The sequence below is a fragment of the Camelus dromedarius genome, chromosome 7 (genome assembly GCF_036321535.1).
Source record: "Camelus dromedarius isolate mCamDro1 chromosome 7, mCamDro1.pat, whole genome shotgun sequence".
NCBI lineage: Eukaryota > Metazoa > Chordata > Mammalia > Artiodactyla > Camelidae > Camelus > Camelus dromedarius.
This window is the reverse complement of record NC_087442.1, coordinates 44,874,353-45,118,667: the sequence shown is the minus strand read 5'-3', so window position 1 is coordinate 45,118,667 and position 244,315 is coordinate 44,874,353. Positions and strand designations below refer to the sequence as shown.

Sequence of the window (244,315 nt, the reverse complement as noted above, 5' to 3'; positions counted from 1 at the left end):
CACCATCCCTCTACCTCTCTGGGCCCATGTGTTTCACTTGAAAATTGAAGATTGTCTGTGAGATGACTTCAAACTTTAAAATTCTGGGTCCAAAGCTCAAATGCAGTGCTGTGGACCAAAAACCCCAGGAGCACAGGAGAGGGGGTTCTGTATGGGAGGGCGGGTAATCACCTTCCTGCTATGGCCTGGGACCTAATGGGCAAAGAACTGGTAAGATTTAGGACAGGTGGGGAGAGGGACCAGTATATGCTGACCCAAGTGGAGCATTATGTAAGGTTTGGGGCAGGAGTGGGGACCTGAGATGGGAAAGACTGGCTGAGAGCAGACTGGAGAGGACGCTACCTGATGATGGGGAAGCATCAATTACACCTTTCCTCCACATCATTTTTTCCCCTTCTTGGCCTTAACTCTCTTTAATCCTTGGGAGACAGCCATTCAAAACAGCATGCAGTTGACATATGGAACTAGAAATTGAGACCTTCAGCCCTGGAGATATGAGTCACTCACTGGCTGGCTATTTAATACTTTCATTTTCTATGCCATGTGCCATGATATGACAAAGATTGGGAGTGCTACTCTAATGCAGTCTGGTCCACCAAATTAACTTGCTTAGCAAATGTTATTCATTAGCAATTCAAATATAAACAGCATTTACACTAAATTGTTTTCTATATGTTAATATATAAAGTATGTAATATAATGTATTATATATATAATGCTATTAATTTAGTTATGTATTTAATATATAATATATTAAATTTATATTGCTACAGACCGAAGTTTTGTATCACCGCAACATTTGTGTGTTGAAACCTAATCCCCAAGAGTGATGGTATGTGGAAATGGGGCCTTTGGGAGGTGCTTAGGTCATGAGGATGGAACCCTCATGAATGGGATATTAGCGTTCTTAGCCAGGAGACACCGCAGAGCTCCCTCTCCCCATCCACCATATGAAGACACAGCAAAAAGAATTCCACCATCTAGGAACCAGGAAATGGGTTCTCCCCAGACACTGATCTGCCAGCACTTTGATCTTGGATTTTCTAGCCTCCAGAACTATGAGAAATGTTTATAAGTGACCTAGATTATGATATTTTGTTACAGCAGCCTAAATGAACTAAGACAATTCAGTTAATTAAGTTGTATCATGTTAGTTAAATGGCTAAATGAAGATAAAGAGAAAATTCACTCAACCCATATTCACTGAGCCCCTAGTATGTGCCAGGCACTGTCCTAGACATGAGGGATACACCTCTGAACAACAAGCAAAAATAGACTTATAAGCCTCCCTCATTAGAGCTCATAGTCTAACAAATGAAATGACAATAAATAGGAAAATAAAGAAAACATACTTGTAATTTCCAGCCTGGCATGTAAGGTGCTTGAAACTCATTCCATCCTAACAATAAGTAAAAAGCTGAACAAACTGAAAAATCAACAAGTCTTCATAGATCTGCCCGTAAGTTGAGACCACAAGGTAAACTGCTATCTTGGAGAGACAGACAGGCAGAACCAGAGAATCACAACTCACCAGAGCAGAAGCCTCCACACAAATTGAACCGGGGCTGGGGTAGGAAAACTTGAACTATAATTGACAAATTGTGGAGGCTCAGAGTAGACAAGCCTAAAAGTTAAAAACTTCCCACACTTTTGTGAGTTTTACATCCAGGACCTCTACAGGTTCTCATAAGGAATACTGGAGAAAAACCCCCTCATGCATCCAGCAGGGGAAGGGAAAAAGGAACCATTTTGAAACATACCAAGTGCATCCAGTTCTCCTTAACAAGGCCTGTCTTCAAGAGAAACTACCAACACCTAAGCTGTTGAGGTTTTATTAAGACCCTAACTGACCTGGGGAAAGGGAAATACTCAACTTCAGCCCCCTCCAGCCATCCTGTCCTACACAAACTGACATACACGTGCCGTTCCCAGTCCAGAGGCAGAGGCTCGCTAAAAGACTGAGATAGAATCACAGCCTCCCAAGGCAAAAGAAATAAAAGCAAAAATAAACAAATGGAACCTAATCAAACTTATAAGTTTTTGCACATCAAAGGAAACCATAAACAAAATGAAAAAAGCAGGCATGAGAACATTAATCTCATACATCTCCATCAGAGCTCCTGGGTGTCCAGGTGCATTGTCAATGAGCAGTAGTATTTTGAAAGAAATCTTTTTTTTCTAAGCAGTAGGTCTCAACAGTGGGCTGAAAATATTTGGTAAATCATGTTGTAAATAGCTGCGCTGCCATCCAGGTTTTGTTGTTCTACTTATAGAGCACAGGCAGGGTAGATTTAGCATAATTCTTTAGGGTCCTAGGATTTTCAGAACAGCAAATGAGCATTGGTTTCAACTTCGAGTCATCAGCTGCATTAGCTCCTAACAAGAGGGTCAGCTTGTTCTTTGAAGCCAGGCATTGACTTCTCCTCTCCAGCTATGAAAGTTCTAGATGTCATCTTTTTCCAACATAAGGCTGTTTTGTCTACACTGAAAATCTGTTGTTTAGTGTAGGCACCTTCATGAATGATCTCAGCTAGATCTTCCTGATAACCAGCTACAGCTTCTACATCAGCACTTCTGCTTCACTTTGCAGTTTTATATTATGGAGATGATTTCTTTCCTTAAACCTCATGAACTAACCTCTGCTAGCTTTGAGCTTTTTTCCTGGAGCTTCCTCACCTCTCAGCCTTCACAGAATTGAAGAGAGTTAGGGCCTTGCTCTGGATTAGGCTTTGGCTTAAAGGAATATGGTGGCTGGTTTGATCTTCTATCCAGACCACTAAAACTTTCTATATGTCAGCAGGAAGGCTGTTTCACTTTCTTACCATTCGTCTATCCATTGGAGTCACATTTTAAATTTCTTTCAAGAAGTTTTCCTTTGTGTTCACAACTTGCTGTTTGGTGCAAGAGACCTAACTTTTGGCCTGTCTTGGCTCTCAACATGCCATCCTCAATAAACATAATCATTTCCAGCTTCTGATTTAAAGTGAGAGACGTGACTCTGCCTTTTACTTGAACACTTAGAAGCCACTGTAGGGTTATTAACTGGCCTAATTTCAATATTGCTGTGTCTCAGGGAATAGGGAGGCCCGAGGAGAGGGAGAGAGAAGGAGGAATGGCCGGTCTGTGGAGCAGTCAGAACACACACTTTTATCAAGTTTGCCGTCTTACATGGGCATGGCTCATGCTGCCCCAAAACAACTACAATAATAACATCAAAGATCACTGATCCCAGGTGAGCATAACAAATATAGTAATGAAAATGCTTGAAATATGGTGAGAATTACCTAAATGTGATATAGAGACATGAAGAGAGCAAATGCTTTTGGAAAAATGGTGTTCAATAGACTTGCTTGAGGCCGGGCTGCCACAAACCTTCAATCTGTAAAAAACACAATATCCGTGAAGCACAATAAAACGAAGTGAGCCTGTGTTTTCTTCATAAACTCAATTCCATTCAGCCACTTACAAGCTTTTGGGTATAAACAAATTCAGCATTTAGTCTTACGTCGCTGTTTAAATCATTTGGGCTATAATTCTGCTTTACGATTTAGACATCTCAAGTTATATAGCCAGTATCTGAAGCACATTGAAAAAAAATTAAGTTGGATGGCTTAAGAAAAAGGGCTATTATTATTCTCTCACATTTTAGTGCAAATCATAAATCCACATCTCCGTGGCCTTCATTTTAATATAGTTTATGACTAACTCATTTTAATTGTTCATGCATGTTGGATGACAATTCCTATTGTTCTCCCATTTACTGATTTGTAATCGGTTCTTATTTTCATATGTTTTATGGAGACTCTCAGCTTGCGATACATTATGCAGATCCAACAATTTTTAAGACCAATTAACAGGCAAAGTCGTGTTGTCAGAATAGCTCCCTCTCTCACCCACCTTTATAAGAGCTTTTCTGTGTCTCCTAAAATAGTGATGGCACAGGCCCGTGGGCTTTGCAGAGCCAGGGAGCTTGCATATATATACACAGGTGAAAACACCCCCTGGGAGAAAGTCTTTCTATAAGCTAGTACTCTCCATCCGAGTTGGTATAACTCCATCTGTCAGCTACAGAAAGCTTCCAGGGTAGCTACTTCCTAGGGTACCAGAAGGCTAAAATACCATTCCCACATCTTCCCTTCTTCCCAGTATAAACATGTCCTTGCTTTTTTTCATGGTTTCTGATCACTTTTTAATCTCCCTGTGTTTACACAGACGGGTGTCTCTCAGATCCATAAATCCTTTGGAGAGTATGGGGGGGTCGAGATTACGAAAAAAAAAAAAAAAAAGTCATCCTGCTTTATTTAGGAGGAGAAAATTCTCTTTTTGAGACATCTTTTCTTGTGCTAGCCTGACTTATGAGGGACTTCCAGGCCCTGTTCATCCTCCATCAGGACAGCTGCAAAGAAGCCAATTCTCCCTGTTATTGTCTGGTGGTCCAGCTGCTTGACAATTTTTTTTTCCCCCCACAATTTGTATTTTACCTTGAGTCCTCAAACTAGAACCAGGACCAACCCCAGGACTTAAATTTCATGCTCACTTCTGGCTTTAATATCCTGATCTACAAACTCACTATGCTTATCTGGTCCTACCTCTTTCTGGAGGTGATGCAGCTATGGAATCCAGCCCCCACCTTTCATTTACACAAATACCACCCACACGAGGCATATGTGTGTGGAAGATGTTACTGAATGCTTGGGGAAACAGAAAATGTTTACAAGGAAGTAAAACAAGCCAACTAAAAATTATATAATAGGGAGCCCTGGGATTTTGCCATCTCTGTGGTTTGTCTTCTGGCAAGCCATACTCTTGGAGGGAACTATTTCACCCACAGTGTTTTATCAAATTAGTTTTCCCAATGAAGACAGTTTCTTTTCTAAGTGGAATTCCAATACCAGGTTTTATGGTGATTTTTTTTCTTATCCTGTTACAAAACAGTGTTAGGGCACAATATCTTTCTAACTCTACTGTAAGTCTATGAAGGCAAAGACATTCTTTCAGATTTCTTAATAACTCGGGAAAGGGGAAGAGGATGAATGTTGACCATTTTCTTCGTGTCAGGCATACTGTTAGGTATTTTTTTAATGTATGCTATTTTATTTCTGTGCTGTGAAGTCAGGGTGAATATCTCCATTTCACTGATTTGGATACTGAGGCTCAGAGAGATGAAATAATTTGCCTGAAAAAATCACATTGCTTTATGCCAAATGCAAAATCAACACAACTTTGTGAAACAACTTTCTAGTTCTAATTCTGTGATACTTTAAGCTCGGAAAGGGCTGCTGGGGACTTCTTGATGGTGCTGCCTCCACTCCCTGCCTACCTGCCCCAACCTGCCCTCGGAGTCTTTGCTAAACATGCATGGTGGTGAGGAAGAGTGCCGAGTGCTGGCCAGGGGGTTGATTTCCTGTGACTAAGCAAGTGTTCATCATGGTGGTACTTCTGAGAAAAGCATAGTTTCAGAAATGGGAAGCTGGAAGGGTTTCAGTCAGATTTTAACCTATTACCATGAGCCAGTTCCTGGGTTTAATTGTTGCTTAACTTTTTGTTATAAAAAATGCCAAACTTCTATCAAAGAGATGGAGTTGTATATTAAACCCCTGTATCCATCATCCAACTTCAATAAGTATCAACTCATGCACAATCTTGTTTCATCTATCTCCACTCCCTCCCCCACAATCACCACCATTTATTTTAAAGCAAATACTAGTTTTCGTTTTTAAAACCAGGTCTTCACCCATCTCACCAGGATTTGCTTTTATGTCATTTAAGAATTCAATTAAAATTAAAACATTAATGAAAACAAAATTAATGGAGTGCCTTAATTAAAATCTCCTAGAGCAGACATAACCTGCAATTACACAAATAAATCTGATGAGATGGCTTTACTTTACCATTTTGTAGGTTACTGTTCTCACCTCCTGCCCCAGAGGTAATTTACTTCCCAAGCCAATCTGATGCAAATTGTATCCTTTTATTTCTTAAAAGACCAGAGATTCAATTATATGTGTGATACAGAAATGTGTCTAATAGAAATACTGCTAAAAGGCAAATATATATATATATGCCAAAATGTTAACAGTATTTTCTTGGGTGATACAAACTCAGGAAATTTCCATTTCATTCTTTCCTTTTAGCTTACAATTATTGAAAGTTTTTCTCTTTCTAAAAGTAATGAATTACTTTTACAATTTAAAAAAATGAATGGAAATATCTACCACAAAGAATATAAATTCCAAAGAAACTTTTGTGGAAGATAACACTTTGGCTTCCCTACAAAGATTGAACTCTTCAGGATAAATGGAAAAATATTTTAATCAGTCAACAAAATTTGGAGACCCTGGAATTTTTCACCTAGAGACAGTCCTCCAGTGTGCCTACAGACAGGTCAAAATCTGCCCCACATATGAGCTGAACCAAAACGCAGACCATGGCGTGACCCAGCCTTTTAGGGTTGCTTCAGGGAGTGGGAAGCCGTGTAGCAAATGTAGTTGAGGAATTGAATGATTGAAAACTTGGAGTTTTTAACATGGCTTTTAGAGACAGAAGATAGGATATTTTAAACTAAGGCTCTCCTGGAAAAAACAGACATACAGAGAGTCACTGGCTCCTGTTAGGACCATCCTGGCCGGTGACTTCACGGAGAAATCAGGTCATACCTTGTCTATGAATCTGAATTCCTCTGCTTCCAAGAAGTGCCACCTCCCTCTCCCACACTCTCCCCCTGCCCGGCACAAGCAGATCAGTTCACATGTCCTTTGATATGACAGCGGTGTCTCTTGTTGTGACCAAAGGGGATTAAATCCTAATGAGCTATATTTATTGTTCTCATTTATTTTGCCTTAAAAAAAGGTTTATGAAACCAAGCTCCATTTTCTAATTTTTCTGCAAAGAACATGTACTTTGTGATTTAAAAAAGAAAAACAAAACTATTTTGCCTTTGACTCTACTCCAGCTTCCCATCTGTTCCCCATAAAGGCTTCTCTAAAGGGCTGAGTATCAAAAAAGGAGTGAAGTCGTGGGGGGAGGGGAGATAGAGGAGAAAAAGAACATGTGTGTGTGCATGTGTGTATGTGTGTGTGCATATAAGTGTATACATGTGTGTATTTATGTTTGTGTGTATTTTTGCAGGGGAGTTAGCCTGGACTAGTCAATAGGTTTCAAGTCAATAGGTTTCAAGTCACTTCCCATCCAGAAAGGGAAGGAGCGGGGCCAGGTTAGAGATAGGAGTCAGTCAGGTCTCAGCCTCCCCAGGAGACTCCGTAGTGAGAGGTTGGGACCCAGACCTGGGCAGTCTCAACCACGGGGTCTAGAAGCCTGGCTGAGGAGCGGCAGACCTCAGCATCGGACCTCAGGCTGAGCAACGACAAAAACGTGGTCAACAAGGATCTTTAGACCAAATGTATTTGTATTAATTAGGAGACAGGATACAGTGATGGAAATAAAGAAAAGGATTGGGGCTTTGGTTTTTGTTTGTTTTTTGCCCTCTAACAAGAGTTCAAGGAGACGGTCCAGAGCTGGGTAGCAGCTGGATGCTGTGAGGTGACCAACTGTCCAGTCTGTCCAGGACTGAGGAGGTTCCTAGTTTGTGAGGTTTTCAGTGCAAAACCCAGACAGTCCTGGGCAAAGCAAGGCAAGTTGGTGACCCTACATGTTGGGCCCCAGGGTCCATCGACCTTGTTGGTTTGCCACCTGGAGGGGTAAGAAAGCTGCCCTGGGTTCCGTCATTGTGTCCATGTACAGCCAGCAGGGAAGGGAGGCAAATGAGGGGAGTGTTCTTTTCATTTTAAAGGCATGTCCCAGAAGCTGCACAAAAACTTCTACCCATACGATATTTTAGTCAGAATAGAATCACCTGGCCACACCTAGCAGGGGTCCGGAAAATGTCATTCTCTGGGTCACCAAGCTTCCAGCCAAAGTTTCTATTATTTTGAAATAAGAGGAGAATTAATATTGGCAGGACATCTTGCAGGCTGCCATAGCACTGAACAGATGATATTTCACAATGCTCCCTACACTCCACTCTCCCTCTCCATGTGGTTCTTTCTGCATAAAATTTCTTACTGATACCATGTGACTCTCTACTGAGGCCTCTGACGGGTGGACCAGGCTGGACCTAGGACCCAAGTAGTCAACTTACAGTGCTGTCAGCAGCTGATGACATGCCTGATGTGACAGCCTTACCCAATGGGATGTAACCCTTTTCTAGAAAAACTGAAATGTAGATACCTCAAGTTGTCAGTTGCAGAAGCTGAAAGATATCCAGAGAGAAATCAGCACTGGGAACTGAGCAAAACAGAAGGATAAGAGAGAAGATAATCAGGTAACTGCAGAATGGCAGATATAGTCGCAGAGAGGTGCCAGGGGGGCAGGGGTGTTTAACCTGTCCTTGTGATAATCTTACTGATAGAAGTAAGTGAGATTCTGAATAATCTAGTCCCATAAAGATATCCCAGTTTCTGGAGGCCCAGCAGTAGGTCTGTTCTTATAGTCCCTTTTGACACCTTAATTTCAGTTCCCAGGTTGGGGAAGTGATATGTAGTGTGTTGTGCTTATGTGTGTCTGTGTGGCTGGGGTGCTGTTATTGTGCATTCAATTGGGGGAACAAAAAAACAGAAAAAATACAACTAAAATGGCATAATGAATAAGGACACCTTGACATCTCACATATCAAGATGTGCAGAGGTAGATGAATTCCTAGGTGACTAATTCAGAGACCCAGTGACAGCATCTACAGCCTGGGTTCTGTCCGCCATTTCTCACTGCCATCCTCAGTCCCCAGTTCTGTCCTCAGACTTGCCCCTTCCTGGTTTCAGGTTGACTGCGGAAACAATCCACACAACAGTCCTAGGCTGGACTCTTTCGGCCCTTTGAGAGACTGGAAAACATTTCCATGGCTGCCAGCAGATCTCTTCCCCCATCTCATCAGCTAGAAATGCATTCCACGCCCACTCCTAAGTCAGGTAGGCAGGAGGAAGAAAAGCCATATAGGTTTAATCTGACTGAGATGCTGGAGCCCGGGAGGGGGCTTGGCCTCCCTTCATACACAAGGCTGTCCATATCCGATCAGAATCAAAGTTCTGTCAGTATAAAGAGGTGGCATTGGGACGCAATCTACAGTGTCCACTACAAGGGGGCTGAGAGGTCAGCTGGCTCCTCTGGCTGGCTTCATGGGGCACCCCATGCCTTGTGAAATCACATTTCAGGCCTCAGTGTTACAGGTTAGAAACTGAATTTTACCACCTGACACATTCTGGGGTATTGATACATCCTGACCAAAGGTCAATTTACAATTCAGGTTTATTGAGTTGTAGTGCAGGACGCACCTCCAATGCCTGGAAAGCTCATGTTTACCGCCCAGCACAGAGCAGCTAAATAGCCAAATCAGGATCCCCAAAGTTTCTTGGTTGAACACAACATCAAAGCAAAGGATGCAGATGGTTTTGTGCTTTTCGTTCTCTGGGCCACACACTCTCAGGCTTCTCCATTGCACATGATCTTCTCCTTGCCTGGAATACCCTGTTGTCCTTCTCTGACTAAAAATGCCCATTCAAACCAAGTCCAATGTCACATCTTCTGTGAAATCCTCCCTGACCCCCTTTCCAACAGGACCAACCCCCTTTAATAAGTTTCCATATGTGGTAAATAGTCATTGTAGGTTACTTCCTTTCTCACTGTAGTATGATTCTTAGTTATCTTTGTTCCCTGAATGGATGGCACAGTGGCTCTTCTGGAACCTAGTAGCACCTAGTAGAGTGGTTCTCAGACTTTTGTGTTATGCAAGAACCACCAAATCAACATAAGTATTATTAAAAACTCATATTCTCAGGTCTTCTCCCCAGGAGGCCTGACTCAGCAGGTCATGGATGGGGGCAGGACTCTGTGTATGAACATGCACCTCAGTGACGTGGTAGCAGAGCGGTTTAGGCTGCTACGTTTGGGGAAGTACCAGCCTGACCTCTGATCTTTCTTGCATATATTATTCTAGTGACAGGAAATGGCCATGTTCCAGGAAGAAGGCCTCTTTCTCAAGTGCACTGAATAGGCAGTAACAAAATCTTCCTCTCCAAGGAAATCAACAAAATCCCCATGACTTTCTGCCCCAGTCAGTATGGTGTGATGGGAAGGTCACCGGACAGGGAGAGGAGTGGTACCCAACTCAAAGAAGGGCTTCTAAAATGTGTAGGTGCTTGAGCTGAGGTTTAAGGCGGAGAAGGTGTGAAGTCGGGCAGATGCAGGGACGGGAGAGATGCTTCTGAAAGAGGAATAGAGTGTGCAAAGACATGGGATCTGAGACCACAGCAGTTTAGTAAAACAGGGGAGAAGAGTGGCATGTGGGGAAGTAAGAAGTAAGGCACAGAGTAGTCACAGGCCAGTAAATTTATGATTCATTTACAGCACCGTGTAAAACAGTCAAAACTACCATTTATTGAGCCTGCATTCTTCGTTAGGCACTATAATAGCAATTTACATATATTATGTAGGGCTTAGTGCTGTTTTTCTCACATTATTTAGTCTCAAGATTAAATATGCTCCTAAAAACAATATGCACTGAGAAAAGCCTTTATGCTCTTAAAAATTATAGCGAACCCCATAAAATATAGTTTTTATTTATGTGGTTATAACTATTGATATTTACTGTATTAGAAATTTAAATGGAGGAATTGAGAAATATTAATTCATTAAAAGTACTGATCATAAACCATTATGTTAACATAAAAATGTACTTTTAGAGAAATGTAACCAGAGTCTCCAAAACAAAAAAAATTAGAGGGAAAAATAGCATTGCTTTATATTTTTTGCAAATATCATGATTGTATGACTTAAAAGACAACAGTTGGATTCTCATGTCTGCTTCTGCATTAACCTGTTGCGTGCTCCCATGTCACATAGCTTTTGGAGAAATCCCACTGTATAGTCACGAAAGAAAGTGAAAAGGGCAAATAATGTCTTAATATTATTATGAGACTATATCAGAACTTGCACACCCCTTGAATGGGTGTTGAGGGGCCCCAGAGGCACCCGGACCACTTTCTGAGAAGGGCTGCTTTAGAGGCTAAGAGCAACTGAATCCTGACTTTACTGAGTCCAAGATTGTGACCGTGAGCAAGTTATCCAGCTTAGGTCTCCATTTCCTCCTCGGTGAGGTGGGGACCGTGAGGGAGCCTGGGGGCAGTGATTAACATGGGGTGAGTTCAGTAAATAGCAGCAACCAGTGATCCTTACAATACCCACTGGGGGTTAACTCCAGTGTAGAACTGAGGAAACATAAGAGTTGGGGTTTAAACCCAAGTCTCTGACTCCAACGGCTGGGCCTGTGACCACTGTGTTACACACACGCCACGCTGGGGAGTTCTGAGCAGAGCAGTAGTGTAAAGAGATTAATGTTGTGACCAGAGCTTAGAAAAAATCCCTCTGGTTGAAGCTTAGAGGATGAGGGGGATTGGAGACAGGGGCTCCATTCGGCCAGGCAGGAGCAGACAAGGGCCTGGCCAAAGGCAGGGCTGTGGGGTAAAGAAGAGAAACTCCTCAAGTTGGCTGGGCAGACTCAGGCCCCATGAATGAGGGGATGAGGGAGGTGAGGAGTAAATTTCTCCTGCATGTCTCACGTGGGAAATTCCAGCAACAATGTGTGACCACACATTTAGAGTGTTGTTAACCAGGGAAGCTTTGGTGCCCAGGATCGGTCAATACACAGGGAGCACCGTGTCTGACCATGGTTTCTTAGGCTCTAGCCCTTCCAGAGCTCAAACTGATACAGTGTGGTCCAAAGTCCCCGCAAAAACCACATTTTTACCATAAACTATCTGGCATGGGCCAAGGTCTCAAGTATACAAAGACTCTTATCAGAAGGGATATTCCAAGGGCTAAAAGGGTATCTCCCAGGAGACGGGCAAGGTCTAGTCTTTGCTCACATGTGCAGGGTTTGAACTCAAGCCTGCTGCATTACGCTTTACTGCACTCGTATCCAGCTGCCTACTTAAAAGGACTCTTGAAAGCAATCACCACCTCATCTTTCAGCAGAGCACCCAAACCTGCTCTGTCCATCGTCTTCCTGACCTCAGTTCACGGCAACTTCATCCTTCTAGTGGCTCAGGCCACAGACCTTGGAGTCATCCTCAATCTCTCTCCTCCCACATCCCAAATCCAATTCTTTGGCCAATCTTGTTGATTACGCCTTCAGAGTATTTCCGGTTTCTTTCTGCCTCCCTCTACCTCCACCACTTCCACCCTGGTTCAAACTCCCCCCACCCGCTCTGTATGAGTCCGATAACCTCCAGACCGGGCTCCTTGTCTTTGCCTGTGGCTCCTACAATCTCCATCAGGCAGCTAGATGACCCTTTAAAATCAGAAATCGAATCATGTCATTTCTCTTTATTGACTTTCAATCCCGCTCAGAGTGAAAACCAGAGTCCTCAGAGCCGAAGTATCTCTCGGCCCTCATTTTGATTTGCCATCTTCTCCCTCACTCACTCTGCTCCACCTGCACCCGTTTCCCAGCTCAACCACACAAGACATACCCCTGCTTCAGACCTGTATTTGCTATTCTGTCAGTCCCATACGCTCTTCCTTCCCATTTTCTTCAAGTCCCTGATCAGTGAAACCCTCCTTTATTTATCAACATAAAATAGCAACATCCTCAAGTCTCCTCTCCCCACCATTCTTGAGTACTTTTCTCCATGGCACTTTCACATGTCACACCACACGTCTGTTTATGAGCTCACTGTCACCCCCTCACAGCCCCATCCTCTGCCCTACTAGACTATAAGCTCTACAAGAACAGAAACTTTATTTTGAAAATCTCTCCTGCAATCCCTATATGGTTAGCTGGATGAATATGTAGGCAAAAGACATTATCGATAGGCACTGACACCTAGTGTTCACTCTTGGATCATTCTGATTCCACAAAAGCATGATGACTCAGAAACTGATAGCATTTTCTAAGTAAGCAATGTAATTCCTCCATGTGGCCAAATGATTCCCATTTTCAGGATAAAATAGAAAAGAATCATTTAGGGCAGATTCTGCAATCTGTAGGTAAGTTCTGTGAGGGCAGGGATTATGTCTGGCACCTGTTTGGTGCTCATGAATATTTATTTGTTGATTGACCAAAGAACATTTCCACCTATTCCTCCGATTGCAACGTGGCAGCATAGAGAGAACTTTAATAACAATCTGTCCATTTGATGTTGGGGCCAAGTGAGATTTGTGGAGGATAAATGACCTACAAAGGTCCTCACCATAAACTAGAATTAGGTTTCCAAGTCCCATCCCAGGGTTCTCTTCCTATCCAATGATCTGCCTGTGTCAGCTTCATAGACCTAAGGAAACCTCTACAATTAAAATTAGAGAACAAATACTTGGGAGGGAAAAGGGTGTTGGGATCACACTGTTTGCATCTCATTCTGTAGCAGGAACTGGGTTTTAAAACAAGTCAAACATGAGCTCACATCCCTGTACTGCTATTAACCAGTTGAGAGAGTTTGGTCAAATAGCTTAACTTCTGGTCCTCAGTGAACATGTTGAATGTGAAGATTCCCTAAATGGGGCTGTGATGAGGCTTCTGTAGTGGGGTTGCAAAACTGCAACTCACCCTATAACTCAGAAGTGAGAAAAAGGTAATTCTTTCATCTTGGCAGTAACTGAGTTGGTCTTCCTCAGTGAGCCCTTCACCAGTTGGTTAGCAACAAACACTTAACTCAAGGTTCCATTTTGTTTAGTCTAAATGGGTACAGATTCTCAGCATGGGATGGTGAAAAAATTCTGGATATGGATAGTGGTGATGGTCGCACAATATTGGGAATGCTCTTAATACCACTGACCTGCACACCTAGAAATGTACAGACTTCCACTTATGAGCTAAGTAAGTACTGGGGATGTAATATACAGCATGGTGACTCGAGCTAACACCGCTGTATGGTATATTTGAAAGTAGCTGAGAGAGCAGATCCTAAGAGTTCTTATCATAAAGAAACTTTTTTACTCTTTTGTATCTCTATGAGATGACGGATGTTGACTAAACTTGCAGTGGTGATCATTTCACCCTACAGGTAACTCAAGTCATTATGCTGTCTGTATACCTTCAACCTACACAGTGCTGTATGTCACACACCACTCAATAAAACTGGAAAAAATGGTAAAACTTTATGCATGCTACAATAAAAAGTTAAACAAAAAACAAAAACCCACACACACATTTAGACTAATCTGATCATTTAGATGGTTGGCTCTCGTCATTCTTAGTCACTTCTGGATAAATGGTGAACCTCTCAGATTTCCCAGGCTTGGCTTCCCTTTTCCTCGCTAATCTGTGTTTGGATGTATGGGGGGGGGGGGGGGTGCCGTGGGAGGTGGTGGCTTCTGTGATCCCGCAGCGGAGGGAAAACGAGTGGGGTCCCCAGGGTGATTTCCTTAGCCTCCTTCGCTCCCTTTGAGCTCCTCCTGCCTCTTCTCTCCACCCTTTGCCTCCTGGCTCCGGCTGAGGAAACACCAGATCTTGAAACACATCAAAAATTTTCTTGTAACGTTGGTTGGGAAGCGGTGCTGGGGTTTCAGCCGCGTGTAGAGGAACCGTGAGTCACCCGCGACCCCTCCACCCCGGCCCCCAGGTCCGGCCTCTCCCCGTCCACGTCCGCGGCTTGGCTGAGCCCAGTCACCTCCTCCCTCATACCGTGGGTGTCCTCTTACCACACCCAAGACCTTCCCACTCCGTGGTCTCTGACTGACCCAGCGGACCGGAAGCTTCTCAAGGAGGAGAGCCAGGTATTGCCAGCGTCTGGGACCGTTCCTAGCTAGGAAGTAGTTTTCAAAGAACATCTCCATCACCGCAGCCCCCGGCCGTTCCCTTTCTGCAAGCCCTTTCTAAAGTACCCACGAAGCGTCACAGGGGAGGGAGGGGACAAGGCCCCTACCTTTACGTCGCAAAGACAGCACAGAAACAATGCCTCAAATGTCATGAAAAGAAACACACAGTTCTTCCCAACAGGCCATTTTGTTAAGTCCTAGAACAATCATGAGATTAGAAGATGGTGTTCCCGCTCTGTGGTGAGCAAATGCTGGTCAACAGACTATGCGGGGCTGTCGGGGTCTGAACCACGCGGGGGAACTCGTGCGTGTGCGTGTAAAAGCACCAGGGCATTAGCCAAGTCTGAGAATCACTGCTTAAGCTGATATGTCTTTTCCAGTCTGCTGTTTAAACTATGGCATTTAATAAAGAGAGACTGCCTTTAGCCCATTAAAAATGTGACAGCAACAATATCATGGAGAACCAGGGAGTTTATAAAAAGCACAATTATAATTCACCCTTGGCAGAACTCGGAGCCAAAATTAATTCTATCCTCTCCCCCCACAATGGGCTCTTAAGCCTATTTACTTACCGAAAATTCCCCTGAAAGCTCCGACGTGAAGGATTCCGGGGAATATGAGGTCCAGGTGCCTGTTTTTCTCTTGGCCCCGGCCCTCCTCGGCCCCAGGCTCTTCGGGGCGCCCGTGCTCACTAGGGCTCAGCCACCAGGGAGAATGGGGGCCAGAGGAGACCGAGGTGGGGAGAGTTCTTCCTTACTCTGCTCTGCGTTTTCTGGCCGAGGCCGAAGGCCCCTCCGCACCAGCTCCTGGGTGCCGTGCGTCCTCGGAGCTCCAGCGCCTTCCGGGGGCGGTTACCACTTCTGGCGGTGGCTAAGCCTCGTGCGAGCAGCCCCTTCGTTCAAGTCTGTTCAGCTGTGGAGTTGGATCCCGCTTCCCTCAGGGGCCCCAACTAGTTAGTCCGTAATAAGAAACTCCTGACTGCCGTCAACTAGGACAGTGATGTCCTGATTTGCTGGTCTCTGATGGACATTAAATTTAACTCAGGTGTTCCATCGGTTTGGCTAGAAAGTAATACGACTAAGTTTGAAAACAAATGGTCAGGAACTTGTACCTTCAAATTTCATTGCCTCCTCAAAGTTGATACCTTGGGACGCTTTAATGTCTATAGCCAACATGTTAAAATATTCTGAAGTTGCCTTTTTTGGTTACCTTTAGTGTTTATAAGATATTATTTCAAATAATGGAAAATGATCCTCCTCTGATGGCAGATTTGATTCGGATCAACAGGCAATATCATAATACATATATGGAAATTAGCAGTACTTTCGTGATGTTTATATGCAAATTTCACTAACTGTCCTCAAAATGTCTTTTATTGCTTGTTCTTCTTTTCTTTTAAGCCAGGATGGAGGTTCTGGGATTGCTTTGGGTTGTCTCCAGTGCCGTCAAGGAGGCAAAGGTGTGACTTTTATGTGTGTTACTCTGTGATTATGTGTGTTATGTAACATAAATCTATGAACTGCATCGACTGAAGTTTAGAGAAGGCTAAGTGTTCAGGGCATCGCAAAGGACATGATTTGGATATGGGAGGAGATGAGAAAGTCATCATAAGGGCCATTCAATTAGACGGAGTAGTCAGCATTCTCCCTTTTCATGTTAGGCCACACAGAAAATAATGCTATTTCCATAGCACGCTGGGTTGAACAGAGAGGGCTTCTTGGGGTCTGTCTGGGGCTTCAGCTGACTCAGGTCCCCTGTCCCAATGGCTGGTGGGCCTACATTTGTAGTACACCTTGGAAATGTTCAGACCAAAATATGGCAACTTTACAGCTTCCAGATTTCTTTATGCCCCAGGCTATTTTTATTTCCAATCCCCATCACTTTAATCCAGTGCATTTCCTCCTCAAAAGAGCCTCAACCAGAGTCTTGCTCTGTCCCTTCAGCAGCTGCATAAACCCATTAACCTGGAAAAACAAAGACAGCGGTGGCCTTTTTCCATGGTATTTATTCCCAATCAACTAGCTACATGAGGGGGACAAACAAATATGGAGTTTTTCAGGGGAGGAGTGGGGGATGAGGCGGAAGGCTGGGATTCAAACAGAAAACAATCGTATAAATGGTTAGATGAAAGATTTACAAATATGCATTAAAAAAAAATAGTATCCTCTGAGGGTAAAAGAGGAAGATAAAATCATCTTGAATAAAATAAATTAACAACTTCTGATCATTGCAGTCCTCAAAACCAAAGTCTCTGAAAATGGTTTGCATTTTAAATAGCTATGATCTCCAACACAGAAAAATAAAGACAAACACTAAGTAACAGATTAATACAATGCAGGGAAAATTCAACACATGAAAATAGCTATCATCTGGTAGCAAAAATAGATTTATGCCGATGTTAATATTACAATTAAAGACATTCAGGTCGATTATGTCAATACACTGGAACTATTATTCCTAAGATCATAAGGCCAACTTCTTACTGCTCCTACTGGTAACTAAAAGGCCTGAGGAAATTCTTCGATAGCTGGAAGGCGTACTGTAACTTAGAGTATGTAGTAGACCTACAACAAGGTTCAACAACCAAATAAAAACTTTATACTTTATTACTTTTCTTTTAGGGTTGACACTGTTAGTAGAACAAGACTCCTCATCATAAATCTGGAAAATGCAGATGAAGTAGAGTCCTTGGAGCCCAAGCAAATGATTCATTGGAAGCAATTAAAATCTGAATATGAGAAAAGCAGCAGCCCAAATGAAGTGAACATTAAAATAAAGTCGGTTTGTATATTTTTCTCTCCCCAGAGAGTCCCACAGGAAGGACAGGAAGACTGTGGGGGCTTTTGGGGGCATTCTGTGGGGACTTAATAGATAAAGGACTGCTGTCCTAATGTGAACTCCGTATATTTCATTAGGACCAGGACCAGCCTGGCTCCTGGGAGGTGAACTGCCTGGGGAAGCCGCACTAAGACTCTGATGATTACACTTGACTCCAGGAAATAGCCAGCCTATGCTCTGGGGCTCCAGGAGGGAGGGATCTGCCGCCTGGCTACACTGGAGACTGAGGCTCCTTCCTGAAGGAGCTCCTGCAGCATGGGATATCAGCAGGGGCAGCAGGGACACCTGTAGTGTAATGTGGTTGACTGCACAAGGTCCCATTTCCCAGATCTGCTCAGTTCACCGTGAATCTGAGATGGGGAGATCAAGAAGAAACATGGAGGTGACAACATGTACCTCAAGTGACACAATGATTGGCATTCTTTAATTGGGAGATTCAAAATCCAGAAAATTCAATACTTCCTCAGTTCTTCCCAAACGATGCCATGTTTCTGTTTTCTTTATCGTAAAAATAGAAGATGTCCTTGAGATACAAGTTAGGTGGCAAGGTGCTTTTGAGAATAAGCATGGAAGGAAAAAAGAAGCCATTTCTCCCTCAAGGGAGTTTTAGGGTTATAATAAGATGCATCACCAAGCTGTTTAAATTTCAGAAAAGCCTTTCATAGAGGCTGGTACTGAAAATAGACTTTTTAATTTGCATACAGTTCTGTATCTTATTCAAATTCATCCCCACTCCCATCTCAAATAAGATGACTACAAAGGTGAGATTTGGTCCATTTATCCTTGTGATTACAAATTGAAACATAAGATCAATTGAAATAATAGCACTGGAACAATTAAAGAATTTCCAAATACCGCATGACAAAGCTACATCCATGCAGGCTGCAAGTGTTGTGGTGGTGGTGGTGGCGGTGGTGGCGGTGGTGGTTGGGAGCCAGCCTCTGGAGCTGGCCTGTTTAACAGTCAGCATTACTAAAGTTCTACATTTATCTTCACACTGTGAAAACTAGATTTGTTTTCCCCTGGAGTACCCTTAAAATCTACAGCCTGCTTCTTCCTGTCTGTGAGCAGAATTTGGATACATGCTTGAAAAGAAAAGAACAAAGCAAATACCAAAGAATTTGACTGTATCAGTTAACTGCTTAGAATTGGAAATGATATTCACATTGTGTTCATCTTGATGTCTTGATAAAATGGAATGGCTGAATGCAATATTTAAAGAGTCATGTGGTGGTTTTAAAATGCTAGTCACTTGCAGATTCCCAAAGGCTACTGATCCACTTTAAATAACTCCATTTTTGAAATGTAGTACTGCCCAACTAGTTATTTGGTGTGACACTGAATAATCGTGCATTCTTTTTTCTGTTATTTACTCTACTTTTCCTTCATCGCATTCTGCATGTCTGGAAATTATTTAATTATCTAAAAATGTTTTCTGGAGAAATCTTTTTAACATACCATTTTACTTGATACTCTATAGAATTGTTATGGACTTTAGAGTAAAAGGCTTAAAAATTAGGGTTTAGTTTTAATGTAATCTGGGCAGAAGTTGGAATTGCTTTGACAGCACAACTACTGCACAAATTCTATTATTGTAATTGGAAATAATTTATTTAAAAAGGAAAAGTTTTTCCTTTTGGTAGTTACAATGTGTATTATTCAAGACGGCTGCAAAACTCACAAACGAGTGATAAGAGTAAGAAGAAAGTGTAGGAAAGGGATAAGGAGACACTTAAAGCTTTATCAGAACACAACACAAAGGAAGGACATCAATTCTCTACATTTGTCTATAAGGCAGATGGTCAAACTTTTTATATAAGATCTAAAATATGGTGCTTATTAAGAGGTAGAAAATACCAAAACAGTATTTAGAATAACATGTTGAGTTGTTTAAAGCAATCTTTGCTAAACTTTTGGAAAGTCAAGCTGTCGTGTGGGATGCACTGTAATTTTTACACTAAACCAGGACATTCCACACTCAACAGAGATGTGGTCAAACAGCAGGGGAGGTGGTAGGTGAGGGACATGGAAGCAGAAAAGTTTCTTAACTTATCAAGGATTCAACTCTTACTAAGGAGAAATTTCCTGCTGTCTGGGATTTCATTATGACATTTAGTTAACGAGGGTTTCTCAGGTTATCGATAATTTCTCTGAGTAACAGGGTACAGTTTTGCACATAAAGCAATGAAACTATAGGGAGGGATGAGCTCAAGTGCTTCCTCTTCAAGAAGGTACCATATCTGTCTTACATAAAAATATATATCCCACTCATCTTAGGCCGTCCCCCTAACCACTAAAATGCAAATTCAGCTAGTCTTCGGACTCCAGCACCAGCAGAAGTGTTCTGTGTTAATGATTCGAAAGCTGTCTGAGGCAAAAAGGTACCTGAGCTACCAAATTAAACCTGGGTGGCTCACGCATGGGTGAGTAACCCTGGGTATTCTTATTTCTTAACTCACCTGGGAGAGATGGATTTTTTTCCTCCAATATAATTTTATAAGGCATTAAATTTTATAAATTTAACTAGAATTTTCCTAAACTTTGGAAAATTAGTGTTAAAGCTTCTTTTTTAATCCACACGTTAACATTCAGTCTTTCGTTTTTATTAAATAGTTTATATATAAAAAGAAATATCAAGGTGTTCTACATTCATATAAACAACTTGATAACATTTGAAATTGTAAAGAAACCTACTAAAGAAAATATATACTTACAATGCTAAGCTAATAAGCATAAGTGATCATTCTAAATAATATCTTTTAAATATACAGACACAGGTTTGTGGCTTCAGAAAGCAGATATGGGAGAAGTACAAAGATATATCACTCTTTCCTTTTTTACCACAAGACAGGATGGTCCAGTTTGGAAAAACCAAAATCTTTCCTCAGTTCCAAATAGGTGCCGTTGCTCACCCAAGACTCATCGCTCGATTTCCTGGGGAAGTGAGAGAATGAGTTGAAGGCTCTTGACCAGACTGTCTTATTCTATCCCCCTTTCCCTGTCCCGCCCCCCACCAGGTTTTCATGGGCATTTGCCCAGCGGGACCCTGATGGTCCAGTACTGGACCAGTGAGGGAGCTGGAAGCCTGGAAACCATTGTGTTATTTATGACTTTGACTTCTCGAGCTTAGAGGCTGTGAAAATGCTTCCAAGAAAAGGGAGAGGGAAGAATCTGCCATCTAGAAAACACGGCTGGGGCGACAGCCACCACCTTGGGTATGACTGTGTGAAAGCTACAAATCAACCAGGGTGTTCATATCAAGTGATAGAGTAAAAGTACAAAGGAAAGGAACGGGAAGTTGCCACAGTCTGGAGTGAACAGCCTTGGTTTAACTATTCTTTGAATGGGTAATATATCACATAGATCAAAATTCAAAAGGTTCAAGAGGGGACAGCGGGAAGTTTTCTTCCAACTCCTACCTCCCAGCCTCCCAGTTCTTCTCCCCAGAGGCAATGATCTTATCAGCTTCACTCTTGCAGAGAGAAATTCCACGTGTGTGTGAGTGTGCACACACACACGCACCCGCACACTCCATCCCTCTCCTATTTTTCACACAATGATAGCCCTGGAAGGTTTTGGAAACCTTGAGTTTTTGACACCTTGTCTATATTGGAAATCCTTTTCCATTGTCACAATAAGGTCAGCAAACTACAGCCCAAGGGCCAAATCCATCCTCTGGCCTGTCTTTGTAACACTGTTTTACTAGGAAACACCATGTCCATTCGCTGAAGTATCATCTATGGTTGCTTTCACAGTGCACAGCATGGTTGAGTCATCACTACTGAGACCTCCTGGTCTGCAAAGCTAACCATATTCACCATTTTCCCTCTACAGGAAAAGTTTGGTGACTCTGGCAAAAAGGGAGTCCTTGTTTTGACTTTAGACAGTTAGGTGATATTCCATTCTGGAGATGGACCACAATTTAACAGGGACTCCACTGGTGGGCACTGAGGATGTTCTCAACCTTCGGCTGTTACAAACAAAACCTATGTTATTTTGTATGTGCATGAGATTAGCTACATTAAGAATTCCTGTAAGTTGAACTACTGGGTCAAAGAATATGTACACATGTAATTTTGACCGATACTGTCACATGTTTCAGAAGCAAAAGTGGGGAGTGCCTATTTATTCACATTCTCAGCAACACAGATTTTTATCACCATTGTTTCCCTACTCCAATAAAGGGATGTGTTTACAATAAGCCAATCTGCATATCAGATACTTTACTATGAAACAAAGATGACTCCTGCTACCAGAGCTGTGGTTTCCATTTGGAATTTCCAGTGATGTGTGTGTTGCTCCCCAGTGAGTGTCAATGGAAATGCCCAAGTCCCCATGCCCCTCTCTATCATCTCTTGGCCGGCTTCTAATTGGAACAGGTCTGGGGCTGCTATGGCTGCACAATTCCCACCTTTTCTCCACATTTTTATTTGCCACATCCAATACTCTGATAACTTTATAGACCATCAAAATGAAAAAGAGCTGCAGCTGTGTTCAGCCCTTTTCCATTCCAGACATAGGTCTTCCATGGTGGCAGTGACAGCCTAGATAACATTTTACATTTTGCATTTTAAATGTTAGTTCGTTTCCCACAGAGCTCCACAGACTTTGTGAAGTCATTTTTTCACACTTTCACACTAAATCAAGTTGATAAATCTCCTTATCTAGTTCTTGAGACAATTTGGTTACCCACTATTTTTAATGATCCTAAAAATACTGTAACATACCTCTTTATAAATGTAGATTTTCCTTGTTTGAAAATAATTAGATGATTTATGAAAGAAAAAAAAAGAATCAACCTACTTAAGGGTATATGTGGTAACTATCAATTGACTAGTAAATCATTTGATCAGTCTGTTAGCCTATCCATTTATTTATCCCTTGCTTTTTCCTCCCCCCCAAAAAAATTAGGGTGTCTTATTTTTTAAATGTTAAAACAAAGTATGACTATTTCAGGATAAAACTCTGGCCCACGGATCTTCAATCACTCATATCCTGAGTTTATGGAAATGATCAAAATCCACATCAACTTTAGGGGAAAAAACATTATACTTTGAGGATAAAACATCCTTTGCTATTTTGCTGTTTTGGAATACATATTCTATTGCTGCCACTGATAGATTAGTAAAGTGTTTCTGTCACCCATTAAAAAACAATGACAACCAAAAATCCCTCCAAACAACAACAAAGTCCCCAAAACAAGGCTAGGGTGAAGAGGTGGGGTAGGAACTTACTGCTTTTCTACATGTGCTTGTTTTAATGTTGATTTTTAAAAAGTGAACAAGCAAAAAACTCTAAAACCATACCCAGCCCTGGCCTATCATCAAGAGAGCCAGGCCCCCATCTGGGGCGTTCCCCGGCTCCTTGCACCTGTGTTCCCTGGGCCTTTGTTTCTTCTCAGTGAAAATAAAAGAGCGGGCGAAAGGCTGATGATCTCTGATGTCCCTTCTAAAGCTTTAAGTCTGTTTTTAACAAGACCTTCCTAGCAAGTTAGTTTATAATAATAATAAATGTTCTAAATCCAAGCCCCAGGATACTGGAATGCCTGCTATTCAAGAATGAGATTACTTGGAATTTCTAGTTTGGTGCCCACTGGGGTGACTGTTAGCTATCCCCGCCACTGTGTAAAATACACCTGTGTGAGTGACCAGCCTTAGACAGGGACTGAATCAACTGGCCTGGTCCAGGAGCTGGGTTTGGTAGGTCCCAGTGCTTCTCCCACAAGCCCTTACTGAGAACCCCCCTGCAGAGTCCCTGGGAGAGGCACAGAGAGGCAGCTGGGCGAGAGCAAGGACGCAGGAAAAGGAGGACGGAGCAGAGGACAGCCTGCGGGCAGGGTCCACACAAAGTCGGGCCTCACAGAGGGGAGCTCTCGCCACCTGAAGCAGGAAAAGCACGGAGAACACTCTCGCTTGGGGAGGGGACACCCCTGTTGGCTCTCTTCACACCAGAAGCATCGGGTGTCACCAGCACCTGCCAGCAGCGACCCACACAACCCCGCCCCGTGCACACCTGAAAAACCGCGGCTGGTGCTCCACCTTATTTTCTTCCAAGACGCGCCGCCTCTCTCTCTGCAGCTCTTCAATCCTCTGCTTCTGTCTTTCAGCTTCTTCTAAGTTCCCTTCTTCTAGAAACCTGAGGCATTGAGGAAAAAGATCAAGGAATACAAATGTCAAGGAAATGTAGCAATCATTATTACTAGAATTACATGTGTAAAAACTGGCTTTTCAGAAAGCTCTCCTCTACTGAACCCTTAAAATGTCATTTGGATGTAGTTACGGATGGCACTATGAATTGGTGACGTAAACATGGTTCAAAAAAATTATATCTATAAAAAGGAATCTGGGGCAAAATCTCCCTCTCATTCCCATCTCCAGTTCTAACTATTTCCTGCTCATCCCCTCCACCTTCACCCCCTACCACAGGTAACCCACTGTTTCCCATTCCTGGTGCATCCTTTTAGTGATTCCTTATTCATAGATGATCAAACATTAATACATATTCTTACCCTTCCCTCCCTTGTAAGGACATACATGGAAGTAGGCCATACTGTCTATATCTTGGTTTCCTGTTTTTACTTTTTACTTAACAACATATCTTGAGGGGAAGGGTATAGCTCAGTGGTAGAGCATGTGCCTAGCATCCACAAGGTCCTGAGTTCAATCCCTAGTACCTCCATTAAAATAAATTATTAAAAAATGTATATGTGTATACCTTGGAGATCTTTCTTGGTAGCACACAGATCTCTTCACTTTTTAATAGATGCATAATATTCCATTGTGTGGATATACCTGCATTTGTTTAAACAATTCCCGACTGACAGACATTCAGAATGTTCCCATTTTTTTTTAATGTTACAGTTAATGCTGCAGTGAAGGACTGTGTCTGTGTCATTTTGCACATGCATTAGTGCACCTATAAGGAGGTATTTCTAGAGATGGAATTTCTGGGTTAAAGGGTGAGTCTGTAATATGTCTACTACCAAACTGCCCTTTATGGGGATTATAGCCATTTACATCTCTTCCAGCAATATCATTAGTGTCCCTCTTTCCCAAAGCCGCCAAGTACATCAAACTTTTGAATCTTTGCCATCTGATAGGTTAAGAAATGGTATGACAGTGTGGTTTTAAAAATTTGCATTTCTTTTTGTAAGACTGAGCATCTTTTCATATGTTTAAGGGATATCTGCATTTCCTGTTCATTTTCCTATGTCCATTTTTTTAATGGCTTGATCTTGACTTCTAGAACCAATTCATAAAGGGAAAGGCAAATATAGATTTCTCAGTTTGTCATTAATCTTTTGCTTCTGGGTATATATTTTATTTACTTTACCATGAAGGGTGCTGGGTTTTTTGGGTTTTTTTTTTGAATAAAGGCAAATTTTATCAATTTTTTTTTTTTTTTTTTGGCCTGGTTGGTGTTGAGTCTTAATTAGAAAGGTCTTAGGGAGAAATTATCCTGTCCATTTTACAGAGTTGGAAACTGAGGCTGAGAAAGGTTAAAAGACCTAGCATACATCATACAGCTTGTCAGCAGCAAACCTAGAATCAGAAGTTAGATTTCACTGCACCAAAATAATTTAAATTCGAGGGGTGGGGAGCTGGATACTTTTACTCTTTCAAACATAGAGTAAGTTTTTCTTTTTTTAACTGCTGTATGCAGTGCAGTTTTTTAAAAAACACTTTTCTTTTTTTTTTTGTATTTCAATGGAAATGGGACTCTCCTGACAAATAAAGGTCATGCCACACACAGATCTAAGCCGGGTTCTGTTCCTTCCGCATGATTGCTTCAAGTCCCCCTAGACCTCTGTACCTGATGACAGAATTTCTGTCTTAGGCTCCTTTGGTGGCCTGGCGATGTTACTAAGACTTTTTATAAAGAGTTTCACATCTCTGGAGATAAAGATCCGAAAAAAAATCCTTACCTTTGGTCTGGCCTGAATCGAGTGTCGGTAGGGGGTAATAAAGACTTTGACAGTGGATCCATTTCATTTAATTCTAGAGCAAACTGTGTGAAGCCATAATATTGCTCATAGCCTTTCGGCATGGGATCTAAAAGAAAAATAAATCATTCATCTCTAACTTGCATGGCATTCATGTTACATCTTAATTCCTTCACCTTTTTCATCTCAGACCAGCTACAAATTTTCTCTCTCAGCTCTAAACTCTTCCATTTCTATTAAAATATTCTGGCTAACAAAGAGGTGCTGCATTTTTCTCTATAAATTTTCTTCTCTATAAGTTTCCTTCTACCTACAAGGATAAGGCCTCCTTTGTGTGGTCCTATAGCAAATTTATTAAATACCGGGAAGTTTCTATACAGCTTCAGCCATAAAAATAATTTGTTACTAAAATAAACATGTTAAAAAGAACTCTAATCACTTTCCCTGATTAACCACTCACTTCAGAGGACCCAGTTTTCATTTAAGAAATGTCAAATTCTCCTGAAACTCTGTCTGGTATCTAGAATAGCGCTAAACCCACAGCAAGGGATCAATATACGTTACTCTTTTTTTTCCATTCCTCTCTTCTTTTCACCGAGGCTTGGCCCCCCCAAATCTTACATATTTAAATTTTAAACCATCTCAGCAGAAGCCAGGAATAGAAATGGATTATACCGGCAGAAACACTGCCAGCTAGAACCCAAGGTGACAGAGAAAATGGAACCGAATAAAGCAAGGCTGGTGACCTGTTGGTATTTTCCAGAAGGGACCAGAGACCTATCCACCTGCAAACATGCGCTGTCCTTCCAGAAAAGGAAGGAATGTCTCTGAAGGTGAGTCAAACATCAGCCAGCTGCTGCTCCCACCACGGGCCCAGACTCCACAGGCCCAGGGGCAAGGCTGCCTCCACTCCTCAAAGGGTAGGGCCGCCGAGCAGCTTCACCACGCGGCCGCCACCGCCCAGAGCCTTGGGGGCCTTGGGGGCCTTGGGAACCGGGCACATCCCAGTGGGTTCAGAGGGCAGGGCACTGAGCCAAAGAGCATGCCCTCCGGTCTTAAGCCCTAATGGCATTTGCCTTGCTAGGTCTTGGGCTCGCTTGGGACCTGTCTCACTCTCTTCTTTCCTTTCTCCTTTCAGAATGTGAAGGTCTATCCCATGCCCCACTCACCACTGTATTTTGGAAGCACATTTTGATTTCACAGGCTCACGGCTGGAGAGGATGAACCATACCTCAAATCTTACCAGTAACTGATTTCAATGATATTTAGATGAGACTGTGGACTTCAGAGTTGATGCTGGAATGAGGTAAGACTTCGAGGGCACTTGGGAAGGAATACATATATTTTGCACATAAGGTTTTAGGGGGCCAGGGGCAGAATGCTATGGACTGAATGTTTATGCTCTCCCCAAATTTACATGTTAAAGCCCCGGCCCCAGTGGGGCTGTATTTGGAGATGGGGCCTCTAAGGGAGTCATCAAAGTCAAATGAGGTCAGAAGGGTGGGCCCTGATCTTGAGGCCAAGCCAGGAAGAGAGCTCTCACCAAAACCCGAATTTGTCAGAACCCAGCCTCCAGAACCATGAGAAAACAAATTTCTACTGTTTGAGACCCAGTCTGTGGTGTTTTGTTACAGCAGTCCAAGCAGATCAATGCAGGTATGTTGCTCTACTTTGAATTCCAGCTAAAAATTAAGCTAGAAATACCCAAATTTACATATTGGGTAAGTCAAATCTAGACTAACAAGATCCATCCCCAGCCTTGCTCTGCTTGTTTACATATACAAACACAAATGCTTTCCATGAACTTTTCTGCAGACCCATTTTTTGATGTTTCAGAAGTCCATTTTGTCTAATTCGAATTCTCTGTGGATCCTAAGCATAAAAATAATAGCAACGCTTCCTACAGTGCCTTCAGAAATACATGCCAGAACACATCTGCTGGGGGGCGGGGTGAGGAGGTCCTGGGAAACATTTCATTCCTGAGAAAACAGAGGCACAAGAGAAGAAAAGCTCTTTTGTCCTCCCTTCTCCCCTGCTTAGTGAGCTGCCACTTGGTGATATGATACTGAATCGAGACAACCACTTCACATCCATGAGACGAAACATCACCGCCATACTGGGAGTGGCAGATGTGTCCTCAATGACCTATGCTCTTGGTAAGCTGCCTATGGAACAACCCTGGGGCCACGTACCCTCTCATGTGTTGTTAACAGCACATACCCTACTGGTTTAAGCCACTATTAGAATGGTTTTCTTTTTTTGTTTTATTTTGTTCACCCTAAAGCACCATAACGGTGGTCTCTCGGAACAACGGTTTTATAGTATGACTATGACTTGGAAAGATATATATCAGATTAGATGATGGACTAAAGTCTTAAAATGTTTTGGGGGACATGTTATGAAGGTTTGGTTAGCTTCCTTACCCCTTCTCCCCATAGCAGTTTCAAGCATTTAGCATCCTTCTAGAATTACAGGAGAGACTGGAGGGCTTATGGTGTTGGGAGGATCTAGGGAATTCCTAACTCTTGTAGGTCACTCTGCTTTTCCAGTAACAGTTTTCCCTTCATCTTCACTCCAGAATGACTTCTACTTCACTGATATTCCTTCTTAGTGTCCAGTATAGGCAAAGGAATCATGTGTGACAACTGGAAGACAGAGTAACCATGGATTAGCAAGGCTTTGTTCTGGGATTAAGAACCCAGGACTCACCAGTCCCAAAGAGGTATTGTTGATAAGCATGAGGATGTGTCTGAGATATGACTAGGTGAAAGAAAAAAGGGCCCATAGCTCTAACATAGTTCAAAGCAGGGAGATGCTAGAGACACCAACTGGACACTGACGCACGCTCTGTGCGATTCCTCTGGTCGTGCCCCTGCTCTGCTTGGGGCTGATTAACCCAGGTACTAACTCGCTCTCCAGATACAAGCGGATGAGGAGGAGCCGCCGCAGTAGATGCTCTCGTGCCATTTCCCAAAGAGCCGATGCACCGCTTTTCCACTCTTGTCAAATACCGTACCTTCGATCTCATGGGCGTTAGTGCTCCAGTATTTTGCCTAGGATTCAAACGAGAGTTGTCTGTTTAGTGTGTTGGGATCAATTTATTACAGATATTAAGAGAAAAAAAAGGAGAGAAAAGGAACCATGAGAATGATTCTATGCTGCATAATGGTTTACTGGTTTTGGCTTTTTTTCTTTTTAATATTTAATAAAAATTAAAACTTAACCCTTTATTTATGGTTTGTAAGTCAACTACCAATATCTGTGTAAGACACATTTTTTTCTTCTCTCACTACATGCAGTTTAGGAAGGAAAGACTCAGTTTTCAAGTTCCCTCTGGAAGAGCTGTCCTGTGGCCATCTCTGTGGCTCTGACTATTGCAATTTAAGAAAATGTAACTCATACAATTTTTTCTCTAAAGGAACTAGATAATCCTTTATAAACCAACCAACTTTTTTTTCCAGGTTTGTAAACCAATCAGTTTTCAGTTTCTTCTATTATTTTTTTCTCCCAAACCAGATTTGTTCACCTAACTTACAGGAACCTTATGCAACCCATGTTCCCATTTGTGAGTCAGTCTTGGTCTGAGACCAATTCAGCTCAGCTCAGCCCTGTGAGTTTTACACACAGTACCACATTGTGGCCAGCAGAGAGAGCTCTAACTCCCTAAAGTTGATTTTTCACAGTTCTCCCAATTACCTGGCTGTCCTAAAAATCTCCGCAAAAGGCCAGAAGGCACTACTCCATAAATCAAAAAATCCTACTACTATTTTCAGCCAAAACGGAGTCCGTATTTGGAAACCAATAAAGTTAAGTGACACTTCCAGGCCATATCTGGTGGATTGGCTTCCCCACTCCAAGCCTGTGGTAAGAACGGGAGGAAGGGCAGAGTATAGCAGCGTCTCAGAGCTGAATCAGAACGTAAATGTGAGTTCTCTAGCCACGTAAAAATGCGGGAAAGGGGAAACAAATACTGTCCAGGCTCGTAAGTTTATTCTGAAGCAGGAGTCAGACTTCCTCTAAGAGATATTTGCCAACAAGTTTTTGTCCTGGCTATACGGACAGGAAGCTACGGAGGGAGACAGTCATGTTCCACAGGTCACGCCGCATCTGCTTTCAGATTCTGTCTCAACACCAGGGGCCCAGCCAATGTTGTAATTCTTTCCATCTCTCACTTCTACAAAACTCTGCTCTCTGGTCCTCCTCGGTGGACGAGTACCAAGTGGATGGTAGAAATGGGGGTGAAAACATACGCCCTTGGGGAAAATCCTGAGAACAAGGTGGCTCTCACCTGGATCAGGGGTTACAGAGCCCTGCTCCAGGCTGCCTTTGCTTCTTCTGGTAGAGAGCTTAGATGAAGTTTTCAAGGCAGGGTCATTTTTATTTTACGCAAATCAGTACCAGCTTGATGTCTGTCTGACTTACAGGATATAATAAAGACCCCCATCCACCTCTCCCTAACGCCCTCCACCTGCTACAGGTGCTGCAGAGACGTACCGCGTGCAATGCCACAGTCACAACGCAATCTCCTGGCTTATGATTTTGATCTTAATTAAATGCAAACATTCCTTGAGGAGGGTGATACTTTAAGGCCATTTTGTATGCGTGAGGGTTTTTAAGGGCTAGAGGGAACCTCAGGAGGAAAAGGAGGTAGGGGGAAGGGCTCAAATCAAGGCAGCTGGAAAGCTGGAAGGTAAGCAGACTAATGCAGGCTTTTTGACTCAGGGGAATCTGTATGCTTTTCCTGTGAATGTTCCCGAGCCTCTGCTGTGTGCCGAGCATCAGTGCCAGGTGTCGGCCACAGGAGTGGGCCGGGCAAACCAAGCTTCTGCTTTTCTGGAGTCGGGAATGGCAAGGAGGGTGTGGGGAACAGAAAGTGAGCAAGTAAAACATAGGACAGTGCTAATTCAAGCTTTGAAGGAAATGGGGTATGATGCAGTTGGACTACTAAGGATCTGGGGAGAGGGGCCTGGGCAGAAGGAAATGAGGAGAAAGAAGGACAGTGCAGCCAGAGGACAACAAGGAAGGAAGGGGACAGGGGTGGCAGGAGTTGAGGTTGGGGAGGAAGTGGGGGGGCGTGTATGTGTACATGTGAACGTAGGGGTGGGGTGGGGAGTGCGGACTCTGCACTGGTCCATTGTAAGGATCCGGGCTTTTACTATGAGAAAGATGAAAGTTTTCAGAGGATTTTGGTCAAATATGGCATGGCTTTTTTAAAAAATTGTGGTAAAACGTTCACACATAAGGTTTGCTGTTTTCTAAGTGTACAATTGAGTGGCATTAAGTTCATTCACAATGCTGTGCAACCATTGCCTCATATATTTCCATAACTTTTTCATCTTCCCAAACTGAAACTGTACCCATTAAATAATGACTTCCCATTCCTTCCTCTCTCCGCCCCTGGCAACCACCATTCGACTTTCTGTCTTTATGAATGTGGCTGCTCTAGGTGCCTCATATAAATGGAATCGTATTTGTCCTGTGTCAGGCTTTTCATTTAGCATAATGTCCTCAGGGTTCATCCATATTGTAACATGATGACTTATGTTTTAAAGGGGTCCCTCTGGCTGCTGCACTGAGGACAGACCACAGGGGAGTACGGGTGGATGGAAGGAGGCCAGGAGGGTCCGTGGTCCTGGTCCAGGTGAGGAGGGGCTGGGACCAGGGGGCCCCTGGCGTTGTTTGTCTCCTGGCCCAAAAGTGAAGGCAAAAAATTCCCCAAGGCGACCCACCCCTCCCCCATGCCTAAGGCCCCAGCTCTGCCCAGGCCCACCCAGGTCACCTTTATAAAGTTCACTTTGCAGTGGCAGGAATCATCATTCAGGTTCTTGATGACAATCTCTCCATAGTGCTCGATCCACCTCTGCCCGCTTAAGATGTTATGGATGCAAGAGGTCACTTTGTTCCACTCAAAATGATCTCTAAAACTAAAGGCGGAAAATGTGACAGTAACAATTCCCAGAGGAGCCAGCGGCACATGCAAACAAATGCTGCTATTTAAAAAGTCAGTCCTGTAATGAATCACTCATTCCTGCAATCACAGAACCAACACTGACCAAGCCGCTGGGTGTCCCCGAGCTTTCACCCTCCAAGGAGGCGAGGGTGCCCCGGGAGGGGGTCAGACGTCAGACCTGGAAGCCGCCAGAGGCTCCACTAGAAGCTGGGGTCTTTGGGAACAACCCGCTCCCTCCCAGGACAGAGAAAACCGAGCCCAAGCAGACGTGTCTAAAGTCACCAAACTATGAAAGGAAAGCGGCAGTGGGGCGGGTACGGGGGTTTTCCACGGTGGGCTCTCTCCACACACACACACACACGTGCACACACGTACGTGTACACACAGGCACACACATGCATGTATGTATTTACAGACATGTGGTGTGTGCATATGGAGGCACACATATACAAGCACACCTCATTTCCTTGCACTTAACAGATACTGCGTTTTCTAGAAATTGAAGGTTTGTAGCAACCCTGTTGAGAGTTAAGTCTATCAGCACCATTTTTCTAATAGCATTTGCTCACTTCATGTCTAAGTGTAACCGAGCAGGACCCTGTGGGGCCTTCCCGGGACAGACCACCTCCCACCCCCGCCATAGTCTCTGCTGTATTTCCTCCCTGAAGTTCTCAGAATATAGTATCTCATGCATATTTCCTGAGTTGTTTTTCAGATGCTAAAATCCACCACCAAAGGGAAGAAATTAACTACTTGATGATCACAAGCTCGTCCCCAGACTGTTTCCCGATTAGGGGTTGATAGTGTTAACTGTCCTGTTACCTTAACATCAACCAATCAGAGAATTGTGCACGAGCTGATCACGTACCCTGAGACCCCACTCCTTTACCTGGCCTTTAAATATGCTCTGCTGAACCCCTTCGGGGAGTCTGGGTTTTCTTGCACACAAGCCACCCGGTCCTCCTCGCTGATCCCTGCAATAAAACTTTCTCTGCTCCAAACTCCGATGTTTCCATTTTATGCCCTTACTGTGTATGGAGCACACGAACTTGCATTTGGTAACATATAAAGAACATAAAGCAGAATTTTCATATGCACTGGGAAACTAAAAAATTCATGTGACTCACTGTATTGTGGTATTTGCTCTACTGCAGTCAGTGGTCTAGAATCAAACCCACAACATCTCCAAGGTGTGCCTGTGTACACACACACACACACACACACACACACACTTTACATAAAAATCTTAAGATACATATATCTTAAATATTTTACGAGAAAGTGTTCAGATATCACTTACAGAGTTAAATAATAATTATGTAAGAGCAAACACTTAAGTGGCACATGCTGCATGCCACTATTTTAAATGCTTCACACATCTGCTTAATCCCTGCAACAGTCTTATGAAGTAGGTGGTTTATTACCCCTGTTTAGCAGTTGAGGGAAAAGATCGGAAAGGTTAAGTGACTGGCAGTACGCAGCAGGTGAGCACACGACTCCTGGCGGCCCAGTTCCACAGGCCACACGCATTACCGTTTTGCTTTACGGATAAGTATCAAGGCCTGAAAGATCCCTGAATCCCTGAAAGATCAAGGCCACTTCTTTCTTAAAAAAAATTTTGACAGTGAGGCAGGACAACGTTAAAGAAAAATCACCACTCTTAACTGTGTAAGAAAGTGGAAATGACTTTTTAAGAAGCCTCTTTTCAGGGAACACTGGTGTCCAGGAAGCACTTCCATTAAAGGGAACAAAAATGTGCAATTGTCAAAATGAGGAACATTTGAACCTACTGTCAAACACATTAAAAGAAAAAAAAAATACACTCAACACCATGGAGGACAATGGGCATCCTGTTCTTACAGCTGTATCTTGGCCCTAAGTTCTATGAAGTTCCTAACTATAGAGGAAGAACTTACGCTGGCAGAGTCACGTGGGTTGTGCCAATGGGAACAATTTCCATGGATTTGCCCCAGAATTTGTTTTTCCATCTCACGTCTGAAATGAAATAATACCAAATATTACATATTTAGCAGGAGAGCTAGGTAGATCAAAGAGTTCTTAGGCTGAATAAATGATCAATCACCATATAGAACAATCTCTTCAGAATAAAATTCACTGTTATTCAATATAAGCAGCAGCTGAGTATCTGGAATAGAATCAGAGAAACTAAAGTTATAAAGTCTCTCCCTTGGAAGGACTCACAGTATGAAAGGGAGACAGAAGTGAAAATAGGTAAGCTCCCCCCTTCCACAGAGAGGCATGGTCTGTAACCGAGAGTGTTAGAAGGGGAAATGGAACCGGAGGGGAGGGAACAACCAATGTGCTAGGGGAAGACATCAGAAGAGGCTTGTCTGACAGGATCACTTAAACTGGGCTTGGAAGAATAAGCAAGGGCTCACCAGGCAGAGAAAAAGCTATTTAAGAAGAAGACATGAGAGGTGCAAGAGAACAGGGTGTGGGTCTGTGCTACTTGTCTCAGACTGTCTAGAGACAAGATTAGAAAGACAGCTTGAGCACAGAAAACAGTGGGCTCTACAAGCCTGGCTAAGAAGTCTGGTTAGTGTCCACTGGGGAAAATAAGGTGTTTGTTTAGGCAGAGAACTGATGTGACAGATACAGATTTTACAAAGATGATTGACAGCAATACAGAGAATGGACCAGGGGCAGGAGAGATGAAAAGCAGGTGACCTGCATTTGCTCAAGGGATAAAGGAAGATGAAGTGAACCAGGAAGTGGGGGTGAGGATGTGAGTGGAAGGGAATGACCCCAGAACGACTAAAGATGCAGAAATAGAACTGGGTGATGAATTAGGTGCAGATTATGAAAGTCAGGGAGAATTCATGGATGATTTCAGATTTTTCTAACTCACACGAATGGTGGTGCCATCAGGGAGGCCGGAAATAGAAAAAGAAGGGCAGAGATGGATGACCTCTCTGGCTGCTGGTTGACAATACACAGACCATAGCAGAGCAAAGGTGAAAGCATGGAGGCCAGTAAGGGGTCATGGCCATGGTCCAGGAGAGAGGGGTCTGGGACCAGGAAGCCCCTGGTCACATATTGCATGATTCCATTTATATGGTATGCCCAGAAGAGGCAAATCTATGGGGACAGGAAGTAGGTCAGAGGTTGCCTAAGGATGGAAGAACTTGATGGAAATTGGAAATTGAGGGGTAAGAGTGGGAATCATGGGTATTGGCTAAAATGGTTTCTTTTTGGAGTGATGAAAATGTTCTTAAATATATTGTGGTGATGATTGTACAACTCTGTGAATATCCGAAAAACCATTCAATTGTACCTTTTAATTAGGTAAATTGTATAGCACATAAATTATGTCTCAGTAAAGCTGTTACCAAAAAAAAAAAAGATAACTGGCTGTTTAAAGTAAAAACAATAACAACATATTGTAGGATTTATAACACAAGTGCATGTCTGCAAAAACACAAGGTGGAAGAAGGGAAATGGAAGAACACTTTTGTCAGTTTCTTATACTATATGTGAAGTGGTATAATACTACTTGAACACAGACTGCAATGAGTTAAAGATACATAAAATGAATATCAAAGGAAACAACTGAAAAATGGAACAAAGAAGAATAGCTAATAAGCCAGCAAAGGAGATACTATGGAATCAGAGAAAGTGATCAATCCCAAAGAGGGCAGAAAAAGAGGAACAGGGGAACAAAGGTAAAACAAATAACAAGAAGCCAGATTTAAACCCAACTATGTCCATAATCACAATAAATGTAAATAGTCTAAACAACCTAATTAAAAGACAGAGAAATGTCAAACTGGACTGAAAAAAAAAGCAAGATTTGGCAGTCGTGGGCTTAAGGAAAGATGGGGTTGCCCAGGAAAAGGCTGATGAGAAGAAGGAAAGGGAGCTGAGGAGAAAACTGTGAGTGACGTAAGGAGCACACGGGAAGGACTTGGAGAAGACTCCTCCCACTACCTAATACGTAACTTTAAAAATAGTAATAAAAGTGTTTATGAAGTCAATGACACTTAGCAATTAGGAGGTTAGAGATCTTATGGGAATTATTTCCAGAGGGTTTGGGTGAAAGAGAAGTTCCTAGTCAAATTTCAATTCTAAACTTTATTAGCAAAGGTTCAGACAGTAAACCATCGTACTTGTAATCTAAACTGGTAATACTGATTGTCTCCAGAGAGAGGAACTGGGCGCTGGGAACCAAGATGGGGGAAGAAAACTTTTCACAAAATACTTTCTTATCTTTTAAATTTTATAGATGCAGAGAAAAATCTTTTTAAAAACTGACGTATGCTCATTGTTCAAAAACCTGGGGTGCTCACATTTTCTTTCTATAATACCCCTGACTTTTGAATAAAGAAGTTAACTAAATTAATTAATCTATGTAGGAAATAAATATTTGCAGCTTTATTTATTTTTCAGAGCAACCCATTCCTTCCCATATTCAAAATATAATAAACTGAATATAGAACAACCCCAAAACTGAAAAAAAGTCAGCCATGTAAAATTTCAAAAATAAATTTTAAACTTTTCAAAAGCAAACAGCCCCTCTGCTGTCTAGATTCTGATAAATAACTGTAAGTATTTAGTGTCTCTTGAAATGCATGAGACATTGCAAATGGCAGTGGAATAAGACAGAGAGAATTACAGGAATAAACGGTGGAGGTCCAAAGACTGAGGATTTTTAAAGAAGGGAACAACTAAATTATCCTCCAGAATCTTCCATTATAAACTAGACAAATAGTTATTGTTTAGAAATGAGAGCAAGAACACCAAGTGGTCCAGATCCTTCCAGCAATGCCCACGTGCAAGACCCACTTTTGATCTCATGAAGCATTTACAGAAGGTCCTGAATAAAATAAATTATAACATTACATAAAGTGATAGAGGTCAAACATATCAGCACATTACCTTGCCAGAACACAAAATTTTCAGACTCAGCATGACACGCAGATATTGGCGGATGGTGGCTGACCTGATGGAAACAAAGGCGGAGAAAACAAAAAGTTAACTTTTGCATCTCACAAGATCCACCCTTTCTCCCTCACATGGGGATGTCACACAGCGTGCAGTGTCTAGCTGAATGGAAATTTGCTTAGTTTCCCTTCAACCAGTCTGTCCTCAAGAGGGTGCTCCTGATACAGTCAGCTCTGCCTTGTTCAAACTCATCAGGAAAAAAAGTGTGGATGGAAGCCTCTGGAAGCCTTGGCGGGAAAAGCAGCCAAGTGGTGAGTGATGAGGGTGGAGACGTGTTTTGAAATATGTCAAAAGAACAGCAGAGATGCAGGAGCTGCCCACTGATAAGTCACAGAACCTGACATTGGCTGCCAAGGTCAAAATCTCTACTAGCTGTTCTGAGAGTAACTGAATGTTTTAATTAAGATATCACATAGCAAATACTTCTAAATGTTAAGTAACTATTTCTAGGCAACACCCAAAGGCTCTTTGACTCAGCAGATTTTACTCTTTTGAAAACTGCATCAGGAAATCCAGCCACTTTTTAAATTACTGACAAGAAAACCAACCCAAGAGTTATTTTTTCTTAGAAAAATAATGTTTTTATAAAAAAGAGCTAAACAATTATTGAAGAAATGTTAGTCAACTGCTAAGAGGATATCTTTGTTCATATTTATTCATAAAAATATCTTGAGTAAATACGCAATTACATTCTAGAAAAGAGAGCCCCTGTAACAGAGACGGCAGGACACTGCCCTGCCCTCTGTCACTAGGGTCATTACTTCTGTTTTATTCACTCATGAAGAAGCCAAAGAGAAAAAGGCCCCTCAGACTTACCTTTTAAATTTTATAGATGCCGAAAAATCTTTTTAAAAACTGACGTGTGCTCATTGTTCAAAACTCAGGGCATGAGGCCAGTATATGTGCTGTTATTGTAACTCAGTACTAGTAGAACCACAGTAGTGCTGCTAGTGGTGTTTCTAGAAACTTCTCTGACTTGGCTGGTTCTTAGCAAAGGTATCTCACATTTAGAACATTTATCCCAAAGCTTTCATATTACACATAAGGAGACTGAAACGAGCAAGTTTAAGTGACACTTCCAAACACACTGATAGGGAAGAAGTAAAGGTAAAATCCAGCATTTTTGGTTCATAGATGGTTTTCAAAGTCTCCACCCCTAAAAAGAAATTGTTTTAAGTAGCCACATCTTGTCTTCAAACATATCTTATCAAGAGCTCGGAATATTCAGAGCCCTGCGTGAGGTGAACAGGGGTGGAAGGGAAGGGGGTTGACAAGTCCACGCCACTCGCCTCGCTCTGGCCCCTTGACTCAGCGAGAAACTCGGTCTGAGAACCACTTCTGTGCCACTGCTGCAGGTGGAAAATGGCAGGGACAGGGTGACCTCGAGGCCACATAACACATAACACCTTCAGGGTGGCTGAAGAAAAGTAGGGACAAAGATTTCAGTAGTGCGGTGTCTTTCAGGTCTCTACAGACATAAACCCCAGCTCCCATATGAGGTGCGAGGCGCCCGACTGCTGTCCCTTGGGTGGGCTGAGTTCCCAAGGGCCTCTTGAGAAGGTGAGCACCTCCCGGTGCCTGCGGGCTTCTCACCTCTCCTGAAGTGCAGCTCTCGGCTTGACTTCATTGTCTTCTTTTCAATCCAACCCCCTGAATGTTCACATCACAAGCTGCCGCATCCTTGTCTCTCCTTCTTCCCCAACTAGCTCTCAGCGAAAACAGTGGAGTTAACTTTTCAACCTTGGGATCACAGAAATCTAAACTAGACAATACCGACCCATTACTTCTCCACCCCACCTGCCCTGTGCACCTTGCAGCGGAGAGGGAGAGGAGCTCTGCAATGTTCCCCTGCCCCAGAACTAGGCATGTTTAAAGTTGATTATTACCAAGTGGATGATATTCATTTCCACAGAAACAATGTAGTAAAAAATAAAAAGATCAAAGCCTTGATCAAGCATTTTAGAAGTATGGCCAAATATAAACATCAAAGCAGACAAAATACAATATATAAAAACTATAAACTCTTTCATAATTTAAAATCCCATAAAACAAGGATAAACATGCTGTCCATATGAATTATAAAAGAGGCCCTAGCATACCATTAAAACGACTCTGTCAGATTAATGAATCATTGCTTAGCAAAGTGCCTTGAGACAGGGTCCAAGGGATGTTTTCTGAATGAATAAATCTCCACAGTGAAATATCAATGATTTGGCTTATTTCTTTCTGGCTCAAAAAGGCCTTTGGGAATGATTTATTTGGTGCGTGTGGCTTTTAAGAAGTTTACAAAGCTTTCCGGGAAATTAAGTGAATGCTTTATTTTTCTTGGATACATTTCCTGACAACAGGTATTTTATTCCTGAAACATTTCTGAAGCCTTGGCCATGTGCTGCATCAGCGTCAGGGAGTGAGGGAGAGCTTGTGGGGTCCCACAGATCGAGATCCTAACTCTGCAGTATCATCTACTGGCTGCATGGCCTTAAGCACATGCTTACACCCTCTGGGCCTCAGTTATAAAATAGGGCTAGTACCACTGACTTTGCAACTAAAAAAAGATAACATATGGAAAGTGCCAGGATCACATGCTAGTATGGGGTAAGCAGAGATTATATTTTAACTTTTTGTCATGAGGGTATTTCCACTTCACTCTCATGCTAATCTTCTGTCTTCATTACCCTTATTACATAAATCAGCAAACGGGTTCTTTCCAGTAAAGAGCCTGCCCAATGCTACACAGTTAATTAGTGATGAGGGCGAGTGCTTTAAACCAGGTCCTTGATTTCACATCCAAAGCTCTTTCCTGAGATGCCCCAGCTGCCTCTCTGTGGCTGCTCTCAGAGTTGGGCTCTGGTCTCTCCCCAAAGCCTCGGCACACCATTAAGGTTCCATCTCATGGATATTTAGAGAATCTTTTGAGGCTGATCTTTCCAACTGCTCTGAGTCTCGTTGATTTCTTTGTAAAATGGGGTCTGAGAATCCCTCTGGCTTCAAAATGCTACCATTCTAACATCTGTTTGAATTCCAGCATCAGAGGTGGCAGGGATGCCAGCCAGACAGAAAAGAGTCTATTCAGGCTTTGATTAATTTCAGTACCCATGGAAAGGGGTAATTCACAGTTAATCACTTCATCTTTCTTGATGGTAATCTCTCTAAAATCTACTGGAGTAGAGAATAATGAGCACAATCTAACCTGTCTTTGCTAGCACGGGATTTGGTTGAGTTTCTCTTCTTGCATCTTAACTCAGGCATAGAAGGGCATTCAGTTTTGAGTTTGAGTCTAAACTGACTCAGCCCCGAGTAGACCCTGTCTGCCTGCCTATTGGCTAAATCCACTTCAGACTGTTTTTTTTTTTTTTAGTATCCTCCTTCATCACTCCCTCTCCATCTCAAATAAGAGCAATTTCTGACTGGTAAGGATTCCCATTCAGGAAATTAGTATACATGGTTTTTATTGTGTTAAGTATTTACACGTATCTTTCTTTCTATAAGCCTGAAGTCAAGACATTCCCCTGGCAATTAATAAATTTTGTAAATAAATACAAAAATGTATTTGTACATCTGAGGTCTTTCTTCACCCTAACCTAATCATTTTTGATTTATGCTTTGAATGTACTTTATATAAGAGGTGGGCGGTAACGGGAGAAGCATATGGGGAAGGAGTGCATTTCAGTACCTGTGCTTTTCGTAAGTTTTTCTTCTTCAGATTAGAAAACTCTCCCTGAAATACATCAGTTCTGCAGCTGTTCAGAGACATAACTAGAGTCCTCTGAGTTCTGGACCCGTCTCCAACCATGTAGGGCCGCTTGTGGAAAAGAGAACAGGCGGCAGGTCAAAAATCACCCAGGGAGGGGATCAAGGGGCCATTCTTTCCATGGCTTTCGTCCAACATTCCCTGACTGCCTACGATGTGTCAGGCACTGCCTAGTCCCTGGGGATACGATGAGAAACAAAAGAAACAAAAATCTTCACTCTCATGGAGTTTACATTTTAGTGTAGAAATGGGTGAGATTGACAGCAAACAAATAAGCCCGTAGTCCATCAGTAGTAACGTATGAAGGAGAAGAAAGCAAGGGTGGGGGTGGGGGCTGGGCAGTGGGCACGCCATCCCAGACAGGGTGGGTAGGGTAGGACTCTACAACGGAAACCTCTGAGGCTGGGAGAAATAGGGAGGTTATCCACACAGATAGCTGGGGGAAGCGCGCCCCAGGAAGAGGACATGGCCACTGCCCAGGGCCGGCAGATGCCCGGGATGTTTTAGGAGAAGCAAAAAGTCCTGTGTGGCTGAAGCCAAATAAGCAAAAGTGGGAGGAGGCCCGCTGTCTGGGGGCAGCATCTTGGAGAGCTTTGTGGGCCACGGCCAGGACTTGGGGTTTGGTTCCAAGTGACCTGGGAAGTCGTTGCAGCAATCGCTCTGGCTGCTGGGTGAGGAACTGGCCATGGAAACAAGAGACCAGTTAATGAGTCGACTGCAACCATCTCAGTCACTGATGCTGACGGCTTGGGTTGGGGGCTAGCCCTGGGGGACAGGGCGTAAAAGTAACTGGCTTTGGAAAGAAGACCCCAGGAATCGCTGATGCACAGGATGTGGATTATGAGAGAAAGCTATTAAGGATGACGCCAAGGATACTGGCCTGATTTTAGGGCGAATACAGCTGCCAATTATTTTTTCTTCTCCTATGTTCAGAGTTAAGTACTCATTTGCTAACCACATGGTTTCTTTTTTTAAAAAACAAAAAAACACATTAAGTAATTATTTGATTTGACCCAGAAGTGCACAAGCACTGGTTTAGTCACCTTACAGTTGATTTATTGCTTGTTTTATTTAAACAGTTTGAATTCTCTCGATAATGTCGGTAAATAAGCTGCCACTTTAATCAGAAGTAAATAACCTGACCTACTAGTAGATAAAAGGACCATTCAGAGAGGCGATGTGGGTGTGCAAAGAGGGAAGTGATAGGTATGGTATTTTGAAGTCTGGCCAAGAATGTTCAGAGTTCTGATGACTAACAGAAAAGGAAGAAGGGCTGAGCCCAGGAAGCAAACAAAAAAGACTTCATTTGAATCTCTTACATTTTAGTAACTTTCAATAACTCCATTAGCTTTTCTGCCACAAACTCTGAATGGTATGTGGCTGGGAGGGTAAGTGGTTAAAATGACTTGAACAGCGATCTGACAGCTGACGTTATAGGCAATTAGGAAAAGCCACTTTTAGGTAATAGCTTAACTGCATATCCTTCAGAGACACCAAATCTTTCCCAGAGGTACCAAGAAAGCAGCATAGCGAACTGAAATGTGTTTTCTGACCCAGCCAGTCCCTGATGAAGCTCCAACCCATGTGTCAGCTCCCTGCGAGGCAGCCCGAGAACCAAGTCAGGAATAACCTGCCAGCACAATGCTCGGTCCCCAAGGAGGGAGAGGAAGTCCTTTCCTTCTGAGCTCCCCCTTTCCTGGGCTTACTCAGAAAACCAAGGCTGAATCAGATTTCTTGGCACAAAGTAAATCCCTCCCCTGAGAAGGTGGAAGAGCCAGAGGTTTGAACATATGACGGGAATGTTTATGATTGCTTCCTGAATATTCCTTGTTCACAAGGCCACTGCGCAGCCCACAATGGGAGTTGAGAATAAAGTCCTACGTGAGTTTGGAGGATGAAAGGTTTAAGAGATGATGACAGGGAAAACCCCAATGTCTGAACAGTATACAGACGGCTGTTCTTGGATTGGCATCTCTGAGCACAGTACATAAACCTACACGAGGGATACCGGGAGAGGTGAGGCAGAGAGGACACAGGAGTGGAAACAGCAGGTGTAAGCTGAGGGGACCTGGGAGGCGCTAATGTGCTGGATCTCAGCTCCTTACCTATGACTGATCCTGGACTCACCTGCCATGCAGGTGGCGTTGGGAAGATCAGGTAAGATCCTGTATAAATTTGAAAAGCAGAAAGCACCCTGCAAACCTAATCTTGGTTAATAGTTACAAAGGAAATTTGAACAGCAAATTCTTTCTCTGGTTTCTGAGTCACCCTGACATTGCGTTTTTGGGTCTTTCTGGTAAGAGACAACACGGGGGGGGGGGGGGGGGCAAGTTTCTGTGCAGCTGAGCCCTTACTTCAGCCTCCTTGGCCACTGACCACTCCACACACCCACATACCCACCAAAACCTCAGGCATCAAAACCCAAGGGCTTGGAGGAAAGGCATAGACATCACTTTCCAAACCACTGGACTCTGTTGTCTAGAAGTAGAAGAGCTGAATTATCTTTGTTTCTTTCCAGGTTCTTTCCTTTGGAGATACGATTTCCATCAGTGTCCTCCTTGGAATACAATTCCACCCCCAACTATTAACTTAGGGGTCCCATTCACCTGATGATATTTGTCATTCAGAAACCTCTACTCATTGTACAGAGGTAGGAGAAAGCAAAGAAGCCCCCAAACTCTGCAAGCTGAAGTCTGTCACTCACACATAACAGAAGAGAGAAGAGTCATGCTGTCTCCATAACAGACTATCTCCTGGGCCAGAAGCAAAAAGAACCAGGCTGGGAGGTACCAGCATGAACAGAATAAATGCTCTGGTCATCTCCTGAGATGTATTAAGTTAGAAGGCCTTCACACACACCAGGTCGGCTGGTCAGCAGAACCAACAAGGGCTAGAGAGGGAGTGGGGGAAACTGAATTGATGTGTCTCCTGCTGGCCAGGAAAGGAAGGCCCTGGCCAAAAACCCTTCCACTCCTGGGGCAGCGGACAGCCTGGCACATTGAATTAAACAGTTCCCCTCTCCTTCTCGTTCTCCTGATGACTACAATTTTGGCTTCCTAAGTAAACTGTGGGGAAAGTATCCCTGGTCAGGCTGATACCAAAGCTGTCTGGCCCCCAAGGCAGGTCCATTTTTCACAGTATAGGGGTATAGTAGCATTCTGGTTTATAGATCAGTCTCTTGTAAGCTTAGCTAGTGTGACCTGTCCCTGAGAGACTCACCTGTTCTAGGGTATATTAAAAGAATCACTAACTGAGGCCATAAGCCTAAATTGCAGACAGATAAAGTGGCTCCCCCATGACCAGGTGGGTGGTATTCCCATGGTGAAGCCAGCTGTGAGGACTTGTGGCTGCCCTATGGCTGGCTCTCAGCCCAAGCCTCACCAGTGACATTACACCACCTTCAAACCCCTTGAATCAGTAGATACAGTCCATCTTATTTTAATACTCCTCCTGCTGTTCTTAACATTGCATGTTAAAAAGCATTTTAAAAGTTGCCTCTACTTATAAGAGCAATAACCAGATACTAAGTGTGCAAGTACTTTATATAGCAACGCGTTATTTCACTGGGCCTTACTGCAACCCTGTGAGCCAAGCATGATTATTCCTATTTTACAGAAAGAGAAACAACTCAGGGTCAGGAAGTTTCAGTAGCTTATGCAAGGCCACACACAAAGTGTGGGATTAGGATTTGAAAGCAGGTCCACATTACACTCAGCACACCCTATGCTGCTGACAATGATCAGATCTCTTTCAAGCTTATTTCCTTAGACCCATCCATTCCAGGGGTCTAAAGACCATGTTACGTAGCGCTCACGTGCCCAGAAGGTCTGCTTCCTGTCTCGCGCCAGCACAGGGCATCCACAAGCAGATCCCGAGGCGGCCTTGCCCCGCCAGGGGCCCGTAGGAGTGAAGCTCGGTGTTACACAAGCTCACGTTACTATTCTTTTCTTCTGCCTCTTCATCCCGTCCTGATTGTCTGCTGTAGTTCGGAGCTATTTTTGGCCTTTGGTTTTTCACACGAGTGCATGTAATACCATGGTAACCAAATTACATTTTCATTTATTCTCATTCCATTTCAGGGTTACTATTTAAATAACCCAGTTGAATTTGAGTAAGATTATCTTAGTTCTTACTACTGATTTAACCCCCTACTGGCCCAGTGTCAGTGTGTAATTTCTCATTTTAGCTGCTAACTGCAAAGCTATTAAAAAGGTGCCTTGGGATTATTGCATTATCATCTTCTTTTGAGTTTCAGAGAACACTGTTCGTCATGTACAGTTAAGACCACCACCATCTTCATAAGCCTCTCGGCCACCACCCTGCCCCCTCCTACTCCCACATTATAAAGCCATTGACAAAGAAGGCAGCAAGGACAGAAAGGAAAATAATGTGTTAGCAACCCACCCCTTTTCCCTCTGTTTTCTAAGAGTTGAGGGGACAAATATATCAAAACAATGATGTTTCTGTTCCCAAGCTGATGTTTAGGGGTTTGCAGATGGCGGACATGTTCAGCTGCTATCTTAACCAGGTGAGAGCTGGTTTTGATTTTCAGCCTGTACGCACTCTATTTCAGCTAAATGGTTCCTTATTGACAGATATTTCTGATGTTCCCAACATTCCACTACTGCCAACTATGCTGTCGTACGTCAGTAAAGAGAGTAAACACTCACATAACACTTGATTCTTCAAGAAGTGCTCTGAGTGCTTTGTAGAGAATATCTCATCGCAAAGCCATCTGAGGCCTGTACCACTACTGTTATCTCCACTTTAAAGAGGAAATTGAGGCACAGAGAGGTTAAGGGACTTTCCCTGGCTATAAACCTAGTGAGAGGTAGAGCTGAGACCTGAACCTAGGCTGGCTGGCTCCAGAGACACTGTTCTTGAATATTATTCTCTGCTAACTTACAGGTGGGAATAGTCCATGGAATCTCAGGGAACTCAGGCTATGTACGCATAAGGCATGTCCATCCATTAGACAAGGGACAGGCATTCTGGTCTGCCCCCTGGCCCCTACAGCAGCCCAGCATCTAGAACGATGCCAGGCACATGGTACAGTCTCGAGAAGTATTTATGGATGGAATGAATAAACACACAAATGATTGCTCTTAAATCAAAGTCAAGAATAAAGTGTTTGTTTGGTGCTCCCACTCTGGTGGGGACGCCCGTGCTCTAGAATGATGATGTCAACGTGCGACGGTGCACACTTTAAATCTCTAAACTGCAGTTTGGCCAATGCTTTGTGCTTTAAAAACTTCCCTCCACTATGACCTTAAACAGAAAGGGCATGGAGGACGCATACAGCCAAGAGAGCCTCAGCCTTGCGAGCACCTTTACGCTCATGGTGGTGGCCAGATTTCAGTGCAAGGAAACCGATCGCTCTCTTTATGTGTAAAAGCACTGTGATGATCTCAGTTGCTCTGAAGCCAGTGAAAGGTGGAAAACAAATATTTCAAAAGTATGCATAACGGGAGGTATAAGCAACTCCTCTCAACAAGCAAAAAGGGTGTATATTCACCTGTTCTGAAAAAAACTGGAATCCCTTGTCTTCACGAATACACTCGTAGGTTTCTCCCAGAACCGGATTAAAGGGCTTGCTCCCGGCCCGGAAGTAGCTGGACGCGTAGGCCGACACGGCAAAGGCTGCCACGTACACCTAGGGAGGGGGGAAAGAGCCTTGTTACTTCTTTGTCACCGAGAAATTTCTTTTCACAAAGACACGAACAAAATAAAACCCCTTTTTCCTTTTATAGTTTATCTCGAAAAGCCAAAGATTTGTCTCTGGTTTAAAGACACCCAAACCACCTTTGGCTTAAAGTTGCAGGTTTAAATAGTGTTTCATTTTGGCCCAGAGACAAGTGAACCAAACCTTTTCAAACTGCCCATCTGGTCTGATGTCTGAAAGTGGGCAGAGGCTTTCAAGATGATGAACTATACTGTTTTGAGCTGTTAGGCTGAGCCAGCAACTCTCAACCTGACAATACCTGAGAATCTGATGTCGTGCTAAGGCTTTTAGGGAGGAGGGGAAAGAAGAGCATTAAAAACAAACAAACTTCCCTCAAAATTCAGGATTAAGCATCCTATGTTTAACCACTCAATGTGATATTGCAGAAACCTAAAAACTCATTCTGACAAAAGAAAATCTGTGGGAGTCACTTCCTAGACAAGAAGCCCTAGGCTAGAGTACGGTATCTTTAAAAAAAAGTTCTGCTTTTCTGGGAGGGAAAAATGAAAACTCAAAAAGGAAAAGGAAGGAAAACCACAGGCTAACATGAAATGAGCAACATCCTCTCCTGGCCCCAGCTGTGAGGCTCTCAGCATCTCCCACACGCGCCCTTTTAGGGCACCAGCGAGACACAGTACCAGAGCACCTCGTTTCACTGTGCTTCGCAGATACTGTGCTTTTCATAAATTGAAGGTTTGTGGCAACTTTGCATCAACTGAGTCTATTGGTGCCATTTTTCCAACAGCATTTGCTCACCTTGTGTCTCTGTGTCACATTTTGGTAATTTTCGCATTATTTCCAACTTTTTCATTATGACTAGGTTTGTTATAGAGATCTGTGATCAGTGGTCTCTGATATTACTACCACTCACCAAAGGGTCAGATGCTGGGTAGCATTTTTTAGCAATAAAGTATTTTTTTCAAGTATATATATATACACATACATACATACATACATACATATATATATATAAAGATAGAATACTATTATTGCACACTTAACAGGCTACATTATAATGTAAGGATAACGTTCACATGCACTGGGACACCAAAAGATTCATGTGACTCACTTTACTGTGATATTTGTTCTACTGCAGTGGTCTGGAACTAAATTTGCAGTATCTCTAAGATGTGTCTGTATTCTTTTTGTCTTTAGAGAGAGAAGGGGCAAAAAATTAAGCCTAAGTATCAATGACAAATTTGCTTTTCTAATACTGAGTAATAATCTCAATGTTTCCTCTTCTCAACTCATTTCATGAAGTTTCTTATATTGGAAAAAAAGCTGTGCACCTTTCATAAACGTTCACTAGTCACATAACTCTCCTCAGACTTTTGCATACTGGCCCCACCTTACCCCCTCACACCAGAGTGTGTGGTACACTTTGGAGCAGCTGGAGAGCTTATGAAAATCACCTCCCTGTGCTCGATTCAGTCTGTTCTGGAAACGTGGGTTCTGTTCCTCTCTCAGCTTCCTCAGATGTTTGTTGCCCCTTAACCAGCAAGGTCACACATCTATATGGAATGCTGAATACACCCCGAATCACCTTCACAATTTAAAATATGACACATTTATAAAAGAAGGGAGGAAGCAGGCAGAATGAAGCGTCCTCCTTGTGGGCTGGCAAAAAAACTCTGCAGGGGTCCGAGCTGACCCTCCTGCTCAGAATAGTAAACACAATCCATGGGCTAGGTTCCTCCTCAACGCTTTTCTTTTCTTTCCCTTCCTAACATACTGGTGCTGGAGAGCAAAGCCTTTCCTCAAACTTCTTCTCAAGGTCAATGACACCAATCAATCAGCTGACATCCCAAAGGTCTCTAAATTGCTACAAAAATGAAACACCTTTAAGAATGCTTTTCATCTTCAAAGTCAATCATTTTCTCTAAAGAAAAGCTCTGTCCACAAATGTTAACTTTTAACACTTGCCTTGGAAGCTATTTGCCTCCTTTGTTCACAGAAATTCTCTGGGGAAGAATAACAAAGAGGATAAAAAATAAACAGCTTGTTTTTCTCTCCTACACTTAGTAACATTAGTATCAAGAAAGAAAATCTCTTTGATAGGAGAAGTCCCTGGAGAGTATGTGGAGTGACACAGGATGGTTCTTTCAGCCAGTAGTAAAGATTTCCCCTTAATCTTCAAATCACTAAAGAAATTGAAGTTTTAATGAGGGTTTAAACTGAAGAATGTGTAGAATTTAGAAAACAAAGGCATCCTCCACCAATAGGAGGGTGATGGGTGGCTGGATCCCTGAGGCTGAGGGGCATGCCGTCCCATTTTGCCAATCAGCAAAAGCCCAGAACAGAGACTGCATCTGCAGGAAGACGCCAGTGTTCCAGCATCCCACACAAAGAACGACTAATGCTGAGCAGGTAACATGAGTAAGTAAAAAGGAAGAGACACTTAGTGTTCAAGAACAAATTGTCATGGTCATGGAAAGGGTTGATCTGGCCACAGTCCTACCATCAAGGTACCCCACTCCCCCATCCCCACAAGACAGAGGAATGATGCGAAATACCTGGAGGCCCCTTCATTGGAAGGCCTATCACTTGATCAGAATTGACACTGAGTAGAGAACAGAAGGTTAATTTTTCTAGAGTGAGGTTTTATTTGGGTTGGTTGGTTGGTTTGTTTTATTTACTCTAAAAAATGAGAAATGTGGCTGGGGGGATAATCTTTCTCATGTGAAAAACTCTTCTGTGAATATTTTCTAAAAATTTAGAAGCTGATAGGACAATTCCAAAAATAAACAAAAACATTCTCAAGGAAAATTTATCCTGGACTGGAGGGAAAAAAAACAAAAACAGAATTCAAAAAATTAAATTCTATCTACTCAAGGGGTGTAAAAGTAAACACGCAGACAGCTCTCAAGAGGGGTTTTCCAGCTAGGCACAGCAGAACAATCACATGCAAGGTTCTGGAGAAAAAAAAATGCCAAAACCACAGAACAGAACTGCCCTAGGCACCAACTGTCACAGGAAACTGCTCCCAAAAGGCAAATCCCAACAGGGTGACTGAAAACAGCCAGGCAGAGGGGAACTGGAGGTCACTGGGAAATGAAGCTGTCTGGAGGGCAATCCAGACGGAAGCAGAGGGACAGGAGCCTGGCTCTGCCCGGCTCAGCCTTGCCGGGCCCTGTGAGTGGCCTCGTGGCTCAGGTGCAGAGGCGGGAGGTGCAGGAGGCGCAGGTGGCAGGTTGTGTCCTCACCATCCTCTCCAGGGCACTGGGGGTCCGGGAAGCCTTGTCCAGGAGCTCACTGTACTCCAGCTCCTCGCAGAGCCTCTGCAGCGTGTTGAGTGGCTCGTTGAGCTCCACCGGCATGGCCACCTTGGACAGGTCCTTCCCGATGTTATTCCTCAGGATGTTCCACAAGCTGACGCTACTGGAGCTGGGGCAGGGTGCCGGCAAGCACGTTCTTCTTTTGGACTTGGCTTCCCCGCCACTTTCCAGAACAGGCCCTGGAAGGGAAATAAGCCTGGCTGCCTTAAAAGGATTTGAATTTTACTTTATTATTAAACAGAAAAAAAAAAAAAACCATGAATAAAACCTTACCAAGCAAGTACTCAATGATACTGTTAATCTCAGTTTTCCAGATTATGATGGAAAGTCAGAAAATAAAAATAATTCTGAGCAGCTAACTGAGGTACCCCACATTACAAGCACTAAAGTGCATGGACTTTATTCACAGGGAGGTCTTCACATTCCTCCTCAAAAGCTGGTTCCTCAGAGTTTATATGCACTTAGAGTAAAACTGGGAATTGGATTACTTCTATGCCAGATTACTTTTCAACTCTTTTTAAAAAGCACTTCAAGGTCTGATAAAAACTTTCATACTCTTTTTGAGAAAGTCATTTCAGGGGAAGAGGGTATAGCTCAGCAGTAAAGTGCATGCTTAGCATGCATGCTTAGTCCTGGGTTCAATCCCCAGTACCTCCATTAAATAAGTAAATAAATAAACCTAATTACCTACCCCCAAGAGAAAAACAAAAAATAAACAAACAAAAAAGATGGTGGTAAAAAGTCATTTCAAATTCTGATAAATCAGTTGTCTGTATTATAGGAAAATGAAAAACAAGTAAAAGTCATCCATTATCCCCCTACCCAGAGGTAGCAGCCATTTATATTTCAGAGTATTTCCATTTAGCTCACAATGTCTGTATAGTTCAATGTTCTGCTCAAGCAATTAACATAAGCATTTTTCCATTCTATTCAAGTCTTCTAAAACCTCATCTTCAATGACTGTAAAAATCCCATGCTATGACTAAGCCATAATACTGAATCACTCACCTACTGTTGGACTTTAAGATTTGCTTCAGCATTTTGCTGTGATATTTGACTATACCTCTGATTATTTTCTTAGCATATAGAGCCATGGAATTACTATGCTGAAGATTACATACAAACAGTTTTAGAATTTTGATTCATATGATCACTCTTCCAAAAGGCAGTATCAGTTTCCCATTTATCAGCGCATATGCCACTGTCCATGTTCTGAGGTCTTTCTAGACTTGTCAGCATTTGTTTGAATTCTTGGCAAATCGTTAGGCGGGCAGTGCTAGCTCCTTGTGTTAATTTACAGTCAAAAAAAGTTCCTGGCGTGGTGTGGAACGCTTTTGTGGATATTGCTCCTTCTCTGAATTGTATGCTTTCCTATTTCTATATTAAGACACAATCTCTTGTTTTTGTATTTGTTTTATAATTTAATCCCCCGTTGATATTTACCTTTAAATTTGGTCTATGCACTTTTTTCGTGACTGAAACACATACACTTTAGGGGTTCACATCTATCAATCTTTTCCTTTGTAGCAACTTCCATTGCTTCATGCTCTGAAATTCTTTTCCCACCTCAATTTAGCCTATTTTCAAAGGAAATCTTTTGCGTTATACCGTCATATGAGAAAGTGGTATTTTATTATAAAGCCAATCACTCCGAATAACGAAGCTGCTTTAATGAACAGAATATAAAACTGGGGGTCACACTTTGAACTCTCATGTTAGTAATCTAAGCATCCAATTAAATTCTGAGTTTGTTTTGATTGCTCAACATGGGCAAAAATTTGATTTACACAAGTAAATAGCTGCAAGTGATAATAGTCTTTAAAAACAGCTTTCCATGTAATTCCAAAATACTTTCTTTGATTACACTAAATTTTGAAAGACTACCAAACAACTACTAATAATGGCTAATACATATCCAGCTTTTTCTCTGTGACAGTCTTCCAAGCATTCTGCATATATTATCTCACTTATTCTTCATAGCAACCTCTTGAGGTAAACAGTATGATTATCCCCATTTTACAGATGAAGAAATTGAGGCACAGAGAAATTAAGTAACTTCCCTAGAACACATAACCAGTGACAGACCTGGGGTTAACCTAGGACATCTGATCCCTGAATCTAGATTCCTAACCACTAAACCTCCACACAGCACCCATCACAGTGAGATCCTAAGATGTGCCTTCTGATTTTAGGGGGAAAAAATTAATAGGAAGCATTCCAAATTCCTAGCATCTACCATGGGCTCAGAGGAATTGTAGTGTGATAATTTATCAAGACCTTGATCCAATCCTACTTCCTTCTGTAGGCAATACTGTAGCTTAAGATGCAAAGGTTATTTCTATAGTAAGTAGAGTACTGATGTGCAGAAATCTAATCTTCCAAATACTGCCAAAGAAGAAAGCTGGGTTTGGCCCAGTGTTTGTTCAAGCTAAGGCAATGTTGATCAGTAATTCAGCAAAATGGCTGTGGAATAAGACATAGAGAACCAGCCCTCCCCTCTTATATGCTTTTTCTGGCTGGTGTCAACTCAGCATAGCTGTGGTCTAAGGTTCGGGGCAAGTCCTCTGTTCCCAACTTTGACATCTGAACCCTCATTTCTGTGTTCCCCTGGGGTCCCTCCCTAGGGCCTCAGACAGAAGGAGGACTTCAGCATTTGTTTCTCATCCACGTGGGAGCCCTCATTTTAGCTTGTGTGCTGTTTGCTCAGGGAATAAGTGATGCCTCCTCATTTTTCTTTAGTTTTTCAAAAAAAAAAAGAAGTAGTACATGAATTTGCTCCTATATTATTGGGCTTCTCCTTTGAGTCACTGGTTCTCAGACTTCTCCACCAAAGGGTTCCCCTCTCTAGAAACAGTTCAAGAAAGATACAAAGCACAATGAGTAGGTGTGACGCTGAAAGGATGTTCTTCCAGAGGACAGTAAGATAATCTGCCTTTTTTTTGTGCGTGGTCTTCAAAGAAAAAGTTCTTCGGCATTCAGATAACAACTCATGATCATCATACTTCACACATACTTACTGAAATATCACACAGGCCCTGATGTGTAAATAAAAAAGGGTCTTGTCCTCTATGCAGATATAAAAACAGGTGGTGTTCTGCCACAGACAAACCTAGAGATCTCAAGGCACACTGAGTACCAAGACTAAGAGTATTTGATGCTACAGGACCCACGTAGAGACCTGTCCAATGGGCAGATTCTTCTGAAGGTCGCCTTCCTAAACAGGTTTCAGTCTGCTTATCCAACTCCTAAATCAGAGCTGTTTGGAGATAGCAGACACTCCAGGTACCCCTCGGTACCAGCTAAAATTTCCTGGGCATCATTCATTTTCACTCTTGGGATCAACCAGTAATAAAGGGATACCTAAGGGTTCCTGAAGCCCTACCCCTAAGGAGGTAGCAGTGTGTTACCTTCAAATGTGTTATCCTGAAGAATCTGAGACTAAATTACCACTTAGATCAGATCTTTTGTAAGTCTTAGAGAATTCCTAAACTATGCAAACCACTAGATAGCTAAAGGCAAAAAGCTATATTCTAATGTTTGCAGACAGAATGTTTGACCAGATAAGGAATCTATTGCATTAATTTGATACTTACATAATTGATATACTTTCACTTTATAAAAACAGGAATTTGCACGAGCAGACACAGGCATTTGAATGAGTGCATGTTTCACATGAGAGTGCCGTGCCCCCATCTAGATTATAAAAACCTCAACGGTGGGGCCCACGTCTTAAGCTTCTGATGTAGAACTGGCCAAGTCCTCTGTTGGCAGCAGGTACTCTGTATATGCTTACTAGTATTCTGTAAAGAACCAAACACTTAGAAATCAAATAAATTAAATCTTACCCAAGGTCTGTCTCTCATTATCTAAATCGTTACTGAGATTGTCTAAGGAAAGGTTGTCACTTATGTCACTGACATATGAATCATCTTCAGAAATCTATGGGAAGAAGAAATAATATACATCAGAGTAAGCAAGTCAGATTTTCATAAAACCTTTACGTCAAGTGATCAAACATTTTAAATCCCACATTACAAAGGGACAGAAATAATTTTGGATGCTGTTTTCATAAAGGCCCACACATCAGTCTGCCTATAAGGTGTTCACAGAAAATACCCATTATTAAAATTCTAATGCTTTCTTGGTTCATTCTCACAAGGAAAATACAAGTAAACTCCAGATTTCAGTTATTATAAAAATTCATATTAGTTCAGACTGCTTTTTCAGAGTCTGTTAGTGTTTGAGTAGAATGAATCACAATTTGTCTTTGAACTACTTGTGAAAAAAAGAATCTTCTACAGAAATTAATAGATAAACAGTATTAGTACTTCTCTACTGAAGGGGAAAAATTATCCGTACACACACAGCAATATAATTATAAATTAATTACAATGACCATATTGTAATTATTAACATAACAATAATTATATACTATAAATTACTATAGAGCAAAATCAATGATTAAAAAATATACAGGATACTAACGCCTAGCCCTGTGGTGGATATAACACATTATCACATAGTTAGTAATCAAAATACTTAGCCTATAATTGAAAAGAAGTGTAACGAATCAAATAACAGAAACCAAGACGTGCCCAACACTTACTTTCACCACCTTTTTTTCCTAAGATCTTATAGCCTTTTGTGCTTTTTGGAGTATGAGTTATAAGAAGATCCTCAGAGTTTAATGATAAAAAGGTTCATTGAGTTTTAGTGTTTCTAAATATGGATATTTACTAAACGGGTAAAGCAACAAAAGATTTTTTTTTTAACGGAGGTACTGAGGATTGTACCCAGGACCTCGTGCATGCTAAGCATGTGCTCTACCACTGAGCGATCCCTCCCCCCAAAAGAGATTTTTTTCAGGCACGTAACTGAAAACAGTGCTCAAACCTCATTTTCTGAAGAGCTTGGAGACAACAGAACTTCCTGTGCATCAAAAAACTCTGAAAGGGAGTCAGTGATGGAGAGTCTGCTTTCATTGGAAAGCTGATGGACCAGGGCTCGACTGTCGTCTCTGGAGTTTTCCTATTTGAAAGACAAAACCAAAAATGTGTGTATTTAGAAACAGCCTCAAGGGAAGCAAAACAAACAACTGCTCCTGCTGCACGATGCACAAGGTGACGGCCAAGACACACAGGCAGCTCAAGGCAGAGGGCAGCTCCAGAGCAAAGGAGAGGCAAGCCTCACGTGAAACACAACAAGCAAAGGTCTCCCCTAAATGGGCACCTCACTTACAGGCACTATCACAGCTCAGACACACATAACAAATCTCAAAGCAAAAACAAGATTGTGCAGGTCAGGTTTTGTTCTGTGTAAGACGGGAAAAATTCCAGCGCTCTCTGAATCATATCCTTTTATTCTCTACCAGGGCAGGATGTTTCTTTTCACCCTACAATTTCCTCTGAATTGTACTGAATGCATGTCTTTGCATGGCTGGTTCAGAGCAACACAGCTTTCTTCTGCCTCTATTTTCTCCCAGAGTCCCGCAGGCTGCTTCTGAAGCATCTCCTGACAAATAAACAGTGTGCTTTGGTCCAGAAGAGTCCCTGGTGGCAGATTATTCATTATTCATGGATAAATGAGATAAATTCTCTGTCTCTCTCCAACCACACTGACTCTGCAAGCGAAGTCCCCAGTCCCCTTTATAAGCCTCTCCACAAACAACACAACAGAATATCATGATTTTCTCCTCTTGCTGACACTCCGTTCCCTGCGTCACTGAGTCTGGACTTTTCCTCTGGGAAGGACCTAAATACTTTGGGAATGTGCTTTCTATTCAAGCACAGTGAAAAGTCAATTTGACTCAAGAAATTGAGCAGCTGCTTTGTGCTGGCGGTGGTGGGACATGACAATGAACAGGACGAGGTTTCTGGCCCAAGAGAGGGATACAGAGGACGCACCCTACACACATGAGCCCAAGACCGCGACACAGAAGGCCCTGCGGAAGCGGCGAGGAAGGAGAGGCTGATTCTATCAGGGGCCTTAGTTGGAGAGGGCTTCACAGAAGAGATGACACCTGACTAGACCCTGAGGGATGAGAATGAATTTGGGACAAGATGACTTGATTCCTTTGAATCAGAAAAGACTGTTCCCTGAACTTCCCAACTGCTCACGTTTCTCACTGGGCTGATAAAGGAGCTGCTTCTATGCCTTTATGTGCCTGAGAAATGAGTCCCAGAATAATTTGGGGAACAAAACTTAAAGCCTTTCCCAGAAGTTTTCTAAGTGCAGGACACACCCCTCAGTCTCAGAAACAAATTATAACTCAGATGGGGATGCTGTAACAGGAGGACCCCTGGTGGATTTTCATAATTGTAAAGGTCAAGTGGTCTCTTTAGGGAATGTTTACTTTAGGAACACATTTAAATCTGCATCCCTTCCTCTTAGCTTTTTCCTAATTAAGATCTAAAAGATCCTACCTATTTTAATATCCATATAGCCTTCTGAAAAGCAGGCTTCTTCTCCATTCTAACAAAGAGAAAGATCCCTTTAGGATCTATAAATAAGCGTCACAGCTGTCACCTTGAAGGGCAGGGTCTCTCTCCTCACAAGAGGAGACACGCTGGTGTGGGGAACAGCTGAGCTCCCACAATGCTCCCTGAAACGGCAGAGCTGTCCTGTGTCTCTGCTGGGCCACCGACACCTCAGGCTCTAATGATTTATTTACTTGTTCTCATTAATTTAGTACCAGTCACTCTGTCTCTCGCTGTATCTTTCTCCTTGAGGCTGATAGGTTAGAAGGATTTCTTGGCTGATCAACACTGAAAATAACATACCTAGTCCTAGCCCTGTCCGGTGTTGCATTATTCCAGCAACTTCGTCTCGCTACCCACCTGAAACTCAGCAGGACCGCAGGGCCCCCGGCCCCCAGCCCAGTGTCCTGCACAGCCCAGGACTTCATGTATTAAAATATTAATCTGGTCAGTTCAAGTCAATAATAACCCCTCAAGTTTGTAAGGTATGAGTGGTTGTTTATCTATTTCTTACATCACAAAAAGATAAACAAGCAGAGAAAAGGGAGGCAAGAATACTCATAATCCCATGACACCAGAACAACCACTGTAAGCATTTTATACAGTTCTCTCCAATTCTTTACCTATATATATATAGTTTTGCCAAATAATTGTCATCTATCTACCTACCTACCTAGTTTAATAAATTTCCCCCAAACAACACTGTACCATGATAACTTCTTAAATTAACATTCATTCTGAATATAAAAGGAATGTGTTCAAAACAGAAAATACAGAAAGATGTGAATAAATGTCACTTAAAATGTCATCACCCAGGTGTGTCCCCTATTAACCTGTGGCTGTATTTTTTATGTTAAAATATTTGTTTTTAGATTTTTTTTAAGTTTGAAAAACTGGGATCCTACTGTACATAGTCTTTATATAGTCTGTCATGTTTACTTAACATTATATTGTAACTTTCCCCCAAGCTGTTAAAAGTTCTTTGAGGCAATGAACTTTAGCTGATAGATTTATTATATATGTGTGTCACAGAGTAACCATTTCATTTATTGGAAATTAAGGTTATTTCCAAATTGGTAAAGATTGTAAGCACATTTGCAAATGTGTCTTTGCCGGTGTCTCATTATTTCTTAGACTCAGTTCTCAGAAGTAGAATTACTAAAAGCGTTCCAGGTAAAACGTGTATCACCTACTTACACCAACAAGGAGGGGAAGCTCTATTTTCTCTACATCTTTATGGCCACTGAATACTCTAATTTAGACAAATTTTGTTCTACTCTAATTGTTTTAATTTTCATTTCTTCATTAAGAATTAGGTTGAACATGTTTTCCTTAAAAAAAAAAACCTGGCTGTTAAGATGTTAATGGGGAGGGAGGCTAGGACAGGACGCACGGGCCTCCCTCTGCATGTCTTTGTAACTTCCTGTAAATTTAAAAGTATCACAAAATAAAAAGTCTTAAAAAACTGTCTGTATTTGGTATTTTTGTGTGTGAATTGTGTCTTCTTCCCCATTTATTTGTTAAGGCCTTAAGTTGCTTGTTCTTCCTTATTACTTACATATTAAAGATGTTATCACCTATTTAACATTATCTAAGCTGTCGTTTTCACTGGAAATATTTTTTCCTAGTCTATTATTTGCCTTCTTATTTTTTTACATATACCATTTTGCTCCTTAAAAAAAAAAAATCCAAATTTAGCCAACATTTCTTTTGTATTTTTTCTATTGCTTCCACATTTAGGAAGTCCTCCTTACTCTGACAATTTGATAAATATTCAAATATTTTTCAGTTTGAATTTAATTCACTAGTGATTCATCAGAGTGTGTGATAGAAAGATTTAAACTGCTTCCAAAACTGCTTTTGAGATGTATCAGCCTAACTTATTGAAAAATCCATCTCGTTCCCATTGATTTTTGAGCCTCTTCTATCATATATTTCTTTTTTAATATATACAAAATGGTGTTATGCCTGAAATGGCTATCCTGTCCCATCCTTACCCACCACCACCGTATTTTCATGATTGGAGCTTCACCAAGTGTTTTATTCCTGGCTTGGAGGGTCACTCCTCACCACACAGCAGCGTGATGCTGCTGAGAAAACAAGTGCTCGGGACTCATTAGACGTGGACTGAAATCACAGCTCTATCTCTTACTCGCTGTGTGCCCTGGAGAAAGTTACTTAACCTCTCTGGGCTTTAGTTTCTTTGTCTCTAAAATGAAACTATATATCACCTGTCTCACAGAGCCATGGTTAGAGTTTTGTGAGATAATGCATTCAGGTGTATATGAAATTTAGCAAATGGGCAATTAAAAGGGTCAAATTTCCTCCTCTTTTAGAATTTTCTTTCAAGTTCTTGCTTATTGAGTCTCTTAAATAGACTTTAGATTTAGTAGGATGTCATCCTCAAATTCACTTGGCCTTTCATTTGGAATCTAAAACAACACTAATCTAAGAACTTATAACCTGATTATAGTAAATATTCACATTCAGAAATTTAAAATAGAAGGACTTGATAGAATGAGAGAGTACTTTTTGATAGGAGAGGGGAGATTTTAGAATCCAAGTGGATTTTAGAACACCAAAGATAGGTAATTTGTGCAGCTAAAAGGAAACAGAAAGTAAGCAAAGAAAGTAAGGGGTCCTAAATAGACGGAGCACCCGGGGCTGAGACCACTGTGGGGACTGCCATTCCAACACTGTGAGGAGCCTGCAAAAAGTCATCGGAGTCTAGTTTTCAGGCTCTGGGGCAGCCACTTCCACTCACTCTTATCTCCTGAAGGCAACAATGGCCTTTCCCTCACTGGGGAAGTTAGATGGAGTCATTCTATGAAAAGCAGGATAAAACACAGATAACAGAAAATCACTGCAAGAGGAACTAGGTCAAGGAGACAACTGCATCATTAACTCCAGAAAGTTATTCTGGACGGTGTGAGCCTGAGGGATGTTCCTGCCCCTCCTCACAGACAATGTACAGCACTTAAGCCTTCAGGTACTTTACTGGTGAGATCAGTTTACAAACATGCATTTTAAAAGACCTGCGGCTTTGGTCCCCTTTCCAAAATGTAAATAGCCCCAAGTATACATGCTGAGCATAAATTTATAAAGCCAGAAATGAAGGTCAACTTGCCACTTACCTCTTTAATAGCTTGTTAAATAGATCAGTGTAATTAGGTGACAATTTAAAAGGTTAAGAGCTGCCTGGGAACAGGCGTGAAACTGCAGAGAATGCCACGGTGCTGGGCAGCACGCCACCCTCAGTGATGGCGGGTTACGGTTAGCAAACGAGCCCACCTGGGAGCACGTTTCTCTGCCCAGGCCTGACATGAAGGCCCCTGTAGGTAATGTTTAGGTGCTCAGTCCTGCAGGGGACTCAGTTTAGGTCTGGGCTAAAGTTGAAAAGATCTCTTAGGGGGCAGAAGAAGGTGCAGAGGAATTTCACAGTCAACCACTGACATGTTATCTCAGAAGGAAAGAGGGGCCGATGGGCCTCTGCAGAGAAAGGGCACCACCCCGTCGGAAGAGGACCCGTCAGCATGTGGCACAGCCTGTGCCCCACGCAGAGGTGGAAGTCCGGGCCTTGCCGTCTGACTGATCTCAGCACCTAGTTTTCCCACCACCTGACACAACAGCTTCCCAGGGAGCAAAGGTTTTGTGTCTGGGTTTTGTTTTGAGGACAGAAAAAGGAGGAAGATGGATTAAGATTAAACATGAGAAACCCCTTCAAATAACTTACCCCGTCCCCCCGTATCTGACCTTCCTTATTTTTTTTTAAATGCTCTCAGTCTAACACATTCGTTAATGAAAAATTTAGCACACTTTGAGGAAGGCATGTAACTATAAGAGATCGTCAAAAACAATTTTGACCTTCATTAGCCTTTTCTACTGATTTTTCAAGTAACCCACTTGTATTTTTCTGAAGTTTCTCATTTTAAACACATTCAAAGGCTATTTTGGACAAACATCCTGAGTCTTGAGAAAAGACATTTTTAATGTACTATTAACTGACCAAGACACTTCAATTGTAGTCATTTTTCCCCCTCAGAAAGTACAGTTGTGTTTCCAGATTAAAAAAAAAATTGAAGGAACAGGAGAAAGGAAACAGTCACAAAGAAAGAGGACAGTGGTTCTCAGAGAGGGAGCAAAGGAAGCCGGCAGGGCACTGGGATACTGTAGGTCAGGGAGAGTTGGGTTCTTTCAGAAACAACAGGAGAAAATCTCTCTACTGCCCCCCACCGCCCCCATCCAGCAAAATCAAGAGAAAAAGGTGATCCTCAGGAGGAGAATGGGGGAGAGAAATACAAAGGGAAGAAGAGATCTGGGGGGAAGCAGCAGTTTCCAAGTGCAGCTAGCAGCCTCCTTTCAAGGAAACCGCCGTAGTGATGGAGCAGCACCCCGGGGGACAGAGGACGTCAGGTGGGGGTGGGACGCGGTGACATTACCAGACCGGAGCCTTACCCACCTCTGCCAGACTGTCCCCCGACTTGGCAGCAGCAGGGGGGTCGAGGAGCAGAGACTCAGCATGGATTCTGCGTAAGCGTTCTTTAAGATCTGTGTTTTGTGCTAGGGCCTGGAACACGTTAAAAATAGTGGGGCTCCGTTAATAAATGGAGGTTTCAGAAGAGCACAGCGGTGGGCCCAGCATGGCAGAACCCTGAGAGGGCACTTCCTGGACCTTTTTTCTTGAACATTATCCAACAGGATACTGGTTCTAAAATGTCTGGCAGATACAAGATATTAAAGACTGGAAATGAAGGCTCTTCTAGAATCTCACTTACAGGCATGGAAAGAGGGGTTAGTAAGGCTTTCCTGTCGGTGGAGAAGGAAATCACCAACTCCTACAGCTCTTATTACTAGTGGTTTCTCGGCCCCTCCCCCTTCCCAGCTGTCTTTAGTCTCCTTCCTTGATCAGCTCCCTCCTCAAGAGTCCAAGCCTCTCTCTCATCTTCAATAAAAATGCTGCTCGCACCCCTTATGAGTGGATGGATTTTAATGTTACTTAATTATCACATTAGTTGAACTGGATTTTAGAAAGTGTGCTGAGCAGACTCTGTCGAGGATTAATTTCACTGTTTTACAATATAGATATTGATTGTTTTATACTTATTCTTCATGACTAAGATATTTCATTAAAAAAAAAAAGAGCTCACTTACCTGAGTAAAGGCTAAGACTCAGGGCCCTGGGAAGGGGGTGGGTTATGAGATGCAAGCACCTGTGAGCCCACCTTGGACCTCTTTCATTCCTCCCTGGGCAGGTCTGACCCGCTATTGCTAACCTCCCAACTAGGAAGGGACGAGAAAGGAAAAGGAAGGTGTTTCTTTCATGCTGATACCCTGAGTGCTTTGTGATCAACTGTTCTCCAGATGATCTGTCTTTAGAAAGAGATAGGTTCACTTGATTGGCCCAGCAGACACTCCCAAAATCAGCTCCCCAGGTGTCCGCACACAGACCCATCCTGTCTGTCTGTCTTTCTGACTCTCTTCCAAGAAGCTCAGAGCCTTTCCCACCCATCAGGGCCCACAGGGTCTACCTGCTGAGGGCATAGAAGGATGCCCATGTCTAGTCCACGGCCTGGATCTCAAACAAGAATTTTGGCTTTATTTTTCAGTAACCACAGATGGAATGGGTTATTTGGAAATTCTCGAGAATCATTTAGGAAACAATGAATAAATGTTTCCTAAATCACAGAACTACATGTAACAATCTCGATGGGGCACTCACTTTGGCCAGTACGTTGCTGGTGTCTTGGTGTAAGTGGCTGGAATCTGTACCAGTGGCTTAGAATCTTAGCATGGCCTGAAAGATGTGTCATTTTAGTAGCTTCTCTTTCCTTTGTAAGCCACAACCAGGAGAAAGAAAAACGCAAAGACTGCATATAGCACAAACATATCCATTCTAATAGCCCTGAGATAACTCTAAAATTTTATTTTTAAATAAAACAAGTCTTAAATCTAATCAAAAATCCAAGCCAAAAATTAAAGATTCATTCTGTTTTATTGTAAGTTTCCAAATTCCTTAACATGGGTAAGAGAAAATTCCTTAGGGAAGGTACTGACTTTGGTCTGAGATACCATGGCCAAGTGGGTCTCATGGTCTCTACTGGACAAACAGATTAACAAAATGAGGCTGGACCTCCACAGAAGGAGGCCAGGGGAGAGGAAGACCACAGGGAAGCCCATCAGAGGTAACTACCAAATGCACTAAAGGCCAGCCTACTGGGAACAATAAGAAATGCTTTTCACCACTGAAAAATAAACTTGGAAAAAAAAACCAAAAAAAAAACCCACCTTGCTTCTCTCAAACCAAAGTAATACCCAGTGTGTGGCTGGCTGTCCATTACAAACCACAAGTGGGTATTTCCATCTCTGACCTGAAAAATCCCAGAGCTCCTCAGGGCAGACAATATTAAAACTCTAAGTAGGAAATAAATCCATGCTATTTTTTATTTCTTTCAAAGATAACATACTGGGAATGTTCAACTGAGTGACTGTTCCTTAAGTATTTTACAAGAACAGTAGGTACCACTGGTTATGTGTTTACCACTAACGTGACACCAAGTGCATCACTTTACTTTTGTCAGTTAGATGATGAGTAGAAAACATGAATGGATATTCCCTAGTCCTCTCACTGCTTGAAGTGGACTCTGAAAACAAGATCCTAACATTCACCTCCCCTACGTGACCCTAAATCGCAAGTTCAGTACTGCTTCCGATGGTGATTTCACACGTGTGAACACACACTCTCTCTCTTTATAGTAGGGATTCCAAAGTATAAGCAAGAGTAGGAGCAAATAAGTATGTTATCTCCAAAGTTCTTCAGCTTTTTGTTAGATACAGAGGGAGCAGCCAGGCACTGTCAGCTATTCAAAGCAGAGTTCTGGGACATCCCACTTCAATGGAGCCCAGCTCTTCTGAGGAATAAACTGGAATTGATGAAAAAAAGGAGACAGTGAATGACAGGATGGCTTACTCAAAAACATCTGAGGCTTGGCAGTGATTTTTCTGTTGTTATGAAGACGCAATGATTACCTGACACTCCTTATGGCTCGTGCTCAAGGGGGAGCGGGTGGGAGCTAAATGTTTTTGTACAATCAAATCAAATCACTTTCCCGTCTTTGAAAGAGACGTGCTGTAAACAGGTAAATAGGATCAGAGCAGTGCAGTAGAGAAGATGAGAGTGTGAATTCAAAATTTCACTCTGCTGCCTGTACCTGTCATCTGGAAAGTCAATCTAAGCCTGTGAAGTCTTAGGTACGGAATCTGCAAACTGTCAGATTTTGTAAGCATTAACAAGGGTCTGTAAGACACACAAACATACAACAAAAGCTTCACAAAAACAGGAAAATCAAGATAAACAGGAGGAAACCAAACAAAATATCTAATGCTCAATGAAATACTAACTACTAAGACCTGGGGTAGGCTCAGCTTTGGGGTTTAGAATAAGCAGAATTGACGAAAGGTCAGAATATAATTTGGATAATGTGTTTTGGTTTTCTCGTGAATTTTCAACACAACGATGTAAACCATGAATTTTCAACACACCCATGGAGATGGAAAATATAAAAAGTTCATGACCCTGGACATGCTGTCAGGCATTTCTGGGACACAGACATGTAACTTACGGATGACAGGGCACGCTTCAGACCGAGGACCTGGGCAGAGGGGGAGGCGGAGACATCCTGTTCCATCAGTTGCTTCAGTTTCTCCCTCTCCGTCGATATGGTATTAAAAGCTGACCTTAAAGTGAAGTAAACTATAAAGGTATAATCATTATAAAAAGGAATAAAGGAAGAGGCATCATTAAAAACAAGATACAAAGAGATGTCTTTCTTGTAGAAGAACTTAGAAAAGTAACAGCCATGAATATTTTGAGTCCAGCAAATGTACATCTAAATTAACTTAAAAAAAAAAAAAACACCCCACCACATCTGGAACGTATAACACCAAGGTGAACCCGAATGTAAACTGTGGACTCTGGGTGACAATGATGTATCAACATAGGCTCATTGATGGTTAACAAATTGACCACGCTGGTGGGATGCTGACAGTGGAGGAGACTGTGTGGGGAGGAGGGGACTCTGTACTTCTTGCTCAAGTTGCTGCGAATCTAAAACTATTCCAAAAAAATAAAGTCTATGAAAAATTTAAAAATCACACACATTTGTCAACTCCAAAGCCTCTACCCACTACAAAATTCCATGACTTTATAACTTATCATCAAGATGTTTTGCCACTGGAAAGGACAGTACTCCTGGATTCTCAATGATCAACATTTAGTTTGTATTCCCAAAGACTGGACGTGTTTGAAAACAGAACTTATTGGTTGTCAGGGGAAAAATGGTAACAATGTGGAGGAGAACCTAGACAGCACCTTAACCAGGTGTCCAAAATTAATCACCAATGAGAGTCGGTGGCCTTTGTGTGAGACCCTAAAAGACGCAGCCTCGTTTACATTGTACACCAGCCAGGGACAGGCCGTCTGAATCTGATCAGGAGGAAGAATCAAACAACCCCCAAATGAAGACTATCCTATTTTTTTAATTGATCTGTATTCTTCCAAGGTGTCAATTTCATCAAAGAAAAAAGAAAGAGAGGAATGGTGCCCAATTAAAGGAGACTAAAGAGGCGTGACAATTAAACGCAGTCTGTGACGTGGACTAGATCCTGCATTGAACAGGAAAGGACCTATTAAGGGACATTATGGGGATAATTGACAATATTTGAATATGAAAGACAAAATAGGTAAAAAGTACTGTTTCAGTGCTAAATTTCCTGGCTTAAAAAAAGACATGATGTATGATTCCTACTCTCACATGATTCAGAAAAATAAACACACCCACGTGTGCACACATATATGTGTTTGTGTGCACTGTGTGAGTAGAGAAAAAGATAAATGTGGCATAATATTAAAAATGGTGAATTTGGGTAAAGGATTTAAGGGAATTCCTTGTATTAGTCTTGCAACTTGTCTGTAAGTTTGCAATTATTTCCAAATAAGGTGTTATCTACCCTCTTCCTTGTTAGTCCTTCCAGTTGCCTGACCCAGAATTCCCTACCTTTCAACTTGGCATTTGCCTACGCCATCCACAATAGTGAACATTCAAGTACAATGAGAGCTCAGTGCTATTAGGCACTTGGATGCCTGAACCATAGTTTTAAAAACTGCTTACACATATGGCAAAAAATTCACCAAGTTTTGATCACATAATGTACAAGTTGTCGGCTAGGGATAAGGCAACTGTCTTCTGAATTACTGATCTTGGGGATCATATTTGAATACTATCTTTCCAATCTCCTTTATTCTGTTTGGTTTTAGAAGGTCAGGAAGAAGGAAGAGGCCAAGACATCTTCTCCAGAGGCCTGACAATATTACTGAATTCCCCGTGGTTGCATTTTTAGGGGTATTGCTACTCAAGAGTGGCTGATTCAGTGTCACAGAAGCTAAATACACACGACTGACTTACTCTCTTCATTCCACAGCCACATGGACAGCTGAACCTCTTGGTGGGTTGTCCCTGAACCTGTCTGAGGTTGTGGTGTTGAGCAACAGACTTAGAGTATCTGCACAAAGTAGCAGGACAAATGAGTAATTTGTTTAAACATCCACAAAAATTATGGTACTTCTGTCGATGGAAGACAAGGGTCAAGGGTGAACAGGTACTATATTTCCTAATAATGTCTATGGAACCCACTTAGCTGTTTGATTAAAACAATTCAATTGAACCAAACCATGGGCAGCACAACAGAGCGACCAATAGCATGGGCTCCAACATCGGCTCTGGGCTCCTCCCAGCCCCATCACTTACTCACTGCGGGAGCCCAGACAAGTATATGATACACCTGCACCCCAGTTTCCTCATTTATAAATAGGGATAATAACATTCACTTTATAGGATCGTTATGGGGATTAAATAAGATAATGTAGGTAAAGCACTTGGCCCAACGCATAGCATATAATAAATAATTTATGTTACTGCAATAATAATATTGATAGTGATGAAAGAAACAGATGGGGATGAAAGTGCTGACGACTGCAGTCTTTTGAAATATGGGCAGCAGTTTTAGGAGGATACTTTAGTGTCTTGCTGGGACAACATTTATAAACAAATGTACACAGGGTGGAGTTTCTGTGAATGAGGGATTGACCAGAATCTGTTGAGCAGTAGATGAGCAGCCTCAGCTGGAGAGGAAAAGGCCGGCAGTCAACTCACTCATTGCATTTTTTGTCCAATTAGACAGGCACCCCCAGGCCCCGCAACTCCACAGGGTACCCACACCCACCCGAGGGTGGCCCTGGGGAAATACCTCTTCACTTTTTTTGGTACATTCCCTTACTTATTTATTTACTACTATCCATTCTTTTCTTCATGGAGGTATAACTGGCATACAGAGCATTACATTAGTTTCAGGTATATAACATAAGATTAATATTTGTATACATTTTGAAATGATGACCACAGTAAGTCTAGTTAATGTCCATCACTTTACATAGTCACAAAAAATATTTTTTACTGTCATTTTTATTGCTCTAAGTTAAATAAATGTGGCACTCAGCTGGCTGCCACTTCACCAAATCAAATCCTCTGCAGCAAAGCAAGGCATTCAGTCAAACTAGAAGACTACTATTAAAGTCTTTAAATCAGTAGAATGTACACTATTTGGTTCAAAATGTATAGCTGACAAGACTCTTGTGGGTATAAAATAAGCAGAAACTTACATAGTCATTATATATTTAATTTTAAGATGTTAAGTGCTTTCTAAACCATGTAACAAAAGGGCTCAGACCAGCTCCCCATGCACTAAATTTCTTAAATGACTATTTAGGGCCACTCGGAGCACATTAAAATAGTCATTCACAGCAGCCTCATGATCCAGCACACACAGGGCATCGGTTACAGGCTGCTCGTGGGAGACCACGTTTATATTAATCATTAAAGACAAAAAATCCCAGAGGTCAGGAATATTCTACGACAGGAGTATTTTCTTACTAACTTCTAACATGATGCTAGAGAAAAATAAAAAGCTTAAAACAACAGAAAGCTATAAATGAGTGTATCACATGCATGGATCTCTGGTAATAAACAAAACCACATAGAAAGTCTTAGATGCTCAGAGCTACAAAGAACCTCAAAGATCACTAAGGCTGCCCACCATAGAAGGAGCAACTCCTCTCATCTCCAAACCTCCTCGTCAAACAGTCTTTGGGCCCACACTTCTCAGGGCATTCGCTGGGTCCTAACGCCGCTCACTCTGTCTTTAGACTTGACTGGGGTTAAGAAAGTCTTTCCTGTTCCTCATTTGACATTTGTCTCAATGTCTCATTGGCAAACAGAACTAATTCCTCTTTCCTGGGGTATTTGAATATCGAAAGGCAGTTGTGGCATCTCTTTTCCAGACTGTCTCTGGCCATTTCTCAGACCCTCTCCGGGTACTGAGAGTGGGACGCAGGCTGAGCTTCGGACCGAACAGAAGGCCACGAGCATGTATCACTGACCTGATGATCACTACCTTTCCCGTTTCCACAGGCTTCCATGCTGTTCTCTGTCTGAGTGAGATGGTGAGGGTACAGATGGCACATCTGGACGGAGACAGGTGGCCCTGAAGGACTCCTGTACTTTCCTCATAATTTGCCTGAGCTCTATTGTTTAATATGCTCCTTCTTGAGCAGTTTCTCTGCATCAGAAAAGAGTAAGTTCTTGAAGCAGAAAGTTATGAACATCACGGACCCCACCTCTCCGGAGGCAGCATGGTACAAGGGAATGACAGTTTGTAACAAAGGAAATGTGGACTGAAATCCCACCTCTATCACTTAGTTGCTATTTACATTTTGGAAAAAGCCTTGGTTTCCACATCTGTACGTGAGGATCATGCCCATACATCAGGATTGCTTTAAGGCAAGTGAGAAAACATGCTGTCCTATAGCACTCAACCCAGTAGGACTCATTATATTTCTTCCCTTATTTTTAACAAAAAACAAATTTTGGTAAATTTTCTATAAAATGTTAACATCTAAAATATCTAAAGTGATCTAATCTGTGATCAGCTTCCTCTAATTCTCAAACTTTCCAGGATGTTTGTGGTTTTAAAACACTCCTGAGCCCATATTCTACCCAAATGGTTCTTTCATTTAAGTACGTTAGGTAATTTGATTAATGGTCCTACTTACTTACTGATAATTTACATGACTATAATTGCTTGGCAGATTTTGATGCTGAATTTAAATTACGTTTGATAAATGATCTGGCTTCTCTTTAATTCATGTATATCTTGGAGCTTTTAGTCTATAAAAGTGATATCATTGTGACATACTTGGCTTTTTATTCAATGCTTCCATAAGCTCAAAACAGTTTTAAAAATGACCATTCAATTAAAACTCAACACAGGAAAAGAATCCAGGAACAAAAGAATAGCAAATAATGTAACAGAGTTTAATTTTGTTCTACTTTTAGCCTTTACATTTATAAATGGAGATTTCTCTCACTGCAAATACCTTCTACAGCCTGCAGGAGGAGTAGCCCTAAAACCTCCTTTTTTCCCTTCCAGGGCAGAATGTGAATACCCACTTTTATCTGGAGCAGCCCTACACTAGTCCTTGCTTTCCCATCCTAAATCTGCTCACCGTTTCTGCTTCTATTACGAATAAAACCCTCTCTTTCATAAAATCTCCTTGTAACAATAAGCAACAGTATACATTATTTCTATTCAGTGCAAAACAATGAATCACAGATGAGAATTACAGAATTTGAGAGCCCAAAAAGTCAGGACAACTACTTTAGGACATTCAATAAATGAGGCAATTGAGGCCCAGAGAGCTTAACCCAAGAGGTTAAAGTCCCACAGCTAGTCAGCAGCAGAGGTGGCCTAGAATGAATGCCTGCTGTCTGACTTAGCTGGTACAGAGGGTCAGCTCCAGAAAGGCTTATTATTTACCATGTTTGCTGACATAAGTTTCTCAGGAACTTCAGTTCCAGAGTGATTATAGCGGATAGCTATTTGGGGAAGAAAGAGAAGAACTTCTCTAATAACACTGAAAATTTGAAAATCATTAAGTTAAATCAAGCTCACAGGCTTCTTTGGTGCAGGACTTCTCAGGGTCTTTACTATTTAGTTCCTCATGTAAATGTAAAGGAGACTATGGTCAGCAGTGTTTTCCAAACATTTTTAATCATAGAATTCTTTTCTTTTTTAAAGCGTTTTATGGGAAAGTGTTCAATGAATACATTTTGGGGTATGTAAAAGCTAATATATTGTAAGGTATATTATTTATGACTTTTGGATCTTAGCACATTTTATTCTGTTTGTTTATATGTGTGTCAACATAGACACAGAGCCAGACACATGAACCAATGAGTCAGTTAATGATACACCATAAAAATCAAATTTATAGTCTATAATATGCAACAAGGACTTCTTATGATGGGTTTATATTGGTTGCCTACCACGTGATCCCAACTTCTATGAAACCAGAATTCAGATGCATTTAACAAGTTGAAGAAGTAGATAACACAGATGACTTACAACATTAGTGGAATTCTTGCCTTGGGTTCAGCTGCTCCGGAATCAGACTCAATAGATTAGTGGTGCAGCTTAAAAAGTACAGTAAAAACTGTCAGTTATAAAATCAGGTTTACGTAGGAAGAAAGGTCAAGATGCTCTGAAAGCCTGAATGAAAGTGAGAAAGCAGGCAAGGTCACAGGAGAGCTGTCTTCATTTCAGGAAGCCTCTGAGTTACAGCCTGTGGGAAAGGGACTCCCCTGAGATCCTCCAGTCTCGGCAAGTGCGCTCAAAAACCCCAGGAACGAAACAAAGCATGCCAGGCTCCCTGCGGAACTCGCAGCCTGCAAGCCTGTGGGGCGCAGGCTGTAGCTGAATTGGTGCATCTGGACCTTTCTCAGGGCACAGATCTTGACCTAGTCTAGATACACGGCAGCCCTGCAGCCAGCTGGCTTTCACAAAGCCCGGAAGACAGAACGGCTGGCTGAGGCCCCTAGGAGACTCTGCACAAGGCAGAGCCCTCTGCAGGAGGACGGGGTCAGTGGATTGACTCAATACAGTGGCCTCTGTCCTGCCGAGGAAGCAGCTTCTTCAAGGCAGGTAAAATCAGGATACTTCCTTTGCTTATAAAAACAACCCTGGCTACCCCACTTGTAAGGGCAATGAGACCCCAGGTGAGGAGCACAGACTCTGGCATCCAGAAGGTGAGGATTCAAGTCTCAGGTTGGCTACTTTCCACCATGTGACCCTCAGGAAGTTCTCTGGTCTCTAAGACTCAGGTGTCTTTTCCCTGCACAGATAAGAGGTTACAGTAATACCTACTCTGTGGGCCGCTGCTAGAATTCGGTGAAACAGTGTGTGTGAAGTGCTGATTAGCAAACACCTGGCAGCTGTGTGTTCGATGTAAGGTGGCTTAAATATTATTGTGGCTGTTGTGTATTCTATTGCATTTTTGAAAATCCAGTCCCTCTGTTGCTGGGCTTATAGGTTCTTTTTAATTTTCAATTAAAAAAACCTTTCTATTCTAAAATTGTTATAGACCCATGGGAAGTTGCAAGAATAGTACAGAGAAGTCCCGGGTACCCTACATCCAGTTTCCCACAGTGGGCACATCTTACATAACTTTGGTGCAGCATCAAACCCAGGAGACTGACACTGGTATAACCTATACTGCTAATTCAGATTTCACCAGTTTGACATGCTCTTACTTGTGTCTATAAGTTATCAGTCAACACAATTTTATCCTATGTGTAGATCTGTGGAACCACCACCAGAATCAAGAGAGCTTTCCATCACCACCAAGATTCCTCTCGTTACCCTTTATAATCACACTTATACCTTCCCTCCCTCTGTCCTGCTAGTCCCCGACCCCTGACAACCACCAAGCACTTCTCCATCTCTATAACTGTTTCACTTCGAAAGTGTTAGTAAGTGCAATTATACACTATGATATCTTTTGAGACTCACTATTTTCAGTCAGCATAATGCCCCTGAGATTCCCTCCACTGTGGCATGGATCCACATTTCATTCCTTTTTACTGCTGAGTAGTGTTCCTCTGTATGGCTGTATCACACTTTGTTTAACCATTCATCTGCTGAAGGACATTTGGGTTGTTCCAGTCTTTGGCTAATACAAATACACTTGCTTAAACATTTGTGTAGGGCTTCGTGTGGACTTAAGTTTACATTTCTCTGGGATACATGCTCCAGAATATGAATGTTGGGTTGTATGTTAAGTGCATATTTATTTTTACATAAAACACCCAAACTATTGTCAAGAGTGGCTGTACCATCTTGCATTGCCACCAGCAATGTATGACAGATCCAATTTCTCTACATCCTCACCAGCTGTCAGTGTTGTTGTTGTTGTTATTTTATTTTAGCTATTCTAATTGGTGCGTGGTAGTGTCTCATCATGGTTTTAATTTACATTTTCCTAATGGCTAATGATGTTGAAAATCTATTTCTAATTTTTGATATGATAAACAATGCTATAATGGATATCTTTGGATAAAGTTTAAATTAATTCCTATGACTGAATTCTTCAAAGTGGAATTGCTGGATAGGCAGATTTAAAAAAAGGTTGAAACATAATGCCATACTGCCCTCCAGAGAAGCAGCAATCCACACCCTCATCAGCAGCATATGACTTGCTTGCCTTTTGAAGTATACATAAGGCTCTCACTTTCTTCCCTAAAGAATTAAAAAGAAACTTCTTGCCAATACCCTCCCTACTACCAGGGAAATACAATAAAATAAAAATTAGATTGCCCGAAGTCCTAATAGAACAGAAAATGAACCAACTAAGATCCCCTCTCCAAGGACATCCCACTTTCAGACAAGCGTTCAACATTTTCATCAGACACATTAGGAAGAAAGAAAACTCATTTACCTTTATGGGCAATATGACACAGATCTTCTTGCATTTTAGAAAACTCTGCTGAGGTTTCACAGCCATCAGAATAATTTTTCTCTTCTCCAAAATCTAGTGTTGACAAATTAGGGTTGGAGGAGTGCAGCCTTATGGGGCCAGAAAAAGGCTTCGGGACCTAAAATGACACCAAAGGGAGATATTTCTTTTCTGCTGCAAACTGCTTAGAATATTTATTTGTTTCTAAGATAGGAAAGTAATAAAGGAAGAACATTCTATAGGAAAGTCTTTCTACTAAGTAAAAACTTCCATGAAAAATAAATGAAAGCTCAGGAAAACACTTTCCGTGGCAATTCTCACTGGCTTCTTGCAAAATAATGGGTGAGAAATTATGTATTCTTTTGGAGATGATTGCAGAATTAAAGATATAGGTTGAAAATTACAGCTAAAGTGGCCAGGCTCTTTTCTCATATATATTCAATTCCTTTGTCCTGGCAATAATCATCCAGGATCTAGTAATAGTTAATGGGGTAGGTTTAAAAATGTTTTCTTTATTTGTATCTGGTGCTTCTATAAAACAAACATACTTCTCACGTGTTTGTACCCAGATGACTCTTTGCTTTGAAAGTAGTCAGGTTTAACCTCCAAAGTGCTTCGAACCAGATGTATATGAGAGTATAAGAGATGATTTATCTGTAAGTTTCTGATTTATTTTAACCCTAATAATGCTGCAATTTAATATGCAATGGCTGAGCTGCAAATCATGGCTTCAAGCTTAGCTGCACATTGGGAAAGTCAGTGGCTAGTGAGCACTATACAGTGAACTTCTGATGGGGGATTGGAAGGTTGGAGACAAGAGGCAAAAGGGAGCCTGTACAATGTCCTGTTCCCGACACGCCAGCCAGTGGGCTCAGAGGGATGGTGAATCTACTGAGCTGCAGCAGAAGAGGTGGGTCAGAGCACACAATCACAGCAGCCACAAAACAAGCTGCACGTGCAAGCCGGGAAGAGCGCAGACAGGCTCAGCGTTAAAGACGGGGAAACCAAAACCCTAGAAATGACTGCAGTCCCTCCAAGCTCGTGCCGTTTTTCTTTTACCCAATATTCATTACGTGCTTATTCGAGTACCCAGAAAAATCTCAGTGATTGAATTCATCTCTCTGCATAAGGTATTTGGAGAAGAACTACAGAATATGCACTTGCCTACTCTTCTATTTGAGTCCAAGGAGCCCCTGGCATAAGGCACACAGAGCAGGGTCCCCGAGAAAACCAGCCTGTTGTGGGAAGCAGTGGTTACCTGCAGTGTTCCTTTAGCATCTTTGCCAATGGCTCTGGTCCGCCACCTCCTGTGTGATCTTTTTTCCTTCTTGGGACTTTCAAAAGCTCCACACTTTGTTTCAAAACAGGAAAGAGCACAGACAGTAAGGTCCACCAAACCAAAAGGGGGAAACACACAGCAAACTGACCACCTCCATCCCCTTGAATTTGACTGAAGCTACCAATCAGACAACTTGCCACTGTTAGTGAAAGGCTAGGGAGGAGGAAGGGAAGCAGAAGAACACCAGAATGCAAACAGAAGTAGGATCTGGCTAACCTGGATGGCATTGATAGCCGGCGCTGAATACGTCCGATGCAGGACGTCCATACTTTGCAGGAGCTGGCTCATCTCCACCAGGCAGGCATGACAGTGTGCCAGGTCTGGGGGAGAAAAGCGAGAGGAGGGTTCAGACACACTCATCTTGCTTTCAAGCGTCACTCTTCCAGCACCAGCTACTTTTCTCATTTATCTACATTTGCTTTTACATATGTAAGGATAGGAAATTTTACTTCCTTTTTTACAGGAGAGGCAGTAGATTGCTATGGTTAAGGGCATAGATCTAGAGAACCAGGTTGCCTCATTTTGAATGTAATGAATGGTGTATCTTGGGCAAGTTACATCACTTCTCTGTGTCTCCTCCTTGTCTGGAAAACAGGGGTAATTATATACCTAGCTCACAGGACAGTTGTGAGTTGAGTGAGATGATATATGCAGAGTACTTTTAGAGTACCCAGAGTATTGTAAGCACTAAACAAATCAGCCACCATCATCAGCAGCATCACCACCACCAACATTGTTATTTCTAGTGTTGCAATTCTGGGCTGCCACTATGCGAGTATAAGGACCCAATACAAGTTAAATGAACGAAATGAAAATGAAGGTTGTATTGGTCTCTAAGGATAACTTTGTGGATCACGGACCTGCACAAGGACCATGGTGATCCTCTACAGTTTGACCTGAGAGGACTTACAAGGATCCTCAGGTCAGTTCCTGGGTCACTAACTCAAAAGCTAGTCCTCAATTTGCTGTTCATTGGATGATGGTGTCTATTTCTGCTGAGAAATCAGGTCCAAATGCCTGAAGATAGTGACTCTCACACCTTGGTATGATCAGAATCACCTGGAGAACCTGTTAAACCACAGATCACTGGACTCCACTCTCCAGTTTCTGATTCAGTCTATCTGTGTTGAGCCTGAGAATTTGCATTTCAAATAGGTTCCCAGGCCAGGCCAATGCTGCTGGTCCAGGGACAACACTTCAGGGAGCACTGTCCCAAAATAACGCTCATATTGATGGGGAGGGCAAAACGTATACGGCCCCAGGTGTGATAATACCTGCATTCAACAGAGGAAGTGCAGTTTTCAAGGCTACCACCAGTCATCTTTCTCTGATAGTGGTTCTCAATTGTGGCTACACTTTAAAATATACTGGGGAAACTTTAAAAATTACCTATGCCCAAGTCCCATGCCAAGACAATTAAATTAGAACACCCCCAATCCTATTGGTGACTTTTTTTTTTTTCTAGTTCCCTGAGTGATACTTAGCTAATTATACTGAGAACTTTGAGCTCCTTTTTAGCAAGAAATCACAACCCTGGCTCTTTATGAGCATCACTTGGGGGAACTGCAGAAAACTCGTGATGTCAGGGCCCCACCCCACACTAACCTGACGAGACTCTGGGAGAGAGGCCTGGGCATGCATTTTAAAAGCTCTCTGCAATTCTAATATGCAGCCAGGGTAGAGAACACCTATTTGGTGGGGATCTCCATCTGGTTCACCCATTCACCTCAGTGATTTAAATTCTTAGATGTGAATCAGGATCATTTGTGGTTCTTAAAAATGTAACGAACTGTGCAGACACCACCCCCGGAGACCGTGATTTAGTAGGCCACATGGAAATCAGGCATCGCACTTAAAGAGCAGAAATGGAAACTAGTCTGCACACACACCCAGGGGAAGATGTAAAACTCTGCAAGGAAAGTGTCTTTTGTGAATCACGAGTGCAGACGTCATTAGCAAAATACGACAGGGACTGCAGACCAGCAAAGGGGAAGAGTACACATTCATCCGGGGTGTAAACACCAAACCAGTGTAATCTAAGAGCAGAGGATTTGACACAAAGCAGCAGAGATTTCAAGTCACTCTACCTTTTGAGCATTTTTCCATGTCCTCTGAAGACTGCAACCATAATGGAACTCGTGTCTCACCACCACCGGAAAATGATAGATTGCTTCCAGTTTGAAGTGAATTCTGCTTTGATATACTGCTACGCTGTTCCACACATGACAAAAGCACATTATAAATGAAAACAGAGCCCGGTGGGAACGCTTTAGGGTAAAGGAAAACAACGTGGGCTAGTCGCTAATGGAAGCCATCTGCCCATAACGAGCAAGAGGCTTCTAGCAAAGCGCTCCACTGGCGAGCCCGATGCCTCCGGCTGTCACCCCGCATGGCCATACCACGCCACGAGGCCTTGGACTGCAGACCCTGATTTCTCCTCTTGTCAAGTGATAATCATACAGAAATAATGACATCAATGCCGAGAAATATTTTACAATTCTGTATGGCTGTAAATGTATCTTCTGCATTTTACAACCAGATAAACAAACCAGAGTCAAGCTGGTCAAGAGAAAGCTGGAGCATTCAGGGACAGTAGCTCCCTCCCAACGTGCGGTCCTTCAGGCTCTGTCCCAGCATTAACAGATGCTCCTCTGGCCCGGGTTCCGGTCGAGTGGACGCAGGGACTATGAGGTCCCAGCTCAAGCGTACCCTGCTCCTCCCCGGATCTTTACCTTCCTACTTGAAATGGAGTCCAAGACCCCAGGTGGGGAATCTGTGACCGTAGCTCCTGGGAGAAAGTGATTAACATCATGCGGAAACATGGCGATCTCATTCTGACGATAGAGTCTGTGGTGGCGGAGTTTGGATACCCACTCGTCAAAGACGTCCTCTGACTTTACCTAGATTGTGTTAGATCGAAAGATGCAAACACTCACTCTAGGGAACAATTAATTATTCAACACATCGAGGTCACTCCTGCCATCTCTTCAGGTTGGCATGTGTAGAAGTGTGGAAATCTCAGTTTATTGCCTTCGTTTACATTATGTAGTCTATGGAACAAATCTGAGGAGGAGGTGGAGAGTAAAAATGGTCTCCATAAATTCTACCTTCAAGCATTCGATGAAAGAGTCCAATTGTTATGCTATTATTAGAAAATATTAAACAACAAATAAGCTGAAATTTATATTTATCTTTATATTTAAAAATATATATTTAAAATATTTCCAAGTTCTCTTGTCCCAGTTTCTCCTATTCCTACTGAAAATATTAGCACCATTTTTTTTAAAAAACCTCTTCTGTACTTCAGACTTTTTAGATAAATCGTCTCCAACCTGGAATGAATTAGTAAATTCTTCTTAAAATATTTTAACCTTGTTAATCTTCTCTGACAACAAATACATTGCTAAGGGATATATATTAATCACTGTGAAGGTTATTTAAAAGAACATTTCTCCCACTCTTATAAATAGAAAACAAAAGTCTGATAAAGTATTATCAGTGATTTCCAGGATTTTTCAAATACACATACAGAAATTTTTAGCCACTCTCTCCAGTGAGTGACCATCAATGTCTAATTTCCATGAAAAGTATGTTTATATCTGGTAACTTTATCGTAAAATATTTCAAATGTGCATAAAAGTACTAAAAAATGTAACAAGCACCTATGAACCATAGACACTGCTTAATAGTCAATATTTCTGTGCGTGATGGTGTATTAATATTCTCAAAATGAAAAATGATAGATATCCATATATGAGAACACAGAGACTCATGAATTAGCAATTTAAAAGACCCCAAAAGGATGCATGGTAGGTTAACTTCCAAGAGGAAAAACCCAGGTTAATCTAGTTAAAAATCTTTACTAATGCCGCTGCTAAGAGCAAGGATGTGGAAATAAACATCAGTGACATCCTTCATTTAGGAAGCATTCAGTTGGCTCTCATGTTTGTAGTGTTGATTAGATGTACATACAAGACTTAAAACCCTTCCAGGTGCTATTGGATGTGTCGTTTACAGGTAGAAGAATACTCACATCTATTTGTCTCCCTTAAATTATGTTCTTGAAATGTATTTCATTTCCGAATGTTATTAATGGGCATTTTTCAGGAAACTTGTATCATCCTTTGCACTGATCTACTATCAGAGGCCATTAAAAATCAGTGCCCAGAGCATTCACTTCAACTCATTTCTTATTGGTTAAACAAGGTAGAAGAATAAAAGCACTTTATTAATTAAATAACTGACCAGAGTTTTGTTCCAGCCCCTCGGGTAGTTACAGGACCACGGGAATACAGCCACTTAACTCTCTGCTGCCCAGACCCCCTCTGTAATAAAGTAAGAGACTGGGACTGGCTGGCCCACATTAAAAACTGCCCAACTTCGAGGCTGTCAAAGATCCTCAGTAACTCCACGCCCCTGCCCCAACAGTCACAGCTGATGGCCCAAAGGACGAACAAAAGACACAAACAGAACTTAAAATGAATCAACACAGAGAAATGGTAAGCTGTGTTTATCACAGTAGTAGTATCTGATACATTCCAAGCCATTCTCGTTCTTTAAAAATTAGGAATTATTGCTTTTACTCTGTTAACTTTAATAGCGGATGAATAAGAACCTATTATTTCCTGAGCATGTCAATACACAGAACTAAGAATTGCTGGAAGGACATGGAGAAGTAACCTAAACTATTAGAGAGGAGGTTGACCATTGAAGTGGGGTTGGGTGGGGCATATTTCTTATAATTTTTTTAAGATCATAGGTCTCTCCCTCCTTTAATTCACACTGGTTGTTCTCAACCAAGGGTGCTTTGCCCTCCCCCCACCCCCACCCCGGGGACATCTGGAGACATTTTTTGGGTTGTCATAACTAGAGGAGGGTTGTTACCAACATCAAGCGGGTGAAGGCGAGGGATGCCAGTCAACATCCCACCGTGCACAGGACAGGCCCCCACAGCAGTCTCCAGCTCACCGTGTCCATGTGCCGAGGGTGAGAAACCCTGCTTCACAGTTAACTACATCCATGGGCACAGGGGCCTAGGCTGGGAGACAGTATGGATTTGACTGTCTCGGGCAGTCAATCAGCCACACATACGTGTTAGGCACGTATTTGCCCAAGTACCACAGACATGCCCTGGGGGGGGTACAGGGACACAGTAAGACATGGAGCTCATGATCTCAAGCTTTTATTTTCCCAACCCTCAGCCCCCATTCCCAATATTCCAAAGAATTTGCCCAAGTAAGAAAGGACTCCACATTTTCTCAATTTCTGACACTCGGGTATCACCTATGAATTATACTCAGTAACTAAACTTACCGAGTTTATTGTGGGCCAGACACTACACCAAGTTTCCTACGTGTGGCCCTACAAGGTAAGCACTGTAATAATCCCCACTGTCAGGGCAAGGGTGACAAAACTGAGACTTTCAGAGATTAAATAATCTTCCCGAGACCGAAAGCAGCCAGGCTGAGACTTGAACCAGATCTGGATCTGCAGAGCTCTTGCTCCGTGCTTTTAACTGTCTATACCACCTGCAGGAGAAGGGGCAGGAGAGGGTGGTTTAGCAGTTTTCAGAGACACTACTTGGAGGCCCATATTTAGGGGAGAAATTCTTGACATTCATTGCAATATGAGAATTTTAATGGAATCCCTGTAAAATTAGCTGAAGTTGTCAGACGGGGTTTCACAGACTAAATGTTATATTGTATTTCTGGGAACGTATTTTAACCTACAGTAAATGGTTTTTCACTAAAGATGGTACTGCCCAGGGGCAGAAGGGTTTTGTATTTGGGAATGTGATTTTTTTTGGTTATTGATGTCACAATCACAGGGAAGAGGGGTATTTAGGGGATGAAGGACAATGATGCTAAGCTTTCAGTTTGAGAGACAGTCCTACACAAGGAAGAACAGCCCATCCAAATGTCTATAGTGTCCACCAGGAGTACCTGCACAATGAAGATCTTCTACATGTTGGCTGGATGTTTTGAGATTCAAAAGGCATCATCAATGGTGCTATAACTGACAATCCCTTTGCAACATAAAGGAACTCCATGCGGTGGGAGACAGCACCTGGGAAGCAGTCTCACCTTCAGATGGTAAATGTGCTCCTCGGTGTCCAGGTCTATGCATTTGGAGGACTTCTTTACAGACATCACCGAGAGCCCGACGTCAATGCAGCCATGCAGCTTCTCTCTCTCAATCTGCAGAGGCAGCACCAGGGAGGCCACTTGAGAACCACGGTGTTAAAAACAGTAGGAACATCTCTGACGCTCCCTCCCTCTGCTGCCCTTCCACATCCACCAAGAAAGAGTAAACACAATAACCACGACTTCTCAAGCACTTCGTGTGAGCCGGTGCTGCGTTGAGTACTGTACATGCATCATCCTATTTAACCTGTGAGGTCAGAAGCATCTCTCCCTTTTACCGATGAGGAGCTGAATCACAGAGTGTTAAGTAACAAGGAGGTTACGCATTGCTAAGAGAGGAGGCAGGAAGGCGAGGAAACCATGAGAGGGTTAGCACCCCGCCCCAACTTCCACAGCATGGGATTCACCTGTTAACCACGCTGTCTCCAGGTGTCTAAATGCATTTGGAAGTGATTTACAGAGAGGAGAGAGGATGCTGAGACAGGCCACTGTGGTCAGGCCTGATGCCAGGTTTCTGCAGGCAACCCGACAAGGTGAGCGCCGTGAGAGAGGCGAGGAGAAGAAGACAGGAGAGAAGGGCCCGATGAGGGCAAGACTAACAGTCATCCCGGGCCCTTGGGGACCGCCTGCCCAGTGGGAACCCAAAGGGGAACCTCATGGCACCTACACCAAGGGCCTTCTCCACCAAACCCCTCTGTCCTGGTAATCCTGGGAGGGAGCTGCCCTGTGTCTGGTTATCTGTTATCTTACTGCGAAGAGGTCTCCTCCACCCAGAGACCCCTACAGGACAACCCTGAGACCTGAACACACACCTGCAAACCCAGCAGGGTGCTAAGAGGGGCCCCCACACCTCCACTTGGTAGGTGAGCTGAGCCCACCCAGAACCCAGAGCTGGGACAGTGGGGAGCAGGCACCTCTGTTCTATGCGAGGGAACCATCACCCCTCCGTGGTTTCCAGTTTACAGAAACGCAGTCCCCCATGTGCACAGTCTCATCCATGAGCTGACAACCACTGGCCCTTCCGAATCCCTCTGTAGCATACCAGATTACCAAGACCACTTACGTCGGTTTGGTTCTTGGCATATTTTAAGATTCCTTTGTCCAGAAAGAAGAATCTCTGTGGGAAAGAAAGTGGAATTCATGAAGACATTCAGTTTAAACATCCTTCCCTTGGTCTCAGTGTTCAACTTCAAATTAAATGTAAGTGCCTGAGAACTGGGTACTGAGTGGGGAATGTGGGTACAGTGAAGGTGAGGCCCAGGCCAGTGTCTTACCTTGTGCCAGCCTTTCAAGGGCCATTTCCTCTTTTTCAGCAAAAATCCTTTCTGGACTGGTGGCTCCTGGGTGTAATTCATCTCTCCCCTCAGTCCTTCCACCACTTCCCAGCTGTCCTGTTCCAACAAAACAGTTCAGTTCAAAGTTACTGAAAAAAATAGTAACCTTAAGGAGCAATTAATTTCACTGGTAAATCCATCCAAGATGATGAGATTGCCTGAGTTTGTTGGGGAGAAGAAATTCATTAATTTATGTACAGCTCTTGGATTTTATAGATTTAATGCTATAATTGAGTGGCATCAAATTTGTTGTTGTTTTTCAAAACTCTCAGAAGGGATTGTTTCTCTCTCTTTTGGTGCTTGAACCTTGGCAACTGCAGCTAAAGGTAAAGATTTTACCGTAAGTTGTATTTTTGTTCCCTTTGACATCATCAGTTATCTTCACTCACCACTAGGCTTCAGCCTGAATTTTAACCAAAAGCTATAGACATCCAGATGGAAGTTCGGCAGGAGGGGTGGCATGTCTGGGAAAATTGGCTGAAAAGGTGAGATTAGATGCAAGTTGGTAAACAGGACATGTTGGCTGAAATACTAATTTAGTCACAATATCTTCAAATTCTAGGTTATTTCAACTAATTGGCTGAAAAAGAATTTTTAAAGGAATACTAAAGAAAAACACTAAAAATTTATTTTTAAAATATTTTAAAATGCATCAAGCATTGTGAAATTACTGCTAGATAGACCAAAATTGGCAACACCACAGTGGTTTTTATTGTTATTACTATTTTTACATTTTTATTGGGGTATAACATACATGAAACGCACAATTCTTAAGGCTGCAACTTGATGAATATATACACCTATATATTCAGTAACTACCATCCAGATCAGAGAGAAAACATTTCTCACCCAGGGCAATTAAGTTTGACAAACATGTCTTTCCCTTCCTCCCAGCTTTACTGAGATATTACTGGCATTATAACATATGTAAGTTTAAGGTGTACAATGTGGTGACTCGATATACCTCTATTCCCTCATATGATTACTGTTTTTGCTTGTGTGTGGTGAGCACACGTAAGATCTACTTTCTTACCAACTTTCAAGCACATAGTATAGTATTGTTAATTACAATCACCATGCTGTATATTAGATCCCCAGCATGTATTCATCTGCAAGCTGAGTTTGTACCATGTGACAAACATCTCCCCATTACCCCCACCCCTGGCAGCCACCATTCAACTCTTTTGAGCTTGGCTTTCTTACATTATGAATGCTAAGTGAGAACATACAGTATTTGTTTTTCTATGATTTATTTCACTTAGCATAATGCCCCTCAAAGTCCATGTATGTTGTCGACACAGGCAGGATTTCCTTCCTTTTTATGGCTGAATAATTTTCTACTTTGTTTATGTATGTATCATTCAGACATAATAATGTGGGACATTAATCATTATGTATATGTATATATACATATGGAATATATGGAATCTCACATTTTCTTTATCCATTCACCCATCCAAGGAGCACTTAGATTGCTTCCATGTCATGGCTATTGTAAATATGCTGCAATGAAAACTGGGGTACAGATACCTCTTCAAGAGATAAGTATGTCCCCTGGGCCAAATTTCATGTTGACTGACTTGTTTGTAGTCAGATCTCCAGCCCACAGGCAAGTGGTACAGGCAGAAGCCAGAAGGGCTGGGAAATGGACCCTGTTAACCCGGGAGCAGAAGCAATTAGACCCAAGTCCCAAGAAACAGTCTAATAGGGAGGGCAGGAAACCACAGGAGGTCCTGGATGCTCTGGCTCCGTTTCTGCATTGTCCTCAAGTCCATTACATGGAAAACACCTCGTAGCAAGAACACTTTCTGACTTTAGCAGCTGAACTCTTTATATAACCATCCTGATAGATCTGCCTTATGTCTGGCTGCATTTTACTGTGAATAAGGTTAAAGGTACATTCCAGAGTTTTCAAATATAGTGGTGGTATCCCAGAATGTGAAGTTGTAAAAGGGAGCTCTTTTAGATTCAGCTGTTAAATTAGAGGGCTTTTTCAGAAAGGCCATGATGTCAAATGAGATTTTATTTATAGTAATTATTACCAATTATTGAAGTCACTGAATTACATCCAGACAGTAAGTGGAGAATGCATACTATTAAGTGATGGGAACCACACACACACACAAATTCTGCTCCTATTTATTTCAGCTCAGAAAGCCAGTCCTCAAAATTTAGCATCTTACCTGTCAAGATTTTAATGAATCTTTAAAATCATCAAGTTAAAAATGCCACCTCCTCCAGGAAGCCTTCCTCAGAGGAAAGTACTATTTCATCCCCAGAGATGCCATCAGTATTCCATCTTACCCTTCCGATGGCACCACTATCTTATAATAACACATATGAGGTTTTATCACCCCTACTGGACGACAGACTCTTCAAGGGTGTTAAGTGCCCTGCTCACTTCTGATTTCCTCATGCGGCCTAACTTGCTGTCCTGTGAATAGGACGCATCCTGGAATAAGGCTGCAAGTAACATAAATATGTTCTTGGAATATCACCCATTAGCATGCATTTGAAGTATGCTCAGTATCTTTGGGCCAAATGCCTATTTACAAATCAAATACAGCACATTCACATTTGTGAAAGAGGGTGTGTGTGTGTGTGATCACTGTGAGTTGAAAATCTAAGGCTCAAAATCTTCTGAAAAGTACTCTAAGGAAACAAAGCCCCCTTTGTTTGTTAAGACTCAAGCAGAAGGCAACAGACAGAACGCTAATACTAGACCATCATGCACATTTGCTCAAGACATTCAAGTGTGCAAAATGCAAATGCCAAGAGAGATTAGCATTATTGCATCCTTTACAAAACTGAAACAAAAAATGGAATAAGGTCATAACTGTAGTCTTTTTATAAGATAACAAGGATTAAATTTCAAAAATGTTTCAAGGATTCATGTTAGAAGTGGATTTCTCCTTAACCCTTGAGACACAGTGTATGCCTACCTATGAGCTAATTGGGAGGGCAGGGAATTAGACTGGGTTTGTTGGCTCTCAAGGTAAATAAGCCAAATGAGGTTTGCATTTATTTTTTTCCCCTCATTTTATTTTCCACCAAGCTCAGAACTTAAAACTCTTTGCAGGTTGGAAGAGCTAGATTTGTACAATTTAAGAAATGAAGGCTCTCCTTGACTGAGAAAGCAAGCAATGCAACCAACTCCTTTCCTGTCTCAACATTCAAATCCTCTCCCTCCCAACTTCCTTATCTGTCACGTCCTTGTTATGAGGCTGAACCAGAGAGCCAGCATCTAGCCAGTGGTTCTCAGTGTGGTGGTACTGTCCCCTATGAGGCTGCAGAATCTTGGGAGCACTTTTGGCTGTCACAGTGATGGCTGAGGACCAAGGATGTTAGATATCCTGAAATGCCTCAGTCTTGCATGATGAAAAAGTTCCACATCCACAACACTTTCCAAAGTGCCAGGAGACAAGTTTGTAGGTGAAAACCTATTTATAATTATTTGAGCATAGAGCTTAACTCTGTTTGATATACTCATCGAAGTATTTTTGTATGGATTTTATACACTCTGAATTCTTGGGAGGCAACTACTGAATACTGAGGGAAGACTGTGCTTCCTCCTATTTAGGGCTTTACCAAGACTCACCCACCATTTTGCAGAATTGTGTCACTGAAGGCCGTGCCACCTGCAGTACTTGAGTTATTAACATGTATGGGTCTGCGTTAGTAGCTGTCACCCTACATACAGATGTATCTGACCGCCTCATTATGTCTTCTGGTGCAGTCACGTCTGGGCTTTTACATATTGTAATGTATACTTTTACCACCACTTTCTTTGAATTTTCATTTATTGACAGAAAAGCATTACGTTTATATTTTCAAAATTATGCGTGCAAATAAATTGCCCTTAATCTTTGCACAATCTTGAGAGGCTGGGTTTATCAGTATCTTTATTTTTTGAATGTGAAAATTGAGGAAGAGAGAATTAGATGACTTCCCCAATGCCATAAAGCTACCAAGTGGTAAAGTCACCTGACTGCAAAATCTGTTCAATCATTCTGTCACATATTATAGCACATTGTATATTTTACTGTAATGTAAATATGTACATTCTGATGATAAGTGAGGAGGAAATGCCATGGGGCAGGGGACAATGGCAGGTGAATCCAGGAAGTGGCCAAGATTCAAAGCGATCTGAAGGGGTTAGGAAGCCCTGCCCCGTGGATGGAGACAAGCAAGGTCGGGACCCTGCGCAGAGCTGCCAGGTCTCCCGTCCTGCAGTCCCCCTGCCCGGGCAGGAAATCAGCCTGTGTGTTTTAACACTGCCAAGGCTTTGCTCTGTCGCTTTTTTATATCCGGAACACCTGCCCCACCTACATCTTAAGTAGCCCCACACCTCCTGCTGGGGGCAGAAATTCTCTCCCTCCTCAGCACTAACACAACACTTACTTGCACTGTCTCCCCAGCTAGAACGTGGGTACCATGAGGACAGGGACTGGGGCTTATTTCTTATAACCTCACCACCTGTGACATAGGGGCCCCAAATAAATACCTACTGAATAAGTGAGTCTGGGGAGGAAGGAGGAAATAAAAAGAGCCCTACAGAGCCCTCGGGGTCAGGGACTTTAATGCTGTGTGCTGGATTGGAGTGAATTGGTACTTAGGACAGAAAAAAAGCAGGGAGGCCGATTTCTCTTGGCTAAAGGCAGCGGGTGTCAGGAGTGGCTTCTGCTGTGCTTCACACGCCCAGTGACCCAAGAGGAGGACATGCACCTTGAGCTGAATGCCCGCAGATACACAGAGCAGGGTGGACCTGGGCCCCCAGGAGGTCAAGGCCCTGCTGACTTAGCCCAACAGGGCTGGGCTGATGTCCTGCCCTGAGGGTGTGGGGCTTAAAGCTCACCACGAACATCAGGTGGAGAGAGAAACACGACAGGGTCTGGGGGAAGCAGCTTCTTAAGGTCTGTGCTTGAGTTTAACTGAAGACAGTCTGGCACTGTCATCTGGCATTAAATTCAGTCTGTTTTACTGAACGTCTAAAAGTGCCAAATATAGAAAGATGCTTTGTGGCTGGAAAGGCAGCTAAGCATTTATTCATGCCCATGAGCTGGCAAAGTTCATTTCCATACTGCTGAGTGCACGAAATGAAAGCACTTCTCTCCAGCACAGCTGTTTCCACGGCGTCCACCTTCTCTGCACCTTTCAGACGGTGGGTCCTCAGTCACTGCCCTCGCAGCGATGTCAGGATGGAAAACGATGTAAAGCTTTCATTCCTCCTGCCGCTGAAGAGTGTTGTGGAAGGAAGTCTTGCGGTTGTCTCTATCTGCACGACTGGAGAGTGGGCTGTTCTGATGATTTATTTAGCCTGTTTATCAGGTTTTTAAAAATCACAAGGCAATGCCCAGCATTAAATCACGTGGAACATAATTTAACGTGTCTTTAATGATTTGGAAGGCATGTGTAATCTTCTAAAGCCTCAGGGTCATCAATATCATCTTTTATGACTATACCATGAACACATGGAAATACATATCAAAGGTTTCCAGTTAATATAATGATGGCTTTCACTGATGTCAGACTGGTTTTGGACTCACATTTCAATCACTGAGACTTGGAGTTGTTGCTTCTTGTCAATTGTTTCTTCTTCAATTAAGATTTTTTGGACACCAACAAGCCTGGTAGCAAGAGTAATTAAAAGAAGAACAGAGTAGGGGTGGGGGTTCTCAGCTGTAACGTGCATACCACTCACTGAAGGTCTTATCAAAACGGTTAGTGGGTCTGGGGTGAGGCCTGAGCTCCTGCACCTGCTGGGCCCTCTTACAGTAGCCACACTCTAGGAGACCAGAAAGATATCGAGAATTGCATCTTGTATCTTTGCCCTTCCTACTTTCAGTGCATGTCACAAACACAAGTGTAACCAATAAGTAGGCAGTAAGGAGAAGTAAAAGGCCCAGAAATGGGGGATCTGAAAAACTAAGACAGAAATATACAGTTACTTTTCTCCGTTGGGCCCACCGGAACACAGCAACTCTGGGCAAACAGACCTCAGGGATCCTTCCAGCTGCCTCCCTTCCCTCATCCGTGTGACTCTTGTCCCAATAGTCATAGAGGTGCTGGCTTCTGGAGGTTTGTTTAAACAACAACCATTTGTACATAAGGCACATGGAACTTAAGTTAACTTCTAAAGAAGGCTTCTAGCATCTCAAGAAAACCAGTGTTCTTCAAATAGATGGTTGCCTGATCCTCGGCCACTTATTAGCTGTGTGACTCTGAACCAGCAGTTGATTTGGGCCACATTTTCTTTCTAAAGTGTAGGAAAAATACAGACCTCTTTGGATCATTTTGAGACTCCAAAGGAGAGTAGGAAGGGATACTATGAGCTGTAAGATGCTATCAGATGCTTGTTAACGTCTAGACTTCCTTGCTGACTCCTTCTCTCAGAAGCCAAGCTGTCCGCCTCTGCATCATGCCACCAGCCTGGCAGCTGAAAGGAAGCCTCCTGCTAGAAGGCTCCTGGGACTCCTGCTTCTGGAAGGTGAATGGTGTAATGCATCAAACACTTACATAGCACTTACTAAGTGCAGGCTGTCTTCTAACTAAGCAACTGACACAAGCCTGTAAGAACCAAGGCACAGAGGGGTTAAGGACCTTGCCCAAGGTCAAACAGCTTATAAACAGCCCAAGATTTACACTCAGGCTGGCTGACTCTCAGGCAACCTCATGCTTGCTGCCTTTCATTTTCTGTGACCATCACAGAACAACGTGACCCAATCATGCCATTCCCAAGTTGCTCCTTCTTGCCGGGTCTTTCTTGTGGTGTTCATTCAGCCCATGCTTACCAAAAGCAGCTGGCAAATCTCAGTGTCTAAAAACATGATGAATTAAAAGAAGTTAAGTGGTACCACGTATTTTCAATACTCAGGCAGCTGAAATTATAAAACACCTGAACATTATAGCTTTAATTCACTCTTTTCGTCTTGGCAAATTATCTCCCATTCAACTCCCGTGACTTATGGGTTCTGGCACGAAGCCCAGGCAGCCTGGGCTCCCCAGAGTACAGCATAATCTAAGGGCCTGAATAAATACACTGTCATCAGGTGACCCTGGGAGAGCTCAAAGGCCACTTTAGATTACCCCAGGGACACAGGGGCAATGAGAATAAATTGTATCATTGTATGGAGACTAAGCCATAGAGATCTCCATTTCAAATTACCTACAATCATGAGTGAAGCATTTGTCAATTATTTTGGAAGGATTCATTTCCGGATGTCTAATTTATACAGCGAATGCTACAACACATTTTTTTTTTTAAAGAATGGAAGCTATGCTCCGTTTACAATCCACAGTCCTCCCAGTGAGAGGTGATTTCTTATTTGTAGTGTTCTGTTCAGCAGTCCTGTCCTCCATAGCTTCCCATCGCCCTGCTCATGGTCTTTTAATAATAGATTCTCAACGGATAGTGGTTGAAGAAGTAAAAAATAGGGCATATAGAACTCTTTCAAAAAGGTGAAAACCTATTCATTCATCTCCAGCACAATCTGGCTTCTGAAATGTGTTACTTTGAAAGTTCTACAAAGGAAACATAAGGGGGCAGTGGGAAAAAGACAAGAGGAAGGTACTCATATTTCATAAGTTTTGGAATAACAATTCTCTCCTCGACTTAAACATCCCTTAACCTACTTAATATATGTACAGAGCTTCGTGAAAGTCTTTCTACCTTGCAACTATATGCTTATTCATTCATTAATTTAATCCACGCTCACTGAGTGTCTACCCTGTGCTAGCCTACGTACTTTGTGTTCATTATTTCACTTAGTTCTCAAAAGGAAGCAAAATTAGCTACATTTCATGGCTGAAAAACTGAGACTCAGAGGTCTTCCCTAACGTGGCAGTGTCATCCAGCCAGCAAGAAGCAGAGCCAGTGTGAACACAGGTCAGCTTCAACAAAGGCAGTCTTTACTTCTGTTCCATACTTTCCAACAGAGTGGTTTGTTCAGAGACCCCATGTACATAGAAAGCATTTAGAGATTTCATCATTTGCCAGAAAAAAGCTTGACGGACAGGTCTTTGTTCATTTTTGAGATCCTCATAATATGCTTGCCAGTGGAGTGAGGGCGCTGAGGAATTTGTGACTTCTTGCTCCCCTCCCCTTGTGTACCTGGCCATACATTCCAACCTGTCTTTGAAAGAGGGATATCTGCTGCTCGTGTTCAGTCAACCCAGTCCAATAATTTGCATGTGTCATGTGCAAAGCCCTGTGCCAGAGCCGTGAGAGCTCAAAAGGTATGTAAATAGGACCCAGGACTCAAGAAACCCACACTCTTTCAGCCAAAGAATTAATCAAAAGACAATTATCCACGGGGGAGAGAACAGAGCTGTGTTAAGCATGGCATTAGCCAACTCACGGTTCCCAAACAGAACGTTTGTGAGGACCTCTGTCAGCTCCTGTCTGGGGGCCCAGCAGAACTGGGATACCCTCCTCTGTCCCCATCCTCTTATGAAAAGACTCAAAACAGCCTTTCAGGCCCGCACTTGAGGGAAACCACTCAGCAGGCACGGTCACCCATGACCTCTACAACCAACGGTCATTCTCAGCCTTCATTTTATTTGACCTATCAAGTAGCCACTTAAAAGTAACTTAATTGAGTACTGCAATTCCCATAGATTGCATGTGTGTTCGAAATGATTTACAGGAGGCATATATTATTTTTATAAAAGTTGTTTTTAAAGTGCTAAAGCAATAAATGAAGATCCTTTCCAAGAAAATTCAAAAGGGCGAAACAGTTTCATACGCTCAGTCCAGGGAAAGGCGGCAGCTGGGCCGACACCCAGGCTGGGGAGGAACGGTGACGCAGAGACCGACCGAGAGCACCACACAGACGAGGTGTGAGCAGGACAGGCAGAGGGGCCCGACGGCCTATACTCTGTATGAGCTGGGTTCCTTCAGCTGAGATTTCCTTCAAGGAGAACCCATTCCTATCCAGCAAAGGCACTACATCTGAAGGATGGTCTACTTCAGAGCGATCTCTGCAGAGTGTCAGGGCTCGTGAAACAAGGCCATCTCCATTCTGGCTCCGGAACTGAACAGAGTAAAGGGGGCTCATCTGTAACTGTTTCTCAAATTTACAGAGGACCTTTCTCCAAAGAGTTTCAATGGCTGTTAGCCAGTAAAAATACTGCATTTTCTCATAACATCCCTGCAGAGGAAGCAGGAGGTGAGTTCTGTCTCCATCTTATGGATGGAAAACTGAGGTGAACTTCACTTGCCTGAAGTCCCCTCAGTGGCCAAATCTAAAGCCCATAGCTAGTATCTCCTGATTTCAACCATCTAATATTACTAAGGGGTGACAAATGTGCCACTCACCCCGCCTGTGCCCACGAGCCATAGCTGAAAACATGGCCCTCTTTCCCACTGAACCCAGAGTCAACTGCAGAATCCTTCTCAATACCATGCTCTAAACAGCTTCTACCAATAAACAGGTGCTGGCACTGGGAAAGGCGAAAAACATTTACACCCATGCAGGGACAAGGCCCAGCAGAACAGAATAGGGTAAGAATTCACTGATTTTTTTCCCACTTGTTTCAGATATAGGTTAGGCCGTTTGTTGAAGATATCAAATGTAGCCCAAATATTTAACATTCTATTACATTCTTCCCTAAAAGTACTTTGTTACTGTGTATAAAGTAAGGTACTTTTTATTTTAAAAGTATACAGTCATACAGACATTGTATACTTTTGTACAACACTAAAGAGGTATGGGGAGATACACGTATGATGCCTGTAAAAGTTTCTGGGGGCAAAAAGTACAACTATTCATTATGAAAAATTAGATTTTCCACAAATAAGAATGAAGTTCAAATTAATGTCAACTAAAATAATAAAAATGAATGTTAATACTAATTCAGCACTCACTATACAGCACTGATTCAATGCTTTAGTTTTAATCCTCACAACAATCCTATGAGAAAAGAACTATTATTATTTCGATGTTACTGATGAGAAAACTGAGGCTTAGGGAGTTTAAGGTCAGAGAACCAATTATTTGAGTGGAACCATAGCTCGAGAGTTCAGGTTCTAATCATTAGGCATACGTTCCTCCCCAAATTATCTTGATAAAATTATATTTATGGGCTGTTCCACACTACAAAATGAGGGATACTATATTTAGAATTTCAAAAGCCCTAGTATTTAAGTTAAAAGATGGCAGAACCATGAGAATGGGTTTTCCAAGCCATAAATTGTAAACTCTGTCTTAGGTCCAAGTTTGTAAAAGTGAAAACACAGATCACAGTAACACACAGTTGCGGGGAGGGTATAGCTCAGTGGTTAGAGTACATGCTTAGCATGCACAGGGTCCTGGGTTCAGTCCTCAGTACTTCCATTAAAATAACTAAATAAATAAACCTAATTGCCTCCCCCTCCCAAAAAAAGGGCAACAAACAAACAAACAAACCCCAACAAACAAAATAAATATAATATTAAAAAAATAATAACATGCAGGTCTCAATCATTTTGTCCTTCCAGTAAGCAAGCTCTTCTAGCATAGGTATACTGAAAGGGGGGCACCAGCACATACATGAATAGCTGTCTGGGATTTTATATCAGTAGGCTCTGGGACAGGAAGGACAAGTTCAAATTCAATTCAAGAAACAAGGACAAGGACAAATTAGTGCAAGGAACTGAAAGAAAGCCAGTGTGGCTGGAAGACAGAGACTCTCAATGTCATCTGGCAATGGTAGACAAGAATTTAAATGAAAACGACTCAAGAAGACCAACTCTTTCAGCCAAGGTCTGTATTGTGTAAGTTTGTGCATTTAGTGCCCCTTCCCTATCATCACACCAGCTCCAAAGAGCAAAAATATACAAAGATATAAACATGTAGGGTTTTTTTTTTTGTATGTCTGTGGGACTGAAGGAAAAAAAGACTAAATATCTCATAGATCAGACACAAATTAGAAATGCAAAAGACACTGCAGACAGAGGCGTTCAAGAGTCCTTGTGGGCTAATGAAGCTGAAAATGTCCCCAGGGAGAGGCTGAGACCAGAGCTAGGCTCACTGCTGGCAATCAGAGGACTATAAGGGGAAGCCCCACGCCACAGTGAGAGGGGGCTTTAAAAACCTGCTTATCCAGGGAGTTGGCAGGAGGCAGACATGGCTTCAAAACCAGGACCTGAGCCATGCTGTGTGGTGGCCTGGTGGTGGATCTTAGATACTCATGGTGGACGTAATATAAGACCTGGCTCTAGACTGCAGTCATCAGAGGCAGAAAGGAGATAACAGCAAATGCCTAGATAGGGTGAGGTGAGTGCAGAGAAAAGACAGATTGAAGTAAACTCACGATGTCCTAAACCATAATTCCAAAGCCTGTGAGAAAACTAGCATTAAGGAAGATGGCCAATAAAGTTAACATCAGACTCCTCTCCTCCAGACGGAATGAACAGAACCACCTAAAAATGACTTTAATCTGGAGCTTTAAAAACAAGTAGGTTGTTGCACAGATCACCTTCATCAGTTATATTTCAATATCCCTCAAATTAAATCTCTTATTATATAAAACTTGAAGTTTTCAATGTTGAACTCGTACTTTCCAGTGAAGTGACTGGAAACACAGTGTCATCACTATACTTAGCATCCGAGATAACCCTGGAACTACCAGGGAACCATGATACATTAGCCAAGTGGTAATTTTGGTCATTTTTTTAATCCCAGAAGGAAGTGATGACAGTGATGAGAAAACTATTCTTCCCAGCCCCTCCGGGGACATCTTGGAGGGCTCCCCAAACATCCCTACAGCAAAACCTAATGTATCTCGAATTAGAGAGACTAATGCCATGAAGCAGCATTGTGCAGTGGCAGGCACCCTGTCCCAGGCAACGTGGAAACGGACAGACCCGTGACATGTGTCATAAATGTGTGGACGAGCCTGAGGTGGGAGGTTGCTTGGTTGTTGCTGCCAAATCTGGAGCCAAGGACTTGGGGCCAATTTAGGCCAGCACGTCCCATGCAGGAAAGGCAACGCCAACACAGCCAGCGGACACTGAAAAGGCTCAGAGACCACTTCGGTTGGTTGTAAACCCACGGCTTTTGACAGTCCACTCCCTCTCTCCTTAACTGAAGGTGGAAGAATTATAATGATTAATGTGCATTTCCTGCCATGGACCTAAACCTGGCAAATTCTGCCACCGGAGATTTTTTTAGAAAGGAAACCAAGGAACAACATACATTCAGGAGTTTATTATTCAGTCCTTTGTTTCACTTCTTCCTTCTTCCTACTTAACTCCTTTTGACCACTTCTCTGTTGACTTGCTTCCCCGTCCACTAGAGAATTAAAGCGGGTGAGACTCCAAGCTATCACGGGACAAGCGGTGGTTGGGAGCTGCCATAAAAGGTTTGGTAAAGGGAAGGAAGGGGAGGGCGGGAGGATATTAAAACCACTGGAGAAGTGGTTGTTCGCTTTTTTGTTTTGATGAGTAGGGTGGAAAGAAAGTGTGCGCTCTGGAGTCAAAGAGACTGAGCTTTGGTTTCTTGTGGTGCCACTGACTAGCTGCGTGTCCCTGGGCAAACAGCTCAGTTGGTCTGACTCAGCTTCCTCGTGGAGAAAACAGAGATATTAATATCTATGTTGCAGGACAGTTGTAAGGATTGAAGAAAATAATTTTAAAATAGAGCAAAGAGCAAAATATAACTCTTCCCATCCACTAGACTCTTAAAAGCTGCATTACGAAAATTATGTAAAATTTACTCTTCTCAAATAATGAAGATACGACTATAAGGAAATGCTCTGAAACTGAGAAGCAGGCATTCCCAAATAGACGTACACAATTTAATCGGTAAATGTCTTGATTTAAATTTGCATTTTACAATGCGCACTAGTTAACCTTTACCTGTCGGCTTCCCTGCTTGGAAGAGCCGCTACTCGTGCTCCTTGAAGGTGAGACCAATTTTTGGGACACCCCAAGGCTCTTCTCGTCACTCATCATGAGCTGTGGGTCCCTGGGCCTCGATGTAGTCAAAATGCCATCAGAAGAGAGCAGAGCAGAGAGTATGGAAGTCTCACACAGGCAGGTGGCTCAGCTTTTATTCAATCCGTTTTAAAAGCATTTTGGATGACTCAGAGGAAAGCCCTAAAACCAAAAGAAAAGAATTAGCGAGAAGGTTCAAGGCACAAGGCATCACCTGTAATTAGCCACTGATCGTCCGCAGATGGTTTATCTACACGACAGATCACAGAGCCACGGTGACTAGCCACATCGGGGGCCATGCAGGAAAAGCCGCTTATGCCCGTCTCCTACTGGAAATTGCATTCAGGTGGTTTTTCTCGTAGCTTTGCCACATGACAGGCTTAAGAACACTAGTAAGAAAATTTCAGTCCAGACACATACAAAATCTGTCCTATAAAAATTATCCCAAATCACAATGAGATACCACTTCATACCCATCATGATAGATACAATAAAAAAAAAAAAAAACTGGGAAATAACAAGTGTTGGAAGAAACTGGAACCCTCGGGCATTGCTGCTAGGAATCTAAAACGGTCCAGCCACGGTTGAAAATAGTTTGGCAGTTTCTGAAAAGTTAAACATAGAATTATCATATGATTCAGCAATTCCACTCCTAGCTATATACCCAAAGGAATTGAAAACAGGTATTCTAACAAAAACTTGCACAAGCGTATTCACAGCTATGCATTTTATTCATGATAGCCAAATGTAGAAACCACCCAATGCCCATCAACTGACGAATGGGTATACTGCATGTGGCATATGCTATGGTCTGGGCCTAAGTGCCCCACTTCCCAAATTCGTATTTTCAAATTCCAATGCCCAATTCGTGATGGTCTTTGGAGGTGGGGCCTTTGGGAGTTGTTAGGTCCTGGGGGCAGAGCCCTCATGAATGGAATTAGTGCCTTTACGAATGCGACCCCAGAGCTCCCAGGCCCTTCTGCCATGTGAGGACACAGTGACAAGCCTCCCGACCAGAGGAGGGCCCTCCGACCATGCCGGCATCCGGATCTTGGACTTCCAGCCTCCAGCACTGTGAGAAATAAATTTCTGTTGCTTATAAGCTACCCAGTCTGTGGTAGATTGTTCCAGCAGCCCAAACAGACTAAAACAGCATATCCATACAATGGACTACTACTCAGGAATTAAAAGGAATGAAATACGGACACATAATGTAACATAAACGAACCTTGAAAACATCGTGCTAAATGGAAGAAGCCAGACACAAAAGACAACATATTATAGGTTTCTACATATATGCAGTATCCCAAGTGGGCAAGTCCGTAGAGACAGAAGGCCCACTAGTGGTTGCCAAGGACTACGGGATTGGGGAATGCAGTGTAGCTATGGGGCTTCCTTTAATGGTGATTAAAACGTTCCGGGACTAAAGAATGGTGATAGCTGCAGAACACTGTGAATGTACCAAATGTCACTGAGCTGTATACTGGAAGATGGTTAAAAAGTGAATTTTATGTTACGTGTATTTTACTACAATTAAAAAACAATCCCTTTCAGGTTTTTTGTTTGTTTGTGGGGATAGGAGTGGCAAGTTTTGTTCTACCAAACGTTTTTGGAGACATCTAAAAAAACTTGTGATATGGTATGACAAAAACCACGGGGGAAAGCAGAAATTCCCAAATCATCAATGAGCATAATTAAAAGAATAATCATTTGTTAAGTCCATACTACTTACTGCCAAGCACTATAGTGTGGGTTTCCTCACACCCATTGTCTCATTCAATCAAAGTCTCATGGGATGGTATTATCTTTAGTTTACAGAGGAAAAGCCAAGTCTCTGAGAAGTTACGTTACTTGGCCAATCATGCAGCTGGCAAGAGGCTGGCCCAGGCTAGACCCCAGGCCTTTAACTTTGGTGTTGGAAATTAGCATGTCTTGATGGCCAGGTCTGGTGACAACAGCTACTGCCCCATCTCTGGGACCTAAGAGAACTGAGAAGCTGGAGTAGGAAAACTCAGGAGGGAGCACATCATAAGTCATGAAGAGGCAATACCCCATCCTTTCCACGGGTGTCGATCTCCAAGATGATGAATTCTCTCTAGTGGGGATGGGGATCCACCAGGACAGAGACAGACCCCTTTACGAAACCAAGTCCCCTAAAAGTGAGTGTCTCTGCTGAGTTTATGACTAACCTCTCTATCCAAAACTCTGTTCACTTCCTTGCTCCACAGCTGTCCCTCCTCAGGACTGAGGAGTATCAAAGAAAAGGGGGGATTGTAACCAAGCAGGACCCTGTGGGACCTTCCCAGGACAGACACCCCCGCCCATGTCCTCCGCCTGTCTCTTGTTTATAGAAAAGTTTTAGTCTCCCAGGCCTCTCCTGAGTCACAAAAGACTGGCTCAAGGTAAATGATTAGGAAATGTGAACATGTAGAAACAAAGAATAACTGTTGGGCCAGGAAACTAGTAACAATTCAGACTATAAACCAGCAGAATCACTGAACTCTCAGTTCCCTGAAAGATACAGAAAAAAGTCTGACACACACTCTTAAGTTGTTTTTGCAGGAAGCAGACCCCCACTAGGTGAACACTGCTGACCACAAGCACAGGGGCCCCAAACCGGTTGAAACCAGAAGATTGGTGATGCTCAAAACTTCACGTTGATGCCGACCAATCTGAGGATTGTGCTTGAGCTGATCACACACCCCATGTCCCCCTTCCTCACGTTGCTGTTAAAACCTCTGCCTCCCAACCGGCCTCTTGGAGACAGTCTTAGGACACTAGCCCACCATCTTCCCAGGCTGCTGGGCTCCTGAATAAAGCAACTTTTCCTTTTCTGCCAACACTTGTCCCTGGAGTACTGGCCTTCTGAGCGGCGAGCAGCTGAACTTGGGTTCTGCAACAGCCCCATCCAGTTACATTTAACAGCTGGTTGGCTGGGCTGCCGTTTGCCACCCCTACAGCTCTTCAGGGGTGGACCACTGCCTGCACCCACAGCCTTGAGTTCAGGGTGACTGACATGTCTGGGTTTTGGCTTCAGACTTCTATTTGACAAACTAAATTCAAATAAATTCTACAACTTTCCCAAGCAGGTTAACAACAATAAAAATCTTTTAGAAATCTAATCCATTTGTTCACATAGTCAAATTTAAGAAGACAGATGTGTGTGTGTATATATATATATATATATATATATATCCAGGAACCAGCTAGTTAAATATTATATCAAACTTGTGGTTAATTATTAAGTACTCAATTAAATCTCCTATGACTCTAACATAAACTAAAACCAAGGCGATGAAGAGAAATATCACAATCTCAGAAAACAACACTAAGGTACCTGTAGCCGTGGAACTCAATTTCCATGTTGCTTTCATAGAACACCTTTCCCCCCCCACTACTCCACCAACATCTCTGTATTCAGTATGTATTGAATCCAATAACAAATAAGACTAAAAGCAAATCAACACCGGTCTCTTCGTAAAGTTAGCCTTACTAATAGGGCATGACTAGCTGTCCCTGAAGGTAAAAGTAAATGCAGTCTAGTTAAAACTGGCAAGAGAGGCTGTTAAGATATACTAATAGTTTGTTTAATAGCAGTGTTGGCTGCTGCTGTTTAAGAAAGAGGGAAAAAAGGAAAACCTGATGGGAACCCCGCATGATGAAATGTCTGTGGGGGCAGCCACTGCTATGACAACCGGGTCCACAGAGGGTGAGAAGTAACAACAGAGGGCTTCTGTTGATGTGTGTGAGTTTTGCCTTTTGTTTTCAAGGCTGAGATGCTGACAACGAGAACACGGGACGAGCAGCAGTGAGTGACGTGCAGAGGGCAGAGAAAAGAGCACCCAGGTAATAAAGTAAGAGTCACAAGAATTCTGAAACTGTGCCAAATCAGAAACACCATAATCCTGTCCTAGAGACAAGCCCTGCCAAATGCTACTTCACAGGCGGTGGCTACAAGGCTAAATCCTATCCTTATTTAAACTGGTACTTACACTTAAGGCCTCTGAAGGTGTCGCCTACTGTGGCCCCCACCCCTGCCTCTTTTTCTTCTTCTGAGGAAAGAAAGGGTGGGAAACCACAGCGCCTCCCACATCCATCCCCAGCTGAGTCTGAGATTCTGCCTAGGGAAATAGATCTGTTTCATCCCCTAGAACCTTCCTGCCTGGCCTCATCAGAAATTCAGTTAAAATTACCAAGGGCACCTTAAAGGGCAAATGAAGTCAAATTCTGGGAAGAGGATATGCTTAAAACAGGGCAGAATATGGAATGAAGGCAGCAGTGGCTCAACACTAAGGTACCCCAGGGGTACAGTGGTCACAGGGAATGAGGCAGCGATCGTGTCCAACCGAGGGGACCCAGTGTCCAACAGAGGAAAGATCCCGGAGGTGTCCTGGGACAGAGGGCCTTGCCAAAGGGGAGTCACGTGGAAGTCTGGTGTCATCTACTCCAACCAGCTGACTAAGTAAAGGGCGGAGAAGGCTCTTCATGGAGACAGACATCATCCAGGGGCCAGGCCGCGGGTCCAGGGGTGTAGGAGGTGGTGAGGCGGGTCCACATGAAAGAGTCTTGGTGCTTTCGTCCCTCCCAGTGACCCTTCCATGGACAACCTCTAACTCAAAGCAATTACTGGTTTGAACAAAATATAACAGCTTCCCTGCTCATAGACTGTGAACAATCTAAGGACAATAATTTATTTCCCCCCTTATTTTTCACTGAGGCAGAACTTACATATAGTAAAGTGAACAAACAAATCTTAAGTGCACAGACAGCTCTATGAAATTTGACATTTGCAAATACTTACATAACTACTACCTAGATCAAGAAATAGAGCATCTGCAGCCTCTCCAGAAGGTTCCTCTGCCTCCTGGCCATTGATCTGCCTGGGGGGGGGAGCCAGTCCTCCTGCTCCTGCAAGCACCTGTCAGTGTGCCCCAGGGACGAGAGCTGGGACCTCCCCAAGCATACAGGAACAGGACGTATGAGTGCTCCTGTGCCGTCTGCTTAATACAAGTGTTTGATGTGTGAAAGAACTCACTCTGGGACCTGCCGGCATTTCAACAGACCACCTGGCAGCCAAATCCAACAGGTATAACAAGCCAATGCATTTAGGTCAATTCAAACGTGCCCTTCTTGTGTCTCTGAGATGAGCTGGGTCCTCTCTCACCAACGCCACCCACCAGGAGAAGCTGCTGGGTCAGGCCCAGGTGAAAATGATGCTCTGGTTAAAAGTCCAATGGGTATAAGATGCGCAAACATAAGCCATTCTGAGACTCAATTAGACAAGAGAGAACTCCAATTTCTACCAAGAATGAAAGGCCAAGGCACTGCCAAGCATTTTGGCAACAAAGGCTGATTTAAAGACTTATTTTAGAAATTCTCACTAAGTAAAGAATACACAGTTTGGGAAAAGATGCAAAGAAGACACACAAGGTGTATGTGCCTTGGAAGGAGCCAGACCTAGGTTTGAATCGGTGCTCCCTTATTACAGACTCTGTGTATCTTGACCAAAATATTAACCTCTCTGATCTTCAGGGGTTTCTTTATGTAGGAAATGGAGGGATTGTGAGGATTAAATTGGAAAATGAGGGTAAAGGGCCTGCCTTGAATAGAACAGACACCCGACAGTCGCTGGTTCCATTTTCTCCTCTCCTGGCTTCCTGAAAGTGGCATCTGCACCAAGATAACATCCTACACTCCTCTTGCAACCAAAACCAAATAAGGACTCTACTGAATTTTGAAACATTTTTGTCTTCCAACATATTAACCTTTCCCAAAATCCATAACACAAGCGTGAACAGATTTTTTCACCGTCAAAGCAGCATGCTTACTTTGGAACAAGCCATGAGTGCGGAAAGATTAAACTGCATTATTCATCACCACTGGCTGTCCCAAAAAGCAACTTATTATTAACTGGCAGGTTTGAAACAGTGGCGTATAACACAGCTACTTATTAATCTGTTAGGCCTGGGGGTCTGCACGCACACAGTTGGTCATGTTTTGCTTGAAAAAACAGGTTTTGCTCCCAGCCTTGGAAACAACTCACATGAAGAGCAGATGGCAAACAGTTCCAGCTAATTTAAAATTTCCCAGTCAAATATGCCAACTAAAGAAGGTCCCTTGCCACTCAGTTCAAGGATTGAGTCATTAGCTACCACAGTCATTGAGTCACGGACCTTCAACAAACCCTGAAAGGACTTCGGGACGGAACCAGGAGTGAGGCAATCTGTGCTCTGGGAAAACTGGCAGAGTGGGCCTTCAGATAGATATTTTCAGGAGAAATTTTATGAACCCAATTTCTTGCCTCTTCCCATCCTCAGAAAAGCACTAAAACCATTAACTGAGACCTGTGTTCCTCGTGACGAGCAGCAACCTTCTACCAAGATGTGTGCTTGACCGCACGTACCCCTTTCTCCAAAATCACAAACGTACTGACCGCTCCCCCAGCTTCTTCGGAGCAGCTCCTCTGAGCTTATGAGAGGCGGTCTCCCAGGCTATGGTCCTCAGTTAAGTCCTCAAATAAAACTGAAACTCACAGCTTTCATGTTTGCACGTTTTTATTTCAGACGATAAACAGACAGATACTAAGTTAACACCAAAAAAATGTATAAGGGAATATCCATTTCTGGTCTTCTGGTCTTTGGTAAAAGAAAATTATTCAAATCCTGGATATGCATCTTTTTGGAAATGATGCCCCCTGAGATACCTGATTTCCGAAAAGTTATGTGATTAAAAGTAAGGCTTTGGTTATTTGGCTGTAAGCTCCAAGATGATCAGAGGTTTCTGGAAGCAGGTTCTAACCACATTGCCCTCAAACAGCTCATCCTGATCCTCTGTGTGAAATGAAATGCTGGCCAATCTGCCTTTACTATCTGACGGCTGGCCTGATCCAGGGACGAGGATATCTGACTGTTCCCTGGTGGGGGCAGGAGGTGGTGAGTACTGAGGCTCAGAGGCAAAGGAGTCCCCATCTCCACTCCCCTAAGGGCAAACAACCCCTCTGCAAACCATTTTTTTGCTGTATTCTCTCCCTTCTGGGAAGACAGGGGTCAAGAGACCCCCAAGATTCAAATGCTTCCTCTCTCACGTTAAAACAATATCCACTTCCACCCCTTCACTATGCACTCAAACGGTGTCATACGCCCTCTGCCACCCACTTCTTCAGAGAGGAACAGTTATTGCTCAGAGCCCAATCCAGCAACAGAAATACACAGGAACACAGATTTGAAGTGTGGTGGCTTCCATGAGACAAAAAGCTTGACAGTGACACCAGGTTGTAAGTCTCCACTCAAACCATTTATTTGCCACCACTGAGTAAACAGAATGAAAAGCACAAAAATCCCAATCACTGCACAGAATCATGAGAGCTAAGCGTGAACTCTAGCCCAACTTCTCATCCAAAGCAAGAATCCCTTCGGAAACATTGCTAGACCATCCCTGCTTGACCACTTCCCATGACAGAAACAGAACCCCCGCGTCATTTTTTGTTAAAGATGGCTTTTCATTTAGAGTTGAACTTTGTCTCACTAGGACACACTGTGCCTAGATCTGCCCTCTGTCACGACGGAGAATGAGATTAACTATTTCTCTCACCATCACTGGCACTGGGACTACCACCACTCCCGCCTCCCACCCAGCAAATCTTCTCTTCTCCAGACCAGCCATATTTTTATCAGCCATTTCTTATGTGATTCTCATGAGCACAGACATCAAACTCAGATCACACTTCAATTCGTCCGAGCTTCCCTGAAAGTGGTGGCCAGATCACCAGGTGTGGACCAGTGAGAGCAGGAGCGAAGGAAGCAGTCTCCTCCCTTGCCCCCCCCACACAGCAACTGTCAGTCCTGCCTGAGTCTGGGGACACCCACCCCTCTTTGGGCACTCACTGCTCACAGCTCTCTAGGACTCTGATGCGGCAGGAACTGTGCAGAAGTTGGGATTCCTTCTTTCTGAGAAGGACTCCTTTACTTCTTTTAGCTGAAATTCAGGACTTAATGGTTCTTCATTAAGTTACCTCATATTACTTTTGACCCATGATTCCAGTCTGTCAATATATTTCTGAGGACTGTCATTTGATGTACCCAGCTGACCTTCCCTTTGCTGCGGCACTCAGATTGCACGGGCGTGTGAATTCTGTCCTCACCGCGAAAATCCCACTGGGAAAAGCGTCAAGAGCACTGAGGTCTTCTCCATAGCTTGATGCTAATTTGTGCATTAATTAGCATTTCTGGGACCAAATTTGCCAACCCACCCTAGGATATTGGGACATTTTGCAGATCTTATTTCTCCTAGTGGACACCTGAGGACCTGGGGAGGGTCATCCCCAGCTCAGGCACCTATCTCAGGAGGGCTGGGAGGAAGACTAGGTGAGGTCTCCAGCCATGGGAACCACCCAGGATGAACAGTGTTTGGTGAGAATATGGTGGCTGGTGAGGGGGACACAGCCTGATGAAGTCAAGTCAGCAGCAAAAGCCACTATCACGAGGAACATTTGTGCTCAGGGGTGCGGGGGTAAGGGCCAAAGGTGGAGCCCATGTGTTTGGGGTTGGAAGGTAACGAGGTTTACGTATTTTTAATGGAGAGGCTGGGGATGGAACCCAGGACCTTGTGCATGCCAAGCACACGCTCTATCACTGAGCTCTACCCTCCCTGATCCCAGTAGATTTCAATGTAGACCCAGGGTTGAGAATCATGGATCTTGAGTTGTCAGAAGTTTCCTTTCTCTTTCTAATAATCTTGACAGCATCTGCCTATTTTTAGGCTTCTGATATCAACTCAATCTCTTTCATCCAGCACAGTTTACTCTGAGAGCTGCAGTGCAGACTAGTGTGTTCTGGGCTGAACTGGCCCCCAAAACCTGTTTTACAGAGATAGTTACAGGGTCCCTACCCCTTCACCTGTTTGGGTTTCAATTCCCTCCCCTGTGTGTATTCAGTTCTTTTCACTTAGTACTTCTCTTTTAGTTTAAAAAAAAAAAAAAAGGTGGGGGAGACAAGTGAAATTGGAACAGTTCTTTTGACTTGATGTTTTGAGAAGAGAAACACATCCAGAAGCTTTTCTTTTATTTACTCATCTGGCTCTGGATACACATTTGTAAAACTGTTTTATAGCTTTAACCACTTTTTTGCAAGCCTCAGTTCACCCCTGACATTAGTTCTGCAGACTTTCTTCTAGCATGTTTGTCTAACACTTACTATGCTTTACTAGTTCCTCTAAACTTCACAGTGTGGCTAACTGACTCCTCTGTCCTCTCCCAGATACGCAGGCATTTACTGGTGCTTTTCCCTCCATCCACTTCTTCTTGTGAGCCTTAGCTCTGGGTCATCTCATCCGTGCCTGTGACTTTTAGTCCGGCAGCTGTCTCCGCACTCTGCTGTCTTCACTCCCCGGTCCACAGCCCGGTGGGTGGCTCCTGGACTGATCACTGGGACAGGAAGCCTACTGCTTACTTCGAGAGCAACCTCATCACTCGTTCATGCTGATACCTGTGCTGACATCCCTGACTCTGATGAAGACACCTCTCCCTCTCCTGGTCCATCCAACACCCTCTCCCAGATTCCCCAAACCTGCAGACTCTGCCCTGACAGTCACCCCCTCACCCCAAAACGTGTTGTCCGTTCTTCCATGCCCACAACCACTGATCCATTAGACCCCCATTGTTGGCAGGGTGGGGTCGCCAGGTTTTCTCCCTCATCACTTCAATCTACCTTGCATTCCCTGGCCCAGTTCATCTTTCCAAAAAGACTCTAGTGTCTCTCCTCTACTCCAGATGCCCACTGATCAGGGAACTAGGTTAAAAATCCTAAGCCTGTCACAATACAGTTAAATTTAACTGGCTCTGGGCTCTGACTCTGCCTACTACTAACTGTGTGTTACTAAACTTCTGAGGTGTTTCCTCATCTGAAAAAAGGAACAAATAATAGTATTAAGCTTTCGTGAAGACTGACTGAAAGAATACCTGTCCAGCACTCAGCACAGTACTCGGCAGACATCACTCAGTTCTGCTTTAGCTGTTATTACTCAAACGTCATCTCCACAAACTCACACACGCGCACCTTACATTGTACACTCCCCTGCAGGTACGCCACGCGGCCTCGGTCCTTGCTCCTCCTCGTCTGTGAGGCACTTTCTAACCTGCTTTCCCTCCCGCACCTGGGGGAGTTCCCTCCACACTCCAAGCGTCATTTTCTCCTTGAAACCTTTTCTGAAACCACCCTCCCCCCGGTTTTGTTTCCCTTTTTGAAACCCCCGCTCTACTTTTGTGCCCGCAAAGTATGTCAGAAGTTTCCTGCATTCTGAGGTGACTCTGTATCCTGACCACTAGACATCAGGTCGACATCACAGTCAGCAACTGCATTTCAGTCCCCTTTACATTCTGTGGGAAAGCAACTTGCAAAGACTAGCAGCAGTGACTGTTGAGTCAGACTGAACATCCTTCATTAACCCGAGTTAACAGGGAGAAAGTCCTCTGCGAAACACACCGATCCATTTCCATGGAAGCCGTCTTCCTTCCCTCTCCACTGGAGTCATTTGGGATTAAAGGTGTGCTTCAGAACACTTTAGCTTTCCCCTCCTTTTGAAGTTTCCTTACCATTTTCTTTGGTCACGAGAGAGATCATTTCTTTCCTTCCTCCGAACTATCTGAAATGTTTCTCACGTACATAGCTATGCCCAAAACATGCTTCTTTAGGGATTTCGTCTCCTGGTTCCTGTCACTTTATATCACTGGCAAATGCCTTTTGTTGGGTCAGAAAGAAATCCAGAGATATCATTCCTTGCGTTATTTTCTCAGTCTTCTTAAAAATTAAATGATCAGCCAAACAAGCCGAGAGTTTATAAGATGTTAGCAGAATAAAACTGCCCGTGGGTTTTATCAGCACATTTGGCATCCGTCCTAAAGTTAAAGTCTCTGGGGAGAAAGAATCACCGATAACCCCCACCTGGCAACCCACAGCATTGATCCTACAACAGCCAACGCTCTGTGGTTTCTCTCCTTCCACCCTCCCTCCCCTAGAAATAACCTGTAGGCCTGGATTCCCATGGGTCTGCTTCCTTATAGCAAAGTATTCCCTTCTAGAATCATATTTTAGTCATGAGAACCACCCTAACCTTCTTGGTGAGGCAAATCAGAGAATCAAACTTATGCCCGACTTTTAATGTTTACTTTGCTTAGTCCTCACAGGCTGCATGATGGCAAACAGCTACGACATAACCACTCTGCTTCCCAGGTGTTTGATGAATTATTAAGTTCTCTCCTCCTCTGCTACTGGCCTTATCTTCACGATGCCTACTGTTCTCTAGACAATCAAGTTTTAATAGCTTTTCCTTCCCATCAAATTTCAGTTGAACTCTCTTGATCAGGTTAGCGAGTCTCTTGCCAAACACATTTGTCCCTAGAGATGCCAAGAGCCTTCCCCGCAAACCAAACCCCTTTGTCACACTACCTGTGTGACAGTCATTTGTACACTTTCTGTATCCTCTTCCAACTCACGGTCCACCTTCCCTTGCAAGACAGAAACACCACACGTCCTCCTTGAGACTTCACTTCCCTACCATGACTTCATAGCACCAGGGATACACTTGTGATTTCTTCTGACAGTTGAGTGTATTTTTGTCCAATCCAATGAACAGGGGTGATGGTTAGCAGATCTGATATTTTGGCAGGTTATCCTGCATGCGTTGGCCTGTTGCTCACCAATACCCATCTTCCTTCCTTTAACGACAGAACCCTCAAGTTGTAGTTGGGCACAGGGTCATCTAGTTGGAGGCTACCCATTTCCAGCCTTCCTTGCAGCTTGGTGGGTCTGATGAGATGTGAACAGCAGCTGTGCTAGGAAGAGATGGGTAGCAGGTTGCGTCTGTCACCCAGGTGGTCCCAAGAGCAGCTCTAGAGCAGGAGGACCGAGGGTTCTGGTTGGAGAGGGATGAGTCCACAGCTCGTGCACCACTCCCCACTCCTGAATGGTAACATCAGACACGGGCGGAGCTTCCCCCTCCTGCTGCAGTTCAGCCACCCGGACTTGCCCTTCCACATCTCAAGAAGAATAAAGGCTGATGGGAAAACGCAGGCTAACAAAGGAAGCTAGAGTGAAAGACAAGAAGCTAAACAAGAGCAGCCACGCCGATGAAAATTCAACTCAATAAATATTTACAAAGCGGCCACAGCTGTGCTAACCCTAAACCATGGAAACGAAGGGACAGAAGCTTAACCCAAGAAGGGAGCTGCTCTGATCAAGGAGATAAGACATGCATAGACGAAACGAGTCAGAACATGATTCAGGGTGGGCTATCTAGTGGGTGCTGTGGACACTTACAGAGAAGGCTTCAGTGGGGCTGAGGTTGTGAGCAAAGCCTGAACGAGGTAGCCTAAGGGGAGCCTGAAAGATGCAGATATGATCAGACCTGACTAGGTAGAGAGGAATGTAGAGGGCGGGGAGGACCTCGAATGCGGTATTTCTCAAGCCTGGTTGCATGACATGACCGCCCGGGGAGCTCCTACAAAATACCAGTCTGGCCTCGCTCCATACCCATTCATCCAGATGCTCATCATCAAGATGCTCGGGGATGAGGCTCCAGGAAGCTCCCCAGGCGACTGTGATGAGATGTGAGGGTTGGGAGCCACTGCCCTAAATGTTGCATCCAGAAATGAAAGAAAGATGTACTCCACAGCACCACCGTCTTTTTTCTTAGCATTTAATTTCATTTTGGTATCGAACGCCAGACCTACATCTACCGCCTCTAACTTATGCCAAATTAAAATGCAGAGCAGGATGTGACTGAGCAGTTTAAAGGGTAAGAAGAGAGCGCACCACCCAAGAACTTAAAATAACATCTTGTGGTTTGAATTTTCTCAGTGGGTGCTGCTCTCTTCCCTTAACTGACAACTGCTGGTGGAAGTGGGGGAGAGTTTTAACAATTGGCAACCACAGACTGCATTTCATCACTTATCTAAAAAGACTATCAACTGAGTCACTGTAAAATGTGAATGTGAATTTTTAAAACTTCTCTGTCTCTGATAAAAATCTACTCAAGTCTTCTCAGCAGGGTAAACATTAAGCTAACGATGAATGATGCTCCCTCAGCGTGAACTGAACACTCTCAAATAACAAGAAATGAAATACCTAGCGGTTAACGTATCAGTTGTACACACTCCAAGCTTGTTTGTCCACCAAACTAAAAATAACTCCAGGACAGAGAATCTGAGCTTAGAACAAATTCTGTGAAATAAATTTCCCAAATAAATTTCCCATATATAGTGTATACACAGACATACATATATATATATATATATATTTGGGGAGTATCCTTCCATAATTGCAGGGGCAATAATATACAGTCCCTTGGAAGGAGCTGAAAAGAAAGCAATGAGTTACTAATTCAGTGCCTGTAGGTGGGGAGAAAAAGGGATACAGGGAGTTTTTCTCACTCTTAAGGGAATGACTGCTGCAGGAAAATGAGCCTGACACTTTTAAACCAATACAAGCTAGAAAAAATTATACGCAGAAATAGAGCAAAAAAGCAGAGAAAATAGGTTTAAGAAACTGGGGTGGTTATTGGTAGACTAGAGCTAGAATGGCAAGAAAAAGGTAAAAGCACCTCTGTCACTAACGGTAACAATACAATAGTTATTTTTCCCTCCAGTAGAACATGCAGCTCAGAAGCAATCTGAAGACTGTGTCTAATGCTTCTTTTTTTCGTTTTTCAGTTCCCTACAACTGGCATAGAACCTGGCAAGTGGCAGGTTATTTGTTTATCAAATTGATGTTCAACACCAAAAAAAAAAAAAAAAAAAACCCAGTTTAAAAAATGGGCAGAAGAGCTGGAGAGACATTTTTCCAAAGAAAACATGCAGATGGCCTACAGGCACATGAAAAGATGTTCAACACTATTAATCATCAGAGAAACGCAAATCACAACCACAATGAGGTATCACCTCACACCTGTCAGAATAGCTACCATCAAAAAGAGCACAAATAACAAATGTTGGCGAGGGTGTGGAGAAAAGGGAACCCTTGTGCAGTTGGTGGGAATGCAAATTGGGGTAGCCACTATGGAAAACAGAATGGAGGTTTCTCAAAAAACTAAAAATAGAAGTACCATATGACCCAGCAATCCCACTCCTGGGTATATATCAGAAAAAAATGAAAACACTAATTCAAAAAGATACATGTACCTCAATGTTCACAGCAGCATTATTTACAGTTACCAAGATATGGAAGCAAACTAAGTGTCCATCAACAGATGAATGGATAAAGAAGAGGTTGTATGCGCGCACGCACGCACGCACAGAGAGAGAGAGAGAGAGAGAGAGAGAGAGGAGGGGGGGAATACTATTTAGCCGTAAAAAAGAATGAAATCTTGCCATTTGCAACAACATGCGTGGACCTGGAGGGTATTATGCTAAGTGAAATAAGTCAGACACAGAAAGACAAATACTACATGGTCTCACTTATATACAGAATCTAAAAAATAAAACAAGCCAGTGAATGTAACAAAAAAGAAACAGACCAAAGATATAGAGAACAAACTAGCTGGTGGTTACCACTGGGGAGAGGGAAAAAGGGAGGGGCAAGATAGGGGTAGGGTATCGAGAAGTGTAAACTACTATGTATAAAATAAAAAAGCTATAAGGATATATTATATAACACAGGGACTACAGACAATATTTTATAATAACTATAAATGGAGTATAATCTTCAAAAATTGTGAATCACTGTTGTACACCTAAAATTTATATAATATTGTACATCCACCCCAATAAAATGAATAAATAGAAAAATAAAAACAAACAAAAAGCAAATTGATGATCTGTGTTCCCGTCTCTTCCACTAACTCCTAGAAGATTTTTTACTAAAACTAATTTTATCTGAGAAAGAGGAAATACAGTATTCTAAAGCATCCATTTATCAAACTGAAAAAATTTTGTAGAAAGATGGATCTTAATTGTTTGGGAGTTTGCATCTAATGAGAATGTTACAAAGGAGTAGTAACAGAAAATACAAATAAGAAAAACTAAGTCAAAAGTGAGGTGTAAATAAAGTATCAAAACTCTAGCTGGATTCCATCAGGTTAATTTTAAAAAATAATTTTCAGCAGCCAGGACGCTGCTCTTGACTCTGGATTCCCCTACCTTGTGCATTTGTTGCAGACATCAGCTAAACCAGGGGTTTTAGTACACTGAGGGTGTTTCAACATACCATTTTGTATTTAACATCTGTCATCAAAGAAGTCCTATCTCTGTGCAAATGGCAACTCCCTCACCTCATAGCACAGAGCCATGTCAATCATACCTCCTGAAAATGAGAAGCATCCCAGTTTCCAGACCCAGGTCAGACTTCAAAGCTTATTCACTGCTTAGCAGGAGCTGATGCCAATTTTGAATCATATTACTGGATGTGGAAGATGTATTTTTCAGAGATAATGCCCTCAAATCTTATTCCAAAGTTATCTTACAAAGTGACACTTACACTTCTGCATTGATTGGTGGGATCTATGTTCCCTTCTTTTGACCCTGGGTGGGCTGTGACCATTCTAGAAGCGATGCTGTGTAATTTCCAAGACTTTGTTAGAAATGGTGGTCCAGCTTCCACTTGATGCTCTCTCTCTCAGGATGCTAGCTCTCCAACTGAGCCATCAGGATGTGAGGAAGGCAATGCGGAGAGAACACATGGAGGGACCCATTTGAAAAGAACTGAGAACCTGGCCAGCAGACAGCTGGCGTCAACTCCCAGACATGTGGGTTGCAAGCCTTCAAATGTTCCCACTCCCAGCCTTTTCACAGTCCTGGGGGACACTGAGTGGAGCAAAGATGAGCTCTCTACAAATTGCAGCCTTGAGAGCTGAGTAAATGTCACTGTCTTAACTCACCAAGTTTCAGGGTTGTTTGTTACACAGCCTCAGAGGACTGAAACACTAGGCAGGAACTCTTGGCCAACCTCCGGGCTAGTTAGGTGCGAAGCATGAGAACATGGGGTCAAAAAGACCCAGTTCGATCAGCAGTCACAACCCTCAGGCCAGCAGGCTCCTCCTACCAGAGCATCCAACTCCTGTCATGTAGGTCAGACTTGGATGAGGGCTCCTCGGTCAGCAAACCCAGACCTCCCTCAGAAAGTCACTTATGTGAAGCACACAGTAGATTGTATAAGCCAATTAGCTGACCAAGGCGGGTATGCGTCTGAAAGGGACGGACAGACCATAAATGAGACACTGGAAATCTAAAACTGGGCACAAAGATGAAAAGACAAACCCCTTAAGAACCTTTTAAATACATCTTTCAACACAGATCTCAAAATCTCTCGCTTCTCGTTTGGCATTTGTCTTCAATAGCTTAAGCAGTGGTTGGCAGTGAGTTTTCAGCTGGCAACTGAGCCACAGAGAACCCGTCTTCCTAAGGTGATCAGGTCAGTCAGTGGGGGCACAAGCAGAACAGGACCCAGGACTGTGCTCCCTGGAGAGGGAACTGAGGTAAAAGTTCTAAGTGGATATATTTAAATATTTCGGAAGAGCAGTTTTATTGTTAAAGAGTCAAAATCCCAAGCACCATTCAATCCTTTGAAAAGACCACTAATTTGAGGAAGAAAGGGTGTAGCTCAGTGGTGGAGCACATGCTTAGCCTGCACAAGATCCTGGGTTCAATCCCTAGTACCTCCACAAAAACAAAAACAAAAACAAAACCCCTCTAACTCTTGGAGCTTGGCCAGAGAGCTGCCTCATTGATCCTGCCGTGCAAAGATCTAGTCTCCAGCACACACAGGAGTGCCTGAAGGCTACCTGTGCCCAGAAACCAGAGGCAATACAGAGAGCAACACTTCATCATTTGAGCTGGAGCAGAACAATGACTGGAAGCCGGGGGGGGGGGGAGGGGGGAGAGACTGGACGGGATGGGACGGGACAGGACAGACCAGCAGAGCACTCCTGAAGGCTTCAACTAACCCTGAATGATCATGAAATAAAAGTGCAGCATCCAAACCAGAGCTGGCCAATAGAACTTGGAGTCTGATACTGCAGCCTCAGGCCACATGTGGCTACCAAGCCCTTGAGATGCAGCCAGTACAACTAGGAAACTGAATTTGAAATTTTAATCTATCTTAAATAATTTAAATTTACAAAGCCACATGTGGCTGGCAGCTACCACATCAGACAGCACAGTTTTAGACAACACCACTCTAAACCACTTCTTTTCTCCCTGCTTTCCCTTAGCACAAAGTGAGAATTTGGGACATTTCTGCCTCCTGAAATCTTTCAAGTGTGTTCTCACTCGTACCAACTCTGGAAAAGTCAAAGGCTGACAGCTGAGTCATCCTAAGTGTGGTGGCCAAAACTTAAGAGCATTAAGTCATCCAGGAAATTTTCTTTCCCACTCCCTTCCATTGTCTGGAGAGAGTGAATTAAAGAGTGAAACAGGCTATTAGTTTTCTACATGACGTCAGCAGGGATTTTTAGTTAATAAGCCCTGAAATTTCCAGGTACTTCAAACTGTGTCAGTACAGAGATTAACTTCTCCAACTCATAGTTTCAATAAAAACCCACTAGGAATGTTTCGAAAAGACGTGTGAAGTTCATGTGTCATTTAGGAATGCCTTACAATGGGCGCTCAGTTTAAAGATAATAGTCTATGACATGAGGCAAAAGATCATATTTCAGAACAAAAAAGTGTTATCAATTCAAACAATTATCAGGTGCCTTTTTTTTTTTTTTTTTTTTTTTGGTAGATAAGCAAGTATATTCACCACTTTCTACTATCTTTAGAAGGCAACAAAACTCCATCCTCAGCCAGCCGGGTGTCTTTTCACAGGGAGTGGGGATGGAGGTGTCCCGCACAATTTGCTAAGTTCTAGAAACAGCTCCACAAAGCTGCCCAGGAGTTATCTTTTGGCCTGCAGAAAAGCTGTTAATTTGACAATGAGAAATTTGACAATGAGAAATTCACTAAGAAAACAGCCAATTTCCCAACAGTTTCCAGTCCTCTCCATTCTGACCCTCCTTTCTCCAGTCCTTTCTGGTGAAACATTATAGAACCGCCCTACGAACTTCACCCTTCCCTGCAGTCATCAGACAAGGTAATGCAGACCTCCCAAGAATGTGGCAAAAGTAGGTAAGAAAAAACAGCGGTGCTTGGGTCTTTTAATTAGATGTGTGAATGGAAACTACTGAGGCTGGACATCGCATCTGTGCTGCTGTTACACGTCAGCGGTGACACCAACACACAAACTGGATTTACTGGAAGTGAAGGCAGTTACACCACTAAGACCTCTTCCAATACCTAGACAGATTCTTTCTATCATCTATCTCCCGCCCTCACTCCTTTCTTTTTTCTTCCTTCCTCCCTTCCTTCTTTCCTTCCCTCCTCCCTCCCTCCCTCCCTCTCTTTCCTTTCCTTTCTTTCCTTCCTTCCTCCTTCTCCCCCTCCATCTCCCTCTCTCTCTCTCCCTCCCTCTCCCCCCTTAAAAGAAATCACATAAACAAAGCCTTCTAGCTGATTTGGAGGAAGAAGGAAGATAGAGGGAGGGAAGACGCAAGAGCGGTTAGGAGGACAGAGTAGCTGCATCCACCACATTTGTAGCTGGATCCAGTCTGCTCTGCCATCGAAATCCAAGAAAGCACTCCAGGCATCACAAGCTTATCTGCTTATCCAATTAACTCAGAACAAGGTAGTTGTTCACATTTTTGTTTATTCCATAGCAAAAGCGGTCTCGTTTGGTTTGGGTTCTCCTCCTCCTGCCTCTTCCTGTCCTCTATCTTTAAAAGGGTTTATCAGAGCAAAAGCTGCAAAAATCAAAGTTTACTAGTTCAATAGATCAGGGGTTATTAGGTACCACACAGACCAACCTATACAAGCAAACATTAAAAAAAAATAGCTCCTGGAAGGCAGGGTATTTTATGTTATGGATACATGTACACAGTGTTTCAGGAGTTTGATTTTAGCTGCTAACTTAAGCTGTCACTTTTTGGACACTTCTGCTAGTAAGACAGCACACACAGCCTCTGTGTAACATAGCAGCAGACATGACCCTTTCTAGAAACAGCAGCTCATAAAGACTAAGAAATCAAATTTCACATCTGAAAAATAAAGGTGTTATCTTGGATCATAATTATTCAAAATGTGCTCTGCTAAATACCAGTTTCAAAGGGCTCTCTGTGGGAGAAAGAATAGGCCCCCACAGACAAGTCACCTTGGAAAGTGCTGCTTCTAAATTCCCTTTCGAAGACACAGTGTAATACATATTGGCACGTTAAAGGTTCTGAGCAGTCCTACAATTAAAACAAGCAAACAACAACATAAGTCAAATCTGTTAACTTATGTTCAACCCATTCCAAACCTCTCTGACAAGGGAATCTATGCTTTGAGGGGAAACTTCAACATTCCTTCAGCCTGATAACCCAGTGTAGCTTTAAAACTCAGTTATCCTATGAATCTATGAAATGAAATGAACTCTTACCTTTCAAAGCTGGTTTATCTGTCACGCAGATAACAGCTTAACATGCACAGGCACCATTTCTTGGTTATGAATCAGGCTCACAAAAACCAGTAATAACCCTTGGATACCCTTTCCTTATAGTTTCATGTCTAGACTTGAGAGGTCTAAAGAATCATGAGAAACCATGATTATCACATAAAAATCACAAGACTGGGAACATGCTTCCCTATTTGACCCAACCTGCCCTTGAAGTCCCTCCCTGGTCTCTCATTATCATTTATCTTCCCCCAAACCCAACTTCCCCACTCCCTTTCCTCCTTGCTTTTCAGAGTTTACGATTCAGACTCAATCCTTCCCATTTCAGTCAGAAATTACCATAAAGAGCAAACATCTGAATGGGAAGTTTAACATCACCTGGAGGAAGTAGTACCACTCCCGGGAGTGGCACTTCCACTTAACTGGACAAACTGCTCCAAGAAATCTTGTGGGGAATAGCTCAGAAATTAAACACTCACTTAGCTGTGATACAGGACTGCCTAAACACATATCTACAAGCAATCTGCTCTATAGTTACCCAAGTGCACAAGAAATGGGATCAACACTTAGTATTCACTCAGCAAATGTTTATTGATCACTTACTAGCAGTCAGGCACAATTCTAGACATTGGAGGCAAAATAGTGAACAAAGTCTAAAACACTACATTACAAACACCACCACAAAAGAGACTAGAAAATTCAGTAATACCAAGCCATATGACAATTTTGGGGAAAACAATTTCTAAATGGAAGAAGACTGACTTTAAGGAAAAATTCATAACCCTCTTACAAGGTACAAGGGAAGTTTCTGCATCCAAGAGAAGGGCATGGGAAAGGCAACAGATTCTGATTTTCTATCTGCCATTTCCCAGGCACCATGCGAGATACTTTTACACATGTTACATTTTTTAATTCTCAGAACTCTCCTTTGACTTAGGTCCTAAGCTTTACCTTATAGTTAAAACAGTGAGATGGAGCTAGTGGTCAAACTTTTGTAATGTGCCTAATTCTAAATCCATTCTTTTGACACAAGAAGAGTGAGGTGAACCTGAAACCGGGTTCATGGCTACTTCAAAGTTACATTTCTGATATGACTTTATGATGGCAGAGAAAAGATGCCTCAAAGCAGGCGAGGCAGAAGAGTGAAGATCAACAACACATCAAAGAATAATCTTCACAAATGTGTTGGACTCACTGCTCAGCTTCCAAACGTGTTACAAAGCTACAAGAACGGAGGCAGTGTGTACTCGTAGTAAGACAGCCATACAGATAAATGGAATAGAATTAAGAATGCAGAAATTAAACTCCCACGTTTATGGTCAATTCATTCTGACAAAGGTACCAAGACAATTCAATGGGGAAAGGACAGTCTTTTCAACAAATGGTGCTCAGAAAAGTACATGTTCACATGCAAAATGAATGATGACGTTGGACCCCTATCTCATGCCATATGCAAAAATCAAAAGGGACCAAAGTCCTAAATATAAGAGATGAGACTATGAAACTTCGGTAAGAAAATACAGGGATACATTGTCCTGAGCTTGGATTAGGTCATGGTCCCTTAGATATGAGACCTAAAGCAAAAGCAATAAAGAAAAAAATCCCAAGCTGGACTTCATCAAAATTAAAACCTTTTATGCTTCAAAAGATAACATCAAGAGAATGAAAAGACAACCCAAGAATAGGAGAAAACATTTGCAAATCATATAGCTGATATGGGCCTATTTCTAGAATATAGAAAGAATTCTTACAACTCAACAGTGAAAAAAATAACCCAATTTTTTAAGTGGGCAAAAGAACCTAAAAAGACATTTCTCCAAAGGCACACAAAAGGTCAATAAGCACATGAAAAACTGCTTAACATCATTAACCATGGAAGAAATGCAAATCAAAACTATTAAAAAAAATCATTTCATACCCCCTAGGATGGTTACAATTAAAAAAAAAAGAAGCAGAAGCAGCAAACAAACAGGCAGACAGTAACAAGAGTTAGCAAGGAGGCTGAGAAATTGGAACTCTCATACACTTTGGTGGCAATGCATACTTTGGAAAACAGCCTGGCAGTTCCTCAAAGTGTTAAACATAGTTACCATACAAGACAGCAATTCGACCCCGAGGCATATACCCAAGAGACTTGAAAATGTATGTCCACAAAAAATTTGCACAAGAATATTCATAGTAGCATAAATCGTAATAGTTAAAAGGTAGAAAAATCCGCATGTCTATCAACTGATAAATGGATAAACAAAAAGTGGAATATCTACATGCTATGGACTGACTATATAGTCCCCAAATTCATATACTGAAGCCTAATCCCCAATATGATGGTATTTGGAGGCAGGGCCACTGGGAGGTAATTAGGTCATGAGGGTGGAGCCCTCATGAATGGGATTAGGGCCTTATAAAAAGAAAGCTTGCTTCGGCTCTCTGCTCTCAGCCACATGAAGATTCAACAAGACAACCATCCACAAACCAGCAAGGGGGCTTTCACCAGACTACAGATCTGCAGGCATCTGGTCCTCGGAACTTCCCAGCCTCCAGAACTGTAAGAAATAAATGTTTGTTGTTTAAGCCATCTAATGTACAGTAATTTGTTATAGCAGCCTTGACTAAGATACCGCATAATGAAATAGTATTCAGCTATAAAAAGGAATGAAATATTGAGTCATGATGACCTTGCAGTGCAGATCAACTTGAAAACATTATGCTAAGTGAAGGGAGCCAGATAATAATGGCCACATATTGTATGACTCCATTTACATGAAATGTTCAGAATAAGCAACTACAGAGAGACAGAAAGACGTGTTTGCCAGGGCCTGTAAGGAAGGGGAAACGGGAAAGTATGGGATTTCTTCTTGGGGTGATGGAAATGTTCTAGAATTAGATAGTTGTGATGGTTGCACAATTTTGCGACTGTACTAAAAAATTTTATCGCTGTCTTATATACTCTAAAAGGGTAAACTCTGTGATACGACAATTACATATCAATAAAAAATACCCTACCCTCCTAAAAGTAATCTTTGAATCAAACAGAATCAGATATGTAATTATCTATCATCTCCCACAAAAACTACTGGCATGGAGGTGAATCTACCTTTGCTGAATCAGATATGTGACATTGGGACCTAGTCCTAAGATTCAAAAGAGAACTATTCTGTGTACTGAAAGATGAATAAACTCCAACAGAAAGTTTTGAGAACTCTACCATGACTACTTTAAAACAGCATACCCAGTTGAAAACAAATGAGCAAACTTGTATCAATATGCGAGCCTACAACTTCAGGTCAGTCCCTATGAAGCCTTCTGAATCCACGTGCTCTAGTGACCTCATGGAAAAGAAAGAACAAAATAGAAAAAACGTCAAAGTCAAAGGTCAAAGTCAACTTCAACACATGGAAACACCAACACAAATTATGTCAAGATTTGTCAAAGCCGGCTGCCACATCAGTCATCCTAGAACTAGTAAGTAGATGAAGACCCCTCATAACCAGAAATGAAACATGGGGTCCTGCAAGATCTCAAAGGCTTCCTTCTCCCCTGGTAGGCAGCACTGGCTTGCATCACTGCAGGCCTGCTTACAAGCAATCAGGAGTCTAATCAAAACCCTCATGGAATTACTAAAAGCCAAATCTACATATGTGTTAAAACAACCTTCATACGCAAATTTGGATGAGACGTTAAACTGACCTTCAAGCTCCAAAACAGCTAATCTTTGATCTGTATGCTTGCTATACATTTAGCAATGACTCAGGCCCAGACTAGGGGAAAAAAAAAAGTTACTACATCTCTAGTTCTCAGAAATACCACTATGTGGGTTAAAACAGATACACACACAGTTACACAAGCCAACCTGTCACAAGTCAAAAGAACCACCCAAGCTAATGAAAGGCCCGAGTTTCACTGTCTGCAGTCAAAAGAGCAAGACAAACGGAGCAAGCACAGACAAGTCCGACTTTTGAGAAGTGACGTTTCCAAAAAGTAGTTATAAATCAGCTATTTGAAACCCAAAGCACATTTTTGCACTGAAATCTGTAAACTTATGGTCACATACCTGGGTGACATCAGGGAGACCAATGCAATGCCCACGAGGCAGGGAGCTGACAGCACTTCCTACGGGAGAAAACGTCTTCCAGGTTCAACTCCAGAAAGTAGCCCCGTAGCGGCGCCCCAGCCACAGCATGCGGAAGCAGGGTGCTCACTCCCTGGCCCTGTCACTCCCCAGATATCCTAAACTGGTGAACAAACAGACCGTGGGCCGCGCTGGGAATCCCACCCTACTCCCATTCAGACGTACACAACCCCTACAGCTTTTTGCTGCTCTCCCAAACTTTTAATTCCACTAAACATCTGCTTATCTGCAAACAGAAGCAAACAGGGGTTCACATCATGGAATTAAAAAAAAAAAATTTTTTTGTTAAAGTACAACATGGATTTAGGAAGTCAAATTACTGAATTTTAAAAAAATATATTTCGTAGAGAGGATACATGAAAAGTAATGACTTTCAGCAAATTCTCAAATGTCTCTTGCGGTCAGTAGGAATTCTGTTTCTCATCACCCTTGAGTCCTACAGCCAGCACAGAGGCTGGACACAGCGGCACCTCAAAGACACGCGTGAGATTTCTGTACCTTTAACATCATTACTACTGTGTGTGTAATTTATTTTTAAAATACCTCAGAGTAGCTTTCACACACTGTGAGCGTGCCCTTGAGCAGTTTGCCTCTTTGTACCTCCATTTCCTCAACCACAGAACAATTCCCACCCAGAGAATTGCATGACTGAGTGACCAGGGTGGGAGGGAAATTAAGTTTTCAGTGGATACCTTGGTGACTTTAGAATGTGGTTTCACAAATATGTGTCACTCGTTAAACAAAGATGAATGCATCATAGGCTTCATCATTGCAATAAACCCCAAACGAGAGATGGGACATGTATTAAAAACCCCAGACGCCCTCTCTAGCCCTTCTCCCACCATTTCCTTGCCCCATCTCGGGCTCTCCTCAGACTTCCTGGAGCTGCCAGCTCGGCCCCCAGTCCTCAGGCTGACCTAATTGCAGCAGGACCACCTGGTTCTGACCACCTGACAGCCATGCTGTCAACCCTGCAGTTGGTGCCTAATCCCCGCCCTGCCTCAGGATTTCAGGTCAAGGCTCTCCGTCCAACCCCCACCCCCCAGTCAGCTATACTCTCGCTGACCCAGTGCTTCCTGGGTGAAGCGATGACCATGCTCCTCAGAGAAGGTGGCAGGGTTAATTCTGAACTCCAAGCTGGCTTAGCACCTAAGGGTCCATACAAAATGAGGGGAGAGGGAGGCAGGGCTGAGCGACAGTTTTAGGACAAGAAGGAAAGAAAAAGAAAAAGAAAATGGGTAAGTATGACCATCAGAGATACTCTGCAGGACAGCTCCCCTCCCTACACACACAGATCAGAGATGGGACCACGTAAGCCAGTTCTTCTTCACTTTGGGGACAGCAAATATATTCCTGGAAGATAGTGTCCGTCAGTTGTGATAGATTATCTCTCAAGCAAGGGTCTTCACTAATCTCACTTCCTTCCTCAGTTGGTCCACGTAAGAACAGAGGGCACACTTGCTGAACTATCTTTGGGCAGCTCACCATGCCTGGGGGGTCTGGGCTCACGTAGTCTTACTACAGGCACTTACAAGAGGGGCTGCTCTCCTCAGCGCCCTTCTCTCTGAGAACCAGTCTCTCCCTGTGCCCCGCCTCTCCCTGACCACCAGGGTGACCCAAACCAGGGGCAGCCACTGCCCTAGCTAGGCTGAGCCAGTCAGACTCTCTGTGTCCGGAATTCGCAGGTAGACACAGGGACCAAGGCAGACCCTGACGGCCACTGAACTTAGTAGACTCAGAAGTGGGGCTGCCACGGGGAGCTGTTTTTCACGATAAGCAGGGAAAGCAGAGATGGGAGAATGAGATTGCAGCGTGTGCAGACAGAGGGACTGACAGACAGAGACAGGCACACAGAGACAGGAGAGACAAAGGCAGAGTGAGGCACAGAAAGACAGACAGACAACACACACACGTGCAATGAGACAGAGCCAGAGGCAAAGTAAGAGACATGCAAACAGAGAAAAATCAGACGGCAAGGCCGAGGCTGGGAAGGGGCCGCCTGGTGGGGAGAAGGGAGGACTTGACAGATTTCTGCCATGATGGGGGCCCTGCTAAGTGCCAGTTCTCAGTGTCCTGCCCTGGGGCTCTGTGAGCTACCCCTGTGTCAGTCCAATAAATCCTCCATTACCTGATCCAGTTTCAGATACCATATTCCACATGTGAATTTAGAAAAGTAATCTTTTAGTATCAATACCCAATGAGAGGAAGGATTGGCAAATTTTGACACATTGCCGATCACAATATAATTAAGTGAAAATATTTGGACATATTTTAATATTAAATATTTAGCAACTGCTATCAAAATGTTATCAAATATTCTTACTCTTTGACTCAACATGTGTAATAGGGAAAAAGTAACTACAACCTTAATGCTCAACTGAAGACGAAAAGTTAAGCAAGTTAAGACTACAATATATTATTTTATACAATGAATAACATTGCCTCTAAAGATTTATAAAGAATATAACATGTAAGGGGGGAGGGTATAGCTCAGTGGTAGAGCGTGTGCCTCACATGCATGAGGTCCTGGGTTCAATCCCCAATACCTCCCTCAAAAAGTATAAATAAATAAATAAATAAATAAATAAATAAATAAATAAATAAATAAATAAACAAACAAACAAACAAACAAACAAACAAACCTAATTACCTCCTCCCATCAAAAAAAAACTAAAAAAATATATGACATGTAAATTGTTCATGTTTAAAGAAAAATACTAAATACAAAAGTGCACAGAATGATGTAAAATGTATATTGAAAATAAAAATCATGGGAAATACCCAGAGATAACAGGGGTTACATCTGGATGGCAAACCAAAGGGGGCTTTTCCCTCTCTTTTTCTTATTAATCTTTTGTAGTTTCAACATTTTTATAATAAGAATATATTCAAGATGATACATTTAACTTAAAATGAAGGGGGGAAGTAATGAAGAGTCTATCCTCTTACACGTTCATATTTGTTTTTCTCAAGTTGTAATTTCCCTCTTACTATGGTATCCACTATGGATTCCCACACAGAATTACCACTTCGAAGAACCAAGGTCACCCAGTTAAGTTTCTTGACAATATTGTCCCGCTGACATTTATTTCCTAACATTTCCTCGATGCCTGCCCACCTTGTCTCAGGCTGGGTTTATTTAACTGGTGCGGATACTCGGCTGGGCATCTTACTACTTTCTAAGGCAGCCAATTCTATGTTTAAATGTTATGATGGTATCAGTGATATCAAGCTTAATAAGCTACCCCACGGCCTAGCTGAGAGGCTCACCAACCTGATGGTGGTCAGAAGGCTCTTCCATGTCCAAAGAGATGCCCTTTCTCCCAGGGTATTTAGATCTACGGCAGCTCAGGGTTCTGCCTGAAAATCAGATTTGTCCTGTCTCAGGCTGGTTGGTTGTTTTCCTTCTTTAGGGATAATACAAATCAGGTGTGTGTGTATACACACACACACACACACATCAGTTGCTATCAGTGCCCTTTCCACTTCTTTTTAACGTGCATACATATGTATATGCAAAGGGGACAAGGGAGGAGGCATATAAATGTATCACTTTTATTATGTCTTTGGGTCTTTGTAACATAAGGGCACAGTGGACCTACACATAAAATCAACATTCAAAAACTGTTATTAAAGATTACTAAATGGCATGAACACAGAGCTTGGTGTTTTAAATATCACGTATATGAACACAGGAACCAACCACTGAAACAGAAGTTATCCTAGCAGGCCTTTCACTGACTTATAGCACCAAGACCCAGCTCCCCTCAGTTCCCCCTCTCAGCACAGATCCCAGAAGCACGTGCAGACGGAGGGCAATGAGGCCGGTAGACATCCCTGGCTTTGTTATGAGCCATCTGGGCCTCGAGGCACTGGGAGAGATGCCCACCTACGGTAATGTGCAGCAGGCGCCTTTTCAAGAATAGAATAAACAGCACAATTCCAGCCCAAATACTCTGAGACCCGAGGCTTCTTCCTTTACACTTCGATGTGGTTAGAGTTCAGAGAGCTGGCTGGTTGGACAAGTCCAACTTCACAGCCATTATACCCACATTTGTGACATGGAAATGTTGAGCAGAATAATTGTCTTGGTTTCCATGGATCACTTTTAAGACAGGATGGCACACCTGGAGTTAGAAAGATAAAAAGCTTATTCTGTTTCATTAAAAGGCTCCTTAAATAGCTCTAGAGTGAAATCTTATCGGCCCTCAGTTTTACACTGGTGTGATGAAGAGACAGACACAATTACTAGGTGGGTTCCTTTAGCACGGCGTGGTGTGCAGCAGTAACTAGAATTATTTCTTCTTCTTTTTTTTTAGAAGAGAAGAAGTAAAATTGTCTTTATTTGTAGAAGGTAAAATTGTGTACAAATTTAATGATATATAAAATAAAGCTACTAAAATTAACAAGAGAGTTTATCAAGAATATAAGATACAGTATCAATATGTAAAAATTAATTGTATTTCAAATTTTTTCAAAAATAATTAGAAATTAGATTTTTCAATACAATTTACAATACCATCAAATATATAAAATGTTAATGGTAAATCTGAAAAAAATAAGATTAAAAAATTATGTACACTGGAAACTACAAATCATTGCAGAGAGAAGTTTAACGAGACCAAATAAATGGAGACGCATATTATGATCATTTATCAGAAGGTCCAGTATTCTTTTTTCTCCTTTTTCAGTTTTATTAGGTAGAATTATTATAGGTCGATTGCACATACACATTATATTGCAAGTAAATACATATATACAGTAGAATCTACTATTTCTTTATGTCTAGAAAAATAACCCCCCAGGCGTTCTGAATTGAGGAAAATGACAGCAACCTATTTGCAGCTACAGAAGCAGTGTTTAAAAGATGGATACTAATTCATAAAAAGCTCTCCAGTTTGTGTTTTGAACAAGTTAGGTCATGTCATGCCCCTGTTTTAATTTTTTCAGTGGATACTCATTACCTACAAATAATAGATAATCTGGCTGCAAATCAGAATCATCCATGGACATTTTAAAGAAAAATACACACTCAGGCCCTCTTCCTGAAGATGCTGATTCAACAGTACTGGGATCTATGTATGAACTTTTCCCAAAAAAAGCCTTCCAGATGATTAAAATGCAGGGATTGAGAAATACTGACTTGTAAGAGGAAGTCTCAAGTCTACTGTACTACACACAAGCCTTGATTCTCATGGTTATCCACCTCACATCTCCCCTTCCAACAACACCAATCCACCTGCAGCTCCCCACAACCTGTCTCAAAGCCTTTGCAGCAGTCACCCCCACCCCCACTGTACGCATGGCAGAGCAGGCACCCTCTACGTTGCAGCTCCAATGACACTTTCTATCCATTCATCCCTAACATTCCCAGACACACAAGAAAAGAATCTCAGCATACCACTATAGAAAATCATCAAATCACAAAGGAAGAGAGCAAGAGAAGAAAAAAGGAACAAAGGAATTACAGAAGTCAGAAAACAATGAACAAAACTGCAATAAGTACATATGTATCAATAATTATTTTAAATGTAAATGGAATAAATTCTCCAATCAAAAGACACAGAGTGGCATAATGAATAAAAAAACAAGACTCATCATTACTCTGCCTGTAAGACACTCACTTCAGATGCAAGAACATAGAGATTTAAAGTGAAGGGATGGAAAAAAATTTTCCATGCAAACAGAAACCAGAAGAAACCTGGGATAGCTGTATTTATCAGACAAAACAGACTTTAACACAAAGTCTGTAATGAGACAAAGAAAATCATTAAAAAATGATGAAAATCCAACAGAAGAATTGATCCAACAAAATATTTGTAAATGTTTATGCACCCGGCGTAGGGGCACCTAAATATATAAAGCAAATATTAATAGACCTAAAAGGAAAAATAGACAGTAATACAGTAACAGTAGGAGACTTTAACACCCTACTACATCAATGGATAAATCATCTAGACAGAAAATCAGTGAGGAAACACTGGCTTTAAATGACACATTAGATCAAATGGACTTAACATTCCCAGGCTGGCACACACCAGGCTGCCCTTAGACGTACTTTATTCTAGCAATTGGATTAATTATAAATGAAATTGTTTGCATGTCTGTCTCCTTACTGAATTGCAAGCTCCTGAAGGGCAGACACTGTTCTTTTTCATCTTTATACCCTCCAGCTTTGCAGAATACTTGTCATACAATAGGTACTCAATACATTTCTGGTGAATGACCTAATAAATGTGAAAGCAATGTAGCCAAAACCATAACAAAGAATACTGGTGGCATTATTTTATTTCACTTGAGCAAAAGAAAACTTAAATGAATATAAACACTCATTTTAAGCCAATTAGATTGTCCACAGTGTGCCTTGGGTTCTAAGTGTTACTTAATCCTTGAGCAAACTAAAGAGAAAGCTCATGGGAATCTCTGCCTCAGAAGCAGGAGTTTGAGATTTGCAAATGTTAACCACTATATATAAAAGTAGATAAAAAACAAATTCCTTCTGTATAGCACAGGGAACTATATTCAATATCTTGTAATAACCTTTAATGAAAATGAAGGTATGTAAATATACGCATGACTGGGACATTATGCTGTACACCAGAAGTTGACACATTGTAACTGACTATACGTCAATTTAAAAAAAGAAGCAATGCTGTTTTTGTCTACAGCTTATCCCAAGGGGATTCATATGACTTCAATTCTAGTCTCAGACATTGCTGAAAGAAATCTCTGAAAGAAGCTGGCAGGGGAGTTGGCAAGACAAAAATACACTGTATATGCAGTTTAGAGTTTTTCTGAATAGCATTTTGCTAGCTACAGGCTTACAGGATTTAAAATATGACTCAGAATACCAACTGTGATGCCAGCGTTTTTATTCTTAGATTATTTTTTTCGCAGAGAATATGGGCTATAGATTCAACCTACTCAGGCTACAAATTCTCTAAACTTCCTCCAAAAGAACAAAAAAAACACTTGGCATTTCTCCGGGTATTATTTTATTTGCATACGTAGTTATGCTGGTAAAATTTTGGTAACTAAAGAAGAATTAATATCTGAAGCTCTAAATGATTCCTGTGATTACTGCTTAAGTTGGCAAAATATTCTCAAGCACAGAAGAAACTTGCTTATGGAAATGTGCATGGGCGGGTGGTTCAGTTTTTTCCACAGTGGTACGCTTGCTTGTAGTTACATGTGATCTCAGACAAGTGGCAAAGGGACAGTAACAGAAGGACCACAATTCTGAGAGAGAAAATGCAACCAAAGAAAATTCAATGGCATGGTAAAAATATTTTATGCTTTATACCATCTGGGCTTTGCTGCTCAGCACCGTAACTTCTCATTTTCCTGTCTCTTATTTTTAAAAACTCACTTTATTGAAGTATAATTTATATACAATAAAATGCCCCCTTTTAAGGTACATTAGGGTGAGTTTGGACAAATGTGTATCCCTACACAACCACCACTTCAAGCAACACACAGAACATTTCCCTCACCCAGAAAGTTCCCTTATGTCCTTATGTAGTCAACTCCCAGACCCACCTCTCTGATTTCTATCACTATGGTTAGTTTTGTCTGTTCTATGGAATCATGCAGAATGAGCTCTTTCTGTGTCTGATTCTTTCTCTCAATATACTGTTCCTGAGTTCCAGCCACTGTGTTGCTTGTATCAGTGGCCCCTCCTTTTCATTGCTGCATAGTATTCCATGGAACAAATAAATACACCACAATTTCTCTCTGTACCAGTTGAACACACGAGCTGCTTCCAGCTTTTACTTGTTAGAATAAAGCTGCTATGAACATTTGTCTATAGGCCTTTCTTGGGTAAAGGCACAGGAACAGAACTGTTAGTCATAGGGTAAGCCTGCTTAGTGTCAGGAACTGCCTAATTGCTCTCCAAAGTGGCTGTGCCTTTTTATACTCCCACCAGCCATCCCATCAGCCAATCCTGATGGCCTCAGCTGTTTCAGAGCCAAGGCAGCACCCAGTAAGTTTTAGCCATGCTGGTGGCTGTGTAAGTATATACCTCACTGTGGTTTCATTTACAAGGTATGAAATCTGTGTCCTTCAACTTTCAACCTTTTCCTCTTTCTGTAGAACACAGGCAATGTGATATAATGAAAGATCACTAGGTTTAAGGAGTCTTGAATTTTATTACCAACTTTGTCACTAAGTAGTGACATAATGCTATACCATCTATCCTGACCTCAATTTTTCCCTATCTATAAAATGGTTAAGTCAGGCCAAATGAGACTTGTTCTAAAAAAATGAACATAGATGAGTTTGATCAAAAGCAACATATTCCTTTCATAACAGTCAACTATTACTTTTGCATAACATCCCAGTTTTCAAAGAAATTTTATATATCCTATTTAATGCCAAAGGAATAATTCTCTCCAAAACACCACACATTTAAAAGGAAAAGGAAAAGGAAAAGAAAGAAAAGGAAGAAGAACTCAAGAAAGGAGATTCCATTCAAAAGACTCTTGCCTGGTGCTTCAAAGCTGCTCTGCCAAATCAGTGAACCTTAGTGAATTCCTTTCACAGTCATCTGAGCTTAATTCCAAACTCAACCTCTTTTTAAAAACCTTTCTGATTCAAAAAGCATAAATAATCACCTTTGGTCATTTATGTTTTGTTCACTAAGCTTTAAATTGTATGGAGTGACTCAATCTGCAAATCGTTGGGTTTCATTTGCTATTTCGCCTTTTGCATAGACAATATTTCTTTACTGTTGTTAAGCCTCACAGACCTAGCAATGTGCCAAAACTAAGCACATTTCAAGCAAGTCTTCATCCTTTGGGTTCCCACTGGGCAAGGGAAGGGTAAAGTAAAGGTGAAGGCAAAGTTAATGATAGAGGCCGGGAAATACCATACATGCTTTTTTTTTTTTTTAACTATTTTTTTTTTGAGTTATAGTCAGTTTACTACCATATATTCTTCATGAGGAAACTTAAGGCGTCGGAAGCAAGGGTAAATGGCAAGCAAAGGTGAGGGGGAAAAGCACAGCAAGACATTAAAGGAAATTAGGTTCCAGTTCCAAAAAAATAAGTACTGAAAAAATGCAAATAAAACATCTGGTGTTTAGAGAGAGATGGAGGGTGGGGGAATGACACTTTCTATCTTCAACTCCTGTCTAAACAAATTATATATTGCCAATCCAAGATACAGATTATACTTAACAAAAGTTTCCCATATCTTGTTCTAAAGATATCTCAGAATACGCCAGCAGAAATAGAATAAACCTTTTAGGGCTGACAGCAGAAAAGACATGGGCTTCAGTGGGAGGTCTATTTCAATATGAATGGGGAAAGTTGAGTCGCAGTTGAGAAAGATCACATTATGTATGAAAAATATATGCAGTGTATTCCAAAGGGCCTTATACCTACTGGGGAAATGGAAAAGAATCCACCTACCATCAATTCAGTTGGTCATTAACCTTTCCCGGGTCATTAACCTCTTTAAAATCTAATGAGAGTTATGGTCTAGTCTTCCCAGAGAAACAATCACGTGGCTTTGCACAGCCACAAGAGGACTAGTTCCATGAGGCCTTCCATGGAGCCTTCAGGATTTAGGGACCCGAGGTTTAGAAGAAGGACCCCTGATTCAATCAACCCACCAATGAGATTTCTGCTAATAATAATTCAAATGTGACCTATACCCAAAAATAGGAAGGCAAACTTTTCCTAATCCAAACCCCAAACATATACATGGTGGAAAATGAAGATGATTTTTGTAAATTCCAAGAATCATTTAGCATCCACACACTCAGAGGTACAGAGTGAGATGCAGGGCTGTCCCAGAAATCCGTTCCCCAACCACTGCCTCCTCAGCATCAGGGTGAGCCGAGAGGAATGAGCCGTCATTCGAGTGGGTGGCATCAGTGCCTCCCCTTCTAGAGATGGGCTAGTCTAAAAGGAGAAATTTCTTATGGGGCACAGAGGGAGGAGAGGAAATGGCCGGCAAAAATGTACGTGGGAAGACTGACAGATGTGATTTAATTTGGAAACACTCAGAACTAGAGGTGAAAAAGACAATGTGGGAATTCTGGGTTGTAAGGCAGGAGTCGGTCTGTGGTGGGTAGAACAACGGCCCCCAAATGTATCCACATCCAAATCCCTGGAACCAGTGAGTGTTACCTTACATGGCAAAAAGGATTTTGCAGAGATATTATTAAGTTAAAGCCCTGGAGATGGATTAGTCAGGATTAGCCATGTGGAGCCAGTGGAACCACAGGGTCCTTATAAGAGAGAAGCCGGGGATCAGAGTTAGTAGAGTGCAAGGCAGTGAGATGTGATGATGAAAAAGATGTGATGTAGGATCTTGAGCCAAGGGATGCAGGTGGCCTCTAAAAGTGGGAGAAAGCAAAGAAACAGATTTTCCACAAGAACCTCCAAAAAGAACAGAGCCCTCTAATACCCTGATTTTAGACTTGTGACTTCCAGAACTGTAAGGGAAGAAGTGTGTATTATGTTAAGCCACTAAACTTGGGGCTTAAAACAACTCAATGTTTCAGCAGCAATAGGAAACGAATACACTAGCTGCCTATTTTTTTTAAAGGGGTAAGGAAATGAAGAGAACTATGAAATGGCCCCATATGGAAAAAGTATTTTCTGTTGAACATCAAATCCATCCATCAACAAGGCTGAGAATAGCTCAAATGTGGCCCTGAACCCCTAACGTGGGGGAAGTTATGTGGTGTAATGGCAAAACATGGGACTAGGAGTTAGAAAATCTGAGTTCTACCCTTGCTCTTCCATCTACAGCTATGTGACATCAGGCAAGCACAACCGCTTTGGTTTAAAATGAAACATTTAGATGATATGAATCATGTCTCCTTAACACAAGCCAGAAGACTTTCCACTGACTAGTTCTAACCAGTGGTCAGCTTCCCCATGAACTATTTCTGACCTGTCTCATCTTCATCCTTATACCAGCCTGTGAGGTTGGACACACTCTCCCCACATTAACCTTAAAGAGGGCCGGTTATGTGCCCGCCATCAACGAGATTCAAATTCAGGCTTACCTGCCCGGAGGCCTCCTCCTCCTCCCCCGCGCTGTGCTGCCCGCCCTTCCTGGCCAAGGTTCGCACTGTGGGCCTGTGGATCTGAGCTAGGTTAGACCACAGAGCAAGAGGAGACCACCCACCCAGACCAGGAGCGTGGGCATGCTACAGAAAGTGAAAGGAAAAGACAGGGGAGCTCAAACTGCCTTAGAGTCAAGCATTTTAAATGCCAGACATTCAAGAATACACTTTCTGGGATCACTTTCTAAAACAAAAGAAAAATTTCAAGGCACCAAGTGGCCTCCGTGGGCAGACACCATCCTGTTCCGTAAAGCAGAAAGCTGTGCAACAAACCAGCGACCCTCCCCTCCCTCACAACACTCAGTTCCACACTGGGACTACGCGGCTGCAGCAACTCCAGTCTTCACGGTTCACAGGAGGAGAATAAAAAAGGCTGCTGCCCAAAATAGTTTAATAAGGTCAGCAATGATTCATGGAGTAATAACAGGCCAGGCAGGCAGCCGCCTGCAAAACTGGGCCCAGCTGACAGGGGGGTTTCACAGCTCAAGGTGAAATGGAGACTAGAGAGGATATTCATTACATGTGCTCAAGGAGGGGACGATCATTATACTGCCTGCAAACCCCCGGACAGAGAGTCAGAGAGGAGGCAGCTCAGCTCGAAAATTTATTAACACTGTCCCAGAGTTCAGACCAACAGACCCACGAACGTAAAAAGCAGCCGTGCAAACACAGCCCCTCAGAACGTTCTCTCTCTCAATGGACTCTAACGTAGTTCCAGATTTTACTGAAAAAAATGTCATGTGCGTAAGAGGATCTTAGGTTTATGAATAGTTTAAAAGAAGCAGCATGTGTAAAGGAGAAACACCCAGAAAACTATAAAGATCCTGACAAGCATAGGCCAGTCTAAAATCCAAACTAGATTTACCCCACGGTATAGAAAACTTAGGTCGTTAATGACATTTCTGATCATACTTCTGTTCCCAAAGGAAACTAGTAGTTGAGCCAAATGTGAACGATGTTATGCTAAAGAAAGAAAATTTGCTTTCCGTAATTCATTTATTTCAAATTCCAGTTGAGGCAAGTATTTGTATATGCTCCCAGTTCTTTTCCGAAGTCAATGTTTACATACTAGTTATGAGAAAAGAAACAGATGGGTAATTCATAAGTTAGTAACTATCTGCTTTTGCTATCAAATTTGGAAATTCAGATAAACACACCTATACAAAGATATATATGAGAGATAAATGGCATAAATAAAAGGGGTAAACAATATATTCTAAGGTTAGCTGGCGTTACATTGGTTTAGTCTACAAATAGCTCGATTGATAAAATGAGAAAATCAAAGTTTAAAAGAAGGAAGGGACAGAATGTGATGGAGCTGATGGGAAAAGGCAGACTGTATGTGTAATTGATCTAAAATGAGAATCCAAGACAAAGTCAATTTTTCTCAGTTGGAATCAAAAATAAGGGTTTGGAAGTGATAGAAAATAAGGTCACGTGAGGGCAACTTTTTACGTGTCAAAAGTTAAATTCCACCACTTCAATGGCGACCTTACTTGAAAAACACCAATTACCTCAATAAATTTTTATTCAAATATTGCACAACTAAACACAGCATTCTCAGCACCAATCTTATTGACAAGTGTATAAATCTTCTTTGCTGGACACGAGAAGCAGTAATCTTTTCATTGTATTCCTCTCATGTGTCTGATTTAGAAGCTTTAATGACAAATAACCGAGATTCTTGGATCAAAGACAAAATTGTCAGTAATAGAATACAAGTGAAATGAAAACTGTTGTCAAAAATCAGCAACAAGAAAAAACACCCTCACTGACTATTAGAGTACAAGGTAGTGCCAGGCCCAAATGGAAAACAATCCTCACTTAACATGTGCTTTACCAAAAACATATGCAGCTTTACCCCCAAACACTGAGGAGTTGCATAAAGTAGATTATGGTTTTAAAAAGCCTGTGTCCAGGGTGTTCTTCTCAAAATCAAATTAGAAATTAGGATAAACAATACAGGAAACATAGCTTAACTACTCAGGGGGCTTTATCCTCTAAATAAAGACTGTAAAACTGAGTCTGCCATGCAGCTTACCTTTGAGTGAATCTTTTCTAGAAATATTTCCCCTTTGACAAGCAATGTAATGACCTGAGTTTGAATTAGGCTGCACTTTCATTTATATCTTCTATTCCTTGGTGCAGAGTTCAACACCCCAACCTCTGGCAATAGGCAGGTGGAAAAGCCAGAAATTACAGTTTTGCTGAAATACCTTCTACCTGGGAGACTTAATTGTCCCTACGAGACAGGTCTGCTTCATTTTATATAACGCACGATCTTGAAAATTATATATAGTCATTGGAAAGTGATTTACATGAACCTTATAGTGACTCTTTAAGACAATGTGTAAAATATTTTTGAAAAATATGTACAAGGTTGCTCATGACAGAGATGTTTGTACTAGCAAAAACTGCAAAATGGATAAAGAATTAGTTAAATAAGTTATTGTATATCTATACAATAATCTATGGCATCTATTAAAATAATAAAACAGGCATGAAGTTTTTTTAACGTAATAATTACAGAATCACAAGAAGTTGCCAAAACAGAGTAGGGAGGCCAATGTGCTCTTCAACTAGTTCCAACCAACGGCAACATCATGTATAACTGTAGTCAAAAACAAAAAATTAACGTGGCACAATACAATTAACTAGACTGCTGAGTTTACTTGGATCTCACCAGTTTTTACACACACTCACTTTGTGTGCAGGTATGTGTATTGTGTATTATTCTGTAAAATTTTATCACATAACTATACACTCATGTAATCACCACCACAACCAAGATTAAAAACTATTTCATCACCATAAAGAAACTAAGAGAGAGTCTTCTGTAATACTAGAAATGTTCTAGGTGGTGGCTATGCCGTGCATACAAGATTTATACAATTTAGACTATAAGTTATACCTGAATTTAAAAAGAGTGATGATGAAGCTCTGTCGGTTGACATGGATACATGTTTAATATAGATTAGGTTTTTTAAAAAGATACATAACAGTATTTATAGGATGATCCTGTTTTTGTACAATTACATGTTTCTATGTGCCCAGAAAAACAAATCCAAAAACAGCAAAATTTATTTCCTTCTAAAAATTCTGTTTTCTGATATTTATTTTGCAATGAGTAAGAACTACTTTAATGAAGCAGGGGAAAGACTGAAAAGAAAGTACACATGCTCCCAAAGAGGGAAACTTTTTTTTTTAATCACCACCTAATTCATTCTTAGGTTTCTCCTGGCTGAGAGTTAGCTTTAAAATTTCCAATACAATCCCTTTCATCACTCCCCTGAAACACAAAGTCAGTTAGCTTTATAATGAAGGATCTAAAATTATTTTAGGTGCTAAAATTATGCAAATGGATTCCAGGGACCTCACGACGCATAAGACAAAGATTCTGCTCTTAACACAGTCAAAATTGCAATACACCAAGCCAAGTTCTTATGCCAACAGTGAGCATAAAGTCCTGGGAGTAGCTGGGAGAGTAAACAGCCAATTCTGTCTAGCAGCAGAAAGGTGAAGCAATTCTGGACAAAGGATGACCCTGATATGGGTCTTAAAAGCCTATAGCTGAGCTTCTGCCAAGTGAAAAAAAAGTAGGGGAAGAAAAGAGAGTTCATTCCAATCAGAGGCTTGCCTGCAGGCACAGGAACTCTGAGGACCTGCTAGAGGACAGATACAGACAGACTAGGGAAGAAGTGAAGGGAGATGATTCTAGAAACAACCTGGAATACCATGCTAAGTTTGGACTGCATCATCTTAAACGCAGTAGGAAAGCCAAGGGTTTTTAAGCAGAGGATTAGTCTGGTGGCAGCGTTGAATGTGAGAAATGGAGAGAATGGGGGAGAAAAGATAAATCACTGAGCTCTTAAAAGTATACCAGGTGAAAAGTGACAAGACCCTGGATAGGGGCAGCAGTAGCAGTTGTAACAGAGAAGAACACTAATGAATACATTTGTATTTGTATTTTTTCAAACTATACAAATGGCATCATGCTGTAGATAACCTAAAACTTAATGTTTATGCTCAACACCATCACTGACATTTATTTAACCATAATGACTCAGGTATTCTAGTTCTCTGATTTTAACAGCTCTATAGAATTTAGCTGCGTGGATACACAATTACTCATCCATATTTTGCTCATGGACATTGACGTTGCTTCCAAATTTCTGCTCTAACACAACAGAGCAGTGAGCAGAGCCTATATGTGTATGAGAATTTTTATGTGTCTGGAAATAGTCCCTCTGGTTTATGGAGTTATAAGATTTGAACATCTTATACCCAACTACTTCTCGCCAAATTATTCTCTCAAGTGGTTGCTCCAAATGATATTACCATCAATAAAATACGAGTTTCCATTCTACATGTCCTTGACCACAGCTGGTATAGTCAAACTGCTGACTTTGAACAAATCTATGAGTGTGGAATAGGTATTCTTGTCCTGGTTTTATGTTTCCATGATCTAGAGCTACTTCCAAAGTATAAGCAATGAATTAGAATGTGGGTAGAGAGGGAGAGGGAAGAAAACTATGCAATGTGTTTCTCGGGTAACAGAATAGAATTATCTGTGAAGAACTGTTAGGAACTACATTTAGCTGTAATTAACAGAGATGCTCCCACTCCCACAGACACACATACACAAATGGTGGCCTAATAAACAAGGGCTTACTTGCCATGTAAAAATCCAAAAGGAGGCATTCCAAAGCTGATACGGCAGCTCTGTGGTCATAAAGAACCCAGCATCCTTCTGTCTTGGATTTCATCTTCATCACTGCAGGGTCCAAGATGGCTTCTGAAACTCTCGTTTTTATTCAAAGTTGAAGGCCAGAAGGAAAGCATCATGGGCAAAAAGGGCATACCTCCAAGCTGAAGAGTTTTCTTTTTTTTTTTTTTAGCCTTCTGGAAGTCCCACACAATTCTGAGTAATACTCACTGCCCACATTTTAGTCATGTGGCCATACCTAGCTGCAAGGAGGACTGCTGCTGTTGTTGTTGTTTCTGTTTTTTGAGATAATGTGCTAAGAAAAAAAAAGATTCTGTCACTAAGGAAAATGTACAATGGGAGGCAACATCCTTTGTTGTAAAAGTAGATGATGTGACTAATCAAGAGACAACACCAGAGAGATGAGAAGAAAGAAGGGAGCTCAAGACAGAGAGGTCAGTGCAGATACAGATTTAAGAACTGTCAGCACAGAGTTACCAGATGAAATCATGGGAATGACTAGGAGACCACGGATCAAGAAGAAAAGGTGAGGTGACTACACCAGGAAAATCAAGATTTAAGAGGAAGAAAGAGGAAAAATTAGAGAATATTCAGAGAAGAAAATCAAGCTCAAGGGAACAAAGTCCTTCAGCACTGAGGGGGTGGCTATAGAAGCTACGAGTAACTGTCTCTCCAGCAGCCATTCTCCCCGTGCTTCTCCATTGCTAACAGAACTCCAGTTTCCTTTGGCTACTGGAAAAGTTATGTACCAGCTCCTCCCCAATCCCAGGCCATAAACCTGGATAATTCTAAACCTATCAGATAACCCCATCCTCCTGCCATGGTTTGGGTTAGATCAAGGCATATGATGCAATCCTGGCCAATGGGACCCCGGGGCAAGTCTGGAGAGAAAATAAAGTTAACATGAAAGATAAACGGACTCACAGACATAGAAAACAAACTTATGGTTACCAGGGGGGAAAGGAGGTGGAAAGGGATAAATTTGGACTTCGAGATTAGCAGATACTAACTACCATATAAAACAGATAAACAAGTTTCTACTGTATAGACCAGGGAACTATATTCAGTATCTTGTAGTAACCTAAAATGAAAAGGAATATGAAAATGAATATACATATGTATATGTAGGACTGAAACATTATGCTGTACATCTGAAACTGACACAACATTGTAAACCGACTATACTTTAATAAAAAAAAATAAACGTTAACATGCTGAATGCTATGACTGGCAGAGAAGAAAGACTAAAGAAACTGGGTCCTTGATGACACCATTAAGCCATGAATTAAGCAACTCTGAAAGTCCCACTTCAGACTTATTTAACCCTCTTATTTAAGCCTTTTCTATTTGGGCTTTCTTGTTTACAGTCAAATAATCCCAGAGAATAAAACAGTCAACAGTATCAAAAAATTATAAACAGGCCAGGATGACATCAGGAGGTCTTCGGAAACAGTTAGGATTTAGAATAGAAAGACACAGTTGCATCCCCAAGGGCAGAAAATACTAAAGAGTCTGGGGGCTGTGTGTAAAGTTGGGAGAATTTCTTCCTAGTGACCTCTGTCACTAGATAAAACGAGAAAGCCTTCAAATGCTGAAAGTGAGGTTGTGAAAGAAAGTTTTATCCTTGAAGAGAATAATAAAGGTTTGGAGTAGCTGTTAAAGAAAATGGAAAAGGTGATCAGCAAAATGGGAAACTGAATCAGCAAAAAAGATTTCCACGTAACATCAAGGGTTCTGTTAACCTTAAGGTCATACATTTGTAAGGGAGACAGCAATCAGTTATGGAATTATAGAGTGCGTTCAGAGATGGAAGTTGACTATTGCGTGCATACAGAGCTGGAGAAAGAGACGAGGGCTTTTCTGAGATCAAAGGAGATGCCTGGTACCAGTGACAGATCATCCAAGTGGCTCCAGGTGCATCAGGGGGAGCAGTGAATTGAGGGGGAGAGGTAAAGGCCAGACAGACAGAAAACAGGGTGCGAGTCAAGGGAATAAATTTAGAGTCTGAAGAACAGGTTTAGTGAGAGAAGGCAGACAGGAGACAGAGAGGCTCTGACACAGAGAAGGTATTTCAGAGATAACCATCTCAGAAGGGAGAGAGGGAGGGTGCGGGCACTGAGTGAGTGGTTGAGGTGATGTGGAAGGGAAGGTCACCGAGACCAAGGCGGGGAGGAGTAGTGAATGAGGATGTCAGAGGAGTCCCCCAGATGGGCATCACCAGACTAGGAGCTCAGAGGAAAACTGGAGACAGCTACAAACTGAGAGCTAGCACCTCCCAACCACTCTCCTCAATGCTTCTTCTTTATTCTGAACCCTGTGGAATCCAGAGATTACTTAAGAAGGAGAATTCTAGGTGGGGAGGATATGGCTCAGTGGTAGGGTGCCTGCATAGCATACACGATGTCCTGGGTTCAATCCCCAGTACCTCCATTAAGAAATAAATAAATAAACCTATTACCACCCCCAACAAAGATGGAAGGAAGGAAGGAAGGAAGGAAGGAAGGAAGGAAGGAAGGAAGGAAGGAAGGAAGGAAGGAAGGATTCTGCTACAGAGGCAATAGTTCCAGGCAGGTAACCTTTTACATATCTATACAAAATGTGGCCCTGAACCATGAGGAAATGCTAGAAAACCTGCTCTATTATCAGCCCACTCCTTCCAACCAGATCTTCCTTCTTACCAACTTAGAAGTAACCTTGAGGAATAAAATAGGAAAAGTGAAGACAAAACAATTACATTTAAGGTATTTCTTTCTTTTTAAAAAATCTTTTAAATTTTTTTTTAATTGAAGTACAGTCAGTTACAATGTGTCAGGTTCTGGTGGACAGCACAATGTCCCACTCATGCATATGCATACATATATTTGTTTTCATATTCTTTTTCATTAAAGGTTATTTCAAGATACTGAACATAGTTCTCTGTGCTATACAGAAGAAACTTTTTAAAAATCTATTTTTATATGTAGTGGCTAACATTTATAAATCTCAAACTCCCAAATTTGTCCCTTCCCACACCCCTTTCCCCATTAACCATAGGATTGTTTACTTTGTCTGCGAGTCTGTTTCTGTTTTGTAGATGAGTTCATAGTGTCCTTCTTTTCTTAAAGTTTCTGCTTCTAACATTTCCCTTTTTCCTCTTTCCACCACGTCCTGCCAGGTTCAGGAAGCAATTATTGCTTCTTGCATAGACAGCTATAGTAGCACCTCCCCAACTTGCAAGCTGCTGGGCTCTCCCTGCTCAAACCACCCCTTGCACAGTTACCCAATCAGTCCTCCCGGAGCATCTCTCCCGTCAGGTCACCCCTCTCTGCATAGGTCTGCAGTGACTCAGCATCGCCCAGAGCACCGGCTTTCAAGTCCAAACCTTACAGCCCCTATATCCCATGAGATGGATCAAAGTGTTCCCACCACAAAAATCAAAGAACACAATCTGTTCTCCAATTGCAGAAAGAGGGAAAAAAATACATGTAATAGATATTTTTCCTACATTTTCAGTTTCTTTCCCTTCACATTTTCCTAACTTTTGGCACCAACTCTCACATGTCCATATTAGTTAGCATCTAGTAGAAGAGACATCTAATCTAACATAAAACAGCGTATCCAGTTATTCATAGTGTAACACCCATCATCACATGGAATTCTTCTATGTGCAAAACTGTGAACAAATGATACACAAAATAAAGTCCAGCTGTGTAGTAGTGACATTCAAGGCCCTCCCCAGTTCTGACCCAGCTTCCTTTCCAACTTTCTCATGCTCTACTCCGCTTATCCTAACTGCAAAGCCAGCAAGACTGTTTTCATAGTTACTTGCATCCACGCTTATCTCTCTAAGGACACGAGACTGTCTCTTACTCACATTTCTCTGTGTCACACATAACACAACCAGAAGGAATAAGATTTGTCCTGCAGGCCCTCTGTGTATCTGCTCCATGTCCTTTGGGCACCACCAGAAACGTATGACTCAAGTGACTTTCCCTTAAAAATCTCAAGAGTTTCTTTCATTGAATTTTATAAAGAAAATAATGGATTATTTGAAAAGAACAGAAATCATACAACCTGGGAAAAATTACATCAAATTTGCTAAATAGTCAATCTAAATATAGACATTCTTACATACAACTAATATAATGAATGCATAGTTCTGAATGAAGCCAAGAGCCAGCCATCCTGACCACAGTATTAAGTCCACTTGAGGCCGGGGACAACAAGATCCCTGACTGTCCAGCCCTATCCAGACTCTTTGCTCCTTTCATTTCCTGGATTCAGATCCTTCAGAGGCCCCTTCTCTGTCCCACGATAACCCACATGTTCCACACTGACAGTCATCAGAATAGGAACATCCAGGTATCAGGTCTCATCTACTTAACAAGAGAATTCAGAGTCCATGAAATGTGCAATCAAGACAAATACAAAGAACAAACGTTTCTGTGCTTCTGTGTTGATGGCCACTTTTCTTCCTGTTAAGTGCCAAGTCTTAAGTCCCTTTACTGAAACCTCTGAGGCCAGAAATATTTCAATTTGTTTTTTTGTTTTGTTTTGTTTTAATTTTAGAAAGATAATATGGTATATAGTACATCCTATAATAACAGCTCTAGCAGGACCTGGAGCAGCTTCTCATAGTTGAACACAGTAATATTTTTGTAGCAAAATGTATGAACATTCCTATTAACTCGAAAAAAAGACCATAAATAGCCTCAGGTCAGTTCAGGTCAGACTTAGCCATTAAATGAGCTACCAAAGCAAGACAAAACAAAACTCGGTTGCTATTGTAGATTTCACAATTGTGGTAAGAGAGACCGAGTGACCAATACCTGTGCGACGCTGGGGCGTAAGGAGGTGACCACTGCTACTGCTCCTTCTGCAGAGATAAGCCGCTATGGCCACGCCTGCCTGGAAAGGCCGTCCTCTCCGCGGCTCCAGAGAGAACAGTGGCTCACAGGCTAGAATAGACTTCCAAGTAAAATGTAACCTCAGAAAGGTTTTCCCCATAAGTTACCCAATTTCTCCATTGGATTCATTATTTGAAGCACTACACATCACTGATTCCTCATCAGAGTCTATCCCAGACATGGCTGCATACAGGATGGCAGCCCAGAGGTATATGATTTAAACAATTTATGCCACTTCCACAATTGCACTAGAGCAGCCATGAGGAATCTGACCCTCTGGCTCCGATGCACTGGGTCAGACCATAGCAAGTCACGGCACAGCGAGCGACACAAGAAGGCTCCTGACGCAGAGGCAGCTCTACATACCTGCTTATTAAACTTATACAGGTTTAAAGGCAAAGACAGAAAACGTTTCCGTCTGTTCATTCATTCACTAATTCCACTCCAAAACAAAAAGAACACAAAAGGTCTCATGCTTCTAAATGGGGCCCGTTCCACCCACAGATTCTGAAGCAGGAGGACACGCCGGCTCAGGACATGCTGGCTCAGGACATCCCTGGGACCCAGGCTCTTAGCCCTCTGGGAGCTGGTGTTTAGTAAACAGCAAGTTCATCACCATCAAGTTAAAAAAACAACAGGAACTAAGTAAATATGAACCAGAAAAAAAAAAATGGGGCTGATGTACACCCAGGCATGTAAATTAAGTAGCCTGAGTACATATTTTCCTGAAATGCATAACTACAGAAGGCAGCCTGAAGGCTGTAAAAACAGTTCTCAAGTGTCTGTGTCAGATTTGCCCCATCAAATTATATGTGCTGTCAGTTTGTAGTTCCATAGAAGTTTCAGCAAACAAGGCACACCTGTATTTGGTGTGTCTGGAGGAAATGTAGTCCCAAGGCTAACAAACAAAACAAAAGCCAGTATTTAAACACAAAACAAAAACCAAGCTCGATTCTTCTGAGCAAGACATCACAAACCTGCTCCCAGACTCCCTTATCCAAAGTCTTCAGAGTTTCACAACTGAGAAAGTACGTTCCTTTTTCTATAGAAACTGTTGGTTACATGCTCACTGTCGTTCAACAGTCATGAGTTCCTTAAACTGCTGGTATTGGGCCTGGATTTACTAGGTACACTGATCCACGTGGCCTGTTCCTTCTGGAAGACCTATCTGTAGTGATACCTACAAATGCCAGTATTCCCCCGAGTCCTCACCTCCACCTTCAAAATCATCCCTGCCATGAAGCACAAAGTCATAACCAGAAATTTATCATCTCAAATCTTATCTCCATAGCTTCTATATTTGCTTCTGTGGAATATTTTAATTATGTAAGTAAGAACAGACTTTTCTAAGAACTCCATCAAACTAGATAAGATCAGGGTTAACGCTGTAACTCTACATCCATGCGTATCTCCAAGGAAACCCATCTAATATTAGAGTCATGATAAGAAACAGATTCAATTTTGCAAGAAATCAGGCAAGTAGAATTAAATAAAATGGAAATCTGACTCTAAGAAAAGCTTTCATGTTCCCTGATGCTGACAATATCTTCACTATGACACAACTGAATTGGGATGGACTATTGAAAATGTCACTACCCAGAATATTATAAACCTCTGTGATTTTGGTTGGTCAGTTCTGAACCTTCCTTGACACTTATCATTGTGCTCCAGGGAAGTCAATTTATGAAGTCTACCTTGTGTTTCAAGTTAAACACCAACTAGAAGAGACAATAATAGTTAAATTAAGAATCCTTTACTCAGTCTTCCCAGCATGGAAAGGAGACTATACATTTTTTTCCTTTAGCAATTTCCTTTAATACACCAAGAAAACCAAGGAAGAAATTAGAAATTCATCAACCAAAAATTGAGAATAATTAAAGAATTTTACTGGGGAGAAACCAATTAAAAAGTGATCTTTAGATAAACAAGTTTATACTGTATAGCACAGGGAAGTATATTCAATATCTTGTAGAACCTATAGTGAAAAAAGAACATGAAAAGGGATGTATGTATTCATATGTAAGACTGAAACATTATGCTGTACACCAGAAACTGACATTGTAAACTGACTATAGTTTAACAACAACAATTTTTTTTTTTAAAGTGATCTTGACTTTGAGGGATGATCAGATTCTTTAGATTCTAAAATACGACATTCCAGTTACAAAAGTAGCTGTAACATTTCCTAGAATTATTATGAAACTCTGAGCAAGAGTTTCTATCTTCTGATTTGCATTAAGCTTAACCTGACTCAATTACGGAGACTACCATCACAATGATGAAAAGAAACTCCAGGTGTTAAAAGTGCCATGACAGCATTAAAGAATTTGAAAATCTCAATAAACCAAACCCTCTCCCTCCTAAAAGAGAAGGAATGCCAAGGGTTCTCCTGTATGCTCTACTTTATCCAGAGGTTTGCACAACAAAACAGCATTTGTGTTTGTATTTTTCTCATTTGGCAAGGTACATAACTCCTCCATGTGGCCCTTCTTATTCTCTGTAATAGTGATATTTTAAATTAATGGACAACTTTTGTCTACATCATTGTCAAAAATATTTTAGACACCATGAAACATGAAGCAATAATTCTGGCACAACAAGTCAACGTCCGATTTTTTTTCCTGTTGAATTTCATGATTAACTTCTTTCTTGTATTTGAGCAAGCAGCCTTCTTAAGCCAAAACAGCCACTGCCAAGTTATTTAATAAACCCCACCTAGGCATTATTTGATAACAGACAAAAGAAAATACACATTATTTCAAATCTAGCACCATTTCTCTTTCACGTGATAATCCTTCCCTCCTTCAAGAGACTCCTTTTTTTTTCCAGGCTGAACATCTCCATTTAACTCACTCTTTCTCCCACAATATGGTTTCCTGCTCCGTCTCCATCCTAGTCACTCCCTTAGGGACAGACTCTACTTTGAGTACATGCTCTGACCATCCATAGTGTCCTGTATCTACTCATTCAACAAAGGCTTAGCGAGCACCAGGTACGATTCTAGGAACTGGGGATACATCATTCACAAAGTTACCACTCTCTTGAAGCTTAGTGCCCCATCTTGCACCTAGAACAATGCCCAATACAGAGTAAGCACTCACTAAGTATCTGTTGAAAACATCCCTCATCTGTTGAAAACATCCCTCATGAAATGCAGTACCTGAACTTGAACATGATGTTTCCAAATGTGATTTAACGTGTTGAAAGTGGTACACTCAGATCCCGTGAAATGCTTACTGGCAGCAAGGGAAGAGGAAAATCTAGAAGTACATGTAAGACTTTGAAAAGTTGAGCAGTCTAGAGTTTCTCTGCAATTCGTTGTACAGCTCCAGGTCATAACCACCTTAATCACAGTGTAAGATATAAGATGCTCGCTTTTTGTACGAGGTTCAAATTATGTCCATACTCTACTCAAAAATGCAAATAATACACTTCAGAGAGATGCAGGACACCGTTGATTTATATTTTATGTCTCAGTACTTGTTCCAATTACTATTGCTATGTAACAAATCACATTAACAACTTTAAACAACCATTTTATTTGGCTCTTAATTTGGGGAGGTGGGTTAAGAACTTCGGAAAGACTCGGCTGGGTAGTTCTGGTGCAGGGTCTCTCAATCGCCTGCCATCAGATGCTAGGCGGGGATGGAGTCTTCCGAAGGAACTGGGTGGGTGTCAGGATGCTTCCCCCGCAAGGCCGGCAGCTGATGCTGGCTGTCAGCTGCGAGCTCAGCTGGGGCTGTTGACTAGACAGCCTAAACGCTGCTTCTCCAGCATGGAAATCTCACAGTAGTGATATTACTATATAGCAGGTGGCTTTCCCATAACGAGTATCCCAAGAGAAGTCAGCCCAAGTTGCATGGCCTTTTATGACCTAGTGTCAGAAGTCATATGGTGTCATTTCTGCCATATTCTATTAGCTGAAGCAGTCATAAGCCAACTCATAGTCAAGAGGAGGGTACATAGACCCCCCCCCCAGCCTATCAACGTGAGGAGTAAGTATCAATTATTTTAAAAATGTGGTTAGGTAGACTACTACATTTGAGATATGAGTCTTTATGAGGGAAATATTATGTTATTTTGTTCAGTCCAAATAGCTTCTTTTGTTAAACACACAAAGCTTAACTGATTAGCGTAACAAGAGAGTCACAGAACAGCTTTTGGACTTTTGGACTCGTAAGCAGCGAAGGACCACACAAGCACAGGAGGCCTGCCCGTTTCTTATGGGCAGGCCCCAGGTCCACCTCACCTACTCCGAGTGGCAGTGATTTCTCCCTCCGATGCTCTGCTCACTTCACCTGTCATCACACACTTCATATTGCTGACTTGTAGCAGCAGTGGGGAGGGGAGATTTGGCAATGAGACAGAGAGACAGACAGACTGATTCCATCTATACCATAGGTTTGTGAAGATAAGAACTGTCTGAATTCTTTCTCTTTCCCCAGAACCCAGCAGGCACCCAGTAAAGGTTTGCTGTTTAGCTTGTGCTCAAAATATAAAGGATGAGCCTTGTTGTTCATTATTCTCGCCCATTCATAGCTTTAAATCACTAAAACAAAGACAATTTTTATCACAAGAAGCTGGACTGCTGAGTTCTAGGGAGGCTTAGAGCTGCCCGAAAACAAAGACAGGAGCTCCCCATCCCTGCTAATGGTCAAGTCAAGGTGTTTGGAGAGGATAAAAACAGCAGACGGAGGCTGGACTTGAAGATTCTAAGGTCTCTTCCAAGTAAGACTTCTATAATTCTGTAATATAGATACGCTTTATAAAATAAAAGTAAAACAATTTCTATGTGTGAAATGTTACCATTCACTATCCTCCTTCCAAAAATGTATTAAATAGAGAAAAAGACACCTAGGAAACTCTGAATAAGGTTTTTCCAGGTATAATTCAATGGTTTCCAGAAGGAATCGATGACCCACAGGATATACACAACCTGGCTTTACCAGAAACCTCCAGAACAGAATTCCCACCTGCTGCTCTCTCTCCCCCAGTGGCTACTCCTAAAAGCTGCATACTCTGATATCACAGATAATACCTTTCCATAGTTGCTAACAAGGAATAAATCTCAAAGTCACATTTTCAGTGTAATGTTTTTTCCCTAACTGTACCAACAATTGATTTATATGGGGAAAGAAAAGGTCAAATACTGACAAATACATCTAGGAGTTACTATTTCTGAGTAGACAGCAGAATATTTCCTAATGTGAAACAAACGATATTTTAAAACACAATTCAAACATTAAAAATAAGCTATAAACTAAACCATGACCTGAACACAAGTAACACACCAGTTTCTGTGATGGGTGTGGGTGAGTTGACAGTGGCCAGGCAGGCACTGGAACAGCCCCAAACAAGCCCATTCCAGTCGTGGTGTGTCAAAGATGCAAGAGACTGTATCACAGATTAAACTTTAAGAATAACAAGGAATTTTTTAAAAATCCAATGTTCACTCACTTCTAAATCTTTTACTGGAAATAAGAGACAGAAATTTTTTTAAAACTATTAAATATCATGCAGCAAACTCACAAACCTATAGAGAAATCCCTTGAGCCAGAGCTAGCAACGAGGACAGACCACAGAGAATCAGTCTCCAAAACTACCAGAAGCACAAAGAAACAGAAAACTCTCAAGCGGTTTCAAGTCTGGGAATGTAGCCTAAAAAAGAGAGTCTTCAGAGAAGACCAGGTACCTATTTTCAAATATTTGAAGTATTGCTGCACCAAAGACATCAGACTTGTTGCACTTCAGGAGGTAGATCCAAGGCTTATAGGTAGAAGTTAAAACAGATTGACCTTATTTTTTAAAAAAGATGCTTCTAACAATCTGATAGCTTACAGCTGGAATAGGTTTCACAAAATGGTACTGATTTCTCTATTACTAAAGAACACTGCAGAATCTAAATGACGTCTGTCTGCAAAGTTGTGTACATTACAGAATCTCATAATGGACTGGGTAGGATGATCCTTAAGGTCCCTTCTTCCAACCCTAAGAGTTTATTATCCATTTTGTGGAAGAGGAAGTCTCCATCTTTCTTTGAGTAGAAAATGCCCAAATCATCTATTAAAAGTCTTGGGAACCTCAATTCTACATCCTTACCTGGGAATTTGTCTGCCTAGGCCAATATTGAAGCTAGCTAGTCTCACTGATACCCTCTCATCAAGGGTGGGGAAGGGGTCAGAAGCATCTTAACTGGGAGGGCACATGGCAGAACTCTTTGGGGAAATGCATTCCTGAGAAATGTGTATACAGAGTATACGGCTGCATGTGACTCAGCAAAGGAGACCAGTTGTCCTATCGACAATGCTGCTCCCAAGTCAGCAGAAACAGTAATTAATTGAGCAATATTCAGAAGGAGGCTTTAGACCTGACTTTCATGATCTGTCAATGACTTACCAAAAGACTCCACAAATCATAATTTCTCTGGGCTGTGACTCCTTTATTTCTTCTTTGTCAGTTTCATGGTACCATGTTCATTCTCACCATGAAAATATCATCAGTAATCTCCCCATGCTGGGGAGAATTAATGTTAGCAGTTTGGTGTGAATCCACCTAGAATGTATTGATCTGTTTATTCACACATTAGTAGAATGTTCTACATATTGTTGTATGTAATGTATTCTGCAGTTTTCACTTAAAACACATTCTGGATATTTTCCATGATAAGACATATAGACCTACAACATGGCTTCAAAGTACTCATCATGTACTAAGTTTCATCAATCCTAGGAAATGTTTTTTCCCCACACTTTAACATCTCTGATGTTAGGTGTGTCTCACATTTAATGACCATCATAGTTTACTTGGCAGCATATTTTTCTTCCTTAGTGGTACATTTTCTTTCTTAGTTCTACATAAATTAATGGTGGATCTTACAATTAATAGTCCTTGATTCAGTGATACAGTTGGCTGGACTTTATGGAATCAATCCATTTTTGGTGATGGTGTTGGCAGCAGATACTCTTGATGTCCCTTGTCATACTCCCTCAGCCCAGCTCTGACTTCAGCCACAGCTCTGGTGGGGAGTTCCAAGTAGGGAGGACGCAGACAGACAGCCCTCACCACAGGCAACACAGGTACCTCCTCTGTTCTCCAGGACCTTCTCTGAAGCTGAGCACCAACTCAGCCTGAAGGCAAGGGCAGCCCAGAAGAGTGGGAGCTTTAACAGCCAAGGTTATAACCTCAACCAGGGAGCTACAGGGGCAGCTACATCCATGTTCTAGACATCTTTCCAAACGCAGAATCTAGGAGCAGAACCAAGCCCCATCTGTCTACAGCGTTAGCCTTCATAACACATTGGCTTTTCCTGGCTCCCTGCCTTTCTCCCTGCTCTCATACTCCTGCTTCCTGGGATCTTTCCAGATAAACTACCTGCACTCAACTCTGCTTCAGGCTGTGCTCTCAGGGGGACCCAAACTAATGCAGCAGTCACTTAGGTTATTTCTAGGTCTCAGTTTCTCTATCTGTAAAACGTGAAAATGGAACTAAAATCTCTTCCAGCTCCCATGTTCTAAGACTCCAGGGAATTTCCTCCTTTTACACATCACAATGAGGGTGACCTCTTAAACCTAGAGCGGCAAACTGCCTCTTTTTCCTAAAGCTCAATGAGCCATCACACCAATAAGCTCTGATATGATAAGACAAAGTCATTAAATGTTATGGTAAATGTAGAACCAGGCCTTCCAGGTGAAACAAAGAGGAAAAGAGAACCACTGAGAGATGCCATAGTGGATGTCCTGCTTCAAAATAATGATAATCACATTAGGGCATTCACTTGACAAGTCCTGATCACAGAGATACAACCCCAACTGGAGGGGCTGGCCTTCCTGAACTACCTAAGCAGCCCCCAGTTTGCCAGTACTTTGGCTCCAAAGTATGTTTGTAAATCAACTGCTTGGAATTTGGAATTAGTTTCTCCCACAGAAAATTAGAAGTGGTTATGTTCCTAAACTAAACCATTAAAAGCATTTATTCTATAAAAGCAATAAGCACCAGCACAAAAGTTCCTAAGAAAACACCTAACCTGACCACACTGCATGTCTTTACTAGAGAAAATATTTAGCAATGCAATCAAGGCTCCAAGAACAAATATTCACCCATGCCAATGCATACACAAACACATACTGGTGAAAGGGGATTTCTCAAGAATCAAAATGCCTGCACTGATGTTCGTTTAAGTCCTTCTTACTAGTCTTGATACCAAGATAGAACAACAAAAACAAACAAGAACACCCCTAAGTTCACCAAAGCTCTCAAAGTTTAAAGTAGAAACAACTGAGTTCAACATGCAAAGAATGTGAAACTTACTGGCCAAGGATAAGAGTAAAAGGAGGGAAAGAGGGCCATTCAGAACAAGTTTGCTCAGAATTAAAGTGGTTATGTAACTGGGAATCAGTTCAATACAAAGGACAGTTTAAAGTCAATGCCCAACAGCTAAAAGTCAAGTTGCAAAATCACAAGAGACCAAACTTGAGTTGAAAAACATTTTGTTTTACATTTATATAAAGCTAAACCTTAAACCTCAATTAATAGATCAAAGTTGCATTTATATGAAATTGCACTAGAGCCCCACAATTAATAATTGTGTATTTAATATTTAAATCAACCACCATCACCCATAAAAAGAAAGACTGCCCTTATATTTGCAAATCATATATCTCATAAGGGGTTAAATCCAAAATATATACAGAATTCATACAACGCAATAGCAAAAAAACAAAAACAAAAAACTCTAATTACAAACAGGTAGAGAAACTGAATGGATATTTTTCCAAAGACGACATAAAGATGGCCAATAGGTACGTGGAAAGGATGCTAAATACCACTAACAATAAAGGAAACACAGATTAAAACCACAATAAGATATCACTGCACACCTGTCAGAATGACTGTTATCAAAAAGATGAGAAATAACGAGCGTTGGCGAGGATGTGGAGAAAAGGGAACCCCTGCGCCCTGTTGGTGGGAGTGTAAACTGGTGCAGCCACTATGGAAAATTATGGAGGTTCTTCAAAAAATTAAAAATAAAACTACCATATGAACCATTGATTCCATTTCTGGGTATTTATCCAAAGAAAATAAAAATGCTAATTCAAAAAGATATCTGCACCCCCATGTTCACAGCAGCATTATTGACAATAGCTAAGATATGGGGACAACCTAAGTGTCCACCCATGGATGAATGGATAAAGAAAATGTGGTGTATGTATACAAGACAATATTATTCAACCATAAAAATGAAGGAAATCTTGCCTTTTGCAATAACACAAGTGGACCTGGAGGGCATTATGCTGAATGAAAAAAGTCAGACAGAGGAAAACAAATACTGTATGATCTCACTTATATGTGGAATCTTAAAAAAAGAGAGAGAGAAAGAAAAACCAAGCTCTTGGATACAGAGAATAGATTAGCGGATGCCAGAGGTGGGGAGGGGTGGGCAAAATGGGTGAAGGAGGTCGAAAGCTACAAAATTCCTCCAAGTATAAAGCAGTCATGGACACGTAACATACAGTAGGGTAACTAGTCAATAATACTGTATTGCATGTTTGAAAGTTGCTGAGAGAGTAAATCTTCAGAGTTATCAAAAAGAAAGAATGACTCTCTTAACACCAACTACTGATGATTGTGGCATCAAGGAGCAGAAAATGGGAGGCAGAAATTTTTAGAACTCTGGGATTGTGGAAATAACTGTCAAAGAAATCAAATCAATCAAAAACTCATGGACAGGGAACTATATTCAATATCTTGTAGTAACTTATGGTGAAAAAGAGTATGAAAATGAGTATATGTATGTCCATGTATGACTGAAACATTATGCTGTACACCAGAAATTGACACAACACTGTAAACTGACTACACTTCAATTAAAAATACAGAGTTTTTTTTAAAACCTCATGTAAAAAATTTTAATGACTCAATATAAGTGGATCCATCGGTTATCTTTCTTCAAGATTCCTTAGAATAAAAATGTCTTAAAAAAAGTAACTCCTTGCTCAAGTTAAAAGTAAATCATTATTATTTTTCAATTGTGCATTGAGGATTCATATTTAATTTCATATCCCTTCTGGTCAAAAAAAGGGAAAAATCAAAAGTATATGCAAACCAAAATGTTCAGTCAGTGGTATTAAATATATACACAGAGTCCAAGACCAAGATGTGGATACAAAAAACACAAAACACTTTGAGAGTCAGGAAAGAAACTGGGTTTAGAAAAGCCAGAAGACTATGGACATTTATGATCTAGACCTTTACTATTTATTGTACACACACACACACACACACACACACACACACACACACCCCACACACAGGATGTTCTATCGTTTTCTTTTTCCCCAAGTTTCCTAGTTTACTGGTAAAGATCTATGAACTGAGCTTAAAGAAAAAAATATTCTTGCACATTTTTTTCCATGGAAGGGCTGATAAAAAGCACCACGGGGGAAAAACCTGTGCTAATTATCTTCATGGCTTGCAAGAAAAGCTCTTTATTAACTTCAGTCTAAACAAATATAAATAAACAGACAAAACACTCTAGACATAAACCCGCTGCAAAAGTTCTCCAAAAGCAGACACAACACCCACAGTACATCTTTCAGTGCGAATAAACAAACTCTCCCAGCGAGACTTCCAATGGTTTCATTTTTTAAAACAACATCAAAAGGAATCATTTTATTCAAGTATAAATGAGACCAGAGAGCTTTTGTATTGTTGAGAGCATCACTTCTTGGGGATACGATTAACTGGATTATATCACCGAATCACTAAAAGCAAGAAAAGGAGTGACTGTGGTGGAGCCTTTCATACTTTGAAAAAGGAGCTCAGACATGGTAAAGCCTTTGAGTGCAACAATCAAGAGGCACTTGAACTACCCAGGCACCAGTATGACGCACAAAATTCTGTTCAACCAGACTACTATTTGATTTGGGTTAGGACTGATAATCTAAACAGAAATAAAGAAAAGAATTTAAGTAACTAAGCAAAACAGAAGTGGCTCAACCTTTTATTTAGGGACAGGGAAACTAAGGCCCATGGGCTCCAGGTTTGTCCAGTGTCCTGTTACCACTAATTGTATCGTGAGGTCTACCTCCGTTCTACCCTGACGCTCAGTACAATGCACTATAGCAGACTGAAACCGCAGACATCTCAGAAGGTATGGTCTAATCTTCCATACCTGAAAAATTACTTTTAACAGCCTTAAACAAAACATGAAATAGGATTAAATTTTAAGTGTTGCTTTACCAGCAAGGAAAGCCTCACACAAGCCACCTCAAGAGATCAGGCACTAAATTTTTCATCCAGTTCAGTGTAATTCATGCTGGGCATATGTATACTCATAAACAAAATCCTACAACATTGTTGTGATACACACACACACACACACACACACACACACACACACACACAATGGAATACTACTCAGCCATAAAAAAGAATAAAATAATGCCATTTGCAGCAAAATGGATGGATCTGAAGATCAGCACTCTAAGTGAAGCAAGCCAGAAAGAGAAAGAAAAATACCATATGATATCACTTATATGTGGAATCTAAAAAGGACACTAATGAACTTATTTACAAAACAGAAACAGATTCACAGACACAGAAAACAAACTTATGGTTACCAAGGCGGGGAAGGAACGGTGAAGAAATAAATTGGGAGTTTGGGATTTGCAGATACTAACTACTATGTATAAAACAGGTAAACAACAAGGTCCTACTGTATAGCACAGGGGACTATATTCAATACCCTGTAATTGCCTGTAATGAAAAGGAATATATACATATATATATATACAACTGAATCACTGTACTTTATACCAGAAATTAACACAACACTGTAAACTAATTATACTTCAATTTAAAGTATATGCACGATAATGTATGTTCATGTATAACTGAAAAATTGTGCTCTACACTGGAACTTGACACAACATTGTAAAATGACTATAACTCAATTAAAAAAAAGTTCAAAAAAAAAGACATTAAAAAAAAAATCCTACAACATTCATAACGCTGTGTGTTAAACCAGTCCTAAGGAGATTATGGTTGGGAAGTTTCCAGGATTCCCCAGCCCTCTCTTACAATCTATAAGCCATGAGCTGACTCTATTAACAAAAGCATCATCAGGGTTCCCAGATTTAAAACATTTCCCCAACCAATTCCCTTCCCCTCTTCCACCTCACTTAAAATAACTCCGAGACTTTTCAAACATAATACTACCTTAAAAGATGAAAAGATGAAAACCTTCACTTGAGTCGTTTGGCGTCATCACTCTAATTGTTCCGGCGACTCATCTACAGCTGGAGTCTGATATCCAATGACTTGTCAGCCCTGCCAGGGAGTCAGCCCGTTTCTTTCCAAACCAAGCAACTCTTCCCTGGGGTTTTCTTTCAAGGAAGATTATACCAGCAGTTCCTAATTTCCTATCCCTGCAGGAAAGGTTGCTCAGAACTCGACTTTAAATATTTCTTATTAAAGTATTGCATGGCTGCTGGATTATAACCAGATTTTCAATCTTTGTCTTAAATGAGAGTTCATTAATTGAGCACTTGTTATCATATCAGTAGTATGAAAACCAACTAGATGCACAGAAAAAGGATTAGGCACTTTAAAAAGCAATCAGATTGTATTACCAGATAAGTAGTTCACAGCCAAGGAAGGAAGCTCCCTTTCAAAAGAAGCTGCAGATTTATATCCACTCCCTATTTCAGGACCTGGCATCACAGATGCTTAATAAATACATACATACATAGAGAGAGAGAGAGAGAAAGGGAGGGAGGGAGGGAAAAGAAAACTCTAAGTCACTTTAGACCAAAGCACAATCGAGGCTCCGATTTGTAAATGGTCTTTGCGAGCCGGCAGTGTTACATGTTCAACGGCGTGAAGCAGAAGGCTGCAGCGTGCAACCCAGGATAACTCTTGCTATTTTAGACAAAACAGCTCATAAAAAAAATAATCTTCATGCTCATCAACTTAGCAACCATGACAGACAATCTGAAACACTTCCTTGGTCATTGGGATTCACCTTACAACATACTCAGGAAAAGGGTCTGGGTAACACTGGAGATAGCAGCCCCAAAAGATCACATGAATGCTTTTTTCCATCCAAGACCTTCCTTCCTCTTTCATGGTATTCCACTCTTCTGCCTTCCTCAAGAAATACAGTTTTCATGCAGATAAAGGAGCTATGATGTCCAAATATACAGTCTCTCAAGCCAGAACACTGTCCTGAACTCCAGGAAGCACCTAGCTTCTTTATTAAGTTATGAAAAGTCTTTGTAGCCAAGTACTTTCTATTAATTTTTTTTGCAAATTAAGGTGTCTTTAGACATGAAGTTATTGTTTATTCTCTGCACCGAGAGACTTACTTTTTAATCTTTTCCCCACACAGATGTCAAAATCTTTCAGTCACAAGGTAAGACATCAACTCAAAATAGCTCTAAAAGTTCCTTATAATTATGGATGTCATTACAGCTACTCTTACTCTAAGAGTCATTTACACTACTTGAATTCATATAAACACATTCACTAGAGACCCATGTAACCTAGGCATTTACGCTCCAAAGAAAGTATTTAGACAAACAGAACTCTTACCATTCCAACCATATTATTCAGTGCTGCCTGGACAATTCTCTTACACAGATCAGGGGCGGGTGGAGATAGACGTGGGGATGGTTGGTGCAAGGAGCCAAGTCCCTCAAATAAACTTAGGTTCTGTCCAAATAATGTAGTAAAAAGAGTTAAAAATTTGGACCCTAAGCAAACAAACAAAAAAATCATTCTGCATTGACAGCTCTCTTTAATTTCAAACCTAGAATTTTTTAGCAGGAATATGATGACCAAACTACGTTACCTAGAAATTATAAGGGTCGAAGACCCTTTGAAAGGATTTTTTTTTTTTTGAAGAACATAAGAAATACACTGGGTATGATAAGGGGTCCCTCTGGCCAAGGGTTCTGACCAATGATACTAAAGGGATGGAATATTTATCCCATCCATTGGGAAGGACTGAAACAGAGTGAAGGATAAAGCAACTGGGCTGTTAAGAAAAATGTAATCCTGCCCTCCATCATCATTACTTCAATGACCCATGATGTCCCTTGGTCACTAGAAGTTTCAAAAGAATAAGGATTTTACTTTTTTCACTGTTATATTTACCCCCATTACTTATGTGTCTGGCACGTAAGAGGCTCCCAATAAATTATTTTTGAATTAATACATTATTACAGCACAGCATCTATTCATTTGCTTATTGCCAGTAGCACATCAATTTACCAGTTAGTTCCCCACTAATGAGGCAAAAAACACTTCAACTTTTCCCATAATGAGACTGAGAGCCACTGTGTCATTCAGGGATTCATTTATTCCAGCAACAAAAACCTACTGAGCACCTGCAATGTGCTAGGAATTTTGCTCGTGGTGGAGATGCCGTGGTGTACAAGACAGGGAGTTTCACCCTCAAAGGGCTTCCATTCTAGTAACTCTCCCTGGCTGCTGAGTGGAGGACAGGCTGTTGGGTTGGAGAAGAGACACAGAGAGACTAGTTATGGAACCTGTGTAGTCCGAAGGTGAGATGATGGTGGCTTGGACCAGGGAGGAGTGGGTGAGAAGGAACCGAATTCAGGATATAGTTTGTACATTTAGAGGTTGATGGGAATAACCCAGGAGACAGAGAAATTAATAATGTAGGAGAGAAGGGATAAATCCATAGGCAAAGCAAGAGAGGTTGAGACCTGTGAACAGGTGGATGACTTCAGACAGGGGCAGGGACAAGTGACTCACTGTTAACAGGAAAGAAGGCAGAAAGTGTGGGTACCATAATCCTGCTAGTACCTGTCTGCAATAAAGGCAATTCTGATCTAAACAAAACCCATTAGACTACAGGTTAAACCAATTCTTTTCCCTGATTAAGAAATTTAAGACATGTTCATTGTATTTAGAAATTTTAGAAAATACAGAGTATTTAAAAACACACATTGATATCACCTGTAATTCCACTATCCAGGGACAAATATTACAAACTCTTTTTGCATTTCATCCCCAAATGTTTTCTAGTCTCCTGTCTTATTTATTTTGTCATTGGGTTCATATTGTTTATATAATTTTATATCCTGGTTTTCTCAGAAGCATCTTCCTCATTTCACACTCATACATTTCTCAGTTTAATAGAAGGCCTGAAGCTTTCGAGTCCCAGTTGTGCCATGGACAAGCCTTGGACTCCCCAAATGCCTTTACTGCTCTGGCCTTCGGGACAGCGCCAGTGACCTCTGGGGTACACAGGGCCCTCCCTGCTCCTATCCTCTTGTGACTGCTCTGGATGGAGGGTCAGTTTCCAGCACCAACCTCTCTTCTGCACTCACCTACATGGTTCTGTCTCAGCCATGGTCCCATGTTACCTATGCTCCCTGGGTCTCCTGCCCATCCCTTGGTTTGTTTAAAGACACTTCTAGACAAGAACTCTCTTTCCATGGACTGGGCTCTTGTTCTAAACGTGCCAGTGGATGCCTCTTTTCTCTATGCACTTCTTCCCATAAAGCTGCTCCTGGTCACATGATTACTCAAGTATCATCCATCTGATTGTCACTATCTTCTAATACTACCTCCTAACTCTACTTCCTGTGGCCCCTCCTTGTATACATTCTACATTTCTTTTCATACCTATCTTATCTCCTCTGTTTTTTCTCTCCACTTCACTCCACAAACCTACATTAGGCTCCGTGTTATTCTTCAAACACTCAAGCACCCTTCTACCCCAGGGCCTTTGCACATCCTGTTTCATCTACCTAGACCACTCTTCCCCAGACATTTATGTAGTTTGTGCTTCCTCTCTCTCCAGGCCTCTGCTCAAATGTCACCCTATCAGAGAGGACTTTGACCAACCTATGTAAAATCAAACAGCAACCCAGTCACATCTACTCTCTAATCCCTCAGCCCTGCTTTAATGTTCTCCATGGCACTTACTATCACCTGGTATTTTTATTTATTTATTTATAATGCAAAATCCATAAAGACAAGATTTTGTTCATTGTTCTATCCTCAGGAGCCACAAGGGATCTGGCACATTCATGGGCATTGAATAAATATCTACAGAATGAATGTTTTTGAAACCATACATTCATGAAGCTGCCTCAGCACATGCATTGCCATGCAGCTCATCACTGCGACCTCACAGACCTTTGTCACTCAAACTAGCTCTTGGCCCTGCAGAGAAAACCCTGCAGCTGTGAAGTCAGGCTACTGCCCAACATTCAACTTGCCAATTGGATGCACCATCTGCAAACTCTAACAGCATGATTCCCACTTCATACTCCAGATCACTAATAAAAACGTCCATTTCTACCAGGCCTGGAATCAGTCGCTGGGAAGAATACTGATTAACTCTTCCAGGATGACAGTGACTCACAGCCAACACCTGAGTGTGAACTCAGTGCTGCTTCCGGACATCTGGAAACCTGCTGTCACATAAAGGCTTTAACAAAACTGCTGTGTGACTGAAATACTGCAAAGCTTGTCCTGGGGTGACCTTTGACCCAGCCTCAAGGGTACCAACTAGGCTCCCAGGTAACCAGCCTCTTCTAGTCTTTGGAGATATTTCTACATCTGCGCAAAATGCCAATGGGTAGATTATCTTATCAATTAAAGCATCAAACCACTCGGATTAGCATATGGCTCATTTTGCTTGAGTCCTGCATCAATTTTCCCTACTCTGGCTTCATTCCCCACCTGCCTATTCCATGTATTTGTTGTTACAAATAATGGAAGGGTAAAGCAGTAGAATATCTAATGCTGTTTTCACATCTTCTCTTACTATCAAATGAACATCTTCATTTATCTCTGTCTTGTGCACACAACGCATACATTTTTTACAGAAGGGTTTTCTGTTTAAAAAGTTGGTCACATTGTTAGATGTAAAACTTTGGGATTCTTTGTATTCTTCCTTGTGAATCTGGTCGTTTTCTACATTTTGTGGTTTTCCCACTGTCTTTTAGCTACTTATGTAATTTCATGTTAATAATCAAATTTTAGTTTTCAATGAAGATATATATTTTGTTTTGTTCCTCTACTATTTTTTGTTTTTAAACTCCTTTACCCCTCAGCCATTACTTTGTTGACGGAAAAAAAATGTGCACAACCTAAAAGCTGAGAGTTGTGTTTTATTGGGGGGACTTTCTGAGGACTCGAGCCCAGGAGGCAGCCTCTCAGATGGCGCCAAGAGACTGTTCTGAAGAGGCAAGGGAGAAGGCAGGATATATAGGAACTTTTGCAACAAAGACCAGGTAGTTAGAACATTAAAGATTAACTGTTTTAGTTTTAAAAAGCCAGATATCTCAAGTTAAGGAATTCGGCGCTTTTCTATTTGTGGGAAGGTGTAAAGTTCCGGCTCAGTGAAATCATTCCTTTGATACGCACCTTAGCTACGTAGGACCAGCACCCTGTTCTCTCCCGTCCTGAGCTCCTTCAGGGGGCCACACTGGAGGTGGCTGCAGACGCTGGGCCACCTGCACCTTAGCTACATAGGACCAGTACCCCGTTCTTTCCCATCCTGAGCTCCTTCAGGGGGCCACACTGGAGGTGGCTGCAGACGCTGGGCCACCTGCTTGTCTCCTTCCTGAGTTTCCTCTGCTCACTGTTGTGGGTAGTGGCAGTGACTGATGACTTGATGGCTGCAGCATCCTTTGTTTACTGATACGGCTGGCGATATATTTCAGTCACACTTTCTTCTCTTGAAGCTCCTTTGATGTGTTGAAATTCCTTTTTAAAATAGGTTCTCTTTGTTCTACTGGATTTCTAGTTCCTGAGTTCACGGTCGGCTCTGCTCTTTGAAGTGGAGAGACCTTGGGCATGCTCTGTCGCGTTTTTTATCTTTCTTCATTGATGCTCCACCATCCCCTCCCCAATATTAACCATTCAAAAGAATGTTCTAACTGCTCATCAGTCTAGCTGGGATAAGTCGTGGCCTATCTGCCTTGCCTGGTGACAAAATGGGTAGAACTTTTACTCAAACCATTCTAGAAAGTTCCAATCTCCATACCTGAATACGCCCCTTGCTTCTGATAAAAGAGGAATTTAATCCTTTGAAAGGAAATGCTATTGAAGCAACTGAATGCACTCATGTGGTCTTTGCCGAAATCCTGACAGAACAGACACAAAAAGAAAAAATTCGTCATCATCAGCTCAGGTTTGTGAGACACAGATCCTTCCCATCAATAAAGAAAGATTACATTTCTCGACTTCCAAAACAAATAAACCCACAGGTTGCAGTATGCAAAAACTTGTCAAGGCTTCAACCATTCTTTCTTAATGAATTTCACCTTTTTTCAGTTAGTGACAGAGTTTGAAAACAAGCTCTAATCTAGATTGAACAGCTGAGACTTGATCACAGCAGACTTGATCCTGTGGTTCAAAGGTAAAAATCTAGATTAAAAACTGCTAGTAAATACTTCTCAAGTCACTAAGCTTTAACTACTATTAATCAGCACATATTCATTCAGCCCCAAAACACTCTAGAATTTTGTGTTTTGTCTTTTTAATAAAATTCCAGTAAATAAAGTTATTTCTTAAACAATATACTTGATGTTCTCAAATCTACTATCAGCCACTGAAAGATTTTGTGCAAATTGCTTAAATTCCTGAGTTTCAGCTCTCTCATTTGTAAAACAAAATAAAAACTGCTTTCTTGGTTAGTTATTGTGAAGATTACATGAGGGAATGCACTTGAAAGAATTTATAAACCCTAACAGGCTATGCAAAAATGTAATTGTTAGTGTAATTCAAAGTCCTCTATGACCTCATGTCCTAATTTTTTTTTTGGAGGGGAGCAATTTTATTTACTTTGATTAGGTAATTCTGTCACGTGATTCAAATTCCAAAGTTGCAAAGGGTGTATGGTAAGAAGTCCTTCATTCCTTTATTCCAACCACCTAATTCTTACATTTATGTTTTCACGTGTATGTGCATTTTCCTCCAATTTTTGTACAAATACCATCATACTGTTTTACACACTGTTTCACATCTTCTTTTTTCTAGTTTAACAATATGTCTTGGAGATTATTTCATATCCATATATCAACAGAGAGGGAGCCCCCACTCTTTTCATTGACTGCATGAAAAGTCATTGAGTGGAAGCGTTAGAGCAGGCAGATAGCTAGATATGAGCAGAGAAAGGGGCACGCAGGCCAAATGGCAGGAATTGGGCAGAAAGGAGGGGCATGGGCCAAATGCAGGAAACCACACATCATATAAACAACAGGGGTCCCTGGGCCGAGAAAGAAAAGCAGGAACCTCTGGGCTGATAAGCGGTCACACATTTTGGAGTGACAAGTGTCCTGGAGGCCAACAAAGAAAGGTGGGAAAAGCCAGGAGTCTCCAGTGTCCGAATGTAACCTCTTGCTCATTATGCCCTCATCATAATTAAATTAGCCTTGCAGATTAGAAGTACCCATCATGCACCCACACCATGATACTTCCTATCCAGACTAAATAAGGACAAAAATCCCTCCTCCCTTCAGGAAGGTAGAGTTGAGATAAAAATCAGGGTATAGGACCCCAAATCCATCCCTCCCCAGTGACTATTCCGCCCATTTGTTTTTACACTCTGTGTAACCACCTTGCCAAAGAAATACAGGGCAGCTGCTCACCTGAGCCTGCCCGCTATCCCCTTGAGAGTGTACTATCCATCCCTTAACAAATCCTCACTTTATTTCTTAACCTCTATGTCTCGTCTCTCGATTCTTTCTGCGGTGAGACAAGAACCTAATTACCGGTAACAGAAGGACCACGATTTATTTAACTATCTCCCACATTTCGGTTATTTCCAATCTTTTACTGTTACAGTCTTTAGCTCATGTATAAGCACAGTTGTAAGGGACATTTCTGAAAGAGAATTCCTGGGTCAAAAAGTACACAATTTTGAATTTTGAAAAAGATTGCCACGTTGTCCTTCATAGAGGTTTACAGCAATTTATTCTCCTTCCAGCCATAAATGGAGACTATTTCTCCACACGATTGTCAGTGTAATCTCTTGTCAAACATTGCTGTTAAATCTTGGCCAATAGGATAGTGAAAAATGGCATCTCCATGTATTTTAATTTGCTTTTACTAGTTTTTTTGGTCCTTTTTTAATCAATAGTCTCTCTTTGAATATTAAGAAAATTTATTTCACTCCCTTTAACTTTCTTCCTCTATATCCTTCTGCACATCCTATGATCTAAACATTCTGAAATACTTGCTATTCCCCAAATGGGCCACATTTTGGGAAATGCCCATTCCTTCCACCTCTAGTCACAGAAATGTCTGACAGTCAAGCTCAAGGGCATTTCACTGTTTATGAAATGTTCCTGTGTCCCTCTCATAGGACTTAACCCTTCCTTCTTTGGGGTGCCCAGGGCACATTTTCAGAGTTTCACAACAGCATCATTTCATCCTGCCATGTACACAGATGAGCTTCCTAAAGCTTGAGAACAAATTCTCCACCTTCACATCCCTTATGATGTCCAACACATTCACTCAATTAATGTGGGATGAAAGACTGAATTAGAAATTAAAAAACAAAAACTGATTTTCTAATTGCATACGTGTCCTTAAATTTCCAAAATGCTATAAATCTAGTGACAGGAATAATAAAATACTTGTTCTTTGGCCTAGAAGTTCATGTCACAACTCAACAAATGATGATAAATCCTTCTTCTAAGTTTTTGGTTTAATGTCGTTTGTCTTGCTTTAATGCTGAAATCCTGGTTGTGACTTAAATGACTAAAGAACATGACCAAGATCAAAGTAATTTTTAAAGCAATGTGCTAATGTCCAAAAAAACCCTGAAAAGGTGGCTGACTTTTTTACTAATCAAGGAAATGCAGTTTAAAAATCACAAGATACCACTAAACATCCAACAGAATGACTGAAATGAAAAAGGCAGAAAATGTCAAGTGTGAACTCTCATATATCGCTGGAGGAAAATGGTACAGCCATTTTGGAAAGCTGTTTGGGGGAATCAACTAAAGCCACATATATGCCAACACTGTCACCGAGATATTCTACTCTTAGGTATATATTTGATAAAAAAGAAAAGCATACAATGTTCACAAAATGCTAAGTATAAGAACACTGGCAGCAGCGTTCATTGTAGCAGCCTAAAAGGGGAAAAACCTAAATGTCTCTCACTAGCAGAATGGATAAATTATGGTACTCATACAATGGAATTCTAACAGCAATGGGAATGAACTAACTACAACTTCACACCAAAAGAGGAGAGACTCTCACAGACCCAAAGAGTCTATATGATTCCATTTACCTAAATAAAAAAATGGCAAAGCTAAGCTGATGGTGTTAAAAATCAGGAGACCCGTACGGAGCAGGCATGGAAAGTGGGGACCAGATGAGAAGCTTCTAAGGAGCTGATAATGGCCTCTCTCCGGTTATACAGATGTGTTCATCTTGTGAAAATGCATTAAATGATACACTTGTGTTTTATATACTTTTCTGCATGTAGGTTACATTTCAATAAAAAGTTTACCTAAAATAAAATAAAAGAAATAGGCTAAACCTCCAAAATGGAATACATTCTCCTTATTTTTTCAAGTCACAACATAATTCTTGACTGACTTACCAGTTTTTCAAACTCATCTGAAATTCTTTAAACAGTATATCTAATGGTTAAAACTACACTTAAAATACGTTTCATGAATAAATGTTTGTTAAATGTCATGGTGACTATTGGCCACTTGCAAATCCAACTGACTTGCACTGGTTTGACCCAAGAGCCTACTACCAAAAAGAGATCCAGAGAAAGCAATTTTCTATTTCTAAAACAATGCAGGAACCACAAATGGTATTCAGAATGATTTGATTAAAAAAAAAAAAAAAAATGAGGTGACCAGAGAAGATCGGCTACAGGGAATAGGCAAAGATTGCAGAAAAAGGAAAAAAGAAACAAAACCTCCTTAAAAGGACACTAAAATAGCAGTTACTCTTAAATGAGCCTTCTATTGAGCTACTAAGAAAAAAAAAAAAAAAACTTATTTATTCCAACGCAGAGATGTGTCTCAGCACCCAGCTTCCCTCCCAATATTATTTTAAAACACTGCACAACAGACAAACACAGAGTGAGCACCATGGGAGTAGTAATTAATGGCAAACACAGGTGTCTGAATAGAGAGGGGCCAAAGGAAATGAAACCCAAATCCCGCCACCTCATTAGTCTTCTAAAAATATCCCCATAATACAAAGGCATGCCCTGCTTATGTGGTACATAAATGAATGAGAGAACTAATCAAAACGGTTTTGGTGAATCTTGACCAAAGCCCAGAAACAAATACCTTGGAGATCAAAAACAAAAACTGATGACACTGAGCTAGCAGAGCAGTGCTTCAAATAAACACAGACATGGACAAAATAAAATCAGCGTATAATAAATCCAATTATCAGTGTCAATGGAGAGAGTTTTTAAAAATATTTTCTATTTGGCTGGGAAATACAGAAAATTACAGTCACTCTGAGGCTGATGTGCAGACCCAAACACTTACCCTTTTCCGAATTTAGCATTAATTCATTTTAACTTGATCTCAATAGGACTCTAGAAGAAGGCAAAGGGAAAAAGATCAGAAATCGAGGCAGCCACCATGAAGAGGTGACTTTGCAGGCAACTTTCAACTTCCTGTTCTAAGAGGACATACAAAAAAGATGATTAACTGAAATTCACAGATAATTCATCACAATTCATGTTAGTCAAGGTACAAAACTCGTTTTGCATAGAAACATTGCCAAGTAGGCAGTCTCTCCAAAAAGAAACAAGGAGACGATGGGATGCTGTCAAGGTTTTAATTACACCTCTTGATCTTATCTTGTCCACTTTCAAGTAAAAGTGCTAATAAGCAGTGAAATTTGCAGAAGGCAAGTAACAAGAAGACAGGAAAGAGATTTGAATAATCAAACTTTCAAGTAAAAATTTTTTTGATCTGGAACTAATAATTCTTGGCTTATGTCATGATTTTTAAAATTGTGCTTCCCTTACAGGAGAAAGGATTAGAATTAACCACTAATGATCTGAGCTAGGAACGGCATCAAGGGAAAAAGAAAGATCAGAAGTTACCTCCTTTCCCTTAATACAGCAAAGTAGATTTATTAAAGGCATCTATGCTGACCATTCAGCCAAAACCAAACATAAATTAACACTGACTTGGGTAAACAGGTTCAAAGAGAGGATCTCTATCACCTAGCCATCACCTGAAATTAGACTTGAAATTAGCAATGGGAACAGCAAGAAGAGCACTTGCTGAGGTGTAACAAGGACTGGCACCTCAGGTTAGTACATTAATCAAGGAATGACCAGAAGGTCTGTCTAGAAGAACTCATAAGTCCAAAAAATGAGTTGCTTGGGAAAGGACTAAATAAACCTCCAGATAGCATCAGAGCTGAACATTTACTCATTGCATTCATCGAGCATTTATCCTGAGTGTTCACAACACTACAAAAGACAGGCATCCGTTAAGTTTGTTTATCCATCCAACTCATCCTTCAATCAACCAGCACCTTAGTATTCTTCAGAAGAAACATCCTTCCCCTGGTTCCACAGGGAACACCTGGCCAACACCTGGCAAGTGACAGCCCTGATAACTCTGGTCCAAGTAACTGGCTCAGGGCTAGGGGCATGACCAAGGGCAGGGACACTCAGAGGCAATAAGCATCTGCAGAATAGAGTCATTCAGTATGCTGGAAATAAGCTTACAGCTGCTAAGAGATACTCACATGGAGAAAGTCAGCCTGAGAATGAAGCCACATGAAAACGCTAGATAGGAAATGGCAAGAAACAGGGACCTGATGACATGATTTGAGCCCCTATAACTAGCCAAGCCTGAAGCTAGTCTTACTCTTGGACTTTTTAGCAACATAGGCCAGTAAATTTTCTTTTATATTGTCCTTAAATTGGATGGGTTTCTGTTGCTTGCAAACAAAATGTTCTAAAACATCATTGCTGCCTTATTCTTTAAATCCTTTTATAGGAATAATTCTTTAGCCAGAGTATCCACTCTCAATTAGTTAAAAAAAAAATCAAAAAATATCTTTTGAAGTGGAACATTCTGAAAAACTGATATAAAGTAAGTTTGTTCTTTATTGTTCTCTGCATCTTAGGCACCATTTGACGACAAGTCTGTTTCCTAACACAAAGGAAAATAAGCTTCCTGGTGTGACTGCTAATTCACACCAGATCCTAATACCGCTGTTGGGTCTTTAGAACACCCAAAACCTGTCCGTTCAGCTCCGTCTTTAAGGATGCCAGGGGTGCAGAGGATGAAGTGAAATGTGAGGTTGTTTGCTGGTGGAATCCACTTCTTTCTGCCTCCCCCAAGGAGAGGAGGAGAACCCAAATAAAGAGTGTGTGGATTCTACAAGCCTCCCTCTGTCCCTACTTCCCCACAAAACAGGCCAGACATATGGTCAAACCTCAGTTGCAAAGTGCTGATGCCAGCAGTCATGTTCTGTGGGTTTGTAACTTGTTCGCCATCACAAAAGCCCATTCTGATGAGTAAATTGACTTGTCGTGGCCATCTCCTTAAGGAATCTGGCCAGGATCCTTTGCCCCTGTTTGCTGACATCTGTCCTGAGTAGACAGTAGCACATGCAGGCGGTTCCCATCCGATCACCCATGTGCAAGGAGGTGGGTGAGGTGGGAGTATGCTGAATCCGGTTCCGAATGTAGAAAGTGCCAGCGCAAAATGGTAGAAAAGGCACAGGACTAGAAGTCCAGAGGACTTAGACCTTGTCCGGGCCCCAGCTTGGCTACCAACTGCATGTACTCCAGATAAGCCATTTCACCTTTCAAGGTGCTGATTTCCTTATTTTTAAAGTGATGGGTGGAAATGGATCAGTGTTTTTCCACTGTGGGTGGTGATTCAGGTGGAGAGTGAAAACAATTTCATGGATCAAGACCAACATTAAAATCTTGATTCTAGGGCTGAGCAAGAATTATACCAGGTGAATCTAGAGCATCCTGTAGTGCCAGAAAATAAGGACATGCTCTAAAAATCGACAATGATGGGCTTATGTCAAAGGACCACAGGAGCCACCTGAAAGCACTCCTACTGGCCAAAGCTGCAAACATTTCAGCACCAAAATAAATAAAGTACTACTGTATTATAACCCAACGAATAAAGTAAATATCTGTGAATCCATACCAATATAAATAATGATTAATTGAATAAATAAATAAATTGGGGAGGATAGACCAACCTGCCATGCAGAAGAATGCCAAATAATTCATGTAGGAGGTGGAACATTAACTCCCCACTCCTTAGCTGTGGGCCACACAGAGTGGGCTGCAGAAAGAGCAATTTTACAGGGGTGACACCTGACCAACGCTACCTCGGCCAGGTGGTCGAGGTCAACATGAACAGTGACAGAACATGTGGATGGTGTGTACCCTCAATACTGTATGATGAGAACAGCACTTTACCTCCGTGGTCCTCCTCCCCAAAACCCACAACCCTAGACTAATCATGAGAAAAGCATCAGACAAACCTCAATCGAGCGACATTCTACAAAATACTTGAACAGTATGCCTTGACACTGTCAAGGTCATCAAAGACAAGGAAGCCTAATAAGATATTGTGATAGCCCAAGAGGAGCTGAATAAGACATGATGACTAAACATAACGTGGAACCCTGGATAGGATCCTGGAATAGAAGAGGGACATTAGGTTAAAGCTAAGGGAACCTTGATAAAGTACAGACTTTAGTTAATAATAATGTATTAGTATTAGTTCATTAGTTGTGACCAATGTACCTTGCTAATGTAAGACAGTAACAGGAGGGGAAACTGAGTGTGGGGTAAATGGGACCTCTCTGTACGCTCTTTACAACTTTTCTGTACATCTAAAACTGTTCTAAAATGAAAAGCTGCTTTTGTGTTGGGAGTAATTAAAACAAACTTTGAGCATTTTCAGAGCAGATGATCTCTAAGTGTTCACTAGCAATGGAGAAGGAACACTAAAGCTACACTAAAAAAGTCTAAATGCACTTAGAATGATAATCTCTAGGTCCATCCATGTTGCTGCAAATGGCATTATTTCATTCTATTTATGGCTGAGTAATATTCCATTGTATATTCAATCAATAAATAAAATGGAAAACTAAAAAAAAAATCTAGATGCAAGTCTCAGCTCTGCCATCAGCCCCTTGGGTAAATTGTTCACCTTACCTGAGGTTCTCAGTCTAATTTATAACAAGGTTAATTTCTGTCCTGCTATCTCACAGGGCTATTTTGTTGTGAGAAGCAAAATATATTAAAGTGATTTGTCAACATGGAAACAGAAAATATGAGGGTTATGATAACCTACTGATAACCAGAATTCTCCAATCCCCCCAATTAGAGTAGACTTGGGGCTAGTTGAGACTCAGTCTTCTGCCTGCTGTACCAATGCCTGGATTTTTCAAAGTGGTCCTTATACCAGCAGCACCTGAGAACTTGCTAGAAAGGCAGATTCTCAGTCCCTCCACAGATTTCCTGAAATCAAAAACTCTGGCTGGTGCCCGGCAATCTGCAGCAAAGCGCTGCAGGTCGTTCTTGTGCTGCTGAAGTTTAGAACCGCAGAGACACGGCAGATGACCATGAGTCCCATCCCACACTCCTCCAGCTGGCTTCCTGCTCAACCAGCTATCAGCGGCTCTCATTTCCTCCAGAACCCCCTTCACATCTATTAACGCTTGGCTAATTCTTACACAATGCCTCTGAGAGATGGGAGGAAAAACAGTACTATCCACAGCGATGCAGGGAAGTCCATGATATGCTAAACCTCAGGCAGAGTTAACCATCTAGAGTAAGACTCAGGAACAAGGTTATTTTGCCCAACTCATCTCTGAAGTTGTTAGCAATGAAGAAAAATCAGAGCACCTCTCAGGACCACACATCACACATTTTACAGAGCCCCAAATTCCAACATCCTGTCCCTCTGGTCCTGGCATTTGTCAGATAAAAGTGTCTTAATCAGTGGGTCAGAAAAGGCAGATATCTAAACACCCAGCTACACCTATCTCCATACACCTAAGAAAATTAGACCTTTGGATGCCAGATAACAAAAGAGGCTCCGAGACCCTTAATCAAGGAACAATTGATGCAGAATTGAAAGTAACAAATTGGAATGTGATTTTGGCTGGGAGATCAAAGACTAGAAAAACAGGAATTACAAGTCAGGAGCGTGATGTGTAAGCAGGTTGGCATGAAGAAGTCCACACAGTCCTTTTTCTGACCCATGTTTAGGCTGCAGCTATGATCCTTTTCCTATCTGACCCTTCATTATTGGTACTATCCCTAGTGACACACATATAATAAACTTAAGACAACACTGGGTTAGAAAAAGACTGAGTTGAAAATCTAACTGAGGTGAAGTTTTACAGTTTGTAGGTGTATGTCTGCAAGGTAAAAGAACAGCTGGTACAGTGTCTCTGTAAAGAGCAGAGGCAGGACTCTGGGTGTCTTGTGAGACAAGAATATTCATTCTCAGCCCAAGTCATATATAAATCATATACATAAAAACATATATCAACAAATAATCATTCCTTCATTCACCTCAACTTCCCTTACTGCCCAGTCACCTGGAAAATACAGCCTCCATCCCACAATTTACTGAAAGACAGAAAGAAAAAGATATGCCACCACAGAGGGAAATGCAGCTTGAGCCAAAAACCACCTAGGAGTGAACTGGCACTAGCCATCAGTGCCTGTCGGCAGACTCTCTGAAAACCTGAAGTCATAGGCCGGCTCCACGATCTGTCTCAGTTTGATGGTAATCTCCCCAGTGTCCCAGCAACCCTCCTCCCCACCAGCGAGCACACAGTAAGCGCTCCAGGAGTACAACGTTTGATTCCTGTATGTGACTCCCAGTCAAACTGCTGAAAGCACATCCCCTAGCTCCAGAGCTTCCGGGGGCTCTGCACCTGCAGAAAATGGGGCAGCCAGGTGCGCCCCCAGGCTCTCCCCTCTAGCTCATCGGGCGGCCTCTGCTCATCCCTTCCTCTGCCTGAAATATCTTGACCTTTCAAATCTTACCACACTTCAAGGTCCTTCTCTATAAACATCCCTCCCAGGAGCTCTTTCCTGGTTTTTCTTTGGAATTACCCTCCCTAATTCACCAGCAACTATGGAAATAATACCCACCCCATAGGGTGGCCGTCAGAATAAAATGAGGTGATGTTCTCTCAAAAAGAACTGAGAAGAGTGGCTCAAATTTTCGTAGACAATCCATGAAAGCTGCCCTGATTATCATAAGGTCCCCCTACCTTTGTGACTACATACCCTTCTCCTACCTGCTTCTTGCCTGGCATTCCCCAAGGTACCACATGCATCCCCCTTCTCTCCTGGGACTGCCCAAAAGGCTGCATAGGTTGGGCCTCCCTTGGAAACTTCCTCTACTGCCATAATTTCAACTAAACTGCTGGCTCCCAGGACTGATCCCCAGCTTTGCCCTCTCTTCTGAGCTATCTGCCGGATATCACCCATACACTTCAAGCTCAGCAAGTCCAAAACTGAAAGCATTCTCTTCCCCTAAGATCTATTCCTCTATCTTCTGTAGAAGTCAGTGACACCTCGAATAACAGTCACATAGGCCTGAAACTCTGCAGTTACTTTTTTTGTTTTCTTTATCTATTTACTGCAGAATAAGTAATATCTCTACTTGGAACAAAATTCCAAAGGTACAATTTAAATGTCACACTTGTCCTTAATCAATCATTCTTCCCTTCCTTGGGGAGTCTAACGTTACCAACTTGTATAGCCTTCAAGAGATTTTTTTTTTATTGTATAGTCAGTTTACAATGTTGCATCAATTTCTGGTATACAGCATAATGTTTCAATCACACATACACATACATATATTCCTTTTCATATTCTTTTTCATTATAGGTTACTACAAGATATTGAATACAGTTCCCTGTGCTATATAGTAGAAATTCGTTGTTTATTATTTTATATATAGTAGTTAATTAGTATCTGCAAATCCCAAATTCCCAATTTATCCTTTCCCACTCCCTTCCCCCCCAAGTAATTGTAAGTTTGTTTTCTATGTCTGTGAGTCTGTTTGTTTTATAACTAAGTTTATTCGTGTTTTGTTGTTTTTTTTTTAAGATTCCACATATAAGTGATATTTGGTATTTTTCTTTCCCTTTCTGGCTTACTTCATCCATGTTACTGCAAATGGTATTATTTTACCCTTTTTGATGGCTGAGCAGTATTCCATTGTATAAATATACCACAGCTTCTTTATCCAGTCATCTGTCGATGGATATTTAGGTTGTTTCAATGTCTTAGCTATTGTGAATAGTGCTGCTATGAACACTGGGGTGCGTGTATCTTGGATATACGCCCAGGAGTGGGATTGCTGGATCGTATGGTAAGTTTACTTTTAGTTTTTTAAGGACTCTCCATACTGTTTTCCATAACGGCTGCACCAAACTGTATTCCCACCAACAGTGTAGGAGGGTTCCCTTTTCTCCATACCCTCTCCAGCATTTATCATTTGTGGACTTTTTAGTGATGGCCATCCTGACTGGTGTGATTTGATATCTCATTCTAGTTTTGATTTGCATTTCTCTGATAATTAGAGATATTGAGCATTTTTTCATGTGCCTATCAGCCATTTGTATGCAAGAGATATTTTACATTTATGATACAGATATGGTACTACTAAATGTTTATCAACCGGCTCTCTAGAAAAACAAAAACCCTGACTTGTTTCCTCTGCTGATTTCCATGATGGAAATACTCCCCCCTTGGCCAATTTCAAACCACCACCACAAAGTCATTGACTGAGGAATTGGGAAGAGATATACACAATTGGGTCCCACAATCTGCTACGAGCTGGCTTGAGCTTCCCCCATCTAGTTTATGAGTATGTGTACATATGCATGAATATGTACATGTTTATGTATAAATACATATAAAATGTTATGTATGAATATATTTTTACTCAAATTGACCTATCCCTTACATACCTTGGTATGTATGACATGTATGCCACAAACCTGTGTATTCTACACTTTGCTCTTTTTTAACGTAACAGTAATCTCAGAGATTGTTACAAATCAGTAGATGCAGAGCTGCCTCCTTTTTAATTGCTCCATTATTAATTTACTAGTCCCTATCAATGGACAATTAGGTTATTTGCAATCCTTTAATTATTCAAACAATGCTGTAATAAATAACTGCACGTATATCATTGTGCACATTTACTTATCTGTAGGATAAAATTCACATAATGGTTATGGCTGGTTCAAAGGGTGCATGTGTTTGCAGTTTTGACAGATATTGCCAAGGGCTCTACACAGAGCTTGGATCAATTAACAATTCCATCCACCATGAATCTCTTTTCCTCAAGCCTTTGCCAATAGTGTTGCCACTTTTTGTTATATCTGCCAGTATGACAGATGAAAAATAGCACCTCGCTAAATTTTAACTTACATTTCTCTTTTTATGAGTGAGGTTAAAGTTTTCACATGTTTAAGAGTCATTTGTATGCAGTTTTGTAAACTATTTGTTCAAATGCTTTGCTTCTCTAGTAACTGTTCCTTCTCTTACTGATTTGTTGTAGTTCTTTACACAGTGATGGAATTAGATCTTTGTGACACGAATTACTAAATTTATTGATTGCCTTTTGACATAGTTAAAAAAAAAAACTGGCCCTGCAAAAATCAAATGTAGTCAAATGAATCAACCTTTTGTTTTATAGCTTCTGCGTTTTGTGTTGTATCTTGAAAGGATGTTCCATGCCCGTTATCATTAAAATAGTATTCTTTTTCTCCCAGTTGTTTTAATGTTAAAAGTTTTGATCCATGTGGAATTTATTTCAGTGGCAGGTGTGATGTAAGGCTCCAACTTTATTTTTCACTTGATGGTACCAATCCCACTTATTATTGCCCGTAGAATCATCTTTGACTTCTCCCTCAGCCCTGGCCCCTGACCCCCTAGTTCCTAGGGGCTGTCATTCTAATGTTCCAATATTATTGTGTTGTCTTTCCTTTCTTCTCCCACCCTCCTTCAGGTCTTATTGTGCTGGTATCCCCAGCCTCTTACCAACTCCACCACCACGGGAACGCTTCCTCTGAGATAGCTCCCCCAACATCACCACCTTGTTCACTGTCCACAGAGTAAAGTCCAAACCCTTCCTGCAGGACTGAGGATCCACTCCACTTGGGCCTGAACCTACCCCTCCATTCTCATGTCCTGTCACTTTTCCCATTTAAAATAGTCCTTCTCATCAAACTGGAGGGTTCATCATTCTATAAAATGCTACCCCTTGAATAAAACAAATGAATGTAATCAAACAGAAAGAGACTCACAGATATAGAAAACAAACTAGTGGACGCCAGTGGGGAGAGGGAAGCGGGCGGGGGCAAGATAGGGGTAGAGAATTAAGAGATACAAACTACTATGTATAAAATAGAGAAGCTATAAGGATACATTGTACAGTGCAGGGAATTATAATAATTATTTTGTAATAACTTTAAAAGGAGTAATAATCTATAAAAATACTGAATCACTATACTGTATATCTGAAACTAACATAATATTGTAAATCAATTATACTTCAATTAAAAAAAAATGCTACATCTTGGTGCATCCTTCATTCTCTGCCTGGAATGTCCTCCCCACCGAGACCTTCCTTAATCTCAATTCTGTGTGTCCTTCAAGGTTTGACTCAGATGCCCCCTTTCTTTGCAAAAGCATCTCCCACCATCTCTCTGTGCTCCCACCGCACTTCAACACCTTGTTTACAGCAAGTTTAAACCCCTCCTTACCTCTCCCTTTGTGTTTTAATACCTGTCTCCCCAACTGGAGAGAACGTTCCTAAGAGCAGGGGCTGTGGCTGATAGATTTTTACATGCTTCCTGAGTCTAGGTAGCGCCTAATACATAACAAATTGTTTTTAATAAAATGAAAATGCCTTAGCCCAGGGGTTCTCAAACTTTAGTGAGCATCAGAATCACCTGGAGGGTTTGTAAAAGATTGCTGGGCCCTGCCCTCAGCTTCTGATTCAATAGGCCTGCAGTGGGGCCCAAGAATTTGCATTTCTAACATGTCCCCAGGTGACAGTGACACAGCAACTCAAAGTGGAACCACACTTTGAAAACCACTGCCTCGAACCACACCTCAAACCTCTAATTGCATTGGAAACTGGAACACAGTATGTCCAAAAATCTCACGGAGGAGGAAATCCTCTGGAGCTGGGTGTCCTTTAGATACGTGTGTAAATTTCATCTTGTCCATCCTGTTCATCCTAAAAAGGCAGTGATCAGCCCACGGCCACAGAGGGAGAGGCACTGCTGGGACTGGAGTCAGCCTCTGACTCTCTGACTCCCAGCCCTGTGCTCTCCACCACACTGAGGGTCCCTCTGGTCAATGACCCGACTACACCCCAGCTCTGCCACTTGGTCCCTTCGTGACCATGGGTAAACTACTTAAGCCCCTCTAGGCTTTTGACAGTCAGGGGTTCATTGAGTGGAAGCAACAGAAAACATTCTGGCAGCTAAAACAAAAAAATGTATCGGGAAAATAGCAGTTTCAGGAAGTAAGAGGGTGCTGGAGAGGCGAGCATTGGCACAGCTTCATGAGACCTGAAGCCAGATGACAATAATGCAGTGCAGACAAGAACGGCCTGGTCAGGACACATCCTCGGCGGCAGAATCTGCATGACCCTTGGCACTGGACCCAGATTCCAGCAAGAAGCATCTGACTGGCCTGGCTCCCAGGGGTACCCACGGCCAGGGAGAATGGGGCTCCTGGTTCTAGTCCCAGCAGACTAGATCCAAAGAAGTAATTTCTCAAATGGAAATCAGGGAGGATAAACAGAAGTTGGGTGACCAAAGAGCAAGGAACTGCTCCCCAGCCTCTGTTTGGTCATTGGTAAACTGCTATGATGAGGCACCTCAAATTACTGGAAGGTCTATGAGGCAGTGTAAGTGCAGCACTTAACCTGGCATGTTGGAAGGGCTCTGCAGTTACGGCTGCCACTGCTATGTTGTTCTTTGTAATTATCATCACCACCTTTAAAGGCAGGACAGTTCCCCAGACCCTAAGCAAGCTCCGAAGGAAATCTCAGTTAATTCCACATACACTAGAAATTTGCTTGATACAGCTCTGAACCTGTGAGAAAAAAAAAAAAACCCAAGTGAGTCTCCCCTACATTCTTGGAAGCCTTCACGTACCCCTCGCCCACTTCATCTCAGACGCTAGACAACTGAGCTACACTAGAGTTGGAGGCAGCACGTTATTTTAAGCTACTTCCTTGGCCATGCTGGAGAACAGGTTGTTAGATCTCATTCAGTTCCAGTTCCAGAGGTGGTAAAAACTCAGCTGTAGATTCAACTCCCAGTAACACACAAACACACCTGCGTGTACCATCACAGAGAGCAATTCAAAACCCCGGAGAGGAGTTAAAACGCCTCCTCCTACTCAGTTCCTCCTGGCCTCCTGCAATCGGCAGACAGACACAATAAGGGCAGGACTTCACTCCTGTCACCCTTCTCTGTGACCCCCCAGCCACATTCTCTTTCCTCCTCCTTCTTCAGACCATCAGCAGCCTGAATTATGATCCACAAAAAAATGGAACTTTTCTCTCCAGGGTCCCAATTAAAATCCAGACTCATTCCCTTGGAGCCACAGATCCTCACTGTAATTAACAAGTTCTCTGTGACTGTTTAATCCCTAAGCAGTAAGCCTCTTGAAGGGAGGTTCCACATTTGTCTAATTGATCACCATATCCCTGTACCCAGCCTGGCGCCTGACATGTAGCGCGTGCTCAATACTCATCCAATGGATGAACAAAAATCACACTGCTTGCTTTCATTCTAGGGAGGCATTCACTTCAAGTCTAACAATGTAAGACTAAAAAATACATTATTTAGCTTTTGCTTCTAAACATTGCAGATCACTGTCCACCACAAATAACTGGGGGAGGAATATTTGTTTTATAAGATTTAAAGTATAACTTTAAATTTCTTGTATTACAGCATTAGCTATCAAGACAAAAAACAAGTCTGGGAATCTTTAATAGTGCTGTATTTTAATACACAAGTGAAGAAATGTTCTATTGAGAAGTGTTTGACCCCATACAACATTAAGAAAACAAACAGATTTTATTATTTTAACTGTAGAGAGTAAACAAAAGAATACACTTGTTTTCATATTGATAGCCACAGACCCTCTGATCATCTCTTTTGGGGCTGCTCACTGCAATTTAATTCTGTTCTGCTTTGCATTCAAGCTATTTTTCAATTCAGGTCCACTCTCTCACGAGCTCAGAAGTCACTGATGAGAAAGAATATCCTCTAGGGTCACTCATTTAGCCTCCACACCCCATCCCTTCCCCCTAAAGCTGTGTTTATTACCTTGGCTACTCTTCTGTGAGTAAACACAGACACCTAGACAGTGACAGATCACTCATCTCAAGAAATTTTATATGAAAACAATTTGTTTCTCAGCTTTAAATCTACACATGATTATTATTATTATTTAAGAATCATATTCCACTCATATTCCAGGGGCCTTGTGGGGTCTAGAAACAATCATATTCTGGCTCCCAAACAAACAGATTTAGGCAGAGTGATTATAAAGCAAGTCCAGGGAAAATTCAATTGCAGGATATAAACAGTGTGACTAAGAACGATGAAACTACCACTGCACTTCCATATTTTTCAAGGCTGAAGGAAATATTTCATCAACTTCAAAACAAAAAAAAATCAGATAAATAAAGGAGCAATTCTTCTACCCTTCATGCTGCTATCCCATTTATTACAAAATAATTTTTAGATTTTCACATAGATGAAGCAAGCCCAGGAGTGACACCGGAAGGTTACAGCCTGCCTGCTATAAGCTTCTACAAAGAATCATCTTTGAACAAATCAATATTTCCCAGTCTTTTCACATAAGAGGAATCCTTTATGAAAAATATTTTGCTCCAGACTTCTAAAATATTCAGATGTCTTCGATTTTAACTTACTATGAAAATTTTAAACCCTACACAAAAGTAGACAGCAGCAGCATCCAAGAGAAAATGTAATGAGCCATATATGCAATTTTAATTTTTTAAGCAGCCAATTAAAAAGAGTAGAAAACAGGTGAAATTAGTTTTAATTATATATTATCATAATATATCCAAAATATTACCATTTCAGCATGTAAACAATAATGCAAAATTACAGATAATTTTCCATTCTTTTTCACACTAACTCTTAGAAACTCAGTGTGTATTTCACACTTACAGTACATCTCAACGAGGATTAGCCACATTTGAAGTGCACAACAGCCACAGTGGCCAATGGCTGCCTCAGGGGACAGCAGATACGGAGAACAGCACTAAAAACCCCATAAATTCATCTCCCTGCTTCAGTTAACTCACGGGCAGCCTTGTTTTCTCTATACTCCCTCCCCATCACCAGGATATTGTAAAGCAAATCCTAAAAATAGTAGCATTTCATCCATGTTCAAATTTCCTTGATTATCTCATATTTTTTAACAGTGGATCTGTTCAAATCAGGATCTAAACAATCAACCATGAGGCTCTCTTTTTAATGACAATGCTTTTTGATGACACCAGCATAACAGGAGTTATACTTTAAACAAAACACTTCATTCATTCAGATGTTCATTACACATCTATCTTGTGCCAGGTACTATTCTAGCCTGCCAGGACACAACAATAAACAACACTCAAAGGAACTTCTGGTCTAATTCCTGCCTGCACATTCGGATTGTCTGGGGAAGGTTAAAAAAAAAATACCAGTGCCAAGTGGCAAAAGGAATAAAGCGTGGTCTATACAAACAATAGGGCGTCATTAGGCAATGAAAAGGAGCAAAGTGCTGATTTCACGCTACAACAGGGATGAACCTCAAATACAACATGCAAGTGAAAGAAGCCAGACACAACAGACCACATACTGCATGGTTCCATTTTTGTGAAATGCCCCACGCAAGTCCATACAGACATAAAGTAGGTAAGTGGTTGCGGGGTGAGGACGAAGACTATTAATGGGTATGGATTTCTTTGGGGGATGATGAAATGTTCTGGAATTAATTATGGTGATGGTTGCACACTATGAATATACTAAAAAACATCGAATTGTATATTGTAAATAGGTGAATTATATAAAATGTGAATTATATCTCAATAATGCTGTTATAAAAAATAAGTAACTGAATAAAGTATGTTACATTCACACAACGGAATACTACCCAGCTATAACACAGAATGAGAAAACTCCTTTAAGAAAAAAAATTCCAGTGAACAACCATTCAGAAAGTTTGGGAGTGGGGCCTCAGGTAAGGAAAAGTTTTAAAAGACCCCTGTGTGATTCTAATGTAAGCCAAAAAGAGTCAGTGGTTTCAGGGAAGATTTAGTCAAGTGACGAGCAGTTACGAAACAGTATGGCAACTGCTCCCTCCAAAAGAAGTAGGCACAGAATGCCGTGTGCGTTTTCCAACTGGAGGCGGCAGAGCAATGGTTCCTACAGGTGACGTCCATACTAAAATGTGATGGATGAGTGGGGACTAGCCAGATGCACGTGAGTGAGGAGGAAGACATAAAGAGGACAGAAGATTTTGCAAAACCTGGGAAGCAGGAGCACATTATGCATAGCCCCGGGGATACAGGTGGGGAGCTGAATTTATTTCAACCTGTCCTGTCGGGAACACACAGAGCCTAGTGATGCAGTATGAGCTGGAGGTGATTCATAGAAGATCAAGTAAATCAGGTTAAAAAATGTGAAATATTCATTGATGAATAAAGCACTGACAAAAATTAGGTTAAATTTCATGAGTTTTAATACATTTTAATACCATTATCATATATATGAAAAAATAGTGCATATAAGATGCAAGATATTTACCTTACAGTGTTTGTTTTGTTTCTAGGTTTGTGATCTCCATGCAATATATGCAAGGTGAAAACAACCAGAATAGGCGCTTTTCATGGATTTAAATACCTAGGATTTCTATTGCTTCATCATAAATTGAAGACAGTATTACAGTACTGTGGATCGAAAAGTAGGAAACCAAATGCCACATTCCAACTACTTTTTTCACAGAACATTCTAACAATGTAACCAAATATAATTGTTTCTATTCTCTTTTTAATTGAGCACGTACTATGGATAGGATGCCAGGCTTAGTAATATGAGGGAGAAACAGGTGAATGGGTACTCGCCCTGCCTTCAAGGCATTTACAATCTAGTAAAGGAGGCAACACATTTGCATAAATAACCCAGGAAGCACTGTGGTTGAGGAATGTCGGGAGTGGGTATGAAAGAAACAAAAAGGCTGAGGGAAAGAAAGAAACCAACATACTCAGTGATCAGAAACTGAACTGGGGATTGTGTGTGTATGTGTGTGTGTGTGTGTTTAATGCTGTGAGACACTGAGTTCAGAGAGATTATTCTGGTGGAATTGGTTTGAGTTCAGCCTTGAAAGATGGGGTTTCACAGGAAGTAACCATGAAAGAGCTATCTAGGCAAAGGCAAAATGCTGCTGTTGAATACAGTTCAGGCTGCCAGGCCACAGGGCTGGGGAATGATGGGTGAAGGCAGACCCGAGCCCAGGCTGCTCCTGACGTTAGGCTCAGGAGTCTACCTTAAAAGGGGAGAGAAAGAACCTGGGGTTTGAGTCTCAGGGCCACCTTGTATTAGTTGTAAAGTTGCTGTGAGCTTAACTTTTCCCATCCTCATCTAGAAATTGGAGGGCAGATAATCACAGTGGCTGCTTTGGCGTTGCTCTGAGGAGTAAACACAATTTAATTCACGTACAGCACTCATGACAGCACGTGGCACAAGAAGGCCAGCAGCTCCTGCTGCCGTTATTAACCTTATTATTAACTGTATAAGCCACTCAAAACTTTCTAGCAATATAACAACAGGACCTAAGGAATTTACCTGACTGTGATAGGAAGGAGCGGCTGAGGGAGGCAAGTCTGACTGTTGGCAGTGTTAGGACCGAGTGCAGAAGTCCCTAAGGCCCTGAGCAAAGACAGTGCAGGGGCAACGGGAAGGCATGGATGTGACAGACACTGCGGAGGAGAGAGACAAGAGATGGGGGGAGCATTAACGTGGTCTGAACAGTGGTCACTGGGAGGTCAAGGACGTTTCCAGAGAAGGGGGCTAAAAAGCTGATGAATAAGATGTAGACAGGAAAAGAATGCCCAGGGAACTATAAACAACTCTCAACTATGAAGGCTCCTTCATCTTAACAGCTTCCATGTTCCTTAGCGCCCCACAGACCAACCATTTCTGTGGACATTCTGGGTTGGAGGATTCTCCAACCCTCCCTGGAGTACTCCTGAAATGGAATTAACAGATAAGAAAATGTAGCACTGCCAAGAGGCACAGTTTAACTAAAACCATGGATTATCCAGGTCCTCATGCAAGGACAAATGTTACACTCCTGAAACTGGAATGAAGTAGAAGAAAAAAGGGATCTCGAATTCCTTCTCATCCTCTGTTTTGTCATTAGCCCTTTAGGTGGTAACATGACAAACTTATCCAATTTCTTGCCCTCAGTTTCACTACAAAAGAACAAAAAGTGGAAATGTAATTATTTTGCTAAAAGGTTGTTGCAGAAGCTTCTGGAACTGGTAGTGGTTTCTAACTCTCCATTCTATGTGTGAGAATCAAGGAACCAGCTGGTCTTCCAGTACCTTCCTTAAGAGGCAGAAAGCATTACTGCGTTCAAAGTTCAGTTACCACAGTGGGTAAAACCCTTCAGATTTCTCTTTAGATTTAGGTGAAAGTAAATTTAACTCTAGGTGAGAGGAGAGTTTCCTTTCCTCCTGCATTAAAAGTGCCCCATCGACCAGGCCCACAAACCATAAACTCAATCAAAAAAATCAATGGCAGTAAGAGTCTCAACAATTCAAAAAATAGTAGACATTTTATAGCCCAACCTCAGACCATTTTAATATTCTGTATCATTAGACTCTATCATGAGTTAACATCTAATTAAGTAGTGGAAGCAGGAGACACTTCAGTACAGCAGAAGGAGCTAAAGATTCACAGTCAGAACTATTAAAATCTAGCTCAGCAATTTACTATTGACCCTGGGCTGGTTCCTGGACCTAGGCTGCAATTTCTTCATCTATAAAATGGAGATAACCTCACAGCACTGTCATCAAGATGGTGAAGCCTATGGCAGCCTTGTATTATCTATCTGGCCTATGGCATAATTATTAGTTATAATTGAAACTAAATCTCAATAATGATAAAGCAACAAATCTTCTGGCTAAGCAATAGCTTTGGTTACGAATAATGCTAAATGTCTATTAGCTGTAATGGTGAAAACCAAATTTTAGTTTCTTGGAAGCAGCCCAGCACAATAGAAAATGAGTTGGAATTCTAGTTCTGCCAGGATAATCCTGGGAAAATTGGTGAACCTGCTGGAGCCTCAATTTCCCACCTGGTTAGAAATACCCAGCTAATAAGACTACTGTAATGTTTAATGAGATGAACTATACAAAGTTTCTAGTATATATCCAGCTCCAGTCTGTGCTCAATTAATAGTAACTATTGGTATCAGTTCAATTTCTCAATAGGAAGAAAAAGGATAAATAAACATGGAAATCAAAATCAGCTATAAGATCATCATTCTTCATATTTTACAGATAAGTTTCCACTATTCAATCTATCAATATTTCTTTTGCACCTATTGTGTGTCAGGCACTGTTGTTGACACTGGGGATGGAGTCATGGACAAGACAGGTAAGGCTCTCTGCTTTCTGCAACATCCATTCTTGTAGGGGAAAGCAGACAACAAACAGCCCAAGGAGATAATCTGAGAGAGATGGGTGCTGTGAGGAACACCAAACAGGGTGGTGTGCTAGCATGTTGGTGGAGGCGATGATCATTCAGGTTGCGTGCATTTCTGCCCAAGTCTGCCTAATTGGTCTCCTCGGACCAAAAGAGGGAACCTCACCTTTTACGATCCTTGAGGGTAGAGTGAGGATGAGCAGGAGTCGAACCTATACCTTTACCTGTCTGGAAATAAATGTCTTTTGCAGCTGCAGATTAAAATATTTCTAAATGCCCTCATCCCAGTACTCAAACTATGAGTCAGTGCAATATCGCGGGGGGGTTGGGGTGGGGTTTCAGATGCACCTCGGCGCGGTCCCCAGACACATCGAAAGCGACAACTTCACAGCTCCTTCGGCTCAGAGTCCCGACTAAGGAGGAGACTGGTAGTTTGTGAGACGGAGGAGGGAGAGTACAAGTGTGCAGAGAGTGGCTGGCATTACCGAAAGAGGGCGGAGGGCCCCGGCTTAAGAAATATCGTGACGATCTACACAACAATGCCCGTCAGTGACTCTAGAGGCTGCAAACGCTTCCAAGGGCGCTAGGAAGCCCGAAGGGGCGAGTGCCCTCAGCCACCAGCGGGGGCACTGGGGAGCAGAGCAGACCCGGCATGTGGAAGCGGGCGAGTCCGGAGCCTTCAAGGCCAGCGTCGCCCGGGTCCTCCCGGTGCACCCCATCCCGCGGATGTGGTGAAGCCTCGCGCTCGACCCAATTAAGCTGGTTTCCTGTGCCTCCTGCCCCGGGGTCGCTGCCCAGGACAGCCCCTCGGTGCCGCATACTCCCGCGCCCCCAACCCAGGCTCGGCGCCTTTTCGCCAAAATCCCAGCCAAACCGCCCCTCTGAGAATCAAGCCCCAAGGTGGGCAGAACTCGGGCCTTATTTAACTCCGGGGAGGCCGGCACCGAGGGTAATCTCCCCGACTCGGGGCCGCCCTACTACCCGGTTATTCCCTGGGCGACAGCAAGCGGACTCCGATCCTGCGGAGACTGGTGGCGCCCCCCAAACTGCAGCCTTTCCTAGCCCGCGCCACCGCCGGGCCCCCACGACACCCCAACACCATTCTGGCGGGAGTCCCAGCGCTTACCTGAGCGCTCTGCCGCCAAGGACGCCGCCTAGTTCCCCAGTGCCCGGCTCCGGGGTTTGTCCACAGATGCGGAAGGAGGCAAAGCCGGCTTCTCCAGTCCCCCGGCAACGCGCAGCTGACAGTTCCCGCACCAGCAGCAGGAGACTGGGTTGGGCACAGCTAGTCACGGACGACTCGCAGGACCAGAGCCCGCGCGGCGCACGAGCCGCCTCGCGCTCGGCTCGCCTTGTCCCGCCCCGCTTGCCGGCGCTGCTATCGCTGGGCCAGTTCCCAGGACTTCGCCCAGAACTTCTCCGAGCGCGCCGCCCGGCGATTAGCCGCAGAGGGGAGCGAGGGGCGGGAGCTAGGAGGAAGAGACTGCGCCCGCCCTGGGGTGGGCCCACGTGGGGAAGGCGGGAGGGTAGGCAGAGTGACCCATACTTCCACCAATCAGGAGTAGCTCCCGGGGAAGGAGGTGGGGCGATGCACTTGAAAGAAGCGGACGGATTCCATGACGCAGTCTGCAGAGTTGAGAACCCGAGTGCCCCGCAGGTGCGAAAGAGAGGGAGATGAGAGGTGCACCTGGTCTGGGTAAGAGAAGTTCCCGGCTGCCCAGCACGCTACTTGCTTGCCGTTGGCGCTCAGTAACTCTTCGTGGAGCGGCGTTTCCGGGCCAGGGAGGGAGAAAGAAATGAGGGCAGCTTAGGGGGGGCTGATTTAAGAACAAGGTTTCAGGAGACACACTAGTGGAACTGGCAAAGAGGATTCGGCCTCTTGAGGAACTCAGACCGAGGCAAAGGGATGGAGAGCGGAGAAAACACGTGGTGAAGGGAGGACTGCAGGCACGGAATGACGAAGGACAGAATCGGTATGGGACCCCGGCATCCAGAGCCAGTGATGCAGATTGGTGCCGGGTCCCACGAGAAGACCTGAAGAGAGTGTACTAGTTTGTTCTGTGCAGTTAAGGTGCAAGGGAGAGGGGAGAGAAAGCATCACAGTTACGATTAAATGCAGGAGCTCCTCGTAAGACGAGAAAGTCCACCCAATTTCACTGCCCACTCACTCCTCGGCCTCCTCTGATCCTAGCATGAATGCAAATAACTGATCACCTGGGCTCAGTTTGAAGACTGCAAATGTGTCAGGTGCCACAGGTGGCGGGGCGGGAAGAGAATTAACACTGAGCGCCTACTGTGTGCTCCCGGAGCAGCTGTGGGCATGAAGCTGTGATAATAGCACACTATGTTCCTACTCTCGTGAAGCTGACGCTTTAGTGGGGAATCAGACCATGAACAACAACAACAACAAAAACCGCAAATATAAATAAACGAGAAAGTGCCGAAGAACTAGGAGCACTGAGGTAATTGCTAAGCAGAGCTTTCAAAAGTGGTGACGGGTGTAACAGGGTGCTGTGAAAAGCCCTGAAGGCCCCTCAGTGGAGGTGGCTTTTAGGCAGATTCCTGAACCTTGAACGGGTAAGGAGCTGCCACACCCGCCTTAGAAAGAGTGTTCCTGGCAAAGGGAACGGCAAATGCAGGCTTTTTAACCTCCCTGAAGATCCTTCTAACCTAGCTCACCGAGCTGGATAAATGAGTGTGGCTCGCTAGGCGAGGGGTTCCAGAATGTAAATTCCAGTGCCACCCACCACCTGCGGCACTCGAAGCATTTCTAGTTTCCCAACTGACCCCAAATAATGTTTCTGAGGCCCTTGCTGGAGCCAGGCTATCCACATTTCATGCATTGCGCTTGGTTCTCCGCTTTCTGGAACCATCCCGGTTGCGAAATGTCTAGGACTGTCTGTTTTGGATCTGGCAGGCGGCAACGAGGGCGGGAGGATCCCCACAAGCTGCAGAGCCAAACCACCGTTATGCTGCTGCTCGTGCTGGCACTTGGAGAACCTTACTAGAGAATATTTAAAATCCAATGACTTGGCGGATTTTAAATAACAGCCCCCTCCGTCCCCGCACCCTACCAACGCGGGGTGGATGAACCAGTCTGGCAGGCGCCCGGGGCGAATTCAAGGAGGCACCCTGCTCACGACCGTTGTTTCCCCAATCCTTCTTCCATTCAGTAATTCCTCTCTGAGAAAGCAGTTCAATCTCTCCTCTCTCCTCCTGCTTCAAGCTCTTTTATTTCTCTTTATTTCTTTTCCTCTCTCCACTTTCCACCCTCACCCTGTTTCATTAGCTTTGTTTGTTCCTGAGGGAGACAAGCCTTAAATCCGAAAGGAAGTTATTTGCATAGGACTTTATTGTAGAAACTAGCATCCCTTTCTTGGCTTTTTCTTCAATTTCTTCCAAATAAAAAAGTCTGTATCTTTTTTTCTATTTGTACTTGAGGCAGTTAACTGCACAGGATGAGAATTACTCATATTCATATTGTGCCTTGCTTCTAAGAAAAAGAGGAATCTTACTGTGCCTTTTCATAGTTTCATTCCTCTTCTACTCCTAAATAGGCTTCCAGGCTCACCAGCTCCTAAAAACAAAAGGAAAAAAATTAAAGTTGACTCCCATGAAGAGCTAATTCTTGAAAAAGCCCTTTATGTCCCAAAATTAGCCTTCTCTTCAGAGTTTTATTTTAAAGCAAGGATCTGAATGTTTACTCCAGTGAGACCAATTGTTCTATAGTAAGAGCTTCTAAAGACGCTCTTTGAACTGTTGGACAAATACTTTTTACCTTTGGAGACACACACCACGAGAATTGTTCACACCTGGCCCAATGCTCTGAGCTCTGAAATTAGTAATAGGTAAGCAGATGTTAAAAGCATTGACAGGTTTTAATAGTAAAGGAAGGTGATAATAAAGGAGTTTCATGGAGGTGAGACAGGATGGAAGGGGGCAGGGCATAGCCATTCAAGGAATGCTACAGCAATTAACATCAAAATGGTAAAAGATTCAACCCCCAGTAGGCCTAGAGGCTCAGGATGATGAGAGATTTAACTTCTAGTAGATCTTGAGCTTCATTATGCTCATTGTAATACATTAACATGGTGAATAACACGCCCAACCCCCACACCTCGTGGCCTTTTTCTTGCCTTTCAACGTATCTCTCTGAATAAATCTACCTTCACTCAACTATTGCTCGCTCTTGAATTCTTTCCTGCGTGAAGCCAAGGACCCACACTTGGCAGGGGACGTCCCAGGGGCTCAACCAAGACCCGGAGCACGGCCCTCTTCACAACCCACATCTGTTTTCCTGCATCTGAGGGGGAACTCCAGAGGCCTCCTGATGATGAGGGCGCCTTTCTTTTAAGCAAAATGGAGACAGTAATTGTACCTGCTGGGCTACAGGAAGAGTTCCTCATCAGTCTGGAAATGATATAGCCTAACTCACACCTTAGTCTCAGCGTTACTAACATTCGGTGCCAGATACTTCTTTGTTGTGGTGGGTTGTCCTGTGCAGTTGGCAACATCTCTGGCCTCTACTCACTAAGTTCAAGGATACCCTCTCTTCCCCACAACCAAAAAGTCGCCTGACGTTGCCAGATGTCCCCTGGAGGACAAAATCGCTCCTGGCTGAGTACTGTTAGCCCAGCACATAGTAAATGCCCACAGATTAGGAGACAGTATAACGTAGTGCCTAAAGATAAGGATTTCCGGAATGTAAACCTCAGGCAAATTTTGCTTCCCTAAACCTCATCTACAAAATAGGAATCATGATAATGCTAATTTCTTAAGACTGTCTAAGGGTTAAATAAATTTGTGCGTATAAAAACAATTTGGATAATGCCTGGCACATAGTAAACTTAAGGCTGAATTTCTGTTCTCATTTTCTTCTGGTGGAGTGACAGCATTGGACTAGATCATAGATGACATGTCTTGGCTTATTTGCTGCCACTCCCCTTCCTGCCTCATGTCAGACATCACTATGAAGTCAAGGCTGTCATTTCCACTGAGCACAAATAAGGCCTCAGAATCCTTCTCAACACAATGCTTTAGGAAGCAACTACTGATGGAGCAGGGTCAGCATGTGGCATGATGCTGAATTACCACACTGAGGCTGCATAAACTTTAAGCGACTTTAAGTTTAAGGTCTTAAAGTCATAAAATTAGAGCATCAATCTTCTGGAATGGTAACTATAAGCAAACTTGATGAGAAGGAACTGTATGCAGTTCATTACTTCATCAATCTTTTCTATGAAGGAGGGGGAGAGAGTTCCAGCATCTTCACTATAATCATACAGCCTATGAGTGATTAGAGGCTGAGTCTCCTGCCTTCTTACAGTGTTCTCTTTTTGCTACTCCCACCACTGATGGGAGGTGAAGAAAACATGTGTCTGAAAAAATGATGCAACCTCCCCATCTTTACACTCTTGCTCATTTTCATTCCCCTTCACTTTTATCTGGAAAATAGATCAAAGTATTTAGTTGCATAGGAACACCCTGTAAGCATTCTTTCAGAAGTGTTACTTCTCTGAGGAATGCATGATAACTCACCAATTCCTTCGTTAAACAGAGATCAACTGCCTCCTTTGTAGAAGTAACCATTCTTAGCAGGCATTTTAAGAGATCCAAAGATGAATCAACGGATGTCCCTGCCCTTGATGTTTGTACAGTTTCATATATTGGGCAGATCAGACATGGATATAAATAACTATAATACAAGCTAAAAAAAATTGAAAATGTCCTAAGAAAGGTACCAAAAGTGTGTTCAGAGAAGGGAGAAATTATTTTGGGAATTAGGAGCAGAGAGTCACTTCCTGCGTGTGTTTGTTGACATTCTTAACTTTTTGATCAAAAATTCTTACTTATTACAATCAAGTTAGCCTCGTAGAGGAAATTGCAACATCATTCGGCTTCCTGGGTCAGACGCAGCTTCTGTTTAGTTTAAGTGGGTACTATCAGTGCATCTAAAGGTCACAGTTGATTCTAACTCTATTAGTCATTTTTTGTTAAATCAATGTTTAAAATTTCTGTAATGTTCTAAAGGAAGATTGCTCACCTTTAGTGACAACAGAATAACTTTGTCCGAGCATTGACAGAACCAGTTTTTTAGCATGTTATACTGTGGGTGCATAAGGTATACATATACCTTATATATGATATATATATTATAAAAAGGAACAGAACAGGGGTGAAGGGACACCAACATCATATACATTAAACCATGAAACGATATTTCCTTCAAGACTGAACTACCTCAAAAGCTAGGCTGGCAATCCGTTATCTTTTAGGTATACTCTCCATAGCACATGGGCATCCTATAGTACTAGGTATTATAATAACAGCCCACATGTATTAAGCATTTATGTGCCAGGGACTGCCAAACTGGGCGACCAAGATCATTGCCACTTCTGCCACCACCAGTAGGCTACCTGTTAAGCCAGAAAGACTTGGCAGAACTGCTAGGACCACACCCCTCCTGCCACAAAGCACACCAGCAAAACATCTGCCTGCTGCTCCTATACTACTTCATATCCAAATGCATGCCTTGCTTGGATGCATCTGACTGGTACATTCCAAATTGCATCTACAAATCTAGCTGCAAGGAAGGCTGGGAAATGCAATTTTCAGCTTTCCAGCCTCTGCAGTAAGGCACATTAGAGAGAGGTTGGGTTAGAAGTTGAGTGAGCCAAGCCACAGCATCCACTGTATCTTTTCCTTCAAATCTCTAACAAATATGTTGGCAGGAAAAGGTTTCCTATGTTATATCCTCTTTGGTGTGTTTCAATTTTTTATAGGGTAACCCAGAAGGTCTACTCCTTCACCAATCCCCCTAAATTCCTTCAGTCTCCAACAGCAACACCACTGGAGTCCAAGCCGCCATCATTTCTTGCCTGGAAAAGCCACTTATGACCAATTCCCAGGAAATCACTCTTTCTCTCCTGCAAGCTATTGTCTAGTCTGCAGCCAGAGTGATTTTTTTAAAACCCCAATCTATTCATAAAACCCCTCCATAGCTTCTCACCCTTCAATATTTGTTGAATAAATAAAAGGAATCCCAAAGAAATGATGGAAGCAGAGTCAGGGTGAGGGGTGCAGGCACCCATCTCAGGCCCAGGAGGCAGAGACCACTCAATCGGCCAGATCCTACAGATGACCTTTCAGCAACTTGACATCAAAAAGATGCTGTCCCCTTGTTACCATTTTGCTAAGGTCATCAGTTAACTAATTTTTATGTTACCTTTTTCTCCCTTATAATATATTGCCCTATTCCTTAGAATGCCCACAATAGCTTTACCAAACCATAACAAAAGAAACTTCAGAGAAGGGCTCAATTTGGCTGCTTCTGCCCTGCCATAGCCCAGTTCCCATAGACCTTTCCCTACTGATAGCAATGGAAACTTGGAATCCTCAATGGGAGTATATTTTACCTTTTCTTAAAGTGGGTTTTTCACCTTTGTGTTAACATCTTCATTTCTCCATAGTGTTGTTAGGACTTGTATCACGTAGTTTTCCTCAAAGCAAGTGCCATGCTCGCTGATCCTTACTTACACACAATTCCCTTCCATCTGCAGTAACTAGGAATATCGCACTCTGATGGAATTAGCACCTCAGGGAAGAAGCAGTAACTGTCTTGTGCTGGTTCTTACAGACTGTTAATTTAATGAACTGAATCACTGGACCAAAAAATAAACTTGTCTGAAGAGTATGTACTTGGAATAAAGCATTTCAATACCTAGAGTCCATGGTTTTCCTCCAAGTGAGTGTGGCTTGCTGGGACTGTGAAATGGAGGACAAGAGGGGAAGAAAGTCAGATTCTGAAAGAATGAAGTTTCAGTGTTTTCTCTACATCATTATTTCTTGCAAAAAAAAAAAAATAATAGAAGCTAAAGAAAGGGAATTAAATTACCTCTAATCCTATCTATAAACAACAACCTCAGCTTACACTTATTCAACATTTCCTTCTAGTATTTTTTTCCTGCATTTGTAATTTTTGGGTAAATACAAACTTAAATTGTATTTTTTAATTAAGTTACAGTCAATTTACAATATTATGTCAATTTCTGGTGTACAGCATAGTGAGTCAGTTATGTATATATTCCTTGTTTAAATTTTTTATTTATTTTACTTAGTGGGGGCAGATAATTAGGTTTATTCATTTATTTATTTATTTTAATGGAGGTACTGGGGATTGAACCAGGATCTCATGTATACCAAGCCCATAGAGGGAGGGGAGAATGGGGATTTATTACTAATGAATACAGAGAATTACTTTGGAGTAATGGAAGTGTTTTAGGACACTGGTATTACGGAACCTGGATTTGGGTCCACTCACCTGACACACAGCAAAGCCAGTCTACTGACACCGGGTTGTGGTTAAGGAAAGTACAGTGTTTATTGCAGAGTCAAGCAAGGAGAACAGGCTGCTTGTGCTCAGAAGACCTGACCTCCCTAATGGCTTTCAGGGAAGGATTATCAAAGGCAGCTTGTGGAAGGGGGCGAGGGGTGTGTAATCAGTTTGTGCTCAGTTCTCAAATTGGTTGGCATCAGGTGAAGTTTCAAGCGTTATCAGTCTTCTGGTTTCAGTTGATCTGGGGTCTATGTGCTTGCAGTCAGCAGTTTTCATCTGCTGCGGATCTGGTTTCTGAAAAACAACTTAGGAATGTGTGTTGGACTTTTATCTGTATCTTTCAGGGAAATGGGAGTTCGGTGACTCTGCTATATGACTTATAGTCTAAATTGTTACCAGTTTCTCAGCCCAACAGCTATTCTTTGTTTCTACGTGTTCACATTTCCTAATCATTCACTCTCAAGCCAGACTTCTGAGACTCAGGGGAGGCCTGGGAAACTAAAGGAAAAGCTTTGTACTTCAAAAGACAGGGACATGGTATACAGTTTCAGCACTAGATAGAGGTGGTGGCTGCACAACACTGAATATTCTAAATGCCACTGAATTGCTCACTTTAAAATGGTTAATTTCATGTTATGTGCATTTCACCTCAATCAATTATTTAATTTTTAAAAAGTCAGGGGAGAAAGAAAGAGGAATCCACATTTTAAAAATGCTGCCTAGAGAATCAGTTGGTAAAAGAAAGAACGTTATTTTCCCAAGGAAGGCACTAGTGTCCACTGAGAGCAGTTTTAGTGGAGGCTGAAGACAGATTTTTTTTTTTTTTTTTTGTATAAAGTAAGAATAAATGTACTCTCAACAAGGACCAAAGCAGCAGTGCTATGAGGAAACATATGGGCTTTGCGACATCCTTTTTGAATGTACAGATACCTTTGGTGTTTAATTTTTAAGTTTTTTTCTGGGTTCCAGAAAGTTGGGCTTGTTGGATAACCAGTCCTTCAATATACAGGTCAGATCTCTGGATAAATTCCGTGTATACACGTTTCAAATTGTGCACAGCTTGAAGACCAAGAATTGGCTCCTTTCTCTCCGCTGGCCCCTGCTTCCTCAGGCCAGGCTGCGTGCACCAAAGGCTATCAGTAATGCATCTCCACTTATTGCAGCTGGATCTGCCCTCCTCACTAATGCAGCTGCAGTCAGCTCTCTGCCCATTCTTTAGTGAAAGCAAATGAGTCGCACAAAAGCCAGAAACATCCTGGAGCTGTCATTCCCAGAGGTGGACAGCAGATAATTGCCCTCCATGCCTGAGCTGCTAAGTTCTGTGCAAGGCGGGCTCCACAAGGGGAGATGGGAGGAGCGTCGACCTCTCATTAGCATAGCTGACCCCAGACCATTCGGCTCCTGGATCCTTCCTAAGTGCCCTGAGAGTGATCCAACTGGTCGAGAAATACACTGAGAAATTCCAGGACTTGGCACAGCGTTCCAGCTTCGGAAGCTAGGCTGGATGAGAGACTCACTTCTAAGGACTCTGAGAACCACATATTAGAAATCAAAGATTCAGCATGTAACTCCCCAAGGACAATCATCCTCGGCTTCCTGCGTACTCATTATTCATTATTCATTTTTGTTTCCCTTTCTTAAAGTGCTTTTTTGTTGTTCTCTAAAATGACATCCTTCTAGAGTTTTCTCCTGGGACTGCCTTCAAGCTCCAGAGAACAACATCTGTATTCAGCATTTCTGCAGTGGGTATCGCTCCAATAAAGAAGGGCTTGGTCTCAGTCTTTGAAAGAAATTTGAATTTTCCAAGTTACAATCTGAAATTGGATGCCACCTCACAGTTTAGGAGAAAAATAGTTCTTCTAATTAATGTCATTCCTACTGACTGGTTGGCCCCTGCTTCCAGCTCTTTCATGGTTTTCTTAGAAGAGTCTTTTATAAAAGGTAAAAAGGGTCTCCCACTTGTTTCATTGCCTTTCCTGCTTCTAATCTAGAAAATCATTTTTATATAATAAATTATATTCCAAAATAATTAGTTGAATAATTTAAAAGTTGCAATGAAGTCAAGCATTGGGTTTTTGTAAGCATTTTGCTCAAAGAGTCTTTTATTTCTGCTAACAGCTGCTCTTTTGTCTCAGGGGTCCCCAAGACCAAGGCCACGTTGGCGGACTCACTGGGAGGATGCATAGAACTCAGCACACAGCCCTACTCAGGGCCATGATCTACTTCAGCAAAAGGGTACAAAGCAAAACCAGAAAAGAGAAACAGCATGTGGGGTGATGTCTGGAGAAAACCAGGTCCGAGCTTCTGAGTCCTATCCCCGTGAAGTCACACAAGACAGGACACACTTAATTTCTCCAGCCAAAAGTTTTGGGACAACATAGGACAACACATGTAAAGTACCACCAACCAACCAGGGGGGCTAAGTGCCTGGGGTTTTTTATTAGGGGCCAGTCCCACAGACACCCACTGCCTGGCGTACACTAAAACTCCAGATTCCCAGGAGGAAAGCAAGCGTTCAATGTAGACCACATTGTTTGCCTGGACACTTTAGGCTTAGGGACCAGCCTTGGCAGTTAAGGAAGTGTAGGAACCCCCACTTCATCTAAGTCCCCAGATGCCAGCCAAGGGTCAACCCTGCAAGCAGGCCTTTCTAAGGATACTAGCATTGGTCCTGTCATGAACTCTTTTCTGCACATCTTCTCTACACTTGGAGGATGGCTTACCTACCCGCTAAACTCCCTAAAATAGTGAACTTCATTCTTTGCTTCTCAAGAGCAGACTGAGCAGGTGCATTTTCAAGGATCTCTTTACTATCACGGCAGAACCCACAAGACTTCATTCAGAAAAATGAAGCAGTGATCTGCTGGGAAATGTGTGTAGTTAGACTGAAGAAGCTAGTGTGGAAAACTTTCTAGGGCTGCTCAAAGTATACACACAGCATGTCAGAGAGGTTTTAGTCAAATCAAATAATAATGAATCCATGGATTCACTATTTAAAAAAAAAAAAAGCCTTACTGTTTAATGGCATATATTATTTTCACACTCATCTTGCCAGTTCTTTTTTCTTTTCCATCAATGTCATTAGTCATGATGAAATGTGAATCCAAGTGGTTGTGTGTTTTTAAGCACTTGACCTTCTTTTAATAATATGCAAGAAATTAAGTCCACCATCACCCTTGCTATTAGAGAGAAACCACATTTTCAAACAATGTTAGTATCGGAGAAATGAAGACTCCATATTGTCAGCAAACATGTAGAGACATCCTGCAGTGTCAAAGGGGGACTTTGATCAAGTCAGCACAGAAGACGTTACCCCTGGTTTAGGGGAGAGGATGGTCACCCACACTCATCTGGAGCCTTTCTCCAGGGTGGTCGGGGTTTGATTTCTTTTTCACAAGTGAGATGATGGATCTGTGTTGTTCAAGCTGTGGGCTGAGAGTGGCAGGAACAGAATGTACTTAACTCCACAGTGAAAAATCAGTAATATCTCAGCTGTGCATTGTGCCTTCAATTCCCAACTGAGTGGACCATTGCTATGGGTCGAATCATGTCCCCCCCAAATTCATATGTTGAAGTTCTAACCCCCAGCACCTGAGGATGTGACCTTATTTGGAGACAGAGTCTCTATGATGGGTCCTAATCCAAAACAACCAGTGTCTTTATAAAAGGGAAATTTGGACACAGATACACACACACGGAGAACACTGAAAGTCAAGGCAGAGATTGGAGGGATGCTCCTACAAGTCACAGAACAGCAGAGACTGCCAGCAAAGCACTGGAAGCCCAGAGAGAGGCCTGGAACAGATTCTCCCTCACAGCCCTCAGCAGGAATCAACCCTGCCAACACACTGATCTTGGACTTCTAGCCTCCAGAAATGTGAAACAATAAATTTTTGTAATTTAAGCAATTCTGTCTGTGGAAACTTGTTTCAATAGCTCTAACAAACTAATATAACCAGTTGTTCAATTCAGCAAAGGTGCCTAGAGCACTGACAAGGCAGAGAAGGGGATTAGGTGCTGTGGCGGAGGAGATGCTGTCAGGAGCTTACCCTCCCATAGAAGGGGCAGAGGGACATGCACAACGCAAAGGGGGCTGGCCAGCACCCCCGAGAACTCCACCAGCTTACTTACATCTGTTTTCTGAAGGGCCCCACCCTCCCCACAGAAGTAATCTATTAATAGTTTATACTGTTAGGTGTAACTTTTAAAAAACAAACAAAACAAAACAAAACAAAACCCTTAGTAAGAATAGTACTCAAGATTGCTTAAGGTTCTAAATATATTAATAATAGTGATGACCACCAGCACTTCCCAAGGCTCTGCAACCATGTGATGTCTCATTGGATCTCACAGAAACTCTGCAAGGTGGATTCTGTTGATCCTCAGTTTTTGGATTAGAAAACTGAGGTTCAGGTGTTATGTCTTCCTCCAGTTTACTTGGCTTGCATGTGGCAGGCCCCAGCATGACTCGAAACAACCTAACTCCTTACGGTGTTTCTCCAAGTTGGTCTGTGGACCACACCATCAGAATCACCTCAGTCACTTGTTAAAACAAAGAGTTTGGGGCCCAACCCCAGAAAACCCCAGAATTACTGAATTAATTCATCTCTGCTTCTGAGAAACCTTTTTGTGTTTTGTTTTGTTTTGTTTTGTTTTGTTTTTAATTGAAGTGTAGTTGATTTACAATGTTACTTTCAGGTGTACAGCAAAGCAATTCAGTTATACATATACATTCATATATGTATGTGTTTTTTCAGATTCTTTTCCATTACAGCTCATTACAAGAAATTGAATATAGTTCCCTGTGCTATACAGTAGGTCCTTGTTGTTTATCTATTGAATATATAATAGTGTGTATCTATTAATCCCAAACAATTTTTTATTTGTTTGTTTAAACAAATTCTCGTGATTCTGATTGACAGGCACTACTAACACAGCAAATAAACTCTGCTGCCTTTGGAAAGTTTCTCAACACTTTAGCCTGTTAGGATCAGCTAAATAGTGTTTAAAACTCCCACCCTCCCCTTCCCAACTGAATCAGAACCCCCAGGAGTGGCTCTGGGGAATCACTGCTTAATAACTCCCAGGATATGAATGGACAGCCAGCAATGAGAACTGTTGGTGGGGCACCCATGCTTTTAATTCAAAATGTTGAACTCTGTTTTAAAAACAAAAGACAAACCTAAGCAACAACAACAAGCAACAAATTTTTAATAGCTAAAGCTTTAAGCCATCTGAAGGTAGAAAGAGGATCATGATGGAGGAAAGGGGACTATGAAATCAGTGGGTACCTGACGAGGGAGTGAGTAGAAGTCTGGTGGTAACTACTGATAGATTAAAAGGTAAAAAAAAAAAAAGGCGAAAGGAGAATGTATGACAAGATATACTGACTTTATGATTAGGTTTAAAACAACTTCTAGAAATAATATGTAATTGTTATTTTAAAAAAAAACTTGTTTAAATTCCTTTTTAAAATGAGGAATCATATGGTACTTATGAGTGATATAATGTCATGGAATGACTGCAGGTTTCAGAGACAGAAAGACCTAGATTTAAATCAGTGCTTCTCCACCAGGGCAAGACACCATTTTTGTCCCCTGAGGACACTGGGTGATGTCTGGAGTCATCTGTGGTTGTCACACTGGGGTTGGGAGAGTGCTCCTGGCACATACTGAGAGCCCAAGCATGCTGCTAAACGTCCTCAGGGCACAGGACAGACCCTGCAACAAACAATTATTTGGTCCAAAACATCAATACTGATGAGGTTGAAAAACCCTAGTTTAAACATGAGTTGTATCACCAAATAAATATATGGCCTTGAACTTAACCCTTCTGAACCTCACTCAGTCTTTCCGTATGAAAAATGGACAGACTAAAATCCATGGCATAGTAATAATATCTAAAACACTTAAGAAGTGCTTACAATATGCCAGACACGGGAAACCAAGACATAGAAGATGAAGTTCAGAGCACCTGGTGATCAGCCCAAGTTTCCCAGCAAGTGAGTCACTGAGCAGGGTTAGGATCTAGTCCAAATACTACCCCTTACATGACGGGGCCTCCAAGCCTCCAGCCTGAGGGGCATAGGGGTTCCCTCAACCATTCAACTGGACAGGTCACTTGTACTCCCATAAACATCTTCTTAAGAACTGACAGAATAATGTACATCCATTGGCAAAAATTTGCTCATTTGGATAAAGCTGAGGTGTCCAAAAAAAAAAAAAAAAGTAGTAGCCAGGAGCCAAAAATGTAATAGAACTGATGCCCAAATATCTCCAGAGGGTTGTAATGCATTGCAATCAGGGGATAATAGTCTTACTGGATGTAAATGGATAATCTAACATCACTTTTCCAGGAACAAAACCTCTGATTCTGCTTTCCAGAATCATAGAGTGTTTAAGAGTCCCAGTACCACTGCCCTTTCCTATTGCAAAGCAAACGGCTAAAGTGCTTTAGCTGGAAGCTTCTTATTCAAATGGGTTTCTTCAACAGAAAATGATGGCTCCATTAACACAAACACTGAAGGTCCTGCTTTTTCCTTTTGTGGGATATGTATTTCCATTGCTTTTCTGTCTTTAAAACTATAATGCTTATTTCTCATCTTGAGAAAGATTTCATGCACATAAGGTACAAAATTGTAATTTACGCATCAGATATGGCTCTAACTCCGGACAAACTACCTAATTTTCCTGGGTCCAGATTAATAAGCAATAACATTCTCAGTTAAAAGTAATAATAATAATAGCCAATTATTGCATGAGTATTATATCCCACGTGCTTGAGATGTACTATTATTCCCATTTTACAGCTGAGAAAACTGAGGCTCTGAGAGGTCTCATGGCTTGCCCAATGTCACAGAGATAGAAAGTGACAAAGTGAGCATTTGAAACCAGGGCTCTCTGAACCTGAAGCCTGACATTGTTCAGCTACACCCCAGCAATGACAGCTGTGATGCAAGCACAGTGAGCTGCCATGACAGCTTCAACAGAGAAAAGGAAATTCCAGAAGCAGGATTAGCAATATAATCTTTAGGATGGGATTTTGGCTACTTTGCAAAAGGCAAAGAGTGGTTAGTAAGAGGAGAAGGGAATTTGGAGTCAGTCTAATTTTTAAGTGCCTGTAACTTTTTTGGAGGGAAGAGGCAGTGAAGAGGGGTTCTATAGTAACTATAATCATCAAAGATGATTTAATAAAAGATCACTTGTTTATGTGCTAAGAGTTTGCCCAAACTAACTAACATCCGTTAAGATGACAGAAGGTCTTAGATATTTTGCTAGAAATCAGTACTCAGTTCTACAATGAACTAGAAACTCAACTACCTACAGGACTGAGGCAAACAAAATTCCAGTAATGACAGATGACATACTGGTAATGACATGTGTCAGCTGAAAGGAAATCACACAACATAGAAGCTGTGAGTTAAGTTTTATTTGGGGAACTTACTGAGACTATACCCTGGGAGACAGCCTCTCAGACAGCTCGGAAGAACTCTTTCAAAGAGGTAAGGGAAGAGCCAGGATATACATGAACTTTTTTGTTAGGAAAAACATAGTCAAGCTTCAAGAAAGTATTGCTAATCACAAAGAGCAGATATCTCAAGTTAATGATTTTAGTACTCTTCTATGTATGGAAAGATGAAAGAATCTGGGGTCACTTGAAATTTTTCCTTAGATATTAATTTTAACTAAGGGCCAGTATATCCAAAGTATAGAATGTCTGGTTTTTTTCTCCATCCTGAATTCCCCTCAGGTACACTGTCGGTGGGCAACTATAATAGCTGATGGCTTGATCCTTGTAGAACTGGAATGGTAGGAAATATTTTTTCTTCATAAATACAACAACAGTTTATTAAACCTTATAGTATTGATCATTCACTAAAGGCCTTTCTACTTGAGTATTTTCCCTGAATTCCAATAGCTACTTTCCAGTTTACTGCAGATATGTGGTAGGACTGGGTTTTGCAGTTTAGTTTTGAAACCATGCCCCAAAGAATTAACAGAAGCTGATAACTAGTAGGAATTCTTGATCTTATCTTACAGGACAACAGATAATGGAACAGCTTGTTAAAACTGCTTTGCTTGTAAAATATCTTCATTGATTAAGTTTAGTTGTTTTCTTCTTTCCTCTCTTCAATTGCATATCTTACCAACTTCACGCAGCCCAGTTGTTCTACAGGAACTTGGAGTCCTCTCCTGCCCAGTGCAGGCCAGCTGGGGGCTGGCTGGGACCACCAGCCCTAAAACTGGGCCTGTGCAGATGTGCAATGAACGGCCCTCTGAAGTCAGAGGCCTCCACCCTCAGATCATACAAAGTGCCTCCATTTTGAATCTGCACAAGCATGTAACTCAGACACACCTGCACACATCACCAATTACCTCACCTTTCCCCCCTGCCTCCAGTCACCTTTCCCCAGCCTAGGACCACCCTGCTTATCCCAGAAGTAGCCCAAGCCCCGCTCCTTGAGACGTGTTCTCCTGTCTCCTCACCTGGCTACCTTGTGGGTAAACTCTCCGCGGGCTCTAAACTTCACAGCGAGTTCATTCACTCAGCGTTGTGAGTCTCAGCGTTTGGCTTGCTGTGTGTCGGGCAAACAAAATTGGTTCGGGAGCAAGTCTGTGCTATTTTGTAGTAGCCATCCCAGAGACTGAGACACGCTCATGGTTACACCTGAGTTTATGAGATTATGAGTGACTTTTGTTATCTATTCTTTTCCAAATTTTTCACTCTTTATGAATTACTTTTTAATTTTTATAAAGCATAGTTACTCGTTAATACATGTCCACATCCCATGGTAAAAGTCAGACGACAGAGAACTTTAAGAAAAACAAAAATTATCCTTTAACGTATTCTTTCACCAACCCTCCTTCCCCAAGTTTAGTTTATCAAAGATAAGCATCAATCAAAATTTATACATGTATCTTTCCAGGTATTTTACTATAAATTTACAAACACGCATACATATGTAAGGAAATAATCATATAGAGTTTTGTTTTAATTATTGCTTATAAAAAGCCTTAGGGGGGCTGCATATTCCCAGTTTAGTGTCTTGTTTGACCAATGCAGCAGTTTAGAAGAAAAGGTTGCATAGTTACACAAGTAGTGCTTTTCTGCAACATAAACAGCTTGGCACCGAGTGTTAGACACCTACCTGGCCCTTAAGAGTGTTGATACCTGTTTAGCCTCCCTAGGGTTTTGTCTTTGTCACCTTGGATCTCTTTAAAACAATGCTCCGTAAAGTGCTTTTTAAAAAAAACACACCAAATGCCAAATAATAAATATGTTTGCATGTCAGTATGTCTAGACCTACCTAATTTTTTTCTACAGTGATCCCTGGGACACATTATTTTGTAATCAAAATTTTGAAAAGTGCATATTATTTTATTTTAAAGGAGTTTTGATGCACATTTTCAACTTGATTCACGTTTCCTGAATGTGTTTTCTGCCTGCTTATTAGCCATGAAGCAGGAAGTCTTTAGTCTCCGTTTAATTTTTCATCAAAGATGGTTCGTGAAAGGGTGCATGGCTGACTGGGAAGGCATTCTTATACTGAATGCTACGTCAATAAAGACTCCTGTTTGCACCATGGAAAAGCAAAATGATTATTTAGAAACTCCCTCGAGGAAACGTGCTTTCCACACAGAATGGATTATTTGTCTAAATGTCAAAGGATTCTCCATAGTTTTTGTAAATATTCTTCATGCCCAGGAAGCAGCAGTTGGTTGGAGATTTTGTGACTCATGATTGCCTCTGTCACCTCAGATATAGCTTAAATCTTTGATTATACCCAGTTCTATACATTACTGTATACTGTCATGTTCCAATCACTTCACGCCTCCTTCAATTAAGTATTTAAGCCTTTTGCACCCCCCCAAGTATGGTAATTTCCTGGAGAAACTGTTTCTTTTATCTATATATAGACAAAATAAAACCCAGGCACCCACCTGGCTCTGTCTCATCAGGGAGTTGCAGAACTGATTCTAGCAGTCAAGAGTAATTAGAAGTAATTCCCGTCTTGCTGGCATCTCTCAGATATTAGAGAAGATCTGATGCACAGCCTATGTTGACATTTCTCCAGATCTCTTTCCCTTGTCCCTTGCATCCCCTACCCTTCTCAAAAATCTGCCAGAAAGCCTCTCTCCCTACAGCTCACTCTAGTCTCCCCCTTTCGAAAGCCCATTCCCATTCTTACTTCTCGGTTATTCCCAAAGGCTTACCTCCAATCCACAGACGCTGGAGCAGAGGCAGAGGTGGAGGGGACAGTCCATCAGATAATACCAAAGTCGACATAGCAGGAGGGAGGAAGTTATGAGGGATGGTACAAGATCTCAATACTTTTGCTTAATCATTTTCTGTACTTGTTAAATACACCTAAATGTGATTACATTTTTCAGAGGAACAATGTATATGTAACGATCTAGAGCTGGGCAGTGTATTGAAGCTGAGATTGTTTTGGAAAATCAAGGGAAAGTTTTTTTGCAGTCTGTTGGTTTGTTTCTTGAGAAGAGGAAAGTCTTAATTATGGAGCACAGGACGTCGTGGAATGGCCCTTTCACGTTATTTTGTTTAGCTAGCACAGTCACCTTGAAAGGAGTGTATAATTGTCTTCATTTTACACATGAGTACCGCGTTCTCTAGGAATTGTTCTGTTGAGTTCCTGCAATCACAAAGGTGACTTCTTCTCTGGCCATCACTGACTGGGCCAGAGGTGTGAGCCTCTGGCATGAGGCAGGCCAGGCAGACACTCTCTTGCAGAAGTTTGGAATCAGGATTCAGAGAGCAGTGGCTGGAACTGTAACTTGTGATACAATTAACCCTCTCAGAGAGTGAGGCCTAGTGTCCGGAGAATCTTTGGGATGGGTGCTGCTGAGGACTCACATGCAGCTGTAGAAACTGGGAGAAAGTTGATACCCCTGTTAGAAAAGGGCTGAGAGATGGAGAAGGCTGCCGGGGCTGGGCTGGGGTGGGGTGAGGAAGGGAAGACTCGGGAGCAAACTGGGTGACGGGTTGGGGGTAGGGACAGAAGAGAGGAACCCTGGATTAGCGGGCTGCTGGGAAGCTCTGGGAGCAGAGAAGGGACTTGAAAGACATGCTGGGCAGTGTGCAGGGCCACCCCTGCTCTGGCCTTCAGTGAAATCGGGCTAGTCTCTCATGTTTTCAGAGAGTGGGCTGTTTCCAGAGGGATGCTGAGCCCTGCGTCAGCGCTGGGTAGGACAAGAGCAGTGGCTGGACATGGGACATGGGACGGCTGGCATTTGGGCTAAATAGTGAACTCAGGGGCCGTGGGAGGTCCATGTGGAGAGGCAGCAGATAAGAGAAGAAAGCCGGACATGAGGAGAAAAATAAAGGTGAGCAACAGAGTAAAATTTTGTTTTGTGGGTGGTGGTGGTACTTTGTTATTCCCAAGTCCTGGTTCCAGTTCTTCCCAAAGGCCCAGATTCTCTCCTGCCCTTACTTTCTGGGAGACATTTTTGTATACTTATTATAAATTCTTTTTCAGTTAGCCCAGTTCAAAGTTGGGTACCGTTACTTGTGACCAAAAACTTTAATAAGTGCAAGGCATCTGTGGTTCCTAGAGATTAAATACATTGAGAAAATTTCTGTGGCTACTTCGTGGTAGGAGTTGGGGATCAGGCCGGTCTCCTGGCACCCCCTGCCTCACACTCTCTGCTCAGTCACACTGGCCACATTCCACAGACACACCAAGCTCACGCCCATCTGAGTGAACACTGTTTCTCCTGCCCAGAGCAGGCTTAAAAGCCATCCCCTCATCTCAATCAGGTCTCAATTCAAATGTCACCCAGAGACACCTACCCTGACATCCTCATCGAAAACAGACACTCTCTAACCTCTTTCTCTGTTTTTCTTTTCAGTGTTGTTGAAATCTAATCAACATACAACACTGTATAAGGTTAAGGCGTACAACATTATGACAATTTACATATATTGTGAACTGATTACCACAAAAATCATCACAATACATTTAGTTTAACAGCCATCATCTCATATAGATATGAAAACAAGGAAAAAAATTTTTCCTTGTTATGAGAATTAGAGTCTACTCTCTTAGCAACTTTTTTTTTTTTTAATGTGGGGGGAGGTAATTATGTTTATTTATTTATTTATATTTGGAGGAGGTACTGGGGATTGAACCTGGGACCCCGTGCATGCTAAGCATGCACTCTACCACTTGAGCTATACCCTCCACCCTCTTAGCAACTTTTAAGTACACCACACGGCAGTGTTAACTGTGGTCACCATGTTGTATATTACATCCCTAGTTCTTATCTTATAACTGGGAGTGCGTCCCTTTTGATCATCTTCATCCGATTTCTCCACCCTCACCTCTGGCAACCACCAATGTGTACTGTTTCTGACTTTGGTTTTTTTTTTAAGAGTCCACATAAAAATGATACAATATTTGTCTTTCTTTGTCTGACTTATTTCACTTGGCATAATGCCCTCAATGTCTATCCATGCTGTTGAAAATGTCAGAATTTCCTTCTTTTTTACAGCTGAATTCCATACATGTGTATGCATGTATATAACACACATACATATATGTGTATACATTTTCTTCATCCATCCATCCGTCAATAGATGTCTTCACTATTGTAAAGAATGCTGCAATGAATATAAGGTACAGATACCTCTTCAAGACAGTGATTTCAGTGATAATAATAAATACCTGGAAGTGGAATTGCTGGATCATACAGTTCTATTCTGCAGGGAGTTCTACTTTTAACTTTTTGAGGAACCTCCATACTGTTTTCCATAGTGGCTGCACCAGTTTACATTCTCACCAGCAGTGCACAAGCGCTGCTTTTTCTCTACATCCTCACCAGCATTTGATATCTCTTGGTTTTTTGATAACAGCCATTCTAACAGGCAGAAGGTGATATTTCATTGCATTTCCCTGATGATTAGTGGTGTTGAGAAACTTTTCATGTACCTGTTGGCCATCTGCATATCTTTTTTTGAAAACTGTCTATTCATGTTCTTTGTCCATTTTTAATTGGATTATTATTATATATTTTTGCTATTCTTTATATATTTTGGATATGGATATTAATCTTTTTTCAGATCTATGATTTGCAAATATTTTTGCTATTCTGTAGGTTTTTTCAGTTTGTTCATCATTTCTTTCACTATGCAGAAGCTTTTTTGTTTGATGTAGTTTCTATACACTGACAACAAATTATTTTACTTAAAATCTATTAGACAACTTTGCTTTTTTTCTCCCGTCCTCTCTCTGATGCTCCGGGCTTTAGTCACATCCTCTTTCTTAGACTGATGAAACATGGCCCCTGCCCTCAGCTTCTTGCCTCACATGGCAGAAAGAGTTATTATTATTATTTTTAATAAATTATCATTACCTGACTTTATGTTACATATTTACTTGTATACTTGTTTCTCTGTCTGCCCCCATCGGAGTATTAGCTCCCAGGGGGCTGGGATCAACTCTCTTGTTCACAGCTGTATTTTCAGTGCACTGACGAGAACTGTTTTTGACTTACAAAAGGCACTCTTGTGCCAAATACTTGTTTAATTAATCAATCTATTAAACCCTAATCTGTTTCTGACCTCCATGCTATTTTCATGGTCTCAAAGTGCGTGATAAAATTCTGGAAACATTCAGAAAAACCCTACTGGATGAAGGATGAAAATGATGCCTGCAGGACATCTGTGGAACCTGGCTCATTTTCACACAGGGATGAGGGATGTCTGCTGGCTGATCAGGGCATTGGGGGAAGGCGGGGTTGGGGGGAAGGTGGGGTAGGGGGGTGCGGCAATGTACTCTAGCCCAGTATCGATCAGAACAAAACTGAAAGCTGATAAATTCATTTCTCATTATTCTCTCTTCATTAGTGTTTCTGGCCTGGGAAATTAAAGCTTCAGTGACAGTAAAAATGCTTTTGTTCCTGTGGTACCACATGTTAAATTGCAAGGGACATCTACTTTGCTCCCGGGTTACTGTTATTTGCTGGGTCTGTTCCATAAGGTGGTTCGCTTTGATCATGCTCTTTGTCCCCAGGTGGCCTGAGACAGTCTGGCTTGTGGGTACCCTATACCCACAACACCCCAGGAGGAAAGCTGCTGGGGACTGACTTGGGGTGTCTGTACACCATCAGGAAGGATGAGCTGAGGCAGGAGGCAGGGGAAATGGGACGTGTTCTCAGCCAAGCCTCTCTGGACACTTTCAGATACTGTTTTGAAACCACACTATCAAACAGAGGGTCACTTTGGTTATGGCTTTCAGATCCTGTCACCCACCCCAACACCTGTGCCAATGTGGATGGTGGCGCCTAATTAGCCTCCTTATCTCATATGTATTTAATTGATTGTCTTTAACTATGGGCTAATGAAGGGATGCAAGTAGCCAGAGAAGCCGTACCAATCCACAACCAGTACTGGAAGAATAAAATTGAAAAAAATGAATACTAATGTTAGCACGCACCTGTGTATTAACTCTTTCATCTTAAGTGCTTCACTTTCAGACCACTGAATTTTAAGAGATAAGAAATTCACCATGGTTAAATGGCTGATTTGGGTTATTCAGCCACTTAGTAGCAAGGCCTGGAATCAAAGTTAGAACTCTTGACTCCAAGGTCAGGGCTCTCCCTACTGCAACTGCCTCCTTATGCTTATATTCAAAGCATGGCTGGAAATTATGTACCATGATGATGGCATATTGCTAAATGAGCAGAGTCATTAAGGGCCACACATTCAGAGAAAGCTGGAGATAAATCAGCAGCCTGCAAAAGACAGTCAATAGCTTTTACTTGGTAAATCTCAACAGGAAGTCAGACATTTACCCGTTTGGATGATTGCCTGGTTTCTGATGAAAGCTAAGCCTGCTGCACTGAGAAGATGGCAGAAACTCCAATTCACAGCAAGCCACGGCCACTGCATGGGGAGCCAAGTGCTTTGGTCCCACAAATGGCAAGAGCCACTCTGCTCCTTGACCGACTCCCACCAAAATTAAAAACCTGGCAGTTGAAATGGCCAAACAAATGTCATTCCCTCACCAGACTCCTAATAGAAAATGAAGTGTTGAGTTCAGTAACTCTCCACCTAATTCTGGCAATTTTGAGGATGTTAATAATTAATTCCAATTCTCCCTCCCTTCCACCCTCACTCATAATGGACAAAGGGGAGTCAGTGTTTGCTGGAACTACTCAGATAACTGCTTTTTCTTTCCACTTGCCTGGGCATGTTCTGAAAGCACATATATCAATTATCACCGGGAAGTGGCTTTCCCCCTTACCTCTTTGTTTTGTGACCAGAGGGATAGCCCAGTGCCCAGAGGCTGAGCTGTGTAAGCAGATGGGGTGGCAGAAGGGAATGAGCCCTGACTGTTTACAGAGAACTACAAGTGGAGGAAGGGCTTACGGCAGAGCAAGACAGCAGAAAGAAATGTCTTTAAACTTCCATTTAAAAATCCTACAGATTTTGACCCAGTACTTCTACTTCTGAGAATTTATCCTTCTTTTAGAGTTGGGGTCTAACCTGGAAAAGAGAAACCCCTCTGAGGATTTACGGCAGGGGCCCCTCCAGAACTCAGCACCTTCAAGGATCTTCTCCAGCTCCCTAAGGCTGAGAGAACCTGGGTGAGAAGGGGAGTTATCAGATCAGGGTCCAGGGTCACCTAGCAGAAGCAGGACCTCGATGGACCTGTCACAGCAGTGGGACCACTGAGGAGACACACAGCCACTGGAGCATGAGTTCCCCCTCCTCCCAACTCCAGCCTCCCAGTCCCACCTCCCACTGGACAAATCCAGCTGGAAATGGGCTGACACAGGAGACTGAGAAGCTTAGCCTGCGGGGGTACGCCCACCCCCAGGATGCAGAGCAGAACACAGGGAGGGCAAGAAGTGGAGCTGAGGGCTCGCACAAAGGCCCAGGATAGTGACCTGGAGTGAAATAACAGGTACCAAATGCTTGCAAATGAGTAGACAACGTCATAGACGCTCCTACCTAATTATAAAGAGTAAGTCTGGATTTAAGAGAAATGAGATCATCAGAAGCATTCCAGGAAAAGAAGTCCCAGAATGTAACAGAATTGAAGATGGAATAAAAGCTACAGTTAGGATGAATCAAAGCAGACATTTACATATTTGTAAATGGTAAGAGAAAGAGGGAAATAACTAGCTGAAGTAGGGAAAACATGCCAAGACAAACTACACATTACAGCTTATGTTCTCACAAATGAGCTGGGCCTTAGAAGCGCAAGAGTCGAAATAATTCTGTTATGTGGGATCACGGGATGGGGGCAGTGACAAAGAATCCGAGCAAATATCCCATTTACCTTAGGGGATTAAGAGGTACAAGCTACTAGGTATAAAATAGATAAGACCCAAGGGTGTAGCGTACAGCTCAGGGAATATAGCCAATATTTTATACTAACTATAAATGGAGTATAATCTATAAACATTTTGAATCATTATGTTGTACACCTGAAACTAATATAATACTGTAAATCAATTATTCCTCAATAATAAAATAAAACAAAATAAAATAAAAGAAACAACACACACACACAAAAGAATGTATTCCATTTATCTGGAAGCCCTAACACATGTCCAGGCACATGTTCACTGTCTGGAGACCCTGGAATCCTTATTCTGATAAATGACAGGGAATGAAGGAAGAAACAGTAACACAAGGGTCACAGTGAAGCTGTGATATAGGTGTTTGGGGATATGATCAGAATAGATTAAAAGTCAACAGGCAACTCAAACAGAGGACAGCAAAGGACAACTTAACTATTATTTTGCCAAGAAACATCTAAACAAAAAAGCTATGAACTACAAATACCATCTATCACTAAATAAATAAGAGGAAAAAGAAAAATTTTAGAATAAAGCCAAGACTTCAACTTGAATACCATTTAGATAAAATAAAACTAATCGCATTGTACTATTTTTCTCCTTTTGCTACAAAGCAGTATGTGGTAACCACTGGACTTTATGATCACCAAACTTTTTCCGTTTCCCAAGATTCTACGATCCTGCCCTACTTTGTCAAAGCAGTTTGTGTTCTGTGGGAGGCGTGAGCTGAAGAGATAGTTAGGGTTAAGAGCAGATTTAAATTTAAGTGCTATCCAGCCAGGAGATTGACTTGCCACATTGATCACCACTAAAGAATCCTATGAGGAAGTAGAGGGGAATTGCTCTCCTCAGCAGAAGCAAAGAGGTAACATACTGGCCACACCCTCATCCTTAGCAGCGCCCCTCACCATGTTTGTGCCGGATGAACTTAACTTCCTTTGGTGGCATCTCCTTGGACCACACTTAGCACATGACTCCAGTGCAGTCGATCTCCAGACTGGTCAGAAGTTTAGCAGGTGGCTTGGTGCAAGAAACACTGTCCAAATGGGGATGGGGATGGCTCAATGGACTCTTGCTCTTTTTAAGAATTTGACAATGATATCTACATGGGGAGAATTTAGTTCCTGACTGTTCTGATGGTGGTACTGTTGGGAAACTGGAGACTTCCAGGTACCGAAAGAAGTAGCAGCTGTCTCAGAGGCCCAGCTCTGCAGTGTAGCTTTGGGAGTGGTTCCTGAAAGCCTTTTCTGGAGCCTTTCTTTCCCCCTCCCAATGACTTAATCAGCCATTTAATACCTGTAGTAAATCCTTTCCTGCTTTAACCAGTTAGAGCAGATTCTGTTCTCTGAAACTGGCCCCTGCCTGATACAAATGTAATGCCTCTATTATGCATTACAACCCTTTGGGGATTTAGGCATGTAAACAAGTCACCGAAGCTAAGGCTATAATTCTGGGACACACAGAGGACACCAGGTGCACAGACGAGTGAGTACCTAAAATTGAGGGTGCCAAGGGATGAGTCACAGGGAAGATAGCACTGAAACTTGAAAACTGTGTATAGGAGGTTAGCAGAAGGATGAGGAGGGGAGGGCATTCCACACCAAGGAAATGGCAAAGAGATGGAAGGTGAGAGAGCAGGGGTGGAGAGTTGAGTTGAGGGGCAAGAACAGTGAGAACAGAGGCCAGAAAGATGGCAGGTGCAGGTGTGTTAGAGCTGTGAGAAACTTCGGTAATGATATAGCATAGTTCATTTATTTTATACATCCAAAAATATGAAACAAGAGAAATGAAATGACCAGCTCAAGCTCAAACACTGACTTCACTGTCCCTGCTGGAGTACAGGTCTTCTGACTCTCAGGCCAGTATACATGGGCTCCTCAACTATCCTGTGATGGTAAATCTTACAAATAAGATTTAGAAAGTAGGTGAGTGACACCTCACACCAGTCAGAATGGCCATCATTAAAAAGTCCACAAATGATAAATACTGCAGAGGGTGTGGAGAAAAAGGAACCATCCTACACTGTTGGTGGGAATGTAGTTTGGTGAAACCACTATGGAAAATAGTATGGAGATTTCTCAAAAAACTAAAAATAGACTTACCATACAATTCAGCAATCCCACTCCTGGGCATATACCAAAATACATGCACCCCAATGTTCACAGCAGCACTATTTACAATAGCTAAGATGTGGAAACAACCCAAATGTCCATTGACAGATGACTGGATAAAGATGGTGTGTGTGTGTGTGTGTGTGTGTGTGTGTGTGTGTGTGTGTGTGTGTGTGTGTGTGTGTGTGTGTGTGATGGAATACTACTCAGCCATAAAAAAGAATAAAATAATGTCATTTGCAGCAACATGGATGGACCTGGAGATCATCATTCTAAGTGAAGTAAGCCAGAAAGAAAAATACCATATGATATCACTTATACTTGGAATCTTTTTTTTTTTTAAAGACACAAATGAACTTACCTAAACAAACTCACAGACATAGAGAACAAACTCATGGTTACCAAGGGGTAAAGGGGGGTGGGAATGGATAAATTGGGAATTCAAAATTTGTACCTCTTGGGAAGTGATGGAAATGTTAGCTATCTTGACATTGGTGGATAAATCTATCAAAATTCATCAAATTGTACATCTGAAATATGTGTAGTTTACTAAACAGAAACCATACCATAATAAAAGTGTTAAAAAAAAAAAAGTAGGTGAATGACAAAATATCTAGAGATCAGGGAAGGTGAGAGAGTCAAGAGGGTGAGGCTGACTGGGAGCCCCTTTGAGTACTCCCGAGGACCTCTGTGAGGACCCGGAGCCCCAATGGCAAGAGCTCTGTATGACTTCAGTGCTTCCTGTGCCTCACAGCCCATCTCCAGGGGATGCCTGTGTGGCACATTCCTGTGACATCAGCCCTTTGCCTACTGCATGCTTCCAGTGGTCCCACGTGGGTCAGTCGTCGTGGCTCTGTTCCATAAGCCAAAGACCCTGATCACTGGATATAGAGGCAGATGGAGAGAAAGAGTGTAGGTAGGTTTGCTCAAATCTGTGACTGCTCTTGGAAAAACATTCCAGGGATCATGCTTTATCCTTCATCTTGCACATCCAGTGTCTATTTCTCTTTCTCTTCACCATCAATCTATTAGGCAGTTAGACAAAAATGAGCACCAGGGAAGGGGAGAGGAAGGGGGAGGGAGCAATCTGGAAAATCACAGTATGCCTGCACTCAGGATAAGGAGCTTCAGAAACTTTTACTTTCTCTAAATGAGGACCAACAAAGAAGCTGGCTGGAATCAAATGCTGCAGCTGCACAGTAGAGAGAAGGGCCTGGCTTAACTTGGCCCAATGCTCATTATAATGTAATTAACATTACAGTTTGAGCTCCCATAGGTTTCTCTGTGTGCATCATGGGTAAAAACATGCTTAAAAGAGATGGGCGTGCCTGAGCATAAGGAACATGAGGTGTCAATCAGCCTGAGAATTCAAAGAACCTGAGCCATCAATCAATCACAAAAACGCCCCCTAATCTGGGATATAAGAACAGGAAAAACAAAGGAGCAACCTCATTTTTCCTTTCTTGGATTGGCCCACACCCAGTTCTCAGGGGTGTACTGTATTTCACTACCTTTTTACGTCACTAATACAGTCTTCTGCTTATATCATGCTCTCTGTCTCCTGTTAGAAATTCACTTTTGTCAGGTGACTAAGAACAGAGGTAACTTTTATTCGCCTCTTCTTGATATCACATCCTTCTGTCCATACATCCATCCTGCCACCATTTATCTGTCAACACTTCCATATATCTGTTTATTCATCTATGTATACCTATAACGTCAAATACTGACCTAGTGCTTACCCTATGTCAGGCAGAGCTCCCAGTGCTTTACAGAAATTAACTCAGTTCATGTACTTCTCACCCCAGCCCTATGATGTGTTATTTTCTCCCCACTTTACAGGTGATGACATTAGACACAGAGAGGATATGTAACTTGCCCCCTAAGGCGACATGACTGATATCTGTCTGCCTGCTTCCAGGTTCACATCCCTTCCCTTTCCTTGAAGGGTGGCTTTCCCATCCTATTGATCACCGAGTTTGTTGGTTTAATTTCCCAATTACCTCTCAATCTATCTCCTTCTAATTTAGTGCCAGCTTCCTCCCCAGCCACCCAGCCAGCCCCGATTTTGGATGATTGCAATAGTCTTCCTTCAAGTCACTTTGATTTCAGCCTCCACTCCTTCCTCCTCCACACCTCACAAATGTTTCCCCGACACAGGCAGAGTCATCTTTCTAAACTGTGTTTCTCAAGGGAGCCGTCCTGAGCACTGAGGGACATCTGGCAGGCCTGGCCTCAGGCCACTAGGTGGCCGTAGCTCCCCTCAGTCACTGTGAGAAACAGAAGACATGTTTACATATCACAGTTGAGAACCTCTGTTTTTAAAAAATGTACGTAAGGTCAGAGGGTATAGCTCAGTGTAGAGTGCATGCTTAGCATGCACGAGGTCCTGGGTTCAATCCCCAGTAACTCCGTAAGAAAATAAAAAGATAAATAAGCTTAGTTATGAATCAAATATCACAACATAAACTTGCCAGTTTACAAATAACAGTTGGAATAAGTTAAATTTTTAAAAAAGAACAGATTGGAGGGAGTAGGAATGGATGGGGTAGTAACCCAGACAACAGCTGGGCGATGATGAGGACAGCAGGCATGGAGAAGATGGGAGACATGATGCACTAGAGAGACAGTTAGGATAGAATCCAGCTCCTCGGCCCAGCCTCCCAGGCCCCGTCCGTGTGAGCCAAGCCTGTCCTTCCCTCCCTAAATGCCATACACAACTGCTCCTTACTCCCAGGGCCAACCACGCTCCTCCATGCACACAGCCTGCACCTGCTCCAGTCCCCATTCATGACCTCTTTGGGGAAACATCCCAACTCTGACTCATTTCTTTCTCTACCATCTCTATGGTCTGACTATAATTTGTACAGGTAGTTGTGTGTCTTAATCTCCTGCTAGACCGGAAACTCCTTAAAGATGGGGGCTGTGTCCTCATTATCTTCAGGTGACCTGTCAAAAAATAAGTGTTCTGTAAGTATCTGTCAAATGGATGGGTGCTCTACTTAGTGATTCAGCTCTGCTTATCTCCAGCCCCTAGACCTTCTTTTCACTGCCTCCCTCCCTCCCTCCTTCCCTTTCTTCCTCTCTCTCGTTCTCTCCAGAGGCTGCTGTGAGGTGAAAATGAGCAACGGATGATAACTATAAGAAAACAGGTAGAAATCTATTCCCACAACAAGGCTGATTGGAAACTGAAGTGGTGATTCGAGTTACCTGTTGTGATTAAATCCCGCTTGTCTATGGCAGGACTCTAACCTCTGACCCGAGGTACCGCTTTGCTGCGCTGCCATATTCACAACAGAGAAGGAGATGCAGGCCCAGAGCTCTGGGGCGTTTGCTTGCTGTGCTCCCGTTGCACTAGGAGCCTGCTCAGTTCTGACCTAGCCTCATTCTGGATTAAATCTCAGAATGGCCAGCTGACGGTTTCTTGGAAGACTCTCCCTGGGAGGTCTTAGAGGGCCAAACTGGGGGCATCTCTGGCTTCTGGTTCCTGCCTTGTTCTGGAAGTGACTGCAAGAGGGGACCTGTGATCGATGCAGCGCTCCCGTCCTCCGGGTGGGGGGATGCAATTCTGTAAGGAGAGCATCTGTGATGACTTCTTTGTGATGGTGGCAGGAAATGACACTCCCTTTTGTTGGTTCCACACACCTCCCCCTACTTATGCTCACTTTTATTCAAATCTTATTTTCTTAGAACAGAGTTGCCAGGCTGAGTTAGGAGGTAGAAAGACAGGCAGAAATGGGTCTTGGCATATGCATATCTCAGAAAAGATCTGAGATTATTGCAAGTCATGTTTTTAAAAATTTTTTTTTAAATTTTGTTGCTTACTTTTGAATATCTTCTGAAGTCTTTTTAAAATTTGTTTAATTAATTTATTTTTTGTTTGTTTGGGGGGGAAGTAATTAGGTTTATTTGTTTATTTATTTTTAGTGGAGGTACTGGGGATTGAACCCAGGACCTCCTGCATGCTAGGCATGCACTCTACCACTGAGCTACATCCCCCCAGGAAATAGTGTCTTGAGTACCTGGTGCCTCCTTTTTTCTAATTTTTAAAATGTCCTTTGAAATCAGAGAGTTCCAAGAGTTGATTTATTTATGTGATAAAGAAGCCCTCAAGTATATTACATTTCAGGCCTTTTGACCTTTGTTGTTTTAATCAAAAAGGTAAAACTTTTAGCGCCAACACCATTTGAAATCAGTGTCCATATTTTCTACATAAATTATGCCAGTTGCTGAGGAGTAATAATAATAAATAAGGCTGCTAATATGTCCTAACCACATGATGAGACAGGAAAGTAAATAATTGCAGAATCACATCATATGTATCTACGTAAGGAACCAGGTAATAACAAAATGGACAATGGTCTATGGAGAAGGAGGATGGCAAATCTTCATAAGGAAACAGATAATAAAGTAGGATTTTGAAGGCTAAATAAAGTTCAGGCAAATAAGAGGAATAAATGTATTCCAAGAGAGGAAACAACACATGCTAATTATGAAACAGTATTTGAGTGTGTACAAACACTGGTCATTCAAGTCTGCTGACGCAGCCATGCCCAGGTTAGGGGCTGGGGAAAGAGATGACACCAGGGCTTGTGACCAAGAACAGACTCTGATCCTAGGACACCCGGATTCAAGTCCCAGCTCTGCTGAGCAAAATTCTTAACCTCTCTTTGCTTCAATTTTATTATTTGTAAAGAGGTGAGTAAAACAAAATACCTCCACCAACAGATTTTGCAGACACTGAGAAATTCATCTTCTAGCACGAGGGAAGCTTTTGATAAATATCACTCCTTACGGAGGTAGAAAATGAGAATTTGAGGTTGGCAAAGGCCAAATCAAGAAAAGCTGTGCATGTAGAACAGACTGGTGGTTGCCAGTTGAGAGTGGGAAGGGGGTGGGGCAGTAGGGCAGCGGGGGATTAAGGGGTAGAAACTATCATGTATAAAATAAACTTCGGGGATGTATTGTGCAGCACGGGGAGAAGAGCCAGTGTTGTATGATGGCTATGAATGGAGTATAACCTTTAAAGGTTGTAAATCACTGTGTTGTACACCTGTTAACTTGTGTACTATTGTACATCAACTCTACTTCAATAAAAGAAAGAAAGAAAGAAGAAAAGATAAGAAAAGCTGTGCAAACCACAATAAGGGAAACACTGAAATGCTTCCATCCAGGGTGTGGGGAGGTAAATCTGCACCTGGACAGCTGTGTGGACAGATACCAGGTAGAGTGAGAGAAGACCAGAGGCTGTCTCAAACGGTCCAGGCAAGACTGAGAAGGCCTGAGTCCATGAAGCAGCAGTGGGTTTGGGGGGTGGTACAAGGAAGGAATGGATTTGAAAGATATTAAGGGGGTAAAACTGATGGAAATTGGTGACCACCTGGATGTGAGAAGAAAGACACAGGTAAATGTCTAGGATCATATATACAGGCTCTGGTTTGGGTGACTTGGGTGATTGGGAAGCCACTAACCACTGTCATGAAATAAAAGGAAACTATGGTTTGGGAGAATTGTTAGTTTGCCAGTGTGGAGATAAACAGTGGGTTCAGTGTTTGACCCAATGACTTTGAGGCACCAAAGGCTTTGAGATGGGAAGGACATAGGAAAGTAGCTATAGATGGGTAAAGAGTGAAAGGAAGATATTTATTTATTTATTTGCTGCCTTTATTTATTTGGGCAGAGTAAAATATTTCCTTCCTGCTCTTAGCCATCCAACTTTTGTTCAAGGAGCATAGTCAAACTTGGACGAGTACCTGGAAGTAGGGGAGAGAGATCGGTCATGTCTCCAGCATGAAGGAGCCAGGAAAGACAGAGGACTGAGGGTAATCACTGCGGGACGTGTGAGCGGGGAAGACTGAGAGCAGCCATTCTCAGCAGGGCCTTAGGTCCTGCTGGGCTTCTAGGGACAGAACTGACAGGGAAATCTTGCCAGAGAAATGAATTGTGCCAATTATTCAATTACCTGCAATTATGAAAACTGGTGTGATAGGCATTACTTCCGCGAGGAGGCTCAGGGGAGGCTGTAACTCAGAAATGAGACAAATTAGTTGTGCTCTTTGATGAGAATCTGATTGACCTCTTCCTTCATTAAGCTGATCTCTGGCCATTCCATTCATCTCCTTTTGGGGGAGTTGATTTAAATTGCAATTGATGGGCTCTCAACAGCAAATGCATGGTCTGCAATTGCAGAGCTGGGAGGCTGGAGCCCTCTTCCCTCTGCGGAGGATGTCTTTCTGTCCCCCCGACCTGCTCTTGCCTACTGATCCCAAGGAAACCTGTGGAAATGTTCTCTTCCCTCCAAAGCGGGAAGAGGCCCCAGATACCCAACATTTCTGTTCCCAGTTGAGAACAGCTCTGTCAATGGCAGTGTACTACACTGTCGGTGACTGTATGTTCCTTACACGTAATTGTGCAGATTAGGCTCTGAATGTGTTAGATTCTGAATTCTTTAAAAAAAAGAGAAAAACAGTAGCTGCTTTGTATCTCACAGTTCTTTTGTTTACTACCTGCCTGTTATGAAGCTTGTCACACTGATTTCTCTTCTTTTCGTGTTTACTTTCCCTACTATTCGGTAAATTTTTCAAGAGCAGAGACCAAGTGCTACTTATCGTCATGGTCTCAGTGCCTAGACACTCATAGAGACAAAATACCACTATTTAGTCAAATTATTCCATGAGTGAGTGAAATTTATTCAGGGGAGGAGGGAAGGAGACCTCCAGTACATAAACACAGGCTCCTGAGGTGTCCCTGCTCCAAGGCCCTCTCGGCAGACAGACAGGAGCTGCGTGTATGTACAGACATGCATGGTGTTCAGCTCAGTGGTGTCAAATACATTCATGTTGTTGTGAAACAGACCTCCAGAACTTTTTCATCCTGTAAAACTGAAACTCTGCACCCATTGAACAACAATTGTCCATCCCTCCTCCCCCAGTCCCTGCTAATCACCATTCTACTTTCTGTTCCTGTGAATTTAAATACTTTAGATCCCTCCTGTAAGTGGAATCATACAGTATTGGTCTTTTTGTGACCAGCTGACTTCATGTAGCATAATGTCCTCAAGGTTCATCTGTGTTGTGATGTGTGACAGAATTTCCTTTTCAAGGCAGAGTATCCTATTTTAAGGAATAATATTCCACTGTGTGTGTGTGTATGTGTGTATATATATATATACACACCACATTTTCTTGATCTAGTCATCTGCTGATGGACATCTGGGTTGCTGCCACCTCTTAGCTGTTGTGAATAGTGCTGCTATGAACATGGGTGTACAAATATCTCCTCAAGACCCTGTTTTCAATTCTTTTGGATCATATGATAAATCTAGTTTTAATTTTTTGAGGAACCTCCACACTTGTTTCCCAAGATGAAATTCTGGATTCCTCTCTTCCCCTCATCTCCACATCCCATCGGCCACCCAGTGCTGTGAATTTTTATTATTATTAGAAAATGTGTGCTCTTATGCCAGGGTGACACGCTCTTTTACACATGTGAACGGAATCAGGGTTGGGACTAGGGTGAGGTGAGGAAGACATTCGTAGCAGATGCAAAAACTTTGAGAGAGTGGTCAAAAATCTCAGTCATCAACATAAAACTTAATGCAATATTTTAAAAAAATCAAAATCAGTGCCAAAAGATCCATTATGAACCAATGCCAAAATTTAAAATAAAGACGTACCTTGCAGAGCCATATTGGAGCCTGAGGCAAAAGGAAAACTCAGTAACACTGATCCTATCTTTATTCGAAATTTTATATTAAACTACTATTTATCTTGGTGACTGAGTTATGGCAGCCCCTTAAATTCTGCGCCCAAGACAAGTCCGTCACTCCCCTCGCCCCAGTCCTGGCCCTCCCTGGGATACTTCTTGATGGTTCAGTATAATTATCCCAGACTTGGTCTTGTATTTCAGAAACGCCAAGGACAATAAGCTGCCTTTCGTCTATTCCACCACCTCTGTCAGTTTTCACTCTGCTCTTTTACTGAATGTTCTCATCATGAAGTCCCTGAATGTTCTTTGCTTTTCATATCTCTATCTTTTGTGTATATTAAGCCTGCTGCTTGGAATGCCCTTCTCCCACTTAAATTCCTAGTCATTTATCTGATGCAGCTTAACGATCACCTCCTCTTTGAGCCTTCTTTTACATCCCCAGTCAGAATTTACTAATCACTTCCTCCTTCTGCTTATACTGTAGCATCAAACACTTTTCATGGTCACTATGTATTTACTGGTGTTTAAGAAGAACAAAATTATTGCTTTAAATTGATTCCAGAATACCATTAGGGAGAGAATTGTTGTTATAGCCTCTCTGAGGGCACAAGCCATTTTTACTTAGATGTTAAAGGCAGGGTGACTCTATGAAGTTGGAGGATTTGGGGATAGACATATTTTTCTTTCCCAGTGGACTGTGAGTTCCCTGAATGCAGGGACCATGTCTTTTCCATCCTCAGCACTTAGTAGGCATGTGGTGGGCTTCCAATCACATTTGAATAGAACTCAGACTCAGTGTGCTACCACTGTTTATATCAGCCTAATCCCACTGGCCGTTGGTGGTGATGTCAGTCAGTGGGACAACAGAAACAAAACCTTACTATTAAGAGCTGTCTGAAAGACAGATTCTTTTAAAACAAACAAACAAAAAAGCCAGCCACAAAACAAAACAAAAAACAAACAAAAAACTAAAATCTATGTGGAAAAATAACCAAATGTGAACCTCGTGATAAAAACATAGTTAGTGGTGAGATTTACGAACCCTACAGCAGAGAAACAGGCCTGGAAGCCAAAGAGACAAGAGGCTGGTCAAGGAGAAGCTGCCAATCTACGCTGGCTCTCCCTGGACAGGGGCAGAGTTAATTTGAGGTGAAAGACTTCAGGGGGCATAGAAAAGTAATCACTGAAAAAAAGAACAGAAAAGAAAAGAAGAGTAATCACTGCACTGTTTTCAGTGGAATTCTTAGGATCAGAAACCTACACCTTGGAGGGAAAAAGGGCTTAGCAGCTGGCTCCTGCCTCTCTTTCCCTGAGAAGCCACTGAAAAGAAAGAAAGGAGGAGGGAGATAAGGAGGAAGGGAAGGAAGGATGGCGGAAGAAATGGAGGAAGAAAAAGAAAGAAAGTTGACTTGATCAAATCCCCTTGTAAACATGCTAACGACAGCCCTCTTGGAAAGGAAACCAATGGTATTCACCAGTAAGAGAGTCCTTATGTATGGAAAACTTTTTAGCAGGATGTACCCGGTCAGTCTAGGATGCCTTATGATAAACATACCCGGAATCTATGGATTGATGGGGCACAGCTCCCTGGAGAGTGACACGTAAACTATGTAACTATATGAGCATAAAATTGAGGTCTTTCATGGCCCAAGTTGTTTTTGCTTTAGTGATGACAGCACACATTTCTTGAAGGCCTCCTATGTTAAATCTGGGCCAGAGCAAATCCAAATGTGTCAAGAAAGCACCCAGAGAGCAGCTTTCATGGACCAGTGTCTCTAAAATTCACCTGTATCTCAAAACTGCCTGTATACTTGAAATTATTAGTAACTCTTCTTACTGGGCAATATCTCTAACTCTTGTGAGTCTGATTTGACAATCTGACTCTCTGTGTTATCTTATCTTGAATATCCGACTCTTATACACAGTTTATATATTCTTCATTCTTTGGTTTCGGAAATAGTGCTTTAAGGGACACAATATTTGTAAAGTCCTTAGTGCCTGATACATAGTAAAGCACTCAACAGCTAGTAGCTTACCCTCCTTCTCGTTCTTCATAAGTGTAAGCTTATCTTGTTATGCTGACGGCATTGGGATAGAATTGAAAGATTCTACAAATATAAAAGCTCAAGATGAAAGGCTTATTGAATATTTATACAGCCTTCCTCTCCTTTTTGGAGGTTTTTTCATCAGGAGCTCTTCTCTGTTTAATCCTAGAAAAGTTCCTCAAAGAAGCCCAAGGGCACTCATGATAAGGTTGCGAAGTTGAGTAGAAGGTCAGGGATCACTAAGGCAGGGTGCCTTTCTTAATTAATGCCTCTCAGTATGGAGCACAGTCCTTTGGTCTACAGGCTCACATACCTGATTTCTTAGTGCCCTGAGAAAGAGTCCATCTTTTAGGGATAGACTCACATTAACCAAACTCACAGAGGCCAAGATATATAAACTCAAGCATCCGTATGTATATACATAAAAAATAGAGCTGTTAGGGAACAGGACAGACATCCTTGTCCTCTGGCTGGCACATTCTCTATAAGCAGTCCATTTGAAAAACTAAATTAGAGTCAAGAAGGCACTTGGTGAACATTCATTGAAAAAAATTTACTTAGTGCCTACTAGGTACCACAAACATTTGCAAACAGCAGTCACCAAAGTCAACAACATTTACAAATCTCTACCCATGGAGGGAGCACATTCCTAAGGAAGAGGGGCCAAGAAACAAGTAAATAGCAACTAAAACTATACCCAGATAGAGATAAGTCCTGTAAAGAAAATAAAACAAGATGAGGAGATAGGGTGTACAAGGTGACATGGGGAAGGCATGTTAGTTAGGAAAGATTCTCTGAATGACAAGAAAAAGCCAGCCACATGAGCTGGAGCTGGAATAACAGCAGGTGCAAAGGTCCTGAGGCAGGCAGAGTCAGGCAAGTTTGAGGACCAGAGTGAAGGTCAGTGTGGCTATAGGAAAGTGAGGGAAGGGCAGAGTAGGAGTGACAAAGTAGAGAAGGAAAATAGAGGTCAGTTCTTATAGGGTTCCAAGGGCTATCATTAGTAGTTTGGACACTGTTCTAACACTGCAGTGATCCAGATGGCAGACAATGGAGCTTATAGTAAGAGCTACGGTGAAAACTGAAAGCTTCAAAATACATTTTGAGGGTGTTGCTCTTGGGGCTCCTTGAGTGTACAGTAAATGAAAGAATCAAGTATGCCTCCTGGGTGTGAAGAATCAGAAAAAGAGTACTGATAATGCATAATCTGAATAGTTTAGATATTTGGCTGCATTCCCCTGTTGAATCCTTCTCTATTCCTCCCTCCAAGACCAGAGAGATGGGCCAGGACTCCTCCCCTCCTCCAGGCACATTGCAGGTGGAGGGGCACTGCCAATACTGCCTTTTGACCCTCTTTTACTGTGCATCTGTTCAGTTCATCAACCAGTATTTACCAAGCACTTTCTGCTCAGCTAACGCTTTTCCAGGTCCTGGGACTACAGCAGCGGGAAAATAACAGCATCAAATAGTAACAGTTTGTTGGGAGAGTTTGTTCTCTGTGGAAGTGGGTCATCCCCCATGCTTCCCTTCTCCTTTCCCCTGGCCTCTCCAACCTCCCAACAATAAAGCATCCTGTGTGTCATCTGTCTACCCAACTGCCCCCCAACCCACCTCCATCCCTGCCCCACACTGGGCAGAGCCTCAGCAGTCTTATGCAGTCAGTTTCCCCAAGCGCTCTCTGAAGCCTCCTCTGCCTCTAGCTGTACACACTTGGCCTTAGTGAGTCTTCCCAGTCGGGCCTGGCAAACCAAAGGTCAATCACCCTGCAGGTGAGGTGGAGCTGGGTTTTCTTCAAACACAAACTAGGGGATGAAACTGCCAGAAGCAGCAAAACTCACCAAGAGTCCAGTTCAACCAAGGGAATCCTTCCACAAATGCCTTTATCTCTGAGTTCTTAAGAAATCAGCGTGTCTCTCGTTATCTCCTGCATTTCATCAGAGCAGTGATCGGTACTGACCAGACCTCAGCTGTTGTCTTTAGAATGGTCTCCTCCCAACACTCGCTCCTCCCTTCTCTTCACTTTAATAAGAACAAACCACTTTGGGAGCTTCAAGATGGCAGAGTAGAAGAACATGTATCTCACCCTCTCCCACGAATACATCAAAAACGACATCTACACATGTAGATGTGTAGATTCTCACACAATATCGACTGAACTTCGGCAGAATGTCTCTTATAATTGTAACTACGAGGAAAATCCTCACAAAATCAGGTAAACAACATGTTTCTACAGTATAGCATAGGGAACCATAATCAATATCTTGTAACCTATAATGGAAAAAAATATGGAAAGGAATATATGTTTGTGTATGTATGACTGAGACATTATGCTGTACACCAGAAATTGACACAACATTGTAAACTGACTATACTCCAATAAAAATAAAAACATTTGTAAAACTGCCAAAAAAAAAAAAAAAAAAAGAACAAACCACTTTATATTTGCACCAGATTTTACAAGTTAAAACATGCTTTACCTATTCAACAAGAGCTCATTTCACCTTTAACCAACACCGGGGAAGCAGACAGTGCAGATACCAGTGTGTCATTTGAACCTGTGAATGGCTTGTCTCAGGCACAGAGCCTATCAATCTGGTGGTATTTTTTACTGTCACTGTTTGCTCAAAGCTTTTAAAAAAGCACGTTCTTAGTAATCCCCATGTCTCTGTTAATATAGAGATATATACTGTATCTGAATGTGGAAAATGCTCATAATCTGAATATATGTTGCCCACACTTGCCCTTCTCAAAGATATACTCCTGGAAAATATCTGATAAAGTGGACTCAGATTTCCCATAGGAAAACGTGATCTCTCAGAATTATGTTGCCAACCGATGACACAGTATGAACTAAATCACAGATTAGAATCAGAGGGTGTCTGAAAAGCAGAGCTCTATCAACTAGAAACTTCTAAAGTAATTTGATTTACCACTTGAAATGATAAATAATGGACTTTCAGAGTTAGAAGGATACTGTGAGGTCATCTAATGCAGCTCATTTATTTTGCGCATGACCCTGAGACCCCAGAAGGTGGAGTGAATCCCACAAGGTCATCTGTGTCAGTCAAAGGGACTGAGACCAGAAGGAAGCTTCTGGTTCCTGCCTGGTACTCCTTCCATCCCTCCACTCACCTCCCTTTTAAAAGTCCTAATTCGTCGCACACTGATTATTCCAAGACCCCAGTGTGTAAGGAGTCTTTTTTTTTTTTTTTTCTTCTTTCAACTCCCGGTTCTTTTTCAAAACTCGAGATATAAATTATGTACAGAGGTTGTAAGTGAAAAATTTGATGAGTTCTGACAAATGTATAAACCTTAAAAGATATGTCTAGGGTAGAATTGATAGGTAATAGGGCAGATGTCTATTTAATTTTAGAAGAAGCTGCCAAACAGTTTTTCAAAGTAGCTACAATATTTTACATCCTGCAAGTAATTTATGGGGGTCTCAGTTTCTCCACATCCTCGCCAACACTTGTATGCTCAGTCTTTTAAATTTCAACTGTTCTAGTGGACTTGTAGTGCTATGTCCTTATGGCTTTAATTTATATTTCCCTAATGATTAATGACGTTGTGCATCTTCTTTATGACCCATGTACTACTAAGTATACCTCGGACACATTACAAATTCAACCGAGTGAATAAACAAGCTAAAGAGTGATGATTTTGTTAATCCCTTTAAAATTAAGTGCTTCCACAGGGAAATTTAGATATTCTGGTTTTCTATCCATGAACTCTCCAGGCAAGATTCAATCGATGCTTTCTTTTCTCTCAGTAAGTTACTTGCGGCAAGCGGATATATTCAGAAGCATGCCATTAGTGAGTCTTTCTAAAGTATTTGTTCCAACAATTAAATATTTGATGATTTCAGTAAGGACATTCGTTATACAAATTTAAGAGGGGCAGTAATGGAGTATAGGGGAAAGTGTGGCCTTTGAAGTCACAGAGAATTAGATTTTTATCCTGGCTCAGGTTCCCACAATTTTCAGTTTTCTCGCCTATAAAATGGAGACAAGGAGACCTACTGTACTAGTTTTTTTTTATTGGCCCTAACAAATGGCCAAAACATGGTGGCTTAAAACAAATTTACTTTACAGTTCTGGAGGTCAGAAGTCCAAAATGGGTCTCACTGAGCTAAAATCAAGATGGCAGCAGGACTGCATTTCCTAGGATTTCCTTGCCTTTTCCATCTTCTGGAGGCTGCCCACACCCCTTGGCTGATGGCCCCTTCCACCTTCAAGGCAGCCATGGCAGGTGGAGTCTTTCTCAGGTCACATCACTCTGACTCTGCAGCCATTGTCACATCTCCTCCTCTGACCCTGACTCTCCCACTTCCCACTTTCATTAATAAGGGTCCTGTGGTGACACTGGGCCCACCTGGATAATCCAGTTAATCTCCCTGTCTCAAGGTCCTTACCTTAGTCACACGTGCAAAGTCCCTTTCACCATGTAAGGTAACATTTCTGGGAATTAGGATGCAGACAACTTGGGATGGGGCATTATTATTATTTTGTGAACCACACCTACTCTACAGGGTTGTTGTGAGGATGAAAAGTAAAGATATAAAAATGATCTGGCTCATGGAAACTGTTCAATGATGAAAGCCGATGTTAAAAGGCGTGCAAAGTCCAGCCTCCAAGGCCTAAAGCATGGTAAGACCCAACAATTTGTGTTCCCTTTCCCTCCTCCCTTGGAGGGACTGAGAGAACAGTGGTCTCTTGAGTCTTATTCTCTTGCCAGTCTGTCCTCTGCTCTGTTTACAGCAGTGAGGTAGCCTTGGCCAGAGGAAAGAGGTCCAGATGGGCGTTAGCTGTGGTCTAGAGGAGGGGGGGAGAAAAACGGTCAAAGTAGGTACTTTGGGGCTGATAAGGAGCATTTAAGGGTGTGGCTGGCATTTGAGGTTTAACAAGTATTTTCCCAGTTCAGGGTCCTGGGAGCACAACTGACCACAGTAATAGCAACCAAACAGCAGTTCTCTGGCTGAAGCCCCAGCCTGCAGCACTGCAGGGCCCCTAACCTTCACCCCTGTCCCCAACCCTGCAAAGGCCTTCTGGCTCTGGCAGAGACCCAGGGGAACTCACAAGCTGGCCCTGCTACAGACCACATCCCTAATCGCTGCTCCCAGCAGAGGCCCCGCCCGCGCCCTCCAGCACATGACACCTTCCTCCCGCTCTGCTGGTGTGCTGGCAGCCTCAGTGAAGCCTGTGACACTAGGGCCAAGTCCTGAGCCAGGCCACCGTCAGGTCCATGCACCCCAGCCTCCTCCAGGTCTCCACTTCCGCTGTCCGCTCGGGTCCCAGGACTGGGTTTGCACTTTTACAGCCACCACCCATGCCAGTGCTGCAGGATTGCGAGGCCCATCCAGGCCTGATCTCCACTGAAGTCACCAAAGCCATGCGTCATCACTGTCCCTTCCTCCACGTCCCCGCACCACACCTCACATGGCTCAAGAGCACCCTGCTTGCCCTCACTGTACACGTGCATGTCTATTACAGCCACATTCCCACAGATGGCAGTCTAGAGCCTTGAGGAGGAGGCGCCATTTCTAACTCACAAAAAGGTACCAAAAGCAGCAGCTTCCCTGTCGTGGTGGGGCCTTGAGAGCTTATTATCCCTCTCCTGGAACACGTGAGGCAGGTTCAGCCCTGCCGACCCTGAGCTCTCAAATTTTGATACCATCCCCAACACAAAGGAACCAGAGATCAAGTGCTAGCCTTGATCGGCACAGAGATGCTCAGTATGCCCCACCCCAGCTAGAGCAGAGAAGTGCCCCTGCTCAGCTGCCCTGGGGAGGGCGGGACAGGTGGCACCATCCCTCCTTTTGGTCCCTGGGGCTTCCCTGGAGAGGGTGTCTCTCACTGGGCCGCTGGAGGGACGACACCTCCCACTTTCCCTTTCTGTCCCACCCCAGCTGCGGGCGTGCTACCCCTCAGGTGTTCTGGGGTCCAGGTTGGCTCCATTTTCTCAGACAGTAGAAGTTCCTCCTTTCCTGGCTCCATGACTCCATAAGGCATTGCAAACAAGTGGTGCCTGTACAGGCCTTGAAGAGTGGCACTCAAGGGTCCACTGAATGTGCTCAAAGTAAAACGAGAGAAAGCGCAGGCTGCCTGTTCTTATAGAATGAGTCACACTGAGCAGACGGTGTGAAATATGAAACAACGCAGCCCAGAGTACTCTGATAGTTAAATACCAATCCCTGCCCCTGGAAGCAGGGGGTGGGCTGTATGGTGTGGCAGGAAGTCACAGATCCTAAGGCGTGGGCCCCAAGGGAAAGGCCAGAGTGTCACCGCAGAGGACAAGTTGTCAGTTGCCGACTACATCAGTTAGTGTCTGCACGGGCCGGTGGAAGGGGTGACACACAGAAAGATGATTTCTGTGAAGGACATGCCGTGTGGGGAATGAGCCTGTTAGTGACCGACAAAGAAAGTAACGGTAAAATTAATGATGAAACTAGTGATAAGCTGGCCGAGTGGGGACTCAGCAAACATCAGCAAAGAGATTCCCGCACTGGAAAAATCTTCCAGACACTCTTCCTCCTTTCTTCCCAAGACTGTGAGCTGAAGAAGGTGCACATGTACACACACATGCACACACACATGCACACACACGTGCACACACACGTGCTCAGTGGAAGTGGGGATCCTAGGAGATTCTTTAGTCTTAACGTTATACACATTGTTGTCAGAGAGCAGTAGTAGGAAGATGCCTGTGATCTCCATTTCTTAGCTTTTTCTTAGCTATTCCACTGCTTTCCAACCTCTGCTCTCTGGAAAGATTAATAGCTGTAATAGTGCTACAGAGAAGAATAGAAGCATAATAATGGTCATAATGATATAATAGTATCATCTGACTTTCTGTACTTCACACTCTTTCCTACATATTATCCCATCTGAAGATATCAACATCAGGGTGCTATGGAGGAAAACAAGTGAAAATGATGGCAAAGGACTCTGTAAATAATTAAATACCAATCATTCATCTTGGCAGTGTTCTAAAGGAAAATAGCCAGAGGTGATTTTTAGGGCTTTCTCCATAAATAAGCCATCATAAAAATCTGTTAACATTAGCCCTCCCTTTAAATTGTTGTTCTGGCTTTTTGAAATGTGGCTGTGCTAAACTGAAAGGGGCAGAGCAAAGGTTTTAAAACAAGTGGCCAGAAAGGGCTTAGAGCAGGCTCCTCAGGCAGGAACAAAGAGGACAATATTAACATTTAATTGCACCAACTCCCTCACAAAGTCATTTTATGACATTGGTTTTTTCCTTGACCTTTTAATTAATATGCAGAGTCATGCCTCTCCTGGGGAGACCCCCCCTCAATCCCACCTCATACCATCTCACCGCCCTGGCAGGAAACTTTGCTCAAGAGATCCCCCCCCCCCATCCTTTTAACTTTGCTCAAGAGATTCCCCCACCCCCACCCCGATCCTTTTAACAACTATGATAATTAGCACAGAACCTAAAAGGTGAAAACCCACTACATTTTGACTTGTTTTCCAAAAGAAGAAGCCAGGTACAGTAGTTAATTTTTGCTGTTTGCTCTCTGGCTGTGAATTCATCTTCTTTTATTTTACAGTTACAGATTTGCAGGTTAGTGATAGTAGACTGTACTTTTTGTCACTTTGAAGTTTGACTTACCTGATAGTGCCTAAAAACAACTATCGGTTATGTCTCCCTCTTCTAAGGTGTATCACATCCTTTGATAGAAAATGGACTAAGTTTTGAGGCTGAGAAGAAAGAAAGGGATTCCCCCTACTGCCAACCCCAAGATGCATAGGTCAGGGTGGAGGGGTGATTCCTCAGGACATCTGGGGCTACATTCTTCTATGACCCAGCCACCTTGGGTCCACAGGGACCAAGAAGGGGGTGTCTTGGGGAAAATGACTTTCTTTACATGTGTTTACACCTAAAGAGCTATGTTATGAAAGGGCTTAGTGTTGGCCTGGAATATTCATAATGAGCCAGAAGACACAGATTTCTCTTGGAGTGACCCCGGACCCCGAGACATGATGACAGACGAGTGATGGTGAGTATATTAGTCATTCCAGGTCATCAAAGCCTCTTGTTTGGGTGGCCAGAGATCGTGTCAAACTACAGATCACCAGATGTCAGTGGTGACATCCACCCAGGGCATCACAGATGATCTGACTGTGGATGGAAGAGGACATCAGACGGCCCATTTATAGGGGTCATTTTTGCCCCTTTTCAAAAAAGCTTTGAAAACATTTGGGGTGATAGTTTAGGGATATTATTAGTGAGTTTGGAGATCATACAGACTGTTATAAATTAATAAGGAAATCACTTTGAATTGTTTTCAATTGACTATTAACAAAAACTAAATGTTCAAATGCAATAAATTTCATTGAATTTTTGAGAATGTTTTTGTAATATGCTGTCATAACCATGGGTGCTGGTTGGTGGTTGGATGTGTCAATCTCCTGCCAGGACACATGCATAAGCCTCTAGTCCAGCCTCATCCACCAGGGGCAGATACTAGAAATAAGAAAACAATAATCTCAAAGCCTGTGGGAGGAATCCACAAACACATAGAAAGATAGACAGTATGAGGCAGCAAAGGAATATCTCTCAGGCCAAGGCACAAGATAAAATCTCTGAAGAAGAAATAAGTGATGCGGAGATAAGCAATTTATCTGGGAAAGAGTTTAAAGTAATGATGGTGAAGATGTTTAGAGAACTTAAGAGGAGTATAGATGCACAGAGTGAAGTCTTTAGCAAAGAGTTGGAAAATATAAAGAATACCTAAACAGAGTTGAAGAATAAAATCACTGAAATGAATAACACACTAGAAGGAACCAAGAATAGACTAAACGAGGCAGAAGAACGGATCAGTGAGCTAGAAGACAGGTAAGTGGAAATCACTACTTCAGAACAGAAAATAGAAAAAAGAAAAAAAAGGAATGAGGATAGCTTAAAAGAACTCTGGGACAATGTTAAGCACTCTAATATTCACATTATAGGGGTCTCAGAAAGAGAAGAGAGAGAGAAAGGACCTGAGAAAATTTTTGGAGAGATAATTGCTGAAAACTTCCCTAACTTGGGAAAGGAAACAGTCACCCAAGTCCAGGAAGCACAGAGAGTACCACACAGAATCAACCCAAGAGGAACACACCAGGGCACATGGTCATCAAATTGACAACAATTAAGGATAAGGAGAAAATACTAAAACTGGCAAGAGAAAAGTAACAAATAACATACGAGGGAACTCCCACAAGGTTATCAGCTGATTTATCAGCAGAAACTCTACAGGCCAGAAGGGAGTGGCATGACATATTTAAAGTGATGAAAGGGGAAAACTTACAACCAAGAATACTCTATCCAGCAAGGCTCTGGTTTAGACTTGATGGAGAAACCAAAAGCTTCACAGATAAACACAAGCTAAAAGATTTCAGCACCACCAAACCAGCTTTACAACAAATGTTAAAGGACCTTCTCTAGTCATCAAACCAAAAGAAGAAAGAGGAAAAAAAAAAAAAAAAAGACCTACAAAAGATTGCTTTGGGTGTTCGGGTTCTTTTTGTGGTTCCCTATGAATTTTGGAATTGTTTGTTCTAGTTCAGTGAGGAATGTTGCGAGTATTTTAACAGTGGTTGCACTGGATCTGTGGATTGCTTTGGGTAGTGTGGCCATTTTGATAGTGTTGATTCTTCCAATCCAAGAAATTTTTCCATTTCTTTGTGTCATTTCAGTTTTCGGAGTATAGGTAATCTCCTTGGTTAAGTTCATTTCTAGGTATTTTGTTGTTTTTGATGTAATGGAAATGTTTATGCCTGTTATAAAATTCTGGGTTTTGGTGTGAAAAAAAAAGTAAATGAAGGGCCACAAATGGCAAAGTATCCTTCTTTCTTATGAAAGTTGTGTTCCATCACATATATGTATGCTGCATCTTCATTATCTATTCAACCATTGATGTGCACTTAGGATGCTTCCATATTTTGGCAATTATAAATAATGTTGCTATTAATAGCAAGGTATATGTATCTTTTTGAGTTAATTTTTATTTTGTGGTTGGCTTTATTTCTTTGATAACTATATAAGCTTAAAAAGCTAAAGCTCTAAATATTCTTAGAAACAATGAATAGTACATATATGTAAATTTAAAAATATATGTGCAGTGAGCAAGAAAAAGAGCTATCAAGCCATGAAAGACATGGAAGAAACTTAAAAGACATATTACTAAAGGAAAGAAGCCAGTCTGAAAAGGCTACAAACTGTACAGTTCCAACCAAATGCCATCCTGGAAAAGGCACAGCTACAGAAACAATAAAAAGATCGTGGTTTCCAGGAGTTTGGGGAGAGGGAGGGAGGGATGAATAGATGGAGCACAAGAGATTTTTAGGGCAATGAAATTATTCGGTACGACACCATAATGGTGGCTAAACGTCATTATGCATTTGTCAAAAACCCATAGAATATATAACATTAAGAGTGAACCCTAATGTACACTATGGACTTTGGTTGATAATAATGTGTCCATGTTGGTTCATCGATTGTACCAAATATGCCACACTGATGAGGGATGTTGAGGGTAGGGGAGTATATATGTGTGGGTGGGTAGGGCTATGTGGGAACTCCGTATCTTCTGCTCAATTCTTATTGTAAACCTGAAACTGCTCTAAAATAATAAAGTCTATTAAAAAATAATAATTATAGTCCCATCCATGTTCTTACAGTAACCACAGAAAGTAAATATAATTAATATGGTTCTTATAAGGAAGCTGAGCCTCAATGACTCTCCAAGATCCCAGAATTTTGTGTCTTTTTGATCACTTCTTTGGTAAAGGTGTTAACATGAATATTGCATTTAAATGTGTTTGCTAGGGGACAGCGAGCAAGTGTCACTTGCTGAATCAGGTCAGAACAAGTTCAAATAACACATTATCAAAACCAGTGTGAAGAAGCTAGATTATTCCATTTTTGGACACAGAACAACGATAGCGGTGAAACCTGGATTTGAACACAGGCAGCCTAGCTCCCAAGACCATACGTGATAGGAAGTGAAGAGACCCTGAAATGGATGAATGCTGTGGATACAACAGTCAGCCCTTGTCTTTCCTGGGGTGGGATGATACACCCTCCCGAGTGCAGCCTCACTGTATCTAACTTAGTGTTTAAGGACCCTCCTGCCCCCCAACCCCAAGGCTTCAACAATTTCACTCATCACTCTCTCCAACATCCATAAGCAAAGGAGCACTTTATTTTCTGTCAAGAGACTCCAAACATTTCCAATGGCTAATGCATGTGGGTCTGATTGTGCCTTTGTCGACCAAAACATGGCTATGATGACAACCTTTATGCACCATAATATACGTACACCGATGCACTTAGCAATGCTTCCCGTCTCACCCCTAACCTCTTGGAATGTGCAAAATATGCCTCTTAAGATCATAATCCTTTTTGCTCTGAGTGCTTTTATCCCTGGAGCCTTGCAAGTGCTCGCACAAATGGCCTATTTTTAAGGGCCTCCTTGAGATCGGAGATGGCACTTAGGCCTTAAGTCTAATGACATCAGATGAAAACATTTCTGTCCCTGTTTTAAACATTTCTAACATGCTCAGAAAGAGGCCCTAAAAAATGGACACCTTCCCCCTTGGTTTCTCATGTGCCCGAGGGAAGTCCTGATTTAGAAGATGCCCCTCCAACTCCCGCTTAAGCTGCAATTGCTGATGGCATATCTGACTGTGGGCTGACGAGTAATATCCCTGCAGCAGGCCACAAGGCTCTGACCCACCTCCGTCTTCTCTGGATAAATGTCTGTTTATTCAGAGATCCAAAGGAGAAGAATAAAGAGAGTAAAGGGAACATCTCAGAATTGTCAAAGGGAGGAAGAATCATAGATGCTTTCATCTTTAAAATTAATCATTTTAAATGTGCAACTTTGAGTTTGCATTGATCTTGACAGTCCTAGCAAGGAAAACTTCCTTTCCTTTCTTAATTCTGTTCCTGGGCTTCCTTCCAGCTACTAGCGAAAGCCAGAGCCGAAGTCCCATTGAGAATTCCCTACACTGCTAGAAATCCCATGATTCACTCAGTGGGCGGTTCTGAATTAATCGCTAATCTGCTGGTGGGTATTAGTTTTTCTACCAGTTATGAATTTCTAACTCTTAAAATGCCAGGCAAAAACACTTTCGAGAGAAAGAAAAGGGTAAAAAGAACAAAAATTCGGAGAAAATGTGCTTTCTCCCTAGAAGCCCTTTCTGTCTTCGTGCCATGGGGAACAGCTAAACCATCAAAAAACAAAAAACATTTATAATTAGCACTGGTGAACACAGGAGCTTTGCGGAGCATCCTGAACAAAGGTGAGAGTGGCAAATCTTGATACGTTTTGCAAAAGGAAGACATAGGATCTTTAAAATGAAAATACAGCATGTCATATAGTTGCTAAACTCATAAGATTCTACTTACGGTAATTTTAAAAATAAATATAAGGGTAAACTCCTTTAAAAATATATAAAAATATTTTTGTAGGAATACCCTTTTCTCTGGAAATTGCCAGAGTCACAACATGTCACTGTCATTATCATGCTGATTCATGCCTGACCGGTGAGAGCAATTCAAGGGTGAGATATTCATTGTTGTTAGCAACCTGGCCACATTAGTCTGCAGCATTTCCCCCAGGGGATTAAATTCTGTCATCTGATGGAGTCACCAAAGGGGAAACTCGTACCATCTCTGTGCTCCACCAGGGGTAGAGAGGGCCCAATAAAAGTATCAGAAGAGTGGAGGCTGGAGCTATGCATGGAAGGGGCTGGATGGAGAGGAGCCAGCTCGTGACCTCACAGAACCCTGCGTCATTATTAGACTTGTAACTCCTCTTCCAGCTCCAGCACATGCAGTGATGCAATTTGGTTTTCCCTTTTGCAATGAGACCTATCCAACTGGCCACAAGGTACTCATTCTGCATTTACTGGTCAAATGCAGGCAGATCAGTCCATTTACCAGCTCTAAAAGTATTGCCATCTAAGGTAGTGTTACTAGAACATGTAAGAACACAAGACACACAGGACATGTGGAAGTTTCTGGGGCTTCCTAGCATTTAGGAGCAGAGGAGTAAGTCACACCATACTTAATAATCAGGTCTTCATTATGTCACTGTACCATGTACATCAATTTTTTTGTGTGTGCTTGCTTTGGCAGTACCTGTATAAAATTATTTTTTACCAGCACCATACTAGATGGGAGGCAGCCTTGTTTGGTGGGGAAGACATATCTTTGGAGTAAAGCAGAGCTGTATTTTAACTCTGGTGCTTCTACTTACTCAGCAACTCTGGGACCTGAGAGCTGAACACTTACCCCTCTAACCTCTGTTCCCCACTGGTAAATGTGGTGATGATACCCAGCTATGAAGAGTGAAAGAGATACCATATTCAAGTTCTTAATAGAATAGCTGGTCTGAGGAACACACTTTGAGAACCAGAGACCTGAAAGACTATTACCATTTTACTGTATTTAGTCTTCTTAAACATAACACAAACTTTCCATTTGTACTGATGTGTCTTGCTGTTACTTTTCTATCTCTACCAGGATTTTATTTTTTATTTATTTTATTGAGTTATAGTCATTTTACAATGTTGTGTCAAATTCCAGTGTAGAGCACAATTTTTCAGTTATACATGAGCATATATATATTCATCGTCACGTTTTTTTCCACTGTGAGCTACCATAAGATCTTGTGTATATTTCCCTGTGCTATACAGCATAATCTTGCTTATCTAGTCTACATTTTGAAATCCCAGTCTGTCCCTTCCCACTCCTCCGCCCCCTTGGCAACCACAAGTTTGTATTCTATGTCTATGAGTCTGTTTCTGTTTTGCATTTATGTTTTGTTTGTTTTCTTTTTTTTAGATTCCACATATGAGCGATCTCATATGGTATTTTTCTTTCTCTTTCTGGCTTACTTCACTTAGAATGACATTCTCCAGGAACATTCATGTTGCTGCAAATGGCATTATGTTGTCAGTTTTTATGGCTGAGTAGTATTCCATTGTATAAATATACCACATCTTCTTTATCCAGTCATCTGTTGATGGATATTTAGGCTGTTTCCATGTCTTGGCTATTGTAAATAGTGCTGCTATGAACATTGGTCTACCAGGATTTTAAAATCACTTCCTTGACAAAATCTCCTGTCTTGAGTTATTAATGCTTTTTTGTTGTTGTTATGAGTGGAATTTTTAGTTATTATAAAGTTTGACTTGGTGTAACCATGCAATTGATTTGGGTGGATTTCTCTTATTTTCTGCAGCTCTAATTTTCATTTCCTTCAATTCATTGTTTTATTTGTTGACTTTCCTGGGCAGATGAATAATAGTACAGCAGGTACATTAGCTAAAAGCAAGTACAATTTAGAAAACAATTTCATTCTTTCCCTTTACTACTGGTTAAACTGTAATCTTTCTTTCTCTGCCCCTGGACAAAAATCTCATGGCCAGTCTCATGATTTCTCTGGTCAGTCTTACGTTGGTGTGATTTTTAAAATCCTTAACAGCTGTTCTGGCTGGGCTCCAAACCTACCAGATCTCACTCTGGCCCAAGTGCTGGAGCAGGGCCAGGTGTTATCTCTTTAATGTCTCTTTCTTGGAGCCTATGGAGCCCAGGAGAAGGGTCATGGCAGCTGTATGATGTTTATCAGGGAGCTCGGGCTGGGGCATTTATCATCTAGTACAGAAGTAGTACTTATGTATCTTGATGACTGCACCAGCCATCCTGGTGTGGACTGGCTCAGGATCAACCTTATTCTTGGAAAATAAAAAATCCTCTGGTCATGTCTAGTGCCAAGTCACTGATTAAAATTTTATGACATATATTATTCTAAACTTTATTTAATATTAAAGCCTCTCCTCTACCCCAAACTGAGCGAAGAAGGGAAGATCAGCTTCTCTTTCCTTGCCTGTGCCTTCTGCTTCTACCTCCCAATCACTAGCCTGGCTCCCGCAACTCCACGGTTGACAGAGTTGAGGGTCACAGAGGCAACGGATTAGAACCAGGAAAGGTAGAACTTCACAGGCACAGATGTAATCTGAAACTGGTGTCTTCGATGGTGGCTGTACAGAATGCTGTCCACAAAAAGTAGGTAGCTAGTGCCTACACTTCTAAGACTATAATAAATCAGAGTGTATATTAACTAGGGCTATGGTTGTGAGGATTTAGGTGGCAGGCTGGATCAAATGTTGATATTGCCACCTACTGGGCACAGAATGTAATACAGCTCTTTACTTAGAGCAAACTGAACAATAGCCTATAATTTTAAACAAAGACCATTAACAAAAGGTGGTTGAGGTAGCATGCATACCCTTATTTAAAATAGTTTGGTAAAAAGATGAAGAGAGAAAGGAGAGTAGCTAAAATGTATATGTGTATTTAGAATAGTTTTCAATTATCAAACAACATTGCCAAGAAATGTAACACATACAGAAAAAAGAAAACAGAATCCCTCCACCTAAAACAAATACAGGTAAAATACCGGTTAAAAATTTTCTTCTAGCATTTTTCCTACAACAACAATAATAATTACCAGGTATCATTTAGCAAGCTCATAGGCCAAACTTTTTTTCTAAATGCTTTTAAAATGTTCTCTCAGTAGATGAAGGAATAAATAAAATGTGGTATATATTACATACAATGGAATATTGTTCAGCTTTTATAAGGGAGGAAATTCTGACATATGCCGCAACATAGATGAACCCGGAAAACATTATGCTAAGTGAAATAAACCAGACACAAAGTGCAAATACTTATGACTCTACTTGCACGAGGTACCCAGTACAGGCAAATTCACAGTGACAGAAAGTAGAATAGAGAGGTTTCCAGGGGCTAGGAAAAGGGGAGAATGGGGAGTTATTGCTTAATGAGTAGAGTTTCTCTTTGGAATGATTTAAAAATTTTGGAAATGGATGGTAGTGATGACTACAAAATATCACGAATGTGTGTAAAGCTAGAGTTGTACACTTAAAAATGGTCAAAGGCGTAAACTTTATGTTGTGCATATTTTACCACAAGAACTTATTCTCATTCAAATCTCCTTCAATCCTATAAGATGAGTTATACAACTAATAGATGGATTTGAACCCAGGCAATCTGACTACAGAACCTAGATTTTTTGCTCATATTTTTAAAAAGAAAGAGAGAACAGTATAATGAACCTCCACATCCCCATCAACCTGTTTCAACAATGAATCTGCTTATGGTCAATCCTGTTTGTCTGTTCCCCCACCTACTCCCTGCCCTGCCTCTAGGGTATTTTGATACAAATCTGACACTATAATTTAATCTGTAAATATTTCAGTATGTAACTCTAAAAGAATATTTTTTTAAAACACCATTGCAACACTTTAAAAAAGCTAACAATCTCTTGATATCATCAAGTATTCTGCTATTGTTCGCATTTCCCCAACTATCATAAGTTTTTAAGTTTGAACTAGGACCCAAATAAAACCCACACATTGCAATTGGTTGATATTTTGAAGTCTTCCAACAAGAAGTTTCCACTCCATCTATTGTTGTTCTTGTTCTTGCAGTTTTTTTTTAAATGATGTATTTCACTTGTTCTGTGGCATTTAGCACGGTTAAGATTTTGCTCATTGCATTGAATGTTCCTTTGTCCCCTGTATTTCCTGTAAACTGGTGGTTAGATCTGGAGGCTTCACCAGTTTCAGGATCAGCTGTTTTGGCAAGGAGTCACAAGTGGTGCTCTGTACTCCAATTAGGAGGCACAAAATATCCAGATGTCTGTTGCATCTTTTGTGATGTTAGCCATCATTAATAATTATAGCCCAGATCCATTAATTCTCTGTGATTGGGAAATGATGATGTTCCCTCTTCACATATTAGGTGGATTTTTTTTATATAAAGAAAAAATTTCCTTCATCAATATTTTGGTTATCAAGGTGCAGTTTGTACAGGAAAGTCAGGATAAATACTTGGTCATTTCCCTTTATTTATCAGTTTTCAAAAAACTGCATCAGCTTCCTGGCAGTGAGTATTGTTTGTTTTCATATCATTTTGAACCCATGCATTTAAATATATTTGGCATGTTTCAATCTGTTTTAGTTACTGTGGTAGGCAGAATAATGCTCCCCAAAGATGCTCATGTCCTAATCCCAGGAACCTGTGAATGTGTTATGTTACATGGCAAAGAGGAATTAAAGTAGCAAACGGAATCAAGTTTGCTAACCAGTTGACCCTAAAATAGGGAGATATCCTGGATTACCTGGGAGAGCCCAGCATACTCACAGGGGTCCTTACAAGTAGAAGAGGGAGGCAGAACGAGGAGGTCAGAATGATGGGATGTGAGGACTCTACCACTGCTGGCTCTGAAGAGAGAGGAAGGGGGTCATGAGCCAAGGAATGTAGGCAGGCTCCAGGAAAGGGCAAGGAAACAGATTTCCCCCTAAAGCTTCCAGAAAGAAACCCAGTCCTGCTGAATCTTGGTTTTAGCTCAGTGAGACCTGTGTTGGGCTTTTAACCTACAGAACCACAACTTTGCGTTGTTTTTAAGCCACTAGATTGTGGCTACTGGTTACAGCAACATAGCTAACATAGCTAACACAGTTGCTATCCTTACTGACACTCGTATTGATCCGTCTTTTGCCCTTGTTATCCTACCCAAGTTGGCTTCTAAGTCCTTGAGTTTTCTTGCTCTCTGGTATGACAAGATGTTCCAGGCCCACCGACTGGTTAGCTCTTAGACTTTGATTCTACCTCAGCTTCTCTTGTTCTCTTTATTGTAACCAGTGATTTTTAAAAATTCACTTACTGTTCGTTTGTAGCAGCTTTATTCATAAATGCCAAAATTTGAAAGCAAACCAGAGGCCATTCAACAGGTGAATGGAAAAACAAACTGTGGTACATCGACATAATGGAATATTATCAGTGATAAAAAGAAATGAGCTACCAAACTATGAAAAGACACGGAGGAAACTTAAAGGCGTATTGCTAAGAGAAGGAAGCCAGTCTGAAAGGTTAGACACTATGATTCCACCAGATGACATTCTAGAAAAGGCTCATAGGCAAAGGCTCTTGTGTAACCAGCAACTTTAAATAGGAGAACCCCGTCCCTAGCATTTTTGTCTCCTCTGCAGCACTTCACTCCTTTCTTTTCCAAAAGACATCTATCTGTCTTCCCCTATGATATCATCGCAGAACCCTGGTCCATGGCCCCCTTCCTGGCTCTTCCTTCCTAACCCCTAAGGCTGTCATCAGGCCTCATTTCTTCTTCCTCCACACTCTTCCTCAGTTTCCCATCCATGCCACAGTCCCCCACGCCAATGGCTCCCAAAGATGTGTTTCTCTCCCTTCTCTCTCCTGGTACCAATACAGGACCTCGTTTCCTGCTTGTTGGGAGTTGCCGCCTGTACAAACCACCTGCACCTCAAGTTCATGGCAAAACTCCTATTCCCACTGTCCCCCAACTCTCTTCTGTCAATGGCTGGCTCTGTTAGTGGTTCACTCAGACTCAAACTCTGGGGGCTATTTGAAAATCTTCCTTGTCCTTCAACCCTCTTAAAATAAGAAACAACTGCCACCAAATACTAGTTGTAATAGTTTCAATTTTTTGTTTTGCCTTAAGAAATGAGAATTTTAAAGTTTGTTTTGCTCTTGAGTGTTCATCCATGGACACAGACCCCCGAGAGAAGCCAAATAATCATCTGAGGTTGCTTTGTGAGCACAGAACCAGAGCATGGGGGTGAGAAGGTTTCAAGAGTTAATATCTCCAGCTAAGATGCTGTCAGTGTGGGCCTTCTCACGGGACTGCAATACCTGAAGTCTTTGCTAAGGCTCCCTCTTTAAAGCTTAGGTGGCCCCTGCCAACCTTTCTTTGCCCCCAGGCCTGACAAAATTCTCTTGATTTCCTTAGAAATAATAGTATCTTCAATCTGGTGGCAGACAAATCTTACAGGCACATAAAATCACAAAATTAACTGAGATGGGTATCCAGCTAAAGGTAGACCTAGCTAGGAGGGAACCTATGTCTCTGCTTTGCACTTTGTATAACCTTTAAGAAATATCACTTGAAAAACCACTATTTGTGTACACGCTGTGATGCTGGATGTGGGCCTTAGTGGCAGGTGCATCACTGTGGGGCTTAGCGCCCTCTTGTGTTCACTAGGAAGCCAAGCACAGCTGGCTCTCCATGATTTGCCAAGTGTATTTTTAACTGCATCTTTATGAGAAGTGTCTGAATTTGGCTACCAGTTTTCAAAGGATCTGTCACCCTAAGAATCGCAGAACCAGTTCTAGGAAAATCTAAGGACGTAGAAGTCTTTAGATTCTTTATTCTCTCTTTCATTCAACCCCTTCCTTTCCCCCATTTTATTCCCTCCAGAGCTGCCAAATCATGTTTGATCCTGTAACTTGTTATTAAATCATCTAAATGTAAATCTGTGTAACTTTTTATGCTTCCAAGAAATATTTTCATATATTAGGTATCAAAGTATGTTGTGTAGATGGATAGATGGAACCAAAGAGAACTCAATCAGCTGTATCTGACAATAAGTACAGACCCTGAGGGAGGCAGAGGTGATGAGGAAGAGGAGAGACAGGAGGCAGTTCTAGTTCCCTGTAACCCCAAATAATGCTCTAAGTTCTGAAAGAGTGTGGAAAATGACGTAACATAGGTGAGTGGAATGATTCTGGACTTGGATAGCCGCAGATTGTAAATCTCCACTCCAATTCTCACTAGTTGTGCAAACTTGGACAAGTTATTTAATCTTCCTGAACATGAATTTTCTAATGTGTAAAACAGTTGTAATATCTACCTCACAGGGCTGTTAGGAGGACCAAATGAGATAATGTACTTGTATATTAACAGTACACAAAATGTATGTTTAAAAACTCATGTTAAATTTTACAAAAAGACATAAGGCAAATATAATACTCAAAGGCCAAATCAGCACAAAGTGAAATTGCTTATTTTTGAAAAGGCACGTTCTGAATGATTCTGAGAGAGGAAAGGACATATTGCTCTGGTCATTTAAAAATAAGATGTCAAAGCTCTAGACTCCATTGGGAAAAACATTTACCTTCAGAAATGAGTTGGCTTTTTAGTCAAAAGCATGAAACTCACTGTGAAGAGAGAGACAAATTCACAAACTCTTCCAGAATCTCAAAATGGCAATGACAGTGACAAATCAAACAAAACATTGATACCCTAGCTCAATGTTAAGACCCAAACAAATGTCAAGGATACACCAAACAGGATTAATCATGAAATTCCTCTGACTTTCCCTTCAGATTGCAGAAGCATTTATTTTGAACGCTGTGTAAGGCCCTTTACAGACATGCCAATCACAGGGCCTGACATCCAAGGGAAAGTACCTTCCTGAGAGCCCCAAGCTAACTGAAGTGGGCCATCCCTATGTTGTTTTTGTAGTAAGAGAAGTCCTCCGATTAGGACAGAGGTGGGCTCCTGGAAACCTATGACATGGCTTGGTCTAAAACGCTGTATCTATCAGGGCTAAGTCATAGAGCCAATTGGATTTTCTCTTTCAGGTTGAATGGGGAAGAGTCAGCTGGTTGATAACAAGTGTAGATAAGACATCAAAGAGAAGCAAAGTCCAAAAGAGAAGTCATATTAATGGCAGCATATCAGATCAAAGATCCAGCAACTCCTGCTGAAGGGGCAAATGTTAATCTGGTCCCTAAAGCTGGTTTAGATTGTGAATTGGAGCTACTCTTAGAAGCCAAAGTGATACCAGCCTTCCTCTTTGTGATGAATTTTTTCCTCAATAAACTCCCATTACTTGAGATGGTATGATATCTCTGGTTCATGCAATCAAAGAAGATTAACAGCAGTGTAGGGAATAAAAGCTAAAGGAGATACTCTAAGTGAAGTAAGCCAGAAAGAGAAAGAAAAATACCATATGAAATCACTCACATATGGAATCTTAAAAAAAAAAAAATACAAAACAGAAACAGACTCATAGACATAGAATACAAACTTGTGGCTGCCAAGGAAGCAGGGGGGTGGGAAGGGACAGACTGGGATTTTAAAATGTAGAATAGATAAATAAGATTATACTGTATAGCACAGGGAAATATATACAAGATCTTGTGGTAGCTCACAGTGAAAAAAATGTGACAATGAATATAAGTATGTTAATGTATAACTGAAAAATTGTGCTCTACACTGGAATTTAACACAACATTGTAAAATGACTATTACTCAATAAAAACACGTTTAAAAAAAAAGCTAAAGGAGATAGTCTCTGCTATCACAGAATTTGAATTGTAGTGAGAAGATCATGCATACTTTATGGAATATTAATTAGTTTCCTACTACTGAGTAGTATATTAAGTGCTAGGGATACAAAGATAAATAGAACATAGACCCTGTCCTCCAAGGGCTCAGAGACTTCAATGGGAAATGGATGGTGTGAAGGGGATGCCCAGCACGCAAAAGGAATGAAGGAGGAACTGAAGATGCTTCCAAAGTCTAGTTTCTGTTTCCAAGTATTAGAGAAGAATATTCCTCAATGTTTCTAACCACGTGGAGGAAGCTCAGTTACTATAGCCCATGGCCTCTCTCCACAGCGGCAGGCTGACTGGTAAGCTTGCAAGTAGGGTAAGATCTCTGACTCTTCACTATTGACAATATACCTTATAAAAACAGAACAAGTTCCCTTCATCTGAGATATCTTGATTAAGTCTCTTTTCTTTGCTGGGAGCCCTGACTAGAATATGTTAAAAAGAAATCATTTTGGCAAACTGAATGGGAGAAAATATTCGCAAATTATGTACCTGATAAGGGATTAATATCCAAAATATGCAAAGAACTCACACAACTCAATAGCTAAAAACCACACAATTTGGTTAAAAAATGGGCAGAGGATCTGAACAGACATTGTTCCAAAGAAGACATACAAAACAAGTGCATGAAAAGATGCTCAGCATCACTAATCACTGGGGAAATGCAAATCAAAACCTGAGTGAGATATCATCTCACACTTGTCAGAATAGCTATTATCAAAAAGACAAGAAATAAATGTTGGTGAGACTGTGGAGAAAGGGGAACTCTCGTGCACTGTTAATGGGATTGTAAATTGGTGCAGCCACTATGGAAAACAGTATGAAAGTCCATCAAAAAATTAAAAATAAAACTACTATAAGATCCAGCAATTCCACTTCTGAGTATATATGTACGCACAGGAAAAGAAATCACTATCTTGAAGAGATATATGTACCTCGTGTTTATTACAGCATTATTTACAATAGCCAAGATATGGAAACAATCTAAACATCCATTGGTAGATGAATAGATAAAGAAAATGTGGTATATTTATATAATGGAATATTATTCAGCCATAAAAAGGAGTGAAATCTTACCATTCTCAACAACATGGATGAACCTTGAGGATATAATGCTAAGTGACTTAAGTCAGAGGAAGACAAATACCATATGATTTCACTTAAATGTGAGAAAAAAAAAAACCCAAACAAACCAGAAAACAAAACAAAACAAAAAACCCCATCAAGTTTATAGATACAGAGAACAGACTGGTGGTTGCCAGAGTAGGGGTGTGTATAGGGGGGATGTGGGGTGGGGAAAGGGTGAAGGTAGTCAAAAGGTACAAACTTCTAATTATGAAATAAATGTCAGGGGGATGTAATAACAGTGTGGTGACTACAGTTAATAATTCTGTATTACATATTTGAAAGTTGCTAAGAGAGTAAATCTTAAAGGTTCTCAGCACAGAAAAAATTTTGTAACTGTATGGTGACAAGTGTTAACTCAACATTATGGTGATCATTTTGCAATATATACAAATACTAAATCATTATGTTGAACCCTTGAAACTAATATGTTATATATCAATTATACCTCAATAAAAAGAAATCATTGTAGGGAGACAGGCAAGTTGTTAACTACAGGAGATAGTTTTATGTCACATAAAAATAAAAGTTAATTAGGGTTAAGAACTAGGAACACAAGCAGACATACCCAGAACTGAGCCCAGGGTCTCCCTAATGGGGAACCAGCTCGGTATTTGCGTGGACCACGATTTCACTTCCTCATTTACATCCTTTGTTCCTCAAATTTGCACAGTCCAGGTGAGGCCAATAGTTCCCTTAGACTCCAATAGCGTCACTAATGGTTGTACCAATACAGTTGACCCTTGAATACTGTGGGTTTGAACTACAGGGGTCCACTCATATATGGATTTTTTTTTAATAGTAAATACTATAGTGCTATTCAATCCATGGTAGGTTGAGTCCAGGATTGCAAAATTGTGGATACAGAGGAACCATGGCCAGGAGGGCCAACTATAAGTTATATGAGGATCTTCAACTCCTTGGTGGGCCAGCACTCCTAACCCTTTGTTCAGGGGTCAACTGTATTGTTTTTTTCAGAGATCACAAGGTATGTAAGAGCCTCCAGTCATCTTTGTGTGTTCTCAGCCACTAACTGTTCTTAGGCATACTATTCTTAAAATTTTATTATCAGCCTCTAAAACTGTCCTGTGTCATTGCATTTTAACTGTTTGATCAAGGTGATGGGCTATTCTGAATCATCCACACTTTAACCAGGGCCCTTGGGTGCTCACAATGACTGGACAGGGTCAAGGTTAGAAATTGTTTGTGGCATCAGACACTGAGAATCACAGGTCACGAGACAGAACTGTATTAGAGACTAAGGGCTTTGGAGTCAGAGACACTTGTCTTTGAATCTTAGTTCTACCACTCACTGATGAGGAATTTGACATCTCTCAGCTTCATTTCCTTATAAACAAAGTGCAGTCAATAATCACCACTCTCCCAACCCCAGTCCCACACCCCCTCCCTCAACCCTATCCCCTGCCCTCCCATGCACAGGCTTGTTGTGTTAATTAAATGAGACCAGGCTAGAAAACGCATGATACTCACGCAGTTGGAGCACAAAACATCAGAGCTATAAAAAGCTTCCATTAGTGTTTTTTAGTAAGGATCTTTGACCCTGCTTACCAAAATTGTCACCAAATATCTCATTTACAATCCAGAGAAAACATTGCAACCTACAAGAGGGCTGTCAAGGCTTTCATTCTGGGAATAAATTGAAAAACAGAATGCAATAGATCTATGTCAAAATGAGCCTTCTTTCAAGACTGATTTGGAGCTGGCACAGCATTTACTCCAGAATTATTAACAAGGAGAAAGGAGTTAGAGTGTCACAAAATACAATCACAGGACTTAGAAAGCAGACAATCCTACTTCTGAGAAAAACTAAGAAAGCCCAAGTATGACTCACTCTGGCCTGGGATGGAGAATGAGGCTAGTGTGGGGGCTGGGACATACACAGGACGGAGATGCTGTTAGATTGTGGGGAACCAGGGAATGTCATCCCTCTTTTATCAAAGCAGAGCACAGACACCAGGCAAGGGCTTTACCTGCATATCCAGGGTAAAGAGGGTGAGGGGAGCAGTTTAGAAGGCCAGACATCCATCTCTCTCTCCTGTGCAGAGCTAAAATGAAGTTGCTTGCAGCTGCTGTGTGAAGATAATGAAGAACCAATCAGGACTTCTTGGAGAAGAGAGAACAGCTGGGAACACTAATAAAAATGAAACCGAGGGCAGTCTTATCAGTTGTATCCCTTAAGCCATAACTTGCTTGATAAATAATATCCTGTAACCCACCTTCACCTATCAAGCTTGACTTAACTGTTCTTGCAGATTGCATACCTGCCAAGCTTCATGTAGCTTAGACGATATATCACAAGACTCCTTCAACTGCCCCCTATAGATAACACCTCTGACATATGGGTCACTGTAGCAACAGTTACTCGAAATGTTTTTCAGGAACATGGAGCTAGTCTTGCCCAGATCAAACCAGTTGAGACCACTGACTGTTCAACTGGGTGACTGTCCATCCAATGGATGACATTTTGACATCAGAGGGCCCAAAACTCCACCCTCAGAATATGCTAATACCACCAAATCTAAACGTGCATCCTATGGAGAAGCATGTAACTAAGATATGCCTGCACAGAACACCGATACCCTCACCTTTTTCGTACCTCCAGTCATATTTCCCCTCACCTCAGACTGCCCTGCTTCCTTGCCCCATAAATATCCTGAGCCCTCACCTTCATGAAGGCAGATGTGAGACTTATTTTCCTGTCTCCTCACTTGGCTGCATTGTGTATAAACCTTTTCTCTGCTGCAAATCTTGGCATCTCAGCATTTGGCTTGCTGTGCGTCAGGCAAATGAACCTGGTTTGGTAACACAGGGGTGGACATACCAGCTAAGATTAGAATCAGCTGCATATCAGAAACCGAACTGGCATTGGCTTAAATAAGAAGGAAGTTTATTAAATGGTTAAAGAGATCCGGACTAGTATGGCAGCTTCACCACATCACTAAAATGCCAGCTCCTTCTGTCTTTCTGCTCTGCCAACCTCAGGTGCATGGCTCTATTCTCAATGCCGCAAGCCCACAATGGCTGCCAGAGGAGTTTTGCAATCCCATTCAGGCTCCAGGCAGGAATAAGAAAAGCGGCAAAAGGGCAGTTCTACTAGCTGAGCCAGCTCTTCCCAGAAGTCCCACCCAACTCACTTTCACTTGACTCGCTGACCACACCTAGGGAAGCTGGGCAGTGTAAACTTCTATAGGTATATTACCACCCTAAAAAAAAACCAAAGTTCTGTTACTAAAAGTGAGGAGGAAAATGGATATCAAGCAGGCAATCAGCAGTCTCTTTGAGAGGGGACAAAGAAACCTACAAATGAGGTTAAGAAGGAATGGTCAGGGAAATAGGAGAGGGACCAAAAGAGGGGAGAAGTGGCTGTGTCCTGAAGGGCAGTTCCCTGTCTTCCTGTGAATTCAGAGCTGGATTTAGATATGGCGCCTGCTGTGTAGAAGGCCAAGTGTAAAGGCATTACCTCTTGACTTTCAAGGTATTCTGCTGGAGAACCAGTGTGGATGGAGGGGGGGCAACTGCTCCAACTGAGAAGATCCATTAAAAATCACATACCTTACCTGAACACAGGCCTTGGTTGTGACCTACCTGATCTACTTTGGGGTGGAAAATAGAAAGAAAGCTATCAGAATCTTCAGGCAGGAAAGAGTTCTCATTTCTTGGTGTAGATGTATTACCCTGCCGGATTCAGGCAGGGATACCTACAATTTCATTAAATTTATAAACTGAGTAAGAAAAGCTATAATTTCCAGAACTTTTGCAGTCTATTTGTTCTGTTGGAGTGCAGCTCCCAATGCAAAGTTTCTGCACTGAAATGAAAGCAAGCATTTTTCTCTTCCAACTTCCATGGGAGAGGGAGGCAGAGGACAAGGGGGTTTGGAATGGGTGTTAGATTGACCATGCTGGAGTGTCTGCAACATCTGGAGCTACGTTCTGATCTAACTGAACGCTCTGAATCATATCCCCAATTGAGAACAACACTGTTGAAGGTAAGGATGGGGGATGACAAAAACCTTCCATGTATTCAGGAAGTAGAGAATTCATATCTAAAACGGGAGGCAAGGCTATTAATGTGAGAGCAGGGGACATGGGTGAGATAAGCCTGAGGAGCATGATCACCTACTAAATTAACCACAAGGAAGACAGGAAGAAAACAGATATGTAACAGAACAGTTGCACAGGGTTTCTGCTGGTTCAGTTGAACCAGAGATAAGTTTACAGTGGTGCTGATTGGCAGGAGCATGTGATTTTCCCAAAGAGTACTCAGATCAGGTGTGGAAACTGAGAATGCAGATGACCGGGTATTTGCAAAGCAGATGCCACAAAAGGCAACACAGAGGGCAAAGGTAGGGGATGCAGGCAATGCAGTGACTGAAAAGATAAACTGAGAACCTGGCTAAGGGAAGGAGGCCCTAAGGGAATGATCAGGGCCTGGAGGTTTTTGACAAGTTCAAGGAAACAACAGAAATAAGAACTAAAAAAAAAAAAAGAGAGAGAGAGAGAGAGACATGGAGTGATAGAAGGTTGTGATCACACTGGCATAGTGGGATTTCTAATTTTAGAGGTGAAATAGTTCTGGAGCAAAGACAAGCCTAAGTTGTAACCATATGAAAGAAGTTCTCAGAATTAAAATCAAGTAAAAAATATTGAAGATACATGACATTAAGGATGGGTCACTTATTCACTTGTATGCAGCTATTACCAGTAGAATTAATTTTTTAAAAAGTTGTAATGGAGTACACAACCTAGGTGCTGACGTTCTCAGTAATGTGATGAAGGTCCAGCAGTGCAGACAACTGTAAAGGGTCATGAATTTCTCACAGGCGGAAGAGTAATGATCTGGAAGATGCCAAGACCACGAGGCCTCTGTTGTGGACAGCGTGGAAGACAAGCCAACTCCACTTGCGAGGGCTACAGAAGTGCGGAGGCCTGGAGAGAGCTCTGTCTTTAGTAAGTGAAGTGTGGGAGCTCTGTAAAGAGGCTAACAGAGACAACTCAGGTGATACCACGTTCTGAAAAGCACCATGAAAAGGCAGTGCCAGCTTATGTAATACTAGCAAGGTACCGCACCTATGTATGTGACCCTTGGCAGTAATAACCTGAGCCTCTTTACTTAGCTGTAAAATAGGGTCAATTCTTCTGAATACCTTTTGAGTTAGTGAGGATAAATGAGATGTGAATACACCCTATGACTATAAAGCAATTTAGTTATGGGACTAGAATTTGGGCAAAGTGTCATGCTGATTTGTTACTCACAGATGGTAACAGCTACATGTGCATAGAGATTTTATGATGCCTATACATTTTATTCCATGAGCATGTGAAATTAATTTAAGCTGAGGGAGGTAAAAAAAAATTAGAGCAGTCAAGGGTGTCAAATGTCCTAGGGTCATCAGAGCCAACTGAGAATAGAAAATAATGCTAGACATGACAACTAGGTCTCTGCTAACCTTGGAAGCAGTAATTTTTCACTGTGACTCTGAAGGAATTTGAAGAGGATATAAAATAAATAGAACAAGTATTACAGTGCTTACCAGTTAAGAGCTTTCACAGATATCGCTCAGTGAATGCTCAGCAGCAGTCTTATGAGGTACAGATTACTCCTTTTCTCCAGGTGGTGAAAAACACAACTGTGCAAAACTTTAAATCACACATATTTTTTCTGTAAAGCACCAGTCAGTACTTTAGGCTTTGAAGGCTATAAAGTCTGTTGCAACTACTCAACTTGATATTGCAGCACAAAAGCAGACCCAGATAAGACATAAATGAACAAAAGTGATCATGTTCCAATAGTTTCACTTACAAAAACTTTGGGACCATGGGCTGCTTACTAACCTCTACTCTAAGCACAATTTTTCCAATCCCAAACCCAGCATTCTCTGTTACACCACAAATGAAATCAACTAGTCCAATGATCCTTTTTCAAAATATACTGTTCAAGCTATAGGCACATATTTAATAGCACCAATGTGGAATATACGTGTATTTCTAATAAACTGAAGAAAAAGGAAAAAGGAAGCAGCTCATTAGTATGTCTGGTAAAAGATTAGACCAAATTATACTCAAGAGTATCTTGGTGGTGTTTTCAGCTATGCTGTTCATCAGCCAGTTTTTTTCCAGTGTAGATAATCTTCATTGGCAGGTGTTAAGTGTAAAACGGTAACAAATCCAGAGGGATGGAAGGAGGCAGGGCATGCTCCCCTCCCCCAAGTGAGGACTCTATAACCAGGTCAGTGGGGCAAGAGCACTTGGTTATGGCCACTTTGGGCCCAGCAATCCTCAAGGAACAAGCTCCCAGGCAGGAGGGCTCCTCGTAACACAGGTGAAGAGAGCAACACCCTTAACAAGGAATGGGCTATGTCCCCCACCAGGCCACTTGTCTCTGCCCACGGAATACCTCCATCCCTCAAGAGGAAGGCTTCAGAGCTCAGTGTAGGGGTGTTATAATACTAGGCCAAGCCGATCCCTCCCCAAACCCAGGTAGCTGCCGTATGCCTCAGTTCCCCTCCTCTAAGTGATCTGCTAGGTTGGACTACCAGGTTCTGTTAGCCTTACCAGCTGTGCAGTTCCCATAAGTCCCTGAGCTAAGGTTAATTTCACCTCTCATCTTGCACAATGGTGCAGTTGGATTCTAAGAATCTCTAAGATCTCTTCCAATTCCAACACACTGAGACTTCTTTAATGTGACTAAAATAGCTGACTTAATCAAAGCTCTAGCAAGTCAGTCTTTTGCCATTTAAAAAACTGTCAATGACGTATCATTTACCACACATTGGTCCTCTTACCTTTGTGGATTTCTATGTGTGGAAGCTATACTTTGTTGGTGATACAGTGAGACTACCAGTTAAGTTCCTCCTAAAAACCTGGACACGTATTTACCCTTTGAGAAAGAGTACATCTGTTTAGCTTTCTGAATAAACCAAGAGAACCTGAGGGTACGGCCAGTTTTCAAATACCTCAAACTCCAAATAAGAAAATCTGGAATCCAAGTGATATTAAGTAAGCAGAAATCTAATTTTTGTACGTGAACACCAAGACAACGAATGGCCAGTGTGGGGCACAAAATATACAGCCAAAGCAGCAGTTCAGTGTGTACTCCAGCACTACCCACAGGAGACTCATCAGGAAAATACACTTCCTAATCACTTTAGTGGTGTATTTATATGCTGCCAGGCATCAGCCTTGCCTGTATGAACTATACCTTAATAGTCACTCTTATTCTATGCTCAGTGATATCTTACTTGGCTTTCAAGGTATTTTAATATGACAGAGAGCCAAAAGACTCACCAGTAGAAATGAACACATTCCACTGTAGGTAAGTTGGTTTTGGTTTACTCTTGTGATCTTGACTGATTTTAAACAGCCTGAGACTAGTTAATTGGGGAGGGGAAGCTGCTGGTAAGGCCTCTTCCTAGAAAGCATGAGAATTCCATCACACCCTTCTCAATTTACAACAGTCTTTAGGGGTTGAAGCAAAAATATAACAATGTAATGTCTATGAAGAAACTGAAGTGCAGGAAAAGGATGACAAACAGGTGTATCCCTACCTACTACGAATGCCACCTAACTAAACTGCCAACTTACGAAAGGAGTATGTGAAGTGTGTAGCAAAATTATGGAGCATATTAGATTTAGAAACAGGAATGGGAATCAGTGTTCTCAAGGGCACTTAGTGTACTTATAAGAATCCTAATTAAGAAAATAGAGTCCAGAGGAAGCACTTTTGTTATAGAGCACAGTGCTCACTCTAGACCTGTGCTGTCAACATACTAGCCACTGGCAGCTATGCAAAGTTAAATTAATTAAAGCCCCCCACCTCCACAAAATTTCTAGGGACTACTCTAAACAGGTACTGCACAAACTTGTGTATGAAATAACTTAGTACATAAACTATACACTGTTATATACCACAAAAATGGTAGAAACACATTCTTCTATCCACGTTTGGCATAAATGCTGCAGTGCTCATTCTGGCCAAAGAAACTTTTAAAGGTGGA

At 41.9% G+C, this 244,315-nt stretch overlaps 1 protein-coding gene and 1 non-coding gene across 9 annotated transcripts; one reads left to right on the top strand and one right to left on the bottom strand.

The window, feature by feature from the left end:
* Positions 1–16,787: 16,787 nt before the first annotated feature.
* Positions 16,788–178,859, bottom strand: OSBPL3 (oxysterol binding protein like 3). 8 transcript variants are annotated; one of them, XM_031455064.2, is made up of 24 exons: positions 178,521–178,859; positions 115,294–115,345; positions 93,274–93,513; positions 80,376–80,492; positions 80,165–80,218; positions 79,042–79,155; positions 75,691–75,858; positions 75,046–75,169; positions 73,175–73,278; positions 72,878–72,970; positions 71,602–71,758; positions 63,338–63,468; positions 60,178–60,285; positions 54,136–54,270; positions 53,088–53,181; positions 49,171–49,421; positions 45,761–45,898; positions 36,429–36,492; positions 33,449–33,527; positions 31,362–31,506; positions 28,491–28,635; positions 25,565–25,691; positions 23,653–23,775; positions 16,788–20,574 (listed from the first exon to the last, which is right to left on the bottom strand). In XM_031455064.2, exons 3-24 carry the CDS (start codon positions 93,367–93,369, stop codon positions 20,478–20,480), a joined length of 2,664 nt encoding a protein of 887 aa, XP_031310924.1. In that variant the 5' UTR covers positions 93,370–93,513; positions 115,294–115,345; positions 178,521–178,859; the 3' UTR covers positions 16,788–20,477. The 8 variants fall into 8 exon arrangements, with proteins under 8 accessions (XP_031310924.1, XP_031310923.1, XP_064343564.1 ...); XM_031455063.2 differs by lacking the exon at positions 115,294–115,345; XM_064487494.1 differs by lacking the exons at positions 115,294–115,345; positions 178,521–178,859 and adding an exon at positions 127,955–127,973.
* Positions 119,410–119,482, top strand: TRNAV-CAC (transfer RNA valine (anticodon CAC)). Its single transcript has one exon. It is a non-coding gene; the product is annotated as a tRNA-Val (tRNA).
* Positions 178,860–244,315: the final 65,456 nt, after the last annotated feature.

Excerpts from the sequence above, each read along its gene's own strand:
- OSBPL3 (XM_031455064.2), bottom strand. The coding sequence starts at position 93,369 with ATGATGAGTGACGAGAAGAGCCTTGGGGTGTCCCAAAAATTGGTCTCA. Across the intron at positions 75,170-75,690 it reads ACTCCATTTCAAGTAGGAAG|CGTAGCAGTATATCAAAGCA; the intron begins GTAAAGATCCGG and ends TGTGTGGAACAG. Across the intron at positions 36,493-45,760 it reads TCCAGTTTTTTTCAGAACAG|GTCAGCCACCATCCGCCAAT; the intron begins GTGAATATACAC and ends TGTTTCCATCAG.